This window comes from Neofelis nebulosa, chromosome 16, assembly GCF_028018385.1.
Source record: "Neofelis nebulosa isolate mNeoNeb1 chromosome 16, mNeoNeb1.pri, whole genome shotgun sequence".
NCBI classification, from domain to species: domain Eukaryota; kingdom Metazoa; phylum Chordata; class Mammalia; order Carnivora; family Felidae; genus Neofelis; species Neofelis nebulosa.
In genome coordinates this window covers 32,421,235-32,698,533 of record NC_080797.1, presented here as the reverse complement: position 1 = coordinate 32,698,533, position 277,299 = coordinate 32,421,235, and the positions used below count along the sequence as shown (strand labels likewise).

At 53.4% G+C, this 277,299-nt stretch overlaps 9 protein-coding genes and 1 long non-coding RNA gene across 40 annotated transcripts in view; 6 read left to right on the top strand and 4 right to left on the bottom strand.

The window, feature by feature from the left end:
- The window catches only part of NMT1 (N-myristoyltransferase 1), a 31,826-nt gene extending 5,510 nt beyond the window's left edge, over positions 1-26,316 (top strand). Inside the window, exons 2-12 of the mRNA XM_058705137.1 lie at positions 6,402-6,510; positions 9,553-9,697; positions 16,740-16,858; positions 17,683-17,774; positions 18,647-18,763; positions 19,575-19,745; positions 20,551-20,659; positions 23,207-23,377; positions 24,002-24,169; positions 25,153-25,290; positions 25,955-26,316. Of these exons, the coding sequence (XP_058561120.1) occupies positions 6,402-6,510; positions 9,553-9,697; positions 16,740-16,858; positions 17,683-17,774; positions 18,647-18,763; positions 19,575-19,745; positions 20,551-20,659; positions 23,207-23,377; positions 24,002-24,169; positions 25,153-25,290; positions 25,955-25,975 (1,360 nt within the window). The 3' untranslated portion in view covers positions 25,976-26,316. The remainder of the gene's footprint in view (positions 1-6,401; positions 6,511-9,552; positions 9,698-16,739; positions 16,859-17,682; positions 17,775-18,646; positions 18,764-19,574; positions 19,746-20,550; positions 20,660-23,206; positions 23,378-24,001; positions 24,170-25,152; positions 25,291-25,954) is intronic.
- Positions 26,317-31,478: 5,162 nt separating this feature from the next.
- Positions 31,479-50,066, bottom strand: PLCD3 (phospholipase C delta 3). Of its 4 annotated transcripts, XM_058703312.1 has the most exons (16): positions 49,772-49,868; positions 48,873-49,035; positions 40,635-40,796; positions 40,288-40,516; positions 39,871-40,000; positions 38,675-38,903; positions 38,017-38,218; positions 37,692-37,836; positions 36,267-36,419; positions 34,991-35,125; positions 34,737-34,899; positions 33,909-34,025; positions 33,139-33,305; positions 32,763-32,898; positions 32,537-32,686; positions 31,479-32,357 (listed from the first exon to the last, which is right to left on the bottom strand). In XM_058703312.1, the coding sequence occupies exons 3-16, from the start codon at positions 40,765-40,767 to the stop codon at positions 32,269-32,271; spliced, it is 2,178 nt and encodes a 725-aa protein (XP_058559295.1). In that variant the 5' UTR covers positions 40,768-40,796; positions 48,873-49,035; positions 49,772-49,868; the 3' UTR covers positions 31,479-32,268. The 4 variants fall into 4 exon arrangements, with proteins under 4 accessions (XP_058559295.1, XP_058559292.1, XP_058559293.1 ...); XM_058703309.1 differs by lacking the exon at positions 48,873-49,035 and having other exon boundaries at positions 49,772-50,066; XM_058703310.1 differs by lacking the exon at positions 48,873-49,035 and having other exon boundaries at positions 34,737-34,887; positions 49,772-50,066.
- Positions 50,067-51,652: 1,586 nt separating this feature from the next.
- Positions 51,653-57,968, top strand: ACBD4 (acyl-CoA binding domain containing 4). 12 transcript variants are annotated; one of them, XM_058703368.1, is made up of 10 exons: positions 51,653-51,782; positions 51,905-52,301; positions 52,568-52,688; positions 52,760-52,844; positions 53,105-53,225; positions 53,477-53,563; positions 53,877-53,947; positions 54,039-54,114; positions 54,701-54,831; positions 57,270-57,968. In XM_058703368.1, the coding sequence occupies exons 2-10, from the start codon at positions 52,214-52,216 to the stop codon at positions 57,390-57,392; spliced, it is 903 nt and encodes a 300-aa protein (XP_058559351.1). In that variant the 5' UTR covers positions 51,653-51,782; positions 51,905-52,213; the 3' UTR covers positions 57,393-57,968. The 12 variants fall into 12 exon arrangements, with proteins under 12 accessions (XP_058559351.1, XP_058559350.1, XP_058559348.1 ...); XM_058703367.1 differs by having other exon boundaries at positions 57,267-57,968; XM_058703365.1 differs by having other exon boundaries at positions 54,036-54,114; positions 57,267-57,968.
- Positions 57,969-62,070: 4,102 nt separating this feature from the next.
- On the top strand, positions 62,071-65,818 carry HEXIM1 (HEXIM P-TEFb complex subunit 1). The gene has a single exon (XM_058705866.1). It carries the CDS (start codon positions 62,789-62,791, stop codon positions 63,866-63,868), a length of 1,080 nt encoding a protein of 359 aa, XP_058561849.1. The 5' UTR covers positions 62,071-62,788; the 3' UTR covers positions 63,869-65,818.
- Positions 65,819-71,669: 5,851 nt separating this feature from the next.
- Positions 71,670-76,680, top strand: HEXIM2 (HEXIM P-TEFb complex subunit 2). Of its 6 annotated transcripts, none has more exons than XM_058705871.1 (3): positions 71,670-71,793; positions 72,887-73,000; positions 75,660-76,680. In XM_058705871.1, exon 3 carries the CDS (start codon positions 75,984-75,986, stop codon positions 76,452-76,454), a length of 471 nt encoding a protein of 156 aa, XP_058561854.1. In that variant the 5' UTR covers positions 71,670-71,793; positions 72,887-73,000; positions 75,660-75,983; the 3' UTR covers positions 76,455-76,680. The 6 variants fall into 6 exon arrangements, with proteins under 6 accessions (XP_058561854.1, XP_058561852.1, XP_058561851.1 ...); XM_058705869.1 differs by lacking the exon at positions 71,670-71,793 and adding an exon at positions 71,949-72,016; XM_058705868.1 differs by lacking the exon at positions 71,670-71,793 and adding an exon at positions 71,980-72,112 and having other exon boundaries at positions 72,891-73,000.
- Positions 76,681-103,387: 26,707 nt separating this feature from the next.
- Positions 103,388-129,015, top strand: FMNL1 (formin like 1). 6 transcript variants are annotated; one of them, XM_058704480.1, is made up of 28 exons: positions 103,388-103,947; positions 112,329-112,412; positions 113,953-114,036; positions 114,745-114,818; positions 115,203-115,286; positions 115,681-115,818; positions 116,114-116,131; positions 117,435-117,543; positions 118,168-118,244; positions 118,455-118,548; positions 119,455-119,529; positions 119,841-119,951; positions 121,288-121,437; positions 121,932-122,033; positions 122,196-122,466; positions 122,715-123,020; positions 123,211-123,335; positions 124,254-124,456; positions 124,931-125,165; positions 125,402-125,470; positions 126,503-126,583; positions 126,667-126,796; positions 126,950-127,113; positions 127,312-127,413; positions 127,557-127,652; positions 127,935-128,055; positions 128,218-128,316; positions 128,574-129,015. In XM_058704480.1, the coding sequence occupies exons 1-27, from the start codon at positions 103,819-103,821 to the stop codon at positions 128,307-128,309; spliced, it is 3,324 nt and encodes a 1,107-aa protein (XP_058560463.1). In that variant the 5' UTR covers positions 103,388-103,818; the 3' UTR covers positions 128,310-128,316; positions 128,574-129,015. The 6 variants fall into 6 exon arrangements, with proteins under 6 accessions (XP_058560463.1, XP_058560459.1, XP_058560462.1 ...); XM_058704476.1 differs by having other exon boundaries at positions 113,953-114,066; XM_058704479.1 differs by lacking the exon at positions 128,218-128,316.
- A 42-nt stretch (positions 129,016-129,057) lies between these two features.
- On the bottom strand, positions 129,058-143,952 carry SPATA32 (spermatogenesis associated 32). 4 transcript variants are annotated; one of them, XM_058704482.1, is made up of 15 exons: positions 143,852-143,952; positions 136,884-136,938; positions 135,996-136,050; positions 134,830-135,692; positions 134,187-134,241; positions 133,746-133,803; positions 132,502-132,556; positions 132,074-132,298; positions 131,902-131,957; positions 130,912-131,055; positions 130,466-130,537; positions 130,262-130,382; positions 129,837-130,014; positions 129,542-129,701; positions 129,058-129,212 (listed from the first exon to the last, which is right to left on the bottom strand). In XM_058704482.1, the coding sequence occupies exons 1-15, from the start codon at positions 143,862-143,864 to the stop codon at positions 129,076-129,078; spliced, it is 2,247 nt and encodes a 748-aa protein (XP_058560465.1). In that variant the 5' UTR covers positions 143,865-143,952; the 3' UTR covers positions 129,058-129,075. The 4 variants fall into 4 exon arrangements, with proteins under 4 accessions (XP_058560465.1, XP_058560466.1, XP_058560467.1 ...); XM_058704483.1 differs by having other exon boundaries at positions 131,902-131,954; XM_058704485.1 differs by lacking the exons at positions 129,058-129,212; positions 129,837-130,014 and having other exon boundaries at positions 129,548-129,700.
- A 71-nt stretch (positions 143,953-144,023) lies between these two features.
- LOC131497852 (uncharacterized) lies at positions 144,024-145,145 on the top strand. The gene is made up of 2 exons (XR_009255182.1): positions 144,024-144,167; positions 144,775-145,145. It is a non-coding gene; the product is annotated as an uncharacterized LOC131497852 (long non-coding RNA).
- On the bottom strand, positions 144,741-189,159 carry MAP3K14 (mitogen-activated protein kinase kinase kinase 14). Its single transcript, XM_058704481.1, has 16 exons — positions 189,041-189,159; positions 165,174-165,446; positions 163,969-164,038; positions 161,915-162,125; positions 161,187-161,804; positions 159,891-160,028; positions 153,432-153,561; positions 153,114-153,245; positions 152,503-152,607; positions 150,663-150,826; positions 150,209-150,359; positions 148,879-149,253; positions 148,563-148,669; positions 147,985-148,129; positions 146,756-146,856; positions 144,741-146,422 (listed from the first exon to the last, which is right to left on the bottom strand). Exons 2-16 carry the CDS (start codon positions 165,424-165,426, stop codon positions 146,258-146,260), a joined length of 2,865 nt encoding a protein of 954 aa, XP_058560464.1. The 5' UTR covers positions 165,427-165,446; positions 189,041-189,159; the 3' UTR covers positions 144,741-146,257.
- A 56,469-nt stretch (positions 189,160-245,628) lies between these two features.
- Positions 245,629-277,261, bottom strand: ARHGAP27 (Rho GTPase activating protein 27). Of its 4 annotated transcripts, none has more exons than XM_058705202.1 (18): positions 276,832-277,261; positions 275,797-275,933; positions 273,728-274,405; positions 254,676-255,080; positions 254,093-254,275; positions 253,763-253,843; positions 253,607-253,690; positions 253,189-253,256; positions 252,665-252,755; positions 252,095-252,199; positions 249,672-249,770; positions 248,659-248,764; positions 248,413-248,520; positions 248,241-248,339; positions 248,001-248,078; positions 247,755-247,889; positions 247,503-247,608; positions 245,629-247,378 (listed from the first exon to the last, which is right to left on the bottom strand). In XM_058705202.1, exons 3-18 carry the CDS (start codon positions 274,385-274,387, stop codon positions 247,201-247,203), a joined length of 2,586 nt encoding a protein of 861 aa, XP_058561185.1. In that variant the 5' UTR covers positions 274,388-274,405; positions 275,797-275,933; positions 276,832-277,261; the 3' UTR covers positions 245,629-247,200. The 4 variants fall into 4 exon arrangements, with proteins under 4 accessions (XP_058561185.1, XP_058561184.1, XP_058561187.1 ...); XM_058705201.1 differs by having other exon boundaries at positions 248,680-248,764; positions 276,832-276,941; XM_058705204.1 differs by lacking the exons at positions 273,728-274,405; positions 275,797-275,933; positions 276,832-277,261 and adding an exon at positions 269,744-269,900.
- Positions 277,262-277,299: the final 38 nt, after the last annotated feature.

Here is a 277,299-nt window from a genome sequence, read left to right as displayed (position 1 = left end):
ATAGGCATTTGATAGTGAGCCATGCCGTGTGGTTTCTTCTCGGGTGCCCTCGTATGCCACTTCATTCACCTCGTGGGCCTTTTGAGTACCAACAGGATTACTGGTGAACATATCACACCTCGTAAGTAAATTGATTTGCGGAAGGATTTCCTGAGATCCAAAAGTAGAATCAAAAGAATACTAGAGGCTAGGGTTTATTTAATAGGTTTCTGTGGAAATTTTGAATTTTGGCCCAAAGAATTAACTTCCAGTTTTTAGGGGTAGAAAGTAAGTGACGAAAAGTTGTGAATTTTATTTTCTGAACTCTTTGTTTCTTTGCTCTCCTGGTAAAAATTAAACCCATGGTCTGTGCTTAAGACCTTGGAACCATTTGAAACAGTTTCACTGGCACTTTCTTGTTTTAACTTTCCTAGGAATAGGACAGATCTGAAGGAGGGAGATGACAAATAAGGAAGTTGATAATTTAATAAGAAAGTCGATTGTTTAAAATCTCAACCAGTGGCCCAAAAGAGCACAGCGTCTCTGCTCCTTTCATAGAATATTAACACAGCTGTTCTATGGAAACATTACTGGAGATGTTTTGCTGACCCTCTTTTGGGCTCTAGCTTTTCAGGGTTTTATTTTAGTCTGTTATGCTGGAAAGCAGCAGTCAAGCACATCATTTGTTGAACTGTTAACTGCACTCGGCACGACTGGAGGTGCTGTAGGAAGCAGCTGTATAAGATATCCCTTGCTCAGGAAATTCTTAATCTTATTGGGAAGGTAGGGAGCAACACATTATATGTAGAGTATTAAGTTGTTTGGGAGATCATAATCTTAGATATCAGTGAGAGCTAGGGTAGTCAGAGGAGGCATCCTAAATAAAGCAGGGCTCAGTTTCCTCCTTGCATTTCGTGCTCCTCTGGTCCACAGAAATTTGTTTTAGGGCCCTGGGTGATGAAATGGTGTTCTTTTGGCTTTGGAGGAGTCTCACATAAGTTCCCATAGAAACAAGACTCTAGTGTTTGGGAAGGAATGGTCCGAGTCTTTCAAGATTGGTGGCTCGTCCCTGGGTACCAGTTGGTTAGTTGATGACCAGTTTGTCTCATGTCTCTGGGCCTTGGTTTCCTCTCCTGTAAACAGCAAGTTAAGCCTGGTGGCCCTGAGATTTCTTCCAGCCCTGGTGGCTGAGCTTGCAGTCACCCACAAGAACAGCTTTCTGTTCCCTCCTGCCACACACCTTTGAGTGGATTTTGTCCCCCACTTTGTGTGGATTTTGAGTGGATTCTGTCACTCCTGCCACCCAGGATGGAGAAGGGGCCTGCATTATGAACCGTTCCTGCTTGTGGCATTATCTGGAAGTTCTGTGCTCCTGCTGCTCATTTGTCAGCCTGCCCCTCCCTCCCACCCACTCATACATCCTGGCACTGCATTCTGTTTCTAGAAATCAGCACTAAGGCTCATTCTCTATTCCCTCCCTGAGCTCTGACTTTATACCAGAGCATCCGCAAGGTTTCTGTGTTTGAACTGAGAATATCTTGGCCTTCATTAAAAAATGACATTTCTTGGAGTGCCTGGCTGGTTCAGTCGGTAGAGCATGCAACTCTTGATCTTGGGGTCATGAGTTCGAGCCCCCGTGTTGGGCACAGCGCCTACTTAAATTAAAAAGATATGTATTTTAAGGTTATTTATTTATTTTGAGAGGGAGCGAGAGAGACGAGCAGGGGAGGGACAGAGTGAGAGAGAGAGAGGGAGAGGGAGAATCCCAAGCAGGCTCCCGTGCTGTCAGCCCAGAGCCTGATGCGGGGCTCAGTCCCACAAACTGTAAGATCATGACCTGAGCCAAAATCAAGAGACGCCTAATCGACTGAACCACGCAGGCACCCCATTAAAAAAATGTTTTTTAATGACATTTGAAAATTAATTTTTTTTAACATTTATTTATTTTTGGGAGACAGAGCATGAGCAGGGGCGGGGGTGCAGAGAGTGGGAGACACAGAATCCGAAGGAGGCTCCAGGCTCCTAGCTGTCAGTACAGAGCCTGCCCTGGGGCTTGAACTCATCAACTGTGAGATCGTGACTTGGGCCGAAGTCTGATGCTCAACTGACGGAGCCACTCAGGCGCCCCTTTAATTTTTTGATTGCTGTCTTCCCCGTTCTGGCTAATTCTGCTAATTCATCCCATATTCACTAGGGTTGGTCTTGAGCTTATCAACTTTAGAATGTAAACTTTAAAATTTTTATGTGAACTCTTATGTCCGTTTCCATTGTAGGGACCCCCTTCCCCCAGGAAGGCAAATTTCACTAACTCTTTCCTCATTATTTTGGAACCAAATAAGCCAAAGTTGGACTTTGATTTTTGTATTCTGTGGTTCTGGCCCATCTCTTTGGAGTGCGTTAAGGTGACTGGCAGGTTTAGAGAGCTCTCTGAGATTTGTTGCAATTTGCCGAATCCCTAGATGTCCTGGGATGCCTAGCAACTGGGTATGGCCCTCGGGTCCCTTTTTAAATGATGCCGAATTCTTAGAGGAGGACTAGCCTGCTTCAGTGGGGTCCTATGATTTGGTTCTCCCCAAATCCACATTGAAGCTATTCTCTGAAATGGTATTGGCTTCTTAGGACACTTCTTGAAGATTTACAAGGCCTCTGAGCTTGGTTTCTTATGAATAGTTAAAATTGCTGTAATCAGCTTGAAAACTAACCCTTTGGAAACCCTTTGGATTTCTTTGAAAATCTCTTCTCTGAGTCCAGTCCATTGTCATCCTGTCTGGGCTGTTGACTGTAAGACCATGGTGAGCTCATAATGTGTTCTCATGGATATAGCTCGGTACCTGGCAGCTCAGTGAAAATGACTCTTCTCGCTTTTAACTTCCCTTTGTTCTTCATCTGTCTGTATGCTTGACGTACAAGTTGAAACAGGATTGTTGCTCAGTAGGTACGTGTGCAAATTCAAGGCAGTACAAGGGAAATGAAGTTTGCTCTCTGGTTGTAGTTTGAGTCTTAGAGTTTGTCAGACATGTATGTTGGTGATGCATAAAACAGAACAAGTGCTCAGTCTAAGATCCTTCCACAAAAATGGGGTCCATGAGGCAATGGTTACACAGAAGTGTCTCCACTGAATAGCAGAGCAAAAGCAGGAAGATAGTTTTTAAGTGATTTTGCATTCTTGTAAAGATTTCTAAAGTCGGAGGAAGTAATCTCTTCTATTTTCCTTACGTGAAACTGTGTTTAGTAAGTTGGTTAATACACAGCACTTCTTCACCGTGACCTTTTTTATCCACAGAACTTTTGAAAAAATATTTTTTATGGTAATTCATAGGCAGGAACTAGGGAACTCATTCCATAAGCTGAAATGAATGAGGACTTACAAATTGTATCAACAGTGGGATACTGCTTTGTTTCCTAAATCAACCAGCTTTTAAACCTCATAATGCTTTATATAATCTTGAGAATGAAGTGAGAGTATGTCTGGAATTTAAAAACCACTTAAAGTTGTTATAGGCTGCAAATAGGCCTGTATATGATAACATCATTGAATTATTAAGTGGAAAATTTTTTCTTTAGGCCATAAATGACTTCCTGGTTAATGTTCTTTGCCATGGCCTTGAGGGTTTTGATGAGCATCTGGTTTTAAGGAGTTCACCTTATCCCCCCTCTGAATTTTATTGGTCTTTCTTTCATGTTATGCATTCTGTGTCTCATTAAGATAATACCTAGAGGGGTGCCTGGGTGGTTCAGTTGGTTAAGCCTCCGACTCTTGGTTTCGGCTCAGGTCATGATCTCACAGTTCTGTGAGTTCGAGCCCCACGTCAGGCTCTGTGCTGACCCTGCAGAGCCTGCTTGGGATATTCTCTCTCTCTCTCTCTCTCTCTCTCTCTCTCTCTGCCTCTGCCCCTCCTCTGCTCATGCTCTCTCTGTCTCTCTCAAAATAAATAAACTTAAAACAAAATTAAAAAAAAAAAAAGATAATACCTAGGAGTTGCACTTGCATCCTGACTTCATGACCTTACCCTTGGACTAAAGTAACCTCCAGCCTTTGGTAGACCTGACTCCGTAGTCTCCCTACGTCAGGGGCATTGAGAGGCCTGGCAGATGGGTGTAGGCAGTTATCACAGAGCAGGGCAAGGTGAGAGTGAATGAGCTAGTTGGGAACTGAAGGCTCTGGGCCTGAGAAGTTGGGCTTGATACATTCCAGGATAAGAGGCTGCTGTCACTGTAGGCTTTCTAGCATGGGAAGGACACACTTTCCAGCATGGAAACCCTTTCACAGAGGTAAGTCCCACAGCTGAACAGAGTTTAGGATGATGTAGAAAGATTATGAAGTCAGGGAGATCCAGGAAAGGCTGGAGGTAACTTTTGTCCACATGAAGTCTAGACGCCAGTGCTCCTACATCTCCAACAGGAAATGGCAGCACGTGGCTGTAGGTTGCCTTCTCCCTCTACAGTACCACTTGCTGTGAGAGGAAAATTAATATTCATAATCACCCCAAGGCATTTAAGACCAGGAAGACTTTCTGAATTACAAAATAAAGCTTAGATGGAATTTGCCATGATGGCATGGAAAACATTTTATGCTATTTTAATTCTTTGAAAATTGATTATCTAGAATATAAAGCAAACCCCCTGCGCTTAGCTGATCCTGCAGATTAGGGCTCAGTGTAGTCTCGGGTGGGACTGCTCATTTTTTTTTTTTTTTAATTTTTTTTTTTTCAACGTTTTTTATTTTTATTTTTGGGACAGAGAGAGACAGAGCATGAACGGGGGAGGGGCAGAGAGAGGGGGAGACACAGAATCGGAAACAGGCTCCAGGCTCCGAGCCGTCGGCCCAGAGCCTGACGCGGGGCTCGAACTCACGGACCGCGAGATCGTGACCTGGCTGAAGTCGGACACTTAACCGACTGCGCCACCCAGGCGCCCCGGGACTGCTCATTTTGAGTTTTTAATGGAAGATTTCCGGCGAACATGGTAGAGTCGCCTTAGGCATCGCTCCCAGGCTGACAATGCCAAAATCAGTTTAGACATGGCAGACGCCAGACATAGGTGACCCATGCACAGCACGGGTTTGAACCACATGGGTCCGCAAACTTGTAACGGTACAGCACTATCAATGGGTTTTCCTTAGGATTTCCTTGACAAGATTTTCTTTCTTTTTAGCTTACTTTATTTTAAGAATACAGTGTATAATACACATAACTACAAAATCTGTGTTAATTGACTTTATGTTATCGGTAAGGCTTCTCATCAACAGTAGGCTATTAGTAGTTAAGACTTTGGGGAATTGAAAGTTGCATGCAGATTTTTGACTGTGTGGGAGATTGGCACCCCTAACCCCTATGTCGTTTGAGGGTCAACTGTACAACCATAATGAGCAAAGCTAGATGCAAAGCGAGCCTTAAAATTCACCCATAAAATAAAGGAAACCCAATACAAAGATAAAATAAAGGAAACCAGAAATCAACAAGAATTGGGACAAAATATTAGGGAGCAAATGAATGGAAAATGTCAAAGAAGCCCAGTATAGTACATGATTTGTGTGTCAGTGAAGATATTGATAGAAAACAATGTTAGAAGGCTGTAGGAGACGGTTAAATTTGGCTAAGAGACTGTTTTTGCTGCATTCGTTGGGTGTGTCACGCAGAGGGAAACAGCACAAGGAAGTCGCCTTTAGTAGGCTCACAGGCATGTTTCATGTAATCTCTTTGTGGCAGGAGTGGCTGGGTGCTTCATTGTTGTTTTCCCCGGATCCCCAGTACTGGGTTTTGCCAGTTCTGGGTAATCACACAGCCTGAACCAGCTGATCGTCGTCCTCTGTCCCGCAGGCTCGATGTAGGCAGTTCTCGCGATTGTCTTCCTGGCTTGGACACGGATCGTAGCAACGCAAAACTGCCTTTTTCCTCGTTCCTTCCTCCCTTTCCAGCACCGCCTTGAGCTTTAGATCCAGCTGGGGAAGCTCACTAGACCAATTGCAGTGGGAGGGTGGGAGTGGGGGTGAGGAAGCTTTCCAAAAAGACTGCTATGGGCTGTCATCATTTTAAATTCAGGGCTCTAAGGAAGTATTGGTGGTATGAATGCCCTGCTAACAATTCGTTCGCCTCTGGAGCCAGCACTCTGGCAATCTGGAGAAAAAACACACATAAAATAGAAACAAGAATTGAAAAGTTCCTTCCAAACAAATAGGACGTTTCTTGCGCAGGCCCCCCTCCCACCCCACTCCCACCACCCCCAGAGCTGGTGGGAGTGAGGAGAGCTGTGTCCGCTGGTGTCCTCCAAATGCCCCTTTGGGACCTGGATTCTCTGGTCTGCTTCTGAAGCCAACAGGCCTGATTAAGGAAGGTCTGGCTCCACAGAAAGCTCTTTGTCAGTGTGGCTCAAAACAGATGATTTTTAAAAAACCCTGCATCAGTATTTACTTTGTCTTACAGTGGTTTGAGTCCAGCCAATGACACTGGAGCCAAAAAGAAGAAAAAGAAACAAAAAAAGAAGAAAGAGAAAGGCAGTGAGACAGATTCAGCCCAGGATCAGCCTGTGAAGGTAACAAGGAGGCTCTGTTTTCTTGTGACTGAGAGAGTTGCTTTTTCAGACTAAAGAGTTTGGGGGTGAACGTATAGGAACAATTCAGGTTGACAGTCTCCACTGGCATTACTTCAGGATGGAGGAGTTGGACCCCCCCTGCTGCCCTCTGCTGCCCTAGACCTAGGTGATGAAACTTCTGTCCGTACCTTAAAAGATGTAGCAGGTTAGACACTGACCCCCAGGCATGTTGCCCCCTTGGTATGTACAGGTACGGATAGCTGCATGGGGTGCTGTGCTAGGTTCCATAGAGCACTTCCGTCGGAACGGCCCCTGCCGCCTCGAGCAGTGGTTCTCAGTCTTTTCTGTCTCAGGTCCTCGCCAGTGGGAGAAGAAAAGGCCCGTTCTTTTGAAGGCCAACCTTTGTATATTGCAAGCATTCTCTTAGCGCCACGGTCATTGTAACGGAACCTGTGAGTCCCACGGTTGAGAACCACTGGCCTAGACCTTACAAGCCTAAGACTGACACTGATACAAGCGTCAGACTGATACAGAACACTGACCTGAAATTCAGAAGTATGGGGAGGGATTGGTTGGTTTCTTAAAAGAACAACATTACAAAACACAACACAACACAACACCAGCACCTTTTATTTCAGGTGAAGTGCTGCCCCCTTCCGAGTAGACCCCAGGAGGAGCTTAAACATATAATTCCTCTCTACGAATTGCCTCCAAAACAGTGTCTAACCCTCACAAGGAATCCAGTCTCCCTCCAGTATACCTACTGTGTTTGTGCCACGAATGTCATGCTCCATCTTGAATCTCCTACGTAATTGAGAAATGGCTTGAAGTAATTTTTTACCATTCTCAATATCAAATCCACTGTGAAAAAAAAAAACCACATCCCCACCGTTATTGACCACCGTGTTGGCCAGGTTCTTGCCCGGCGCTTCATTTAAATTAACCCCAAACCTTCAACATCCCTACTAGGGAGGTGGGGGTCTTCCTCGTTCTTAAGATGAGAGCCGTGGCTCAGCCACATCTCTGGGTCAGGGATTCTAGCCCAAGCCCGTGATTTGGCTTTAGAGACTTTTGTTTCATTGTTTGTCTGGGGGTGGGTATTCAGAAGACTCCAGGGGGATTTGAGCTCGAGCATGTATCAAAGTGATTCACTTTGAAATTAGAAATATTTAACAAAACACCATTTACACAGCACCTGCATGCTAGAGCAGGTAGCAGTGAAGAATCTAGGAAAAACAATAAGACGGAGAAAATGAAAATCACTCGTAGTCCTGTCTCCAGGAAAGATGCACTGTAAACATGTTCGTTTATGTTCTCCCTGTCCTCTATCTAAATGGGAAAAGAAAACAGTAAAGTAAAAATATCAGAAGAAATTATGAGTATTTTTATATCATCGTAAGCCTGACATAAGACCCAGAAACCATAAGAGAAAAATTGACAAATTTAAAACTTTTCTCGGGGCGCCTGGGTGGCGCAGTCGGTTAAGCGTCCGACTTCAGCCAGGTCACGATCTCGCGGTCTGTGAGTTCGAGCCCCGCGTCAGGCTCTGGGCCGATGGCTCGGAGCCTGGAGCCTGTTTCCGATTCTGTGTCTCCCTCTCTCTCTGCCCCTCCCCCGTTCATGCTCTGTCTCTCTCTGTCCCAAAAATAAATTAAAAATGTTGAAAAAAAAAAAATTAAAAAAAAAAACTTTTCTGTAAAAGTTAAAAAGATAAACAACAGGCTGGAAAAATATTTGTAATACATGAACCAGTTTAAACTAATGAAATGAGTAGGCAGTTTACAAAATTAAAACTGTTCCATTACTGTATGAAAAGATGGTTAAATTCACAATGAATGAAAGAAAATTAAAGCAATATTTTTTTTCTCCTAGATTGGTAGAGTTTTAAGATTTGGCAAATCTTATGATGAGGGTAAGGAGAAACGTGCTCACTTGGTTATTAATTGATATTAGTTAAATGAACACACTGTTCATTGCGCTATTGGTTGATACTGTTTTTAGAGAGCAAGTTGATACATAATTTCAAACGTGCATATCATTTGACCCAGCACGCCTTTTTCTTAGGCTTTCTCCTACAGAAATATGTATCCCAGTGAACAAAAATAGATGTACAAGAAGGTTCATTACAGCATTGTGTGTAAAGCTGAAGAACAAAACCACAGAAATGCCCATCGGTGAGAGACTCACTGAATATACTATGGTCCGGGCACAAAGTGGACTCAGTTGTTAGAATAAGCAGGTCTGTGTGTCCACATGGAAGGGTCTCTAAGACATAGTGTTTAAAGAACAGCTTGTAGAATAATACCATATGATCCAGTTCTAGTTTTTTGTTTTTTTTTTTTTTTTTTTTTTTTTTTAATTTTTTTTTATTTATTTTTGGGACAGAGAGAGACAGAGCATGAACGGGGGAGGGGCAGAGAGAGGGGGAGACACAGAATCGGAAACAGGCTCCAGGCTCCGAGCCATCAGCCCAGAGCCTGACGCGGGGCTCGAACTCACGGACCGCGAGATCGTGACCTGGCTGAAGTCGGACGCTTAACCGACTGCGCCACCCAGGCGCCCCCCAGTTCTAGTTTTTGAAAATGTGTGTGTGTGTGTGTGTGTGTGTGTGTGTGTGTGTGTGTTTGGAGCCTGCTTGCAAAAAAGCCTGAAATTATATTTGCCTCTTTTCACCCTACCTCCTAAATTAAGACTGTTGATGACAAGGATTATATTTAAGGGGTGGGATTGTTGGTTTTTTACTTTCTGTATGTTTTACACATTTCTGCAGTGTTTGAAATTTGACACTGAGCACATATTCCTTTTGCCATCAGACATCATGAGACCAAGAAGGAGAAACCCAGTGGGAAGCACCCACCTTTCAAATAGCCCATCGCCAGCCACTCTTTTCCCAGTTGTCGTATGACACCTGACCTCTGGGATTGAGATGGAGGAACCACGCCCCTTCCTTGAGTTGCACCCCTTAACTACTGAATTAGTGATTAATCAAAAGTGCTTGTTAACATAATGGGCCTTTTCTCTCCCCAACTTTGTCTTGTCCAGATGAACTCTTTGCCAGCAGAGAGGATCCAGGAAATACAGAAAGCCATTGAACTGTTTTCAGTGGGTCAGGGACCTGCCAAAACCATGGAGGAGGCTAGCAAGCGAAGCTACCAGTTCTGGGACACACAGCCTGTCCCCAAACTGGGTATGTATGTGCTTTCTTCCCCTGGTGAGGGCGAGGGATGTATCTTAGCCATGCTTAGGATGCCTTGCTGAATCTGTGAGGGAGGACAGTAGAGTCCTGGACTTCCTTCGTGGTTATTTTTAGAAGGTGGTCTTTAAAATGTAGTATAGAAATGACTAGGGGTGCCTGGCTGGCTTATTCGGTTAAGCATCCTACTCTTGATTTTAGCTCAGGTCTTGATCTTAGGGTCATACGTGAGTTCAAGCCCCAAGTTGGGCTCCACGCTGGGTGTGGAGCCTACCCTTTTTTTTTTTTTTTTTTTTTTTTTTAATATTTATTTATTTTTGAGAGAGCAAGCACAAGCAGGGGAGGGCCAGAGGGGGAAGGAGGGGACAGAGGATCTGAAGAAGGGTCTGTGCTGACAGCAGAGAGCCTGACTCGGGGCTCGAACTCACAAACCATGAGATCATGACCTGAGCTGAAGTAAGACGCTTAACAGGCACTTAACCAGGCATCCCTGGTTTGGAGCCTACTTAAAAAAAAAAAAAGGAATGGAAAAGACTAATGTTCAGGGACCTTACTATTTCACAGGAGTTCATGTTGAGAACAAATACTGATGCTTTTAGTCCATCGTCATCTACTATAAGTCACAAAGAAAAATAGTATATTGGCACACGGTCAGTGGAGATATGTGCCTATGGGTCTGTCTTCCCACAAAGAGTTTTACGGAGGGGCTGTCTTGTTTATCTGGGCAGATGTCTCATCCTGGGTTGGGCTGAGTCACCAGCCTTCTTCCCTTTGTTAGCCAGTGCATGCTTACCGACTGCAGGTAAATTTGACATTTGCTTAACCACAATTGTTCAACCCCTGGAAATACCCTGTGCAGGTTTGGTTGGCACTCTTTAAAACAGCTATACTGAACTCTGAAAGGGGTGGGACAGGCAGAAAATGTAAAGAGATGACATAACAGGCGAGTTAGAGATTCCTGCTGAGACCAAGCCACAGCTAACGTTGATGGCTAACTTCAGATGCTGCTGTTGACAGAAGTTTCTGGAGTGGTTACATCACAATTCTGGGCCCGATTTCTATTTTCTCTGTGACTGAGAAAGTAAGTATGTTGAAAAAACATGGGTTCAGATACCAAATGTAAGTGGCCTTCAGGTTGTGCATGTACTGATCGCCTCCAGGATGTTTGGTCTGGAGGAGGGGGCAGGGGCAGGGTAGCGCCAGAGACTGGAGAGGGGAGGGGGGAAAGGGGCAGCTGGAATGGATAACGGGGATTATCTATTCCAGAGGTGGGAAGTATGCGACACGGGGAGGTGCTACTCAAAGTGTGATCCTCAGGCCAGCAGAGTGGGCATTGCTTAAAAGCTTATAGACATGCAGACTCTGAGGCCTCACCCCAGACCCTGTGGAGTCCGAACTTGCAGGGGATTTGTGTCCACTTTGGAAGTTTCAGAAACTACTCTAGAGCAGATGCAGTTCTTGGACAGTGTAATCATAATCCAGAAGCAAGCTGAGGTGTGCCCCTCAGGGGGTGGAAAGCAAAAACACTGCCTGGATGGTGAGGAGCGGTGAATCGGCAGCGGGCATTATTCTAGAACCCTGTCCCGACCCACCTGCTTGTCTGTCAGGCTGCCCAGGGCAGCCAGGCCCCAGGCCCACTGGCTAAGCCCTCCAAGAAGGCTTTAGATCACAGCAATGCTGTTACTAGGGCATTACTAGGAACGGGTCCCAGGGACTACTCCCCACCAAGGAGTAGGAAGAATACAGACAGCAGCACACTCCGCCTCTGAGTGAGATGCACGACAGCATTTTGTGGTGGCTGCCAGGCATCCTGGCCCAGTTTTCAGATGGGGCTTGGGGGTTTTGGTCTGGTTTTATTCTTCATTAGGAATTTGCAAATGGGTAACTTAGCTTCATTCTTCATAGACATGGAACCCGGTAAAGAGGTAAATTGAGATCCATGGACTTCTGTTCCTCATTAGTCCTGTTACACTGTGTTGTTTGCCTCAGTTTCTCCTCCTGTAAATATAGAGAGTGCTCCAGGGGTTGTCAGAAAGTTCACGAGAAAGCCACACATTTGCTCCTGAGAGCTTCCTGATGCTTTCAGGAAGGTGGAGCGAGGTCAGCTGTATTTCTTCTGGGTGTGCCTTCTGGGCCATCTACAGTGTGGGTTGCTGGGGAAGGGCCAGTGCCCTGAGCACCTGACCAGTCTGCCTTTCAGGTCCACGGTCAGGCCCAAATGAAGGATTCCGTTGTTTTAGTGAGTTAGCCCCGCAGAAAGCACCACATTACAGGCTTCATTCGGTCGTGTGGCTGACATGTCAGCCTAGTTCTTCCAAGTATCCTGAGGGTAGTGCAACTTACAGCTTCTTGCTGTGATTTTTTTCCCCTGAGGTGGGGCCAGTGATCATGCCTATCAAGTGTACTGTTTACTCCCCACCTTGTTGGGAGAGGTAAGATTAGGTTGTATTCCACTGAAGAGACCTGGAATTCTTGAGAAGTTTACAGCCATCCTAAGTTCACCACAAAGGGCCTTCTAAATAGCATGTTTTAGGCTGTGTGACCGTTCTGTGTTCCCAAATACAAGCATAACTCTGTTCCCAAATAAACTTTTCAGATCATGTCCTTCTACTTTTTCAAAGTCCCCACTTTCCCACTGTAGTAGAGGCATGTGGAACCCTCTCTTTTCCCCCTCATCTCCGTGGATTGGAATCTCGTCACTCTTAGGTTAGTTTTAATTTTTTTTTATGTATTTAATGTGTTTTAAGATTTTATTTATTAAAAAATGTATTTTTAATGTTTATTCTTTTGAGAGAGAGAGAGCGTGTGAGCAGGGGAGGGGCAGAGAGAGAGGGAAACACAGACTCTGAAGCAGGCTCCAGGCTCTGAGCTGTCAGCACAGAGCCCGACATGGGGCTGGAACTCACGAACCACGAGATCGTGACCTGAAACAAAGTGGACGCTTAACTGACTGAGCCACCCAGACGCTCCTTAAAGATTTTATTTTTAAGTAATCTTTACACCCAACGTGGGGCTAGAAGTCACAACCCCGAGATCAAGAGCCGCATGCTCTACTGACTGAGTCAACCAGGTGTCCCTTAGATTAGTTTTTATAAGTAGCTACCCAAGGGAGGACTTGTACTTGTACGTAGTTTCTCTGGGCTCCGAGAGAGAAGCCTCCCCACTCTTACCTTCATCCATGCCCTGTTCGTTTGGTTTAAAGTCTCCCAAATTTGGGGGTGCCTGGGTGGCTCAGTTAAGCGTCCACCTTCAGCTTGGGTCACGATCTTGCAGTTTGTGGGTTCGAGCCCCGTGTGGGGCTCTCTGCTGTAAGCTCAGAGCCCTCTTGGGATCCTCTGTCCCCCTCTCTCTTCCTGTCCCACTCACACACGAGCTCGCTCTCTCTCTCAAAAATGAGTAAACATTTAAAAATAAGATAAAGTCTCTGCATGCCTGGGTGGCTCTGTCGGTTAAGCGTCTGACTTCAGCTCAGGTCATGATCTCATGGTTTGTGAGTTTGAGCCCTACGTCGGGCTCTGTGCTGACAGCTCAGAGCCTGGAGCCTGCTTCGGATTCTGTGTCTCATTCTCTCTGCCCTTCCCCCACTTGTGCCCTGTCTCTATCAAAAATAAATAAGTGTAAAAAAAAAATTAAAAAAAAAAAATAAGATAAAGTCTCCTAGATCTCACATTCTTTGTTTCCGAGTCCTTCATGGTTGCTGCATTGTGTGGTTTTGAATCTTTGATGTTGGAAGACAGAACGTTGTGGGGAAAGGGTACAGAAAGAAACCCTCTGAAAATCCAAGGTTTTCTTTTTTAAAGTTTCCAGCACCCTCAGTTGGCTACTTGGTTTGGGTGGTCTAGAGATCATTGGCTGCACTCCCAGCATGCTCTGAGGCAGCCTTCCACACCGACGCAGCAGGAGGCACTCAAGAGCCCTGAGAAGCTGGAGGATAGGTCACTCCCTGCAGGTGGAAGCCTTGAAGCTAGGCTGGCAGGAGAACGTTGCAGGAGCCTATGGCCACTTCTGCGCTTCATTGGCACCCTAGACTGTGAAGCTTTCTAAGTATTTCCTGTAACTCTGCTTTGTCAGCTATGTGTCGAAGATATCAAACAGCCTTGAGGCAACCTGGGAGAACTGGTTTGTTATTGTCGGGGGCCCTCATCTTGCTGGGTGGCAGGTGCCCGTGATGATGAGGACCTATGCTGTTGTATTCATCAGCTCCCACCCCAGAACTGGCACATTCTGGGACTCCATGAACATGTGATGAAGGAGTGTGATGAATGGAAATGCTTGTTGCTTAGAGTGCCTAGTAACCAGCATAAGTGAAAAGATTTAGCCTTTTTTTTTTTTTTTTTTTTTTTTTAATGTTTATTTTTGGGAGAGAGCAAGAGAGAGAGCGTGAGCAGGGGAGGGTCAAAAGAGAAAGAGGGAGACCTAATCTGAAGCGGGCTACAGGCTCTGTGCCATCAGCACAGAGCCTGACGCAGGGCTTAAACTCACAAGCCGTGAGTTTGTGACCTGAGCCCAAGCCGGATGCTTACCCGAGTAAGCCATCCAAGTGCCCCTATTTTTTTTAAGTAAGCTCCACACTCAGTATGGAGCTCAGTGTGGGGCTTGAACTCATGACCCAAGATCAAGAGTCAGACACTTGGGGTGCCTGAGTGGTTCATTTGGTTAAGCGTCTGACTCTTGAATTTGGTTCAGGTCTTGATCTCATGGTTCTTTTTTTTTTTTTTTTTTTTTTTACTTATTTCAAAGTTTTTTGTTTTGTTTTTAATTTATTTTGAGAGAGACAGAGCTTGAGCTGTGGAGGGATGGAGAGAGAGGATGGATATCCCAAGCAGGCTCTGTAGAGTCAGCACAGAGCCTGATGTGGGGTTCGAGCCCATGAAACCCATGAGATCATGACCCGAGCTGAAATCAGGAGTTGGACGCTCAACCAACTGAGCCACCCAGGTGCCCCATGATCTCACGGTTCTTGAGTTCAAGCCCTCCATCGGGCTCTGTGCTGACAGCACGGGGAGCCTGCTTAGGGTTCTTTCTCCCTCTCTCTGCCCCTCCCCTTCTTGCACGGGCATGCTCATTCATTCTCTTTCTTTTTCTCTCTCTCTCAAAATAAATAAACATTAAAAAAAAAATCGGATGCTTAACCGACTAAGTCACCCAGGTACCCCTGAAAAGATTTAGCCTTGAGATTATTGTAGTACAGTGGGGAAGACCACCACTATCTTGTCCATGGAAATCATTTAGAAAAAAATAAAAAGATTCTGAAGTTAGGGCACCTGGATCGCTCAGTTGGTTGAGTGTCCCAACTCTTGAGATCATGATCTCAGGTCATGATCCCAGGGTCCCACATTGGGCTCTGTGCTGGGCGTGAAGCCTGCTTGGGATTCTCTCTCTCCCTCTGCCCCTGTCCCCAATTTGTGCTCTCCCGCAAATAAATAAAGTTTCTGGAGTTAAATGTATTTTGGAAAGGGTATAAATTCAATAGAAGGCCGGGAACATCAACCAGCACCTCAACAAGACTAGCGTAGAAATCTTAGTACTTTCTAAGGGTCTAGCCCTCAACTTTGTAGCCTCCCAAAATTTTGCATGGTGGTGAGTTAGAATTAGATTGACTTATATTCAATTAATTCACAAGGGCCACTTTATGAATAAATCAGAAGGCCAGTTTCTAAACTAGGGTAGAAAAATATAACCTCTTTCCCAAGCAAACCTACTGGGGAGCCTGATGTAAATAGGAGGTAGCTGGACGCTTCCTTGCTTTGTGTCCTCGCTGTTGCTTGTGCTTTCCAGTTTGTGACTCTTAGCATGTTGGTAATGATTTGTTTATGAAATATTCACCAGAAGATGGGACATCTCGTGGGAACAGGGACCTTGTCTTTTCCCTGCTGTATCCCAGCGCGCGACATCCGAATCAGGGTGTTGTTCACGAAATGTGTTGAGTGAGAGAAAGTTAGATGGTCAGTCCCAAACAGTGTTGTCCTCAGCTCATAGCCTGAGCTGGCCGTTTCTGCTATCCTTGCCCCATGGGTCCATGACCGGGGAGGGTCTGCAGCTGCCTATTACACATTAGAATGACATGTTTGGGCCAGGGGTCTGAAAGTCAGGAAAAGCCCAAATTGAGTGCCTAGTGTGTACAGAGCCTGATGCTGGGAGCAAGCAGTGTGGGTCCCTTCTGAAGGCTCAGTTTTCAAAGCACGATAAACGTTGCCTTCTTCCAGTTGTGACTATGAATGAGCTATGAATTGTGACTATGAATGAGCTATGAATTGTAGACACTAAATAATTCCAAGGGCCAAAATTAAGTGGTCGATTTGTTCAGGTGTCTCACATGAGTCCATTTGGGCTGTGTGCGGGTATCAGGCCTGTATCGTCTGACACCCCCAAGCGCTCTCCACACACTCCACAGAGGAGGGGTGTCCGTCCAGAGTGGGGATGTCATGTCAAGGGTAACTTCCTGGCAGCGTTGTGTGGATTCAGTGATTGAGCCTAAAGATACTCGCAGGACTCTCTAAACACTGAGGGGCCAAGTTGGCGGCAGCAGTTAACTGGCCCACGTTGCTGAAAGCCAAGGCTGGCAGGGCCAAGATTGAGCCTGGCGCCTCGATGCCATCATCTGGTTCAGCAGTGGGCCCAGTACATTGTTGCTGTCGACACAAAAGCAGCCTTGTTGCAACTCCTTATAAATCCATCCAGGTTGATGGGCCTGAGCCAGGACCATGAGGGTTGTTTTTACACCAGCCGGGAGGCAGGAAGCCAAATTAGTCAAGATAAATGTTTGTCATTTAGTAACCGAAGGGAGATTTAAAAGAATTTCCAAAAAACCAAGCACCTTGGATCTTAGTGATTATTCTGAAGCTTTGCCACGAGTTGGCTCTCAGTTGGGGACGAAGGGTAGCTGGAAAGATGGTCTGCAGTTGCCAAGCACAGAGTGTTCTTCAGATGGAGGGCTCCTGGGGACAGGAGGAATTTGCTGCGGTCGATGTCTAAGCTGAGCCCCCGCTTGCCTCCCCCGGGAGACAGAGGGTGAGGCTCTGCGCTCTTCTTCCAGGAGAAGTGGTGAACACTCATGGCCCCGTGGAGCCTGACAAAGACAACATCCGCCAGGAGCCCTACACCCTGCCCCAGGGCTTCACCTGGGATGCCTTGGACCTGGGGGACCGTGGTGTGGTGAGTAGGCCTGGGCAGCCCGCAGTGTGGATCGAGTGCCACTTTGAGTGAGCCCTGCTGTCATACGGAGACAGCTACTACTCAAGACTTTCTCAAGGACTCTGTTGAGAGCCAATCAAAGCAGGTCGGAGCAGACACACCCCTCTCCCACCCCGGTCCCCTCTCTTTTACCTCTGGGGCCTGCCTGAGATGCCCCATTAAATAGCCCTTGGCTTCTCGGGCAGGTGGAGAGTTAAGCTCTGTAGCTCCCTAGAGTAATACCCTTCTGCCATGTGTTCATTTGTCTCGTTCCTCTTTTCATCTGTTCCCTGTCGTAACGACGCCGTGGCTGGTTAGTTGGCTGACACTGACATTCTTGCCCTGCCCCTCTGTGTACTTGGGTCACGGCCGTCTACTTCTCCGTGGCTCAGTTTCCTAGTACAGCTGGGGTGCTTGTTCCAAAAGAGTCCGTGCCATGCCTGGAGTGAAAAGGGTTTATGAGATGAAACATGGTTTTTTTTTTTTAATTTTTTTTTTCAACGTTTTTTATTTTTATTTTTGGGACAGAGAGAGACAGAGCATGAACGGGGGAGGGGCAGAGAGAGAGGGAGACACAGAATCGGAAACAGGCTCCAGGCTCCGAGCCATCAGCCCAGAGCCTGACGCGGGGCTCGAACTCCCGGACCGCGAGATCGTGACCTGGCTGAAGTCGGACGCTTAACCGACTGTGCCACCCAGGCGCCCCGAAACATGGTTTTTGATAGTTTACCTTGTTCCTCCAAAAAGCTCTGAGCCCCAGGATGTCGGGCAGAGTGGTTCTGAGGCCGCCCCTTGTCTCTCTGCAGCTGAAAGAACTCTATGGCCTCCTGAATGAGAACTACGTGGAGGATGATGACAATATGTTCCGGTTCGACTACTCCCCGGACTTTCTGCTGTGGTGAGCTGTGAGGGCTTCCTGGCTCGGGTGGGCATGGGGCAGGGCCACCGCAGCGGGCCCACTTTCTCATCCCTGCTAAGAACCAGCCTTCAGACGCAAGCTAGTGTGTCTAGTTTGAATCCCCACATCTGAAGGAGAGAGGGTTGCTTTCAGTGGAGCTAAGAATCAAAACCTTATTTGAGGTAGAATGACTGGGTGAGGGAGGCCTTTGTGGCATCAGTACCCAGAAGAGATTGGTGTGTTGTGTGGTGACTTTGTGTAAGAGGGGAAGGAGGGACGAGACCTACTGAGATTTCAAAAGAAAGAAAGGTCCTTTTCTATCCAGTTGCTGAGCATGCCCAGTTATATGAAAATGGCCTTGCCTGGCTGAGCCATCCAGCCTCCTGGGGCCATGTTTAGTATCCGGGAATGTAGAGGCCTGAGGCTGAAATGGAGAGGGATGACTGCCTGAAAAGGGAAGACTGGGCAGGCAGAAAGAGGGGGTGATGGTGTCCGGGGGACAGGTGGAGACCAAGAGCTCTGGGTTCTCTGTGATCTGCTCCCAACCACAGGACCCACTGGAGTCTGAGCCAGTGAGGCCCGTCCTCCAGCGTAAGCTGTCATGGTGAGTGAGCACAAAGAAATCGGATCGGGTGCGAAGTCCTTAGTGTGACAGCTTGGATTGGGTGGGTAAGGAAGCCAAATGGGCCGAGCTGCAGGAAGGGTCTCTGGCTCAATCCCATGTGTGTCCCGGAGGGCTTGGCCCTGTGGAGAACTTAGCTGGTTACCCCCAGGGAGGTGTAGCAGGAGCTTAGAACAGACTCAGCTCTGGAGCCCAAGCAGCCTGCCCAGCCCACTGGTCAGCAGCACCATGGCCTCTGTCTCTCTTCTAGGGCTCTCCGGCCGCCTGGCTGGCTCCCCCAGTGGCACTGCGGGGTTCGAGTGGTCTCAAGTCGGAAACTGGTCGGGTTCATCAGTGCCATCCCAGCAAACATCCACATCTATGACACGTAAGCACCAGCACCACCGCCTGCGCCCCACATCCCCACCATCCTGCTTGGTCTGGGAGCGAGGGAAGAAAAGATACACGTACCTTCCACAAAAGGAAGGGTGAAGATCCCTTGAAGGGAGGGAACTCAGGTCCTGGGGATAGAAATTCATCATAGGAACCGTGTCCTTTGCTCTGAGTTGTTGCTGGTTCTCTCGTTTGTGCCCCGGGCTGAACGGGGTCCACCCTGAGGACCAGCGTGCTACCTGCACAGGGACTCAGTGTTTGCGCTTGCACCCGTCACGTGGTGGTGCACTTGAACAGCTTCAGAAACAGGCCGGAGCCAGTGTGACTCAACATCCACACCCTCACGGGACCTCTGAGCTCTGCTCTTCACATTTTCCCTGGAAACATCGGAACTATCTGCTGCAGTCTTCTGGGCTTACAGGCCTCGGATTCTAGTGGGAGTCAGAACCCTTGAAATTCCCGGATAGCCCTTGACTTACTCTGAGGTGCCCTGCCAGCTAAAGGTGGGCATCCTGCTATTGGGGATCCATGAGGTAGATCCTGGTGGTGCCTTCAGATAAAGGGGTTTGCTTGAGCCCCACCTCCCATGGAAAGCGCGGTCTGCTTGAAGGGAGTGGGTTCCTTGCCTGGTGCCGCAGAGCAGCGGCGGGGTCGAGGGACTCCGCGTGCCAGCTGTCGGGTGCAGGTGGTGGCAGGACGCGTGCCTGAGCTGAAGGCCCCCCTCCCTACACGGTGGCTCCAGGAGCTTGAGGGAGTATCTTCCCCATTAAAGGCCTGGTCACTGGGAGTTCTCCCTTTCTCTCCAGAGAGAAGAAGATGGTGGAGATCAACTTCCTGTGTGTCCACAAGAAGCTGCGCTCCAAGAGGGTGGCTCCGGTCCTGATCCGGGAGATAACCCGGCGAGTTCACCTGGAGGGCATCTTCCAAGCTGTTTACACTGCCGGCGTGGTATTACCAAAGCCTGTTGGCACCTGCAGGTAAAGATCTCTTACAGGGCACTCGAAGTCCGGGCGTGCCCACTCCAGCTGAGGAGCTCGTGCTTCAGACTCGCAGGGCCGGCGCTAAGTTGGTGCCCGCCCCAGAGCATGTCTCCTGTCTGATAAGGTGGCAGGTGGGCGCCCACGGAAGCCAGGTAGGGAGCACGGAAGAGTGAAGGGGGAGGTTGTGGGCACAGACAGGAGAGCGGGTGCCCTGTCCAGAGGGCTTAGCCATTCTCGGCTCCCACTGATTCCTGCCTTTTGGAGAAGGGAGGGCAGTCCGCTGGGGATTTGCTTTAGTTTTTAAGGACCAGCCCAAGTCTGGATTTTGATGGTAAATGCCCAGAGGTGTTCGGTGGTTGGCACAATTTTGTTTTGAATATTATGTGGGCCAAAGAGACGTGTCGGATCCCCATGTGACCCAGGGACAGTCTCTGCCTCAAATTCAGAAGAGAAACAGCAGGCGAAGGCAGTAGAGGAGGGAGGAGGAGGATAAACATTCCGAGACCTAGAAGGCTTTCCATGGACTTCATTCCACAAGTGACGGTGGCTCTTCCCAGACAACTGCTGTAACAGAGAAGTGGCTTTTGAAATCAGGAAAGACAGATAGGAAATCCGGGAAGAGCTGTGGCAGGTCTGCTCTTACTGGTGGGGGGATGTTGGCGTGCCCAGCGCAGCCACTGGCGCTTATGGGGCCTTGACGGGTCTCTCACGCCACCTGCTGGCCATCTGGAGAGCTCCATGCCATCGCCCTCCTTGGGACTTGCCAGAATCCTCTGAGGACCGGACATTTGTGTCCCTACAGGTACTGGCATCGGTCCCTAAACCCTCGGAAGCTGATTGAAGTGAAGTTCTCCCACCTGAGCAGAAATATGACCATGCAGCGTACCATGAAGCTCTACCGACTGCCAGAGGCCAGTGGTGCCCTGGGGCGCTGGGCAGGGGCAAGAGAGGCCGAGGAGATCCTGGCCCTGGGCAGGAACGCAGCAAGGCTTTGGCGGGGTGATGGGAGCGGGAGCTCATCAGAAAAGTGACCCACTTCGTCGTTTCTGGATTCCAACCCTCCTGCCTCTGCTGTTTCTGTTGTCTGTAGCAAGGGTTTTATTTTAGTTTTGCTTTCTCAGTTCTCCTGTGTCTGCACCTGGGCTAGCTTCCCTGTCATCTGTTGATGAGCTCAGAGAACATCTATTCTCTGTGATTTTAGCCTTAGCGAAGTATAAAGAGCAAGATGAATCTACTCACTGACCTGCAGCGCAGCCCAGAGCGCAGTATGAATATGCTCTAGAGCATCTGGTGGGCAGGGAAAGGAGGGGTGACCCCAGCCTGTGAGGGAAGCCTCGAGTTCGTCCTTCCTTCCTTCCTTCCTTCCTTCCTTCCTTCCTTCCTTCCTTCCTTCCTTCCTTTATGTTTATTTTTGAGAGAGAGACAGAGCATGAGCAGGAGAGGGGCAAAGAGAGAGGGAGACACAGAATCTGAAGCAGGCTCCAGGCTCTGAGCTGTCAGCACAGAGCCCGATGTGGGGCTCAAAACCCATGAACTGTGAGATCATGACCTGAGCTGAAGTCGGATGCTCAACCGACTGAGCCACCCAGGCACCCCTGTAAGCCTCAATTTCTAATCCCAGCCCCTCTGCGTCCCCCCCCCCCCCCCCCAACCCCCATCTCGATCCAAATTTGGCTGGTGAAGGACTAGGCAGCCTTGAGTGAGCTGGTTTTCTGCTCTGGGTCTCAGGTTACCTAGTTTCTCAGTGAAAGAAATGCTGCTCCTTGCTCCCCAGTTGTGCGTGGTTTCAGGATCCCCCCCCCCCCCGGCTCTGAAGGCCACGTGTCTTCCCACAGAGCTCTTCCGTTCCGTGGCGGCACGGCCACTGGCACCTGCAGACCAGAGGGGCACCCGCCTAGATTCGTCAGCCACCAGACTGGCGTAATCACCCTGGAATTGGGCTCCTCCCGCACTGGCCCCGGGTCGACGGTGTCCAGATTTGAGAGACGGTGTAGCACAGTTAGATACTGCCCCAAAGATCAGATTTGGGAGGGCTGTGATGGAAGTCTTTCTGTTATTATGACAGACTTGTCTTGAGTTTTAGGCAGGCAAAGAGCATTCTTACAGGGGTGTCGTAGCTAGAAGGGTGTCTCCGGATCTCCCCACCTGTGGGTGAGAGGCCCTTTCAGTGCAGGATTGGAGGTGTCCTTGTGGGAGCCACCATGTAGAAACGAGGTCAGTGAGTGTTCTCTGGAGACATCAGGATTAGCGAGAATTTGGGTGGGGAGAGATCCTCGAACTCTTTCAGAAGCAGTTTCTACACAGGGAAGCAGTTGTATCAGGCAGTCCCCCAGATACAGAAACTGTAACTCCCCCCTGCTTTCAGACTTGGCTGACCCCACCTTTGTGTGTTGGGCCTTTGGGGATGTTCTGTCGGCACCAGTATTTACTCCGGAGCATCACATGGCTTCATTCCACTGAAGCCTTCCTTAAGAAAAAGCAGCTGTGGGGTGGGATCCTGATTTAAGATGAACTCCCAGGAGTTTGGTGCTTTTCTTCAGGGTTTAACTTGCAGCAGGCCCTGCTGGAGGCCCTACTGGTGCAGGGTCCGAACAGACAGACAAAGCAGGCGTCTGCTGTGGACTCTGCTGGGCCCACGGGCTCCACCGGGCCTAGACTGGAAGCTGGTCTGTGACATGCTCTAAGTCTGCCGGAGAGAGACCAGCCCAGGAGGAGATCAGCTACAGTTCAGTGGGAGATGGCGAGGGTTCGGAGGAAAGGATCCAAGAAAGGCTCCACTAGGCTGATGGGTAACACTGGGCTGGGCCTTCCCCAGCACATCCATGAGGGTTTTGCTCTGTCACAGCACTGTTGACATTTGGGGCTGGGTCATTTTTTGTCATGGGGAGTGGCTTGTTCATTGTAACATGTTTAGCAGCTTCCCTGGCTCCTGCCCACTAGATGCCAGTAGTGCCCCTCCCCCTTGTGCCAACTGAAAACGTCTCAGAGTATTGTCAGATGTCCTCCGGGGGCACAGTTGCCCCCATTAAGAACCACTGGGCTGGAACGACAGGACAGTCAGAACTGCCAGCTGATCCAGAGGGTGGACTGTCTTGTGCTCCGTGTTAGGGAGTTGAGAGCAAGGGAGGGGCGTGATGGGTTGTGTTTCCTTAAGCAGGTGGCCGGGCCATATGGATGAGCGATCAAAGCGATAGCCTTAGCCAGAGAGGGTAGCCTTCACTAGGAGGGAGAGGGCCAGAGACCCCGACAAGGCAGGACTCGGGCCTGAGTGCAGTGGGGCCGTGAGCGAGGGGCCATCGCCAGGGGTGACTGAGGATTGTCTCTTGAGCACCTGGGTGGATGGATCCAGGGTTGGGGTAGGAAAGGAGACTGTGAAGTTTTTGGTTCCTGCAGGACTTGAGAGGGAGCCAAGATGCTCACGGCACAGCCGATAACTGTGTCGTCTTTCTTCATTCCAGACTCCCAAGACAGCTGGACTGCGACCAATGGAAAAAAAGGACATTCCAGTAGTGCACCAGCTCCTCACCAGGTACCTGAAGCAGTTCCACCTCACACCGGTCATGAGCCAGGAGGAAGTGGAGCACTGGTTCTACCCCCAGGAGAATATCATCGACACTTTTGTGGTGGAGGTGAGTGGGGAGGGGTGTTCTGGGCCCAGGTGAGGCATCCTCCTCGAGTGGCTAGGTTTCTCACACTCGGTGACTGAAGATCCAGCCGGTTGATGGCAGTGTTGGCATCCTAGACTTCCTTGGCCCTCCTTGCTTGGTCCTCCCTGAAGAATGGAAGTTGTAGCTTGTGCTTGCTAAAATGGTGCCCTCTGGACTTGGCACGGGCCCTTCTTTCCTTTATCCCAACCCCCAGTCCCCACTGGTGACACAGTAGAAGAGAACTGGTCTCTTTTCCTCAGGTAAGCCTTCGTTTCCCTGGCCGTCCGGCTTGAGGTGGTGCGGGCCAGGCATCAGGGACACCGTCTGGGGGAGCGTGAGCCGCCTGAGGTCCCTGACAGTTTGCAGGCAGGGCGAGAGCTCAGCAGGGTCAGCCCCTGGTCCGGCCTGCCTCTTGCTCCCGGCTCTGTCCTTGGGTGCCCTCGGCAGCGTGTTGTCTCCTGCCTGCACATGCTGTTTCGGTGTGCCCCCATTGTTCTGAGGGGGCAGAGCTGCCTGCGGGGGGTGCGGAAGCAATAGGAAACACTGTTCCCAGGCTGCAGGATCACCGCGTGTGCGTGACGTTGCCTTTTATTGTTTTCCCTGCAGAATGCAAACGGTGAAGTGACAGATTTCCTGAGCTTTTATACACTTCCCTCCACCATTATGAATCACCCAACCCACAAGAGTCTAAAGGCTGCTTATTCTTTCTACAACGTCCACACCCAGACCCCTCTTCTAGACCTCATGAGCGACGCCCTTGTTCTCGCCAAAATGGTGAGGAGCGGACTGGAGGGCCTGGACACGTGTGGGGAAGGGCAGTGGGAGCAGTGGTGAGCACAGCTGGCCTCCCGCTCTGCTTAGGAAGGGGCCCACCACTCCTCAGCCAGCGGCTCAAAACTAGGAGGACCCACATGAAGTGAAGGCACTGAACTCCTGATTTACTTCAGTGAGTTTCGTTCTCACGGGAGACACTCCCAAGGAGCCTGAACAGCCAGGCCTGCTCCGGGAGTAAAGGGGTTCTCCTTACAACTTCCCCAGCATGGCAATGGGGAGATTGGTCCCTGTCGTGGTGAGTCATTGGAGTGGCTGACTGTAGCACGTGGGGGGAGGGGCCCAGGCTTTAAAAAAAAAAAAAGAAAGAAAGAAAGAAAAAAGACCCGAAGAGGTCAGCGTCAGTCCTTCGTCGTGGGTCCCGCCCCAACTGAGAGCGGCCCCCGTGGGCCGGCCAGATGGTGGCCAGTCTAGTCTGTGCCCCGTGAGAACTTCTGGTCAACTTGGTGAGATTTAGGAAGCGTCTTTCTCTAGCAGTGTATCAGCGGCCCTAAAGTCACAGGGTGCACACTGAGGCCTAGTAGTTGAGGTGTCTGGGGAGTAAGGGGAAGACAGAAGTGCTGAGCAGCTGCTAGGAGCCAACTTCTCAGAGGAAGGGCTTCCGGGCTTGGTCTCCAGAGAAGACTGTGCCAATGACTAGTGTTTGGGGGAGGCAGGAGCAGTGACCCGGACGCCGAGTACACGAGTGTGCACTCGGAGGGCCAGTGAGGAGAGGCCGGGCGTGGTGGCGTTCTGAGTGTCCTGAGCGCCTCCGATGGAGAGCGGGTGCCGGCTGGAGTCTGGATTTAACGTGGATGCAGTTAGAGCTTCTGAAGGGAGCTTGCTGTTCTGGGCACCTGTGCCATATGGCTTTGACATGATGGAGGCAGGAGGGCGAGGCAGCTTTGATCTCTCTTCACCTGTTCTTGTTTTTCCCTGCTGTGCAGAAAGGGTTTGACGTGTTCAATGCCCTGGATCTCATGGAGAACAAAACCTTTCTGGAGAAGCTCAAGTTTGGCATAGGGGACGGCAACTTGCAGTATTACCTTTACAACTGGAAGTGCCCCAGCATGGGGGCAGAGAAGGTACGTCCGCTCCTTCAGCAGGACGGGGCCACGGGACTGGGCCCTTGTCAGCTGGCGTTCCGGGCCCTGGAAAGTCTCCTCCCTCTGAGGGCCAGACCGGCACAGTCCACATTCCCCTTTCTGCAGCAGGTGTGGAGGTGGCAGAGGGGACAGGCCCCAGAGCCATACAAAAGCAGGAACCCTGTCTCCAGCTTCTCTCCCCACGAGATGAGCCGCCTCGGCTGGCTGGAGGCAGGGCATTCGGGACCGCTTCAGGGAACCGCAGGTCGAGCTGTCCGAGGTCAGCTGGGAGGGTTAGAGTCAGAGGATCTGAGGCGTCTCCTGTGCTGGGCTACTGCCCTCATTCCCTGCATGACCCTCAGCCCTTCCTCTGATGGCTCCAGAGGGCAGCCCGGGGCTATGGTGTCCTCAGCACTTACAGAATGCGTGACAGACCAGCTGGAGGGAGGCCTCATGGCGAGTGTGGCTCAGGTTGCTGGCGGTTGCTTTCCTTGAAGGAGCTGGGTGATGTACGAAGCCCCTCGTGGAAGTTGAGTGAGGGCTCCCGGCTCCTGGCGGCACTGTGCAGATCCAGTCCCTTGGACCTTCGGAACCGGGTGGGAAAATGGGGCAGACTTTGGATGGCTGTCAACTCAACCCTGCCTCTCCCTGTTGGCTCTCCTAGGTTGGGCTGGTGTTACAGTAATCAGTTGCCAGTGAGATTCTGGATAAAGCCACTGAGAATTCAAACCAGAAAATGGAACCCCACCACTTGTCGGTCCAACTTTCACAAACGTGAGAATCCCTGGCAAAGGGAACAGAACTGAACCGGCTTTACCAAACCGCCGCTGAACTTGACAATTGTATTGCATTACGATGGCGTAGGCTGCGCGATGTCACCTCTGGCCGTGTCTCTGGTCTCCCTGTTTTCCAATTAATCACATCCTTACGCAGCCGTGATCAAGGGAATGTAACTGCTGAAAACTAGCTCGTGATTGGCATATTATGGAGTTAACGGGTGAATAATAAAAGTATATATATATATATATTATATATATATAAATATTTTAAATATCTTTCATGTTCCAAATGTACAAGGATGCTCGGTCTCTAATGAAAAACTGAATCCAGATCATTCCTCAAAATTAGAATGCAAGGACAGTGCCAGACAAACACATACTGGTACAGTGAATTGTTTCGTTCTGAAAAGCAGGCATTGACTTTTCTTAGGGGAGCAGGAGAAAGAGGATGTGGGGAATCTTAACCGGTCTCCCTTCTGGATGGGCTGAAATGCTGATTTTCGAGAAGGCAGGGTAAGGTGGAGGGACTGTGCTGACCTTGAGGAGGGCTCAGAACTCCCAGGGCTGCAGGTGGAGTCCTGGGTGGGGCTGCCCTACTCAGAGGCTGTCCTGCAGGGGCTGGTTCTTTTCTGCATTCTGAAACTGGGCAGCGGGGACCATCTGTGGAAACAGATTTCTTTTATGGAGTCCCTTCTTCCCTCTTCGCTCTGCTCCCTGTGGAAAGTCATCCTGCCAACTGATTTTAAAGGGCTCTTTAGCCAGCTGTTGCCAACTTTATACGGATGAGTCCCCTGTGAGATTGATTTTCCACTGCCTGGGGTGACTGGCAGTTTGAAGGGGACCTTTGACCTCCTTGTAGCATCTGGGACCTTGTGGAGACCATACCAGTGCAATCCTTGCTCGGCTCATCTTAGAGCGAAGAGCCAGCACCCTGACCACCCTAGGGTGTCTGGCCAAGGATGGCGTGGGGCCAATACCCAGAGCCCTTCAGCCACCAGCCCGTGGCCTGTGCCTTCCAGTCCATTAGCCAGCTCTCGTGCTCCTTTCCAAGACGCACAACCTGCAAGTCGTAGCAAGGAGCGGTGGCCGGACACCGATCTGGATTTTGACAGCAGAAATGATCTTGTGTCACCATTGTCTGAATCTGGTTTTCTCTGATGGTGTGTTGGGGATTTTTGTGGTAGTGGTGATGGCTGTTGATGCTGCCAGTTTCCCCAGGGGCGATGGAGCCTCGGGTCACGAGGCTGTCTGTGCAGGCTTTCCTCAGTTGTGCTCAGTCAGGTAGCCTGGGGAAGACTGGGCTGTGGAGTTGCCAGCAGCCCACATCCAGGCCTGTGTAACTGCTCTAGGAGGAAGTAAACGGGAGGTGGTGTGGGCCGGTTTCCTGGCTGCTTGCACTTCTCGGCTTCTTGTAGGGGGGAAGGAAGCCTTAGCCAGGAGGCCATGCTCTGCAGGCTAACGGAGCCGAGTTTCAGGCTGTGGGTTCCGGCGAGGTTTGCCAGAGGCTAGCCGGGCAGGGTCCCCAGAGCTGGAGGAGATCGTGTGCTTGGGCTGGGGGCCGCGCCACCTGCGCTGCCCGCTGTGCAAACTGCTGCCGCCGCTCCGATGTGTTGCATTTTCGTCAGCGGCCTCTAGGGGCCTCCCTTCTCCTCGTTGCCCCTGTGCTGCCCACTGCATGCACCAGCGATCGTGGCTGACTTTTGACTCCTTGACTCCAAGATACCCAGACCAAAGAAGCTGCTGTTCTTAGCACGATGTGCACTGCATTCCGCAGACGGGAGGAGTCGGAGAGACCGGAGCTTGCCTTTACAGCCTCACAGACATCAGACACAAAGCGCCCCAAGTCCCAGAGCAGCTCATCCTGTGCAAGCACCTGAGGATATCAAAGAACAAAGTGCCCGACTCGTTCTTACCTTGGGCAGGACCTGGAACTTGGAAAGGTTCCCCGTCGTAAGCCTGGGCAGCTCTGGGCCAGGTCCCGGTCCAAGCTGCCCGCTGAAAGTTGGGGTGCACAACAGCCCCTGGAGTGAGCTTTGCTTTGGCTAACCCGGTTCTGGAATGGAAACTCTGAGTCCCTGGCTGCTATAGAAGAAACAGATCTCCGGAAAAGGCCTCCGTGTCTCCCTGCAAAACCATGTGGCCTGCTCCTTGGACTCTGCATGGTAGGAACCCTGCCCAGCCCTCCACACTGCCTCCCAGGTCTGTGGGAGTCGGCTTGGTGCCTGCTGTTCGTCTCTCTTTTTGTCCAGACAGATCCCACGTTCTTCACTCAACCCCTTCCAGGACTTCTGGTCAGAGAGCTCAGAGAGAAGCATTGTTTGGGGTTCGGGGCTCTTCACGAGGAGCCTTGCAGGATGGTGGGGGCTCCAAGCTCATCACCTCGGACCTGGTTCAGGCAGCCGTTGTTGGAAGTTCTCCCAGGGATGGCCCTCACCCTGCTGCCACCCTGGGCTTTTGGACTCCATGTTTCCAGACGTTTGCTTCCTGCTTTTGGATTGACTCTACATTTGATCCCCTCGCACATTCCCGTGGCCTCCGACCTCTTTGTAGGGGAGAAAGCTGGTTAGAAAGGAAGCCTCAGTTCCGGATGGAGGTGTACCTAGGGTTGTTTCCCCCGCACATGCCTACTTTCAAAGATGCTAACGTTTGGTTTGAAGGCTGGCCCACACCAAGCCACCTCAAAACCCAGGTTTGTGGGAAATTCAGGCCTTGCCTGCAATTCTCATGTAACTGTCATGGCCCCCCTCACTTGCTGCTCACTGAAGCCTAGGGGTGGGGGTCCCTGTGGTCTGAATTCTTTGCCCAAAGATGACCAGCATTTAACCAACGGAAAAGATACCCAAAGGCCTGGGTAGCTTCACAGAGCTGCAGTCTGGGAGAGGGAGAGGGCCTGACTGTTGGGCTAGGAGAGGGGGCAGGAGCACATCCCTGGCCGGTGCCTACCCACCCAGGGGTCAGCCTTCTTGTGGCCTGGCCTGCCTGCCCTAGAACCAGAGTCGTCTTCAGTTTTGCCCCACCGCAAAGCAAAGGCAGGCCCACCAACAGGCTGTGCTCCAGGAGGCTGTGTGAGACGGTCTCATTCAATTAAACTCAAAAATACTAACTGCAGGCAAGGTGCCGAATCTGGGAACAGGGAAGGGGGAAGCTTCACTTTTGTCTGGGCTTTTCTCTGGGCTGTGGGAGGGGCATCCGTTTCCAGGGCGGGGAAGTACCAAACGCATTGTAGTTCCACTGGTTACATCTCACTTGTTTCTAATAAAGGAAGCAGCTGAACCAAACCTCTCTGCCCTGGCATTCCTCTGGTCAGCAGGTGGCAGTGGAACAGAGTCTGTGACCCAGGCTGGAGCAGCCTCTCCCAGGGCCACAGGGCCCTGCAGGAAAGCCCCTCGTGACCAGTCCGTGGAGGCAGCCTTTGAATACTTTCCTTTGGCAAGGTTCTCCTTTCAGGGCAGAACTGGGCTCTTTTCCCCTGACTTTTCCCATCCGCCGGTGAGGAGTTGGTACTGACCCAGGTTCACTCTGTGTAAGAGGAGCAGCTGGCTTCTGGGCCAACACTGGGGCACCTTGGTGGAGGGGCCCGTCCCTGGCTTCCACGGCTGAGAGCAGAGCAGAGCACTGCTTTGGACCAGGTCAGCAATGGCTCCCCTGAGGGAGGGCCCGGGCCCTGCCCTGTCCCACATCTCCCTTTTTGGGCCAGTGGCCGGATGGTTCTGTTGAACCATCAGGAGTAACCCTGTGGGTCGCCAGGCCTGCCACACAGCTACTGAACCAGCTCTCCGAAGAAGGGCCCCAGCGACTGCATTTAGACTTCCCATTCCCCCGTTCTCTTCCTCTGGAACTTTTCATCCATTCCCTGACCCTTTGCTGCTTTCAGGTGCCCTGTGGCTGGTGCCTCCGAATCCCTTCCCGGGGAATCTGGGCCCTGAGCTGCAACCTGAGAGGACACGGGACCTCCTCCCAGAGGACTCCTGACCCCTCCTAAACACCCTGTGTCTCTCCCCTCCCCCAGCAGGTCACGAGCACCTTCGTTCCCACCCTTAGATTTGGGCTGAGAACGGAGCCCTGTGGGTGGGCACCCAGGGACCTGAGTTACAAGTGATATTGTTGCTTCCACCTCCCATAATCCATTCCCACCAAATTTCTTGCATTGAAGACTTGCCCTTTCAAGGCCGACTTCCTAGCTTTGGGGCTCTTACCCTAGCGGGAAACCCTCTTGCTTAGGGTTTGCTAACTTCTCTAAGACCTGCTAACTAAGGTCTTGCTAACTTCTCTGCCAAGCTAGAGAAGAGAAGCAGGAATGGGGGGCTCAGCCCAGGGTCCGGTGCTCACCTGACAATGGGACTCTCCACACAGGCTGTCACCACAGCTGGCCCTCTGGGGGACATTCTAGGGATGGGACAGTTCTGACTGCTCTACGTATGTGGACCTCAGCCTCGCCGTGCCTCCCCCCCAGGCCTGCGGTTTGGCTTCCTGGCTTCCTACACCCTGAGAACCAGGTATCCAGGCTACTTGGTCTGTTCCTTCACGGTTCCTGGATAGGGAGGCTTCTGATCCCTCCAGGGGCTGAGCATCCTTTTAGACACGAATTCATCAGAACCAACACCACTGAGCATGAGAGCACGAGCGGGAGGGCAGGGGGAGGCTGTCACTTCTTGCATCGGGTCGTGGGTTGCAGGAAGGTAGAGACTGCCCAGCCCTGGGTTCCATGGGGCCAATTCAAGCCCTGGCCCAGCGCCATCCCAAGCCAGGAACTGCCCTCAAGCTCTGTCCTGGTTCAGTGTGAGTGCTTTTGCCTGATGGAACCCGAAATGCCAGGGTTCCACACTGAAGCCCGGGAAGTCCCCTTTCTGGCCGGTTTTCTCTGAATTCTGCCATCTGGTGTCTCAGCACTACAACCCCCCCCCCCCCACCCCACCCCGGGGCATCCTAGAGTAGCCAGCTGGTTTCTAGGCCTTCATCTAAAAGGCTGGTTACCTGGTGGAAGGAGAGCCCCAAGTCTCTGGGACTTGTCTACTGGACAGGGGCCTTGACACAGCTGAACCCAGAAAGCAGAGGTCTGTCAGTCCTGTCTCCATCCCCTTTAGGGCCGTAATGGTTTTTCCCTGGCAGAAGTGCCCCCCCCCGCCCCCTTCCCATTGAAGGCCCTTCAAGGTTGAGGGGCAAAGGAGCTTGTGAGTTGTCCCCATAGTCTTGTGATGCTGGAAGCGGCTCTAAGCCAGGAGGAGGGGTCAGGCTATTTAGAGATGTGACACCTCCTCCACCCCTCCCACCCCTTCCCTGGCTGTTTTAGACAAATCCAAGCCCTGCTGGGGGAGGGGACCCAAGGGACTCTGCCCTCATCCCTCATGGGCCTGTGGGTATGACCTCAGAGGGCTCAGGGTGCAGCAGTGGTAAACTTGCTTCTTTATAAAAAAATTTTTTTTTTTTTAACATTTATTTATTTTTGAGAGAGAGCACGAGCAGAGGAGGGGCAGAGAAAGAGGGACACAGAATCTGAAGCAGGCTCCAGGCTCTGAGCTATCAGCACAGAGCCCGATGAGGGGCTCAAACTCACAGACCAAGAGACGCTTAACTGACTGAGCCACCCAGGCGCCCATGCTTCTTTATTTTTTTAAACCAATGGTCTTGTTCTGTCTGCTCCAGGGCTCTTCTGTGGCACAACTTGAAACCTACTCCCAGGTTTCCTCGGCTTTCCCTTCTTAAGACGGGAAGGGAGCTCAGGTTCAAGAGCTTGAGGGAGGAGCCCAGGAAAGCCTAGCCAGGGGAGGGCCTTCGGGGGCACTAAGGCCTGGTGTGGGCTGGGGGACAAGGAGGGGGCCGGACACTCTGGGGGAAGGAGGCTGGGATGGCCTCCCCCCGGGGGGGCAGAGAGGAGTTCAAGGCTCATGTGTCTTCCTCAAATCTGGCAACGACAGGCCTCGCTCTTCACGAGCCACGACGAGGGAGTGGGCCGAGAATCCAAGGAGTGGGGGCCATCTCAAGGCTCCAGGGTTGTAGGAGAAAGCGCTGATGCCTGTTCTCAGGAGGGGCCAAGGCCACCCCCCAGCACCCAGTTGAGACTGGAGTCTAGCCAATGGCAGGGCGAGCAGGCTGGAGGGGCTGGTCCTCCCACCACCCCTCTACTGCGGAGGAGGAGAGAGCCTCCGCCACGGGGTGTAGACTGGCACCCGAGGAACCCCAGGGTGGGTCAGTCCGGCTCTCAGAAGCGCTGGATGCGGATGTGGACGAAGAGTGTGGCTGGTGACAGTGAGGCCCCATCCTTGGAAAGCAGGTGGATGTGGCGGTACCCTGTGGGGAGGGGGACATGCCTCAGGTTCTCTGTCCCTGACCCCACCGGGCCTGGGCCGTGGGCTCACGGACCACATCCCACCCCTGGGCTCAGGGAGCAAGCTCTCAGAGGGGATGCAAAGCCCAGGTGAACAGGGCCTTGGAGGCCCAGACCCCCATCCCTGTCCGTCCCCACCAACCTTGCTTCAGGCTGTTGAGAGGCAGTGTAAACTGGCCCACAAAGTCATTGGGGGAGGTGGTGTCATAATCTTCTACCACGAACCGGACCAGGACCAGCTCTGGAGCCCGCAGCTGGAACTGCAGGGTCTGCCCCCAGCGGGGGTTGAAGCCTAGGGTGCAGGCCTGGCAGTCAGGAGCCAGCTGGCCCCCAGGCCCACCCTCCTCCCCCCCGGCAGGCCCACCCACCATTGTTGAGCACGTAGTTGGTCTCCTTTCGAGCACAGTCTGCGGGCACCCCGTGGATCTCGACACGCACCAGGGGGTCCACGATGGAGTTTGGCTTCTCGGTGTTCAGCTTGGGCAGCTGCTGCGCAGTCAGAACCTGAAGGGGATGAAGGGGAGCTTCGGTCCAGCCCCCCACCCCCCGCCAGGGCCCATGGCTGCCTGCCCCCTCTGTTAGGGTGGGAAGCTCCTTGCCCTCGGCACTCACCCTGAGCCTCCCCGCATGGGACTGAGACTCAGACCGCCCTCACACCAAGCCGTTCGGGCCGGCGCCCTGCAGACTAGGACCTCTCCAGAACCAGCTGGGACCCCAGAGTAGGGCTTGGTCCAGGCTGCTGACCTGGATGGTGAGAGTAGTTCTGGGGGGTCCAGGACACTCAGGGTCAAAAGTTGTGTCGGGCTGTCGCAGGCAGGCAGGTTTCAGGATGTAGCCGCACTGCCCGTTGATGAGGAAGCGGCCAGCATTGAGGTCCATCTCGTAGCCTGGTGTCTGGAAGTTCAAGGCCACTGTGGACACAGCAGGGTCAGGGCAGGGGCTCTTAGTGGCCCTCCTCTCACTGCTCAGTTTCAGGGTCTCACAACCCACTCCCACCGTGGCTTAGGGGTGTGTCATAGCAGCCAAGGGTCCCAGCCCCCGTTGTCACCTGCCCTTTATCCCTGGTATCTCCCACGGCCAGAGGGTTGGGCTGGGCATAGGCCTGGGCCAGGGCTGGGCCCAAGGAAACCTTGGGTTTCTGTATCTCCATCTCTGCCCTCAAGGGGACCATATCCCCCCTCCTTTGCTCCTTTGTTGGGGCTCAGCCTCCAGAGCCCACTCTTGTCAGTGTTGACTTAGTGGGACTGCCAGGTGTGTGTGGGGGGGCGGGGGGGACACATGGGAATGGAGGTTTTTAACTTTTGCCTTCATGAAAAATGTGAGACTTTACACTGTCAGGAAGAAATGTGTCTGCTTTGTGTTTTCCCACCTACTTTCCTGACAATTATTTTAATAACTGTTATTACCAAGAAAACACATTTTTCCACCTTCTGAAAAGCTGTATGGCCCCATCACTGCCTGGGCCTCTCATGGTTCCCTGGAGGCCACTCCCTGCTCCTGCTGCCCCCACTCACCAAGCTGACAGCCTGAGTTCCACATCTCCTGGGGGCTGTAGTTGGCGGAGTTCATCCGCAGCCCCAGTGGGTAAACACGGGTCAGTTGTCGGGTATTGTGCCTGACGAAGCTGTTCCCTGGGGGAGGAAGTCGGCGCAGGATTGTGATGGCCCCTGGGGTGTCCCTCACCCAGCACCAGGGCCTGTAACCTCCCCAGCCCCAACCGCAGGGACAAGCTGGGAACAGAGGCTGAACTACCCCCACCCCACCGGCTCCCCCTGTCCCAGGGCTGAGAGGACCTCCCAGAGGAGGCTACCGAAACCCAGAGAGAGCCAAGGACCCCTCCCACAACGCAGCACTGCATCCCAGCCCCAAATCCCCCAACTCAATGCCTGGAACGCGGGGCGGGGCCCCAGGCTGACAACCCGGCTCTCGTCCCGCCTTGGAGGGGTCTGGGGTCTTCGCAGGCATCACCTGCTCTGGAATTCTCTCTCCTGTCCGCACACCCGCTGTGGGACTCCCCCAGCCCCCACCACGGCCCACTGATCACCCTGCACCATTACCCCTGCCTGTGTCTGGCCCTGCCACCAAGCTTGAGCCCAGTAAAGGCAGGCAGCAGCCTCCATCCTCCCTGGGCCCTCTTCCCTCCATCCATGCTGGCCCGGTGCTGCCCACGTGCTGGGTGCTCGTTCCCCGAGCCCCGATCTGGGGGCCTCCTGACCCCTTCACTGCCCTGGAGGCCCTCTCAATCTCCTTTCCAGACACCAACTTCAGGGTACCCCCCACCAGGAGCCTGCAGGCCTCCACAGGGCCTCCTGCCCCCAGATGCCCCACGTCCCAGCTCCTACCTGCCTCTCGGATGAGCTTCTTGGCCTTGCGCTCGCTGAGGGAGCTGACCTGGCAGGGCTGGGGTGGGACCGGGTTGGGGCGCAGGGTCCGCAGGCGGGTGGCACAGCAGTACACGGCCAGGGCTGACAGCTCGGGGGAGATCTGCTTGGCCTGGGAGATGAGCTTCAGGGCAGGGTTCCGGCCCCCCTGTCCTTCCCCTCCCCATGCAGCCCCTCCCTGCCCAGGCCAGGCCGGCCCAGCCAGGCCCACTCACCCGCCGCCTCTGTTCTGTGGCCTCTGCCTCTTCTTCCTCTTCGTCTTCCTCCTCCTGGTCGGACAGAATTCGACCGTCCTCGCTCCGAGCAGCTGGCAGCTTCTTCCCCTTCACCAGGACCCGGCCCTTCAGCTGCTGGAGAGGCCAGTATGGAAGGATGATGCCCTCTTGCCCCTAGGTCAGCCATTCAACCCCCACTATGTGAGGGGCTGACTGGGGATGGGGAGCAGGAAAGAACATGAGTGATGTTTCTAATAGGGAAAAATGGGCAACGACGTATAGACCCATCATCATGGGACTGGCTAGTGACGTCCCTCCAAACAGAAGACCACACGGCAGGCCTTACAATGGTTGAGGCAGCTCAAGACTGAAAGAGAAGGTGCCCTCTTCAGAAAATATCTCACATGAAAGAAGTGACTATAGAACACGAACACGTAATCATATGATCTTCTTTGTGCAACATTTGAAAGGTAGCTATGTACATAGGTATATACACATGGGAAAGTTCTGGAAAGACAGACGAGAAACTTAAAGATGGTTACTTCCTGTGAAATTGGACAGGGGCAGAGAAAAACCCATTTTTCATTGTATATACTTTTGTACAGCTCGATTTTTTTAACCATGTTTCATGCTAATGAAAAAATCAAATCACACACACACACACACACACACACACACACACACAAAGGTGAATCAACATTCTCTGCATATTTGGATTGCGAGGAGGAGGAGAGTTTTCTCAAGGAGCAGGGGAGAAAACACAAATGTCCTGAGGGGGCAGAAAAAAGGTTCTGGGGTTCGGGAGGAAAAACCACCTCGGGCCAGAGAGCTGAGGAAATTTCTAAGGCCACAGAAGAGGTGGTTTATCACTGAGCTAGAATCCTAAGCAGGTGGCGGTGGGCGAGAGGAGATGGCTGGGAAGGGAGCTTCAGGTGGAGGGGACATGTCAACCAAGGTTTGGAGGTAGGAATGGCGGAGTCTGCAGGGACGCTGTAGGTAGGGAGGCAGAGCGGGGTGGGGGTGAGGGCATGGAAGGCCCTGGGTGCCAGGTGAGGGGGTGGGGTGGCGGTGAGGTGGGGGTGGGGAAGGATGGAGGGGGGAAGCGTGACAAGACCTCGGGGTGGCAGATGGCCACTGAGCGCAGGGGCAGAGGAAGGCTGAGGCAGAGAGAAGTGAGGGGTCCGGAGCCAGGGAGGTGGCACAGCAGTGGGGGATGGCGGACAACAGCCGGGTCCCCGCCCCCAACCCGGCTGGGAGTCTGGGGGGCACTCACTACCTCTGGGGATGGCAACTCTTCGGGGTTCTGGCAGTCCAGCGCTTGTGTCACCAGCACGTCTCCCAGGATGGCGCGAAGGTGGCGGGCCATGACAGCCTGCTGCTCCAGCCCGCAGTGGTTCTCAAGGGACAGGATGACAGGGTATGGGGACAGCTGGAGAGGGGGAGGGGGCAGCAGCTCAGAGCCACTTCCCCGTCCCCCTCCCAGGCTCCCCCACTACACCCGGACCCCAACCCCCTTCAGGACAGGCAGGCAAAGGCACACTGGGGGGCTGAGGAGGCGGAATGTGGGACATAGTCTGGGGTCATAGTCAGGGAGACAGAGGGCAGATCTCCGGTCTCAGGGAAAGGGTGGTATGTCTGGGAAGCTGAGGGCAGCTGCAGAGATGGTTTTATTTTTTATTATTTAAAAAAATTTTTTTTAACGTTTATTTATTATTGAGAGACAGAGCGTGAACAGGGGAGGGGCAGAGAGAGAAGGAGACACAGAATCGGAAGCAGGCTCCAGGCTCTGAGCTGTCAGCACAGAGCCCAAGGCAGGGCTCGAACTCATAAACCGCAAGATCATGACCTGAGCCGAAGTTGGACACTTAACTGACTGAGCCACCCAGGCGCCCCAAGATGGTTTTGTTTTATAAATGCCCTTTATATGTTAATGACATTGACCATGTTGTTTATGTTACAAACTTCTCCCCCCACGCCAGTCTTTTTTTTTTTTTTTTTTTTTTTTAATTTCTTTTTAGGTTTACTTTTTTTAGTAACCTCTATACCCAACATGGGGCTCGAATTCATGACCCTGAGATCAAGAGTTGCACGCTCTTCCCACTGAGCCAGCCAGGCACCCCCAAGCCCATCATTTTTGAGGGTAAGATCTGCATATAGCTTGACAGAAGTTACAATTTTATGCAGATTCCATGCCCAGCTTCTCTGTCATGGCTTATCCCTTTGGGAGTTAGGATTAAAATGTCCTCTCTTGGGGCGCCTGGGTGGCTCAGTCGGTTAAGCGTCTGACTCCTGGTTTTGGCTCAGGTCATGATCTCATGGTTTGCGAGTTTGAGCCCGGTGTTGGGCTCTGTGCTGCCCTGGAGAGCCTGGTTGGGACTTTCTCTCCTTCCCTCTCTCTCTGCCCCTGCACCCTGCTTGTGCTCTTTCTCTCTCTCTCTCTCAAAATAAATTAAAAAAAAAAAAGGTCCTTTTTACTCCTAAAGTTTTCTGCTAGACATTTTGTGATTTTAACACATTTAATAAACATGAAAATAGGGGAAGGGAGCCTCTCAGCTTTCTTCTACCCCACTGGCCAGCTGTCCCAGCAACACTTGGTGAGTGAGTGATTCTCTGGGCAAGGGGGTTTTTTCTGGAAGGACTGAGGATGGCTGGGGTCATCGGGAAGGCTCTGGGGCTGGGCATGGGGGTCCTGGGAGCTCACAGTGAAGGCGTGGTCACGCACAGCCTGGACCACATCTCGGAAGAGGATCTTGGAGGTGAGGGTGTGGCCGTGGTAGATGACGGGCTCCCCTCCTGGCCCCTCCCAGCAGTCTAGCTCCACACAGCGGCACCCCTGAGCAAAGGCCCTGTGGATAGACAGACGGACAGGCAAGGTGTCCTGTGGGTGCCACAGGGCACAGCAACCGGCAGACCGAGCCAGGTAGGCGCCCCCCTCCCCGCCGGAAGCCCACGGTGAGATTCGAGCCCCATGTCACCCTCAAGCTGGGCTCCCAGATGTGTTCTCCCCACCATCCCTGCTATGGTACCTAACATAGGCCTCGGTGCTGCTGGGCCCCCCGATCTGAGAGTCAGTCAGATAGGTATTGTGCGAGGAGGAGATGAAGTAGTGGGAGAGGGGCTGGTCCATGTCCTGGAACACACATGCGTGGGCTGGGTCCAGAGCAGCCCCTTCGGGTGACAACAGGTACATCATGAAGCCATCCAGTGTCATCAGCTCATGCTGCTTGGCTGCGGGGATGGGCAGAAGAGAACGTCAGGCCACAGGGAGGAGCCCCACGTCTGGCCCCATGTGTCCCCAAAGCTCACTCTACTTAGTACCAATGAGCACCTATCTACAGACTGGACTCTACTCAAGCGATGCTACTGACTTCTTTGAAGTAATCTCTACACCCACTGTGGGGCTCGAAATCACAACCCCGAGATCGAGAGAGACATGTTCTACCGACCGAGCCAGCCCAGTGCCCCCGGAAGTCATGCCACTTCACCTTCGGCCAAACCCTGTGAGGAAGGTGCACTACTATGCCATTTCACAGGTGTGGCAACTGAGTCTCCAGGAGGCAAGGTAGCCTGCCCAAGATGGCACCCACTGCCAGTAATCGCAGCGCACGCTTAGCTAGAAGCCCAGACCTGTCAGATGCCAAGACGGGGCCGTGTTGACCCCCACCCTGTCTGTCAGACCGCCACCTGTCTCATTGAGCTCATAGGTGTGGATGAGCTGCTGGGCACGGGCCAGCGTGGTGCCATCCTCGCCCTGGTCCTCCAGGAACTCCAACAGCTCAGGGGCGCTCAGCACGCGGTCCTCGCCGGAGTACCGATGGAAGATCTCCTCCAACTCGGGGCGTTTCAGCAGCCGCCTCAGAAACTCCTCAATCTCAGCCCCCTCCAGCCGCTCATTGTTGGAGTGGTCGCACTCCTAGAAGGCAGCAGGGAGGAGCTCAGAGGAGGGCGGGGGGGGGGGGGGGACGACACCCTGGGAAAGCTGGCCTGCACGGACACCTCTGTCACCTACAATGCTAGGAAGGCAGATGTCCCCCGTTTCGCAGGTAGAGAAACCGGGAGCTATCGAGGCTCTGGGTGTTGCTCAAGCTCACGCAGCTGGTAAATTGCAGGGCTGGGATTCTAAGGAAGGTCGCTTGGGTTTAGTGCCTGTCCCTGTATGCCCATGACCTACCCCCCCAAAAATCCAGATGTGGGAGGTGGGAGGAAAAGCAGTGGCCCAAGGACAGGACGAGCCGTAATTCCCCCTCCCGTGCATGTACATTACCATCCTCACAGTCTCCAATTCACACCCAGGGTCAAAGGGCAACAAACAAGTGCGACTGCACGTGGAGCAGTCCACATGGAGCTGTGGGCCCCCGTGTACCGGGGCCATGGCTCTTCTGTCTTTCAGGGTCTCGGGCTGGTCACATAGGCGTCTGCCACGTGCCCTGGCTGGGCCATCGATGCGGAGCCCACCCCCGTGCACCCCTGTCTGTGCTCCCACATGTGGGGTGTATCTGGTCACACGTGGAGGGGCCACATGGGCCACGGCGGAGGAGGATGCGCGCGTGTGCCTGTGAGCTGACTCCTACTTGTACTCCCATGTGCAAGCCGTGCGTGGTCACCTGTGCAAAGGCTGCCTGCAGACTCCGAGCAATAAAAACTATAGCTCTGCTGCTCCCTTTGGAGGTATGGGAGGGCCCTCCCTGCCCCGCGCCCCGCCCCTCCTCCAGCTCTGCCTGAGGGTGAGGAATGTTCTGGGCCGGTACTCCCATCCTGGCCCAGCCGCCTCGGGGGAGGGTAAAAGGCTAACTAGGCCCAGATGGGGCCTTCCCACTGGGAGAGGCCACTCTGTCCACAAAGGATGGTGACTCAAAGGTCAGAGTGCGGCAGGAGCCCACCTTGAAGAGGCGGTAGGCATACATGTCGTTCATGTCCACGTTGACCATTCTGAGCAGGCTCTTGATCTCCTTGAAGCTCATCTTACTGTCCTGGTTCGAGTCGGCCCGGTGCAGATAGGAGTGGATCCAGGTGTGGGTGCTCAGGAAATACCAGCAACAGCCTGGGCACCGCCCCCAGCCGACAGGTAACTGACAGGGTCGCCACCACTGCCTGGCTCTGGGGGCTCCCGGGTCTAGGGGCTGTACTTCCCCTCAGCCTGGGGACTCCCTCCCTACACGGGGCCAGGACCGAGCTTCCCAGAGACGGAGGCGGCGTCACCAGCCTCGGTTCTGAAGACTAGGGGCCCCGGGCTCAGCCCGCGGGGCCCCCAGACACGGCTCCCCCCTCCCCCACGCCCAGCCCCCTGGGCAGGATATTGATCGAGGCGCTCGCGCTGGCTCATGGCGTCGAGGCGCGCGCGCAGCTTGCCCAGACCGCGCACCCAGCGCTGCGCCTCCTCCGGGGTGGCCGCCGCCAGGTCCAGGTTCTTGCGGCGGCCCTTGAAGGCGATGGTGAGGCAGCGCGCCGGCGGGAAGGCGCCCCCGAAGCGTCGCAGGCCCTCGGACTGGTGGCCCTCGCGGACCGCCTCGATGTGCTGCACGAAGACTGCGGGAGGGCGAGGAAGGGGAGGGGGTGGGGAGGACGGGGCACGCGCAGCCGGGTCAGGGCGGCGGGACCCGGCCGCTGTCCCCAGCCCGCCCCGCGGCCGCGCGCCCCGGCTCACAGATGTGCTGCGACGGCGCGCGCGGGATGCGCCGCTGGAACCACACGCTCAGGCCGTCCTCCTGCAGCCTGTACAGCCGCTCCTTGTGCCACGTCCGTGAGCGGATCTTGCAGAGCCGGGAGCCCCGCAGCATGGCGCGCACGTCCTCGTCCTCCGTCAGGCCTGCGCGGGAGAGAGGCCGGAGGACGTTGGGGCCCGGCCTCGCCCTCGCTCCCTCCACCCTCGTCCCGGCTGGCAGCCGGCCTGCCTTCCTGCGCCTGGAGCCTTGCAAGTCTTCACAGGCCCCTCTTCCTCTCCTTAGCGTAACTCGTTCCCAGTGGTGGGTTTGGCTATAGTCTCTTCCGCCCCAGGAACTCGCTGGCTTGGTGTGTCCCACCCAGCCGCCCTGGGGAGGGTGCCCGTACCTCCACCAAGCAGCTGCCTCCGGAGGCCCTCAGAGCAGAGCAAGCCCTCAGGCAGCGCCTGGGACTCAGGCCTCCCTAAAGGTCACCCTTTCTGCCACTCCCTTCCATCCGGGCCTCCAGACTTCAAGACCAGAATCTGCCACCAGCAACCTTTTCCCTTGACGTGAAACCCTGACCATCAAAAAGGTAGTCTCACTATCTAACCCAGATCTCTCTTGCTGCCACCCAAGCTGCTCACCTCTGCTGTCCCCCCAAGACCAGGGAGGACAGCAGAGGCCACCCTGGCTCCACGGTCATAGGCCAAGGACTCCAGGACCCAGCCTGCAGCCTCTTTGCATCCATCCTCTTTGTGTCCAGCTGAAAGCATGGTCTGTGCCACTTGGTAGTCCCCCTCGCCCAGCCATTGTCCCAATCCCACGTAACACCGCACGTGCTCTCCACAGTGTCCGCTTTCTTTAATAAGAAGAAATGCTTACAGAACATGTACTGCACGCCTGCCCCAACTCATGCATTCACTCAGGAGAAAACAAGTATAGAGAAGTTTAAGTGACTTGCCAGAATTCCAAGGCTACGAAGGGGTGGAAGCAGGCCTCGAAGCCTGGAGGTCAAGTTCCAGCACCTTTGCCCATGGCCACGACACTGAATCCCTCTGCTCCTCTGTCCCTTCTCCTTGCTATCATGAGCACCGGGGGTGGGGGGAGCAGAACTCAAATTCAAGGGTCCAGGGAGGCAAATCCCACCTCTGTCACTTCCGAGTTACACAGCCTGGGTGGCAGCTGAGACTGCTCTAAGCCTCATGTTCTCTGTGCACAGAATGAAGGCCACAGAAGTACCTCCTGCAAAATCCAAACTTCAGTCAAGATGCTGCCCTGCTCTGATTTGTCTCATTAGAGGTCAATACCAAGGGTTTACGAGCCAGGGGACAACAGAAAGAGTGGGAATCCGGCATACTGGAAGGAGGAGGGCAGCCAGGAATGGATGAGGGCCCAGAGTTTCCAGAGAACAGGAAGCTGGATTTCTATGGGAAGCCTCCAGATTTTTCAGTGCTGGCAACCAAATCAAATTGAAACAAAAAGCCCCCTAAAACACCACGGTATGGGCCAAATGAACAGGACAGTGGGCCTCTCTTCCTCCCTTTATTTTATTTTATTTTAATTTTTTTAACATTTATTTATTTTTGAGAGACAGAGCGAGACAGAGCATGAGTGGGGGAGGGGCAGAGAGAGGTGGGTACACAGAATCTGAAACAGGCTCCAGGCTCTGAGCTGTCAGCACAGAGCCCAACGCGGGGCTCGAACTCACATACCGCGAGATCGTGACCTGAGCCGAAGTCGGACGCTCAACCAACTGAGCCACCCAGGCGCCCCCCCTCCCTTTATCTTATCAAGTCCCCAATACTGGCTTTGGCTCTAGGCTTTGTGGCACCAAGACCCCTGCTTGTTGTAAACTCTGGCCTGTGGAACCAAGTCTACATCCCAGGACATTCCTCTCTCATTCTCTTGGAACCTTTGTAGGATCCTTCTTGCTTCTCTTCCTCACACAGGAGTCCTTCAGGGACCAGCTCAGACACCATCTCCTCCAGGGAGCCTTCCTTGGTTTGTCCTCAAATGGGCATTCTCCCTCCCTGATCACCAACAGCACTTTTTACTTTAACTAAAACAAACACCCTACCTAAATTGTAATTTTGGTCAACTTTAATAAACCCAAGGACAGGGATGAAGTCTCATAGCTGCACTACAGTGCTCATCCCAGAGCCAGACTCACAGCCAGTGTTTTGATAGGGGAGGCAGATGTACCAGCAATTGGGGGAACTAAATTTATTCTGCCCCCTGCCCTACCCTATCTGTCCTTTCCTTATGGGCCAGGGTTTCTGAACCCTGGCTGTGATCAGAATCAGCTGGAGGGGTTTGCAAAACCCACAGCCCAGAGATTCTTGTCTGGCAGGTGTGGGTTGGGACTTGGGTATCTATGTTTAAAAACCTATCCTGTGACTTTGGGGGTGACTATGACTGAGAATCACGGCCTCAGGGCCAGGAGGAGAAACCTACCATCCAGAGGAGCCTATAGTCCCCACCTTGGGTTAGCCTGTGGCCCTAATGGCTCTCGGGATTTAGACGAGCCCCCTGGGTCAGTGCCCATTTGGTGCCCCCTAGCTAGGAAAGCTTGTCCTTTCCAGACAAGGAGCTAGAATGTGGCAGGCACCAAGCCAAGAGACTCACCAGACCCTCAGCCCCCTACACCCACATCTGGGCAGCTTCTGAATTCCTTCAGCCTGAGAAGCAATGGATTGGGGGGCAGGACATTCATCAGAACCTGTAATGCCGCAGCAACCAAGCCTGCCCCTCCTCTACCTCCTCTCAGTGGGAGAGGAACCCCTATTCCCCTGACAACCAGGCTCTGCAGCTGGGGCCACCTCCCCTGACCCTGCCATCCCTCTGATGCCAAGCCCATAGTTGGGGAGGGTGGGGAGAAGGGGGACTGGTGAATGACTAAGGCCGGAAATGGAGGTGAGTCACTGAGGGCCTGCTTTGTCCTGAATCTTCCACAAACAAAACATCGAGACAGGGAGCCTGAACTTCTGATCAGCCCGCCACTGGGACAGGTTCCCACGTTGAGAGGGCCCTTGCTCCTGACCTTCCTCCCCGGCTCCTCAGGAGCCTGTTGGGGGAAAGGGTGACGTTCCAGTCTGCCTGCCCAACTGGCACTGGCCCCTGGACCACACTGCTCCTCGGACCACACTGCCCCCGCCGCCCCCACATCCAGTGGAAAAGCCAAACAGAATGGGAGTTCAATGCCAGGCCAAGCCAGGTGCTGAGTCCCTGCGTAGGTGACATTATTTCCCCATTGCTTGAGCTTCTGACCCCTGAGAGAGTGAGAGGATTAGGGTGCCAGACAGGAAGGGCAGGACCAACGGAGGTAAGGGGGTGAGGTCAGGCCTCGGGCAGTGAAGCTAGGAGGCACCTGGCTCTCTGCCCAGGCACCCAGTAAACATTTATAGGTCCTGCCAGGCCCCAAACACACAGATGTTTCCTCAACCTCATTCCTACCTGCTTGGAGCAGGTGTGCATCCTGTCTGCCTCTTGTGGCTGCCTGTGTGGCTGCCTGGGTTATCTATCTAAACATCTCTGCCTTGAACCTGGAGCTGGGCTGGGCCAGTGCTGTGGCCACCTTGACTGAACAGATGGAGTAATAATCATGAAACAGCAGCACTAAAAATGATGAACAACAGTCAAAGATAGAAACAACCCAGAGGTCCATCAACAGATGAATGGATAAGCAAAACGTGGTATAGACAGACAGTAGAATATTATTCGGACATAGAAAGGGGGAAATCTGGTCTCACCCTGCAGCCGTAAAAGGACAGTATATGATTCCACTTATATGTGGTGCCTAGAGTAGCCAAATTCATAGAAATGGATTATATGTCACCTATCCCTCAATAAAAAAAAAAATTCAGAGACAGAACGTAATTAGACGTTACTAAGGCCTAGGGGAAGGGAAGAGGGGGGAAATTACTGGTTAACGGCTAGAGTTTTCGTTTAGGGTAATGGAAACATTTTGGAACTAGCCCAACACTGTGAATGCATAACATTGCGAATATAATTAATGCCACTGAATTAGCCACTTCGAAATGGTCAAAGGGGCCAACTTTATTATATATTTTTTGCCACAGTTAAAAAAAAATAACAACGCAGTATGCCAGAAACCATTGTATACTTTGAAGGGGTGAATTGTATGATATGTGAATTAATATCTCAATAAAGCTGTTCAAGGGGCACAGAGCAGTTAACTTATCCAGGGTCCTGGGGCGGCAGGTGGTGGAACCAGGATGGATTGAGAGTTGGGGGGTACCTGACCCCCTGAAGGGCTGTGTGTGGCTGGAATGAGCTAATGTGCACTCAGTTTAGGGCCCGGCCTACAGTAGGCACTCGATAAATTATAATAAAGGAAAGCAAGGCAGTGGCCCTGGAGGGAAGAGGGAGCCAGGTATTCCCATAAGTCTGTCCTTGTCAGTCTCATGGCCTCCAGATGGGCCCTTCTCCAGCCTCGTTCAGTGTTGTCAGTGGGGCTCAGACACCTTTTCTAGGCCAACCGCTCATCTCAGCCCTCAGAGACGGGCCACGGGGAGGTGAGGAATGGACAGGCCCAGTGTCCCAACTATCACCTTCAGCCCGGGCGGTTTGGTCTGTGTGTGGTCTGAGGCCTGAGCCGTTCTGGGTTAGCGGCCAAGGTGGAGGGCGGGAAACTGTCTCAGTGGCAGAGCTGGAAGGGGCCAGGGGAAAGTCAAGTCCATCTCTGATCCTTAATGTCCCTTTTTCATAGATGGGCCACTAGAGTTATGAGAGGGTAAGCTGGGTATGCAGAGAGGGTAAGTTGTGTATGCGGACAACAGTGTGGGTTACCCAAGGCAAGGGGGGACGCAGGGGCAGTGCAGTGGGTGGGCAGGGGCCAGGGCAGACCAGCAGTGGGGGTGAGGGTGGGGCTGCTGTGTGGCTACAGGTTGTGTAGACAAGAGGGGTAATAGGTAGGCAGCAGGGTGTGAAAAGGGTAGGTCTGCAGCAAAGGTGTGTGTGTAGGTTGGTGTGTGCATATAGGGTGTGTGTGTGTGTGTGTGTGTGCGCGTGTGTGTGTACGTGTGCTTGCTCCAGTGCACACACGGGAAGGGTACGCGGGGCTCCAGCAGGAATGTGAGACATGCAGGGAACAGCAAAGGCCGACAGCTTCATGCCAAGTGGGGGAGGAGAGGAAGAGAAGCTTTTCCTGGTGGCTCTGGGAGGGAGTATCCAAGCCGAGGGGTCCCAAACACCTTCCCGCCCTAATCCTCTGGCCAGCAGGCAGCCCCAGCTCTTCAGGTATCAAGCGTGTCCCCCTGGCCTGGGCTGGCTGCCACACCTGGGGCCAGAGCCCGGTGGAGCTCAGCGCCAGAGTCCATAACATTCCTGGGAGAGTCAACAAAGTCAGGAAAGGCAGGCAGTGCTTCCCCAGTCCCTGGCTAGACGCAGTGCGACAAAGGTGGCGGCACCCTTCCCGGCAAGGCCAGAATGAGCATGAAGTCCATTTGGGGGCAGAGGTCGTAGGAGGGGGCACAGCATGCCCCCGGCTCAGACAGAACGGCCGGGGGCCCAGGCCCCACCCCCACCCCCCGCCAGGCCAGGCACCTGCCAGGACCCCCAGCTGCCAGATCCACCCACGGCAGCCCCACTCACCCTGAAGAAGACGTCCTGGGCAGGCCATGGGGAGAGCCCTCTTGCCCCTGCGGCAATCAGTGGTGCGTGCAGGCTGGGGAGGAAAGGGAGCAGGATTCTGCCCACTCAGTGCTCTGCTTGCTGGGAGGATTAGGGGCAGGGCGGGGCATCAGGGGCACAGGCACAGACAGGGGCTCTGGGGAGACAGGGTTGTCAAGATAAAATTCAGGGTGCCCAGTTACATTCGAATTTCAGATAAACAACGAGTCATGTTTCAGTATAAGTTTGTCCCAAATCATTTGTTTGTTTATTTGGAATTCACATTTAACGGAGCATCCTGTATTTTATTTGGCAAGCCTATGAGGACACCTCTAGAGGCTGGCAGGGCCTCTGTGGGGGATGGGAGTAGCAGGCCATCTCCAGGCATCAATCCCTCACTCATTCACTTAGACTCTGTGCCAGGCGCCTGGGTTCAAATCCTCTCGCAGCTACTTCCCAGCTTTGAACTTCTCTGAAACTCAGTTTCTCACTTGTAAAATGAGGCTAAAGGTACCACAAACCTCAGACAATTGTGGGCATTAAATGAGCTAATATGTGAAAAGCGCGCTCGGCATAGTGTTATAAAGGTGTTAATTAGTATTCATTAATTCTGGCAGTAAAGAGCCACCATTGAAAACTAGGCTTTGGCGGCTGCCTCTCAGCCCTGTGGGCCTTGGCTGGTGACTTCACCCTCTCCACCGGGTCTGCACCAGTGAGGACAGCTGCAACACCTTTCCCTCTCCCCCCCCCCCCCCCCAGCCGGGGTGCCAAGGATTAAGTAGGTTCTGGACTGATGCAAGCTCAGCACTATGTCTGGCCTCACTGAACTCAAGCTCTCTCCAGCTATTCTCTGGCTTCCTGGGGACAGGCTAAGCCCGCAGCACCCCCGAGGGGGGAAGGGACAGGAGAAGGACCCCAGGCTCCACAGATGATTCGCACTCAGTGTGGGAGTGGTGTTCCCCCCAGGATGGCCTGAAAAGCCCTTTCTTTTCCTTGGGCCTCTTGGAGCCTTCGACCTCCAGGCCACTCCCTGCCCCGGTCTCTTGCGGGGACCTAAAATAAAATCTGTTCTCTGTTAGCCTAAGGGGTGTGGCCACAGGGGGCCATCCTGGGAGGAGCTGGGGTTGCTGTGGGAGGGGAAGCTACCTAGGTGCTGGGCCTAGGCCTTGATGGCCCAAAGGGCCAGGCCCCAGGACACCTGGGTGTGGTCTCCACCCTGTCCCTGGAGTCAGTAAGGCCCAGGGAAGCTGCATTCCCCAGAAACTGGACATTCCTTTCTTGGCAGTCACTCAGCAGGACAGGGCAGTGGTGGGAAGGGAGGACGGCCCAGGTGACATTCTGACACCCACATAGTTCCTGATGGTGTCACGATGGGGGATGCCGTGAGCTCCCGTGCCGCTTTACTCAGCCAGTGAGCGCTGAGTCCCGGGCTCGGCGGTAATGATTTGTCTTCAAGTGTCTCTTGCTACTAAACTGTGTGCTCCCCGAGGGCTGAGCGCTGTGCTATTCATCTCTGGCGCCCTGGCCCCTGGCACAGTGCCCGTGGCACACTGATAGGGCTGAGCAGATATGTGTGGAATGAAGAAGCAGGCAGGTATGCAGGGGCATCAGCCCAGCCCTCCCAGCAGCCACAGCCCCTGCGGTGGCTGACTCCTGGAACTGCTTCTCTGGCCCAATGCCAGCCCTGGATGTCTCGGTAGCACCTCACCTCCCCACGGCCACCCCCCTCTCCCCAAGGCACCGCTGCTCCTCAGCCCAAAGAATGACACTGCCATTCACCCGAGATACCTTTCAGATCCCACCGACTGCAGAGTCCAGCCCAGTCCACCCCCTAGGTGGTTCTGGAATCACATTCGGGCTGCACCGGCCCAAGTCTGAGCACCACCATGGCTTGACCAACTGATTCCCCAGCCTTCCTCCTCTGGGTCTCCCCGATTCACCCCTACCTATGTACAACATGCCCCTGCTCTGCACAAGCCCTTCCTCCTGCCTGAGGCCCTCTGGGGGCTCCTACTGGCCTTTTAAGGAGGGGCCTTGAGGACACGGCCCCCACCTGCCTCTCCCCTGGACCTCCCTCCAATCTCCCTCCAGCTCTGGGGTGCCGCCGGGGCTCTCGCTGGCTCCCCAGCATCTGACTTCCCTCTCCCTCCCTAGCCTTATTTCTTTGCTTCATTGTCTGACCTCCTTGCCGAAGGGCCAGAACTGTATCTTGTTTGCTGCTGAATTCCAGGACAGAGCATACCGTAGGCACCCAATAAATGTCTGCTGAATGCGTGAATGATTGGACAGGAGGGCAAAGATCACGTGTCTTAGTCTCCTTAAGGAGAGTGTCAGGCTCTCTCAGACATGGTCAACGCTCTCAATCAATTCCGATCGAATGAGTGACAGCAGGTAGAGTAAAAACAAGTTGGGGGCAGTATCTAAGAGAAGGCAAGACTGGCAACTGGCGCCCCTGATTCACACTGATCTCTTGGGCAGCCCTGCCCTGTTCCCCCAGCCCCACACCCCACCTCTCCATCATTAACTATTTACTAACAGCCCTTCCAACACACCACTTCAGTTTCATGGTGCTTTACATTTTTATAAAACACACACACACACACACACACCTCATTCAAGCCACTCAACCAGCCAGTCGGTCACACTTTGCTCAGACTCTGAGAGGGTCGCAGGGGCAGCGTGGCTGGGCACAGCCACCATGCCAGCCTTTGCCCTTAGCAAGCTGTGGGGTCATTGGCAAATTCTTCGCCTTCTCCGAATCGGTTTTCTCATCTGTGAAAGGGGAATTATACCGGGTACCTCTCAGGAGGGTGAGGAAAATTGAATGATGCCACCGATGTAACTACCCGGGGCCAGGCCAGTCTCTGGGAGATGCTTAATAAGCCACAGTTACATTTCTTCCCTGCAGTGACTTCCCCCAAACCTGAGCCGGGAACTCTGCCCTTCTGACTCCAAGGGCAGTATTCTCACCAGTCAGACCAGTCCTACCAGTGCTATGCGGCTGCTGCAACCCCTGTGGGGGCTGCAGGGTTGGAGGGCTGGCTTGAGAGGCCGGCCTCCCCCACAGCTCGCCTGCCTTCCTAAGGGCGGCCAAGAACCCGGGATGCCCGGGGGCGCCCGCAGACCCGAGAAGGCATAGGGTGTTGGGGAGGCGAGTGAGGGACACCCCGAGCCTGTCTCTCCCACTCTATTCACCAGGTCCTCGGGGACCCCCCGATCCGCGCCCAAACGCCCATTCCGGCACGCCCCGCGGGCGCCTCCTGGTGGGAAGCAAAGGCCACCCGGGCGCCTCGCTCTTCCCGGGAACGTCGGGTGACCCCAGGTATGACCCCCCCCCCTCCCCCGCCGGAACGGTGCTGGCATTCCAACCCTCGCCCGGCTCCACACAGCCCCTCGCAGCTGGGAAACCCGCGACGGCTCGCCCGCACACCCCGCCCCCCCCCCCCCCCCCCCAGACGGACCTCTGGGCAGTCGGCGCCCACCCGAGTCGCCCCCGCCGGTCACTGACCCATCTTCTTCAGCGCCCGCAGCCCGGGCCTCTTGGTGTCGCCGTCCGGGGGCGCGAGCAGAAGGGACGCCGCGACCTGGGCCGCCACCGGGGGCTCCTCGGGCCGCCGGCGGCAGCTCCTCCAGCGGCCGCACAGCATGGCTTGGTGGGGCCGGGGCCGGGCCCGGGGTCTGCGCGCGGGGACAGGGCAGCGGGGGGCGCCGCTCCGGCCCGGCCCCGGCTCTGCGCGCGGTCCCGAGCGGAGAAACTTAGCGGCGCCGGGAGGGAGTCGGGAGGAGGAGGTGTCGGGAGCAGGGAAAGAGGGAGGGACGAGGTCGCGAGAAGGAGGGACGGGGAGGGAGGGGGCGGAGCCGAGGACGGCGCGGGGGAGGCGTGGGGCGGTGGCGGGGAGCTGGGTGGCGACCCCAGGCCGGGAGGTGCCCCTTTGCGAGGTGTGGGAAGGGAAGGGGGCCGGCTCGCGTCCCCTCTCCCTGCCCGAGTCCCCGGCTCTTGAGTCCGCCTCCCCATTCTCCTCCCAATCCTCGGATCCCGGCCGCACAGATGACGGGAGCCCCTGTTGGGGGGAGGGGGCGGCGGAGGAGACGAGGATTGCTTTCTGGCACACTCTCCGTTCTCTGCACCCTGACTCGATGTGGACTCAGGACCCCTCCCGCTTCACCTTCCCCTTCCCCGTCCCGCAGGAGGCCTCAGAAGGGAGCCAGACGGGGGGCCAAATCTGCGGGGCGGCTCGTCCTGGGCCAAGGGTCCTCGGACCGGCCCGGAAAGCCGAGAGAACCCCAAGAGCTGGGCCAAGCAGGAGGGCAGCCCCATCTGGAGGGGTGGGAGAGAGGGAGGTGGTGGTTGGGGGTAGGAAGGCTCTGGCTGTGATGTCATTGGATTAACCCTCTCGGCATCAGGTGCCAGCCCCTCGGTCTCAAAGCTGACTGGTCTGGGGGAGATGGGGTGGCACTAAGTCATTAGAATCCCCGGCAGAACTCCGGTTCTGGGTTCGAGGTTTGGAAGCATTAGCGTCCCAGTGGGCGTTCGATTGCCCCGGACGGCCGCCGCACCCTGTGTAGATGTCCGTGACATCGACCCGTGGGTGAGCGTCGAGTGTGGGTCCTGGTGACCGTTTCATGTGTTCACTTACTATATGTGAAACCATCAGAATATTTGTTCGAAGGGTGGGATGGCAGGAGACTAATCATTTTAGCGTTGTCTGCCGCAATTACCCCAAATTGGGTGCGGAGAGCCGGGCGCACACCGCCACTCGGCGGCGGCCAAGAGCGTGGCATCTCAAAGAGAAAGCTTAGTTTCTCGGGACCTAGATTTGCCACCTACTTGCTCTAGCCCATTCTCAGATATCCTCGACCCAGAGATCTGGCATACTGGTTTGGATACCCACCCCTGTCTGGATATTCTTTCTGTACTTTTGATCCTGCAATTCCTTCCTTCAGGAACTACCTTTCTCCTTCTTCTCCTGGTTTACAATTACGTGTTCCAAAACTCAGCTCCAATGTCCCTCCTCCAGAACCCCTCCAGAACCCGCTCTTCCTCCAGGGCATAACTCCTTTTTTTTTTTTTTTTTTTTTTTTTTTTTTTTAATCCCCAGCGCCTGGCGGGGCGGGGAGGGGAGGGCGGGTCTGAGGAGCTGAATTGGGTTGCTCAGATTTGCAGGACCTGGGTTCGAAGGACAGACGCAGGTTTCCACCAGGGGGCGCGAGGACTCCGCGTCATTTTACTAACTCCACCAGGTGGCGCTGCCTCCCGCCTCCGGTCCTCCAAGGTTGGGGAGCCGGCCGGCGGATTCGCCTCTACTGATTGGGAGAGCCACAGCTAAACTATTTGCATAATCTTGAAAGGGCCATGCTGAGTGGTTGAGGTATAGAAGCAGAAGCTGAAACGAGCCCTCTCATTGGCTTAAATTTCCCCCCTGCGTCCACATCCCGGTCAGATTGGGCCCGGAGGTCAGTCGGAAGCCTCCGGCTAGTGGCGAGACCGGGACCTTAGTCCGCGTATTAGGCGCTGCAGGGTGAGTGCCGGGTGGCCGGGCGGCTGGGGTGGGGGACCCCAGGGCAGAAGGAGTGGAGGACCAAGGTGGAAGAGTGTTGGCCCCGCCCTGACTCCTCTTGGCTTGCCCATTCTCCGGTCTAGGAGTTGGAAATGTGCATCTAGAGAGGGACAGCGGCTCTTGGCACCTGCCTCCACCCACCCACCGAGGTCCTATCCGCCCGCCTTGGCCCCCACCCGTGCTGCCCTGGGGTAGGAAAAGGAGTCTCAGCTGCAGCTTCTGACCTCCCGGGGCACCTGACTCGGGTGTAGAGCTTAGTTTGCCCCTCTGGAAAGTGGACCAGTGGCTTACAGAGGTGTGTGCCAGGGTGGACCCTGGAGGTCTGCTCATACGGAAGCTTGTTCTTGTAGAGTCGCTCAAAAGTAGGTCCCCAAGGTTCAGAGGCGCGCAGTATGGGTACCGAGAATGAAAGCCCAGAACCGGACTGCCAGAAACAGTTCCAGGCCGCAGTCAGTGTCATTCAGAACCTGCCTAAGAATGGTGAGGGCGCTGGGACCTGCACTTGGGGGTCAAGAAGATTGGGGTTTGCCGGGGGTTTCCCAGGAGGCTCTGATCCTTGCAGTTTTTGCCGATAAGTCCCTGCCTGGGCTGCCCCGGGGATCTCCTCTGCCTCCTGTCCCAGTCCAGCTGAGTGGGACCCCTCACCATCTCCGTCCATTCCAAGGGTGGGTGGTTCTCCCCCCCACTTCCACTCTCTTGGAGCTGGGGGTGATGCTCTGCCTTCCACTTCCCCACCCCCTGCCCAGGTTCTTACCGCCCCTCCTACGAAGAGATGCTGAGATTCTATAGCTACTACAAGCAAGCTACCATGGGGCCCTGCCTCGTCCCCCGGCCTGGGTTCTGGGACCCAATAGGACGATATAAGTGGTGAGCCCCCTACCCACCGAGCAAACAAGCCTCAGCTGTCAACCAGCCTCTCACAGCGCTCTGCCCCCCAGGGATGCCTGGAACAGCCTGGGCAAGATGAGCAGGGAGGAAGCCATGTCTGCCTACATCACTGAGATGAAGCTGGTGGCACAGAAGGTAGGGAGAGGCTGCAGGCGTCTTTCTGTCCCCAAGGTCCCAGCTAGGTGGCCTATCTTCTACCCTTCCAGGGCCGGCCCCCATTAGGTTTCCTGCACATTGACACCCCTGTGGAAATTACTACCTACATGCCATCTCTCTAACCCTGCTTGTCTCTGGTCCCTGACTGGGCACAGGGTGGAGGGGACCCAGTCCAAGTGGGATAGGAGGACAGTGGTAGGAGGGGCAGGCCCCTGTCCAACAGACACCCTGCCCCACAGGTGATCGACACAGTGCCCCTGGGCGAGGTGGCGGAGGACATGTTTGCTTACTTCGAGCCCCTGTACCAGGTGATCCCTGATATGCCGAGGCCCCCGGAAACCTTCCTGAGAAGGGTCACAGGTCAGGCCCCCAGGTTGGGAGCTCCACAAGTGCTGAGTGAACTTTCTGAGGTCCAGGCGGAGGGGGCTGCTCAGGTGGAGGGGGATTTGGGGGTAGAGGGCTCCAGGTGACGTCCCTGTAGACACTCCAACCAGCGCCCCTGATGGAGTGGGTCTCAGGGAGAGCCCATGGCTCATGAGGAGCAGGGGCTGATCTCACTGGGAAGCTCCAGCCTTTTCCCAGCCCCACCTCTGGGTGCCATGTCTCAGCAGGTTGGAAAGAGCAGGCACTGAATGGAGATGCCAGGGCTGCCCCAGAGCTTCCCTGCCCCCCCAGGGAACCAGCACTCCCAAATCCAGGTCAGTGCCTGGGGGGAGGGACAGACAGCCAAAGCCAGAGGGTGGGTGGGGAGCTTCCAGTGGGGTGGGTAAGGGGAGAAGGCTGGATGGCACACCTCATTCATGCCCACAGACACTGAGACCTCCTGTGCTTGCAAGGGCCAGGGGGCAGGTTCTGGGACCCTGGTTCCAGGACCTCACTTCTGGGACCCATCTCTGCCTCCCATGGCAGTATCTCTCGTGTTCCCAGAGCAGGTGCCTTTACTCCTTGAACACCCCTCGCCTTTTTCCATAGCCCCCGTCTTGTCACCAGTGTCACCCGTCCCCTCCCCAGAGTCCCAGCCACCTAGGGACCTGGACTCCGAGGTTTTCTGTGATTCCCTGGAGCAGCTGGAACCTGAGCTGGTGAGACTACCCCTCAGTCCCTGCCTTCCCCACCCCACTGTGCCCTGGCTGCCCTACTCCCACCCTTGGATCTTGTGACTCCTCTCAGCAGGTCTGGACAGAGCAGAAGGGAGCCCCTGGAGGAGAGCCTGACACCAGAAACAGCTCCACGCTCCCCGCAGAGAAAGGTGAGCCCTTGTCTGACCCTTCACCCGCTTCTGCCATTCCCTGTGATTCTGGTGCCCCAGGCTTTCCCCTGACTGCCCTCTTGGGGCAGAGGTGAAAGTCCAGCACCGGGCACTTGCCAGCCAGCCAGACACCAGCCTGGATGGGCAAAGTCCCTGCCCAGCCCCATCTTTGTAGGCCTCCCATTGGGGACTGTCAAAGGACAATGATTTCGGCCCAATCCCCTTCTAGGATTTCCGTACGTGCCGTGTCCCTTAAGGGCACTTTCATAAATATTATCTCCTTTATTCCTCTGAGTAAGCAGCCCTGTGAAGGCAATGACATTTCCCCCTAACTTTCAGGAGACAAAAATGAGGCTCAGAGAAGCTTCTGACTTGGCCACAGTCACACAGCTGAGGGGCGGTGCTGGGATTCAAACCCCTGGCAGCCCGTTACTCAGCCACATGGATGGATTTTATAGAAATCACAGTTGGTACAAGGGATCGCCCTCTACTATTAATTTGCCCAGACCTGCCCCAGCCTGCCACCACCCTGTCCCTAGCTGAGTTGCCTCCTGAGTCCCCTTCCCTGTGTGTCTGTGCTCTGCAGAGGGCAGCCCGCTGGGGCCCCAGGAATTGGACATGTGGCTGGTGGGGACAGTTCGGGCGCTGCAGGAGAGCATGCGGGATGTCCAGGGTAGACTGCAGAACCTGGAGAGCCTGCCCAGCGTCGTGGAGCAGGTGAGCCGCCCCCAGGGCCCAGGGCAAGATAGAGGCAGAACTCCAAGGCTCTCTGTTCTGGGCTCCTCGTGGAGCCACTTCTGTCTTTCGTCCTAACTCCCCACCTGCCCACACCTCTGCCTTCTCCAGAGTGGTGTGGTTCTCCATTGCAGGCAGGGCAGTCAGGGGGACTGAAGCGCTTCCACCCTGGAAGGGAGAATGGGGAGGCCCTCCTTTCCTGCTCTTGCCGGAATAGAAACTGAACATGAGCACTAATTCCAACAGTTGGAAGGCCAGGACGTGCCTGCTCTTTGCACTGGGGCTGGGGGGGGGGGGGCCTGTTGCCAGATTTAGGGTTTGCTCCCAAGTGGCTCAGCCCTCGTGCCCCTCCCTCCCTCCCCTCTACTCCTAGATCTGCTTGGCCCTCACACCTCTGCTCCTGAGCTCCTGCAGCATCAGTCACTGCCACCAGTCTCTGAGCCCCAACTGAGTGCCAAACAAATGCGTACTTCATTATCTCATTTAATCCGCACAGCCCTAGGAACTAGCTTTGCTTTTCATTTCCCTTTTCCAGAAGAGGAAACCAAGTGTCTGAGAGGCTGGGTAATTTACCTGAGGGCACACAGCCCAGAGGAACCTCACAGAGCTGCTATGAGGCTTAGATGAGGCAATGTCCACCACATTTCAATTACTATTATTATTATTATTCACATCCAGTAATGGAGCTGAGAGCAGCCTCAGGTCTGTCTCCCTCCAAAGCTGGGACTCCCCATTGACGGAGTAGGTCTGTTCTTGAGAAGCCTGGGGTGATGGGGGCAGGAAACGGCTAAATTGCTGGACGTGGGGGATCACCTGGGTGACCCTGAATCCCCTTGACACAGTAGGTGTCAGCCAGGGTGGCAGGAATTTCCTCAGACTCATCTTTCAACGCCCACCCCTGCAAGGCTTTATTTATTTATTTTACTTCTAACTCATTTTATATGCTGAGGATTGTGAAGATTTCCACCCTGAAATAGCTGGTTTTCCATCTCTAAAAATAAGAATATTCCACTACCTAGCCCGAGAGGACAACATTTTAGCACACACTTCGTATCGTCACATCCCCAATCCAAATCGAAATCTCCCCAGCTGTCCCGAAATTGCCTTTTCCAGCTGCTCTGTCTGTCCAGTCCAGGCACATGTGCTGCGTGTGGCTTCTCCGTCCTTTAAGACTCCTTTAATCTAGACCGGTGCTTTCTCCTTGCTACTGACTTACTGAGACCGGGCCAGTGGTCCAGGAGAAGGTTCCCTTCAGGTCTCTCTGATTACATCCTCCTGGCCCGTTTACATGACCAGATCATGTCACATGTGATGCTCTGCACATCAGGGGACACATATCTGGATGTCCCACAGTTAATGATTCTAGCACGGCCCACTGGCGTGAATGAAGGAGGAGTGCCGGTCCAATCTCACTACTGTTAAGTCGTGTTTTCCTCTTGCCAGCCAGGGCATGTCCTGCTCCCCTGACCCCATTTGCCACGTGATTTTTGACAATTAATGGATAAGCCCTGCCTGGATCAATAATTTATTTGGAAAAAAGAAACGTTGACTTTTAAATTCTCTTATTCCTTTAACATTTATTAGGGTGACACTTTACTGTAGAGTTTCATCTAGGATTTCCCTGAAGTACAGCGCCTTATGGAAAGGCAGAATAAGTGCTTAATTCATTCTCTTTAATTACCTATCTTAAAGTAAGGAGTTGATTGAACAGCCACCTCAACAGTGACAAATTTCCAACTTTCTCTTTGAGTATCATTACGGACTAATGGATTTTAAAGATTCAGTCTCTCAATCAACTGAAATTATTCTTTGTGATGCTTAAACTGGCACAATTTTGGTCAATGGAGACCCTTTCAAGCGGGGTCCTATGTTCTTATAACATGACCTCATTAATCTTTAAAAGTTTCCTTGTTTTCTGGTACAAAACGTCCCACATTCACCTCTGCCTTCCCTGCTCGGGACCTGGAATTCGCCACTTCTCCAAGGAGCCCTGGCTCCTTTTAGCAGAGAATGAGATTTAGAAGCTAAACTCTGAGCACTATTTGAAATATATGGCACATCCTTTATAATATTGGGTGTTCAGGCCACGCCAACGGGGCCACTGCTTTGTGGCCCAGTAGAAACAGCCTAGAAGCCATTCTCTCCACTGCGCAGCCCCTACAGGCCCCTTGGCACCTGGGATTGCCCTCAGAGGAGGATGCGGGAGGGCACTGGAGGTCAGCTGTCAGGGACACACTGGGAACCCCAGGAGCCTTTCCTTTCTAGTGGTGCAGATTCAGGGGTAGGGCCTTCCCTATCTCAGTCCTTGCGATCTTAGGGAGGTGCAACTCCCACTTAGCTCGGGAAGCAGGTTCCTAAGGAATTGCCCGGTCTGTGCCGAAGCCTGGGCCGGCCCCTGACTCCCTCCCTCTCGGCAGCAGAGGACCCCGCCCGGTGCCCGGCCATGGCCCCTCAGGCTCTCGGGTCCCACGCTGCTCTTCTTCCTCCTGTGGCCCTTCATCGTCCAGTGGCTCTTCCGACAGTTTCGGACCCAGAAGAGGTGACTCTCGGTGGAGGGGTCTCTGTAGCCAACTGAGGTGGCTATGAGCCCCCTGTCCTGCTGTGCCCTGAGCCTTCCTAGGGTTTAGGAGAACAGCATTAACTCTGTGTTCCCACCATTCAGTGTTTGCCTCTGCACCGCTCCCTTATCGGGGGGCCATTTAAGAGCCCATCCTTCCCCGCGGCTTCACATGGACACCTTCTCCTCTCCCGCCCAAACACCCAGGCTCCCTGGTGAGGGTGCAGTAGTGGTGCACGTCCCGGGTTCTGAGTTGGCCGTGACTCGGGGGCGGGGCTGCCGGGTCTCAGCCTCCGCCCTCCCCACCCTCTGGGTCACCTGACTCTTCTCCCACCCCAGTCTCTCCCGGTGGAGGCCCAGCTCTTGGGCAAGTTGGGACTTGGGCCGGGGCCTGGAAGAATGATTGGCTGAGAGGCTGCGGGAGGAAGGCCAGGAGGCCCGGCCGAGTTGGGGGCAGGGGAGTGAGCTCCGTTTTGCTGGTCTCCCTCTCCCTGCACATACACACTCAGGACGTCTTCACGGAAGACTCACAAATGTTTCACTAAATAAAATAAGACCTTGATCTCCTGCCTTCTGGGTCCCCACGGAGTGAGGCGGGAAGCCGGGTCCGGGCGCGCAAGGCACAAGTCTTCCCTGCCCCACCCCCAGTACCCCCGAGGACGGTCCCGAGAGGCGGGCGGCTTTCCCTCCTCCCGGGGCAGGAGAGGGGAGCACTGGGGCCCTGGGCCCGAAGGGGGCGGGGCTGCCGAGGGAGGGGAGCGGGGCCTACCGCCGCCACAGCCGGGGGGTGGGGCCATGTCGCGACCTTCCCACCCCCCCCCCACCCCCGCCGCCCCGTCGGAGAGGGGCGTCTGGCGAGCTGGGGGGTGGTGGGAGGAGAGGAAGCTGGCGCCGGGACCGAAGGGCGGCTGCTCGCTGCCCTGTGCGCGGGCCGCAGGGAAGGGGCTTCGGGTCCCCGGCCCCGGAAGTGCCCACCGCCCGCTTCCCCCTCCTTAGCTGCTCGTTCCCGGTGTCCCCGCCCGTGACCTCCGCGCTCGGGCTTTCCCAGGGAACTTTCTGGAAGGCCAAGACCCAGCGGGAGCCTAGTCCCGCCCCACCCTGAGGAGTGGGGGCGGGGCCGCTCCTTGGGAGCCCCCGTCGGGGTGGGCAGAGCGCCCGCGTGGGCACAGAGCTCCGGGTGACGCCCGCTGCTCGGGCCCCGAACTTATTTTTCTCATCGCCGGGCGGCCTTGGCCTCCTTCTGGTCTCCGACAGCCCTGTCGCCCCCGCCCCCACCCCGTGCGGCCGCCCTGGCTCTAGCAGTGGCCTGTATTCGGTGGCGAATTCGCCACCCCGAGCGCCTCCTAGTGTTGGCCCCTGACAGGCCACTGGCCAGGGTCCCCATCTGCAGAGGGTCAGAGTTGCCACCGCCTGGGCCCCAGGACCTTCCTACCCTGGGTGAGGAAGAGGTAGTTCTGAAGTCTCCTTCTTGGAGACCCTTAAATTCCTAGGTTCCCTCTATCAGTCCCTGGCCTTGACCACTGCCCAAGGTTGGGTATCATTCGACCCACTGGTAGCCTCAGTCACTCTTTGACTGTCAGTCTTTCTTCCAAGGTGGGGAGGGTGTCCCTTAAAACAGACACACGGGCCCTGCTGCTCCGCGGTCCAGTCCAGTTTCGCAAGCAGAGGTTGAATAAACCCTTGTGTGAAGGATGGACAACAGCAGGGTAGCGGGAGAAGGAGCAAAGTGGTGCTGGGGATGCAGGCATGGGCACACAACTAGCTGTGTGACTTGGGCAAGATTCTTAACTGCTCTGAACCTGGGCTGCCTTCTTTGTAAAATAAGGATGAAGATCTCTTCATCATAAGGCAGTCCTAGAGTTTAAATGACCAAGACATGTAAAGTGGCTGGCGATGGCTTAAAACTCCGTTAACATCAAGGTGCCTGGCCTCTTGTTTGACAGAATTCTAGAATCCCACAACCTATCCATCTGCCCACCCCTCCCCACATATGACAAATGAGCCCTGCCCAGTAAACTGAGGCTGGCTGGGCTCAGCTATACCTTTCTTTTTTTTTTTAATTTTTTTTTTCAACGTTTTTTATTTATTTTTGGGACAGAGAGAGACAGAGCATGAACGGGGAGGGGCAGAGAGAGAGGGAGACACAGAATCAGAAACAGGCTCCAGGCTCCGAGCCATCAGCCCAGAGCTTGACGCGGGGCTCGAACTCACAGACCGCGAGATCGTGACCTGGCTGAAGTCGGACGCTTAACCGACTGCGCCACCCAGGCGCCCCTCAGCTATACCTTTCAATCCACCTTAATGAGAGTACCCAGGAGTCCTCTGGAGTCTGAAAATTTAACAATACAAAGGTCTCTGACTCCCATTCAAGTTCTCTGCAAAACCCCTTTTCTCAGTGAGTTCTCAGTGTGGGGGGCAGCTCTTGCTTACAGGGAGCCCTGCAGGACTGATTAAGGAGCACAAAGAAGGCCAGGCTTTTCAGATGCACCTGAATTCTTGGAAGCTCAGGGGGTCTTGTGGGCAATTTCAAAACATTTGGTTGTGCCCCAGAGGCAGTCTTGCTCGCCTGTCCCTTGGGGCATACCCATCACCACCTCCCCACGGAACCACTGAGTTCCCAGACAAGTCCTTTCTTCGGACGCAATACTTGCTCTTTATAAAATGTTCTTCTTCATGCTACTAGGCCTGAAAATGCTTCATCGTTCAGAGAAAGCCAAAAAGACACCTCCCCCACGCATCCTGTCCATAATTCCCAACTCCTGAGCAGCTTGGCTCAAAAGATCCTACCAGGATTTTCTTCACTTGCCATTTTGGCTCACTGTGGTTTAATGGTTTCTCTACACTGTCCATGAGCAGCAGAGATGACATTTCATTCATCATAGTTTCTCCTAACAAGTGTTTGCTAAATGAAGAAATGAGGACCTTAGACTGAAGCTGTTGGAAATGGAAATGGAAAATGGGGGTCACAGAGACCTTCGTTCTAGCAAGAAGTGCCCCTTAGTTGTCATGTAACCTTGGACAAGTCACTTCATTTCTCTGAGTCCTAGAGACTTCTTACCTCTAAAACAGAGACAATCATCCCTACCCTAACTCATTGGTCTGTGGTGGGGTCAAGTGGTTCTGTGTGCAAAAACAATGTTATATGTCGAACGTTAAGACACTGCTATTAAGGAAGAAATAACAAGAATAGGTCACTGGGTGTGTGTCAAGAGGGAGATGCTGTGATTACGCTGACATTTTAGGCCTAAACGATTAGAGCGGCGAGTTTGGGCTACTCCAGGGCCCTGTCCTCTGGGCCGGAGCCTGGAATCTGGAGAATTTTCTCGAGGCTGTGTCACCCTCCCTCCCCCGTGAATCTACCCCAGTCCTGGGCCAGAATCCCCCTGTCCCCATTTCCGGGCAAGACCTCCTCCTTGGGGAAGACTCCGGCTCTGTTTCCTCCCAGTGCTGCCCAGCGCCCACTGATGAGGAAGGGCCTCTGTGGATGGTACCCCTTCTCTCTCCGCTAGCCAGGGTTGATTATTTAAACTCAGGATTAATTTTGAGCTCTATCCCTCCCCCGAAATCGAGGTCCACCAACTGGCCCGACTGCCTTGTCAGGTCTCAGGAAATGTTCCCGGTGGGCTCGGAAGTGAAGAGATCAAGTCGGCCCCAGGAGGCCATTTTTGTTTGACAGAAGCCAAGGCTGAAGCCCGGGGTCTAGGCCTTCCCGCCCTGGGATCTCCCCGGAGCCTTGGATGCACTCCCCGCGCTTCCCGGATCCCCGCCCAGAAGAGAGGCTCGGTCACGGCCCACCATTTTGCATTGGTCCTGGACGGCGGGGGCCCCGAAAGCCCAGACCTGGACTGGGACTCGGCTACTTTCGCCGAGCGTCCCAAAACCAGTCCCAGGGTGGAAGTCACCCGGGACTCGAACCTGCCTTCTCATCCTCCGAGGCCTAGTCCGAGGTTGCTGCACTAATGCAGTCACACTGTCCCTTTAAGACGGCACTTTTTATTCTTCATTTGTTTACTTCTTCATACGCTTTTCTTTTTTTTTACAATGTGTTCACAGTATCCTTCCGCAAATGTCAGTCCCAGGCACTAACCACACGCACCTTGAAGTCATTCCTGTAATCTTAAGAATCAAGAATTATTAGTTGTAGGCCAATATCTCTCTTTATAGAATTTAATCCTCTTTTACACTTTAGGGACTACTTTTTAGGAATATACCATTTTTGCTTTAACTAACAAATGTTTATGACCTTCAGAACCCTTCCGCTGAGGACAGAATATGATAATAGCCTCTAAAACTCACCTTTTCATAAAAATATTCTGTGTAGGCCCTCAGAGGCCATCGAATCTTCTCGTATTCCTGAAGCAGAATGGTATGGTCCAAAGCCCGCCCCATCTTCTCTATGATTGGCTTTCCTTCTTTGGCGAGACTTGTGACTCCTGACCAATGGTCACTCACGTTTCTCTAGCGAGGGATGTGCGATAGAAGGAGGCGGCCTGGAAATCGCCCCCTACGCGTTCTGGGATTGGCTACGTCGCACGGCGCGCGAGGACGGCGGGCCTGAAGGATGAGAACTACGACTCCCAGCTTCCGGAGATGGGGACTCCGTTACGCATGCGCATGGGAGGGGCGGCCAGGCTTCTATATAAAAGGGGCGCAGAGGGCTGGGAGGCAGCAGTTGGAAGTTGGCAGGTGGAGAGGCAGGTTGGGAGGGGGAGTCGGGGGAGGAGGCGGAAGAGTTGCTGTCGGAAGGGGGAGGAGGGAGGGAGGAAAAGAGGAGGAGGCGGTGGAGATCTGAGCTGAACCGAGCATCGAGCCAAAGGGGAGATGAGTTTGTCTGTCCTCGGCTGAGGCTCCGGCCGGGCCTAGGGAACTGGGAGCTCGGGTTGGAGCGACACCCGTGGAAGTGGGAGGAGGTGGCTCTGGGACTTTAACCCCTTGTGGGCTCTGCGGCAGGGGATTTAACCCTTTGTGGATTCGGCCCCTCGGAGGCAGCGTCATCGGGTAGTTTTAACCCCTTCGGGGCTGGGTTTAACCCGTTGGACTTAACCTCATCTCCTTGGCCACCAACTCCTCGATCGTGGGGGCGCTCTGCGGGGAGGTTTGAGGTCCACCCCCTTTGCACATTACGTACTGTTACTGCTGCTGCACCCCCCTGGACCCGCTTAGCTGGCCGCGTTGTGGGCACTTAACCCTTTATTGACTTGAGCTCTCCCAAGTTGCAATTGGAGTTTGTTGACAGAAGGACTGGCTAAAGGCGTCACCGCAGGAATTACAGACCGAAGAGGACTCTGCTGGACGTTTTTTAAAAGAAAAGAAAAGCCTCTTTTTTCCTTAAGGACTTACAGCCAAAATTTTTCAAACTTCGAGAAGAGGACTCTATTAGCCATGGCCGAGCCACTCTTGTCAGAATACCAGCACCAGCCTCAAACTAGCAACTGTACAGGTGCTGTTGCTGTTCTTGAAGAGCGGAACCCCGATCGCCCCCCAGGCGCGGAGGAGCGGGTGCCCGAGGAGGACAGTAGGTGGCAATCGAGAGCGTCTCCCCAGTCGGGTGGCCGTCCGGGGCAGGAGGGGGAAGGGAGCTTGGAGCCCCAGCCGCCTCCCCTGCAGACCCCGGTCCGTCCAGAAGCTAACTGCCCGGAAGCAAGCGAGAAGGGCCAGAATAGGGATGATTTGTCCGCTGGCGGAGCCCCCCTGCCGGCAGCCGGGGGAGAACCGAGGCCCGAGGCCGAGCCGCTCGCACAGCCATGTCACGACTCCGAGGCCAACAAGTTGGGGGCTCCTGCTGCAGGGGGCGAGGAGGCGTGGGGACAGCAGCAGAGGCAACTGGGCAAGAAAAAACATAGGAGACGCCCCTCCAAGAAGAAGCGGCATTGGAAACCGTACTACAAGCTGACCTGGGAGGAGAAGAAAAAGTTCGACGAGAAACAGAGCCTGCGAGCCTCAAGGATTCGAGCTGAGATGTTCGCCAAGGGCCAGCCTGTCGCACCCTATAACACCACGCAGTTTCTCATGGATGATCACGATCAGGAGGAGCCGGATCTCAAAACCGGTCTCTATCCCAAGCGGGCCGCTGCCAAATCCGACGACACCAGCGATGAGGACTTCATGGAAGAAGCGGGCGAGGAGGATGGGGGAAGCGACGGGATGGGAGGAGATGGCAGCGAGTTTCTGCAGCGGGACTTCTCGGAGACGTACGAGCGGTACCACGCGGAGAGTCTGCAGAACATGAGCAAGCAGGAGCTCATCAAGGAGTACCTGGAGCTGGAGAAGTGCCTCTCGCGCATGGAGGACGAGAATAACCGGCTGCGGCTGGAAAGCAAGCGGCTGGGAGGCGACGACGCGCGTGTGCGGGAGCTGGAGCTGGAGCTGGACCGGCTGCGCGCCGAGAACCTCCAGCTGCTGTCGGAGAACGAACTGCACCGGCAGCAGGAGCGAGCGCCTCTGTCCAAGTTTGGAGACTAGACTGAAACTTTTGGGGAGGGGGGGGGAGGGGGCACAGGGGACTTTTTACAGTGATGGAATGTAACATTATACACATGTGTATATACGACAGCGGACCTTTTTATGACACATAATCAGAAGAGAAAATCCCCCCGGCTTTGGTTGGTTTGGTAAATTTAGCTATGATGTAGCTTGCGTGCTTTTTTCCTGTTCTTTAATTATGTGAAACTGAAGGGTTGCTTTTCTTGTTTTCCTTTTTAGTTAGGTTTTTTTTTTTTAATGTGTAAGTAATTTGACCAAGTTATGATGCATTTTTCTGTTAAAAATCCCCTCCTTAAACGGAGCTATAAGGTGGCCAAATCTGAGAACCATTAAATTCATTCTAGTTATAATAAATTTAATATTTGTAAATGTAACAGTTTCAGTGTGATTTCTAGAGTTAATTCAAATAGTGCTGGCTTATTTTAAGTGCATTGTGTGTGTGGGGGGGGGTAAAGAAATCATTAGTCAGTTTGCAGAAAAAATCTTTAATGGGACAGTTTTCAATTTGCTGATTTTTCCCTTGAATGGGTTTTAGTGTGCTACAAAATACAGTTCAGGCAAAATATAAAGATTTAATTACCTTCAATACTTAAGTGTGCTTGCTTAGTGCCTTGGTTTTAATTTTTTGATGCTGGAGAAATAATCCAGTGGTGGGTGCTTGGGGAGCAGAAAGTGGCTACAGTCAGAAGCTTAGAATTTAATTCTGCTTCTCAACAGCCAACCTAATTTGGTAGTTTGTTAGGTTAGACAAAGGACAGTCTCATTTCATCCCTACAAATAGGTTTTTAGTAATCCCTTCACCTCCCCAATACGGCTTGAAGAAGCTCCTGCATGTCTGAAAGAGGCTCTTGGTAAACCCCTTGCTTTTTTAGTGCAAGCAATGGTTGAATAAACTTGTGTGGCAGCTCTTTGTTAAGATGTTTAGAGGTAGGGAATATTGGATTTATAGAGGAAATGGCTGTTTGGGGCATTCCAAGGACTTACCCTAATTATCTAATACTTAGGTGCTCCCTATACTAAAAAAAGGAACAGGAGCTGTCCACCTTTTCATGAGGGTCAAGCCAAAATTAGAAATGCCCCCTCACTGCAAATGAAATGTAAAGCTTCTGGTTGGGGAGCTAAATTAAGTCCTTATGGGCCGAGTGGGAACCCTGCACATTCCTTGTGCAGTCGCTATCCTCAGTCTCCTAATAGCTGCTTAGGTTCTGGAGTAGTTCTGTTCTTGAAAATGCAAGGAGGCCCTCAGAATTAATTTCTGCCCCCAAATCAAAATAGTAAGAAATGATGATCGTTGGCAATCTCTCTTTTGCTATCCTGGCCACCATTCCCTTGCAGTGTATTCAGTAAACTTCCAGCTCCTTAAAAACAACAAAAAAGAAATTACGATTGTTTCTTCCTGTCATCATGGTTAATCCAGCCCATCTCCACCTGCTCTGTGTCAGTGTTTTCCTACAGCAGATGCATTGCTCAAATCATTAGCACAGGGGTTCCTTAACTTGGGGCCTTAGAAACCATAGGGGGTCTTGGGATACATGAACCCCATGAGTTTCTATGTAGACTTGTGTCATATGTACATTATTCTGGGGAGACAGTCAAGAGAATCAGGAGATTGTTAAACTTCTTGAAGGTTAAGAACCTCTACAGGGAAAAGGGGACCCCCCCCCCCAAACTCCCACTGGAAAGCTTGCTTTTGTAGCCAAATGGAATGGTGGAGGTGGTAGGAACTTCTAAGAGTGAAACGCACCTTATGATGCATGAGCATTCACAAATCAGTGAATCAAGGGAAATTAATGCTGGTCAAGAACTGACTCAGGGCCTTCAAAGCTGGACTAAGCTGGCCCTATTCTGGCAGATGGTCCACTGAAGACAATGTATGATCAGTTTTTCCTTTGGCCTAAAATTACATTAAATGTCTATTTTGAAATAGTTTTCTTCGTGTTTTTAATTTTCCTTCTGCTATGACGTCATGCAGTAGTCCCAGAAACCTGGCTGGCTGCTTGGTGGAAAGGCAGCAACACTGCCCTCTGGCTTTATAGTGCAGAGAAGCCTCATTTTGACTGCACTGTAGGATGCAGCAGTGATAACCTCCGATTGTAGAACTTGTTATGAAGATGAACGGATTTAAGTTTAATGATCTTGTTTCCCCTACTATTTGTCTTGGAAAGACTCTGTAAATACATTTACCGTCAGAAAAACAACAACTATGTTTTACTCTTAGGAGACAAATTAAGTCCAGTCTTTAAAAATACACAGTTTTAAGTAACTCACAAATTACTTTACCTGGAGATAGGCCACTTTCCAAATTTTGCTTCCAAGGCACTTTATAAAATGTATTGCATTATGTTCTTAGAGGGATGAGGTTTGTGGGAAATTTCAGTTTTCTATCAACACTTTCTACACTGAAACACTTGACTAGCCTACTGCTCTCACGATAGAGAAAAGACTCTGAATTACTTATTATAAAAGGGGCCTGTGCTGACAAATGGTCCTCAAGTCATTTGAGGATCTCTAGTCTTTCACTAAAGTCCTCTCTTCCAAACATTTTAACTGAGCTGCTTAAAAGACCAGGCTTACACACTGGCAATTTCAGTTTGTTCCCTTTCTCCTAGGGGGCCTGGGTATCCAGCCAGGACAAAGTGCTTCCCCAACTTTGAGAGAGCTGGCTGGAAAGTTTAATCCTCCTCTAAGGAAAACTTTTGGGGGGTTAGCCCATAATACAAAGTGGCCTTCAGGAGACAGGGCCCTTTAGATATCATTTTTTTTTGGGGGGGGGGGAGAAAACCAGGGAGGTTCAGATTGGTTTAATTCAGAAAAATATACCAGGTATCTCTAAAGAAAGAAAACATAAAAATTAGACTAGCTTAAAAGGAGTCAAAAAACCAGGGTCCTAGTCATATCTTTAACATATACTGGTAGTGCAACCCTGGACAAAACTCTCTTAAACTCTGAGTCTCATTCTTCATCAGCAAAATGGGCCTGTACCTACTTTACAAAACTGCTATCAGGATTAAAGGATGAAAACATGTTATACTAAAGTAAGCTACCATTGATATTATTTATTTATTTCCTTTTTTTTTTTTTTTTCAGTAATCTCTATGCCCAGTGTGGGGCTCGAACCCACAACCCCGAGATCAAGAGTCACATGCTCCACTGACTGGGCCAGCCCTTTGTTTCTTTTTAAGACCAGAGCAGTTGCCCATTTGATCAGTATTTTAATTTTCACTTCATCTAGAGTAAAACTAAAATCCTTTGGGAAAATGTAAATAAATATGACCCTAATCACTTCAAAAGTTAGAGGGGAAAAAAAAAATCAAAGAGGGAATCCATAGAAATTTAAAAAACCAAAAACCAAAAACCAACAACAAAAAATCCCACAACCACAAGCGAATAGTTTACCTTCAGAAAATCAAGAGCTGGCTATATTTAGTCAAACATTAGGTAATGCACCACAGAATTCTCCCTGGCCACTTACACCCAGAACAGCTGGCAACAAATATTCACAACATTGTGATAGCAAAGTTAGCTAGAGCTGAGATAGTACTTGTATTAAGTATACTTGAGTTTGTGAGGTTTGTTTTTTGAAATTATTTTTTCAAATTTGGTAACATTGGAATAAAATACCACTTTACTATTCTTGCTCACACAAAGTATAAATGGTTGATGCTAGAAATGAAAAATAATTTTTAAAAGAAAGATGTCAAATTCAGGCCCTGAACAGTCGGGTGGGCTGACCAAAAGGTAATCGTCATACTTTGCAAATGGGACAGAATATACAGTCTAGGTGGCAAAGGTTCCATTTGAGCCAATGGTCTTTGAATACTGGAAAGTTTACAACCTCATTCCACTTCTTGTTGAAAAAAACAAAGGCTGAGTTTAAACAGATCAATAATTGAGCCCTCACAATTCCTCCTGAATAAACTTTTTCTTGGGTTTTACTCAGGTGGTTCAATTATGACAAATGATGTTAACAAGGTCAAGGGCAGAGAATAATCCTAGTAGTTTATTAATAAACCTTTGCACACCAACAAAATTCTTTCAAATGAGTGAGCTGCTGTAGGCAACTGTTGGTAAGTTTTTTGAAAAAGTGCTCTCTCTCAACGTAGCACCAAGAGCAGTTATATTTGGCTTAAAAGTTTTTTCTTTAAAAAAAAAATTTTTTTTTAATGTTTATTTATTTCTGAGGCAGAGAGAGACAGAGCATGAGTGGGGGAGGGTCAGAGAGAGAGGGAGACACAGAATCTGAAGCAGGCTCCAGGCTCTGAGCTGGCAGCACAGAGCCCAACACGGGGCTTGAACTCACAAACCGTGAGATCATGACCTGAGCGGAAGTCGGTCGCTCAACTGACTGAGCCACCCAGGCGCCCCTAAAAGTTTTTTCAAGAGCAAAAATTCGGAAGGAAACTGAACTCTCATCCTTCATATTCTATTTGACACAACCACAGACTTCGTGTGAAGTGTTAAAAAGCCCTGGGTTTGCAGTGTGCAAAAAGGATATTCCTGAAGGAAAATGTGGGAACTTGAGTGCCCCAAGCAGAAGCATCTGAAAAAATGACAGCATCGCTGCTCTTGTGAGCGCTCAGCAGAACTTGTGCTAGCCTCCAGAGGGTCAGAAAAGGAGGTTAATTTGAAGTCTGAAGCCTGATTCAACACAGAAGTTCGCATACCTGGATAACTCCAGTACAACTGTTAGGCAAAGGCAGGAGACCAAACTAGAGGATGGAAAGGAATGTCTAAGAGGTTACCTCTCTAGTTATTTCCAAAAGTGTACTTAACAAAACAACAAACATTTGAGCAATTTAAAAAGAGAAAATTCAAAGAGAAAGAGGGTGAGAGCGATACACAATAAAAAATTGATTATGATTGTGGAAATCCAATCACTCAGAAGCAAGCAGCTTCATGCCAAAGGGGACCTGCTCCAAGAGTCAATCCTACTCATCCATGGATCCTGCTCACACAGAGCCACCAGGCCCCAGGAGCTGGCCATCAGGGTAAAATATCCAGGTCTTCCTAGTAACAACCGCTTGGTACCCTGAGAAACTGACCCTCATTCAGCCTAGTTGGATGGCCACCCTTTGTGCCGCCAAGGGCAACCAGGGCCACATTTCTTTAAGGCAGGCCTCCCAAATACCCCAGATAACCTCTGAAGCAGAAGTTCTAGATTCCCAAATAATGAAGTTTTAGTAAGTAAATGTTTACATAGCTACTGAAGAGTAGTTACTCAAGGTATTTATGAGGGAGGCAGCACAGATACTATTTTCAAATCAGGAAACTGAAGCATATAGGGTTTGTAGCCTTTGTCATAAACCCCAAAACAACTCATCTGAAAGGGGAGAGCTGAGAAGGAAGTTGAAGGTCTGGTTGAACATTAGATGAACAATGGACTCAGCAACAAAATGACCAGTTTGGCCTCATCTTCAGGATTTGGCCTCCGGCCAAGCCAATCAAGTCAGTGGTAGCACACACAGAAATTGAACTTGGAGTTCCTAACTTCCAGTCCTGTGTTTTGCTCAGAAGATAACCAAGGGAGCATTATTAAACTGGGTTTATTCCCAACTTTTCTTATCAAGGAATGGAAAAGCTTCCGGGTCAACCTTAAAGATGATAACCTTTCATCTTTCTAAATGAGTAACACATTTCTGCACCTGGCCCAGTACTGTCTACCTAGTAGCATCCAAAGGTTTAACCCTATTACTTCACCATGGAGGATGAATCACAAGAGTCTGGGATCCTCCACTAAATTCTTGACAGAAGAACTACAAAGATAATCTGTAAAGCCCCATTCAGCTCCTATGACTATTTAACTTAACTCCTACCAAGTTAAAGTCAGCTTTTCCTAACCCATCTTCTCTTGATCTGAAGAACAGTGTAAAATTAACATGACATAAGCCAAGTCAACCTACAGTATGAATCAAGTATACTTCATTCAGTGGTTCAAATTTTGGATTAAGAAATTAAGTCAATGGTGATCACCTTGTCACCATCCAGTTGTAAGACAGTTCTCTGAGAACATCTGGGGAGCAGGGGGAGAATATAAAGTTATGGAACTGTCATTTACAACTTAAAAGATGATTAATAGGAGGAGGGGGAGGGCTTCAGTTATCAAAAACCTTTCAAGGTTCTTGCTTTTCAAGCCAAAGGCTTAGGAATGATGTGACCATGTGTAATTGGCAATGAGATTCATTACAAGATACTCTCAAAGGTAAAGTTTTTCTAACTGGTATTTTAGCAACAAAATTATTAAGATATCCCTGAGCTGTATGTAAAGCTCTCTGAACTTGGATCTCGAGCAGGAGGAAACAAGATGGTTTAATCTGTAATTCAAGAAAAGAATTTCACATCAAACTTCAATCCTAAGAAGCTGCTAGAACTGTCAATGTAAGGTTGAGTATTTATTTTTTTCAAAGCAGGTCTCCCCCCACCCCTCAAACGCTACATATATGAAGTTGCTCAAAACTGCAATTTCTATCTTGGTAGCATCTGGGATTCACAGAGGTGATTTTCAATTAGTGTACTTGGAAATTCAAAATAGAGGTTCCCCAGTAACGATGCGTCAGTGGCAAAATACTCCCCATTTTGTTCAGTTTGTGGAAGAAAAGTTCTTTAAACTGGAAAGAATTTGTAGTCTTATAAAGATTATGTTGGAATTATTCGTTCTTTCCTCTAGGAGGGCAGCCATTTCTCCAAAAGTTTTGGTTAAAACTCATGGCTCGGATTTCAAAACGCAAACAGATGTTCCTGAAGCATCCGAAATGGGCCACTCCACTTTTATTCCCAGAGCCGTGGCCACTCAGTTTTTTTTGTGTCCCAACCCCGTAAAGGGCAAAACCCAACCTTTTTTTCGGTGTAAACTTTCAAGAGAAGTGAACAGCACATTTTTAGAGTTTCCCAAACTGGCTGGGGACGTGCAAGGTCAGGTCATTCCGACAATCGGGGCTGGCTAGAAATCTTGAGGGCAAGAGCGCTCAGAGATTTCCAAGCATTGGGCTCGCAAAGCCTTCCACGTGCCTCTATCTACCTAGTTCCAGGAGGAATTGGTGGTTGCTACTGTAAGAAGAGACTGTTTCCTTCTCGAAGCCGGGGCCGCGAGATGGCCTTGGTGTATGGGGGAAGATGGTGGGTGCACCCGGCTCTGCGCCCTCGGGGCCTCCAGCTGCCAGCCACGCCAGGAGGACGCACGGCCAGAGCTGGGACCTCCGCCCTCCCCGGGGGCGCCAGTCTTTGGAATCTGGCGACGCCCCCACCTCGCCCCTCGAAGTGGGGGTCCCGCAACGCTGGGCCCCGCCACCATACCCAGGCCGCATGGGGGTGGGGAAAGTTGGCAGAACTCGGCCTCTGGATCTGCGTCCCCCGTGGGAAGAGCAGAGCGGAGTCGTTTGTTTCACCCGGTCTCTCCCCAACTGGGGTCTCGGGGAACACGCGGTAATTGCCCAAGAACCCCGCCCTCTGTGAGAGGCGAGGCTGCGGGGCTGCCGGGACGGTTTGAGGACCGGGCCCGGCCGGGGAGACTCCAACCTTCACCCCCCCGGTCCCCGGTCCCACTCCCCGCCGTCTCCCGGCGCCACCACTTCAGGCAGCCCACTCGGCCCGGCCTCTCCCCGCGCCCGGACCACCCCCCACGGGGTGCTCTCACTGCGCAGCGAGTCCCTCCGCTGCCTCCTCCCAGCCCAAAATGGCGGCGGCGGCCACCGATCCTTCTCGTCGCCTTCCTCTAGGGCCGAGGATCCCTCCGCACCCACAGCCCCGCCCCTCTCAGCCGGATCTATTTTCTGCCCCGTAAAGATTAACGCCATCAATGAACTCTTTAATTGAGCTCGGAAGGCGGGTCCCGTTGTGCTTCCGCACAGCTAATCGTTGACGAAAGTGGAAATATTGGCAGACGACTTGACCAATCAAAGAAGGCATCGGTGAGCGCGGGAGGCCACTCGCGCAAGGGTATATGGGTTTTGGAGTTCTCGGTCTGACTGTAGACGTGACAGGATCTTAATCCGTGTTCCAAAGCTGGAAAAACTACAATCCCCAATAGGCACCGCGCTGCCAGGCTTTCCCCCCCCCTCCCCCCGCCCCCCCAACTTCTCCAACCTTAGTGCCTGAGCGGCTTGACCAGAGCTGCTGCAATTGCAGCAAGAGGTAGGGCTGAGGCATTGGGAACTGCACAAACAGGAGGTCGGTCGCACAGAAAGACACACAGATATAGTCGTGTGCATAATCCTTGACAGCAAATAGGTCAGTTCTGCCTTTGCAAAATCTCCTTTCTCGGACCACTTCTCCCTTTCCAAGGAATCCATCCTTATTCCAGTTGGGCTTCCCTTCCAGCTGCATGTAGTGTGAAGACTTCTTCCCCTTTCCTCTGTTTCCCGTCCTGAGAGGAAGGAGCCGGGAGGCAGGCCAAGCCCAGGAGATGATAAGGCTTCAGCCCCAGGCTCGGCCCAGGCCACAGCTGTGTTTCTTAGGGCTGGGTTTTGGAGTCCAGCCTGGGGGCAGGCAGGGGGAGGGGGTCCGCTCTCAAGACTGGGGCCTCTGGACACAGTGAAGAAAGGACCCCCTTGTAAAGCCTGCTACATATTTTCTTGTTACAGCCACTGACCCACTCGACTGTCGGCCTCTCCAGGTCATTGCTGTACCTTGCCTCCCAGGACAGCGTCCTTCCCCCTTTTGGTTGTTTTGGGGGGGGGGGGGGGAGGGGGAAGCTCAGGGCGAGCTTCCTAACTGCCAGCCTGGGCCTCAGTGACTTCTAGAAGAACAGTATAGGATGTAAACCCTGGCCTGGGGTCTGAAGAACAGGACTGGGAAGATGGTCCCTTATTCCCCATTTGGCCCTCTTGCTGGCTGGAGGTGTGAAAACCAGGGTGTGGAGGCAGCCTTCAGGGCCTTCATTTGATAAGGACAGTGTGCAGGTCTGGTGGTACAAAATGGCTGCCGCTGCCTTGGGGAAAAATTCCTGGGTAGCCAGTCTTCCTGAAAATTCTCCTTTAAGACTTGGTTTTTCTGTTATTTAAGGCAGGTGTCATTAGTTAAAGGCATCTGCTGAAAGATTTGGAACAGAAGAAGGTGGCTACTACGAACCAGACCAACTGTAATACAGAATCACCCGCAGCCCTGGAGGAGGCCAAGGTAAGCCCCACCTTCCCAACCACCTGAGTGCCCTACCATGGATCCCGCCAGCGTGTCTCAGATGTGTTGGCAGATTTGGAAAACCAGTATTTTTAAATGAGTCCCTACTGTGCAGTGGGCAGTATGCCAGATGCCAAATCTGTGCTATCTCGTAAAATCCTAGGAGCCCTTCAAGGTAGGGTTACTACTTCCATTTCGAAGAAGCTAAGGTTCTCAGAGCTGAAATACCTTTTCTAGAATCACGCAGCTAGCAAACAAAAGGTCCAGGTTTAAAGTTTGTTTTGTTTTTGTTTTTTGAGAGAGAGAGAGAGAGAGCGCGTGCATACGAGTGAGCGAGCACGTGCTTGCGCACAAGCACAAGCAGGAGAGGGGCAGAGAGGGAGGGAGGGGAGGGGAGAGGGGGAGAGAGAATACCAAGCAGGCTCCGTGCTGTTAACACAGACTGTCGCAGGGCTCAATCCCACGAACTGTGAGATCATGACCTGAGCCGAAATCAAGAGTCGGACGCTTAACCGACTAAGCCACCCAGGCACCCGAAGATTAAATTTAGGGACTTCTGACAACAGAACTCTGCCTTGCAATCTGTCAAGGCTGAGAACGAAGCCTGACACAGGGAAAACAGTTTGAGCATTTGGTTCATAATTTAGGTTAGGGGTTGGGGTGCACACATCATCCAGGAGAGAGGGAGACACAGATTGTGTCAGACTGTCAGAAAACATCACCTTCTGATCTGGCAACAGGAACCCAAACCCACTCTGCCCATACTCTCTCTTGCTGCCCCCACCTTGCCTATTCTCCCCGAGTTTTTGAGTCCCTGTAGGTGAGGAAGGAGCTCAGCTCCTCTGACCCACCCTAGCTAGCCACTTCCAACATTTTCTGTAGTTGTTTAATTTGGAGTTCATGGTAGGTCAGGGTTAGAAGTTCAGAGAGGGCATATGACTCACCCAGATCACACAGCTTATCTGCAGTAGTGGGAATGGTGGTAAAGGGACAAGCCTTCAGGAGGGAGGCAGCACGTGGGGCTGAGGGGCAGGGATGGTTTGGGTGAGGGGAAGGATCATCAGGGGGGACACGTACTGAGGGCTGGGGGCAGGTGAACGATTGTGCACACACAAGCAAACCACCTTGCCTGGGCCTTGCTGCTTCTGGGGTGGGGCAGAAACTCCATCTCAGGTGGCTCAAGACACTGGTGGAGATAAGGCCTGTTCTTGATCTACGATCTCCCTGCAGGTGAAGTAACAATACAATACGACAAACAACACACACACACGTACTGCGTAGACGCCGTAACACACTCCATCCCAGATGAAGAAGAGAACTCCAGGGCCTCTAAAGCACTCACAGCGCACCTCCAGCTCTCACAGGGCTGCGTGCATCCCCCGATGCACACGCTATGCTTGTATGGACCTATGTCAGATGTCTCTGAGCCGTGGTGTACATTATAGAGCAACACTTTAATGGCAGGAGTTATTATTAGAATTCCCCAAACCACAAACATAGAGCAATTCATTCCCCATCCCCCACCCTGAGTACTCCCACCCTTACCACAACAGAGATAAACACATGCTGTGTACACACGCTCTTGACAGAATCCTTTCCACCTCTTAGATAAGTTCTAGGATTCTGTCGGCTGCACACTGGAGGTTCACCCTTCCTCTCCCTAGTGAGGGCCTCTTTCCTGCCGCTCCTGTCAAAGAGTGATAGCAACTTCTGCCTGGAATAAATACACCCCGTCTTCTTTGCCCTAGATGAACAGAAAGGAGAGCCTCATGTCCCTATGTTTTTTGGACCCCCCCCCCCTCTTATGGGCTTTATGTTATTTAACATATGTTTATTGAGCACTTACCTTGGGCCATGCACGGGGACACAGTGGTGAACTGGACAGACAAGACACATTCTTATAGGAAGAAGACAGATGGTAAATGGTAATGTGGTAGATGCGACATGGAATGTTAACTGGGTCCCCTGACAATGGGAAGGGAAGATGAGGGGGCAGATCTTAGATAGGGTGGTCAGGGTGAGCCCCTCTGAAGAGGGCACTAAGCCCTAAAGAGTCAGCTATGCAAATACCTGGAAGCAAGATCGACTACATAATTTGTAGGGCCCAGTGCAAAGGGTTCTTTATTAAAAAATTGTTAAGTTCAAGACAAGGACAGCAGAGCTTTAAGCAAAGCGTGGGGCCTTTCTGAACAGAGTGGGGGTGAGAGGCTCTGAGAGACTGCACAGGTTGCTTCCCCACGAAGCCAACTCTGTCTGAAAGACAAGCTTCCTAGGAAGATGACTGATCAAGCAAATGCATCAGGAGCCAGTCCCCGACCTCTATTCTCTTTCTCCTACTTCATTCAAACAGTATTTAGTGAATACTGTGCTCTGTGAGGCACAGAACAGGTACTGTTGGAGGCACTGAAATTACAGAGTGAAATATATGGGCAGAATTCCTGCTGTTTTCATGAGTTTGCTCGGGGAGGGCTGGGTGGGGGGGGGCAGACAGTAGACAGGTAAAAACCCACAAACCAACAAATAGTTGCAGAGGCTGAGAGGCTGGAGAGTGACCCCAAGTCAGCTATGGGAAGGTTGGCTTCAGGCCAAGTGGTTATGGAAGGGTTCCACCACCGGGGACAGGCTGTCTGTGATTTATTCTTCCTTGTCCTCTGTCTAGACCCCTGGTGCTCCTGGGAGCCCCCAGACACCCCCTGAGCCTCATGACCCTGGTAGTTCCCTGCCCCTGACACCCCGGATAGAGAGCCACTCGGAGGAGGAAGACCCTACTGGGGCTGGCAGTGGCCTGGGCTGGAACAGTAGGGCTTCCCGGACCCAGAGCCCAGGGGGCAGCTCAGTGGAGGCTGTGCTGGGCCGGAAGAAGCACCGCAGGAGGCCTTCAAAGCGCAAAAGGCACTGGCGGCCCTACCTGGAGCTGAGCTGGGCCGAGAAGCAACAGCGGGATGAGAGGCAGAGCCAGAGGGCCTCCCGGGTCCGCGAGGAGATGTTCGCCAAAGGCCAGCCCGTGGCGCCCTACAACACCACCCAATTTCTGATGAATGACCGAGACCCTGAGGAGCCCAACCTGGAAGTGCCCCGTGGGGCCTCCCAGCCAGGCTCCAGCGGGGAGAGCGAGGCAGGGGAAGGCGACGGGCGAGGCCCGGCTCACGGTGAGTTCCAGCAGAGGGATTTCTCCGAGGCCTACGAGCGCTACCACACCGAGCGCCTGCAGGACCGCAGCAAGCAGGAGCTGGTTCGAGACTACCTGGATCTGGAGAGGCGGCTGTCGCAGGCCGAGGAGGAGACCAGGAGGCTGCAACAGCTGCGGGGGTGCACCGGCCTGCAGCCCTGCCGCCAGGTGGAGGAGCTGGCTGCTGAGGTCGAGCGGCTCCGGACAGAGAACCAGCGGCTCCGGCAGGAGAACGAGATGTGGAACCGGAAGGGCAGCTGCCCCGGCGGGGAGTCGGGCACCTAGGGGGGCCCCTTACCCAGGCTGACCCAGGGAGAAGGTCCCATTTCATATACACTCAGGCCGCTGGGTCTCAGGGAGGCAGGTGGCAGTTGGAAACCACTCCCAGTACCCCTGTGTCCGCTGAGAACAGCTAGAATCGGTTCAGCCTTCCCACCTTGTCGTTTCCATAATGTGTTCTTTGATGTCTTCGTATTTTTCTCAAAGAGATTAAATGATTTTCGTGAGGTCAGATGGGAGTGGCTAGGATTGATTTCACTAGGGCTGCTCTGAGAATCAAAGCACATTTGTCCCAGAGAGGTTTGGGACTGGGGTCCTAGACCCACCTTGCCCCAAGCGTGGGAGGCCAGCCGACCTCTGTATTGGGGAACTACCAGGACCTCCAGGATGTCTGAATGCTGCTCTCTGTGTCCAGGAAGAATCAGACTCCTCTGAAGGTTTTATAGAGGAGGATGCAGGGCTGGGAGGGGGACTCAGGAACCACCGGTTCAGCCAGAACTTAAGATGCCGGATTGCCGTGAGGAGCTTGGGGTGTCCTCTGGAGGAGGGGGGGCTGGGACTTTTGGAGGGGCTCCTTCAGGGTTTCTTCCCAGGCTCCCTGTATCCTCCCTGTCCTCCCCAGAGTTCGGAGGGCCGGGCTGGATGAGGATCTGGATGGCTTGTGTCTCCTTTACCTCGACAGCCTGCTACCCACCTCCACATCTCGAAGCCAGTGGTTGGGCAGGAGGTTAGTCATCACCTTTGCCCCCAGACCTCCTGGAAGGGCACTTACAAGTATCCCTCAAGGGAAGTTTTCTCCTGAAAAAAAAAAAAAAAAGCCCAAGAGGCAGAGGGGGCAGTGAAGCCGCCCTTAGCAGAGCTGGTGGCCTGGCTTTCCTCGTGCCCACCGCACATCTGTGTGTGCTGCTCCTCTTGCCCCATCCCCTGTGTGGTCCCTTACCTCCGAGATGAGCCCCTCCCCTGTCTGCGTAATAGAAAGCTGAGTCAGCTGGGATAAGGTGCCACCAAGGTGCCAGCAGTATTGGGCTCTGAAACGAGCTCACACACTGGAACACTCAGACCCAGGCTTCTCCAGACACCCGGTCTCACTTCCATCACCCCTTCCAGGCGTCCTTGTTGGCTGCCTAGTGTCAGGCTGGGGTGGTGGAGGGGGAAGTTAGTCAACTCACCAGCGAGCCTGTGTGGTTCTGCCGCCCCGTGCACCGGGGAGGGGCGGAGACCTGGCCAGCCCAACCTAGCTTCCATTCCAGGAAGGCTCATCTTGTCAAGCCACATTGGGCAAGAGAAGGGCTCAGGCCTCTGAGCCGCTGGGATGGAAATGTTGACGAACCCTGTGTGTTGCCAGGACAACTTTCATTTCTGCCCTGCCACACCCAGGCCTGGCCAGCGCCTTCAAGAAGGAAGCAAGGGGAGAACAGATTCTGGGGAGGGATGGGTTTCAAGAAAGAGCAGAATCTCTAGTCCCTGGTGGCAGGTGGGGTGGGGGTGGGGCGTTCTGCCCCTGGAACCTTCACCAAAGATTTTAGCCCCCTTCTCTTTGATCTTGAACAGTTCAGGAAGGGCCAGAGGAACACTTGTCCCCACTTTGCAGATGGGAAGTCCAAGGCTCTGAGAGGGTGTGGCTTTCCGAATTCCTAGCCTGCCTTCCCCTGTGGGTGCTAGCCTGGATCCAGAAGCCCCCTGGGCAAGGCTCAGGCAGCCTCCCAGCTGCCGCATTCCTCAGCAGGGAGTCCAGAGGGAGAGGGTTGGGCCTGGCCTAAGGTTGTTTACCCAGAGGCATATACGTGTGTGTGTGTGTGTGTGTGTGTGTGTGTGTGTAACTAGGAAGGATGAGAAGATTCCAGAGGGGGCTGCTGGAGTGTTGGGGGAGGGCTGTGGGTGTGGTGTGAGGGAGAGGGTGCTGGGGCTGTGCCCAGGAGGCCGGCTTTGGCCAGCGTGTCCCTGAGTAGGCAAGAGCTCCGTACAGGGGAAGGGACAGGTGAGGAGTTCAGCCCTTTTTGGCCCAGAAGCTGAGGAGCCTAGAGACAGGAAAGCTAGCCGCTGGCCCTCCCCTGTCCAGAGACCCAAACACACAGACACACACACACGCTCGCACGCACACGCGTTGAGGGCTCTTGGTCAGGGCCACATCAAGGTGGGTTAATTTCCCCAAGGTTGGTGGAGGACAGGATGGAACAAGAAGAAAACAAAGGAGAAAAGTGTGAGCTGGGAAAGTGTCTTCACTGAGGGGAGTCAGTGAGGAAGAGCCCTTGTCACCTCCTCCGGCCATCTGGGTCCCCGACCTCAGTGCCCTGGAGCCCCAGGGTTGAGCTGGAGTGCCTTCTGCAGTACTGGGCCAAGTACTGGGCAGAGGCCGCTCGGCTACAGGTAGTGGCCAGGTGTGGGTTCCTTTTGCCTTTTCCCTCTCTGGCTGCCCCGTCCTGAGGCCTGGGCTTCTCCCGGTCCCCCACAGTGACAGAAGCTCCAATTTTACAGCCTCCCCCCTCCCCTGCAACCTACATACCCCCTTGGCTGGGGAAAGCTGGGCTTAGACACATTCCTCTTTCCCCCTCCAGGCCTTTCTAGAGCAAATTCTCAGTGTCTTATTTCCCTCATGCCCATTTGCTTTCCAGGATCCTCTTGGTTACCTGGGTTGGGGGGTGGGGGGTGGCGGGGCAGAGGCAGATATTTCACAGGAGTGAAGCTTCCCACCACCCCTGCGTGCCCTGGCCTGGGATTCTCCTTTTTTCCCATCAAGGACTCCCTTCACCTCAGGTGGAAACACCTGTGTCCAGAGGGGACAGGAGATGTCTGCCAGGAAGTGAAGAAGGGGGTTTGAGGTGAAGAAATCAGTATGAGGGCAGAGGGTGGCCAGTTCTTACTGCTCCCTGTTGGGCTCAAGCAAGCATGGCACTGGCCCTTTAAGTGGGGGTGCCAGTCAGTGCCCTCCCCCAGCCAACCCAATTCGTGGGCACACTGAGCATGTGCAGGAGCCCTGCAAGCACAGGGGAGGGAAGTGGGGGGATAGATTCCGGAGGGAACTCCTCACCCCCCTACTTCCTGTAGCTGCCCCCACTCTCCTTCCTGGGTCTGACAAAGGAGCTCATGGTGTCACCCAGTCCCTTCCCCCACCCCAGACCCCGGTGGGTGCTGCCCTCTCGGGATGCTGGGCCCTGGGGAAGCTGGGCAAGCCCCCCCTTGCTGCCCTGAGTGGCACACACACTTAGCCCAGTGCCATCCTCACTTCTCTGATGTGGGCGGTGGATAATCTTCCTGCTGCTTAACATGCTTGATGTCATTCCGTTGGTGCCAGGCTTTTTAAAAGAAGCATCTACCTGTGACGAAGCTCTGCTACGAAAATTAAAGTCAGCTAAAAAGATGAGGTCCTTGCCCCCTCCCCCAGGAGCTTCCAGTCTAAACTCTGAGAGGAAGCAAACAGCTCAGAGGTTACTAGCGCCTAGCGCCTGTCCAACTCCCTCCCTGCTTCTCCCCCTTCCCCTGTAGGCAGCTGGCTCCCCAAGTTCCAAAGCTCAAACTGCTGCCTCAACTGGCTGCATCCTCCAGACCACCCTCCCTCTTACCTTCCCCCTACCTCAAGCTGCTCTGTTTTCTGCAACATCAGAATGTACAACATCTCCCCCTCCCCCCATAACTCAGCCCTCCTTCACCTTCCCACCTGCCTCTGCCTCCGCAGGAGAGAGAGAGAGAACAAGCGGGGGAAGGGCAGAGCCAGGGGGGACAGAGGATCTGAAGCAGGCTCCCTGCCGATGTCAGAGAACCCAGGAACCATGAGATCGTGACCTGAGCTGAAGTCCCACGCTTAACTGCTTAACTGACTGTGCCACCCAGGCACCCCCCCCCCCTCCTTCTTTAATCTCTTAGCTACAGGTACCCTTATTTCTAATCGAGGTGAAATTCACATAACATAAAGTTAATCATTTCAAAATGAATGACTCAGTGGCATTTAGTACATTCACAATGTATGCAAGTGCCACCTCTGTCTAGTTCCAACATTATCACCCCAAAAGGAAACCCCCATCCTCATTAAGCAGTTACTCCTCACTCCCATCTTTCTCTAACCCAGGCAACCACCAATCTGCCTTCTGTCTCTATGGATTTACCTATTCTGCATATTCTGGTGATAAAGCCAAGAGGGAAAGACTGGTCTCCAGGGGCCTGTATCCAAAATGACCTGAGATTACCTGAGGGCCTATTGTAGAGGGAGCACTGTATCAAGAGGCTAGAGACCTGTGATCCATCCCATTCTGCTTCTATAACTCAGGGGCTTCCTCTCCTCTGTCCCAGGACATGGGAGACTTCAGGCCAGTCCAGGGTCCCGGGCCCTGGGGCCTATCCTTGGCTAGGGGGCTTGTGTCTGGGACTATGCTGCCTGGCCTGAAAAATAGAACATCTCCTTGGTCCTCTTGGCTCCTGCCTGCCGGGTCCAGGCAGTGAAGGTGGTCCCCGGGGAACAGTGTGATTAATCCTGTGGGGTTTGGGGTCAGATGCATGAGGCAACTGTGGCTCAGAGAGGTTGAGAAGCTAGCAGCCAGTTCTGTCTGATTGTGTTTGAGCTGTTGACCACTGTGCTCGCTCCTGTCTTCAAAGAGATAAAGTAAGTTAAGGGTTTAGCAAAGTGCTGGTGGCGTGGGAGGCGCTCTTGGATGGAAGCAGCCATAAATTTTACTACTTGCAGGGTATTGCGTAATCAAGAAGTGAAGAGCTCCATTCCCAGGTGGTTCTTGGGAGTTTCCCTCACCATCCCCTTCCCTCATCTTTTGAGAGGGTTTCCTCTTTGCCTTGTCCACCGGCCTCCCTAGGATGATGGCTTTTGTGGAGGCTGAGGGGGGCTGCCTGGACCTTGAGCCCCTAGGGCAGCTGGGAGTGGGAAACATGGTTTCCCTCTCCCCCAGATAAGGAGATGTTATTGTCGCCTCACCTGGAGCTCAGCTCACTCTTGTCTCCACGGCTGAATGTCCTCCCCTGCCCCCAAACAGAAAGGCCTTTGTGGACCCAGGGAAGGGAGGGGACTGCATCAGCCCGGTCTGGCAGTGGGACAGGGTGAGCAGCTGGTTCCCAGTTGGTCACTATGTGAGCATGGGCATTCCAGACACCACCTGCCCCAGAGATCCTCCCTGGACCCTATCCAACATAGGATGCCCAGATCAGCCCTCAAGGCACCTGCTGCCTCCTGCCTCCTGCCCATCAGGATGGGTGCCCTCCCCTGCTTTGTCCTTACCCTAGCCGTTCCCAGAGGAAGTTCCCAGGGAGACTAAGTTGTGAGGGAGACATTATGAGCCACGTGGGCATCCAGAGCCTGCTTTGGCCACAGCCTGTCATTCCAGAGAGAAGGAAGGGAAAAGGGTCTCCACGGGCCCTAATTCTCCTGGCTCTTACTCCTTCCAGCTCTCCTTCTGGGGCCCTCCTCAGGCCCACCCCCCGCACCCCCCCCCCCCCCAGCCATTCAGACTCCCTTACCACAGTGTGAGGACCTACCTGGTCACAGGGTTGCAGGCTCCTGCACTGCACGCCCAGAACCACACCCTGTGGCTGTTGGACAGGCCGGCTCTTGCCATTGGGTCCTGAGGCCCCACAGTCCCTTCTGGCCAGACCTCCCTTCCTTTGCCTCGCAGTCCTAGCCTCAGTTTTTACCCTCTTGGGCTTTTGAAAAAGAGGATCTTTTTCCTCTGGGCCCCTGGTCCAACTGGCCCCACTTTTAATTCCCATCAGCTGTATTTGTAGTCACAGACATCACCCCCCCCTGGACTCATCCCACTCTGAGGATCCTCTCCTCCTCTCCCCACCACCCCTGCCCCCCAACAACTCCAGCTTCGTGACTTCCCTGGACAGCACTCCTCAGCTGCCTTTCCTCCTCCCTCCCCTGGGCTTCAGATGCTAGAGGCCTCCCCACTCCTCCCACAGATGGCTACACAAGTGTGGACCTAACACACCTGTTTCACCACCATTTGAAATTTCACATGGTTTTTGTTTTTTAATTTTTCAATGTTTATTTATTTTTGAGACAGAGAGAGAGCTCAAGTAGGGGAGGGGCAGAGAGAGAGAGAGGGAGGCACAGAATCTGAAGCAGGCTCCAGGCTCCAAGCTCAGAGCTGTCAGCACAGAGCCCCATGCAGGGCTCTAACTCACAAGCCGTGAGATCAAGACCTGACCTGAGCCGAAATTCGAAATCTGATGCTTAACCGACTGAGCCACCCAGGTGGCCCTGAAATTTCACATTTACCGTAAACTACTTTCACATGTGCATTTGTGAGTTTTCTGTTCTACTAGTTCTCCATCTGTTTATTGATAAACCAATCACATTAAAAAAATTATGCTGTATCATATGCTTTAATAGCTGATAGCTCTATTCTCTCTCATTACCTTTTATTTTTAAAATTATTTTTTATTTTATTTTATTTTATTTTTACTAAAGATTCCTGGATATCCTTCCTTAGATTTAAAAAAATTTTTTCTGGAGTACATTTAAAAGCAGCTTGTCCAGATCTCCTCCCCAAAGCATATCTTTTTTTTCCCCCTGAAGCACATCTATCTATTATCTGCCTATCTACCTATAAAGATATAGATAGACATGCAGATATAGACATAGGTGTAGGTATCTTCAGGAAGTTTCTAGACATTACCTAATTCATTTTTTTTAAGTTTATTTTTGAGAGAGAGAGAGAGAGAGAGACAGAGCATGAGTGGGGGAGGGGCAGAGAGAGGGGGAGACACAGAATCTGAAGCTGGCTCCAGGCTCTGAGCTATCAGCACAGAGCCCGATGCGAGGCTCGAACTCATAAACTGAGAAATCATGACCTGAGCCAAAGATGGAGACTTAACCTTGTGAGCCACCCAGATGCCGCAGCATTACCTAATTCAATGCCCTGTCTTTAGGGTGGGTTAAATATCTTTCTAAATCTGTGACTCTATCTCTCTTATTCTTTTTAAGGGTACTGCCCACTGGCATTAAATACATTCACACTGTTGTACAGCCCTCACTACCATCCATTTCCAGAACTTTTTTCTTTTCATCTGCCCAAACTGAGACTCTGTGTCCATTAAACAATAACTCCCCATCCCCCCCAACCAGCCCCTGGCAACCACTATTCTTTTCTAGAAGTCTTTTGAGATGATCGCTTCCCTGCTGCTTTCCATCCAGCTGGAGTCCAGTTTCTCTCTCCTTGCAGTGCTCCTTTGTCCAAAATATTGCTTCTCAACTTGACTGCCCACTGGGATCACCTGGGAAAAAATTTTTAAGTTCCCATGTCTGGGTGCCACCCCCGGAAATTCTGATATAATTCTTTCATGTATGCCTTCCTGGTGTCAGAGTTTTTAAGGTTCTCCGGGGGATTCTCCTGTGCAGTCAGGGCTGAGAGCCACGCTTCTAAGTTCTCTCTGCCCAGCTCTCTGTGGCCGCGAGTCCCACGAGTGAGAGAGGTGTTTCTCACTTGCCCACATCCCTAGGAGGACTCCAAGACGGCATGACCTCTGGTGTGCAGACCAGACAGAGAGTCAGGATGTTTGGAAGGCACGGGGGTGGGCAGAGCTCAGTTTAAAGAGGAAGGAGATATTTCCTATCAATCTCTCCGGAGATTCCTGGCCTCCATGGATGTGCCAGGGCTTATGAGGTAAGACCAGAACACATGCTTGAGGGTCCCTCCAGCAATCAGATTTTGAAATCTGGCCACAGCAGCAAAGCCAAAAGCCACCTGCAGCATGTGAGTGATGATGACTTCTGCCCCATCTGGGCAGGGTGGGCCTCTGGACTGGGGGTTGACCCAAGTCTTCTGCCATTGGCATCCATCCGTGAACAAGTGCTGTGTATGTTTGCCGGGAGTTTCAGAATCAAATGCTATCCTTGCTTCCCTTTTCAGTGCCTTTTGTGATTATCCTCCACCCCATTTCTTCTTGCTCACCCAGAGCAGAGGGAGGGAGGGAGGGAGGAAGGAGGCCACTTGGAGGCTAGGGCAGGGAGGGTTCCCTAGAGCCAGATAGGGTTTTCTAGTGTGGAAATTAAGAGCACGAACTCTGGCCTTGGACTACCCGGGTTCAAATCATGCCTTATTCTACCCACTGCGGCTCCCCGCCCACACACAGAACAGAACAGGCACCTTCTCCATTGCCTGTCTGGACACACAGGCTGGCCAAGAGATGGCCGGTCTCACCGGAAGCACCAACAGCAGTATTTGTTCATCCAACAGACGTTTACTGGCTGTTTAGTCTTCTAGAGCTGCCGGAACAGAGTACCATGAACTGGGTGGTTTGGAACAATGGAAATGTACGATTCACAGTTCTGGAGACTAGGAGTCTGGAATCAAGGTGAGGGCAGGACCATGCACCCTCCAAAACCTGCAAGCAAAGAAGCTTTCCTTGTCTTCCCTTAATTTCTGGTGGTGTGCTGGCAGTCTTTAGTGGTTTTTGGCCAGGTTACTCCAATCTCTGTTTCCTCTCTATGTGTGTCTGTCTGTGTCCAAATTCCCCCCCCCCTTAAAAAATTTTCTTTTAAGTTTATATGTTTATTTTGAGAGAGACAGAGAGAGAGAGAGAGAATCTGTGCTGTCAGTGAAGAGCCCGATAGAGGGCTCGAACTCTTGAACCGTGAGATCATGACCTGAGCCAAGATCAAGAGTCAGCACCCCCAAATTCCCCCTTTTTATAAGAACATGAATCATATTGGATTAGAGCCCACCCTAATTACCTCCTGATAACCTATGTAAAGACCCTATTTCCAAAAAAGGGAACATTCTAAGGTATTGAGGGTCAGGATTCCAGCATATCTTTTTTTGTGGGGAGGGGGGACTCAATTCAGTCCATAACTCTGGCTGTTCATATTGTGCCTAGCACTGTGCCAGGCACTGGGGATGTCACAGTGAGCTTGATGGACATAGTCTCTGTCCTCATGGACCTTACACTCTCTTGTGTCTTTTTATTGATAGCTTCTTCCTTTTCTTTTCTTTTCCTTTTTTTTTTTTTTTGGTTTTACTTATTTATTTATTTGTTTGTTTGTTTGTTTGTTTGTTTGTTTATGTTGGATCCACACCCAACATGGGGCTTGAACTCACAACCCTGAGATCAAGAGTCATGCATTCCACCAACTGAGCCAACCAGGAGCCACCGGCCCCCTGCCCTAAACCTATAGCTTCTTACTTAATTCTAACTCTTGTTCATGGATCACTCTGGAGTGTTCAAAGTACTTTCTTTCACGTGAGTCTTTTGGGGGAGACCGAGTCTTGGAGGACTGAAGTGACTTGTTCAGGGTCACTTGACTAACAAGTAAGAACACAAGTTAACAGCGAAATTCAGCACTTGTTAGATACCTAACCAGTGTGAGCCTCACACACTTCGTCTCATTTGATCCCCACAAACATTTTTCAGGATGAGGAGACTGAAGTAAGTTGCCCAGTGCCTTGTGGTTAATGAGAGATTGCACTGGGATTTGAATCTCGATGGTCCAGCTCCTGCGTCCATTCTCTTAGCCACCGCCATATGGTTCTCTACAGTGAGACGCAGGCTTGTGCCTTTTTCGCTGCTCTCTGCTCTCGGCTGGCAAGCCAAGCTTGATTATTTATTGTACCCTCCATGCCTAGCGAGAGCCACCTCTTCGCTCTTCCTGATCCAACTTCCCTGAAGCTCCTTCTCTCTTCCTCTTCCTTCCCGTTCCCTCTCACTCTGCATAGAGTTGCTTTGTCAAATGTTTCATTTATTATATACAATATTTAAGACCTAAAAAAACCACACCCATGTACCCCCCACCCAGCTTAAGAAATAGCAATATTGCTTTTATTGTTAAAGCCCTAGCATCATATCACTCCCCAATTGCATTCTGCACCCTAGGTGGGGGTAGGGGGAACCCAGGATCCTAGATTGGTAATAATCATTTCTGTGCGTCTTTAGAAACAGAGTTGCTTCTGACGGACAGTAAGGAGTTTTTGAGCTTGCTTCTTGACAAGGAAACGTAGCAGGAGGAGTGGATCAAGGTGGACGTGTAGCTTACACTGGATCTCTTTTGAAAATATATTACGATGAAATAGTTCAGACACAGAAAGGCATATAGAATAATGGAATGAACCCCCTGCTTAGGAAAGAAACATTAAAAATGATCCCCAGGGTTTTCCTTCCTGATGGAATCCTCCCAGATGAACCACCCACCTAAATTTGGGGCTTATCCTATGGATTTGAATCTTGGGGAAGAAGCAGGGCTTTATAGTCAGGTGTGGGTGGGAAAGGACAGCCCTAACAGAGAGAACAGCAGGGCAAAGACTCAGAGGAATGAGTTCAGGAAGTGGATGTTGGGCATGGCTGGCAAGCTGGGTACCTCTGGGGGAGGAGAGGTGGGGAGTTTGGGAAGGTAGATAAGCAGCCGTCTTTGCCCTCCTTGGGGACCTCACTTCTGAATTTCCCTCTTTTTTTTCTTCAACGTTTTTTTTTTTTTTTTTTTTTTTTATTTATTTTTGGGACAGAGAGAGACATAGCATGAATGGGGGAGGGGCAGAGAGAGAGGGAGACACAGAATCGGAAACAGGCTCCAGGCTCTGAGCCATCAGCCCAGAGCCTGACGCGGGGCTCGAACTCACGGACCGCGAGATCGTGACCTGGCTGAAGTCGGACGCCCAACCGACTGCGCCACCCAGGCGCCCCTGAATTTCCCTCTTTCATTGCCCTCAGCACATGGAATCCTAATTATTTGTTAGCATGACTTTGAGATCCTAAGGGTAGGGACCCTATTAATCATCTTTGCCACCCCAGCATCTGACACAGTGCACAAATGTTTTTTTTTTTTTCTTCTTCTTCCAAATATTAAATTGGTTAAATGAGTGAACGAATAGCTGTTGAACTGATTTCAGCCTGCCTTGTGGGGGTGGGGAGCAGCTGGTGGCAAGAGGAGAGTCTGAAAGGGGGAGTCTGAACGGGAGTGTTTTTGAAGGAAATTGTCGTTTTATTACTTAAAATGCAGCCCAGCACTGCCTCCATCAGTGTTGCCACGCAGACACCTTGCTTTTCAATGCCTATCAGTAAGGGTGAAAATCTGCTGTGTAGACAGGTGTGTGATGATGCCACGAATGACCGGATGGGCTCCTGGCGGCTTCAGCGACAACAGTGTCATTTGAAACCCTTTTTTTTTTAAAATTTTTTTTTTTTTAACGTTTATTTATTTTTGAGACAGAGAGACAGAGCATGAACGGGGGAGGGGCAGAGAGAGAGGGAGACACAGAATCGGAAGCAGGCTCCAGGCTCTGAGCCATCAGCCCAGAGCCCGCCGCGGGGCTCGAACTTACGGACCGCGAGATCGTGACCTGAGCTGAAGTCGGACGCTTAACCGACTGAGCCACCCAGGCGCCCCTGAAACCCTTTAAACTATCAGCTCTGGTTCGAGGTAAGCGAATAATCTGCCTCCCCCAGAATCGGACCCGTTTCTGTTCCTTGAAAACAATCCTCAAAGCCTGTGAGTCCCCTCCCGTGTGTTCACTGTGCTGTTAACTCTGTTTATTGCTGCACAGGCAGCCTGTCGTTTGCATTCCTAGAAGCCCCTCTCAGGGCTGGGCATGCTTGGGTGGGTTTTGAGTGGTGAGAAGAGCTTTCCTCGGAGGCTGCATTCCACACGGGGCCTAACAGACAGACAGAACGCGCCCGCAATTAGTGGCGTCTCTTTGCACGCCAAGAATTAATGTGCCAAAGGCTGTTTGTTTATTCTCTCGCACCAGCCAAATGTGCCCCACGATCCTGTTTGAACCAAACCTTGGCTTAGAAAGCCCCCTTTTCTGTCCCATGGAGAGGACAAATGCACTCACATAAAAAAGACAAAAGCATCGAGTTTACCGCACAGGTAGGTCTTAAAAGGTTTCGCTGGATAAAGAGCAAATTACTAAAAGATTTTGGCAGTGTGATTCATAGAAATTTAGGCTACCAGACTCGGAATTCGCTGACTGCCCATTCACGAAGTTGTCTTGTTTCTTCCTTCTCTGTTCTCTGTAATTCAGTTCAGATACACAGAGTGCTGAGTGAGGCTGGGGCCTCCGTTACTGCCGCCCCCCACACAGCCACCCCCCAACTTGTGGCAGGGTGGGGAGAGGCGTGGTAGGGTGTGCCCTGGACTTGGGATCTGGTGTGGGAAGACCTGACATTGAACCCTGGCTCAGAGGCTTTTCCTGGTCCAGTGATCTTCATTCGCCAAACATTTATTGAGTACCAGGCAGTAGGTTAGTGGTGGTAAGACAAAGATAAATCAGGCAGTTTCTTCCCTCTCCTGCTTTTTTTTTTTTTTTTTTAACACCGAGGAGGATTTTTAACTACGAAATATGTCAGGCAATCAGAAAAGTATAAAGCAATAAGAATAATAAAATGAATACCCATGATGGGAACCACCAAGCTTAAGAAAATTAGAAAAACATTTTAAGTCCCTTGTACGTACCTCAGGCCCCTCTCTCCCACAAAAATGGCACCGCTGTTCTGCATTTGGCATGTAGCATCCCCTTGAATGTCTGTCTTTTGTACCACCTAGGTATGTGTTCTTTTTTGTTGTTGTTGTTGTTTATTTATCTTGAGAGAGACAGAGACAGCGCTAGTGGAGGAGGGACAGAGAGACAGGGAGACAGAATCCCAAGCAGGCTCCGTGCTGTCAGCATAGAGCCCCCAATGCATCAAACGTTGGATGCTCAAGTGACTGAGCCACCCAGGCGCCCCTGGGCTTCCCTTTTTAAAGTTAAACTGTAGGGATGCCTGGGTGGCTCAGTCAGTTGAGCGTCCAACTTCAGCTCAGGTCATGATCTCGTGGTTTGTGAGGTCAAGCCCCGAGTCGGGCTGTCTGCGGACAGCTCAGAGCCTGGAGCCTGCTTCTGATTCTGTGTCTCCCTCTCTCTCTGCCCCTCCCTCACTTGCGCGCCACCTCCCTCTCTCTCTCTCTCTCTAAACTAAACATTAACAAAATTTAAAAAATAAAGTTAAACTGTACTAAGCACTTTATATGCATCTTCTTATTGTACCATCATGTCAAACCCATGAGGAGGGTATTGCCGTTGACTCCGTTTTACAGATTAGAAAACTGATCTTGAAGAAGTTAAGAAACTTCCTCAAGGCTGCATAGTGAGGGCTAGAGCCAGGCCCCCAGGCTTCACTGTCTCCAGTTGCTGTGGTCTGGAGCCCAGTCTGGTCAGGGTGGGGCACCCATGAGAACAAAGCAGTGGAAGCTGGTAAGACAAATACTGTACCTGAGACATCGTGCAAGGTACAGTGGCGGCCTCAAAGCTAAAGCAGGTCAGTCCTACTGGGTGAGTCAGAAGGAGCCACAGCAGAGCACTGGATTGAACTGGACCTTTGGACAAGTCAGCTTAGAATAACAGCACCCATCTCCAGCGGTCTTGGTGAGGATTTAAAGTGCTCGCATCAGGGAAGTTTCCTGGTACCTTGCACAAAGCTGGCGCTCAGTGGAGGGTTGTTGAAGAAATTAGTCAACATGTAGGATTGAGAGACCTTCACACAGTTATAGTCCTTCTTGGGCCCAGGGGGACGGGCAAAATGACCTCTCTAGGCCCCTTTCATCCTGAGTCTGGGAAGGCCGGGAGAGAGCTGGAGTAAAGGGCTAGTTCCACCATCCCAGGCGGGGAAGACTCCCCTTGCCGCCCCGCCGCTGTCCACTCGACTGTAGCGGGGGCTGTGCAAGCAACTGTTTTTTTCTCTTTTTTGAGTTTTTAAAATTCATTTTAGTAATCTCTACACCCCACGTGGGGCTCAAACTCACCACCCCCAGATCAAGAGCCTCACTCTCCTCCCACCGAGTCAGCCAGGCACCCCAAGAGCAACTCCTTTCTACACAGGAAGAAATAACACCACAGGGCCTCTCCTACTCTCCTCAGCACCCTGTTACCCCCTGGCCATCTCCATCCAGATCCCTGGACCCAGCAGAAGGAACTGGAGTCTAGGAGCAGCAACTGGAGAAAGGCCCAGGCAGGCTGGGGATGGGCTGGGGAGGGGTGTGTTTGTTTTGAAAGCCTGGGGCTGCTCTAGAGCAGGAGAAGGAGGAAGAAGAGGAGGAGGAGGGGGAGGAGGAGGAGAGGGGGAGGAGTATGAGGAGGGATGGGGGAGGAGGAGGAGGGGTGAGGGGGAGGAGGAGGAGGAGGAGGGAGTGAATGGGGGAGGGGGAGGAGAAGAGGGAGATGGGGCAGAGAAAAGGGAGGATTCGTTTGCTACTCGGACTCTAGGGCCAAGGACTGAAGCCTCTTCCTACTTATCCCCTCCCCTCCTCCACCAGGCGTCATCCAAGGGAGTTGCCTTGGGGCATCCAAGGTGGGGGAGGGGGTGCGGGGAAGCTGAGGGCCTGGGAGTGGGAAGTTAGACCCGGGCAAGGATGAGCGAGGCTGCTAACAGACCCCGGTGGGCCGAGTTCTGGAAGACACCCCTTGGGCTCACCATCTCCAGGTCCCCGCTGAGCTTCTGCCAGGGTCTGCCAGGGCCGGCTCAACAGCGGCACCTGCTGGCCGGGGCCCTCCCTGCGGGGCGGGGCTCCCCCTCCGCCCAGGGAGCGCCAGTGGGTGAGTCAGTCACCCGGGCTTGGGTCCGCGGCTGCCTCAGCTGTCCGGTCCGAAAACGTCGGGGGCGAGGAATGTCCCCAAGCGGCGGCCTCGGCTCTTCCGGTCACCACCTGTGTTCCTCATTCTGCCCTGTAGACCCATGACCTAGGCCGAGGGTCTGCCCTGCGCCAATCCAGGACCAGCGCTGGGCAAGAGCAGGATCTATGTCCCTAACTTCAGGACGCTTGTGGTTTGGATAGAGATTTTTTGTTTGTTTTTTTTTTGTTTTAACTTTTTATTTGGAAAAATTTCAAGCTTAGAGAAGAGTTGCAAGAACTATACAAAGATCCTGCACATACCACTTACCCAGTTGTTAAAATATACTGTATACCAAAATATCCGTACACCATCACCAGTTGTTAAAATTTTGTCCCATTTGCTTCCTTTCTCACTGTGTGTGTGTATTTTTTCCCTCCAGAACTGAGAGTGGAAACCATTATGTTCGTTTGCTCATAAATACTTCAGTGGGTATTTCCTAAGAACAAGGGCATTCTCTCTATAACCACAGTAGACTTTTCAACTTTGGGAAATTTAACATTGATACAATACTTGTAACTAATCTCCTGTCTATATTGCAGTTTTATCAAGGGATTCAGTTAGGGTCCTTGGGAGCATTTTCCCCCTTCAGTGTAGGATCCAGACCAGGATCACACATTACATTTAATTGTCGTGTTTCTTTAAGCTGCTCTAATCTAAGCAATTCCTTGGCTTTTTCCATCTTTCGTGACATTTTTTTCAGAGTAGAGCACCCCCCCCCACTTTTCTTTTAATTGAGTGATCCTCACTTTGGGTGTGTCTGGTGTTTCCTTCTGGGCAGATTCAGGCTACCCATCCCTGGTAGAAATACTACATAAGCAATATTATTTTCTTAGGAATGGGGTTCTCCACTTAAGGGGTTTAAGGAACTCCTGAATCTCTAAGGACTGACCCAGAGTTATCGGTAAAAAACTCCAATCAGATTTTCAACACAGGTTAAGAATGACACCATTAATTACATGTGTGTTTTCTTTCTGTGGATGGTAGGCTTAGGCTCTGCCCCTCCCTGTTTCTCCCCTTCCCTCTTAACTCCACACTTGCCCTTGAAATTCAGCAGTTCCTAATGAAAGCATTATTCTTTTCTGAAGGCCACTAGGGACACCCCAATTGCCCAACTCAACGCCTTCATAGTCCTTACCCTGTTGACCTCCTCCCAGGGCCTGAGACTCACCCTCCTCCCTGAAAACTCCCAGAGTCAAGCTTCCCCGGGCTCCACCCATCCTCCCTCACCAACAAATGACCCAATGCTAGCTGGTAGCTACTGGCTGATCTAGGAGCCAGCCCTGCTGGAAGTGGTTTATCTGGGGAAAATCTGTGGGTCCTGGTTTTTCCTGTGGCTTCCTGAAACCCCAGTGAAGACATCCTCCCAGTTTTGGTCCGCAGATAGGTCTCCGGACTTGTTCACCTCCGTAGGAGAGCTCAGCCTTCTAGTAGCTTCCACATCCCTTTCTTCTTTACCAACTTGGTGCAGCCCTGAATCTCCACTCTCCTGTCTGGACTGGCCCTGTGGATGCCTTTCAGCTTCTAGGAATCTCATGTGGAACTATTGACTTCTCTCCCAATCTGTAACTTCGCCCTTGTGTTTATTGTGACTCACCCTTTCTCTGACACCTGCACTCCAAGTGTCAGCCATTTTTCACCTTTACATCAAAGCCATGTCTTTCCTCTAGAAGATATCTCTCCCTTTCCTCCCCTCTGCTTCTCTCTCATGGTCTGTTGTTTTGTTTTTAAATCTCTAACTGGTCTTCAATTTTGCTTTTTCTTTTCTGATGTGTCCAGCTGGTCTGGTCCTTCCTGCTCCACCTGATCTCATCAGCTACCAGGCTTGAGTCTCATAACTTTAGCATGGCCCCAGAACCTTGAGGATTGGCAGTGGATGCTTCCAGATTACCATCCTCCTCCCTTCTAGGTCCACACTCTGCATTTCAGTCATATCAAATCTGTTGTGTTTCTCCCAACAGATCATTGTTGCCACTGGGCCTTTGCATATGCTTTCTCTATTTCAGTGGCCCTTCACCACCCCCTTTCCACCACTTCCCACATATTTGGCCAAATGCTCAAATGTCATCCTTTCTGTGAAGACTTCCTGACATCCTCTGGCAGTTCTACCTTTACATCTGGGCAAAAGGATCTAGCTTGGGCCACCTCCAGCTGTATCCCTCCCCAGAAGGCAAGGAGCCCAGTGGGAGCATTGCCTCACTTTCTAGACCAGTGCTGTCTGGTAGCATTTTCTGCAATAATGGAAATGTTCTCTGTCTGCACCGTCCAATATGGTGACCACTAGCCACATGTGGCTATTGAGCACTTGGAATGTGGCTCACTGCAACTTAGGGACTTGCTTTTAAATTTTATTTATTTTTAAATTATTTAAATCAAAATTTAAATAGCCATATGTGGCTAGAGGCTACCATATTGGATAGTACAGAACTTGCCCATGCCTTAGGTACCTGCAGTCTTGGGGTTCCCTTCCCAGAGGGCCCCATGCCCTGTTTCTAGGGCTTGCACAGGCTATGTCCCAGGTTTATTCTCCTAAGGTCAGACTGTACAGTTGGTGTGCCCAGGTGCATAAGGGTTCTGTTTATGAGCGTATAGATGGGGGTTGGATATGTAGTCTGGTGTGTGTGTGTGTGTGTGTGTGTGTGTGTGTGTGTGATTGTGGCTCCTCTTTATGCAGGACAGAGTCTGAAGTGGGAAGGGAAGGGGCATTCACCCTGAAGTGTCATGTTCCAGTGCATAGTCCTAGAATTTTTTTTAAAGGAGTCCCATGTCCAACGTGGGACTTGAACTTACGACCCCCAGATCAAGAGTTGCATGCTCTACTGACTGAGCCAGCTAGGTACCCCAGTCCTGGAATTGTTAAGTTGAATCTGGCTTTCTGGGTCCTCTTGAAGGTATATTTTTCTCACTGGGGTAAGAAGATAAAATTTATCTGTGTTGTCTTGATTTATAACTTAAAAATTTTTTTTTAATGTTTATCTTTGAGAGAGAGAGAGAGAGAGCATGAACAGGGGAGGAGCAGAGAGATAGGGAGAAAGAATCAGAAGCAGGCTCCAGGCTCTGAGCTGTCAGCACAGAGCCCGACGCAGGGCTCGAACTCACAAACTGGGAGATCGTGACCTGAGCCGAAGTCAGAAGCTCAACCGACTGAGCCACCCAGGCGCCCCTATAACTTTTAAATATATAGATGAATTGGGGCACCTGGGTGGCTCAGTCAGTTGAGCATCCGACTTTGGCTCAGGTCATGATCTCACAGTTAGTGGGTTTGAACCCCATGTCAGGCTTTGTGCTGACAGTTCAGAGCCTGCTTTGTATTCTCTCTCTCCCTCTCTCTCTGCCCTTCCCTTGCTCCTTGGCACACACACTCTCTCTCAAAAATAAACATCCAAAAATAAACATAAAAAACCATAAAAATTTAATTCCTTTCTATCTATCTATCTATCTATCTATCTATCTATCTATATATGTATATCTATATCTATAGATAGCTATAGATATAGATAGATAGATAGATAGATGGATAGATAGATAGATATGTAGGGGCACGTGGATGGCTCAGTCAGTTAAGCATCCACCAAATTCAGCTCAGGTCATGATCACAAACTGGGAGGTTTGTGAGTTTGAGTCTCACATCAGGCTTTCTTCTGTCAGCATAGAGCCTGCTTCGGATCCTCTGTCCCCCTCTCTCTCTGCCCTTCATGATCTCTCTCTCTAAAAAAATTAAACAAATAGTTATATAATATAATATATATATATATATATATATATATATGAATTAAATACACACACACATACACACACACACATATACACACACACACACACACACATATGAATTAAAAGTGGGCTCCAGTTGACTTCGGGCCCTTGACCCACAAATGTCATGAGTGGGTTTAAGATTAGTTTCTTCACTAACTAAGCCTCTGACACACAGAATCTCCCCTCATGTTGCCCACTGCAGGCTGTCAGCTCTTCCCAGGCAGGCCTGGGTCTAATTCCAATCTCATAGAATTAGAGGATTCTATTCTACTAGTTCTGGTGCCTGGGACACTGTTGGCCCATCATAAATCGTCATTGAGTAATGAGTGAAGAGGTTCAGCTGCTTGCCCAATGCCTTGGCTTTTATCACAGTGGCCCCCGGGTCAGGTGGCTGGCTGAGAGAGGGATCTTCAAAAACTGGCTGTCCTTGCTATAGGGAAAACAGCAGGGGAGCTAGGCCCCCAGACCAGGGTTCTTGTCTCTGCTCAGCTATTTCCTGGACCTTGGACAAGTCACCCTCTGAGTCCCAGTCTCCCTATCTGCAAAAAATGGGGTGGGGCACCTGTGCGACTCAGTTGGCTAAGCATCTGACTTGGGCTCAGGTCATGATCTCATGGTTCATCTGTTCGAGCCCCGCATTGGGCTCGCTGCTGTCAGCGCGGAGCCCGCTTCAGATCTTCTGTCCCCCCCTCTCTCTGGCTCATGCTCTCACTCTCAAAAATGAATAAATATATATATTTTTTGAATGGGGCTAGTAACACCAACCGCAGTGTGATACCATGGGGATCAAAGTAAAGGATACCAGGTACGATGATTGGTATTCAGCAGGTCTTCCATAAGTGCTACTTTAGTCGGCATTCATTCAACACTTACTGTGTGCCAGGTACAGGCTCAGTTCCCCATTGTCGATGCCCCCTAGCCCTGGTGGGCCTGGATGCTGCAAGTGGCTCCCTCAGCCCACCCTCTCTTTCAGCTCAGCGTCTCTGGGTACCTGTGCGCCCCATTCCCTTTGGCCGCTGGTTGGATGGGGCCTCATCTGCCCTAGTTTGTGTGGGTTTCAAACATGAAAGCACACATTTTCACTTTTGGGTGAGGAAGCAGAGCTGGCTGAGACAGAGAGACAGATCGACCAACCAACCAGTGAAGGCGACAGTTGTGGTTTGTGGCCTCTCAGCTCACTCCACCAGACACCCCAAAGCTCGAGAGGGGACCAAATACCTTCTTGGCAGACTGGTGTTAACCAAAAAGCTTGTCCCCACCTCCCTCCCTCAGGGGCAGCATGAAAGTAAGACAGCCAACTTGGATTTGAATCCTGGGTGTGCCACTTTCTAACCGGATGACTTGAGTTGCCTCACCACTGGCAGCCTCGGTGGCCTCATTAGGAAAATGGGACCAGAATAATCCCACTCACAGGTTGTTTGTAACTCATCCTCTGGGACCCTTCTTCTCAGACTCAGTGGTTACCTCCAAACACAGATCTTCAGTCTTTACCCCTCCTTTGAACTCAGAATTAACCACTGCCAAGTTTGTCTTACAGACAAAGCCAAGTTTGTCTTGCAGACACCTCTCACTCTGTAAACTGTTGTTGCATCTTTAACATCATCATCCTCACTGCCATTTTTAGGGCCCTATGTGTTAAGGGCTTTATACATAATATTTTTGATCTTCTATTCCAAATATTTTCCAATTTCTGATAGGAGTTCTTCAATCCATGAATTATTTAGAAGTGCATTTTGACATTTGCAAATACATGGGTTTGTCTTTTATGCTGTCTTTTTTTTTTTTTTTTTTTTTTTTAATTTTTTTTTTTAATTTTTTTTATTTTTGGGACAGAGAGAGACAGAGCATGAACGGGGGAGGGGCAGAGAGAGGGAGACACAGAATCGGAAACAGGCTCCAGGCTCCGAGCCATCAGCCCAGAGCCTGACGCGGGGCTCGAACTCACAGACCATGAGATCGTGACCTGGCTGAAGTCGGACGCTTAACCGACTGCGCCACCCAGGCGCCCCTTTTATGCTGTCTTTTGATTATTGATTTCTAATTTAATTGCTGTCAGATAGTGAGGTCTGTATGATTGTTTGGAATTGGTCAGAACTTGCCTTGTGATCTACTACGTGGTCACTTTTGTAAATGTGTGGCTGAAAGCAAAAGTGTGTTTGCCAATAATTGTTGACTGGAGAATTCAAAGTATTCACTTAAAGTAAGCCTGTCAGTTCAAATCTGCTATGTACTTACTGATCTTTTTTGTCTGCTTAAACTACTAATTCCAGAGGGAGGTCATTTAAATCTTCCTTTATATTGGTGGACTTGTCTATTTTTCCCACTATTTCTGCTTTATGATTTTGAAGATATGTTATTAGGTGCATATAACTGTAGAATGGTTATATATTCTTGATAAATTAAGGCAGGCAAGAATCCTACTATCTCTCTCAGCAGGGTAGGTTTTTTTGCTTTTTTGTTTTTGTTTTTGTTTTGTTTTTTGCTTCTCACATTTACCCAAAGATTTTACCTTCTGGGCACCCTTGACTTTTGAGAGGAGTGGATTATGTCTGCTCCAACCTCCTACCTTATGAGGCCCCAGGTTTTGTCTTCCATTTTGGATTTGTGCCTTTGAGGATTTTCTTTCCTTGCAAGCTTGGCCTTGCATTGAAAATATCATACATGCACACACTCACACACACAGCTTTTAATCTTTTATCTAGCATTTCTAGTTGCTTTGTACTAGAAGGGTTTCTCTGGACATATAGTCCACCATATTGTTGGAAATAAAAGTCTCTGTTGGCTCTTAAGTTGAAATTTTATTTAATATTTAAAACAATTCTATGAGGTCCTATTGTCATTTTTTCATAATGAGAAAGCTGAGGCTCAGGGGTTGTATGACTGGGTTCAGATCCTGGCCCTGTGGTTCACATTTACCAGCTGTGTGACCTTGGACAAATCAGTCCTTTAAGAGGACACTGAGCTCAGAGAGCAGAGCAGTAGGCCTGCCTTGCAGGGCTGCTGTTCAGCTTTGAATGACATGTGGACAGCCCCTACCATGGTGCTGATGCTCAGAAGACATCTGTGACCATTGAATCTGTGAACACCTGGCTTATTTCCAGTCTTTAGGCATTGCTGTCTCCAGGGAAGGGACATGCGCCTGGTACTAAGGACTTGTCCTCTCTTCACTGGGAGGTGTTGACAAGGATAGTTCAGTGTCTGCTGGAGAGTTACTGGTGGACCATAAAAGGCACATCTGCTGAGATTCCGATTCTGATGCTTTACCAGGTTTGGGCACTTGTGTCACCTAGGGCATGGCTCATGAAGTGTTGCCCATCCTTTCCCCTGGGCTGTCCTCTGGGAGGTCACATAGACAGGACAGTGGGATTATTTCCCTCATCTAACACAAGTTGCCAATAAGCAACTTGCTTTTATTTTCCCTTAACTTTTTTAGGGAAAATTTTAAAGTTATTTATTTATTTTGAGAGAGAGAGAGAGAGAGAGAGAGCGAGCACACAAGCAAGGGAGGGATTAGACAGAGAAAGGAGAGAGAGAGAGAATCCCAGCCAGGCTCTGTACCATCAGCACAGAGCCCGGTTGTGGGGCTCAAACTCCTAAACCGTGAGATCATGACCCGAGCCCAAACCAAGAGTCGGACGCTTAAGTGACTAAGCCACCCAGGTGCCCCTACTTAAACTTTTGAATAGAGAATAAATGCATATGGTTCAAAAACCAAAACAGTTTAGAAAAATGTATTGGGAAGTCTTGCTCCCACCTCTGCCTGGTCCACCCTGTTTCCCAGCACCTTATAGGTTACTACTTTTGTTACCTGCTCATGTAAATTCAAGCAAATACAAATATTTATTCTTATCTCCACCTCCCTTTCTTACACAAAAGACAGCACGGCATATATGCTGTTTTGCACTGTCTTTTTGCTTCAAAATATCCTGGAGATCTTTCCATATCAATATCTGACAGCCGCCTCCTTCTCCTCTCCTCTTTCTCCTTCTCCTTCTCCTTCTCCTTCTCCTTCTCCTTCTCCTTCTCCTTCTCCTTCTCCTTCTCCTTCTCCTTCTCCTTCTCCCTTTCCTTCTTCTACAGCTGCATATTTTCCCATTGTGGAGATATACTACGTTTATTTAACCCTTCACTGTCCAGTATAGTAGCTACATGTGGCTATTTACACTGAACTTAATTACAATTAAGTCAAATTTGAAATTCATTCCCTCAGTTGCACTAGCCACATTTCAAGAGCTCAGTATAGCTACATATGGCCAGTGGCTGTCATACTGGACAGCACCGATAGAATGAAACATTTTCATCATTGCAGAAAGGTCTATTGGATTGCTGGTTTCACTGACCCCTATAGCTGAACACCTGACTTATTTCCAGCTTTTTTTTAAGTTTATTTATTTATTTTTGAGAGTGGGGCAAAGGGCAGAGAGAGAGAGGAAAGACAGAATCCCAAGCAGTCTCCGTGCTGTCAGCACAGAGCCCTCTGTGGGGCTTGAACTCACAAATTGTGAGTTCATGACCTGAGTCAAAATCAAGAATCAGATGCTTAATCAACTGAGCCATCTAGGCACCCCTTATTTCTAGTCTTTAGGGGTCTCAGAGATGATGATGCCCATCCCTGGGATGCAGGAGAGCTAAGTGAGAGCTGTTTCAGGAATTTGGGCCTTCCATCTCAGATCTCAAAATCTGGGAGGCTCCTGCCAGAGGAGGGCTGTTGGGTTTGGGGCAGAGGCTTGACTGAGGCCTGGAAATGAGAGTGACCCTTAAGGACAGGCTTCCTAGGGCTGCCTGGGTGGCTCAGTCATTTGAGTGTCCAACTCTTGATTTCAGCTCAGGTCATGATCTCATGGTTCGTGGGATCCAGTCCCACATCTGCACAGACAGCGTGGAGTCTGCTTGGGATTCTCTCTCTCTCTCTCTCTCTCTCTCTGCCCCTGCCTCCCCTCTCAAAATTAATAAATAAACATTAAAAAAAACAGACTTCCTGCTTAGCTCTAACTTTTTACCCCTTCCCTTCATCCCCACCAAAATGCAATCCTGTTTCCTTTCATTCATGGTTTAGATCCTACACTGGAGGTATAGGGATAGAAAATATACAGTCTCTGCCTTGGAGAAAAAGACAGATCATTACCGGCCTATGACAAAGACTTTCAAATAGGCCTCACCAAACATCAAAAGGCCTTATAATACCTATAATATAATAGAGTGAGGATGTGGGAAAACGGGCACTGTCCTCCATTGTTGGGGGTTGCAAATTGGTGCAAACTTTTTGGAAGGCAATTCCAAATCTATCCAAATTCCCAAAAATCAACCCCAAATTTAAAAGTGCATAACCTTTGGCGTGCCCGGGTGGCTCAGTCAGTTGAGCATCTGACTCTTGATTTCAGCTCAGGTCACGATCTCATGGTTTGTGGGATCGAGCCCCGCATCCGGGCACACATTCTCTCTCTTTCTCTTTCAAAATAAATAGATAAACTTTTAAAAAGTGCAGAACCTTTGACTCAGCATTGTCATATTGATAAACTTGTCTTACGGCTACACACACAAGTGCAGACAAATATATGTACCAAGATATTTCCTGCAGGCACCATTGTTTGACTGACATAACCGAACTACCCACTAGGAGGGGACTAGTGAAATAGATTGTGACACACCCATATGATGGAGGACTGTGTCGATTTCGTGAAAATCGACTGTGTCGATTAAGTGAAAATATCAAGGTGCCAAATTGTAGACTGTGTATCAAACACACACACACACACACACACACACACACACACTCTGCTTGTATATGCCCTAAACTTTTCTGGAAAGATGCATTAAAACTGCTTTTCTTGTAAACTGAGCACATGTATGTATTATCTTAAAAAAATTAAAAACAATTTTTAAAAAAATGTTTATTTATTTCTGAGACAGAGAGAGACAGAGCATGAGTGGGGGAGGAGCAGAGAGAGAGGGAGACACAGAATCAGAAGCAGGTTCCTGGCTCTGAGCTGTCAACACAGAGCCCGATGTGGGGCTCGAACTCACAAACCGTGAGATCATGACCTGAGCCAAAGCCGGTCGCTCAACCCACTGAGCCACCCACGCACCCCTAAAAAAAATTTTTTTTTAAATTTGAAGAGGCGCTCGATGAGTAATGGTCATCAGGCAGAGGGAGGAAGATTCCTGGGGAGACCTGCTCAGTCATCTAAGCTCTGAGTGTCCCCAGTGACAGCACAATTTCTCCATCGGAGATGACAAGGCCACAACAGTCCAGAAATGTCACCCACGCTGTGACTCCATCTCCATCACTTCTGGAGGCCTCGCCCTGCCTTGGCTGTCATACCTCCTGCGTCCAGCAGGTGGAAGCACAGATCCACCAAAGCATAGGTTCCAAACTTCACCAAGCCTCCCTTCTAGGATTTCCTCCTCTGTGGACCACGATTGGAAAGATACTTCCTGCCAAGCCAACCAAATTTATTAGGTAATCATTGATTCAATGCTCTCCCTTTTTTTGTGCCTCACATTTCTGATCAGCGCGCGCGAGACAGAATGTAGGCTTGCTGAGTTTATAATTTTCCACGTAAGAGGTTCTATTTAGCTTAGCCTTGTTTCCACCAGGGCTTGGGTGGCAGTGGTTGGCAATGGCCAGAGCATCCCCAGGAATGGAGGGCTTAGGCTGGCAACTACTTCATTAGAGGCTCCCCACCTGCTCGGATTTTCAGTTGCAGCGCACAACTCCCATCCTTCTCTTACCTACCGGAAGAAGTAGTTCTGGGCAAGGGGAAGCATGAACACCTGCTACCAGTCTGCCTGATGGTAGTTACTCTCCCAGATGTGTTTGGAGTCTGTCCCTTGCTAGGCTGTGAGCAGTCTAATAATGGGGACTCTTTTCATCTGCCACTGAATCAACAGGAGTGAGCACAGTGCTGGGCACACAGCTAGTGTAAATGAAAGGTTTGTTGGTAAAAGGAAAGGGACAAGCATTGAGGGGATCAGGGACGAAATTCTTTAAAAAGAAATTAAAAAAGATGTCCTAGCTAATGTCAAGGGCAAGAACCCCAGGTCAGCTGAGGATAAGGGTAGTGGGCACAGAATGGATCACCTTGGTAGCAGGTTCAAGGAAAATCCTGCTTTGTTTTACCTGTGCATCCCTGGCTGGGACATGAAATAAGTAACATCTCTCACCCACCAGACGTGCTGGTGACCTTGGCAGAAGAAGCACTTAAATCAGGTCGGTCTGGGGGAAGGGGCTGTCTCATCCCAGGGCCTTCCCTAAAATTAGGTAAATTTCCCAGCTCCTGCTGAACTTTTGTCAGTGGTTCTGCATGTGAAAGGGAAGGTGGAAGGAAGAGGAAGTATAAGGGGAAGGGACACTTATGGCCTCTGGCCTGGCCTAGAGAAAATCCAGGCCTCCTGTAGTGGGCCCTCCATCCTCAATGTTTTGGAAGTGCAGGGAGGGGCAGCTGGGGATCTCCACAGATTCGATGGGGAACAATAAGAGCAACTGAGGGAGAAGGGCCTCAAACACAGGTTGGAGATTGTCTCTCAGAGCTGGGGTTCTATAGTCCTCCCAATACTCACTCACCTTTCTGGCCCACCCTGGATGAGAGGGGCAGTGGGGGCTAGGGCAGCAGCTCCAAGGCAGTGTGGATTTTGAAGGTGGGCAGAGAGTAGGGCTGTTTCTGACCTTTATTAGTTGTGTGCCCTTGGGCAAGTCAACTAACCACTCTGAGTCTGTTTTCCCATCTCTAAATGAAGATGGCAATACCTACCTTCCCCAGTCACTGTACGGATGAATGAAAGAAGACCTCTGGAAGCATTTCTGTAATTGCTAGACTTCAGGGATTGTTATTCACCAAGGTGAGAGGCCACCCTACGTCCCTGGAGGGACAGCGTCAAGGAGATATTTTTTTTCTCCTCTGCGGAGCCTGCTCCTTTCTCAGCCTGGATGCTGGCTTTAATCCTCTGTTCCCCAACCCCCCCTGCGCTTCTCCTTGAGACCGCCTTGGTGGTCCCCAGATTCCCGTACCTTGCCTTTTCCCATAGGCGCCCCCGTTATAAAACCCTGGGGATGTCGGTATGGGCGCAGAGTTGGTCCAGGGTGGGACAGGTCCGGGGGTCTCGGTTGGCCTGGATCTGCGCTCCTCGCCATGCTTTGGGGCTCTCATTTGCAGATGGTTCCCCCTGATCCTCAGCTCCTCTCTGGACCAAACAGACGAGGGGAGAAACAAGGGGTAGGGGGCCTGGAAGGGGGTTCCCACCTTCTCGGTCCAGAATCCGAGAGGGAGACCCAGCCCTTGCGCCCCAACGCCGCACCGTCATGGGTCTCCAAGCCGAGCACGCAGTTGCTGGCATCCTCGGCAAGGAGGTTTGCCCCCTCCGACTCCCAGGCCGTGACCCCCCTCACCCAGACCCCGCCGATCCCCGGCTCCGAGCGAGCGGGAGCATGCGGTTCTAGGACCCGGAGGCGCCGCCGCGCGCGCCGCCGCCTCTGCCTCGCCTCGGCCGCCTCCCGCTCCGGCAGGTGAAACGGCGCCCGCCGCCCCCTCTGCGGCAGGTGAAGCGGGTCGCCGGCCCCCTCCGCGCAGCGCCATGGCTGCGGCGGACCCCCGGCCGGCTCCCGGCGCCTGCCTCCTCCCTCCAGCCCGCCCCCCGGGGGCAGGGTGCGTAGCGGCGGCGGCGAAATGCGGTTTGCGCGCTCGGGGAGCGACAGCAGAAGTTAGAAAATCGCCGAGGGGGGAGCCCGCGCCGCAGCTTCCTGCCCCCGGCCCAGCCCTCTGTCCCCCGCGGCCTGCAGCCTGACTTCCTCCCCCCACCCCGCAGCTCGCCGCCCGGCTCCTCGGACGGGGCCGCCCCGATGGGACGCCGCGCCCCGGCCCTTGCGCGCAGCTGAGCCGAGCGCCGCGGAGCCGAGCCGCGCCGCCGCCGCCGCCGCCGCCGCCGCCGCCGCCAGCCTCTGCCCTGCTCGCCCCCCAGGCCGGGAGCCTCGTCCTCGGTCCCCCGGAAAGCTGGATTTCCGAGGCTGGAGGCGCCTGGCCGACTGGGTGGGGACCACCATGGGCAACGCGGCAGGCAGCGCGGAGCAGCCCGCGGGCCCCGCCGCGCCGTCCCCCAAGCAGCCCGCGGCGCCCAAGCAGCCGATGCCCGCGGCCCGGGAGCTGGAGGAGAGGTTTAACAGGGTTCTGGTGAGTGTGATCTGTCGCGCTCTGGGCGCGGGCGGGGGGCGGCTGGGGTTCGGCACGCGTCCCCGCCCCCGGGGGCTCAGGTACCGCTTGGAGATCCCCGGCCCAGTGGCTGGCCCCTACAGGGGGTGGGAGTGACAGTGGCTTCTTTCAGAGTGACTTAGCACTCTCCCCCCAAAACTTTCTTCTGCAGTCGCCCAGTCTGCCTCCCCAGGACACCTCCTTCCCCAGCGCTCCTGGGTCTAAAGGTCTAAACAGAAATGTCCTGCGAGGAAGTTGGGAGCCTAGCACGCAAGGGGGGTCCTGGGGCGTCCCCTTCCGCTCTGCACGCAGGCCCGGCCACCAGGCGAGGGTCGTGGAACATCTGCTTTTTCTTAGGGCCAAAGATGGAAGGGTGACATTTTAATGTGCTGGGGGCTGGAGACCGAGTTCAGGTGTTTGGTCCTGATTTGTTGGTGCCTGGGCTGCTGGGAGCTGAGTCCTCAGATCACGCAGAGGAGGTGTCTGTATCTCTCACCCCCTGCATGTCCAGGAGAGATTGCCTGTGGGTCCTTATCTTGGGCATTTCCTCCAGCCCACTGAGGGGATTAAGGGTAGGAAGGGCGGGCGGGGTCAGGATGGGTTGGTCACTCTGGCTTGGGGTAGTACAAAAAGTCTGGAAGCATCCCCCCCCCCCTTCCCCACTATCACCTGCTGGAGGAATTGGGGGGCTTGGAGACTAGGTCACTGGGGAGGAAGCCATCAGCTCTGGCTGAGCCTGGAGACAGGATGTGTTTGGGGAGGGGCTCCAGAGCAAAATCAGGGCTCCCTAAGACCTGGTGCAAGGCAGAAGTAGGGAGGGGGAAGGGCCACTCATTCTCACTTCCCTCTCCCTGTCTCAGCCCTGTCCCAGGCTCCTTTCTCTAACTAATTGCCTGGTGGCCTGTCTGCTGTCAGCTCCCTTGCTGGACTCTGGGTGACAGGCGAATGAGGCCACGCTGTGCTTTTTCCCAGGGGGCACTTCTCAGTCTAAGCAGGCTGGCACTGCAGGTCTGGGGGGGGGGGTGGGCAGCAAGGGAGGTGCGGGCAATAGAGCAATGCTGGCTTGTGGCAGCACTCAATTCTTTGTCCCCTCCAGCTCTTTGACATCATTTCCCCTCCCTTGGCCTGTTATTAGGCCGTACTTACCAGATTCTCTGTATGGCCCTTCATGATAGTTCCTGGAAATCTTGGCTGCCCCCTCCCAGCAGGAAGGCTAAGAGGGGTCTGGGGGAGCTACGGGGTGGGGCGGGGTCTGGTCTATCCTTGCAAAGACACCTTGCTTGATTAGGGGAGAGGGAGGGACTCTGAGGGACACCTCACACCAGGCTAGGCCCTGTTTCCCCCATCTCTCCACCTGCTCTCCCTTCCTCAAACCCATGGCCTGCGCAAAGCTCAGCTGAGCTGAGCAGATGGGGGAGGGGGCAGAATGAAGAGAGACAGTCTCTGGGGGACCATCTGGGGAGCCTGAGTTGGTGGTGGATCCCTGGACCCCTGCCAGCCTTGTGAGGGTGGGGGGATATGGGTCTCTCTTTCCCCCCAAGTGTGTGTCTGTGGACAGGGGTGGGACAGGCTGTCAGGGTGAGGTGTGGTCTCTATCATACACACGCTAATGGGGAGGAGCTGTGTGAATAATTCAGACCACTGGGAAATCCAAAAGTCAAATGGTGAGGCTCTGATGCATGTGTAGTTCCTGAGTGCCCTGCTTGTGTTTTGGCCTTCTCTCTGATTGGCTGAGCCTGATGCTAAATGCCATTGGGAGTCCCTGAGTACCAGGGTGTGGAGGGCGGAGGCCCAGGGATGGGTCTTAGAGGGTGTCTTCATGGAGAAGGCAGCGGTAGCTGGGTAGAAATCTAGGGCAGCAGCACCCAATGGGGCTCAACTTCCCATCCTGGCTCCCAGGAACCCCAGTGTGTTTATATTTGGCCTTCTTTCTGGGGAAGGAGCAGCCTGTCCCTTGTCTTCTGTGGGCAGAACTCACCCAACCCAAGGTCACTTGACTAAGAACCTGGCTCCCCTCACTCCCCACCAACAAGGGCATGAGCCCCGCCCTGGGGTGATAGCCTTGGCCGCTGCCTGCAGCTGCCTGGGCCAAGTATTTGGCTAAACCCACAGGCCTGGCAACGGGTCACGCAGGGTGCGCCTCCATCAGAGCACTGCCTCCATGGCCGGGGCTGAGTCTGGTCCTTAGTGAATGTGTAAGAGGAGAAAAAGGCTCAGACTGCCGAGAGTGATGAACCCATCACCCCCAGGGATCCCAGAGTCTTGATGGGAAAAGCATCACCCTCCCCTTCGGATATAGTCACATAGACCCAGGGAACCTCTTCCTTTTTCGCTTAAACAAAACCCTTTGGTCCCCGGTGGAGGGTAGGATCCTGCAGCCCCAAACCACTCCTTGGCTCTTGGATGTGGGACCCATGTGTGGGTGAAGCGCGCCTCCACCAAGGCTTATGGCCAGATAGGAGATGAAGCTTGCTCTCCCTTTCCCCACAGTGGCCTTTCTCCCATGCAAGGGTGTTGGGGGGCTACTTTTCTAAGAAGGCTGTGAGCGAGAGGTGCCCCTGCTTAAAATGGGGGTGGGGAGAAAGAGCAGGTTGGCCAGGGTTTCCTGCTGCTGCCTTAGCAACAGTGGAGGAGCGATGGCTGCCCAGCGACATGGGCCTGCTGGAATGGTGGGAAAACCAGCTGGCCAGACATCAAGCTCTTGCCTCTCTTAGGCCATGCCCAAAGCTCATGTCTTCCTTGCAGACCTTCCCCTGTAAGCATCAGGGTTTGGGTTGGCAAGGCACTCTTTCCAGGCCGTCCAGAAGTTCTGTGCTTATGGCCAGGCATTGGATACTGCTGATCTGTCTGGTCAGAGAGGAGCCTGTAACCTTTGGGCCAAGGGACCAAGGGAAGGTGCCCGGGATGTTGTGCTTGAGGCTGAGAGTGATGCTGATCCACAAGGAGACTGAACCGTTTGGAGAGGAGTTTGCCTGATGGGGCCTAGCACCCTGGGCTGCCCTTAGCAAGTGCCTAGGGATGTGGACATTTGGCAAGGCTGTGTGGGGAGGTCAGGACAGCCTCCAGCAGCATGTGGACCCTGGGAATCCTGCTTTCAGCTGGACCCCTTCCCTGAGGAGCAGGAGTAGAATCCATTCTGTCTCCATTTTGTTGGCCAGCTCCCTTCTCTGGAGTGAGGCGGATGAAGTTTGGGAACGGGAAGCTACAGGGGGGCTGTACCTTTCATCTCTGGGGTGTCTCACATGGAGGATCCCAATGGGGCTGTGGCCATGTGGGCAGATATCGGGCCAGATAGGGGCTGTGGGGCGACATTCTTAGCAGGCGGGGCTGGCACATGTCGACCCTGGAAACCCAGGGATGTGGTAGGCATGATTCACAGGGACATCTGGGGCCAGTTGGCAAAGAGCTGGGTGAGATGGGCAGGAGCAGATGGGGCTGCCCTGGGGGCTACCTCTGCATTTTTCCTGAGGACATGGAACCCTGGAAGGTGGCTCCGTCCTCCCCGCCTCTGGGAGGGGCCGGGGTTACTCAAGGGAAGGGCAGAATAGCTTCCTGAGCTTCGGGGTCATTAAGTCAGGGGGTGGGTTTTGTCTTTGCCGCTTCCTACCTGGATGACCTTGAGCAAGTTACTTAACCTCTCTGAACTTCAGTTTTCCCCATGTGTAGAAAGAGAATACCAGTAGTATATGCTGGCCTCCTAGGGTCGTTGAAGGATTACCGAGAGTGTGCCTGACACAGGGCGAGTGCTCCAGAAACTCTCCCCCGCTGTGAGGAAGGGAGCGACATTGGAGTGGATAGAGGCCTCTTCATATTGGAGGCCTCCTAGGCCCTTCCAGCCTGTGCCTTTCCCCTCTACCCACCTCCATTACCAAGACCAACCAAGGTTGCCAACTTTAGCCATCACAGGCCAGGCTGCCCTTGGCTGCCATCATGCAGGGCAGCCACAGCGGGGCCTAGACCAAAAACTTGCCTGGTGGCCGGAAACCACGAGAGGGAGGGCCCACCTCTCCTGGAGGGTGGGGCAGTGGCGGTGCTAACGGTAGCTGTGTGCACATGGGGAGGGGGTGGGGAGGACTCCACTTCCCTCTGAGAGACGGTGTACTGGGAGGGGGGGGTTCCCCAGTGAGTAAGAGCTCAGCGTGGGCAACAACAGGAAGCGTAGGGTGCTGGGTGGCAGGAAATGGGGCTGGCTGTTCCTCGTTCCTCAGACAGGGGGACTGGGGCCAGTCTGTCTGCAGAAGACCCCTGGGGGTCCGGGACCCACATTTCTCACTGCCTTCAGTGCTCTTTCTTCCAAGGAAACACAGTCTTCTTACCAGCTTGCCAGCTAGGTCACCTCAGACAAATGACTTCATCGCTCCGTGTCTCAGTTTCCCATTTGTGAAATGGGGATCACAATAGCATTTACTGTGTCAGCTTCTTTTTTGAGGTTTAAATGAGTCAGTAGATATAAAGCACCTAGAATGGCACTTAGCACGGAATGGGATGTTTGGGGAATATTTATCATTATTATTGTTGCTGTAATTCTCCTACTAGCCTGGATTGTATGGGCAGTGCCTGCTGTCCTGGCTCCCACCTGGCTTGCCCTTGTCCCTGCCATGGGGACCCTTCAACCCTGACGGGAGAAGCCATGAGCTTTTTGGGACTCTCAGCACCTAATCCTGGGACTAGTCACCTAGAGCCCTCCTCTAAGTCAGGGATTGTCTCTAATAGCCCCAGAAAATCTACCTACTGGAACTTTGAAACGTGGATTGATTGCCTTTGGAGAGGTGCTAAGAGCTCTAAGACAAAGGCCAAGACCATGTAGAGGTGGCGGATGGAGACACTTCCTGGCTTCTGGGCCCATCAGGCTGTGGAGCCTCTGTGGGGCTGGTCTGAGACTGGGCTTGGTACCCAAGTTCAAGGGCATTCTGGGACTCAAAGGGCCACACGTCATGAGGAGAGGGTGGGCAGGTGGGTTGGGACAGTCTCAGTTCAAACTGAAAGTGAAACGGGAGGGTGTGGTTGTGTCCAGACGCAGACAGAACCCCTTCAGTCACCAGGGACACCTCTCCAGATGTCAGCGGTGGCGGGAGGGGGGAGGGGCGTTGTTGAAGGAGTACGGCAGAAGCTTGCAAGGGGCTGGTCTTGGGTGAGCGAGGCTGAGGGCCCCTCTGGCACCTGGAGAGGTCGCAGCAGGGAGGGAGAATGAGGTCTACACGTTCTAGTGGAAAGACTGGGGAATCAGCTCCTTTTCTTGGCCACACCTTCAAAGATGGATCTTACCTGTCTCTTCCTGGAGCCAAAGCATTAAGGGCAACAAGGAGAGGGGAGCTGAAGGGTCAGTGCATTGTTGGCCAAGCACTGGAGACAGGTCTGTTTTATCTGGATGTTTTCAGAAACTTCTGCTCACCACACCATCCCTCTCCTTGGGGTCTTCCATGGACTCCTCCCCCAGGCCCCAGTCTGTGAAACGCCTCTTAACAGCGTGCGTCACTGCAGAGTATTATTACATCAAAACCCAGCTTCTCACTGGGTATTCCTGGGAGCTCTGGGAGCTGGGAGGCAGAAGGGAAGTGCGCCCATTTTATGGAGAAGGAAGCTGAGGCTCAAGGAGACGGAGAAGTTGTTGGGCTAGGTGAGCCCAGGGCCTGGCTCTCCAGGATCCAGTGTGGGTTCTTCCACCTCACAGCCTCCTCTCCCCGTGTCCCCTTACGGGAGGCAAGTGTCCCTCCCCCCCACCCCTGGACCTCCGTGTCCTTGCCTGTCCCTTTCGAGCGGTGTCAGCCGCCTCATCTACTTCTCTCCCATGGTGCTGCCTCCTTGCTGAGGGCCCCGGGTCTGGGGTCTGTTGCCGTGTTCCAGGACGCCTTCCCTCCACCCCGAGTCAGTGGCACCCTTTGGTTCCTCTCTTGCTCCTTAGGGTACCGTCTCCTCGGTGGGCACAGCCGAGGAACAGCTGCTAATTAGTGCTCAGCGCTGTCAGAGCTATTTCTGATTTCCGAGCCTAAATTTAGCCCGTCTGGCAGGCTGGCACGTAGCCTCGGGGGCTTGAGCACGCCCAGGTGGGGAAGGGGACAAGGGGTGCTCTGCCCTCCACCACTGCCGGGACAGGTGTACCCCACAGCAGAGGCCTTTTCCTCCCCAGTAATAACCATGGGGCTGCCCCCCGCGGGGAGTGGGCCAGGGTGCTGCTTCAGAGTCAGCTCTGGGCTCGAAGCCAGCCCCGCTCCCCACTCTCTGGTTTTGTAACCTTGGGCAGGTCACTAAACTAATCTGTACTTGCACCTGTGAGATGGGGATGAGGGTGTGTGGTGGTGAGGACGCCACCCTCGTGGAGGGCTCAGAGCGGTGCCGGGCAGGGTGAGCATCCGGCCAGAGCTGGCGCCCACATTTGTTGGGGTCGCTATTTTGACTGTGACTGGTCGCTGCCTCTAGAAGTGCCACTGGGGCCATTCCAGGAACCAAACAGGTCCCTGGAGTGGGCGAGGGCCTGGAAAGACCCGTGTTGGGAAGCGGCTGTCCCCTGTAAGGCTCAGGTGCTGGGGCTCAGCCGTCCCCTCATTCCTCCTCGTCCCTTCCCTTCCCTGCCACCACCTCCCTTCTCTGGGTTGGCCACTGTTCCAGTTTCTCTGCGTTGCCTGCCTCCCTGCTCCCTCCTTCCCCCTCAGCCTTGGCCCCCTCTGCCCTGCCCCACCCTGGATCTCTGTAATCAGGATCGGGAGAGACCAAGGAGAAAGAAAGGCAGAGAGAGAGATCGGTCCCAGGGGCCCTTGCCTCAGCTCCAGGGGCCCTTCCTAGGCAGTGTCTCCTGTAGTGGCGGGGGCTGTTCTGGCTGTTGGTGGGTTGGGGAAAGGCAGCAGATGAGACAACAGTGGTTTCCTCAATCCAGGGGCTCGCTTTTGCAATGGGGAGAAGAATGACATATCCCCATCCCCAGCCGGCCTGGGGGGCCTGGGGGATAGGCAGCTTCACCTCTCAAGTGGGGCCTCAGCCGGAAAGCTTGAGCAATGGGGGCTGAGAGCACCCAGTTTCCTGTTGTCTGGGGCTGACCTAAGGCAGTGATTTTTTTTGGGGGGGTGAGTTCTGGCCAGAGCCCCAGAATGAAGCCCAGCACCCCAGAGAGGAAGCTGGCTGAGGAGCCCCGGGTGGGTGTGGCCCTCTCTCTGCTCCAGCTGTGGCCTCCTCTCAGGGCCATGTGACTGAGGACGTGTAGTCTGAGCCACCAGAGCTGGTGACGGGGGCCTTTTGACTCTGGGCTGGGGATTCCTGGGGACTCCCACCTCCCCAGCAGAGATGGGGCTCCTTGAGGGCAAGAACTATCTTTTGGGGCCTGATACATAATAGGCCCTCTTTAAACCTGGGGTTCAGTGAATTGGGGTAAACTGGCATTATCTTCTGGGTCTGTTAGGAAGACATGCCAAGTTCAGGGGGGGGCCAAGGAACCCCTAGTGCAGGCAGCACCAGGCAAGACCCTATACTTGCCCTGTGAGGGAGGAGCTTGACAGGCACGTCTGTGACTGGAGGATCGGGCAGAGCAATGCTGACCTTTCTTAGCTCCTGAGGGGAGTCCCAGCCTGGGCCACCGGCACCACAGACCCAGCATGCTGGCTGCTGTCCCTAGTTCCTATGTCTGGGTGACCTTCCCCAGGAATCCCCCTGTGCCCTGTAGCCGTGATGCACCTGCTAGGAATTCCCTGCCTATCTGACCGTAACTCCCTTGGCCCGTCCCCATGTCCTCCTTCCAGAAGTGATGAGGAGGGAGGGGGCTGGACAGGGCTAAGGAGGAGACCGCTGTTGCCATCCTTGTGAGAGGTTTTCTGCTGTTTGTGAGACACTGGTGCCCTGGGCCAGGACTGCATACAGTCCGGATAGTGTCGGCTGGCACACAGGGGTGGGGCAGAGTCCAAGACTGGCCACATTTGGGCCCGGCTGCAACTGGGTCCCCTGTTAGCTTCCCACTCAAATGGAAGAAGAGTTGACTTTCCCCCTTATTGCACGTGGGGAAGTGAGTCAAAAAATGCCCAAGGTCCCAGGAAGTCAGGCTGAGAACCCACGCTCTCACCGCTGGGGGAGACATGCTAGGGAGGGTGTGTGTGGAAGACGGAGCCCAGGCCCTGGAGCCAGGCCGACTCAGAGTCAAATCCCAGTGTCACTTTCTAGCTTTGTGGTCTAGGGCAAGGTGCTGTATCTTTGGGCCTCGGTTTTCTCATCTTCTCATCGGCTAACGCTACTTATCTCCTGGGGTGACAGGGATTCATGCGTATGACAGATATGCTAGGGAGCTGCCCCCTGGTGGTTTCCCTGAAAATGACTGTGCTCCCTTGGCCCCTTGCATCGGGACCCCAGGCTCAGGGTCATTATCTTGTCCTTCCCCTCTCCAGAACTGCATGAACTTGCCCCCGGACAAGGTGCAGCTGCTGAGCCAGTATGACAACGAGAAGAAGTGGGAGCTCATTTGTGACCAGGTGGGTACCAGGCCCCTTCTGGCCTCAGGATGCCCTGCCCTGGCTGTCGGGGGGGGGGGGGGGGGGGGAGGGGGGTGCTGGCAGGAGAGGGGGCACTGCCATGCTGCCCATCGGGCCAAGACTCTGCCCAGAGGCCTGTGTCGCATCTGCAGAGGGTGCTGGGGGTGTCTTCAAGACTCTACAACCACCCTCCCTTGAACATGGGCCTCCCCAGGGACCTTATGAGTCCCTAGCTGGGCTGGGTCTGCCCTATGAAGAGCTGGCAGGGGCTCATCACCTCCTTGCTGTCACCCACCTCCTTGCTGAGCTTCCCGGAGCAGCATCTGTTGACCCTCCAGCTCTGGGCTGTGGAAGATAGGGGGGCAACCCCAGGGTTGGGCATCTTTGACCCCATGGGAGGTGGGGAGGAAGGGGCAGGATCCCTGTCCTTCTTTCCCTCGGGCCCAGAGGAGCTGCAGTCAACCAAGCAACAACCCAAAGGTAACCAGTTCCCAAGTGGCCGAGCGAGAAATGGAACTCCTGGCTTCTGGTGCTCAGCCAGGCACCTAGGGTTGCCATCTTCAGGGCTCACTGGCTGCCCCTGCCTCTCCAGCTTCCAGGGCCGCTCTCCGGGGTAGCAGGGAAGACCCCTCTCCCACTGCTAAGCCAGGGTGGGGCCTGGTTGCTGCAGTGATTCAGTGAGGGAAGGAGGCTGGGGGTGGGGAGTTGGGGAGCAGGGAGCCTCCCCTGGGAGCCAGGGCTGGGCCTTTGGCTCCTGCTAATGGACCGGAATGGGATGAGCAGGCTGTGCGGGAGTCTGGGGGGTAAAGGCTGGGCTGTGTGGGGAGGATGGGGAGCTGCTTCTAGAGGCTCTCAGGCTGCTGTGGAGGTCTCTGCCACTTGGCCTGGTATCTCAGGCTGGGGGCTCAAGGGCCTGGGAAAAGCGGGAGTCCTAAAGGATCTGGGCTGGGAAGGATGGGAGCTCCTCTGGGTAGGGGGCCTCTGATGTGGCCCCTGCTTCTTTGTGTGAGTGGCTGTTGGAGCCCTGGGTGGGGCAGGGGAGTTAGGAGTTGCTTTGTTGAGCACTGGAGATAAGCACACACAGACACCTACCAGCACAGGTAAATGGGACAGCTGGGGAGGAGCCGTGGGGAAGGGGCCCTCAGAGCGGTCTTCCTCCCTGGACTCCCAGGGAGGGCAGGGCCTGGGAAGGTCCCACCTACTGGCAGGTCTGAGTCCTCCTCCCCACCCCCAGCGTGGTGGGTTGTGCGGCAGAAATGACCCCTCCAAACTCCACCGGTGGGGGTGGAGTGGGGGGGGGGGCGCTGTGCTAGGGCTGTGGCTTGTGAGGCCATAGTGAGGAGTGAAGGCTAGGTCTGGGACCGGGGTCTTTTAATGACCTGGTGGGTTGTTTGGTGATATCTTTGGTATTTCAGAGGGGTCCTAAGATAGCCTGGGACCTGGGGTCAGAGCTGAGAATGGGATTCTGGGGCAAGGGCTGGTCATTTGCCCCCGGGGTGGCTCTGGCTGCTTCCCTGTACACCCTGTTCTGTCTCCCCAGGAGCGGTTTCAAGTCAAGAACCCTCCCACAGCCTATATCCAGAAGCTGAAGAGCTACCTGGAAACCGGTGGGGTCGGCCGAAAGGTAGCAGCGGACTGGATGTCTAACCTGGGGGTATATGTCTCCCCCTTTTTCTCTGTCCCTTTCCCCCTGCACCTTCCAAGCTCTGGGCAGCTAGAATAACTGTGTGTGTAAACTTTCTGGTGGGCTTGTGTGGGCCCGCGTATGAATGCGTGTGCACATTTTTAGGGGACTGGGAGGGCTGCGGGCACGTACTTTTTCCACGTTCCTCTGCATATTCTGCATATGTTTACATCCACTTGTGGGTCCACTTGTGCGTATTTGTGCAGTGTGTGTGTGTGCGCCCCATGTGTCTGTATGCGGATGTATGGGTGTCTTATATCTGTGTACCCAGGGTGCTTGTATGTGGATGAGTATGTGTGTGTGTACAGCCAGGGTATCCATATTTGAATGTGTGCGTACCCTATGGCTCTGTGTGTGTGTGTGTGTGTGTGTGTGCGTGTGTGTGTGTATGCGCGCACGTGCGCAAGCATGCCACATGTCTGTGTGTGGAGGAATGAGCGTGCACCCCGCGGGCCTGTGTGTGGGGCTGGGAGTAGCCTGAGAATGCGTATTCTGCTGGGCAGGTATGTGGGGGTGGTGGGGGAGGCTGAACATGAAAGGCCAGTGGTAGGGGGAGGGCGCGGGCTGCTGACTTGCTGCCTTGGGGCTCAGTGGGCCTGTGGGAAGCCCAGACGTCACCCACCAGACTTTCCTGTCCTTGGCCCCCAGTTTAAGAGGCGAGTTCAGGAGTCCACGCAGGTGCTGCGGGAGCTGGAGATCTCCCTGAGGACAAACCACATTGGGTGAGCGAGGGCTCAGATTTCCTGCTTGGGGGCCAGGGAGAGCTCTGCCTCCAGACAGCCCCTGGGGCTTCCCCTTGCTATTCCCCTGTCCCCCTTGTCCCCCCACCCCTGCGTAGGCTGTGCCTGTAGGCCACTTCTGGGTCGGGTGTCCAGGACAGCTTCCCGGCCTCCTCTCTGCTCACCCCTCGAGGCATGGCTGGGCCATGGGTCCTACCTGAGCCCCCTAGCATCTCCTAGCATCACTGGGTCTTCTGAGTTTGGGCTGGTTGGTGTCTTCCTGGGGACGGGGGAAGCCGCACTGGAGCCCTGGCTGTGCCTGTTCTGTGCCCACTCTGGGCAGGACCTCCCTCCTGGCTGGAACTCAGGGAGCCCTGTGCCCTGCAGGTGGGTGGAAGAATTCCTCAACGAGGAGAACCGCGGCCTGGATGTGCTCCTCGAGTACCTGGCCTTTGCCCAGTGCTCCGTCACGTAAGCCCCCCTGCTCCAGTCCTCATGCTGTTCCTCAGAGCCCTGATCCCTGCTTCCCTGCACCTCATCCACTGCTTGGGCCACGTCTAAGCAGCCTGAGTCCATCTTGGGTTCACACAAACCACACCCTGCACGGTGGGCGGTACCCCTTCCTAAGGGCCTGCATGGATATGGAGGGACGTGGCCTGGGGTGGCCAGCTGGGACTTGGGTGGCTTCCTCTTCTGTTCCACCATTCCCTTGTCCCCTAGTCTGCCCAGAACAGTGCTGGGAACACAGCCTCTACCTCCCAGCCTCTAATCTCTCCTGCACATTCGTCTGTCCCCTCAGTTTCCCCCACCCCTCTCTTAAGTGCTTCTGCAGTGTTGGCCTCCAGCTCCACTCTAATCCCTGCAGGTATGACATGGAGAGCACAGACAACGGGGTCCCCAGCTCAGAGAAGAGCAAGCCCCTGGAGCAGTCGGTGGAAGATCTCAGCAAGGGTCCACCCTCGGCCTTGCCTCCTCAGCCCAAGAGTCGCCACCTGACCATCAAGTATGTGCGTCCCATTGCAGGGTGGCAGGGAGAATAGAGAATTCACCCCTGGACTTCTGTACCCAGCCAGCCCTGCCTCTGGCCCTTGGGGGTGGTGGGAGGGACAGCCTGGCATTGGGGATCACAGTAAGGGCCTCAAGCAGGGTTTGGGAGATGGGTGTGTTAAGAAGCCTTCTAGGGATGGGCACTTAGAAACTGGAGTCTGGGTGGTCTGGGATAAGTAGGGTGTTTCTGGGTCAGTGAGACCCTCCCTTGTATCCATCTAACCCCGTCTTCTTTCCTGTGCGGCCTCCAGGTGCCCCCCTTCTCCCCGGTACGTAGCCACCTGGGGGCAGGTGCATGCCTGGTTGGCTCCCTGGGTGGGGTGGGGTGGGGTGTTCAGCTGACACCCCTGAGTTCATCTGCTGTGGATAGGCCACCCCACCTAACATCGGACATCCAGCTGAGAGGCAGGGAGAGGGAAGGAGTCAGCCCTGGAGCCTCATGTGGACTCCCAGCTTCCATCCTTCCCACTTTGGTCTAGGGGACCAACTTCATATTAAGCCTTTCAAACTCTCACGATATGTTTTTTTGTTTGCTCATTCATTCATTCATTCATTCAACAAATATATTTTTAGCATGTCCTATGGTGGCAGGTACTCAGGAGACAGATCACCCTGCTCTTGGGAGCCCTTGGTCTAGAAGGCGACAGTGTATGACAGGCTATCATGGAGGTGTGGCTGGGAGCTCTGAGAAGGGAGGTGGCTACTTCCTGGAGCATCAGGAAGGTTTCCTAGAATGATACCACTGGAACTATGTCTCACAGATGGATTCGGGCTTTACAGGCAGTGGTGGGGACAGGGAGGGGCATTCCAGGTGGAAGGAACAGCATGAGCAAAGACTCAGACATATTAGAGCAGTGACGGGAGAAGGGCAAGGTAGCAGATGGAGGGAGGAGGTGGGGCTTCCCAGTGTTGTTGGAAATGTGATAGAATTGTCAAGAGGAACTGATGTGGAAGTCATGATTGGCGGATCTGCAGCAATGAAAAAAAATCACATACTTTTAAGCAAAGAATTATGAAGGACACTGGTACAGCACTTAACTCTGTATCAGGCACTGTTCTGAGCTCATTTCATAGTCCCCAAAACCCTATCAGGAAGGTACTGTTATTACCATTCCTATTTTACAAATGAGGAAACTGAGGCACAGGGTGATTAACTAGTCTCGTAAGTGGTGAGCTGGGATTTGGACCAAGACAGTGTGTGTGAATTCAGGGTTGACCTTTCAAGATGGAAGATGAGCCCATGAGGCTGTGAGCGCCACCTTGTGGATTTCCAAGCTTTGGCTGTCTTCCCTCTTTGGGCTGTCCACCCGCAGAACACAGCAATCCTTTCTGATGCCAAGTTGCTGTTAAGGGTCTTTGCTTTCCTGACCCCCTCCTTATCCCCTTGCAGCATGCCAGGCCCCAGCCTAGGGGCCAAGGAAGCCTTCCTGCCCTCAGCTGACCTCTTTGGTTGGGTGGATGGGAATCAGTGGCCTAATGTTCCAGACGTGCCTTCTGAGTGGTGGTGGGTGGTGGGGGTGGGAGGCTGGGTGTAGGACGCTGACCCCTGCTGCCTCTTCCCTACCCCACCAGGCTGACCCCAGCCCACAGCAGGAAGGCTCTGCGGAATTCTCGCATTGTTAGCCAGAAGGATGACGTCCATGTCTGTATCATGTGCTTGCGTGCCATCATGAACTACCAGGTTGGTCAGTGAGCACGAGGGCACTGGGGGACCCAGGAAGCTGGGCCTGTCCTCACCGGGGGCTGCCTGAGCTGCTGGGGTGCAGGGACCAATGGTCCCCCGACCCTGTTGCCCACTGGAGAACCCTGTGGATGGGGGCTGTTGGGGGTCTTGAGGCTGATCAGGTCTTGAAAGGAAGCCCAGATGTCTGCCCCCTCCTAGTGAGGTCCTCTAGAGTAATCTGGACATGACTGGGGGCATGGATATGTCTCATGTGGGGACCCAGGCACACCCACCAAGGAAGGCTGGACACAGGGCCCTCGGGGAGAGCAGCTCAGGATTACTTTGTTTGGAGGAGTGGCCGGTGAGGCCAGTCCTCCTTTGCTTAGCACGTCTTTGAGGGCTCTCTGTGTCCATGGTGCTGAGTCCTAACACTGGCTTTTGCACAGACAGAGTCGTTTAAAAAGAGGAGCCAGGCTTTGGCAGCACAGAACAGGCAATGGTTGGATATCAAAAACTTCCTAAGCTTGAGGGCAGTTAGAAACCAGAATGCAATGGCACCGACAGTGCTTGAGGTGCTGGACAGGACAGTGCTGTCAGTCCTGGGGGTCTGCCTGGAGGAGCTAACGTTTTCTCTCTCCCTAGTCTGGCTTCAGCCTTGTCATGACCCACCCAGCCTGTGTCAATGAGATTGCTCTGAGCCTCAACAACAAGAACCCCAGGTGAGGTCCAGGCCCCTAACATTTCTCCACATCTGGATTCTCCTGCCACCAGCCCCTTGCCTGCGCTGTTCCCCAGTTCTCAGGACTCCCGTCCAGGCTCCTTCCACTCCTACTCACCTATCAGCTCCCCTGCCCTCCCCCAGCCAGGTCCACATCCACCCTTGCTGTGGGGCCTGCCTTCAAGGGATAGACTGCCCCTTCTCTCCCCAGAACCAAGGCTCTGGTGCTGGAGCTGCTGGCGGCTGTGTGCCTGGTGCGAGGAGGACACGACATCATCCTTGCAGCCTTTGACAATTTCAAGGAGGTATGAACCACCCGCCCCCCCTCCCCCCCCTCCCGCCAATGTCTTTGTTCTCTAGCAGTGACTGTTGCTGGCAGCCGTGGCCTCTGCTGGGGGCAGCTGGGAGTGCTGGGTGGGCATTCGGGGAACACAGGGTGGGGACGATCTGGGATGGGGAGGCTTTAAAGGGAAGGGAAAGGCCAGGTCATGTTGGGGTGCTGCCTAGGGCAACAGGGACAGCTGAACAGGGGATCTGCTGAACCTCGGACCCTCAGCCTTGCCAGGTCCAAACTGGGTTTGATCCACACACCTCAGAGTTGCATACATACACCTCTCTGATTCTGGCGAAGTAGGTGCAGGACAATATGATGCATAAGATGGGATATGGTCATTCATTCCTTTAATGAATATTTCTTGAGTTGGCTCTTGGGGCCCATCAGTGAACAAAAGAAACAAAGAAGGCAGGGGAAGACATCATAAACAGTATAATAAATGAGCAAATTACCTAATGTGTTAGAAAATGATAAATGCTCTGAGGAAAAAGTCAGGGATGCTGGAGGGACAGGAGGAATGGGTTGCAGGGTGGTCAGGGGAGCCTCATCCAGATGGTGAAGTTTGAGCAAAGCTGTGAGGGAAGTGAGAGACTTGGTGTGGTGGCGGCCTCGAATAAGAGCAACCGGGCAGATGGAAGAGCAGGTGCAAAGGCCCTGAGGTGGGAATGTGCCAGGACCCCAGTGTGGCCAGAGTAAAGTAAGCACAGAGAAGGCTGGGGGAAATGGAGAGGGGGGAGAGGTTTTTGAGCAGAAGAGTGACATGGCCTGACTTGGATTTAACGTGGGAGGAACCTGTAGAAGCACAAGGGTGGCAGCTGGAAAAAGGCTTAGGAGGTGTGTCGCTGGGGCCCTAATGACAGCCATTCTCCCCACCCAGGTGTGTGGGGAGCAGCACCGCTTTGAGAAGCTAATGGAATATTTCCAGAAAGAGGACAGCAATATCGACTTCATGGTGAGCTTGGGACTCCAGGCTGGGCCCAACCACCCTCAGTGTGAGGGGCAGTCAGGGGCCCTGGGCATCTGGGATCTGGGCTCTGCTCCTGCAAAGTATGAGGATTGAGAGGTTGGTGGGGAGGGGAAGCTGGAGGGAGGGGATGCGGCGTGTAGGGGGAAAATACGGGGAGGGACAAAGCTGGGTTAGCAGAGTGAGAAATGGGGAAAAGGAGAGAGACTTGGGAATAAATGGGGGGTGGTGGTGGAAGGCACTGAGCTCCCCCACCGAGAGGATCACAGACCAACGTGCTCCTGTTCCCTACTCCCCAGGTGGCCTGCATGCAATTCATCAACATCGTGGTACACTCTGTGGAGAACATGAACTTCCGTGTCTTCCTGCAATATGAGTTCACCCACCTGGGCTTGGACTTGTACTTGGAGGTGAGCCCTACATCCTCCCGCCCCTCTGGGACTCAACCACTTGCCAACTGCAGAGTATGGCTCTGTGGTTAGCAGCATGGGTGTTGAGGTCAGGCAGATCCGGGTTCAAATCCTGACTCTGTCACTTCCAAGCCCATGTGACTTTGGATAAGTCTCTTCTCTCTGAGTCTCAGCTTTGCCATCTGTAAAACAGGAGAGTTAGAAAGATGATAATGACTCTAAATAGAATGAGGCAGAACGTTTTCTGCCACCTGATAGGCACACAGTCCATGGAGCTATTGTTGCAGGCACCGGAAGGGCTCTAGGTGGCCCTGGGTCTGGCTCTGGGAGGATCAGCCTCAGACAGGCACATAATGGAGAGCACAGAGATACTGGGCCGTATTGGGATCTGGCTCATACTGGATGGGTCCAGGTCAAGGAGGAGTTCCTTGCCCCGGGAAAGGTTAGGCGGAGGGGCTTGGTGCTTCCGGGTCCAGCCTGTGCAGAGAAGCCACGGCTTTTCCTGATTCCTTTCAGAGGCTGCTTGGAGAAGTGGGGACTTTGGGATTGGATTTTTATCATTTTTTGTTATTTATTTTGAAAGACAGAGAGAGAGAGAGCGCGCATACATGCACACGTGAGGGCGAGAGCCAGAGAGGGAGAGAGAGAATCCCGTGCTGTCACCTCAGAGCCTGACGACGGGCTGACGATGATCATGAGATCATAACCTGAGCTGAAATGAAGGGTTGGACACTTAACCAACTGAGCCACCCAGGCTCCCCTGGGAGCTAATCCCCTGGGATTGGATTTTTAAAAAGCCAGGATTAACAAAAGGTGCAGAGCAGGCTGGGGTGATATATCCATGCAATGGAATATTATTCAGCCATAAAAAGGAATCAGTTACTGATAACATGCTACCACGTGGATGAACCTTGAAAGCATTACGCTAAGCGAAAGACACCAAGTCACCAAAGCCCAAATACTGTACGATTCCTTTATATGACTGTCCGGAATAGGTAAGTCCACAGAGGCAGAAGATAGATTGGCGGTTGCCAATTGGGATTGGGAGAGGAGAGAATAGGGACTGACTGCTAACAGGTACAGGGGTTCTTTTGGGGGTGATAGAAATGTTCTGGAATTAGACATTGGTGATGGTTGCACAACCCTGTGAATATACTAGAAGCTATTGAATTATATGCATTAAAGTGATGAATTTTATGGTATGCGAATTATATCTCAATAAAAAGAAAAAGCAGGCTGGGGCTCAAGCCCCTTCCCCTGGGCTCTAGCGGTGATGGGCGGTTCTGAGAGACCCCTCACATTGGGCCTCACCCTGTTCCTTCTGTCTGGGGGACAGAGGCTTCGGCTCACCGAGAGTGACAAGCTGCAGGTACAGATCCAAGCATACTTGGACAATGTTTTTGATGTGGGTGCGCTGCTGGAGGACACGGAGACCAAGAATGCTGTGCTGGAGCACATGGAGGAGCTGCAGGAGCAGGTGGCCCAGGTGGGAGGTGCTCCTGAACTTGGCCCAGCACATCGTAGGCCCCCAGGGCTTCACAATCGCATCAGGCCCTGGGCCTCAAACCCAAACGGGGTGGCTGTCTGCCTGGTTCCAGACTTTGACCTGAATCCACATCTTGGGTGTCTTGTTCGCTGGGTTCCTGCGCTGTGGGACCTCTGCAGGAGGCAGGCCCCTCCTCTCCCTGTGCTCAGAGCCCACATCCTGGCTTGGGTGGAACTAGGTGCCTGGGGCCCCTCCTAGCCCAATCTCCTCTCCACTCACCTCCGTCCTCAGTGGTGCCCTGGTTTCTCCTCCTGAGAGAACTTTAGTGCCCTCAGTGCCTCACCTACTTGGGTTCAAGTGCCAGGCTCAGCCCACCCGCCAGCACATCCGGAAGCCTCCCCCAGCCCTTCAGGCAGGCATGCCTGCTGCCGCCCCCTCACCGGCGGTACCAGTGCCCAGCGGCGGGTGGGAGCTCACCATGTGCTGTGCCACAGCTGACAGAAAGGCTTCGGGACGCGGAGAACGAATCCATGGCCAAGATTGCCGAGCTGGAAAAGCAGCTAAGCCAGGCTCGAAAGGAGCTGGAGACCCTGCGGGTGAGGCTGGCGGCGGAGGGGGCCGGGCCGGGGCAGGCCGGGCTCCCGCGAACTGATCCGTTGGGGCTTCTAGGCTTGACACTGCCCTCTACCCCAATAAGAGGGTGGGGGCTATGTGCCAGGCCTGCTGCTGGGCACTGACCCTTCTCCCGGGATTCACAGGAGCGCTTCAGCGAGTCGACCCCCATGGGTGCCTCTAGGCGTCCTTCCGAGCCTGAGAAAGTGCCTACCCCCGTTCCTGCACGGCCTTCGGCCCTAGAGCTGAAGGTGGAGGAGCTGGAAGAGAAGGGGTTAATCCGTATCCTGCGGGGGCCCGGGGATGCTGTCTCCATCGAGATCCTCCCGGTTGCTGTGGCAACTCCAAGCGGTAGTGACGCTCTGACTCCGACTCCGACTCCCACTCCAGGAGTGCCTACCGGCTCACTCAGCCCAGGTGCGCAGGAGCTGTAAGCCGGAGTGGGTGGGCATGGGGGAACCAGTGTCTGGAAGGGGGGCCTGGGGACGTCTCGGGCCGGGACAGTTGCAAGAGGTAGGTTTGGGTTGTGGGCGTGGCTCAGGTGGACGCCAGATGGTAGACGTGGGCCCAGTGCGCATGCGTAGGGAGGGAGGTGGTGGCGAGACCACCCAGGCCCAGAACTTGACACCCCTTCCCCTCCATCTTTGGTTCTCTGTTCTCTTTAGGCTCAGATCTCCCACCTGCGGCAGAACCAGAGCCGGTTGCTGGAGCAGCACCCCCACCGCCACCGCCCCCACTGCCCGGCCTCCCCTTCCAGCAGGAAGCCACGCCTTTGGCGCCCCCTCTGGCCTCACCCCTCCCTGGCAGCTCAGATCCCCCGCCCCCTCCCCCACCCCCACCCCCGCCGCTGCCGGGAGACTTGCCGCCCCCACCCCCACCGCCACCGCTGCCTTCTGGCACAGATGGGCCGGTACCTCCGCCGCCCCCACCGCCTCCTGGAGGTCTCTCTGATGCCCCAGAGATGGGCCCAGGTGAGTGGACCACCCAGGGCTGGGGGTGATATGGAGAGAGGTGCCGTGCCTAGACTTGTGTCCTCCAGGATGCTCTGTCTGGGGGCCTCCTGTTGCCTTCTGCCTGTCCCGTCTGGCCACTTTGGGCCCTGGGTCCTGCCAACCACCCCGCCCTCACCTCCCTATGCTCACCACTCCCTCCCTGTCCCAGGAGTAAAGGCCAAGAAACCCATACAGACCAAGTTCAGAATGCCACTCTTAAATTGGGTGGCCCTGAAACCCAGCCAGATCACAGGCACCGTCTTCACTGAGCTCAATGATGAGAAGGTGCTGCAGGTGAGTGTGGCCCTTCTTTGCTCCCAGTGTGGGCACCAGAGGAGGAGGGGGCTTGTGTGGATCATGCTGGATCATCTCCTCCACCCCATTGTACAGATGAGGGCATGGAGGCCCAGGGATGGGCGTTAAGCTAAACTGGTTTAGTATATTGGATAGGCAGTGTATCCTGACTCCCCTGGAGGCTTTCCCCTTCCTCCCTGCAGAGGGCACATCCCTCCCCCCAGGTCTGGTCTCTCTCTCTTTCTCTTTTCTTTTGATTTTTGTTTATTTTTGAGAGGGAAGAAGAGGGTGAGTGGGGGAGGGGCCGAGAGAGAGGAAGACAGAAAATCCGAAGCTGGCTCTGCGCTGACAGCAGAGAGCCCAATGTGGGGCTTGAATTCATGAACTGTGAGATCATGACCTGAGTGGAAGTCGGATACTTAACTGACTGAGCTACTCAGGCGCCCCCTTGTGTCCACTCTCCTCTTAAGCTTCTCTCCCACCACTCCCACAGACAACCAGGGCTTCAGGCCTTCTAATTCTACTTTTAGTTTTCCAAAAGTGATGTGTTCTCTTGCCTCCAGGCCATTGCTCATGCCGTTCCTTCTGCCTGGAATGCCCTTCCCTGTCTCCCCCCCCCCACAACTTTTTTTTTTTTTTTTTTTTTTTTTTTTTTTTTTTTTTAATCCCTGGCCAATTCAGCTCTTCCTTTGGCTGTAATGGCTTGGAGTGTGGGTGCCCTGGATTGGGTGCAGCTCTTCCTCCTCAGTGCTGTCTGTACTTCCCCTGTATCCCCCATCAGGGCCTGTGGTCAAGCTGGGTTACTGGGTTTTTTTCTCTGTGGGTTGTGTTGTGTGGTCAGGGCTGGTTAGAGGGTTCAGCCAGGAATATATCAGACCCCAGCCCACCTAGCCCCAGCTCTTCTCCTTGTGCCCTCAGGAGCTAGACATGAGTGACTTTGAGGAGCAGTTCAAGACTAAGTCCCAAGGTCCCAGCCTAGACCTCAGTGCTCTCAAGGGTAAGGCAGCCCAGAAGGCCCCCAGCAAGGCCACCCTCATCGAGGCCAACCGGGCCAAGAACCTGGCCATCACCTTGCGCAAGGGCAACCTGGGGGCTGATCGCATCTGCCAGGCCATCGAGACGTGAGTACTTTTGCCCTGGGATTGTAGGTAGCCCAGCCCCTCTACTAAACCAGGGTCATCAAGTACCTAGTAAAAGAGTCCCAACTATGGGACAGAGCCCATCAAACTTCATGCTAACCCTGGTCAGGGAGTAAGCCTGGGAACCTTGTTCCCATTTTCAGGCCGAGAAAATAGCCTATGCTGTGAGTCCACGCCCAGACTGAGATGTTCCCATTTCCTCCCTGCCTCCTTGCCCAGCTATGGGAACTCAGGCTCTGGCATTTACAGCTGTGCATCTGCCACTGACCTATGATAGGGACCTCAGGCTTCCCAGCTCCCAACTTCCCTTGACACACCTGCCTCTTGGTCCCTGAAGCTGTTGGCAAATAGTGAATACTGAAGTTCATTTATTCAGTCAAGGAAATGGACGGGGGGATGTAGTCCTGCCTCAAGAACTGGTGGGTATAGAGTGATAACTACCCCGCCTTTCACCAGGTACGACCTACAAGCCCTTGGCCTGGACTTCCTGGAGTTGCTGACCCGCTTCCTGCCCACGGAGTATGAGCGTAGCCTCATTGCCCGCTTCGAGAGGGAGCAGCGACCCATGGAGGAGCTGTCGGAGGAGGATCGCTTCATGCTGCGCTTCAGCCGCATCCCGCGCCTGCCGGAGCGCATGGCCACGCTCACCTTCCTGGGCAACTTTCCGGATACTGTGCAGCTGCTCATGCCGGTGTGGGCGGGGCAGGCAGAGCGTTGTGGGTGGGGGCGGGGCGGGGCGGGACTGGCAGAGCGGTGTGGGCGGGGCGGGGCAGGCAGGGCAAGCGGGGGCACTGTGTTCTGGGTTGGGGTTGCGGAGGGGGGCAGCTACTAGCCTCCAGGAGGGCATTTAGGGGTACTTGAGCCTCCCATGGGCTTGCCTCCCACCCTGCCCCAACTTACCTTACCTCCCCAATCCGCCCCTCCCAGCAACTGAATGCCATAATTGCAGCCTCAATGTCCATCAAGTCTTCTGACAAACTCCGGCAGATCCTGGAGGTGAGAGCCCAGGGCAAGGGTCTGGGAAGCGGGGCCCACCTATGGCTCCTTGCCCGTTCTGGGTCGTGTGAGAGGGAGATCCGGGCCTTGCTCTGTCTGTACCCTTGGGATGCAACAGTTATGTTCTTAGCGCTCGCATACACGGAAAGACAAAACTAAGGCGGGGGGTGGAGGTCACGTCTACAATACTTTAGACTCCTCCTAAGGGCGGAGCCCCCTCTGGGGATTACTGTGTGATTAGCAGAGTACCCACGCCTGCTTAGTGGAGTCTCGGAACCAGTAGAAAGACCATGATACTACAGCCTAGGCGATGTCAGCAGCACCATTTTGGGTAGGAATGGCAGAGGACAAAATTGGGTATGCCAAGGGGCACCTGGCTGGCTCAGTCCATTGAGCATGCAGCTCTTTATTTATTTATTTTTAAGTTTATTATTTAAGAAATCTCAACACTGAACATGGGGCTCAAACTCACAACTCTGAGATCAAGAGTCACAAGCTTCTCTGACTGAGCCTGTCAGGTGCCCTGAGCATGTGACTCTTGTTCTGGGAGTTGTGGGTTCAAACCCCACATTTGATGTAGAGATTACTTAAAAATAAAGTCTTTAAGGGGCACCTGGGTGGCTCAGGTGGTTAAGTGTCTGACTTTTAGTTTTCGCTCAGGTCATGATCTCATGGTTCATGAGTTCCAGCCCCGCCTCGGGCTCTTCGCTGACAACGCGGAGCCTGCTTGGGATTTGTCTCTCCCTCTCTCTCTCTGCCCCTCCCTGGCTTACTCTCCCCCTCTCTCAATAAATTAAAAAAAAAAATCTTAAAAAAAAACCAGGGTACGCCATGCATTGTGTTAGCCATATGCATATGTCAGACATATATACAAGCATGTACGTGTCCTAGACCTGAAGGGGCCATGCAGGAGAGTAGTGGGGGCTGAGTGTGTGGGGCTTGCTTTTCGCCACATTTTCTTGTGGAACTTATACTCGGGAGGGTTTCCTCAGCCCCGGCAACCTCCTGAACTCTCCCCCCTGCCTCTCCCAGATTGTCCTCGCCTTTGGTAACTACATGAACAGCAGCAAGCGTGGAGCAGCCTACGGCTTCCGGCTCCAGAGTCTGGATGTGGTGAGGGGCACAAGGAGGGGTTCCCAGGCATGGGGGATGGGGGACAGCTGGTGGCCTGTGGCTTACAATAGGTCTTCATGCAGCTGCTGGAGATGAAGTCGACTGACCGCAAGCAGACGCTGCTGCACTACCTGGTGAAGGTCATTGCTGAGAAGTACCCACAGCTCACAGGCTTCCACAGCGACCTGCACTTCCTGGACAAGGCAGGCTCAGGTATGGGTGCAGGTGCCCTGTCCTCCTTGGGTGGGGGCAGGGGCTCAGCCCTGGGGACTGATACGGGTTGAGAGAAAGGGGACCACAGGGTGTAGTTAGACGGGAATGCTGCCTGATTCCCTGCTTCTGTACTGCTCCCCCTCCCCCACTCAGTGTCCCTGGACAGTGTCCTAGGGGACGTGCGCTCCCTACAGCGAGGCCTAGAGTTGACCCAGAGAGAGTTTGTGCGGCAGGACAACTGCACGGTGCTCAAGGAGTTCCTGAAGACTAACTCCCCCATCATGGATAAGCTGCTGGCAGACAGCAAGACTGCTCAGGTGGGCCAGCGCTGGCCTGGAGGTGGGGAGGCTGTGGGGTTGTGGAAGAAAGGTCTGGAAGGGCATGGCCACAGCAGTGGGGGATGGGGCAGGAAGGCCCACCTGCCTGGAGGGGCAGAGATGAAGTGGCTGGTGTCTTAAAGGGGCACAGAGCCTGTAGGGGTCCGTGCTGGTGGGCCTGACAGGCTGTGCCCACAGGAGGCCTACGAGTCTGTGGTGGAGTACTTCGGAGAGAACCCCAAGACCACATCCCCCTCCATGTTCTTTTCCCTCTTCAGCCGCTTCATCAAGGCCTACAAGGTATGTGTGTCTGGCCGGCAGGCTGGGACCCCTGCAGGGCATTGTGGGGGCTCCTCCACATGGGCGGTGGGAAGGGGAGGGGATGCTTCCGTCTGGGGGTGGGCGAGGACCCCCCCTCATGGACACCCACTTTGGCCCCTCAGAAAGCTGAGCAGGAGGTGGAACAGTGGAAGAAAGAAGCGGCAGCCCAGGAGGCGGGCGCTGACGCCCCAGGCAGAGGGGAAGTCCCAGCATCCAAGGTAGGTAGCTGTGCCTGAGCTTGGCACTTGCTTGCAGCGATCCTCACCCCAGAGATCTGGCCCTCTTCTATACTCTCATTTCTGGGAACAGACCCTGCCCGAGGTGAGCACGGTGCCCCAGTAGCCTGGGGTGGGTGGGAATGGGTTCCTTCCGCTCGAGCCGGTTGTTGGTGCTGCGGAAGGACCAGGAGGACACGTGTTCTAGCATTTCGTGGCCTGGGGAGAGGGGATCCTGGAGCTGGAGCTATACACCTTCCATTACGCCCCCTGTCCCCCCCACAGTCGCCACCCAAGGCCCGGCGGCAGCAGATGGACCTCATCTCTGAGCTGAAGCGGAAGCAGCAGAAGGAGCCACTTATCTATGAGAGTGACCGCGATGGGGCCATTGAAGATATCATCACAGGTGAGGGTTTGGCTGGGCCTGTCCTGTCCTCTGTCCATCTAATGCTGTCCTCCACCCCCTCTACCCCACCCTAGGGGTCTGGCTGCCTTACTGCCTCTTGCTACTTTTTCTGTCTTTTTTCTTTTTTCCTTTCTCTCCTCCCTCCTGCCTCCCAACCTTCAGTGCTCAAGACGGTGCCTTTCACGGCCCGCACCGGCAAGCGGACATCCAGGCTCCTCTGTGAGGCCAGCCTGGGAGAAGAGATTCCTCTCTAGCCCCCAGGTACCTGGGTAGCCTGGCCTCTGATCCCAGAGGCTGCCCACAACTCTGGGGGGCCTTGGGGGACTGGGTCATGCCGTCCTCCCCTTGGGCCATGCATGGCTGGGATAGGTTTGAGTGGGGTCTGGTAAACATAAACAGGTCCCTTCCTACATGCACACAACCTGGGTCCCTAGAAGGGTGAGGCCTCTGCCCTGGAGCTGTGGTCTTAGCCCCATGCAGACTTCTGAAAGATAAATGTCTCTCCTCTTGGCTGCCAGATCTGCGGAACCAGCCCTACATCCGCACAGACACAGGCCGTAGAAGTGCTCGCCGGCGCCCCCCGGGACCCCCCCTGCAGGTCACCTCGGACCTCTCACTGTAGCTGCTACTTCAGCAGATGGACTCAGTGGGGGATGAGGGGGGCAAGCTGGGGCTCGAGGAAGGTGGTCCTCAGCTCGGCTGGGCCGGGCAGCCCCCTCTGCGGCTGCGTTGGGCCCACCTCAAGTGGTCGGGCGCGCGGGGGCATGGGGCGGGGGGCAGCATCGCCGGCCCCTCCCCCAAATGCTGCTTGCGGCACCCCTCTTCCCCTAATAGCCATACTTAGCCTCAGCGGGAGCCTGGCCTGTAACTTATAAAGTGCAACCTCGCGCCCCATCCCCAGCTCCAGGAACTCTCCATGGACCTTATTTTTATACAAGATTAATAAAGATATTTGCAAAAGATCCTTGTCCGCTCTGTGCCTGCCCCATCACACGCGGCCTGTTTTTCTCCGCAAACGCTTTACTTGTACACGTTTTTCATAGCAGATTTCTGCAAACAGGCTGGCGAAGGGGAGGAGGGCTGCTTCTGCACTAGAGTTGGGGGCGAGGGAGCCAACTTCGAGGGGCGCACGTGGTCTGCTGGCTGGCCCACGAACTCTGTGGGAGGGCGGAGGGGGCGTGCGGAGGGTCAAGCCGGCAGCTCCCCTTAGAGACTGGATTAGCCTTTCTACCCGCTCAGTCCCATTTCTGCCAGTCCTGCCTCCTACCTGGGCACCCCGCCCCTTTTTCGTAGGCTCCGCCCTACCCTTGGTCACGCCCCCGAGTGATCCCGGATTACTTCTCCGTCTGCCTGGTCCCGGTTTCTTGGGAGTCCAGCTCCCACTCTACTCCTGTCCTCCCCGTGTCGGCACCGCCTCCACTCCGCCTGCCCCGCCCCTATCCACAGCCCCGCCCCTCCTCGCCCCGCCCCCTTTATCTGCTCTCACCGGCGCTGAGAGACCCTTGGTTGGGCCCAAGCTTGTGGCTGCTGGGCTGGCAGGACTTGAGAAGTCGGACGTTAGGGCGCGGGGCTCGTTTCTGCCTCCTGTTTTCTGGCGGTGTCTGCCTCGCCAAGTTAGGGATCTGAGAGTAGGGGCTGCGCGCACCTGGACCGGGCAAACCGGTAGGAGAAAAAGGAGAGATTAGTCCTGACAGCAGGTCCTGAGTGAGGGTCCCCCCGCCCCCCCCCCCCCCCCCCCCCCCCCGGCCTCCAGCGGGTTCCTGCCCGGCCCGGGGCTCATCCGCTTTGTTTAGTCTGTGCAGCGAGAGCTCCAGCTCGTTGCTGGAGAGGCCGCTGAGGCGCGCCGCCTGGCAGAAGAAGGTGAGGCCCCCGGGAGCGCCCGCGGAGCCGCTGTGGTCACGCCACCTGTCCTTCCAGCCTGGGTTCGGCCGCAGAGCCCGCTGCTTCTTGGTGTAGTAGCTTGAAGGAGAGAGTGGGGCAGCCTTCTCGGACACCGCCTCCCCCAGTCCTCTCCATCTCATAGGTGGGGAAACCAAAGCAGGACAGGAAGCCACTTGTCTCTGGCCTGGGGCAAGTTGGGACCCAGGAAACTGACTCAGAATTCAGGGCTCCCGTCTCTGCGGCAGGAACTTCAGGGGACCCCTGCATGGGGCAGAGTCTGCCCCTCCCCAATCCTGGGCCCTGAAGTTGGGGACTCTGTGCCTACCTCATCACTTCCTGCACCGACTTGTGGGGGACAAAGTCCTGGCTCATCAGCTTGAACAGAATCTCTAAGAACAGGGTCTGTAGGCCCTGGGGGTCATAGAACCGGCTGTTCCTCGCCTGGCCTGGGAGCAGAGATCTTGGGGGAGGGTGAGGAGGAAGCTTCCCCCAGGCCAGGCCATTCCCACCCACTGCCCTTGCTCCTTACCCAAGCACTGAGCCAGGCGGTAGCTGTCGGTAAGGACACCCAGGAAGTCTTTAAAGCTTACAGTTCCATCACCTGGGAAGAGAGAGAGGAGGGGGTCCTGGGAACACCTCCCCTGCAGAAGGCCTACACCACATATGCTTTAGGGGCTTGCCTGCAGTTCTTTGTGGACATCAGAGACTCCAGTCCCACTTCTAGCCAAACATCAACCCCAGCTGAATAGGGGAGAAAAATAGTCCTTGCCCTGCGGGGAGCCCCAAGTCAGGATGAGTATTAACAGAGCAGAAGTGTTTAGGGGCTATGAGATAGATGTGTTGATCAGAGCAGGCTTCCTGGAAGAGGGGATTTAAAATAGGACCAGGCCAGGGATTCTGTGGGCAGAGGAGGCAGCCTCCAGGACTAGAAGCGGGGGAGGGGGAGGACAAGCGGCCAGGGATGGGGGCACCCACCGTCCAGGTCTGCCTGCCGCAGAGCCTCACACATCTCCTGAGGGCTCAGCTGGATACCCACGTGGCGCAGGGCAGCTCTCATGCTGCGCATGTCCACAGTGCCTGTCGGGCTGGGGCTGAATAGTTTGAAGATCTCCTGGAACGCTGAGGGCAGGGAGGGAGGCCGGCAGCAAGGTGAACCACACACGGGGGCCCAGAGATCCACCCACTCCAAGCTCAGAATGGGACTGAATCACTCCAGGCTCGGGTCACTCCAACCCCTGGGGCATTATAGCATTTAAAGAACAGCAGTGGCTGCTGTGTGTAAAGTCCCCATTCAATTCTCATGTCCCAAACTCATGTTCGGATATGCCTGTGTGAAAAAACATTCAAAACTTATGTCAAAGGTCACACCAGCAGTAGGGGCAAGCCTGGGCTTTGGACCCTGGCAGTCTGGCTCTGGAGCTGGGACGCTCTGGGGCTCCAGGGGCCCTGCTGGGACCCGGCATGCAGCGGGCACTGAAAATTATTGATGGTGAGTAAAATGATTCTGCTTTGAGGGATCCTGCCACTATTAGGGCATGACCTTAGAGGGGGCGTTGGGGTCCCCAAATGTAGAAGTGGTTCCTTCTACCCCTAACCCCACTGCCCCAGACCCCAGGGGGGTGGGGAACTCAGGTTAATTTTTTTCCCTTCCTTTCTCCCAATCTCCTTCCTCTTTCCATCCTGTCCATCCATCCATCCATCCACCCACCATCCAAATACCTTTTTATCCACCAATCCATTCCCACACACACACGCACACACACACACACAAGTGAGCCCTGGAATTGTAAAGATTAACCAATTAGACTGGCATTGAAGGACAGTTACAATATGGTCACTAACTTCTCACAGTGACCCCAGCCTCTGGAGGAGGCAACCCCTTGCAGTTAGGCTCCAAGCATTCCCTAATTTTCCACCACCACCCCCCACCACCCCACCTCCCGCTCCTAGCTCTGGGGCCCTCACCTGCCAGCTGCCGGGGTGTCATGGGTAGCAGGTTCTCGTCTGCACAGCTGCTTCTGCTTCGGGTGGAAGAGGTTGGAAAGGCCTTTACACCTGCTGCAGAGAGATGCCAGGGCCAAGCAGGCCTTGCCCCAGACCCAGCACCCCAGGCCTGGTCTCCAGTCCCTGCCCTTACCTCTGAGACCCAGAACCTGAGCCAGACTGCACCAAACGGGTAGCTGCAAGGCGCTTGCACTCCCTGGCCCTCGGGGAAGCCTGCTCAGCCCCTGTGGCCCTGATGGATGCTGGCTCCACCTGGGTCAGCAGGGCAGTAGGCTGCTGCGGCCTCCCCTTCTGCATCCTGCAGGGCTGCTCCTCTCCTGGGTCTGGTGGGGGCAGTCTTCGAGGCTTCTGTGGAGGCCTTGGAGGCAGGGAGAAGACAGGGCTGAGGGCCCTGCCCACCCACCCGAGTGCTCGGGCGCCAGGGGCCCTGGGACCAGGCCTGTGGGTGCTCAGCTCTACCTCTTTCCAGGACCCGCACACCAGCCTGCTCCCACGGTCCCCTATCTAGAGGATTCTGGGGGCATAGTTTGTACTAGCAGACCCTTCACCAGCCTTGGTCACCTGTACGTTCTCTGTGCCGACGACGGGGCTCTTTTGGTCTTCTGCCTTCTGCTGCCTGAAAGGCAGAGTCACAGGGTCTGAGGCTGGTCCAGCGCCCCAGGCCCGCCGCCCCCAAGCTGGCTTTGGGGTGAACTTTAACATCTTTAGACAGGCGTGCGCTCTCTCCCTCACCACAAACCAGCTTCTCTTTGCTGGGGAACCTGCTGCTTTACTCTTTTGCGTCTCTGCCCAGATTAAGGCATCTGAGTTTGCGACTCCACTCCAGAAGCTAACACAGGCTGGCAGAGGCCCAGGGAGAAGCAGGCCTCAGAGTCCCAGAGTCAGGGCATGGGAAGGAGGAGGATAGTCCAAGGTAGGGCCGTGGCCCACCTTAACCCAGGTTCCCCGGAGAGAGGGATCTCCTCCTCCAAACTATGCAAGTTTACAAACCACAGTTTACAGATACTCCAGGAAGATGCAGCCCAACGGTCACGTGACACTTCGGCCCGGCCCCTCCCCAGATACCTCTGGATCTTCTCTTTCTTCCTCTTTCCAGTCTCCTGCCCGCGCCCCTCCCCTCCTCTGGCCCTGGCCCATTCCCAACTGTTCACTCCTTCCTAATCGCACCCTCCTAGGCCCTGGGCACTCCCCTACTTGGCCCCCCCTCAAGGCAGGGCAGGCTCTTGAGGGCCTGCAAGCCTGGGCTTTCACCTGACAGGAGCCTTGGCATCAGCAGGTCTGGAGTCTGACCAGGGCCCCAGCTATGGCTCCACCTCTCCCTTCCCTTTCTCCCTGACTGCCCTTTTCACGCCCATGTCCTTCCCCACATTCTGAATTCCCTTCCCTCCTTTGCTGCCATCTCGCCTCTTTCAGATGCTTCCCCACATTGGCTGTCCTCCCCAACGTGGGGAGGCTTGTGCATTTGTGTGCACATTTATTGCGTGTGTCTGGCTCACAGGCCTGTGCGTGTATGTGTGCTTGTGCACACGGCATGCGTGGGACTGTCCGTGGGCGGATGTACGGATGTGCGTGCCTGTGTGATGTTAGGGGTCAGCGGATGGGGGTGCGTGTGTGTGTGTGTGTCTGGACCGCATGGGGAGGTGCGCCATTACGTACGGGCTCTCCCCTACATTTTGAGACACCTCCAGCTCAAGGCTGTGGCCCTGGACGGCCAGTCCTTTGGCTGCTCTCTTCCCTTCCTTTGAGCCCCTGGACACCATCCCTTCCCCGAGCAGGAAGAACTCCTTTCAGACTCACCTCCTCACTTGCCCAGCCCACCTCCAGGAGGCTCTCTCCTAAGATGATCCCATCATGCCCCTGCCTCTAGGCCAAGAGGAAGCCCCACATCATGACCTAAGAAGCCTGAAGCCTCAGAGAGGGCACCGAGGCCTCCCTGAGACTGGTCATGATTCTCTGCTGACCAGCTGAGAGCTCTGGACAGGTGTGAGTGAGGTGAAACAACCCGTGGGGAGTGAGTAGGGGCCAAATAGGGCTGGCAGAGCCCTTGGGGGTGGGTTGGGCAGGTGGGGCTAGGGTAGCTAAAAAAAGGGGGAGGGTGGCATCCCTAAAAAATTGAGACCGGGACGCCGCGGCTGGGTGAGCTCACTAGTCCGGGAGTGTTTGCACAAAAAGTCTGAGCCGGGGGCAGCACTGGAGGCTTTACTGGTTTTGTCTAGTCATTTCTCTGGGGAAGAGGGGGACGACACCTTAAAATGGATTTTCAGCAATAATGGACTCCCTTTCCTGGTTCCTGGCAGTGAGCTGCAACGTAAAAGAGAAAATGTCACTTGGGGCCCAGTGGGAAGGTCCGGGAGAGGGGTGATCCCAGAGGCCTCTGCGAGGAGGGCCCTGGGGGTAAGAGGGCCTCTTCCTGCTGCGCGCTGATGGGCAGCTGACCTTCTGTTGTGTCTGTTTGTCACCGGGAAGAAAGGGGTGCTGGAGAACCCTGTTCCCTCACATTCTAGTCCACGGTGTGTCCCGGGCCCAGGGCCATCAGGTTCTCAGCAGGGCAGATGCTAGCCTGAGCATTTCTGACGAGGGTGATCAAACTTCCTAATGCTAGAATGGCCCTTCCCATTTCGAGCCCGGGTCCTTGCCCGAGCCCAGGAGTGCTCACCCTCCATGATCCCCAGGCCTCCTCCAGCCCTGGCCTTGGCACTTCGCCTCAGTCCACCAGAACCCTGTTTCCAGCAGCCTTTATGAGGCCACTGAGATTGCGACATCACAGGCCACCCCATCCCCTCCCCCGGCCCCTCATTCCACTTTCCCAGCTGTGTGAAGAGTGGGCCCACCCACACATCCTAGCCCACACCCTGCTCTTTTGGGGAGCTGTGGGCCAGCCTCGCTTACTCTTCCACGGCTCCTTGAGGCGGAGGGGATATGGTCGGTGCCTGGAGAAGCTTCACTTCCCCCTCGATGGTGGCCCTCTTGACCCCCGGCTTGTTGAAGTCAAGGTAAGAGTGGGGGAAGCTCTTGTCTTCCTGCGTCCAAGCTTTCTGTGGCTCCCCTGCTTCAAGTGGTTTCTCTAGCCATTCCTTAGCGAGCTCTTCCTTCTCCGGCTGGTCCACGGCCGGTGGCACGGCAGGATCTGTAGAAGGTGCCTCGGCCTTCTGTGGTGGAGCTTTGACCATATGCTCCAATTTGGGCAAGTCCATATTGCTGGAGGAGGCCACGGCCAAGGAAGATGCAAAGTTGATCAGCTCTGCCAGGCCAATGGCTGGTGAGGGACTGGGGGAGGCCGGGTGGGGATCCGGTGGCTGCTGGGCGTCTGCGGCCGGAGGAGCTGGCTGGGCGTGGGGGCTCTGGAGCTGCTGCTTGGAGCACGTGGCGTCCTTGAGGTTGGACTGCTGGTCCTGATGGCTGGTGGCCTTACCTGTACTCTTCTTGTCCAGCTGCCTGCCGACCGCCTGCTGCAGGCTGTGTTCAGAAGCCTGGATGAGTTTGTCTGCCCAGAAGAGGTGCTTGGAGGTCTGCACGCGGATGGAGCGATGGTTGGCGGACGCCCTGCCCTCCTCGGCAGCACTCAGGTAGCTGGAATTGGACCTCACGCTCCACTGGCTGATGTCCTGCTGCGGGAAGGGCTGGAGGAACTCTGTCCTATACTCCTGCTGCTCAGGGTCCTTGGGCTTTGGCTCGGGCTCCAGCTCCACTTTTGGCTTAAGGTCCAGGTCCTCTTTCTGCACGGGCTTCAGTTCTAGCAAATCTTTCTCCGGCTGAAACATTTCAAATGAAGCCGGGGAGGCCCCTGGCCCTGAGGTCCTCCCTGGTGCCAATTCCCTGCCCCCCTCTCCTGCCTTCCTCCCTACACTGCCCTACCCCCTCCCTGCTTGCTTCCCCCCCTACACGTGCCACTTTGCAGAGACCTCCCTGGGGCGGGGAGGCGGGAGGGTGGCTGTGCGTGAGCGTGCCCTGTCCAGGGTCCCAGACTTGTCAGGGATTTGGGGAAGACGGGCCTTAAAGAATCCTGCCCCTTACCTACCGCCTCCCCATAAGAGGTGCCCCAGGCCCACTGTTACCTCAGTCTCCTCTTTTTCTTGTGCCAGCTGGAACTGGTGTTGGGTTATGGTGCCCCTACGACGGAAGGAGACAGAGTGGATGACAGGCCTCCGTGGGGTGGGTGGGATGCTTTAGGAGGATGGAGGTCTCTGGGGGCCTCAAGGCCCCCGGCCTCGCTCCCTGGCAAGATGCCTCTGGCACATCCACTCCCCTCACTGTCCCTGCATCCACCGGAGAGCTATGTTCAGACATTAGTGGGTTTAGGAAGTGCCTGGAGAGCTTGTCAGGTTGCCCCCTGCCCCAAAGAGGGACCCCAGTCAGTTGGAGGTGAGGCCCAGGAGGCTTCATTTTAACCAAGTGTTCCAGTGAGTCAGTGTGGCCACTGCCCAGAGGCTGGCTCCCTATAGAAGGAGAAGCTCAAGGATAATGCCCTCCTCCTGGCAGATCTGAAAGGCAGAGGTGTGTGTGTGTGTGTGTGTGTGTGTGTGTGTGTGCGTGTGTAGGATCCCCTCAGTTCTTGTTGGAAGTTTGCTGCCATCTGGGCCCCTGCCCTCAGTGCTCAACCACAGGGACTCCTTCTCCTTCTTCGGGCATCTGCCCACCCTCACCTCAGGTAGCTCTGTCCTCAGAGCAAGGCAGTGAGAAGGCATCAGTCCCTCCATGTCCCCCCGTGTGCCCTGCCACCCCTCAGTCCTTCACTAATGTCAGGGGCTGGAGGCAGAAGAAGAAGCGGGGGGTAGTAGGACTCCCCCCACGACCTTTTGGCCTGGCTACTGCCCCTGGGGAGATTTTGGAAAGAAGCCAGATGGAGGGAGATCCCGGCTTGGGGGGGCGTAGTATACGAAGACTTGGCGGTGGTGGCAGGGGTAAGGGTTGGTGGTCCCGGAGGGTGGGGGACTGGCTCTCACTGTGTCTCCACAATGTCCACTGACTCCTTGCCACAGCAGGGAAATCCATTGGCACCTGGCAGGGAGAAGGAAGTGAGGGCAGGGGAGGTGCAAGCGGGGACAGTCCCAGGGCAGGGGGTGGGGGGCGGTCTGGAGTCCAGGCAGGTGTCTGCCTCCCTCCTTGTCCCCCATCTCAGCCCATTCACCCTCCCCTCTCCCGTCCTGCCCCTCGGCTCCCTGCTCTCCCTACCAAGGTCACCAGCCCCGCGCCCCACATTTGCTCCCCTCCACACCCGAATCTGCCTTTCTTGCAGCTCTCCCCGATCCATCACCGTCCTCCACGAGGCTGCCCGGGCATTGTGTGGGGGCACGTTCTCTGCTTTATCTCAATTGATTCAACAAAAAATGAGAAGAGGTTCATTGGCCCAGGGTCCCTCAGCTGATAGTTGCTGATGTCAGGAACTGGATGCAGATTTGACTCCAGAAACTCTCAACTCCTCTGTCCTGCATACTTTCCTACCCAGGAGCCTGTAACTGCGTGGGACCCCCCCCCGAGAACCTTCCTCGTCTCCCTCCATTCCTGCTCCTCTGCCCCCTTTTCTCCACTCTCTCTGGCCAGGCTTCAGATCTGCCGCTCACCCTAATCCCGGCCTCTCCTACCCTGAAGCCCTTTCTCTCCTCCAGGCTCCTCACTCCATCACATCCTGGGGTCACCCACCCCCCCCACTGCAGGCCGAGGTTCTCACCCTAGGGATTTGATCTGAAGTGATGCTGACAGGTATTTGGTTTCTGGGTTCCGATCACCTCCTACAGAAGAGGCTGAGCAACGCTTTGGGGAAGGTTCCCCCACCCCAGTCATTTCCCTGGAGGCTCGCATCTTTTATGGAGGAAGCTTGTTTTTCATCCTCTGGGGGGTAGGGGCACCAGGCTGTCCCATTCTCTGCTCCCCCCGGGTAGTAGATGGGGGTTGATGGTGGAGTTGTCATGGCAGCGGGAAAGCTGGGTCCCCCCCTGAGCCTGGAGTGTGGCAGGAAATGGTGACCTTGGCTCTGGCCGAGAAGAATTGCTCCCAAGATTATATCCAAAGGATCAGAGTGTGCATGGCTTCTTCCTAAGAGATGTAGAGGTTGGTTCTGTGACTGGGATTTGGGCGCATCCATGTTCCTTCTGGGCCTGGGCATCGCTTTGGATCACCTGCGTGGCCGGGCTAGGAGTGTACTGCCACAGAGGGGCTCCCAAGAGCCAGCTCAGTGGTCTCTTCCACATCTTCCACCAATTCAACTGCCACGTTCCCTTAGCTTCCTCCCCACGTCTCCGTTTCCAACTCCACCTGACCCCAGTGCTGCTGTTCTCCAGGCCTCTCACCTCAGAACCTTTGCTCGCCCTACAAAATTTCCCTGGACAATCTAATCAACAGCCGCAGCCTAAACCGTTCCACGAACAACAACTGGGGTGTGGCTAGGAAGCGAAAGTGTTATGGTGTGAACCTCACAGCAGCTCTGGGGGTTGGAAACAAAATTCTGAGGTTGGCTCAACTTGGGACCTCTGTGCCCAACTTGGGAATGTTCTATTAGGGATTCAGGTGACATTCTGTAGTATGTGAAATAATTTCAATTTCCAACTGCTGGTTGCTAGTATATAGAAATGTATACCTTGTAACCACCTGGCTGGCTCGGTTGGTAGAGCATGTGACTCTTGATCTTGGGTCCTTGGTTTAAGCCCCATGATGGGCATAGAGATTACTTTCAATGTGTGTGACACAAGACGGTTTTACTTCTTCCTTCCCAAATTGGATGTGTCTTATTTCCTTTTTCTGCTTTACTGTACTGAGAACAATGTTCTGTACAATGCTGAATAAAATTGAGGGTGGACACCCTTGCTTTGTTCCTGACCTTGGGGAGAAAGCCTTCAGTATTTAAGTATACTGTTATACTTAAGTACAACGTTAGTTGTAGCTTTTCTCATAGATGCTCTTTATCAGGTTGAGGAAGCTCCCTTCTATTTCTAGTTCACTTAGTTTTTAATTAGGAAGAGAGGTCAGATTTTGCCTGATGGTTTTTCTGCATTTATTGAGATCATTATATGGTTTCTCTTTTGTATATCTTTCTTTTCTTTTCTTTCTTTCTTTCTGTTCCTTCCTTCCTTTTCTTCTTTCTTTCTTTCTTTCTTTCTTTCTTTCCTTCTTTCTTGTAATCTCTGCACCCAATGGGGGGCTTGAACTCATGACCCCAAGATCAAGAGTTGCATGCTTTTCTGACTGGGCCAGCCAGGCGCTCCTGTTTTTCTTTCATAGTCTGTTAGTATATTATTCGTTATATATAACATGTTATAGCATATGAACAATGTTATATTTTATTCTGTTAATAATTCTTTTATATTCTGTTTATGGTGAAATAAATTAATTTTTTAATGTTAAAATCAACCTTGCATTCCTGAGATAAATCTCATTTGGTCACAGTGTATTATCATTTTATACATTGTTGAATTTGATTTGCTTACTTAAATTTATTTATTTAAGTAATCTCTACACCCCATGCAGGGCTCAGACTCATGACGTTGAGATCAAGTGTTGCATGTTTTGACTGAGCCAGCCAGGCTCCCCTGCTTTGCTAACTTTTTAAAAGAAATTTCTCATGAGGTTCATGAAATATATTGGTATATAATTTTCTTATATTGTCAGGTTTTGGTATTAGAATAATGTTGGCCTCATAGAATGAGTTGGGAAGTATTCTGTCTTCAATTTTCTGGAAGAGTCTGTATAAAATTCGTATTCTTTCTTTCTTGCATTTGGTAGAATTCACAGGTGAAGCTTGTGAATGTGGGCCTGGAGTTTCCTTGTCCGTTTCATCTAAGTTGGCAAATTTATTGGCATAAGGTGTTCATAATATTCTCTATTGTCCTCTTCATATCTGTAGATTCTGTAGTGATGTCACCTTTTTCATTTCTCACATTGGTAACTTTTGTCTTCTTTCTTTTTGTCCTGTTCGGTTTGGCTAGAGATTTATCAGTTTTGTTGATCTTCTTGAACTGGACAGAGATATATCTGGTTCCTGCCTGATCATCCTAAAGTGATATCTGCCCGGCAATCACTCCTGCAGTCACAGGTTCCCAATCAGCTTTTTATGATTTCACTCTTAAACATGAACAGTTAAGCATCATCAGACATTTGACGAAGCTACCCATATGCAATTGTCAGAGAAAGAGAAAAGGTGATTCTAGAAGACCAGAGGTTATTTGGGAGACAGAAAGGAGCTTTAAAAGTATTTTAAAATCTTAAGAGATTCTGAGATGTACATATTCAACAATATATGTTGCAACCAAAAAGCAAGAATAGGATGCTATTAAAAAAGAATTAGGAAAAGAGCTTTTGGCAAAAAGAATCGGAAAATAAAACAAAATCTTCACAGAAAGTAGAACCAAAATATCCCAGAAAGTGGAACCAAAATATCAAGTGAGAGAAAAGGACCAAGAGACAGTCCAATTCTGAGTCATAATAAAAAGGAGATCCGGAAAGAATAGAGAATATAGAAAAGAAAAATCAAAATTTCTCTGAACTGAGTGATGTCATTGGCTTAAAAGGGTTCAGTGAATGCCCAGCACTAGACATATCAAAAGATCCTTGCTGTGAAAGTTCATTGCACTGGGAACAAGGAATTCTTAAATGCTTCTAAAGTGGAAAAACCAGTCACCTACAAGGGGAGGGGAACTGATTATATAGGCGGCAGAGTTAACAACAATGGTTGCCTTTAAAATTCTGAGGAAAATGTTTTTTAACCTACAGTTTTTTAAAAAATTTATTTTGAGAGAGAGAGAGGGAGAGACGAAGAGACTCCTGAGCAGGCTCCACACTGTCAGCGCAGAGCCTGATGCGGGGCTCAAACCCACGAACCGTGAAATCATGACCTGGAGTCAAAGTCAAGAGTCGATTAACTGAGCCACTCCAAGTGCCCCTAATCTATAGTTTTATATCCAGCCAACTTATCATTTCAGACATGGAAGGACTCAGGAAATTTGCTTCCTCTTTTTTTAGGAAGTTATTTGAGAATGTGCTAAAACAAAATACAGGTGTAAAACAAGAGACCTAGGAAGGAAATAGTGTGTCCACCCCAGGAAAGCAGCTAAGTCCTAGGAATGTTATCTGTACAGAGGCAAGAAGATGAAGGGTTTGGGGCAGTAGATTTCTGAAATCAAGAAAATCTTATAGAATAGTTGACTAGATGTAGAGGTTGGTAAAAACTAAGACTATGATACACCAAAGAATATAAGCAAAGGCAACTAGAAACTCCAGGAAAAACAAAAAATTGTATGAGAAAGAAAAGGTCATTGTAGCACCTTTCCTGGTTCTGCAGTAAACAGTAGTTACGTAGTCACAATAACGTAAGTCCTGTTTACTAATTTTCAACCCTCAGAAGCAACATATAAATAAAATTTGGAAAACATATTTGTGGCTATAGGGCAGTGTAAATGCTACCAACCTTGATATTGAAAAAGTAAAAATACAGGTTAGAGACGCTGGGAGGTGAAAGGCAGGGAGGAAAGCTGAAGGGAAAGGCAGGGGCACTAAGAACATCTTACTATGTGTGATATCAAAAGATACTGTCTAAAGTGATAAAAAATAAATATAGGAGTATATTAAACTTACAAAGGCATCAGCAGATCTAAAAATAATGTTGGGAAGATGGGGGCAGGTGGATCCATTAGAGCAGGAAGGTGATAATGTCTAGCATTGATAAACCAAGAAAGAGTCTGGAAGTTTGTAGAAAGATAAGAAGGCAATTAGGCAGAAAAACAGTTCAAATGAAACAACTGTGGGTGCTCTGAGTGAGACCAGGGGTGTGCTATAGGGAATACTTGCTTTTCATCACTGAATAAGCTCTTCAGTACTATTTAATATTATGCACGTGCTAAGGGCCAGGCAATGTTCTAGGGGATACAGTGATGAACATCCAGTCTCTGCCTTCTGGAGCTTTCAAGTCCGTGGCTTAGAACACAGGAAACCCTCCAATCTCTATTTCTTATTCCCTCTTCTCCTGAGCTCTCAACTCAAATTCCAGTTACCAATTGCACATTTCTCCCTAAGGGGACCTCTCCCTTGTCAGAGCCTTAGATATCTCCTGTCTCCGAAATGTCCCTTGTTTTCTGTTGAGATGACGCTCGGGGCTTACTGCTTCCTGGAGACCTTCAGGACTCCACCCCGCGGCCTCTCTTCCAGTCTCGCTTGCCCTGCCCCTGCAGACCTCTGAGTGCAGGACCTCTTGCTGACCCTTCATTAGAGATGGGCAGAGTGTGTGGGTGGCCCACTTTGATTCTTTGATGCCCCCGCACACAGAGTCTGCAAGGTGGATGGTCGGCAGAAGTCTGCGCGAAGAACTGCATTCCTCATCCCTCTCGCCCTGCCAAACCACGTGGCCTGTCCTCCATTTGTTCACAAGTTGACACCCTGCGTGTCCAGACTCTAGTGTGGCCAACACAGTTCTGCATGCCTGACCCGTCTTCTTTCCCAATCACTCAACTCCTGATAAGCCCCTCTCCCCGATAATCCTTCAAACTTTTGCCCAAATTAGGAACCTGGGTTATTTGTGACCCCCTCCCCCCCTCCCTTCCCCAGTTTCTGACCTCCCTACTTCTGACGTTGACCTTGTGCAGGTCCCTTTCTCCACCCCCACTGCCTCTCCTCAGCTCCCAACACCAAAGTCAACACAAACCTAGCAGTTACTACCCACTGACACTCCATGTTGAGTGCTTCCCGTATGTTCTATCCTCACAGCCACTCTAGGCTCAAGCGGCCGTGACTCTCCTTTCACAGATGAGGAAACTGCACAAGCTACACAGCTGTTAAGAGCAGCACCATGACCTGACCCTGGGTCTGACTGGCTCCAAAGCCCACGAGGCCCACCACGGTGTTTTTTGCAATCTCTTTAGGCTTCTAGTTGGAGCACTGCAGCCACATTTCCCTCCAGCTCGGGCTTCTTAAAGACCCCAGAGTGAGCCCGCAGCGCCACACCTGCCTTCGGTCCCATCCAGACTGCAGAGTGGCTTCAAAGATCCTGTGTCGTCTGACCTCTGCTCTCTTTTGGCATCTCCTGGTATCCAGCCCCAAAGCCCGCTCCCCCAGAGCACAGCAAGCAGGCCCTTTTGTGCCTGAGTGCCTTTGCACAGGCTACTTCAGATACCAAGAAAGTCTCTCTTCTGGAAAAATCCTACTCACTCCTGACAGGCCAACTCACCTCTCCTGAGTCCTCTTCTCTGTGACACACCTAGCTGTCTAACCCACGTTTTAATTTTTAGTGAACTCATCAGACTCAGGGCCTAACACAAAGGCTGAAGGGGGTGCCGTAAATGTCACAGGAGTGATTTAAGGTGTCTGCATCAATTTGTTACTCCACAAGTTTGGAAAGGGGAAAAGCTCTCTGGTTGTTGGCCCTTGGCACATTTTTAATGCTGGCCCGTGTCCTCCTGGGAGAGAAGGTCCCAAGAAGGCCCCCATTTCAGTGGAACCCGCTTTGCCCGTTGGTACAGAGAAGAGTGCAAAGGACAAAGGAGGCGCTCAGTATCTGTTGAAGCCCACTGCTTCTCCCTGCAAAGGCTCCAATCATCAGGAACGACTGAAAGGGATTTTAGGGTCATCAGCAGTTTGGGATAATTCGTTGAGTTGTTTCCTGGGCACAAGGCCACTCTTGGCGTGTGCCCAGAACCCCTTCAAGATTCTGCTGAATGGCCTGTACTCCCAGGTGCGCATGTGAGCCCTGGGTCACAAGCTTGTGCACCTCGCAAGGCCCAGGCCGGGCGTGGTAGTCAGAGGGCGGAGGACTGTCGGCTGGGGTCGACCTTCCTTCTAGGCAGTCAGGGGCTTTGGGGGCAGGGGGGAGGGGCCCCGGGCCGAATCCCCGCCTCTGCTCCGCGCCCCGCCCCTACCCCTTTCCCCGCCCCGCCCACCTGGAAAAATCCCTCGGCGCGCCCGGCCCAGCCGCGCGCCAGCCCACTCCCACCTGTCACCCCCATGCTGACCGAGGCTCTGTCGGGGAGGCGGGGAGGGGGCTGCTGGTTGCTGCCCCTCCGCCTCCAGTGAGCTCTTTGGTTGGGGGTTGGAGGGGGGGCGCCGGCGCCTGTGATGTCGCCGCCTCTGTGACGCCCCTGCCGCGACCCTCCCGCGGACAGGGAACAGCGCTCAGGATTCCCGGCTCACTGGCGGGGCGGCCCTTGGGAGGTGTCCTCCGGAGAAGGCTGTCCCACCCCCGCAGCCCCAGCCCTCTCCAAAGACGCAAGACTGGCTCTTCCTAGCAGTCCCAGAGAGGGCCGCGACCGGTAAGCTTGGATGGCCTTTGCACCTGCCTGGGGCACGCGCACATACTTGAGCAAGGATTCCGGGGGTGTGCAGCCAGATTTGACAAGGCACCATGTGCTCAGGGCGGCCTGGGGTGTGGGGGGAGGGTGGGTGGAATTCATCCTCAGACAGGAGCCCACTCCTGGCAAGTCAACTCTGGTCACTCAGGGCTGGGAGTCTAGGCTGGCTCCCGGTTCTGTTCCCTGGAAGCCAGGCCTCAGGGACAGGAGTGGGTGGGGCAGTCTTTGTTCTGGGCTCCTGGTCCCCCCCCCCCCCCCCCCCCCCCCAGGCCAGGGGCTTCCCTACTGCCACCAGGTGGGGCATTTTGCCTAACTGGTCTGAATAGATAGGCCAAAAGGAGGCCTGGAAGCTCCCACTGGGAGGGGGAAGGGGGAAGAGTGACCTCGCTCAAGGGTTGAAAACAGTCCTTGCCCACAATAAAGGGCAGACCTGGGAAGATCCCACCAAGAAGGCAAAGGGAGGCAGCTGTTAGGATCTGTAAGTAGGTTCTGTAAGTAGGCAGGTGAGAGTGGGGACAGCCACGGCCTAACACGTTTGTCGTCACCCCAAACTTTATTGCTTACAAAGAGTTCTCTACAACCTGAACTATGCAGTAACAAGGCTGGAGATCTTCACGTCCTGGGGGCTGGGGGTCCCTCCATGGGGAGGAGAATGGCTCGATGTGGATAGCTGGACAGACGCCGCCTTGGCAAGACATGGGGACGAGCTTCTCCCAAGGAGGGATCTCAGGGGCCACCCCTCACCCCTGGAAGCAGAGGCTGGCAGGCCCCCACACAATGATTCACAGTTGATTAATGCTACATGAGTCCTGATCAGCACCCCCACTGAAGAAAAGACAGGGCTGGGGCAACGGGGTGGGGGGTGGGGCTCATCTTAAAGAAAAACGGAGGTTTGAGGGGTCGTGCGCGTAAAGACAGGTCAAGACTTGAATCCCTTCACCCCATCTCCTGGCCTGCTTTTGCGCGTGCAGAGCCACTGACCTGCCCTCCTGGAGGGCAGCCGTGAAAGTGCTTTGAGGTCATCAGAGTGCAAAGTGCAGTTGGCAGTTGTCCCTGGACGAGGGGCAGGGCGGGGCTGGTGTGAGTGTGATGCTGGGGCTGTGTCTCAGGAAGCTGGTGTGCATGATGTTCCAAGCCGTGGCCGGGAGGAACGGGGGGTGGGGGTGGGGGGTGGATGGGTGGGGGTGCCTGCGGCTGCTGCTTTCTCACACATCTGCCACACCCCAGCTCCAGACGGCTCCTGCCGGGTAGGGCTCCCGTTGCCCTTCACTTTGACAGATGAGGGGGCTGAGTGCCAGCCAGTCGGGAGCAGTGCTGGGGCTCAGAGCCTGCGGCTCTGGGGAAGACTGGTGGCCGGCAGCAAAGGGACATGTGCTTGGGGACTGAGAACCATTTCACTTAAGACACCTCTGGTCCTTGGCTGAAGCGCAGTTCGGCTCAGGACCTGTGCTGCAACAACATGATGAGCATGTTCTCCCTGGGAGACTTCCAGTGTCCGGCCTCCCTCCCTCCCTGACTCTGGCAGAAAAGTTGCTAGGTCTAAAAGGGGGTTCGATGGCCAGGCAAGGGGGTCAGAGGGCTCCCCATTAATCCGGGGATGGGTATGCCTGCCATCCCGCTCCTGCATTGGACCTGGGTGTGGGTCCTGGGACACTCGACACCCTGACACCTGCTTGGAGGCCGAGGGGCTCGCCCACCTCTCCCTGACCCAGGCCGGAAGCTGCTCTATCCTGATTGCCAGCAAGTGGTCACTGATCTAAGCAGGTCAGGCCAGCTTGTTTGGACCAGAGCAGAGAAGACCCTTTTGGCTCCCCATGGGGAGCGGCCTCCTGCCTCCCTCCTCCTCCTCACGTGGGCACCGGGCGTTCTCTTGGCAGGGTCAGGCAGGACACAGCAGATCCTGGGAGGCATTCTGCTCACCCCTAGTCCCACCAATGAGCCACAGGGTGGCGGGTCCCCGGGAGCAGGCTGAGCCCGTGTGTCGGGGGCGGCACTGACACCAAGAAGGCAGGCCGCTTCCGGTGGAGCGGAGCCAGTGGTGGAAGGCTGGGTTAGGGCCTGTTCTCCAGGTGGCCATGCTTGACCCTCCAGCTCCAGGCAAAGCTGCCATCAGGGGCCAGGGTGCACTGCAGGTCGATGCCCGAGTCTGGCACCTCCATGTCATAGCGCACGGGCCGCCCGTCCTTGGTCACCAAGCTGAAGGCTGCGGCTGGGATCTGGGGGCAGAGCAAACCAGCAGGCCTGAGACCGCAGCATGGGGTTTGGGGGCTGCCCAGAAGTGCAAAGCGGAGGTCTCCCTCCAGCCAGGTGGGTTGTCCCGAAGGCATACTCTTGCCTTTCTTTCTGGAGAATCTCAACCAGCCCAAGGGTACGTCCTGGGACCCCTCAGTCACCACCGCGGGGCTTGCCCTGAGCCCTTGGGGGATAACCGAAGTCAACTATTCCCTACAGTGCCATTTCTACTTATTCAAAACCTTCCCCCTGGAGGGCTGGGCCAGGTACACTGACTTCTGGGACCCTGCCTCTTAAGTGTGCACCTGTCCCCTTACCTGGCTGCTGATGCCAGTTGCGATGTCCCCCACCTTGACCCGGTGAAACTCCCGGATGTGCAGGTGTTCGCCGTTGAGAGACTGTATTTGGATTTTCACACCTAGAAGGCAGGCAAGGTGACCATCAGGAGAGTGGCTGCTGGCTCTCTGTAAGGAGCCCCACGGAGAGGGACGCAGGATGGCTGTGAGGAAGCCGATGTGACATTTAGGCTGGAGTGGCCCTAATGTTCTACGCCCGCTAGCTCTTCCTGGTAATTTTCTGTCAACATCTAGAATTTGGCCCGCACAATGCAAAGAGCTAAGGTTGGCCCTTATGGGGAACTAGTATTCCAACCTGCACACAAAGCAAAAAGGAAGTGGAAACAGAGACTCTTAAATTAGATTGTGGGCAACTTAGGCTGTAATGTTCCCTCAGTTGGGACAGCCGTCGGCCAGGCCACGGGGGCTTGATGCCATGTGTCACACCGGCCCTGGTAAGAGTGGGAGCTGACGAAACCCTCGTTCTATCAAAATCACGACATAGCCTACGCAGCCACCCTTGAAAACAAGTCCATGTATGTTTTCTTTCTCGTCTTAATAACTTTAAATTCCAGAGGAGGATCCCCGCAAACTTGTTGAGGAGTTCTCGATCAAAATGCTCACGAGGTCGGGGCACCTGGGTGGCTCAGTCGGTTAAGCGGCCGACTTCGGCTCAGGTCATGATCTCCCGGTTCGTGAGTTCGAGCCCCACGTCGGGCTCTGTGCCGACAGCCCAGAGCCTGGAGCCTACTTTGGATTCTGTGTCTCCCTCTCTCTCTCTGCCCCCCTGCCACCTGTGCTCTCTTTCTCTCAAAAATTATAAATAAACATTAAAAAAATTTTTCTTTTTTTTAAATGCTCATAAGGCCTCGTTCCTCCTGTTCCCCTTGGAAGGCATTATTTACTTCTTGACGCTAGGCCAGGAGAGACCGCTCTGTGCCCCACAGCAGGGGCCTTCTAGAACTCCATCGGCAACCCATGAGGGGCCAGGTCCTTCACTGACTGCCCCACTAGGGAAGGCTCTGGGGCAATCAGGGCCTTTGCTCTAGACCGACTTCGTGGCCAGGCTCCTCCAGTCCGGGCGCCCGGTGCCTTCCTCTCCCTTCCCCAGCTGCGCCAGGAGAAGGGGGACATAAACTGCCTCGGACTCCCTCGTCGCAGGCCGATCAGGTGCTGTGGGGGCAGCTGGGCAGGCAAGTATTGGGGTGTACCATTGAAGTAGCTTGGAGTGTCGGTGGGCCGCCCCCGTGCCAGCACCATGTTCCAGCTGGAGCTGCGAGCCTCTGCCTGGCTGCTCCATGAGTGCACACCGGAACTCAGGGTGTCCCGCGAGCTCTGAGAGGCCTTTGACGGGTTCTGAAACAAGAGGGGGCGCAACTCAGGCCCCTGGGCTTGGGGAACCATCTCTGGCCTTGATGGGGCTTGGGGCGGAAGGGCTCGGGGGCGAGGAACCGCTCGTGTCCCGGGCTGGAGCGTGGCCCCACTGGGCACTTTTGGGGCTAAGCTGGGGTCTGGAGGGGGGGGGGTGAAGAGTACTTCTAGGGGGCCCCAAGCCCAAATCTCCATCCCCACGATCGCGAGTAGCCAAACGGTTCCCCAGTTCCCCAGGTGTGTTGGAGACGGATTGGCTCATCCTGAGAAAGCGCGACACCCTGCCCCGGTGGGGAGCCCTTCCAAAAGGAAGGGGTGACCCCCCCACCAGCCTCCCTTCGCCGCTACTTGAACACAGCCCCTTCACCAGCTGGACACAAAGCTCCGTGCCCCGGCCCTGGGTCCCCGGCCGGCTTACCTTCTCGCTGTCGTCTGACAGAGAGAGGCTGTCGACGCTGAGGCACGAGAGAATCTGCTCCTGCTCCTCCAGTGAAAACGGCTGGGACAGGCTGTTCAGAAATAGTTCTGGAGAGGAAGGCAGAGGATGGCTGTGGAAGACCGGGAGTGGCCCGGCCCGGCTGTGTGTGGGGCTGCACGGACCGCAGGAGCTGACCTCTGAGGGAAGGGCCTAGAAGAGAGCCCACGCTGGCTGCGCAGGGGATGAAGCCCGGGCCTTGGGGGAGGCCCAGGTCTGTGCGCGGGGACCCAGAGGTCGCAGCCGTGGACGCCCATACCTATTTCCAGTTGTTGCAGCTCCTGCTCTGGGAAGGTCGCCTTCCGCTCCGCCGAGCTGGGGTTTTTGGCAGGGGCCGGGTCCAGGGAGGACAGAGGTAATGGTTCCCATGTTCCAGACTCCTCCTTGCCCCAGTTCAGGCTTGGAGACTTGTTCCGCTCTGGGGGTTCTGGGGGTAGAGGAGGCTGGAGCTTAGGGGCCCCGCCTGTCGTGTCCTCGGTTGGCTGGGGCCCCGGAGCCCCAGGTGAGAGCTCCCTCGGCTGGGCCTGTGGCGTCCGGGGAGAGTGGCCTTGGCTGGGCGGCGGATGGGCTTGGTGTGGCGGCGGATGTCTTGGCTCTTTATACTCTCCCCTCCAAGGGCTCCTCAGACCTCCCACTACAAAACAGAGCACAGGCGGTGAGGTGCAAACAGGCCCGGCCAGGTGGCCCTTCCGGAGCAGAGGGCTGGAGGCAAGCAGTGACGGAGGGCTCTTGCCCCACTAGGGGACGCTGCGGTCTCGGAGGCGGCCTCTTCCGTAAGACGGCCTCCCACAGTGGGAACAGGATGGTATTTCTGTCTTTTATTCTATTTTCCTTCTAGGTAACCGTCACAAATTTAAAAATGCCAGAATTGACTCCAGAGAAGGACTTTGTAAATGGTAAAGATTTACACACAGCTCCGAGGTAACACCAACTTTGAGTTCCCATCTACACTGGCCTCCTTGACCACCCGCCCCGCCCCGCCCCCATCTCTCTTACCCCTTCTTCCCCACACTCCACGCTTTCTCTGGAGTGGGGCAGGGTGGGGCAGTTCATCTATGTTTTGTGGGGGGGGGGGCATTCAGGATCTCTCTCCTGTTTTATTTATTCCCCTTTCATTCCCATAACCACTGCCTCTCCCCTGCACCGCCCACCCCCTCCCCCCTCCCCCGCCCCGTGACCTTCTATTATATTTGCTGTGTCACTTTGGGTTCGATCGTGTTCTTGCAAACTGTGTGTTGTTTTTATTTTTCAATATCTCGTTTACAGAAAAGGTATCGTGTTCTAGGCCTCGCTCTGTCTGTCTCCTTTTTGCCCAGCACACCACGGTTTCAAAATCTAGCCAGGTTGCTCTGCTCCACTGGGTTGCTTTAACTGCTGCGTGGTGCTCCACGGGGCCCACCCTGCCCACCACCCTTGCCTCTGGCCTTTCCAGTCTCCCAGCAAGGGACCGGCCACTGAGCCTACTCCTCTCCTGCAAACGACCCTGCAGTGCGGGCCCTCCGGCATGTCCCGGCGAGAATCTCTTTGGTGCTGGGTCGGTATGGGCCGTGTTGACTCTCTCACCCCTGCAGCCGGTGTGGGGTTCTTACCATGCTGCAGGGCCAGGCTGACCTTCCTCCACAGCTCCACTGCAGACGCGCGGTGCCCAGGCTCTTTCCTTAGCCCCTCCTGGATGGCCTGGGCCGTGAGAGGGGCACAGGACGGTGGGATCTCCCTCACAGGCGGCGGCTCGCTGGCAATCTGTGGGTCAGAAGGCAACGTGTGTGGCCTGCCCACCCCCCCACCCCCCACTCACTTCCCAGCACCCAGCGTACGAGTGGAAGACAGCCCTGACCTGCCACGAACCTAAGGAGATCCCTCACCTGGGATGTCCCCTTGGGCCCACCGATCTGGGTGGCAAGTGTTTTAGTGAGGCTCCCACGTTTACGATGAGGCCTCTTCCTGTTCCCATCGGTCACGGAAGAGCAGCCAAAATGGGGACCGCCCCAAGTCTGCAGTCCCAGGCCCGTGGGCCTCCTGGCCCTCCCGCATGCTGTCACTGACCTTGAGGCACAGTGGCCCTCTGAAGTACTGGGTCCAAGGGTGGCAGCCGTTGAGCATGTGAAGCATCATACAGCAGCTGCTCCATACGTCCACCTTGGCATCACAGGGCTTGCCCATCACCACCTCTGGAGCCATGTGGGTCTCTGTGCCAGGGATGTAGTCCCCTGAGGGGGTGAGGCGAGGCGGAAAAGCCAACCGTGAACTCTGGGGGGCAAGAGCCTTGGCAGTGACCCCACCAGTCAATTCCCGAGATACCTTGAATTTGTCTCTGTTAATGGGCCTCGAGTAGAGAGAAAGCCTCCACCCCAAATCTGCCGGGGATGAGCTAAGGCAGGGGCTCCCCTGGAGACTGGCACGAAGAAGGCATCACCCAAAATATGGGCTCTACCCATTGGCCCAAACTCTTAGAGTGCTTTTTTAACAATGGGGAGGGGCCTGGGCATTCGAAATTATGTGGCAGGAGACTAACTCATGGTATGATGTTCCCGCAATGTTAGCAAGTGAAAAAAAACAAAAACAACCAAACAACCAAACGAACTTCTAGGCAGACTAGAAGGATCGATACCAGATAGGAAGTTGTTTCCCCCACTCTGGTGATCTGTGTTTTTTATTTTTGCTTAGTTCTACTTTCTGCAAAAGATTTTAGAAAAGAAATTATTTTCATAATATAGGCAGGTGTCTGTGTTCAATTTACATCTTCAGAATGACCAAGACAGTCCTCTAATGATAGGGAATCACTTAAAAAATTTTTTAATGCTTTTTATTTTTGTGAGAGAGATAGGGTGAGCAGAGGAGGGGCAGAGAGAGAGAGGGAGACACAGAATCTGAAGCAGGCCCCAGGCGCTGAGCTGTCAGCACACAGCCTGACACGGGGCTGGCACCCACAAACCATGAGATCATGACCTGAGCCGAAGTCTGGCACTTAACTGACTGAGCCGCCCAGGTGCCCTGTCAGAGAATCACTTCTAAAAGGTTTTTGCCTAGGGTGCCCGGGTGGCTCCGTTGGGTGTCTGACTCATGGTTTCGGCTCAGGTCATGGTCTTGCAGTTCGTGGGTTCGAGCCCCACACGGGGCTCTGTGCTGACACTGTGGAGCCTGCTTGGGATTCTCTCCCTCTGCCCTTTCCCTGCTCTCTCTCTCTCTCTCTCTCTCTCAATAAATAAATAAATAAATAAGAGGTTGATTTTCCTTTGCTCAAGAGGAAATAACCTTATGCTGAACGCTATAAATGAAAAAAGAGCAGAATTGTGTTATAATGGCCTTAACGAGGTACAGGAAGAAAAAAAGGAGATGGAAGGAGTGATCTACAATGTTTGTGATTATGTCTCTGGGCAAGAGGAACAGGGTAGCTCCTTTTTCCCTCCTCTTCTACACCACTTCACTCTGTAGTTGCTAAATATGTCACAATGGATGTGGATTACTTTACTAATCAGAAGATTTAAGTTAAAAACAGATGCTTCTCTAGCTACAGAGCCCAGGCTTCTTGGTCAGCCCTCGTGTTGTGCTTCCAGAAACTGTGCTCAGAGGCCCAGGACGGCTGAGGCCACAGGCTGGGAGCCGAGCCACCCAGAAAAGGCTGGATGAGAGGCAGCCAGCCTTTCCGTTCCCTTCTCTGTGTAGCAGGAATATCAGAAACGAGGACCTGATACTCATTCTTGCATTTAAGCGTAACAAAAGCTTTCTGCTAACCTAGGGTTGTTGATGGGCTGAAATACTGTGGTGGAGAAAAAGGGTTCACACCTCTGACTGCTATTACAGAAAGCACAGGAGAAGGCTAATGCTTCGTGAAGGCTAGTGGTGACTGTCATCGTCGGGGAGGGAGGCAGGAGGCGGGGCTTACCCGTGAGCAAGGACTTCCCCAGGCCATCGGGTTGAAGGCACACAGCATGGCCGAAGTCACAGAGGGCTGCACGGCTCCCATCGCTGGACAGGAGCACATTGTCAGCTGCCAGGCCACCCCAGAGAAGAAGAGGAACAGGTGAGTCACTCCAGGCCCCAGCCCCATCTGGACCTCCAGGGAGGCAGTTTCTGGCTGACCCTACATGACAGCTGCCTGCTTCTGATTAGTTTTATTAGTCATAAGGAAGGGAGGAGGTTTATCAGTTCGGGCTAGAGGCAGGGAGCAGGCGGATCTCTGAGGTCTGGGGACAGTTTACTCCTAGGACACTGCCACTCAGCTCTGCTGCCCCCACCCTCCCCCAGTGGTCACCAGTGTTTAGGAACTCCATCCGCAGTTCTCTGCAGGCACTGCCCACTGGCAACGAGGGTGCCGGGCTAAGGGCCTGGGGAACACACTTCCCCCTCCTGCCAGCACAGCCCTGCCAGCCTGACGTGGGACCTGCCACTGGGGATGGTCAGGCAGGCCCAGAAGATCTGGGAGGAAGTCAGGCACGTTGAGGTAAGGAAGGAGGAGGCCGCTGGGGACCAGGGCGGTGGGGGCACAAGCCTCACCTTTGATATCTCCGTGCAGAATCCTTCGGGTGTGAAGGTACTCCAGCCCTTCCAGAGCCTGGCCTAGGTAGTAAAGGGCCCGGTCCTCCGGCAGACAGCCCTTCTGCTTTATGAGCTGACCCAGCGAGCCACCTAGGAGACCAATGGCCAGTCTTTACATGGTGCATTTCCAGGCCTGCAAGCAGGCCACGGGCAAAGGCCTTCAAAGGGCAGGTGGTGGAAAGTAGGCCTTTCCGGCTGATGTCGCAGGGTCCAGAGATTAAAAATGGAATAACTGGGGACCAAGGTCAACCCTTGGCTCTGAACCTGGCTCCTTACCTTCTAAGAGTTCCATGAAGATGTTGACCCAAGGACCTTCCTTCACAGCTCCATACAGAGGGACGATTCTGGGTGAGGTCAGTCCTGCACATGCCATCAACTCCTCTGCCCGAAACACTTCGATGCGCACCTGGCAGGGCGCAGAGGTGGCTGTGAGTCAGGGTGAGGGACAAGGGCTGGTTCCCCAGTGCCCCTGCACAGAGACTGCTGATGTTCCCAGTGACGATTCTGAGGCCAGGCAGGGCCCTGGTGGGCCTACTGGAGCCACAGAGACTAAACTGTATACCCTGGGGGTCAGGTTCAACATCCAGTACTTGGTTAAAATTCTGCACTGCTCATGTGTGTGGAAATACACGGAATCACAAAGACTACAGCCCTTATCCAGGCTCCTGGCACGCCGCCCACCCTCAAATCTGCCAAACACAGAACTTTTTTTTTTGCCCCAGCCCAAATGTCTGGGCCATTTCGAGGACATGAGACCTTTTGTTTATCAACATCCACGTCTACTCTTCATAGGCTGGGTTTCCATCTTATCTGTAGCCAGAGCCGAGGGCAGCCAAGGATCCTGGCTCTGTCAGTGTCTCTGGATCCTCAGCACTTTTCTCAGCTCGTAACTATTTGTCTTTCCCCTGAAGGCTAAAGTGCCCATGTAGATGGAGCAGTGCCTGTTTATTCTGTTTGCAGCTGTTGCCCCGGGATCTGGGCAAAAGGAGGCTTCTAACGGGACGGGTTTGGCCAAGGTCCCTCCCATAGGGACCACCCGCTCCTTTGTGTAGGGATGAGCACAGCAAGGCGGGAAGAAACAGGCCTAGGATGCAATCATCCTAGACTGAGACTCTGGCTTGGCCATTTCCAAAGGTAGAGTGTGTCCCTTAAGCTGTGTTTCCATGTGCAAACGGTGATGACAGTGGCATCTGCTCCCGCGTAGAGTGAGGATTTGGAGGGATGATAACCCAGCACTAGGCCTCGCAACCAGCGGGTGCTCAGGAAATGTTAGCTGCCCCCTTCCTCCCTCCAGCTCCTATAAGAGCAACTAATTAAACACTTAGAAGTCCTAACAGACACTTGTCCTCTCCTTTCCGGTTGCTGCGGGTTCTCCTGTTAGTCTAAACAGGTACCACCAGGGGGCGCCGGTGGCAACAAAACCAGCCTGGAAGAAATCACTCGACCTGGCAGTCTGGCTTGGAGACATGCTGACTTGGCAGGAGCCCTGACGATGTGGGGCTTTTGGACTTTTGCCTATCAGTGGAAAATGTCTCTCTTCTGGTTACAGAGTATCTGGTCTGGTTAATCAACTTGCAGAAATTTTGACTCTTTGTCAGCGTTTCCAGCTCTGAACCTGAGTTGGAATGAATTCACCATCAGGACTCGTACTAGCAAAGGTCTTTAACTCTTGGACTCCCAAACGGAGCTGAAGCAGTTTGGGGCACCCCAGAGGACTTGGCAGGGTGCTGCAGGATGTTTCTCTTTCTTTTTCTTTCTTTCTTTCTTTCTTTCTTTCTTTCTTTCTTTCTTTCTTTCTTTCTTTCTCTCTCTCTCTCTCTCTTTCTTTCTTTCTTTCTTTCTTTCTTTCTAGTTTATTTATTTTGAGAGAGACAGAGAGAGCACGAGGGGGAGAGGGGCAGAGAATCCTCCGAAGCAGGCTCCACGCTGCCAGCGCAGAGCCAGACGGGGCTTGGACTCACGAAACCGTGAGTTCATGACCTGAGCCGAAACCAAGAGTCGGACACTTCACCGACTGGGCCACCCAGGCGCCCCCAAGATGTTTTACTTTTGAGGGGAGCAGGGATGATGGCTATCTGTGGGACACCGCGTAAATTACTCCCTCAAGATAGTTCAGTTTCAACATTAGCTTGCACTCCATTCTTTCCATGTATCTTTACGAAGCTAGGTTTTTGGAGCTTGCGGGGATACAAGTACTTTGGGGGGGGGTGGATAGGAAGCAGGGTATGAAGCTGAGGATGTCTGATCTGATTTCAAAATTTTGCAAAGTTGTGCAGTGCCCAACGAGGCATACATCCCGTTAGTAGTTATGATTAAGAACAGAAGGAAATTTCCTTTCAACTCATGTGTATTGTTATTCAAATGACTACTAAGGGGGCGCCTGGGTGGCGCAGTCGGTTAAGCGTCCGACTTCAGCCAGGTCACGATCTCGCGCTCCGTGAGTTCGAGCCCCGCGTCAGGCTCTGGGCTGATGGCTCGGAGCCTGGAGCCTGTTTCCGATTCTGTGTCTCCCTCTCTCTCTGCCCCTCCCCCGTTCATGCTCTGTCTCTCTCTGTCCCAAAAATAAAAACTAAAAAATGTTGAAAAAAAAAAAAATTCAAATGACTACTAAGTTGTTAGGAAAAACACTATTATTTGACCTAATTACTTTAATAAACGGAACTTTTAGGTATTTGTTTTGGCCTGGGGTGTCATGAAAATCACTGACACTGAGGGCTGTAAATAAACCAAGAAAGGCTGGGAACCTCTGCCCTAACTTTTAAGAAATCCATAAGCCCTCTGGAGTATTCCAGTAATATTGAGAACATTCTCACCCAGGGGCACCTGGCTGGCTCAGTCAGTAGAGCCCATGACTCTTGATCTCAGAGTTGTAAGTTCAAGCCACGCTAGGTGTAGAAATTACTTAAAAATAAAAATCTTTCGGGGGCGCCTGGGTGGCTCAGTCGGTTAAGTGTCTGACTTTGGCTCGGGTCATGCTCTCACGGTCTGTGAGCCCTGCCTTGGGCTCTGTGCTGACAGCTCAGAGCCTGGAGTCCGCTACAGATTCCAAGTCTCCCTCTCTCTCTCTCTCTCTCTGCCCCTTCCCTGCTCACACTATGTCTGTGTCTCTCTCTCTCTCAAAAATAAACATTCAAAAAAATAAAAATAAAAAAAAAATGAAAATCTTAAAAAAATTTTTTTTTCAATTCTCACCCAGACCCGGGTGGGGGCGGGTCAGAGGGGACACTCCAAAACACAAGGTGATTTAGAAGTCTGTGCCAGCCCCAGGGAGAGCAAGCAGAAAGGGCAGTCCTGAGCGGGGCAGCTGGAGAGAAAGCACACGGCCGCCCAGCTGGCCCACCTCTCCTCCCTGGACCTCAGGGTCCTCATCTGTTAAAGCAAGGGGCTGGACTACGGTGAGGGTGTTCACGAAAACTAATATTCACTGCCCACTGAACACATGCGAGGCACCATTCTAAGCACTTTATGAGCATTCGTTATTTACATCTTACGATAGCCTATGGGGTGCTATTCTCATTATCTCCAATTTACAGACGAGGAAGCTAGAGTCTGGACAAATAACTTGCCCAAGGTCACTGGTAGGAAGTCTCAGAGGTGGGGTTTTGGTTGGGGAAGCCTGACTCTGGGGTGCCAGCTGCCCCGCCTCACCGAAGGCCTTCCCAGGAGTATCAGCTCTTACATCCAGGACGTTCTCACGTACATTCGGGAGCGTGTAGGTGGGAGCGCGGTCAGCAATCCCCTGACTGCCAAGTCCACAAGCCACTTCCCCCGCTTAACTGCCTGCATGCTGACACTGGGGATTGACTTTTCTTTCTTAAAACTCTCCCTCTTGTTCAGTATTTGTATCCATTTTATTTCATCAGTAAAAATGCGGAAAATAGCAATCCTGTAAATTCTTTTAAAGATCCCGGGAACATAAGATACGTGAAAAGTAACTCACAGTACTGGGCGCACAGTAGTCGAGTAAACAGAGGGGTCCCCCCATTTCCTTGTCGCCATGGAGATACTCTCCCCTCAGTCCTAGATCCCCTTCTCAGCGCTCGTCCAGGCTGCCCTCACTGGTGTACCTTGTTGACGGCTGCTTTCTATCACCTTTATGCCACGTAAATGTCCATCCCCCATTATAACGTTGCCAAGCCTTTCCGGGGGTGTGGATTCCGCAGCTTTGCCTCTAGCCCCTGGCGCCGTATCTGGCACAGACCAGGTGCTTGGTAACGGCTGGGTTTGGCCAAGGCCACACTACCCAATCGGAGGCAGAGTCAAAAGGAGGCTCCCAGAACTCCATGCAGGAGCCAGATGTTCTGAAATGAATGGTTCTTAACCCTCTTTGGGCCACAGACGTCTCTAACACCTGATACATGAGAATGGACGCTTCCCCATCCAAAATGTGTGTGCCACACACAGATACACCATTGAACAAAGTTCCAGGAGTTCACACGTTTATAAATTCATCCACCGGCGAGGATACGGACTTCTACGTCGGCTGATAAAAAGCACTAGAGAGACATGTAGGTACCAATAAGGAACTCTGTCCACGATATGCGATCACATGGAAAATATGGCACAGGACAGCCTCTAGAGTAGTCTCGTTTTAATAAAAGCAACTACATGTTTATGTATGCATAAAAAGTCTAAAAAGATGTCAAAGGGCAGCTGCCTCTGCGAACGGGATTGGGGAACAAGGACTTTTGTGTTTTGGGGTATCCTTTGAAATCGTCTATAATGAGCCTGTGTTTATTTGCCATGAAAAGATCAAACAAGGCCTTAACAAAGTGAACAGACCCCCGTGCGTTAAACCCTGGACTTGTGACCAGTCAGCATCTGACCCGAGGCCATGGATGTTCTAGAAGGAGGACCAAGGAAGTGCTGTTGTTCCACATGCTGGATCTTCCTCAGGGAACACTGGAGAGTGCACACACCCGCTCTGACCTCTGATCCCTGCCCCCTCCCCCAGTGCCTGCTCTACATCCCGCCGCCCCCCCCCCCTCCGCCCCAGAAAAAGGAGAGAAAGGAGGGGCTGTCTGCCCACCCGATGGCAGCTGTGTGGGCGGCCCCAAAGCCACCCCACTGAGCTCTAGGGTCGGGGAGGCAGATTCTGGAAGCGGCCAGTTCTGGCCCTGGGGAGCCTACGTGTTGTGCTTGGAGCTTTTCCGCCTGCCTCGGGGAGGTGAGAAATGGGAGTATCTGTCTTCTACTATATCAGGGTTGTTTTCCTTGTTGCCTGGGACCCCGGAGAACCTCAGCAGGGCGACAGCTGAGAAGCCCAGTGACTAAGCTCCCCTAGCGCTGGGCACTGGACTCCAGGACACTTCATACTCTCGCTCTCCTCCCACCCAGCCTTCAGGAGGGACAGCTGAGCCTTCTCCGATGGCCCGGGGAGGGCACATGGCCTTGGCACCCAGTGGGAAATGCCGGCCCACGCTGGCGGGCACTCAGCACGTGCCCGGGCCGGCGGGGGGAGGCGGGGGTGGGGCCCGCTCCGTTGACACAGTGTGTCTGAAGTTTGGGGTAATACCTACGGATAGTCCCCCTCTCAGCCCATCACCCGGGGGCCCAAGCTCTACAACTGTAACATCCCGGCCCACCTACAAGCCAAGGAAGCCAGGGTATTCACATCACAATTTGCGTCCTCACCGCTGAAAGCCACAAGCAGCCGCGGCCTCAGCCCGGGGCCTGAGTGTGCCTTTGGTCCTCTTCCCTTTGGGGGGAGCAGAGGGTCCCTGACAAGACCTGCTCGAAAACAAGGTCTACCGGGGAGCTAGCTTATTTCCTTTTGTCACGGGCCAAGTAAACGGCCCCTAGAAACGTTTCTCATTTCAGCCTCTTGCGGTCCTGGGCGCTAGCTCTGAGGCTGAGTTTGGGCCGAGGACAAGGTGGCTTCCAGTCAAGGTGAACTGAGGGTGGGGGTAGGAGAAAAGACACCTGAAGGGGAGCAGGGCCAGCACCAAGGTCTGTGTTCTGCTGCGGCACAAGGAGGCCTCAGTTCCAGGCCCAGCTCTACGGTTCTAGGCAAGGCACGCTACCTTCTCCGGTCCCCGGTTCTACCCTGGTGAAACCAGGGAGCAGGGGAGGCGATTCACGCCCCTGCTCGCATCGATTCCCAGGACCATGAGTCTCTTCCCCTGCCCACTTCCTACAGAGTGGATCGTAGCCAGACTCTGGAGCTAGCCAAGCCTGGGTCTCTTGCTAAGTCTCATTTCCTCATAAGGTCCACCTCCCAGGACCTATTATTCCCGCCAGCAGGAGGCAGAGCCCAAACCAAAATCAGATCTGACGTCCCAAGCGCACGGCCTCGTCCAAGAGGCACCTGTTAGGGGCAGGTTATTGTTGTGGTGGTTTTTACCTTCTGGCCCAGGCGTGAGCAGCCCCACTATGTGGTTTAGGGGTTTCAGCTCAACACGAATTGCACGACGAGCCAACACCTTCCAGGTTTGGACTTGCCCCTAAGGGCCCCGGCATCAGGAGTGGCCCAGGACGTGTGCACACTTGCATACTCCATCTGACACACGCACACCAAGTGCAGCTCCCAGGCCGGGACATGTGACCAAGACTGCTCCCTTCCGGCTCCAGCTGACCCCAGGGTGCCCAGCGACAGCCAGGCTCTGTTAACAAGCCAGAGCCATGGCTGCCCTGTGATTGCCCTTGAAAGAAAGCAGAAGGAACACGACAGGCCACCTGCCTGGCTTCCCTCTGCAGCCCCCGGAGCCCAGGTGCACCTTTTTCTTTCGGGCCTACCTTTTTGACCGCACACTGGAAGCCAGTCTGCTTGTCCTGCATCCTGTGCACCTCTCCGAAGGAGCCTCTGCCCAGGCAGGGCTGGCGCGTGGCCCAGTGGACCTCCTCTCGGTACTCATAATCCACCGGCTTGAGTTTCTGGGGTTGGCAGGAGACAGAAGCCAGTTTCAGTGACCAGGGCAGCGGGCGGGACAAAGGGTTACAGTGAGGAAGGCTCTCTGGCTGGTCGTCCTTGCCAGGCTGCTGGGGCAGCGCCCTCACCACCAAAGACACCCCCGGGTCTGAGGCAGGGCTCTGCAGGGGCAGGACCGGAGGGAGTTACAGGCATAAAGTGAAGGCAGTGGACAGCCTCGCCGGCTGCCCAAGCTAAGCCGACCCTTGTGGCGAAAGATCCTTCTCCCCAGACTTGTGGTTGTGGGACACAAATGGAATTGTCGGGGCGCCTGGGAGGCTCAGCCGGTTAAGCGTCTACTCTTGACTTTGGCTCAGGTCATGGGTTTGAGCCCCGCACGGGGCTCTGCACTGATAAGGCGGAGCCTGCGTAGGATTCTCTCTCTCTCTGCCCCACCCCCGGCCCCCAACCTCTCTCTCAAAATAAATAAATCAAACTTTAAAAAAAATGCAACTATCAACAACCTTGACCAAAAGTATAGCTCCGAAGCTATAAGGTAGAAAAAAGGGAAGAGACCATGAAGAGGGGTGGGGGACAAGGGATCATGTCAAAGATGGATGGAATAACCCCCAGAAATTGAAGTCTGGTAAAATCATCTTAGAGTTATAAAGCTCTCCAGCAGAGCACTGGAGGGAAAGAGGAAGGCCAGGGGGATATGCAGATGGTCAAGAGCCTCGTCTTTCATAGCAGGGGTCAGGAGGGAACATGTGCAGTCGATGCTTGCTTATTCCTCTTTCTCAGTATGTGTATCATTCAACACACACACACACACTCTTCAGCAATAACTTAATAAGTTCGGCAATAACTTCAGAAGAACTCAAAGCAGAAATATCTAAAAAGCCTGAAGAATGATCTGGAGGTGGAGCAGGGGATACTGCCTCTCGCCAGGAATGAGCACTTTCCGACTATCTGATGACGATACAGATACTTCGATACAGAGTGAAGACTACGCCCCGCCCCACTACCCCCTCCTCCCCGACTCCCCGCAAAGGTGGGAAGAAAAAAGGGTCTGGCAGGTTTCCAGTGATGCTTTGCCCCCCAGAACAGGTCCCGCCTGACGGCCAGCTGCTGCTCTGGGCCCCAGAGCGGGTGGTACATGTACCTGTGTTTGGGGGATGGCTTACCTCTGTAAGCAGGACCCCCTCGCTGTCCATCGTTTCAGGGCTGGGCTTCTGGGGCTTGAAACCTCCTGCCGACCAGGTCTTGGCCAGGCTGGCCAGGCTGTGGGCCTGGCCTGAGCTCACACTGCCTTGTAGGGCGTGTACCATGTACTCCTCCACAGAAAACTTGTCATACGGGCCCCGGGACGGGCAGCCGGGCTCCAGGTGTGGGCCGGGCACAGGCTTCTGACCGTCCACACAGGCCAGTTTGCCCAGGTGGGGGCCGGACAGGGGCTGCTGGCTGTCTATACAGGCCAGTTTGTCTAGGAAGAAGGACTCTAAGGGGTGAGGTTTCCAGGGCTGGAGAGGGTGGAACGGGAAGGGATGGGGCAGTCTGCTGTAGGGGAAGGGGTGAGCGGGCTGGGGCAGGGGGCCTAGATCCTGGGGGTGGTGGAGTTTCCACACGTGATTTAGACATTGCAAGGGGCTGATGAGTTTGTGCAGTTCTGATCGAGGCAGTGCCGGCCGCAGGCCCTCCTCGAGCTTCTTGAAACAGAGTTGGCCGAGGCCCGGCTCCTTCAGAGGCTTGGTGAACTGGAGGGCGTTCCTCACATATGGGGGGCCCAGTGGGGACTCATCCTCCTGTGGGGGAAAACACAGGTGGTAGTACATACACAGGGCCAGGCTGAGGCACGGGCACCGTCCCAAAGGCCCCACGAGCCCGGGGTCTGGGGGGCGCTGGCGGGGCTCACCTGCACAGGGACAGTGCAGCTCTCCTGCTCCGGGGTTCTGGGGAGGGGTTTGGCCAAGGCCGCTCCCGCCTGAGCCAGGGACTTGGAGCTCTTCTTCTTGCGTTTCTTCTGGGCTTTGCTGCGACGCTTCCCCTTCCAACACACACGGGCCATTTTGCCCTCGGTTGCGTGGGCCACATTGTTGGGGATCTGATCGAGACTCTCGGACTGGCTGTCAAAAGGGACGGATACGCACGTGGAGTGTGAGGAGGCAGGAAGGCGGAACAGCTCGGGTAACTGCAGTTAGAGTCGTGGAGACCTGAGCTCAGATCCCAGCCCAGGGAGTCCTTGTGTGAACGTGGGTGAGTTCCTAAGCCCCAAGGAGCCTCCATTTTCTCATTTATAAAATGGGTGTAGGATTTCCTGCCATGCAGAGGAAGATGAGGTTTAAAGGAAACCGCTCATTTAGAAAGCTTACCTCGGCACCTGATCCCAAGGCAAGCTTCCCCTAGACGGCAGCTATTACTACCGTGATGGGGTGCACAAGGCTCTATGGGGGGGGGCGGGGAATGGGAGGACGCGAGGTTCTCTCACTGCTCTCCAGGGTGGGCTGCCCCTGGAGAGGTCCCGGGGTCGGGGGGCGTGTGGCTAGGAGGGCCACACTCCCCAGCGGGCATTCTCAGCTCTGACAACAGTCTGTTTCTGTTGCCTCTGGACGGAGGGACGGTTGAGTTTGGGCACCAACCCCCCCCCCCCCCCCCAAAGGTTCCTGGAGATACCTGGTTTCTGGGAATGTAAGCTGCTGTATAAACAGACACCGTGGCTGGGCTGATGCCTGGTATCAGGGGAGCCTCCCCTCCTCCAACAGCCTACAGGCTCACTACCACCATGGATCCAAGCTGGCTTTCCCCCTGCCAGGCATTAAGGCATTGGCCACAGAATAGTGTCTGAAAAAGCCGCAGCCTTAGCTGCCCCCCGCCCCCAAATGGCCTCATCTTCTGCCACCTGCAAAGGTGGCAGACTCACACCAGTCTTGGGTGGGGGGTGGGGTGGGGGGGACTGCTAGAGGCCTATGGGCTTCTCCCAGGCACCTGAAAGAAATGGGCCCATCAGAAACCCCCTACTCTGGGCCGAAAGGCCTCTGGGGCGGTATAAGAAATCCGATCAAACACTGAACATTTCTTGGTGCAAAAGCAGCAGCCTTCCCCACAACCTTTTCATCACGAACGCTTTCCAAATCCCCATGATAAAAAAGTCCGTCTGGGGCACCTGGGTGGCTCAGTTGGTTGAGCGCCGACTTCGGCTCAGGTCACGATCTCGCGGTCCGTGAGTTCGAGCCCCGCATCGGGTCCCTGTGCTGACAGCTCAGAGCCCGGAGCCTGTTTCAGATTCTGTGTCTCCCTCTTTCTGACCCTCCCCCATTCATGCTCTGTCTCTCTCTGTCTCAAAAATAAATAAATGTTAAAAAAAAAAAAAAAAAAAGTCCGTCTGTTGGTAGAGGAGGGAACTGTTTTCCAGGTTCAACCTGCAGTTGGCCAAAAACCATCCTTGGAGATGGGGAGCCCGGGGAGCAGACTGAGCCCCCTTCTAGCCTCCTTTCCACGGGGCCCCCCAGCTGTGAATCCGTCGGTCCCTTTCTGATCCCCAACCCTCATCCCTCCTTGGGTGTGTCTCGAAGGGGAAAAGACACCAGCGGGTTTCTCTCATAGTTCGAGTGGCCCCTCGGCGCCTGCACTCATGGTCACGCACCAGTGGGAAAAAGACTCCTGTTTCCAGCACACTCCCTATTGATGGGAAACGAGGGGGAGCAGCAAGGACTCCGAGGAGAATAAAAATAAAACGTCAAGCTGATGGGACCCAGAGGCAGTCATCCACACGCCATGAAAAGCTTTTGAAAAGCTTCTTTGGCTGACAGAGCGGTTCAGCCAGGAAAACCTGGGCGGGCTCCAAGAGCTGAACCACAGGTGCTGGAGGAGGGAGCCAGGGGTCACTTGGGAGCGGCCTGAGCGAGCAGCTGGGGGGGAGGGATGACGCGGTTTCAGTTCCCTGGGCCCCATGCAAGCTGGCCTCCTTACCTGTACTGTTTGGACCCGGCGATGAAAATCCGCTCTGAAAAGGTAGGGCTGAACTCTTGGCTGTTCTCACCTTGTGAGTCAAGGAAAAGAGAGGTTGGACAGGCAGAAAGGAGGAGAGGAAGAAGAGGGACTCGGCACTGAGGAGACAGACATTTTACAGATATCCTCTTGGGCTGCCGTGCCTCGGCCTCACCACCTGCCTGACGGCCCACCCCCCCTGCCAACAAGAGCAAAGGGCATGCTGATAATAGGGCGTGATAAGGGTGCCCACCTCACTTCACCGTGGCCCTTAACTGAGATGATCTATATAACACATAACACACCCAACGGAGTGCCCGGCACATAGTAACAGTTCAGTAAGTATCAGCTCTTGTGGACGTCTGTATGTGTGTAAATGCGTGTATTATGACCACGGGCATCTCGCTCACTCCATTTTAATTTGTATTCTCTCATCGCTTCTCAAAAACCAGCCAGAAGGAAGTGGAACTCAGGGCAAGATGTGTATAGGTGGGAAAATGCCACCACGAGCTGCCAGGCTCTCCCCTGAGAGGGGGGAGCCTCTTGGAGGGTGGGGGAGAGAGGAGGACTTCTGGCCTCACCCAGGCACCTGGGGGTTTCTCAGGCTCTGGTGGCAGTGACCAGGCAGAGTCATTTTGAAGTATCTTGGGTGGAAGCAGAAAGGACCAGACCAGGCCCCGCCCTGGAGTGGCCTATGTCCCCTCAACTGGCTCAGCAGGCCCAAGAGCAGGTGTTCATTCTCTAGGGTGGGGCCACCTCAGCATGGAAGGTGGTGAAGGGCCTACAGGCCTCAGAGGGGCTTTCCAGGAGACCTGGCCTTTCCTGTCTGGGGCCTCTCCAGAGATGCTCAGGCTGCCCAAGGTCACAGCACAAGGCTAATGGCCTGCCTGACGATCCTGCCAAGAGCCCTAGGACCTGTGAAGCCTCCCAGCTCTCTTCCCCTGCTCCGGTCGTGACGGGCAAAAGCCTCCCTGCGCCACTCCTCCCTTCTGTGCTCTGTTCCCTGGCACCGTTACGGCTCCTGCTTCGACTCATTCTTGGCCTACCCCCCAGGCTGTGTCTTGTGAAAATCTCAGTGAGCCGCTGCCCTGACCTCCCGCCCCTGCGCCATGCCACCCTGGCTCAGGGACCGTGCCCACCTGTAGGCCCGCCCACCTGCCCTCTCTGTCCCCAGCCCGGGCCCTTACATTCGGCCTGCGCGATGATGGAGATGGCGGCCAGTCCTCCCTCGGAGCCTTCCTTGGCTGTGCCTTTGGTGATCACGTCGTTCAGGATGTCCCACTTCCCGCAGAACACAGGGCTCTTCTCTACGGCCTCGAGCTTGTTGGCGGGGTTTTGCTTCTTCCCCATCGCCTGTGTCTTCTCCTTGGCCTTGGCGAGCTCCTTCTGCCCGGCCGCCGAACCAGGGGCGCCTGGGCAGGCCATTTCCATCACTGCCATCTCCCAGGCTCACGCTCGCCCTGAGGGACCAGACGCAGAGCAGGTCACTCTCGGATCCCACGGGGCCCCGGGCCAGGCTGGGTGGGAGGAGAAAAGCGGGGGGGAAAGGCTCTCTGCCTCATACATTTACCTTCCAAACAGCCCAAGTGACGAAGGAGTCAACCTTTCTTGTTCCTTGTGGCACCAGCCCCCGCCCCTGGTCCCGTCAGCACACCACCACAAACAGACTCCCCCACTCGGCCCACAAGGAGGATTCCAGCCCACTTCCTCCAGAACCACCACGGCACCGACATCTGGGATTGGTTCATTCTTGCTTTTACAAATACTGGCTGAATCGTTTTCTGTGGCTCACTTTATGGTGAATTTTGCTCCCTCAGAACACGGTGGTACATTCCATACTCCAAAACTGCCAGTCACCCCACTGACTTGCCTTCTTAGAGGACATGTCTACACTGGCCACGATGGCTCTTTTCCAAATGGGGAGAATCAAGTTTTTGTTCTCTTGCAGGAGGTAGATAAATGTATGTGCGTGTGTGTATACAGATTTATGTGTGCATATATACATCTCTCTCTCTCTCTCTCTCACACACACACACACACACACACACACACACAATGTTACAAAGTCTAAAAATCAGCATGCAAATGACAGTGCCTGCACTCGACTCCTTTCCCAGGACACATCTGTCTGTGGCCTTCCAGAAGGAACTGCCATGCTTCCATCTGTAACACTCATTTGCCGACAACCTACGTATCCTCATTCTTCCAGGCAACATTAATAGTGGAATTTGTATTAGAGCCCCCAACGCCAACCTATACCTCTAGAAATCTGAAGACAAAGCACAGGGCTTCAACTCTCTGGGCTCTCTCTCCAGCGGCCCTGTGTGTTCCCTGGAAGCCCCAAGGGGGTGGGAGCCCAGTGCTGAGGCAATCTGTGCAAACGGCATGTGGACTAGAACTGTCAGGAAAGAGATCTGCACCGATCTGGGATTGCTCCCATCTGGGAGCCTTTTTAAAGACTAGGACTGTGGACTCCCAAAGCGTAGGTCCCTCCTGGGTCACGACTTGCTTTAGACCAAGCCTGAGAAGGCATCACATTCAGACAGGTTTTTAATTAAGTGCTCTCTGCTGGCAGGTTGGTCTAAAGCTGTTGGTAACAGATGGGAGTGTTCCCTGCTATAAGTGCACTCATTCCGGAACACGCCTCCATTTGCTGGTGGGGCGGAAAGGCAGGCTGTGTGAAGGCGAACCTCTACACCGCTGGCCCTTTGCCCTGGGTGGCTAGAAGCTGACATGGGACGGTGGGGGGCTGGGCATCTCAAGGCCGAAGTCCTTTTCCTATGGAGTCTGCCTCCCTGCAATGGCCACAAAGCACTGAACCAGCTCCACTGAGCGGGAGGGTGAGGGTGGGATGGGCTTGTTGGTCACTACTAACTTGATCCTTTCATCTCTGCCTTCAAGGGTCTGCTGGCTTTGAAGTCAGAGCAGCTCCAGCTTTCAGCACAGATGCTTGGGTGTGATCCCGAATTCGGATGCTGAGGAGGCTGCATGGGAGGTCTCGTTGTTACGTGATGACCTTAAGAAGTCTAAGGGGTGTTCTGACTTCCAAGTGCCTACCTATCTCAGCCTCTTTACCAGGGAAAATGGGGTCTTAGAAACAAACCCCGCAGCACTTGGGTGGCTCAGTCGGTTAAGCGTCTGTCTTCGGCTCAGGTCACGATCTCACGGTCCGTGAGTTCGAGCCCCGCATCGGGCTCTGTGCTGACAGCTCGGAGCCTGGAACCTGCTTCGGATGCTGTGTCTCCCTCCCTCTCTGCCCCTCCCTTGCTCATGCTCTGTCTCTCAAGAACAAACAAACAAACAAACAAACATTCAAACGAACAAACAAAAAATGAACCCCAAGCCCTCCGGACCTACCACCACTAGATGTGTGCCTGCAGGGACCTCAGCCGTGCTTTAATCTCATTCTCACTTGAAGAAACTGATGCAAACCAGGTGGAGACTCGCCCAAGGTCACCCAGCCTCGTGTGGCACTGCAGGACCACAGCCTGGAACCTCCAGCTCCAGGCTGTACTGCCCCCTCCCCAAGTCTCCTGCACTACAGGCAAACTCAAGGGGGAAACTCACGGCCCTGCCTGGTCAGAAGGCTCCTGAGGGCAGGAATGGTGCCCTCAGAGTATAGCACGGCGGGGCATAGACGAGACGATCGACGTTGGCTGAATGGGGGAATCGGAGGATGACCTTCAGAGACAGGATGATCCCGGGCACCAGGGATAAAGAGAAAGTTCCATCTGAGGAGTGAGACAAACGAGGCCAAGCTGTCAGTGGTTGCTGCAGGGGCACCCAGCTATTGGAGAACTGGCTGCGTTGGGCTCACGGAGCTGTCTCTGTCTGACATGGCTCATCGTGAGCTAGAGCCCTCCAGAGAGGCTGGGGGGCGGCCCCTCTCCCCCAGGAGCCGTCCTTTCACCTTGGAGGTTAGCTGGGCCGCTGGCCAGGGGCTCTGATCCCCCTCCATGAGCATGCTGGGCTCCCCAGGCCCAGAGAAGCTGAGGCTGAGGCAGCCGGGCTAAGGGCCTCCTCTGCAGTTCCCTGATGACTCATCCCACAGCCTGGCAGGCAGAGAGAGGAACAAGCAGGCCGTTGAGAAACTAACCCAGCAGCTGGCAGCTGAACCTGTGAAGGGCACGGGAAAACAGGCTGACCCTCACCTCCCAGGGCCACAAAATCACGGCCTGGGAGCTGTGCGGCTTCTCCTGTGCCATGTGACCGTGACTCAGACCCTCGCTGACAGCCTCCAAGTTCAAGAAGCTATTCTCAGGATACTCTGGCCTGACGGCAGGTCTCCTACACATTCACACACGCTTGCTGCCCCCCCTCCCCCCGCCTCCTTCCCCACTTCTGTAAGGGGCCTGGCCTACAAAAAACCGGGGTTCTCACGAAGCCTGGGACTGCTGGCCGGGTGGCATTTCCAGCCCTGGGCTTGTTGCCCCGGACCACTGCCCTACGGCCTTGCCCCTTCTCTCTCCCGCAGCTTGTGGGGTGAAGACTGAGTGGGGGCCAGCTGCGCCTCTGCCTTTGAAGGCGTGTCAAAATCCTGATCCATTACTCAGTCTGGACGCCCTCCCCAGCTCCACTCAGGTCTCAAATGCATTCTGCCCCTCTGCTCTCTCGCAGGGCTGAAGACGTGGGCCCTGGCAACAGCCACACCCACTCAGCTCACTGACAAGGCCACGAACAAAAGGGGAAAGAAAGGTGTGGAATTTATTCAGTATCAGACCCGACGTGGGGCTCAAACCCACGACCTGTGAGATTATGACCTGAGCTGAAGTTGGCTGCTTAACCGACAGAGCCACCCAGGCGCCCCAGCCGAGTTGGGGAATTCTTAATGTGGCTTCAAGGACAGCTTCAGGATGGTCTGTGAACCGCAGAAACTACGTTCAGTTTGTATTTTTCCAGAGAAGAGGTCCACAGCTTCCATCATAATTTTTAAGGGTCTGCCGTTCCCCAGAAGGTTACCATAGTCTCTCCAGAAGATCAAGACCAGGGTTAATGCCTGATTTTGGCATTGCTCTTCGTGTCAAGGAAGAGCTCAAAAACACAGCAGTTTCCTACCCGACTGCAAGTTAGAATGGCCTGATGAGTTTTAAAATGCACTCGCCCCAGACATACTGAATCAGTTGCTGGGCGTTAAGCCCAGAATCTGTACTTGTGACAAGTTCTCTGGGTGATTCTGATGCCAAGGGGCCAGAGACTGCCATCTGACCCCTGCTCTATACTGTAAGGCTGTGCCGTCCAAAATGGCAGCCACATGCGGCTCTCTACATTTAAATCAACTGAAATTCAATCACATTTAAACTCAGTTCCTCAGTCACACTAGTTATCATATTGGACAGTGCAGATAGAGAACATCGCCATCACTGCAGAAAAGTCCTAACAGACAGCTCTTATTTAAGGCTGGGATAGTAATGTTTTCTCCAACAGCAAAATTTCTGTTCCTGGGATCCTGGGACAGGAGTTTAGACTAAATGAATTGCCGATTAACTGGAAGGTCCGAAAATATGCTTTAATTTGATCTTCAGTGATGATAACCTTTCTAAAATGTATCATATTTCAGTTCCCTCTTTGAGTGAGTACAGTAAAAACACCAGACTAGGAACTAGAGGCTAGGAGTTCTAGCTTTGGCAACTTAAAAAAAAAAAAAAAAGGCAGTGAGACCATTTTTGTCAAATGAAATCCTAGCTCAATGCCCAATATATAAAAGCTCAATGCCCAAAATATATAAAATGCCCAATATATAAAAGCACGCAAATGATAACGTGGCTCACATGAAGAAAGAGGTGCTCACTAAAGAAGGCGGGCGGGAGCCCCACGTGGTCAGCTTTCTCTCATCCACCCAGGATTTCCGTGGAAGCCGAGGTCCTCTCTTCTGAGGAAGAAAGCTTGAAAGCCAGTGACCTAGGAAATCTTCCAAGGTTCCTTCTAGTTCCCCAACCAGATGTGTTCCCCAACCAGATTTGTTCCCCAACCAGATGCAACGGATTCGTCAGGATCATCGGAGGGCAGGATGACCGATTCGGAATCAACACTGTCGGTATTCACTAAGCACATACCATTATCGACCTCATTTTCAGATGTGAAGACCGAGGCTTGGAGAAGGTCAGTGGCCTGCCAGAACAGCCGCACACCTACAAGCTGCAGAGGTGGGGCTGGACCCACGTGGCTGTCTCCAAGCCTGCATGTTCAACCCTGAGCAGACCACCCAGATTCTTCTGTTAGCTGCTCCCGACTTGTTTTGAGAACCAGGTGAGGTAGCATACAGGACACGCCAGGCGGTCTGCCCGGGCCACAGAAGATGTTGGATCAAAGTTCGTTTTCTTGCCCTGCGCCTGGCTCACAGATGCCATCACTGAGACAATGGGACTTCTCCGTGTTGGCATCATAGAGTCAACGTTTCCAGCTGTAGCTGAGGCCTTCAACGCACTGAGCCTCGGTTCTCTGTATATAAAAGGGAAATAAAAATCTCCGTTTCGTAGGGTCATCTTGGAAATGTCCACTGCGGGACCAGGGCAGACCGGGGCAAATCCCTGTCATGACTATTTCATCTGGAAGTACAAACTTATCCTCTTCTGAATGCCCAGAGGGGACACATAGCAGAAGCAGAATGACTCAACTTCCTTCATAAGATATTAGTTGAAAACCAATCTTATTCTGATGCTTCCTCTTTTGAGCCTTCAGCTTGCCTGGCCACTAGGCCGCACTGGGCTGGCCTCTGCCTATCAAGAATGAGGGGCTGTGCAGGAAGGGGAACCAAGGTCAAGTGCAAGGCAGCGTGAGCAGGCCTGGCAAAAACAGCCATCTGGCCTGGCAGATCCAGAGATCCCCATGTACGCTCAGCCCCGGCTCCCCTTTCTACCCTGCCCGCTCTCCCTAACCTCCCCTACCCCCAGCCTCTGTCCCAGCCAATCTGTCTCTTTCACTTGCCCGAGCGCAGCAGCAATGGGTAAGCCTCTGCTTCTTTTCCTTTGCTCACTCCGACAATACCTTTGCTCTAGTAGACAATACCTTTTTCCTTTATTACTATCCGTCTGGCCCTCACCCATCCTTTATAACCGATCCCCTCAATGAAGCACCTGCATTCACCCCACAAGCGTTCAGTGAGTGTCCCCTAAATGCCAGGGCCTGTACTATGTGCTTTGTCTCCTTTACTGAGGAACCTCACAGGAACCTTGCAACGTTGGTGACATTATTCCCATTTTATAGACGAAGAAGTTAAGGCTCTAAGAGATAAGCTGCCTGTGGAAACAAATGAGGCCCAATTTACACAACTAGAGTATCTACCATGGGGTTAGGGCTCAAGCTTTCTGCCCCCTTCCCCTAGGACCTAAGTATTCCCAGTTCCATTCTAGAACAAAAGCTGAGCCACTGCCTGGGTGGCTCAGTTGTTTAAGCATCTGACTCCTGATTTCAGCCCAGGTCACCATCTCACAGTTCTTAAAAAAAAATTTTTTTTAAATGTTTATTTATTTTTGAGAGAGAGAGAGAGAGACCGACAGACAGACAGAGTGTGAGTAGGGGAGGGGCAGAGAGAGAGGGAAACACAGAATCCGAAGCAGGCTCCAGGCTCAGAGCCCGACACGGGGCTCGAACTTACAGACCGTGAGATCATGACCTGAGCCGAAGTCGGACGCTTAACCAACTGAGCCACCCAGGCGCCCCTCTCATGGTTCTTGAGATCGAGCCCCGTGTCCAGCTCCATGCTGACATCAAGGAGTCTGCTTGGGATTCTCTCTTTCCCCCTCTCTCTACCCCGCCTCTGCTCTCTCTCTCTCTCTCTCTCTCTCTCAAAAATAAATAAATAAACATAAAAAAAAAAAAAAAAAACTTGTTGACAGAAGTACCTGGAATATCAAGGAACTGAGCAGGATTTTACCCATGTGTGTATTACTCCTTCTATTTTACTCACAGGGTTGGCCCACTGTTCACAATAATTTCTTAGCCTGGGTAGGCAGGAAGCACAAGAGCCAAAAATGAGGGATCTCCGGTAAAGGCGGAATCAGCAATACGCTGGACAGAGTTCTAGTCGAGTTACACCACCGGGATGTCAGGACTTTCAACCGGATTAGTTGTAACAGGCCATTTCATTTTCTTAAAACAACCACAACAAAACCCCCACATAAATACATACACATGGAAACAAGAATTCCAGGAAAGACGGCGCTACCTTCACTGAAATAGTCCCCGAGGGATGTGCTTTGGCAAGCAGAAACGTAGAGATACAAGAAACAATGGAAGATGCAGGAATCCGTAGGACACGTGGCTCAATTAAATTAACAATGGAATTAAAAAAAAAAATGTTTAGGGGCGCCTGGGTGGCTCAGTCAGTGGCACAGGTCATGATCTCACGGTTCAGGGGTTCGAGCCCCACGTCGGGCTCTGTGCTGACAGCTCGGAGCTTGGAGCCTGCTTCGGAGTCTGTGTCTCCCTCTCCCTCTGCTCCTCACCTGCTCGCACTCTTATTCTCTTTCTCTCTCAAAAATAAATAAAAACATTTTAAAAAATTAAAAAAAGAAAGAAAATTCCAATACAATATGGTCACGCAATGAGCCACACAGACACACAGCACATGTAATGGGGACACGCGGAGGGGCACCTGGCCCAGCCTGGTGTGTGTCAGGAGGGGCTTCCTAAAGCCCTCGGGCTACATCTCAAGGGGCGAGCAATAGTTGCCCAAGGAAAAGGAGAAGGTATTGCAGGTGGAGGGAATGGCAAAAGTTGAGGTGAGTCTAGAAGGAGCCGCAAACAGCTCAAAGTTGCTGGTGGGCAAAGCTGAGGCCCGGGAGCCCCAAGAGAGGAGTCTGCAGATGGGGTCTGGGTACCAGATCACGGAAACGTGTTTGGTCCCGATGCAACTGCAGGGGCTAATTCTTAGCCAGAGGGGTAGAATTCAGAGGCAGAGTTCCAGAAGATGGAAGAACCCACAGGGTAGGGGTAGGGGCAGACGGGGGTGGGGGTGGGGAGGGGGGGTGGACGTGGGTGTTTAAATGTGAACTGCCCCCTCAGGACAGAACCCCCACCCCACCTCCCAGCACCCTATCTCCCGCCAGGGCTGACAGCATTTAAAGCCGCAGGCCTGGGAGAGGCTGTCTTAACTCCCTCCCTCAGGCGGAGACGCTGAGCCAGCTCTGGGACCTAGAGACACATCTGAGGAAGGAGGAAGGAGCACTCTGAGTTGAGACTCACCCGGAGGAATCTCCAAACCGGCCTCACGCGCCAGCTTGAGGCCTGCTTCCCAGGAGGGCAGTTTCCGCCTAAGCGTCTCCCATTAAGGAGGACAGGAAATGTGAACGCACATCAATCATTAAAATCTCACTGATCAATTGTAAAATAAAAACCTGACATGCCCGCAAAACCTTGGTCTCGCCAAGGCCACGGGTCAAACTGCCGGGGTAAACACAATGTATGGAATGAAATTTCCGACTGTCCCCCGACTGCCACTACACGGCCGCCGACGCCGGCTGGCCCCGCACGTGCAGAAACACTGCGGTCCGAGGGCCCCTTCAGGTGGTCGAGGCAACCACCTCGTGTCTGCTCACTTCCAGCTTCTCCCAGACCTCCTCCCATCCCAAGCTAATCTCAAAACATCACATCCTTAACATAACCTCAGGTTCAGAGATATCCGTTGGCTGGGCACTGCTTCTGGGCCCAGTATCAATTCTGTGGTCCATAATCTGTCCGACCACTATCTCCCTAAAAACACAGGGTTTGGCTCTGGCCAGTCTGGTCTCTCCACACCCCACTTGCATGGGACTCAAATTGACAGGTCCCTGTGTGTATTATGTCCTTGTGTGGGTCACCCTGGACATCCTGCTTTTCCTTCACGGACCAAGCTCGCGACTTAGGCCTCCAGGAAGTCCCTCCCAACGGTTTTATCGCACTAATGATCTCCATTTCCGACTGCTTATGGCACCGGCTCTCCTCACCATCTCCCTGGCCCTTAATCACACCCTCACCTTCTTCTTCTTTTTTTTTTTTAAGTTTATTTATTTTGAGAGAGACGGAGACAGTGCAAGCAGGGCAGGGGCAGAGAGAGAGAGGGAGAGAGGGAAAATCCCAAGCAGGCTTGGCGTGGGCCTGATGCGGGGCTCGAACCCACGAAACTGTGAGATCATGACCTGGGCAGAAATCAGGAGTTGGATGATTAACCCACGGAGCCACCCAGGCAGGCGCCCCACACTCTCACACTCTTTACTCATCAAACGAAATAATGCAGATGAAACACTCTGGAAATGAGAAACCCTTACACCAAGAGAAGACAGCCATTTCTCGTGCGCACAACTCAGAGAATTGTGTCTAGGTATGGAGCAAACAGAAATATGGAAAATCAGAGATGCTCAGGGTGTTTTATGATAAAACTGGAACAAAAGGGTCTAATGACAGGGGGAGGATAATTATTAAATAAATGATGGCACAGCCATTAATAATGTTTACAAATAGTTTTTAACTATATGGAACAATGCCAATGGAACACAGAAGTAACAGAGAAAGGATTCAGAATTATATCTAAAGTATGACCCTGCCTAGCATGTGTCCGTCCGCGTATTACATCAACCTTTATGAAAATGCAGACACTTAGCATAGACACGCGGCAACAGCTCTCTCTTGGGGTTTAGTGGTGTTTTGATTTTTTTTAAACTTTTTTAATTTTTCCACTTTTTTTCAACAATCATGTATTACTTTTCTGTTTTCATTTTTTTTAATTAAAAAAAATTTTTAAGTTGATTTATTTATTTCAAGAGAGACAGAGAGAGTGAGTGGGGGAGGGACAGAGAGAGAGAGAGAGAGACAGAGAGAGACCCCAAGCAGGGGATTGAACTCACAAACTGTGAGACCATGACCTGAGCTGAAACCAAGAGTTGGACGCTTAACCGACGGAGCCAGCAGGCGCCCCTCTGTTTTCATTTCTTAACAGATGTTTCCAAGTCATTAAAAAAAAAAAAACAAAAAAACAGAAAAGATATACAGTGAAAAGTGTAAGTCCTTCTGACCCTTCCCCCATCCCTCTGAGGGGATCCCAGTTAGTGGTTTCTTGTATGTCCCACCAGAGATGTCCTCTGGGGAGTATTACTTTGTATAACAAAAACAAGCTATGACTAGAAAAGGGTCTCTTGGTATGGGATAAGAATTTAAGAGGCATTCTGGCCCATGTTTGTGAGGGGGACTTCATAAATACGTGATGGCCGCCTCCTGCCCCCAGTGGAAACCTCACCAGAATCTCGGTGGTCGGTCAGTGAGTTCTGGGAGCACGGCTACTAACACAGAAGGCTGGAGACGGCAAGCCCGTCCTTCTGGTTTTGGTTTTCATTCTCTCTTTCTTGTTTCCCGCTGGGGACTGTGGGTTTTATCAGTTATGACTCAAGCAGTAGAAGGTGGCCCTGTCAGCCGTCCTCAGCTCTGATGACCCCTGCTTCCCTGCTTTTATTTATAGTCATGGGAGACAAGCGTTGCAGTAGCTGAGGCTGTGTTAGTGCTGGATGGAAGAAACACTTGTGCCCACAAGTGGCCCCACAGACAATGGGACAGACAGCGGCCCTGGACCAGACAGAAAGCCACCAGCCCCTCCTTTCCTGCTTACGTCAAGGGTGGGACCTGAGGGGTGGGCTCAGTCTGGGAAACCCAAAGAAGGCAAGTTGTTCTGGCTAATCTCTCCTACCTTTCTGATGTAATATCTGACCCGGTTTCTTTTTCTTTTTCTTTTTCATCTATATTTTGTTTTCAAATACAAAAGTAATACTTGTTCACTGTGAAAATTTCAACCATACAAAGTATATAGAGAAAGAAAGGAAGAAAGCAAGAAAGCAAGCTTTACCCCATTCCCTCCTCCCTACAATGTAAGAAACCCTTAAATTTGGTATAAATCCTTCTAGGTCCATTAGCATTCATGTACAAACATAGAGTTTGGGACTGGTTTTAAAAGAAACACAGGCTTATACATACACAATATTCTAATTTTTTTTTAACGTTTATTAATTTTTGAGAGACAGAGCGTGAGCTGGGGGAGGGGAAGAGAGAGAGGGAGACAGAATCCAAACCAGGGTCCAGGCTCTGAGCTGTCAGCACAGAGCCTGATGTGGGGCTCGAACCCACAACTGTGAGATTATGACCTGACCCAAAGTCGGATGCTTGACTGACTGAGCCACCCAGGCGCCCCTACATACATAATATTGTACAAGTCACATCTTTCACTTAACAATAGATTATGGATACTGTTACATTTCAGTGTATGTTAGATCTCTCTCATTTAAAAAACAATTTTTTTTGATGTTTACTTTTGAGAGAGACAGACAGAATGCAAGTGGGTTGGGGCAGAGAGAGAGGGAGGCACAGAATCTGAAGCAGACTCCAGGCTTCTGAGCTGTCAGCACAGAGCCCGACGTGGGGCTCGAACTCACGAGCTGTGAGATCATGACCTGAGCTGAAGTCGGACGCTCAACCGACTGAGCCACCCAGGCGCCCCTCTCTCATTTTTTTTAACGGCTCCATAAGATTCTATGGTATAAATATACCACCATTTCTTCATCTATTCCTCTATGGATGGACTTGCACATCGTTCCCAACTTTTCACTCTTGTAAGTAATACCGCCAAAAACCGAAAAACAAAACCACTCCCCTGCAACCGTTTATTTACTTCTTTGTGCACTTGTATAGGTTAATTCTGGGTGGTAAATATCTGGGGCTGGAATTTCTGGGTGACCCTTTTCATCGTGGACTTGCTCTTTTCTCATTTCTACGTGTCAGAAAAGTAGGCAGCATCGGTCAGTCCGGGACAGGTGGGTTCCCAAACGTTATATCAGCTATTTACTAGAAAGATGCTATCCTTGCCTTCAAGGTGCTTATAATCTAGTTGGTGAGAATGGATGGCTGGATAAATAAATGATAAAGCAATCACACAACGATCTTGGGATCAGAGGGCCTTTGGAGGTCATTTATTCCAAGGTATCACTTAATAATCCTGAGGACGGCCATTTCAGCTAAATTCACAGGATGGCCTTAGAGTCAAAAGATCCGAGTTTGAACTGGAGCCTCTACCACTCTGGTGTGTGACCAGGTGCAGATCACTTACTCTGAGACTCGGATGTCTCATCTGTAAAACAGGGATGCTCAAACTAAAACAACAGGATTTTACAGGCCAATTAAACGCAAGAAGCAATCTCTAAATGCCCAATACTGTGTCTGGAATAAGCGGGTGCTCTATAAACGTGAGCAAAGTCTCCAGTCACAAGGAAGCTGTCCCAAGATGAGCAGGCCCTTCTGGGCCTGGAAGTACCAGTTGTCTGAAAGTCCTTGCCTCTGCAGCGCTGAAATCTACCTTGCAAAGCCTCTAGCCAGCAGCCTTAGTATCAGGAGGAAGGTCTGGAACAGATGCTGTCAGAATAGGAGGGGAGAATCCTGAGACCACACGGCAGAAGCAGTCAGCCAGGAAAGGCCAACCTACCAGGGGGAAGTTCTTTGAAGTGCATTCGAAACGTGCCTTCCAGCTTTTTTCTCTGCTGGCCGTGCCTCAGCTCTGGATGCACTAAGGAACGAGCTGTGGGCGGTGCGTAATGAACCCGGGACCTAGAATTCCTGGGCAGCTCACGCTGAAATTAGCCATCCTGTGGACATCTTCAAGTGTTTTCAACAAGCTGCTGCTATGTGTATACACATTAATTACACGCCGGTTGTCAATAATAATAAAAATAATAACGGCAGCTATTATTACATGCTACCTATCAGGTAACGCACGTACTATTTCTTGGGCCCTCACAGTAATGCTGTGAACAAGGCGCTAATATTGTCCCCTTTATGTGGGGGAAGACACTGAGGCTCAGGGGGTCAAGAGATCAGTGTAAGGCTACTCTGCAAGGAAGTGGCAGAGGCAGGATTTGTCCACAGGACTCTTATGTCAAAAAGTACATACTCTTAACCATGATGCCCTATTTTCAAATGATCTAAGCTTTAAGAATTGGGGGGCGCCTGGGTGGCTCAGTCAGTTAAGCGGCCGACTTCGGCTCAGGTCACGATCTCACGGTCCGTGAGTTCGAGCCTCGCGTCGGGCTCTGTGCTGACAGCTCAGAGCCTGGAGCCTGCTTCAGATTCTGTGTCTCCCTCTCTCTCTGACCCTCCCCTGTTCATGCTCTGTCTCTCTCTATCTCAAAAATAAATAAACAGTAAAAAAAAAAAAAAGAATTGAGACCCCCCCCCCCCGCCCCCCACCCCCCACACACAGAAGCAGCCACAAGCCAAAGGTCTGTTAGTGAGAAACCCAGGGACTGACCCAGGAGGAAGCATCTCAATTAGGGAGCATAAACGCAGTTGGCTGACGTTCTGGAAAGAAGACACTTGAAACGGTGATGGGGGAGCAAGATATGTGGCAGGCTTGTGTTCGTTCCCTAGCCCACCCACGCCCAGCGCAGGTATCAGCTAATACATACCTGGGCCCGTCACAAGGACCCATTCTATGACAAAGTTCAAATCTGCTATCCACTTTATGTTTTTAAATGTTTATTTATTGAAAGAGAGACAAAGAGAGAGAAAGAGAGAGACAGAGAGAGGGAGAGAATCTCAAGCAGGCTCTGCGCTCAGCACAGAGCCAGACGCGGGGCTCGAACCCACAAACCGTGAGATCGTGACCTGAGCCAAAATCAAGCGACTGAGCCACCCAGGTGCTCCAGCCATTCATTTGAGAAAACCTGGCTCCAGGCTATTTCGCTTTGGTTGTTGTTATTGGTTTGGTTGTTTGGTTATTTTTGTGGTTGTTGTTGAAGGGGGGGTCGGGGACAGAGGGAGCAGGAAAGAGAACCTCAAGCCAACCCCAGGGAGGGGCCCTGACCTGAGCCAAAAAATCAAGAGTGGATCACTTAACCCAATGAGCCACCCAGGCGCCCCTAGGTTGTGTTTTTTTTTTTTTTTTTAACAGCTACCGTCTTCATAAACATGGCCAGTACCTTGTCCTCCGGGCCCCTGATAAAGAGCATTGTAGACACTTTAAAAGAAGTGTTACAATGGCATTTGCAATTCAACTTTTGAATCCTTTGCAGGAGGAGAGCCAATGGCAGATTGAAGAGGTCACTGGGGCCTCAATGACCCACAAAGACAATTATGGAATTGGTATGCAGGAGAACGTTGGGGGAGGGGAGTAGTATTGAAGGGGAAAAAAAAAAAAAAAAAACCCCAACCACACGCATGCCTCATTTTCTACACTAAACTGGCAAGGAATTTTTAATGTATGTTGTGTAAAAAAAATTTCAAGTGTGTTCTGTGGGGGTATTTTGTGTATTTAAACATTTTGATTAAGGGGGCCTGCAGGGGATACCATTCGGTAATGATCAATTTCCAAAGATTACAGTGCCATAAACTGCCCCCGACACCAGAATCATGCCAAACACAATCAGCTTTCTTTTGATGAGTCAAAATGCACTTCTGGATCTTGCCAAGCCTTGAGGTCATCATTACAAGCAACATTTGGTTGTGAAAAACAGCTCTCCTTGTTTAACCTTTTGAATTGGATTCTGAGCAAGGGAGCAGTTCCCTGGGCTACGGTTAATCCCACTGAAATACAACCACTTATTCCCCTCCTCTCTGGGTTTGTCTCTGGTCTTCCCAAGTGGCACTGGCTTCGAGCAGGGTCTACCTGTAATTCAGAGCAGATGGAGAAAGACAGGCTCAGCCTCCCTGTAAGGGAGGAGGCTCCAAGTTCGTTGTAGTCACTGGTGACTGGTTTTGAAATTGAGGAACTAGTTTGAGGAACCTTAGAATAAACAAGAAACCCAAACAACTCGGCTTTCCACAGAAGACTTCCAATGTGCAGGGGTTAATGGAAGGAAGCACCGTGGCAGTGGAACCCTGCCCATGGCTTCATTTCAGATGCTGCCATACCATACCCTTTGGCCGACTGGCCTGAGTGACGACTTGAGGACGTGAGCAGCAAAGGTGACTTTGACACGTCCCTGTATAATACAGCCCTTTATAATACAGTCGCATTCTTGCCCTCCTCTGGGAAGAGAAGAAAGGCTTGGGACCTGTGGGATAACGGGGAATATTCCAGAGGCTCTCAGAGTAATCCTTGGTAAAGGAGGGGAAACCGTGACTAGCCTGTGGCTCTCTCAGGCCGTCAGGGCCTAGAAGGAGGAATATGGATGCTATTCTTGTACTTTCACTTGACCACAAATACTTAGCCAGTGGTTCCCATTCTCCAGGTGCCGTGCTGGCCGAAAGATGCCATGGTGACCAAGACAGACAAGGTCCTTGCTCTCACGAGGCTTTCACCGTCGTAACCCTGGAAAGGCTCTTCTGGAATGCTGAACTTGGTTATTAAGAAGCACTGTCATGGGTCAGGCTTTGAATCATCTGCCTACGAGCCTGTGTCGGAGTGGCACCAAGCACATGGGCTCGGTCACTGTGTCACCGCCTTCTCTATTCCAGCCTGGAAGGCTGGGGTAAGTCAGCCACGTCTTTAATGGCTGGCTCCCTGTGTTCTGCTTCTGCTCTGAGGCATGTGCAAGCACACATTTCTCCTGACTGCCATACGCCTCTGCAACTATGCTCCTTTCTCCCAGAGTGCTGAGGTTTCCAGATTGTTCTCAAGCTCCTTTTCCAGGCTGACAAGTGGTACAAGAGCCCAAGATGAGAAATGCTGAGGGTGTTCCCATCTGGACACCTGCAGGATGGGAGGTGGCGCTCCTTGCCTCGGAGGAGCTGTGTGTGTGACCGTACCGGGCCCCGCAGGACAAGGAGGGTCCCCGGGCCACCACGTCTTCCTGGCTCCTCTCCAGCCTCCTCAGTCATGGTTCATTATTTAGCACCTGCAAGGTCTGTCTCCTCCCGCCCCGTCCCCACCACAGTGAACTCGTCGAGGGCAGCACCTCAGTCAGTTATCCTCCTTTCTATATTCTAGCACCTGCCAGAGCCTACAACCGTGACATTCTTGGCAAGCACTCACCGAAAGGGTGACTGATGTGCTCCTGAAGAATAACCTGGTGCCTCGGCTCCAAGAGTCTGGCCAGCCTAGTGTCTGAGTGTCCAGACCGGCCATTCATTCGGTGAGCCGGAAGGGGCAGAGACAGCTCCCTATACCAGGGGTCACAGCACGGTGCTTATATTCTTTCTTTTTTTCTTTAAAAGTTTTTAATGTTTATTTATTTTTGACAGAGAGAGAGAGAGAGACAGAGTGCGAGCAGGGAGGGGCAGAGAGAGAGGGAGACACAGAATCCGAAGCAGGCTCCAGGCTCCGAGCTGTCAGCACAGAGCCCGATGCAGGGGCTCGAAGCCATGAACTGTGAGATCGTGACCTGAGCTGAAGTCGGACGCTTAACCGACTGAGCCACGCAGATGCCCCAGCACGGTGCCTGTATTCTGACTATACGGGGGTACAAGGAGGTGTCATGCAAGCTGGGTCCTGAGCCGCCCTTGTCCCCTTTCCTAAATGCTGACCTTGAGACCCAATGATTTCCAAGTCTTTGAGACGGTGACCCTTCTGAACTAGACAACATCCATCTGGGCTCCGATGTGTGCACATACGCTCGCTAGGAGGTAGTACATACACAAATCTCCGCCTTTTACATTTATCTCTGTAAAGCTATTCCTGCCTCTCAGAGTACAGCACCTACCAGCTGGGACTATTGAGCATGGGCTCGAGAAGCCTGGTTCATCCAACTCACTTCTTGGGCCAAAGAAGTCCATTTCTAATCTTAATTGGTAATGACATCCTCATCTGAGGCTGGCTAAGGCCCCCTTTCCTCCTACCCCTCCCACCCCAGGTCATCCCTGGTATTGACCAGCAGACCTAGGAGTACTGGCAAATTCTGGCCCAGTAAAAGGACACATCAATGAGAGCATCAGGTGGGTGGTTAATCGCAGACACAACGGCTCTTTGCACTTACAGGGGCCACCATCCCGATCCGACATCATGCTCTGCCCATGAGGAAGAGCTTCTTTGCTCAGAGTTGCTGGAGGCATCCAGCTGGAATGACATCTGACTGCTCTGGCTTTCCAGGCCACCTGCATGCCACGGGCGACATGTCTCTTCTTCACGGCGGAAAGATACAGAAGGGCTTCTTGGTGCCCCATGGCTTTGTCCCCTCGCAATCAGTCATTAATAGTAACTGAACACCCACTTTGGGTAAGATACTGCTTGGGGAGGTAGGAAGGTACCTGAAAGGTGCAAGCAACCTTTGAGACTTCCGGGTAACCCTGCCCAGACTTGTATTTTCTTATCAACCTTGACCTCCTTTTGGTTACACAAACTTCATGGTATAAGAGAGTATCAAATGAATAGCTTTCTGTTGACTTTTTCTTAGACCCACAGCAGCTGCCGTTCTGGCTCCACCCCTCCCAGGTCTGGCAGAGCTTGCAGAAAGGCTGAGAGGCATGGGGCCAAGGTGGGGGAATAAAGGAGGAACTAGTGAAAAAGTACAATTCCTACCCCGGGAGCAGTTCCTCTGTTCCGTGGTCGGAGCACCGCATAGTGAAAAGAGCCTGGGCTTTAGTTCAGATACTGCCATTAACTGGCCGCGTGGCCTTAGGCAACTCTGCTTCCTTGGGCCACAGTTTTCTCTTGTGTAAAACGGGGGAGAATGTAGGGCGCCTGGGTGGCTCAGCCGGTTAAGTGTCCGACTCTTGGTTTTGGATCAGGTCATGATCTCCCAGTTCGTGAGCTGGAGCCCTGAATCGGGCTCTAAGCTGACAGTACAGAGCCTGCTTGGGATTCTCTCTCTCCGCCCCTCCCCTGCTTGCGTGCTTTCTCTCTGTCAAAAATAAATAAATAAACTTTAAGAAAAATAGGGGAGGGGTGCCTGGATGGCTCTGTCGGTTACGCATCTGACTCTCGGTTTCAGCTCAGCTCATGATCTCGCGGTTCACGGGTTGGAGCTCCGCATCAGGCTCCGTGCTGACAGCGAGAAGCCTGCTTGGAGTTCTCTCTCTGCGCGCCCCACCCCCCCCGCCCCCGGTTGCTTGCTCTCTCTTTCTCCAAATGAATACATAAAAATAAAAATCATTTTTTTTTTAAATAAAGAAAAATAGGGGAGAATGTAAATGATAACGATCATTTCTAGGCTGTAATTCTAATAGCTCTTTCTTGACACAGTGGTTGAGGCCTAAAGGTCACTTAGCCATGCCTGCCTGAAGTGAGGGCTGGCTATTCGGATGGATGGGGTGTGCATATGGGGCTGAGGTGGAGTCTGCGACCACTTGCAAGGTAATACTAGTGTTTCCCCCAAAGGCTTCAATAAAGTCAAGGCCACTTTGAGGCTAACCGTGGACATTGCCTACAGATGTCCCTGATCAGCAGTCAGGCTGAACACCAACCACACTGGTCTAGAACAGAGAGTCTGAACAAACCTTGTCTTGATGGACCCCTGGTCGTGGCCTTAGTGCTGAGAGGGTGAACAGAAGCCACAGGAACCAGAAACTGGCTGGCAGGGGTGTCTCAGGACTTTCCTCTGCTCCTTCTTTCTGGGCCCAAACGCTGGTCCCGGAAGTGTCGACAACTGAGGTGGCGGTGGGCTTGGAATGACAGTGTTCTGAAGTCCAGGGTTGAATCTAGCCTTCTTGAACACCGCAGCTCTTTAGAGCCTTCCAACTCAGGTGGCAAAAAGAGAGGCAGGTAGAAAAGGGTTCCCCAAAAGGTCTTTCACACCAAAGTATGGTTTGCATCTCTCTGCTCTTTGCCAAGGGGTTTCCCAGCTCCCTGGAGCCAAAGCTCCCCTCCAGCTTCTTTGCTGACTGTCACTGGAAGTGGGCCATTTTCCACCCTCAAGGTGGCTGGACTCAGGAGTGCAGTGACACTGCTGATCTGGGCTCTGTGCCTTGCTCACATGACCCCCCGCAACCCTTCCCCCCCCCCCGCCCCAGCCAGGGGATCCATCTATCTGTCGGTTGGCAGGCCTTGGCTCCAACCCCTGCCTCCAAAGCCCTTCTGCTGAAATGAAAGTGATTTCTGACAGAGAGCTGTCTCTTCTTCTTTTATAAAGTATATATATATATATATATATATATATATATATATATACGTATATACGTATATATATATATATATATATATATACGTATATACGTATATATATATATATATATATATATATACGTATATATATATACTTTTTTTTTTTAGTAATCTCTACACCCAACGAGGGGCTCGAACTCATGACCCCAAGATCGAGAGTCGCACGCTCTTCCGACGGAGCCGGCCAGGTGCCCCGTGGCAGAGAGCTTCTCTGACAAGGTCTGCTCAAGACTTCCTCTGCGACTGTGCCGGGGAATAAGTCGCCTGTCACCTACACCCCTGCACGGGTGACTCACCTTCTGGAGAAAGTGCTCTGCTCACCTAAGCAAAGCTGCCTGGAAAATGACTAAGGCACCTATCAAATGCACTCTGTGGGGCCGACCAGTTAGTGAGCCGGGTCCAGACATGCTGCCTCTCACCTCCAGCCTGAAGTCAAGTGTGGGGCTACCACTCCAGGCCTGCTGGTTTCATTTTCATCTGAACTGAGCTCCACATGAGGCTTGACATCCGGTGATCTATTTTTTCTAAAAACTAGGTTCACTTTAGAAATGACTCTGGCCATGAAGGCAGCTTCCCCAAGAGAAAACAAAATGTTATTTAAAGGGAACGTCAGCCTGGTGGGAGCCTATATTTTTGTTTTGTATCAAGAAGAGGAAAAAAGAACTTAAAATGTAACGTGAAACTTTTTTCCCCCTTGGGTGACTTCTCATTCTTTAAATATTTATTTATTTCGAGAGGGAGAGAGAGCATGAACCGGGGAGGGACAGAGACAGAGAGGGGGAGAGAGAGAGAGAATCCCAAGCAGGCTCCGAGATGTCAGTGCAGAGCCGGACACGGGGCTCGATCTCACCAACCGTGGGATCATGAGCCGAAACCAAGAGTTGGACGCTTAACCGACTGACCCAACCCAGGCGCCCTCTTTCTTCAGAACCAAAATTTCCCTTTGAGTCCCTCAAACAAAGAACAAGTCCTTGTTGACTTATGTTCTATACGGCATTTTCCTACTTTTCATCTCCAGAGTTAAGGCGGGGACCCGCTGCACCACATGGGGGACACAAGGGAGGCCTGGAAAGAAAGGCCCAGCCCTGCTTCTGGCTCAGAGTCCTGGGAGGGCCGAGGCCGGCCTAGGTCTAGGATCCCCCACTCTGATCGGGCAGAGCCTGGGCCTCTGTAGGCTCCTTTGGAGGGTGGTGAGGACAGTATCTAGTATAAGATGGGGAGAACGTGACAGCTAAAACCTCTGCCCAGAAGAAACATCCCCCGGAGGTCCTACTGAGAAAATGACTCTGCCCTGTCAGGCAGTCTGACCCTTCTTGACAGCATCTTCCAGAAGAAAAGGCAGCTACCACTACTGCTAAGCCACTGTGTCCTGCGGCTTATTACGTGCCAGGCACGGAGCTCAGCACTTTGCACAGGTGCTCTCATTTTCTACTCAAAACAACCCCGTGAAGTATTTCTGATCCCATGTATAGATGAGGCACCCAGTGCTTGGAGAAGTGAAGTGATTTGCCTGAGTCACACGGGCAGACCGTGGCAGAGCTGGACCTGACCCAGGTCTGTCTGACATGACAGCCCCAACCCCCACATTTGACCCCGGAGACACCACCAGACTTGCTCTACTGCTCGGGCCAAATCACCTGACCACTCGGCCCTAATTTCTGCCATCTGCAAAATGAAGACAAGTAGACTCGTCCAGAGAACGTGCTAGTCCTCTGTCAGCCTTTTAGTAACAAGCAATTGTGAACAACCGATGCCACTCGATCGCTGTCAACGACACTCATTACTATTTTAGCATAAACAGAGAAACACAGCGGCTACCCCGGTGCAGTCACATTCAAAATTGGCATGTTTGGGGGGGAAAAAAAAGTTACTCATGAAACTTATCCTTTCATGAGTAAGTTAGTAGAAAAAGCAGTGAAACAGATGTTAAGAAACGTGTGTTTAGCTTCTGGGCATGACGGTGCTCTCCTGAAGAATCTTGTGTGCCCTATTTCTCCTTAGGAGGCTTCCCTTTCCTGATCTTCGGCCCTGCCTTTCTTGACAAAGTAGAAGTATAAAAAAAGTACAAAAAAAATGGCTACAACGTGCCATTACTCTTCATGCCATATAATTTTAAGGGATTTAAAAGCCCTAAGACAGCAAGCGATTAAAAGCCCTAAGACAGCAAGCCGGGAGGAGGCTCCGTTCAACTAGAACACAAAGAAGGACACACGGGCCACCGAAGGGAAAATGGCTTTTCTCTGCAGTGCCACTCAGGTGTGGAAGACAAGCCCCGAACTAACGACCGTCCGCCCGACGTACGTCGATGTCTCACTCCGCTCGACTGCAATGTTCTACTACCCAGGCTGCCCTATGTTTAGCCTTCTATTTCTGATCTACTGCTTTCAACATTTCAGTCAGCACCACCAAGTAAATGCATAAGCCTTCACACGTGCATCACTGCTAACGCTCGCTCCACCCCCTTGAGAGGGCCCAGCCTCCACTCCTTGCCCTCCGAGTCGAGTCGCGGCGTGCCGTGCACAGGCCAGAGGGCCCGGCCTATCCTTCGAGTTCCCCAAATCCGCTGCCATGGAAGGGTCTCCCTTCCCGCCAATTTCACACCGGTGCCATCAAAAGTGCCCGTTGTGCTCAGATGTTTCCAGTTTAACTGAAATACTAAAATGGGGCAAACAGGAAGCATCAGGCACAACTGCGGTAGTGACTTATTAATCACGAAAGCAGAATTTTAGTTGCATTTTAACCTTTTGCCAGGAAAAAAAAAAAAACAGCTTTGAGATGATGGAAGCCTTTGGTACAAACAAGCTGCCTGTGAGAGTATCAAGCTGACTTATACTTTTCACGTAGGACTGAATCTGCTTCCACGATTTCTTAACTATCCTCCCGGAAAGAACATCTGTCAAGCCAACTGGTATGAATCTGTCAGCTCTTCATCAAGGCAGGCAGACCTGTTCGAAAAGCTCGTGTGCTGTCCACGGAGACAGGAAAAAAAATAGGAAATGAAAACTGACTTCACGGGCCAAAGTGATAGAGCCCTCTTAAGGGGGTGCCAACGACAAAGAAAACAATGCTGGACGAAGCTTTGTCTTTCCCATCTCTACAGATCTCTCACCAGACCTTGGCCGGGATGAACTGTTACCATGAACCAAAAGGATCACAACAGTTGCCCGGAGTTGGACAACCAATCAGGGCCCAGCCTGCTTCTCAACATTAAATGATATATAAACACTCCAAGCAGATCACAAAGGAGTCAGTGTTCAACAGGAGAACCAAAATGAGGAACCAAACCTCCATCTGTTGAGGCGAAACGGCCAACCAGACATTTTTGTTTAATAGATGAAGGCTCATTTGGCAGGGTCTCTGTCTGTGGTGCCGCTCCCACAAACCCTACCAGACAATACCAGGGGCAAAAAACCCCCTTCAGAACGGCTCCTTATAATCTGAAAACAGTCAGAAGATGATCTAAAGGTTGGCAGCTTGTTGCTGTCTGATTTTACAACAGTGTTGGAACATACACCTGGGTACGTATTTCTAAAGTTACTTTTATTTTGAGACCTTCTGAGAAGTTCACCACACCCTTCAAAATAAAGGAGGATGTCTTAAAGGTGTCAGAGAGAGGTCTGGCATCACCACACCCAAGGAACTGACTTTGACATCACTTAAAAAACACCAACAGTAAATCCGAATACATCGTAAGCAAGCCAAGCACCTGTCCTCTCACGGCAAGAGCATAAATACCACGCCAGACCTCTCCCTTCTTCCTGCAACCAAGTCCCATAACGTGGTCCTGGTCCAGGGGAAAGAACCCTGGTAAGACTCCAGTGGCCCAGGCCTCTCACCCTGAGTCCTGGCTAGAACGCATCAGGCAAAATGTATACTACCCACCCACCCCCACCCGCCCCAGGTGCCTCACCTATGAAACAGGACAATATCGTCTATGTCTTCCTGCAGATGTCTGAAGGAAAATGGAGGTTACAGGTATGAAGACACTACGTAAAAAACACATCACTAATGTTAAGATACTATCTCCCTCTAATCTCTCAGAGACTATGTTTCTAGTCAAGCGGTTTTCAACATTTTTCCTGGAATGAACTTCAGACTGCTCTTCTGTAGCGGGCCCCATTTCTCACCGTTTAACTTCGTCGGCTTAGACGCCTTAATCAAGCCACTGGTGTTCACCGCCTCCAGTTAAAAATAATCCTGCCACTTCTACCACTGATCTCTGTACCTTTTCTCTGCTTATCCTCTGCTCCCCACACTACCTCCCCAGCACACCGTTCAAGACCGAAAGCAACAGTTTTAACTCTATTTAGGAGGGAAGCACTTCTGAAGTTGCCCAGCACCAAGGAGGCTTCCGGGGCAGGTGAGACTGCACTCTACAAGCGGCCTCTCTCTACCTGGTGCCTGGTGGGCTTCCAAGATGGGAACATTATACCGGACCCGGATAAAGTCCTGAGCGTAGCGGACATAAGAATCACAGAAGGGTCAGGGTGAGAAAGGATGCCGAGAGTGGCCAGCATTGCCCCACCGGGTGCCAAGGGCAAGCTCCGCTCCTTCTCCCCGCTTCGGGGTGTGACCCGAGAACTTCCCAAGGGAAGGCCGAGGGTTTCACGGCCACAGCAGGTGAGAGGACGCACAGATCCGGGGCGCTTGTGCATCCGCCACCTTCCGTCCCGAGCCGAGGCGAACCCCCACCCTGCGGGCACCCAGGGAGAAGAGTAGGAGGGGCGGGCTCGGCGGCAGGGGAGGCTGAGCGCGGGGGCAATGGGGGCGTTGCGTTGGGGAAGGGGAAGCAGGGCGCCCCTATGCGCGCTCTCGGCGAGCGTGCGGCCTGCGGGGGTGCGAGACGAGCGCAGCGTGCGACCTTGGCCCTGGCAGCGTGGCGCGAAGCGAGCGCCGGCGGCCGGCCGCCGGGGGCTCGCGCGCGAGTGGATCCGACCGTCCGCGCCGCGGACCCCCACCATTCCGGGCGGCGGGCCAGGTCGCGGCCCGACCCCGGGCTGTGGGGCGATTCTTCCCCGCCGTTCCCTCGGCGCCCCGCTCGGAGTCCCGGGATCCCGTTCAGTCACTTACCGGCTGAGCGCCGATCTCCCCAACCAGCGAGTGTCGCGCTCCCCTCGCCCGCGGTCTCCCGCCGTCGGCCGCCGACCGCTGTGCTCCGGGACCACGGTCGCCCCGCCCCGGCCTCGGGCCCCGCCCCCCGCCACCGCCTCGGGCCCCTCCCCCCCCTCCACCGCCTTCCAGGCCGCCCCCGGGGCCACGCCTCCCCCGGCGGCTGCAGATTTGTCCTGCTTCGCGCCTCCTTGCTTTGGCCGCACCTCCGCCTTTGGCCCCGCCCATTCCTCCAGTCTAACCAATGAGACGTCTCGCCCCGTCATACGGCCCCCTAGCAACGATTGGCTAACAAGGCCTTGTTTCCAGAAATGGGCACTATTTCCGGACAGTGTTTATAGAGCAGAGATTGCCAGGCGGACAGATTGACAGAAGGCGGAGGCGGCAGGGGTGTTGGTGCAACCGCACATGCGCGCTGGGCTTCTGGCAGTCTTTTTACGGGTTGCGTGCTTCTGGACATTACGGGAAGGAAGGGCGAGTGTGCGCATGCGTGGGCCCCCTAGGCCTCGGACTAAGGTTACCTTGGAGACGACGAGGCGCTCTTGCTCCTGGATCTGGTCCTGCTTCCTCTTTGCAATTAGCCTCGGTGTGGTGGGTGGGGGGTGGGGGGGGGCGGGGAGCGGGGAGGAGTAGAAACACTTTTATTGAGCACTTACTGTGTGCCCCGCGCTGTAGACTCCCTGAGGACGAGTAAGACAGGTTCTGATGCCTTACCTTGAGAAGATTGGGGAGCCTAGGCCCTTCATGGGTCAGATCCAGGCCTGGATCTGGATCCAGGACGTGTTGAAATCCAGGCCTGAGGAGAGCTTGTTGATGGAGTGGTGCAACCCCTTTCTACGGCCAGGGAGCAGCGTGGTGAGAGCGCTGCGCGAGGCATCTCCTCGCTGGGTTTACAGGTTACAGAGCCAGAGAGAAGACTGGAACGTTACCTGTGCAAGAAAAGGACCTGGAATCTGAACATGCTCCAAGGTGTCAACAGTGCTTCTTTCTGAATGGGGAGTGGGGAGTGGTTAGGGAGGTAGGGGTATTTTTTTTCTTTTCTAACCTTTGCCTATCTGTGTTTTCCAGTGTTTCCACCGTGAGCTTGTATTTTATTTGTAATAAAAAATTACAAACTTAAAAAAAAAGTTTGCAAAATAAAAGATACACCCCTATCCAGGCACCCCACCTCCTTCGGTGGTCCACAGCAGGCAGGTCTGGTAACTGGATCCAGTGGTGGGATTAGGAAGGCCCAATCTGAGATCGTCTTGGGAAGCAAGGATCATGCCATCTCTGAAAGTGTTAGAACAAAGACCCCAGGAGCTGTCGTTTTCAGGCGGTCTGTGGTAGCTCAAAGCCTATTTTTGGAGGTCTGTGTTGTTGGGGGTTACCCGAGGCCAGGGGTCAAAAACTCGCAACCTAAGGGCCTCACCCACTCACTCAGGCCACAGATATGTTTTGTTTGGCTGGCGGAATGCTTTGTTTTGTTTTGTTTTTTTAAATTTAAATGCCTTAGAGCAGTTCCTCACAGCCTCTGCCTGTGTTGTCTTACACCCAGCCACTTAGCTTATGTCAGTCATCCTTGTCGCCCCTGAAGCATTTGAAGTTGTGGTCTCAGTAATGCCCATGCTTTGGAGCTGGACGCCGTCTGCGGTATAATTGGTTCTGCCACTGGCCAGCTTGGGAGATGGCGGGCAAGAGAGAAGCTGGGGGCCCCTAAAATTCCTTCCAACCCCAGGGTTTTTCATTTCAGTCACTCTGGGAGAGGCAGAGCTTGGCCAGATGGTGGTTTACACCTTGGTATCTTGCCTCTCCCACCACCTATTTGCCTCTGGGCACACCACTTCTCAGGAAAGACGTGGGCACGGGCCCAGAGTCTGCAGACGCTCCCTGGCTTGCCATCGTTGCTATAAGACACCCAATGCCCACATACTTTGCCCAGCTCGCCTTGACACTTCTTTGGTTTGGGGTCCCCTGCATGTACCTACCCACCCCGTCAAGATGATCTGTCTTAGAATCTATCCACTAACCCTAGTGTACGTTAGTGGGAGAAAGTGACGGCTTGACCCCAAGTTGCAACTCCCATAAAGGAAATTCACATCAGGTTGCAGCGAGGAACAAACTGTTACAGACCAGTGAGGAGGGCATTTGGGACAAGCAGGGCTTCGTGGTTTCGGCCACCTTTCTCAGGCCTTTCCAAGCCCCGCTGTGTCCGGGGGGGCTGTGAAATGAGGAACAACACAATACCCACTCCAAGTGAGCACCTTGGAATCTCTGAGTCTTGAGATGCCTACATGTCTTGGAAGGAGAGGAGAGCTTCAGGGTAAAATTATTTCCTCCCAGCCCAGCCAGTTAAGTCACAACAACCTGGAAAGTCTTCTAGCCTTGAGTCACTTGGGCAGCCCCAGCTCTGCTTTCAGTAAAAGAAATAGACATTTACAGGGTGACTCACACCTGGAGCAGGGAGCCAGGTTCTCAGCACTCAAGGATTTCCACATCCTACCCCAATGGTTCAGGTCTGGAAAAGGGGTAAACTGTGCTCTTCCAAAAAGAATAGCGACTTCTGGTTTTTTTTTTTTTTTTTTAATTTTTTTTTTCAACATTTTTTATTTTATTTTTGGGACAGAGAGAGACAGAGCATGAACGGGGGAGGGGCAGAGAGAGAGGGAGACACAGAATCGGAAACAGGCTCCAGGCTCCGAGCCATCAGCCCAGAGCCTGACGCGGGGCTCGAACTCACGGACCGCGAGATCGTGACCTGGCTGAAGTCGGACGCTTAACCGACTGCGCCACCCAGGCGCCCCGCGACTTCTGTTTTTTTAAGACCTTGCAAAAACGGCACCAGACGCTTCTAAGTGCCTCGTGGGGTGACCTCCCTGAATATTCACTCTGGCATGGGCTTTCTCAACCTGGCGCTATTGACGTTTGGGGTTGCGTTGGATCACTTTTTTGTCATGGAGGGCTCTCATGCGCGTCGTAGGATGTTAATGAGCACCTCTGTTCACCTCTGTTCACCACCCCCCTACATCCAGTTGTGGCAACAAAAAATGTCTCCGGACATTGCCACATGTCCCCAAGGAAGCAGAATTGCACCGCCCCCCTCCAGTTGACGACACTTACAGTCTAATCCCATAGAGTAGGTACTATTATCATCAACCCTCTTTTACCGATGAGCAAACTGAGGCTCAGAGAGAAGTGACTTGCCCAAGGTCACTTTGCTATAACAGAAGAGCTGGGATTCAAACCAGGTGCGGCCCCAAGGCCCCTGTCCTCCTGCATGCAGGACTCTGCAAAAAGCCTTTGGGCTTCAAGGAGCGATTTGCCCATCAGTTCTGTAGAAGAGTAAGTGACTCGTGTGCATCGGTGAGACACTGCTCGAAGCTCCTTTGATCATTTTGCCAGGAAATTATGTTCCGGTTTCTATTTCCTTAGTCAGCACAGTTCACGGTGTCCAGTCATGTCTAGTGAGAAAGTGGCTAGTGAATCATCTGAGTGTCTGTGGATCTCAGGCCCCAAATTCCTGTGAGATCCTGAAGTTATACTTGCGAAGAACTCAGATGTGAGGCTGAGATCAGAGATGACTAGGGGCTGGGGGTGAACGTTCCCAGAGAAGAGGCAGTTTAACTTTCCCCATCGGAGCCTGACGGGGGCCACAGCCATGGTGCTGTCACCGCCCTCCCTGGCTTGGACCTGTCATTGCTGCCACCCAGTCTGATGGTTTGTGGGGGGGCTGGGGAGGCAGGAGAGGGAATGGAGGCAGGCAGTGGTTTGTTACTCCGCCTTCAGTGACCTCATGTTGGTAGCTTAATATTGGAGAAGATGAGAGCGTTTACACTGTGGAAATTGGCAAACGGGATAAGCCAGGGCTACCTACCCCCGAGCGGGTCGTTAAACACTTATCAGTACACTATTGCATGCAGATCCTGGACCCTGATCATCTTCCGCCAATTCCCACCACAGGGGAGATGGACAGGGGCATGGCGAACCATAGACCTATTGGAGAAGAGGAGGAGGCACGGTGACATGGGTAAGGAGAAGAGGTGCCCATCTCTGCAAAGGATGGAGCTGACTGGCCGGGAGTCTCTGTGGGGCACTGAGCAAAAATGACCTTATCAAGAGCAGGTCCTGGACGTCCTTTCTGATACCCTTCCCAACTTGGGAGCCCTCATAGGGAGCCCTGGGTTAAAGCTTGACTCAAATTCTTCTTCCTTCCTGACTGGTTATCCCCTCCTAACTCACCTCCCTGCCTCCAGTCCCCTCTCCTTACCAGCCTCAACCCTCCTGGTGGCTTCAGTCCTCCTAAGGGACCATTGTGGTTACGTGTTCCAACTCCATGTCCCAGCTTCTCCTGCCCTTGAACTCCTCCCCTTTATCTTCTTCCTCTCTCCAAACGTGATCAAGTCTCCCCAGCCTAAAAACAGACCAACAATAATAAAAACCCCTTCTCCCATCCTGGCTTTCCCCTACACTGTTGGCCAAACCTTCTTTCCCCTCCCAACTCCCAAACTTCTTGGTACTCTGGATATCCATTTCATCTCCCACTTGTAGGTTCCCCTGTAGTCTGGTTTCTGCCCACCACCCCCTCTCTCCATGGATACCCTAATTGCCCCCTTGTCCGATGACCTCATCTCAGCTCTCATCTACAGCCACCACAAATGCGGTGCTCCGTGCACCTGCCGGGCCAGGTCCTAGGGAATGCAGAACCTCTAGACCTCTTCCTGCCCTTAAGGAGCTTCCAGTCTAGTGGGTGGGCAGACCTTGACCAAGTGACTAAGTCATTCCAGGTGATGAAGGCAACAAAAGGGAGCATAGAATAGATTGTATCAGGCAGGGCCCAAGTAGGCAGGCAGCACTCACTCTGAGTTTTTAAACATGCAAGGAATTGGTTACGTAAAGGATGGAATTGCTGAGAAGCCCAGGAGGAGATGGCCAGATATTCAGGAATCCACTGCTACTCCTGGGCTGGAGGTTCTTGAGGGGGGAAGCAGTGCAATCAGGGGCTGGGGGCCAGGGTCTCTTGGAACAAGTGGGAACCAGAGAAGAGACACAACTCCTTCTGTAGACATTACTCCAGACCAAGAGGGATGAAGAGTCTCCTTTCCTTCTATCTTCCACTCTCTGGTCTTCTGCCAGAGCCTCTCATCAGCCTGGGAGACTGCAGGGATCATTCACCAGTGCAGAGCTAAGCTGAGACCTGAAACTAAGCTGAGACCTGAAAGGTGAAGAGGAGAGAGAGGGAAAATATTACCAGCCATCACGGGCATTTTTTTAAAAAAGGCATAACTTTTTTTTTTTTTTTTTTTTTTTTTTTTTTTTAGAGAGAGAGAGCAAGTGAGCATGAGCAGGGGAGAGGGGCAGAGGGAGAGAGAGAGAATCCCAAGCAGGTTCCGTGCTCAGTGCTGAGTCTGTTGTGGGGCTTGATCTCATGACCCTGGGATCACGTCCTGAGCCAAAATCAAGAGTCGGACACTCAACTGACTGATCCACCCAGGCACCCCAAAAGACTTAAGATTTTTAAGAGCTGTTTTAGGTTTATAGCAAGATTGAGCGGAAGGTGCAGATTTCCCATATGTATCCCCATTCCCACCCATGCACAGCCTCCCACAGTGTCAACACCCCCCACCAGAGTGGTGTTTTTTATTTTAATTAAAAAAAATTATTTTAAGTTTCTTATTTATTTTGAGAGAGACAGAGACAGTACAAGTAGGGGAGGGGCAGAGAGAGAGGGAGAGAGAATCCCAAGTAGGCCCCATGCTGCCGGTGCAGAGCCCGATGTAGGGTTTGAACTCATGAAACTGTGCGATCATGACCTGAGGCGAAACCAAGAGTTAGATACTTAACTGACAGAGCCATCCAGGCACCCACCCCCGCAGAGTGGTGTTTTTTAAATAATTTAACAACCAACCAACCAATGAACCTACACTGACCCCCTAATCACCCAAAGTCCATAGCTCATATTAGGGTTCATTCTTGCGGCTGTATATTCTATGGGTTTGGAAAATGTATGATGACAAATATCTATCATGATGGCATCATACAGAGTATTTTCACTGCCCTAAAAATCCACTGAGTTCTGTCTCTTCATTCCTTTCTTCTGTCTCAACCCTGGCAACCACTGATCTTTGTACTGTCTCCATAGTAATAAATAAATACATCGTGATATATCCAGACAATGAAATATTATTCAGCACTAAAAAGAAATGAGCTAGCAAGCCACGAGAAGACATGCAGGAAACTTAAATGCTTATTACTAAGTGAGGGATGCCATACAGTGTGGAGGGTAGAAGGAAGCCCTGGGTAAGATAAGAACACATAGAAGAGATCAAAGAAGGCTTCCTGGAGGAGGTGATGCTTGAACAGATTGCTGCCAGGTACACTAGCAGCAAGCCAGGTGAATGAGGTGGGAAGAGCATTCTGGCCGAAGGAATAACGTGCAAAGGTAGGAGGGAGGTTCTGGGAGGAACAGGTGTGTCAGCTTGGGACAGAATGTATCCGAGGTGCTTCTGGCTCCCTCAGTTGTCCTTCTTGGTTGTTGTTTTCCAAATTAATACCTTTCTCTCTGACCTCGATCTTGAGTTTCCAACTGGAATTTCCAGGGGCCTGTCAAACATTTCTACTTCTAGCCACCTGACATCTCCAGCTCTGTCTACACAGTGCCCCAAACCTGTTCTTCACCCATCTCTCCCTGTTAATGACATCACCTTCCACCCCAGGAACCTCCATCACCTCCTCTTGCCAGCTCCCCCCAAGCCGTGTTGACTCTGTCTCCATAATGCCCACTGTGTCTGTGGCCTCCCTTTGTCCCCCCTTTCTGCCAGTGCCCTGGTGACGTCTCACCACCCCTCTTGCTTCCTATCATCATCATTCCAATCCTTCTTACTCTGTCCTGTCACTGCCTTGCTCAAAACTCTCAGTGGCTCCCCATTGCCTACTGATAAAGTACAAGCTTATTATCTGGCTCTCAAGGTCCTCACAGCCCAGCCCCACCTTAGTATTTGCTGTTACTTTTTACAACTTCCTTGCGGACACCCTTCTGTACTACCAACCATTGCCCAACCCACCCCGTGTGTGGTGCATGTAGTGGGGGGGCGCCGTCCTGCAGACTGAAATGCACCCCGCTGGTTCCGCCTGCCAAATCACACCCATCCCCCAAGGCCCTGATGAAATGCTTCCTCTCTAAGATCACACTTCGTAGGTGATTGCCTGCCTCATCTCCTTAACAGACAGTAAGTGCCTTGAAGACAGCCTATAATGCCAACTGGTGAGTTGGTATTCAGTAAATGTGTGTTGAACTGAATTGGCTCAAAACCATTCCTCAGATCAAGAACCTCGATCCGTGGCTCCTTATTGTCAACCACTTCAGGAGCCCATTTCTAGTGGCTTCCCAGGTTCCATTTTAGGTATCTAACCTCACTCCCCCACCCCCACCCCGTTCCCCAAAATGTGTCCCACAATCAATTTCAACTCCATGCTAAAAGTGTAGAAAAAACAAAAAGGATAAAATACATCCTCTCTGCCTTCCCTGTATCTACAAGGGTGGATAAGCTATCCATACTTTAATAGCTAGTATAATAATAGTTTAAAATAATGTCTTTTGCTCATGGGTTATCCTGCCTATTCTTTCTTAAGATTGGAATTTTCATTTTGCTCGTAGTGGCGACCTGCTCGGTTTTAAAGTCTCCCTTGCGGGTGGCCATGTGACACAGTTCTGGCCGGTGAGGTGTACATGCAGATCTCTGGATGGGGCTTCTGGGAAAATTTGCTAAAAAGGGCCAGTCCAGCTGGCACATGCCCAAAAGCCTTTGGTCCTTTGCCTTATGACCCTCTTCCGTCTGGGATGTAGACCCACTGCCAGGAGATGTAGCAGCCGGTGTTGGAACCTAAGAATGAGAACCTCACTCTCTGACGGCAGAGGAGAAAGTGAGATGGGCTAAGTCCCTGATGGCCTCGTTGGAACCGTGGTACAACCAGGGACTGCCCACCCGCTAGAGACTGCTGTCCTCCAGCTCCTGCTACATGGTGAAGCCACTCCAGCTGAGTTTCTGCTACATGCAATACCGACTTGTTCGTGGAGATTTGTAACAATTTATCCATCTTGAGAGTTCTCGATAGGGAGAAATGGCCCGGGAATGAAATCCCACTCTGTCAAAAGCCTTTCTGTGTGATAAGCTTGTGCTTCTGAGGGATTGTGTAACATGTGGAAACAGTAGAGACAGGCGGGTCTGTGACCCAGGTCAGTTCGAGTGCCACTCCTACTTTCTGAGAAAGGGAACCTCTCCTGGGCAAAAGCCATGGAAGGAGATAAGTGACTGAATGGGCTGGAGAGAATGCCAGAAATTTCAGTGAAGGCCTATGTGATTCTGCTGCTGATAGGCCAATCAGGACCAAGATGTGTTTCACTCAATTAAGATAAAAGATGCTCAGATGAGGTAGAGGGAAAACCCAGGCGTTAAGATTCAGAGATTAGAGCACATGGCAGAGAGGAGAGTGCTCTCACAAATGTGTGCCGTTCTCACGGAGCTCTCTTATAAACCACGGCTTCCCAAAGGGGGGCACTTGGTCCCCCGGTGGTGCACCAGACTGTGTGTGGTGGGCCAGAGCCCTAAGTAGCATTGATGTCATGCTGAGAAAGCTGTTCTCTTCCCAAGTCTTGTTTTGATTTGTCTATTCCTTGAAGAGTTGATGTGTGCACTTGGTACAAATTATTTTTTTAAAGCACTGGGTTAATGTTTATTTATTTTTGAGAGACAGAGACAGAGCACGAGCAGGGGAGGGGCAGAGAGAAGGAGGGAGACACAGAATCCAAAGCAGGCTCCAGGCTCTGAGCTGTCAGCGCAGAGCCTGACGTGGGGCTCAAACCCACGAACCATGCGATCATGACCTGAGCCGAAGTCGGATGCTCAACCGACTGAGCCACCCAGGCACCCCTGTACAAATTTCAAGAGTATGCTGGACCCATCTCCGGCCAGAAGTTTTCCTTTGTTTGAAACAACTATTCTTACCAGTTTCTTGTATATTTTTCCAGACATGTGTCATGCATCTACAAACACACACAGTCATATAGCTTTCTTTTAAAAAAATTAATGGAGGCATGCGCTACACGACTGCTGTGTGTGTACCTTGCTTATTTCACTGTACATATCAGTGAGTTCCATGTAGTAAAGATTGCATCCTATCCCATTGTGTGGCTGGTATGTAATTTACTTGGTCCCCATTGATGGACTTACCCGTTTCCAACCATTTCCTATTACAAGAATTGTTGCCTTGTACTTATTTCATTTTGCATGTTAATTAATCCATGCATTAAATGAGCATTTATTGACCACATAGCATACGCCCGGCCAGCTCTACGCACCAGGAAAAGAGCACTGAACGCAAAGACCCTGGGTCCTTGCATCATAGAGCTGCCATGCTGACGTGGAGAATAGACGTAGGATTAAATCCCTAGAAAGGGGTCCCACTTTCTGCCAATCCTTCTAATTAAGTCAAGAAGAAAGTCTCACTTTGGTGCCAGTGTGTCTTTAATACCTTTTTCTAACACTTGCTGATCTTTTTAAGACCAAGTATTGGTCTAAGGATCAGAGTTTTTGTCAGACCACAGAGCCTAGCTGGAGTTTAACAACCATGTTTTGTGGGGTTTTTTTTTAATGTTTATTTATTTATTTTGAGAGAGCGCACGCCATCAGGGGAGGAGCAGAGAGAGAGAGGAGAGAGAGAATCCCAAGCAGGCTTCGCGCTGGCAGCACAGAGCCCCATGTGGGGGCTTGAACTCATGAACTTCGAGATTTTGACCTGAGCCGAAATCAAGAGTCGGACGCTTAACCAACCGAGCCACCCAGGCAGCCTAATCATGTTTGGTTTTTATTGGATTTATTTTACATAGCAAATGGTACTGATTTTTCCATCTATCGTCAAAATACGAAGGCTCCTTTCAAAATAATCTAAGTTTAAAAAGAAAGATGAGTCAGTTTAGAGAAGAATGTTAAGTAAATAATAACATGGGTGGAATTCAGAGGTGGGAAGAAATCCCACGAAGGTGATATTCAAATGACGGAGGTGAGGAAATCCCTGATGTAAACGAAACAAAGGGACAAGACGAGGCTCTTTACGCTGTAAAGATGTAATGTTTGTTGATGTTTATTTTTGTATCCTTACTCATCTTTGGTGTTGAAATGGTCCTGCCTCCATGTTTCTTCCTAGGCAAGTTTATTTATTTATCATGTATTATTTGCTTAGATTTCACAGAGTTTCTGGTCTGGTTGTAACAGGGTGTGTATGTGCACGCACACACACGCGTGGTGCTGTAATGAACCGGTAGCAATTTTCGAGCTCTCGGAAAATCTCTTTCATTCGAATTCCCCAGATGCCTGGGGCCTCTTTGTCATTGCCGGCGCTGGAGCTATTTGGACATGCCTCTGCCGGGGTGTTCACGCACTACGCTTAGTCCGATATTCATCATCTGGTTGAGGCTTGCTCCACAATTCTCTTAAAATATACCAAGATACAGCAACCAAACCCAAAGGAGGCCTTTGAGGAGATTTCAAAGCCAGAAGCTTCTGAACAATTCCACAACCACCGATGGGTCTGTAACCACCCACAAGCTTGTTAGCTCAAGACACAATTAGCTCGGTGATTGCAGGTGTGAACAAGAGTGCATTTCACAAATGTGCCCTTTATGCCGAGTAGGTGGTAGTAAGTTTCTGCCAGCGGTTGTCAGCTGTGGTCAGAGGATGGGAGATGCCTCGAGGCCCTGTGGCAGACAATCTCTGTGCTGGGAGATAAGAGGGACCAGAGCTAATGGAGAGGTGAGGTGGGTGGGGGGGGGAATGGGGCCAAGCAGAGCTGTAGGCAATGAAGGGGCATCTAGGATCCTGGAAACTGAGAAACGAAAAGTGAGGTCATCTATTAATGGTTAAATCCTTGAGCTTTGAAATCTGGGGGAGACTGACTGCTGACAATTATTTACTGAGGATGTACCAGGTAGGAGGCACTGATTTACACGTTAAGAAAAATTTCTTTTTTCATGTTTATTTATTTTTGAGAGAGAGACAGAGCGTGGGCAGAGGAGGGGCAGAGAGAGAGGGAGACAGAATCGGAAGCAGGCTCCAGGCTCTGAGCTGCCAGCACAGAGCCCGGTGTGGGGCTTGAACTCATGAGCCGCGAGATCATGACCTGAGCCGAAGTCAGATGCTTAACTGACTGAGCCACTCAGCATGCCTGATTCACACATTTTATAAGTGCTAGCTCAGTGGTTCTCAAACTTTTGGGCACACTCTTAAAAATTTTTTAGGACCCCTCCCCCCCACCCCTCCGCAAAGAGCTTTTGTTTCTGTGGATTATATCTGGTGATGTGATGTTTAACAACTTGCTTCTACAGGGGGAAAACTCCTGATTTGTCGCATTCGCCAATTCCCATGGTGAAAAGACTTCTACTGTGGCCAGTTTCAAGACCCCAGCCTACCATCACTGAACGTCAAATGGGAAAACATTTGCAGAGGCGCTCTCTCAAGCCAGGCAAGCTGACTTTGGCACACTGCTGGAACATTTATCAATATTTAAGGTGTTCGAAGTGAAAACTGAGGAAATTTCAAAATATGCATTTGTTAAAAATACTAATAACAAACCTATTACATGTCAATACAGATAACATTCTTCGTGCAAAAACGGTTATTTTCCCCAAATAAAAAAATCCTTTTTGAGAACAGTGGCCTTGCTTTTTTATATTTTTGCCATTCCCTTTAAAGTCTAGTTTAATCAGGGGTGCCTGGATGGCTCAATCGGTTAAGCGTGACTCTTAATTTCAGCTCAGGTCATGATCTCATGGTTTGTGAGTTCGAGACCCATGTCAGGTTCTGTACTGACAGCACAGAGACTGTTTGGGATTCTCTCTCCCTCACTCTCTGCCTCTCTAAATAAATAAATGAATGGACATTTAAAAAATATTTTTAAAATGATATTTACCATTTTATTTATTTTTTTAATTTTTAAAAAAATTTTTTAATTTATTTTTGAGACAGAGAGAGAGAGCATGAGCAGAGGAGGGGCAGAGAAAGGGGGAAACACAGAATCTGAAGTGGGCTCCAGGCTCTAAGCTGTCATCACAGAGCCCAACACGGGGCTCAAATTCATGGACTGTGAGATCATGACCCGAGCTGAAGTTGGATGCTCAACCGTCTGAGCTACCCAGGCTCCCCTAAAAAATATTTTTAAAAATGTCTAGTTTAATCAAAGATAGCTGAGTTCATACATCTGCATTTAATCCATTATGATGTCACACATCGTGTGGTCTCTGGGAAACATTGCAGAGCAATAAAGGGAAATAAGTCTCACTATTGCTATGAAACTAGTTTTGGCCTGTTGGACCCCCCAGAAAGAGTCCTGGGGCCTTCCAGGCGTCCCTGGACCACACTTTGAGAATTGATGTCCTCAGGCATTTCATTTTTCCAATCAGCCCAATGAGGCAGGTTTCTCATTAGCTTGATTTTACAGATCGAGAAACTGAGGCACAGAGAAGTAAAGTAACTGACTGGAGGGCACTGAGTGAGAAAGCGGCAAAGTCAGGATTCAAAACAAGTCAGTTTCTAGGGATGGGATTGTGTTGGTGATTGTCACTTACTGGAGGTGTGATCTTTGGGAAAATGAGCCTCTCTGGGCCTGAGGTATTGTCTAACACCCACAACCCATCATCATCTCTGACGTTGGGTTAGACTTCACCTTCTCTCACTCTCAGGTCGTACCCCCAGGTCCCTCATCTGTGCTTCCTCAGCATTCTTTTTTCCTGCCCACACAGCACTTTATCCCACACGATGATTGTGTGTTTATTTATTTTTGAAGTTTATTTGTTTCTAGTAATCTCTACACCCAATGTGGGGCTCGAACTCACAACCCCGAGATCAAGAGTCGCATGGTCTTCCAACTGGGCCAGCCGGGTGCCCCAATTGTGGCATGGTTCAGTTGTCCCCATTGGACTGTATGCTCCATGAGGGCAGACCCCACGCCCAGCTTGTCTCCTTGGGGTTTGAAACGGGTGCTTGAAAACCTTTGCTGAAGAACGAAATGAATAAGTAAGTGCATAGACACTTTGCACGAAGGCAGGCTACAGTCCATCCTACCCAGAGTTCTGCTCTGTGGCGCCAGGGAGAGAGGGAAGGAAGGAAGGGGGCTGTAGTGCACTTATATACCCAAGCTTCTGGCATCTTCATAATCACAGGCCAGATCACGGGCTAAGAAAAATCGCCTCCTGAATTCTCCAAAGCAGTTCCGATCACCCACTTCTGCCTGGAGTCACTTCTCAATCTTCCCATCACTTGACACTCAGTTTAGGAGTCTTCATCCTTCTAGAAAATTCAGCATCAACCCCCTCCACACCCCGTGCTGCTGGGGGTGGGATGGGGAGCTTTCTGCCTTTTCCCTTCAGAGTCTGGGTTTTGTATGTTATCTGTACAGGCACACACACCCCCCTTTCCTAGAACAGTTAAATCTTTTTTATTTTGTCACCTCTGGAAAGGGTCAGACACGCAAGAGTGAACTTCTCTTGTTCCAGCGCCCCACACCGCTGGCTCCTGATTCATGGCTGCATTTCCAGAGGCTGGGGACCCTGAAGAAATGCAGCCTGGCAGGTGCAGGAGGCCATCTCTCCGGGCTGGAGCCCATCAGCTTCCTCTTTCGATATCTATAACGGTCCTTTCCAGCAGTGACCTTCTAGGATTCTCAGAAGCCACCGAGGAGAAGTGCGATTGTGGGGGAGGGGGCAGGCAGCGCAGAGACAATCAACCAGGATTCTGCCTGGAAGGTCATGGGGCTGAGCTCTGGCACCAGAGACCTTTAAGAAGTAAAAAGGAACTGAGAGAACAGCCAGGAGTCTGCCTAGCCCGGTGTTCCTGGAATTCTGCTTTGCGTGTGAGCTTCCCGAGGCAGCCCCGGCCCCTCTGACTAAAAGCAGATTTGAATGGGAAGCAAGAGGATGGGTGGGGACGTAGCTTGGCCTGACAGCTCTCCCGGGGAACTGTCAGCTCCACAGACTGGCTCCAGGATTCCTCTGGGAGCCAAGCTGGGTCTCCTGAGAACCTCACCCATGAAGGTGCAAGAGGCCCGGGCAAGTCTATGGGCCGGGTTCTCTTTCTACCCAGGACAAGCTCTCTGCCTGCCTGGTCTAGAGCAGGCAGCCAAACAGGCTGTTCTCTCTAGAAGGCTTGCTTTCTTCCAGAAAGTGGGGGCACCTGGGTGGCTCAGTCGGTTAAGCGTCTGACTTCAGCTCAGCTCATGATCTCACGGCTCGTGAGTTCGAGCCCTGACCACCCGGAGCCTGCTTGGGATTCTGATTCTGTGTCTCCCTCTCTCTCTGCCCCTCCCCTGCCCATGCTCTGTCTCAAAAATAAATAAAGATATTTTTTTAAAAAAGCAAACCCTGACCCTTATCCAGGCAGGAACAACTGACCCCATGGCCATTTTTATGAGTCGGCGTTTGTCATCTTGAAGGGCACTGTGAGCCTGGCCTGGGCGGCAGGACTGATGGATTTCAGTCGGAGGGGGAGGAGGAGGGCGTGGGAGGAGCAGTGAGGGCCGGGTATGGGTGTGGCTTCTTAGGAAAAGGTATAATTGGAATCAGAGCTATCCCTGAGGTTGCAGACAAACCCAAGGATTCACTTCCTTCCTCCACCCAACATTGGTGCAAGTGAAATCTTGCTAAAATAAAAATCAAGGGTAGCCTGGGCGTACGATTGCATTCTGTATCAGAATCGTCATTCACACATCTGTTCCTCCCTCTCACTTGTGAGCTTCTAGAGGATAGAGGGCTGGGTTGTACTGACCCCAGTATCCTGCACTGAGCCAGACACATAGGGATGGCTCAGCAGGTATCACACGAATGAATGAAGGAGGGAGTGAATGAATTAATGAATGAATGAAGCCGCAAATGTGAAAACCCACAGTCAGGGTGGAATGTCATTGGGAGGAGGAGCTAAGAGCAAAGGTGGTTGATTGGGATAGGGGGTGGGGTGGGGTACAGCTGTCCTGCCGCTACTTTTCTTTCGGAGATTCAGAGAAGCTTCCTCCCCGAAGCCCCCACTACCTGCCTTGGTCTCTAAATGCTCAGATAATGTGGTTCATTCGTCCATCCAACAAATATTTACTGAGCACCTGCTGTGACAAGCCCAGGGCTGCATGATTGGGAATGAATGAGTTCCACACATTGCCTGCCTCTGGAAGCCTGCCCAGCGTCACTACATAAGTAATTACAATGAGCTGTGACAAGCGCTGGGACCTGGTAGGTCTCATAGAGCTGGAGTGACTGTATAATTTAATATCCCAGCTGGAACACTGTTGAGAGTAAAAGTGATTGTTGCAGGTTGAACTCTTCGGGAGGCAGATTCTGAGATGGGGATTCGAGTGCAGAAAGTTTATTGGAAGTGCTTTTGGGGTCGGGATGCCTGGGTGGCTCAGTCGGTTGAGCTTCCAACTCTTGGTTTCGGCTCAGATCGTGATCTCACAGTTTGTGGGTTCAAGCCCTGCGTCAGGCTCTGTTGCATGGAGCCTGCTTGGGATTCTCTCTCTCTCTCTCTCTCTCTCTCTCTCTCCCTCCCTCCCTCTCTCTCCCCCTTCCCCCACTTGCGTGTGCACGTGCTCTCTCTCTCTCTTTCTCTCAAAATAAATAAAGAAAAAGAAAAAAACTTAAAAAAATTTGTTATATAAAAGAAAAAGAAGTGCTTTGGGGTCAATGCCTATGGAAGGGAAGGGACGGAAGCAAGACTGAGCAGAGGGAGAAGAAATCGAGATGTGACACAGTCTCAGTGAAGGGTTCAGCCAACCCCACAGGGCGCTCAGAGCTGGGATGGCCCTTCAGCAGCAGCTCCAATTGGGGTGGGTGGCCTGCCTTGTGCACCGTCGTGTTGATCAGTCATACTGGCTGCCTCTGGAAGGAGGTGTGACCTTGGGTGAGGCTGACCCCAAGGAGGGCTGACAGCTGAAGGCATCTTCTGGCGGCTTTCCCAATAACTGGGGATTTGGATGGTGCCTCACAGCGTCTGCCACGGAGGCACGGATGACAACGATGTCCAGGCAATAGCCAGAAAGGAGGCGCCCACAGCAGGAGCACCTGTCGGGGGTTTCAGCTGGAACCTTGTGTCAATGCAGGGTGGCATTAAGCTCAGGGCTTGTTCAGTCTGCAAGCTCTTCATCCCTCGCTCTCCTCCTTTCCCTCGCCTGTTTCCTCGGCTTTAGAGGACAGCTGGTGGCTCTTACGTTTATCAGATCATTTTACATGCATTACGTCACTCACGGCACGTGCATCATATCATTTAATTTGCGGTGAGGTGAGGGTAATTATTACTCTCACCCCCACATCCAAACTATCAGGAAGTTCTCTCATCATTACCTCCAAACGGAGCCCCAGACCGTTCCTTTCCACCTTCACCACCTCTGCCCTAGTGCGAACCACCACCTCTCTCCTAGCTGCAGACATGGTTTTGATTTTGAACCAAGACGGCTGACAGCTGACAACGAGATGTTGCTGAAGGACGGGTGACAACGTGAAGAGAAAAATCAGACCACTGAAGGAGCCTCAGGCAGAGCACGTGAACTTAAAAAACCTGAGGGAAGCCCAAAACATGACATTTGATCTGAAAAAAATCAGCGTATGACCTGAACGTTGAGGATATTCCCTTTTCTGAATAAATTGAGAGACAGGAGACACGGTGGTTAGCATCATGGCCTCTGAGGCCAGAGTGCCTGAGTTTATGTAACCTCAGGCCAGCTTCTCCGTTTTTCTATGCTTCAGTTTATTTCCCTGTAAAACAGTGGTAATGATAACAGGACTATTGGGGCGCACGCCAAGTGCTCCTTTGGGGTTAGCCATTGGTATTTCCCCGTCAGCTGCCATCTTGGTCTGCATTCAGCACGGGACATGTGGCTGTTGGTGCCCCTTCTGGGCCTCATCTCCCTTCGACTCCTGTCTCCAGCACACCGTTCCCCACTCCCACTTGGAGTCATTGATCCATTCCACAAATATTTCTTGAGCTTCTACCCATGTATCAGGCCCCAAACTCTTGTTTTATTCTGCATCCCATAAGTATTTAGGCAAATGGACAGGCTACCCTGGGCTTGCTTTTGCCTTGATGACAGGCCGTGTCTTCTGCCATTTCTCGTTCATGCTCAAAGTCACCCAGATGGAAAGCCAGCTTCCGTCGTGGCCCAGCTACCTCTTGTCCTGCATTTTGGACCTTCAGCTGGTGGCGGAGAATGAGCTTCATGAAGGACCCCGTGGACCCTTCCTCTTGGACCCAAGAGGGCTCAGCGGGAGAGAGGGTCCTTGGCAGCTTGGAACCCTGCTGTCTCATGTGGCTGCATTCTCCACATTGACCCTACGTTGGCCAAGGCCTTGTGTACTCCTGGCCTCTGTCTCCTGTGTCTCTCTCGATGTCGGGAAAGGACCTGGAAGGGATGAAGTAAAGGGGTAAACCAGAGAGGACAGGGGGCAGGGCAAGTGGATGAGAGAAGTGAGACCTAGTGAGGCGAGAGGGGTTGAAAAGAAAAAAGTGTGAGAGAACGCTGATGATGACATTTAACATGAATTGACATATTAATGTCTTTTTAAAAATTTTTTAAAAATGTTTTTATTTATTTTTGAGACAGAGACAGAGCATGAGCAGGGGAGGGACAGAGAGAGAGGGAGACACAGAATCCGAAGCAGGCTCCAGGCTCCGAGCTGTCAGCACAGAGCCCGACGCGGGGCTCGAACTCACAGACTGTGAGATCGTGACCTGAGCTGAAGTCGGACGCTCAACCGACTAAGCCACCCAGGAACCCCACAATGTCTTAATTTGAACAGTAACCCTGCGAGGTCGGTACTCTTACCATTCTCGTTTTCCAGGGGAAGGGACTGAGGCAAAGACGGGTTATGAAACTCACCCAAAGCCTACGACAGAGGTGGTAGAGGTGGCTCCAACCCCTGGGTGGGGAAGGGTGCAAAAGCCCCCAAAGGGCATCCTGAGGAAGGCATGCATTTGGCATGTAGGCAGCGCGCAATGAATAGTGTTGAACGGTTGGTGGTGCAGGGGAGTTAGGCCGGGAGGCTGGGGGCTGGCTCTTTACATAAACCCCCGGGGTCTGGCGTCTGCTGGCACCGGCTAGTAGAGCCTCTCGTCTTCCCCACCCAGTAACTCCTCACCCTGGTCAGGGCCCTGCAATCCACCAGCCAGAGGGAACCTGGATTCACCGGCTCTGGGGTGGCACGGCCCACACCAGCCGCGGAGGGGCTGTGGTGTGGGCACAGCTTGCCATGGGTCGTTCCCTCCCCCCAGGAACCAGAGGCGAGGCATTTAGCTTCACTTTCCTCAGTCGCAAAATAGGAACGCAGGTCTATCCTCAGGGTCAAGGTGAAGATGAAGGGAGGGATGCCGTTACTGCGGCCCCTCCTCACCAGCCCTGCTTCGCTGATGGCTGATGAGGTCTTTGCAGTTGACAAAGCTCCATCTGCTCCCATGTCAGCCTGACTCGGATCCTCTCAGTGGGTGGGCAGGTCTGCAGAACCTTCCTCTGCTTCACAGATGAGCACATTGAAGCCAGGGAGGTCAGAGAGGACAAGGAAGCCTTGTGGAGGTCTCTGGGGGTCTGCAGGGGTGTCAGGAAGAGGGGGGCCCTCTGGGAAGAGGAGGAGGACGTCCGGGAGCCCAGTGTGACCTGCCTTGTTGTCCCCTGCCTCCCTCAGCCTCTGAATCTATCAGTGCGGTTGGGATCTGTTGGCCCATAACTAGTCTCCGTGTCCCTGTCCAGCAGCAGCCTGACCTCGTCCACTTGGAGAAAAACAGGAAGCTGGGCTCTGCCAGGAATCAGAACACGCCCTTCCTCAGCCCTGGGCTGCGAGGACAGTGGGGGAGTCTGGGGGGGCAGGTCACAGGACAGGGTGTGGGGTAGGGGCTCTGCAGGCCAAGCCAGGGTGGCCTAGCCTGGGCTCAGGCTGGGCCTTGCTGAGCTACCCAGGGGCCAAGAGGACATGGAGAGGTGGGGGGCCAGGAGAAGGCTCTCGGCCTTCCTCTCTCCTGTGGGGACAGAATTATGGGGCACCAGGGTCACATATGACTTTTGCCTTCATGGGGCCCTTCTTCTATAAAAAGTATTAAAAAGTATATTATACGGCTGTATTAGTGTAAAGAATGTAATTCAGGCTGGATTCATGGTTATGTTTTCATGATTATTCATTTTATCTTGTGGTTTGGTTTTATTATTTTTTTAAATGTGTATTTAGTTTTGAGAGAGATGGGAGTGGAACAGAGAGAGAAAGAAAGAGAGAGAATCCCAAGCAGGCTCCATGCTGTCAGTGCAGAGCCCGATATGGGGTTCGAACCCACGAACTGTGAGATCGTGACCCGAGCCAAAACCGAGAGTCGGATGCTTAACCACCTGAGCCACCCAGGCACACCTATCTTGTGGTTTTAAAAGAAATTAAAATGGAAACATTTTCCTGGGCCCCTAAAAGTATCATGGGCCCTGTACCTAATGGTGAGGTCAGCCCTGTGGGGGAAACTCCTAGCACTTTCCTGTCCCGGAGAAACCAATTCCCCTCCCCCCCGCCCGCCCCACCCTATGGCCTCAAAGCACAGGGATTAGAGATCAGATGGGAATGCTTGGCTCAGCCTGGATACAGAACCTCAGTTTCCTCTTCTGTAGAATGGGAGAATGAGAGCATCTGCCTCTGGATGCTCTTATGAGATAATCTTGTGAGAAGTGTCTGGCCCAGGGCCTGCCCTAAGGGAACCCCGCTGTTTTCCTTACTGGCAATATAGATAAGGCACCTACTGGGTGCAGAACCCGGGACAGATGTGGCTTAAGGGAACACCTGCTATTTTATATAAGAGCTCAGGGTCATCTTTAATTTTTAACTTTTTGTTGGAAAACAATTTACTGTCTTTAACATTTTTTTAATGCTTATTTGTTTTTGAGAGGCAGAGAGAGAGAGAGAGACAGAGCGTGAGCAGGGGAGGGGCAGAGAGAGAGGGAGACAGAATCCGAAGCAGGCTCCAGGCTGTGAGCTGTCAGCACAGAGACCGATGCGGGGTTCGAACTCACGAACCGTGAGACTATGACCTGCGCTGAAGTCGGACGCTTAACCAACTGAGCCACCCAGGCGCCCCAACTATCTTTAAATATACATAACACCACCAACAGAAGAATGGTGATAATCAGCTGGTATTCATGTTTGATTTCAGTAAAGAAGATTTAGGCCCAGGCTGGAGTCCCAGCCATGAATATTGGTTAAGTACAAAAACTGACCAGTGTGTTGTGTACAGAGAACTCATTTTTAAAGACCTTGAAGGAGAGCCTGAATTTCCAGCTGGCAGAGATTGTTTGGGGTGAGGTTTTCATTTCTCTGATGTTTCTGATTAAAACCTCCCAGCTTCTCTGGCTGAGTTAGGTCACTCTGGTCACTCGGCATTTCGGTATTTCCTGAGAATCGGAGCCGGGGCTGGCTAACAAATGGGCTCCTCGGCCCGTGACCCACAGGCTCTGTGGGCTGGTGGCCTGAGATCCTGCTGTTCTCACCCCTCCTTTGCGGGGTGGGGGGGGGGATGGGAGAGGACAGGTCATCCAGCTGGTAGGTGCTGAGACCCAGAGTGAGTCCACTGACCGGGGGGTTGTCTCTTAATGACCCAAAGCCGGTCCTGTCACTGTTCTGTCCTGAAACCCTCAGGGACCTTCTCTGGCTCTCCCAGGAGAGGGGGGAGGCCCCTGCCCCCGGCCTGCTGGAAACAGCCTGGATCTTTCTCGGGACCCACTTTCTCACTTCCGGCCACTTGGGCCCCCAGGGAAAGCAGCCCCTCCCCTGCTCCCAACTCGGGCCACCTGTTGGCCTCCTTCACAGCCTCGGCCTCTGGAAACGACCCGTTTCCACGCACGAGTGTTGGAATAGAGTCTTCGAATAGAGTCCATCTGGCCCACTGGGTTGTAAGCTCCCAGAGGGCCAGGCCTCACCCTCACTCCCCACTCCACCCCCAGCCCACAAGAGGCACCCAGGAGATACCGGTCAAAGCCATCGTTACAGTTAAGCATACAGTATTAATCCATACAACAATGACTTCAAAAATACTTCCTGGAAGATAGGCTTAGGAGCCGCACAGACCCGCATTCCCGTGCTATCTAAGCAAGTCTCAGCTTTGTCATCTTCAAAGTGCAGACAAGAATCGCACCTGGCCTGTTGGGCAGCAGGGGGGGGGGGGGGGGGGGAATGAGGCCACGCACAGAGAGCACCCAATGGAACGCCTGGCCGGGCAGAGCTCGCCTTGGCCAACACAGGCCACTGTGATGACGATTCCCTCTGGCGACAGGGATGGGCGAAGGTGAGGGCCCAGGACCTCCTGTACGAGATCACACGGCCTTGTCTCCATTGAGGGTGGGCATCCATCATCGCACCACAGCTGTTCTGCCCCTCCGTTGGCATCATCTGATCTGCAATCGTTTTACCGCTTTGGTTCCCAAACTTGGCCGTATGTCAGACTCACAGGGGAGTTTAATAGGAATAAAAATAAAAATAAAAAATCACCAGGCCTGAATTCAGTCTTGGAGAGTCTAGTGTAATTGATCCGGGGTGTGGCCTGGACCTCAGGACTTTTATTTATTTATTTATTTATTTATTTATTTATTTATTTTTGGACCTCAGGACTTTTAAAAGGACCCCAGGTCATTCTACTGTGTAGCCAAGGGTGAGAACTGTGGCCTGGCCCCAGGTATGACTTTAGGGTCCTCTGCCTTCCTGCCGCTCCCTTCCCACCGGCCTGAAATTCATCTGGCACAGGGGCTTTCACAGCACAATAAAGATAAATGGTTTCAAAATGCTGATGACTAGGCACCTGTTGGGATGAGCACCGGGCGTTGTATGGAAACCAGTTTGACAATAAATTTCATATAAAAAAAAATGCAGATGACTGATTGAGGAGAGGAAATGGCCGAATGTCTTTCCTACACAGGCTCAGATTTTTCTCTGCCTTCCTGGCAGGGAGGGGAGGAGAGCAGAGGAGCTGGGTCCTGGGATTGGGAAGGAAAAGGGAGACAGGATCCGGTGTCTGGAGACCTATGTCCTAAGCTTTGCCACTGTGTAAATATGGACAAATCAGCTGTCTCTCCCACCTGATATCTCAGTTCCCCGCTCCGTGAAATGACATTTGTTTGAGAGCCCACATCCTAAAGCTAGGACCAATTCCACCGTCCCTAAGAACCAGCCTTCCCGCAATCCTGAAGCCTGCATGCAGATTCCCTGGCCCCTCGCTTGCCCTGCTTTCTGAAGTTTATTTGTTTAGCACAATCGCGTTATTATAAAGCCTAATTCCCAGAAGACATCACTGTAATTTTGAGGTTATGAAGCAACTCTAAGGTAGCTTGGGAGCTGTTGACAAGCAGAGGTCATGGGGGAATCAGCTTTTTATCGCATAGAAGAAAATCTTCTATAATCAGCTGGAGGCTTATCTTCAGTTGGATGTTGCCTAAGAGTGCAAATGTTTCCTCTCTTAGCAGATCGATGTGGAGCTATTGTAATAACTTTTAAAAAAATTGTTTTTTAATCTTCATTTATTTTTTTGAGAGAGACAGAGCGTGGGCAGGGGAGGAGCTGAGGGGAGGGAGACACAGAATCCGAAGCAGGCTCCAGGCTCCGAGCTGTCAGCCCAGAGCCCGATGCGGGGCTCAAACTCACAGACGGCGAGATCATGACCTGAGCCAAATTTGGTGGCTTAACCGACTGAGTCACCCAGGCGCCCCTGTAATAACTTTTTTACACTATTTTTTTTTTTAATGGAATCCTGTTCCTGTTCCTGTGGTCGCCAACGAATGGACGAGATTTTATAGTTCTTAGGAGAAAGAAATGGAAATTCTCAGGAAGACACAGGAGACAGAGAAAGTCCTTCTAATTAGACACAGGAATGAGGAGGGTTGAGGTAGGGGAATGTCCTGGAACCAGCCTGAAGGGCGGGCCTGGGGAAGTGTCCCCGGGCAACTGCTTTTGGCTTTCAGACTTTTTTTTTTTTCCAAGCTCAGAGCCTCCCAGCTACAGAGCCCCATCAGGCCACGATGATTACACAAATCACAAACATCTAGTGCCAGCCCCATCAGGCCCGAGCCCAACTTTTTTCGAATAGTAGCATTTGCACATTTGAGGTCAAGCTCTGTTGCAAACGGAGAGGAAGGGTATTCGGGAAAGGACAGACTTTTTCCAGAAAATCTCTGGCACCCAGCCCCCTTCCCCCAATTCGGCATTTGGGAGCACGTCCAAAGCAAGGCATCGCCAGAAGACTGCTCAGATCCTAGAGAAACTTTCTAGGTGAAATCAACGCAATCATGTCAAGATGTGTGTTGGCTTAGTCCCCTCGTGCCTGATACTGGTTAGACGTGCAAGTGGGGGCTGGGAGGTAAGTAAACTTGGCATTATCCGTGTGTTCTCCTTTGAAGGAGTTGAACAATTCTGTGTTCCAGGCACTGTGGATTCAGAGGTGAGGAAGATCTGCCCCTACTCTGGAGGGGTTCACAGTCCACGGGCGGGGGGGAGACAGACCACAGGTCTGGCTTGACTATCCTGCTGCCCTAGGGCTGGACCCCACCTGGGCAGACCCTGGCTCTTGGCCCCACTCACTGTGGTCACTATACCTCTGCTGTGCTATTACTCGCCCCCCACCCCATATCCCACTGGCTGCCTGACGGGCTAGCTGGTTGACCTAGCTGCCAGATAATAACACATCTTGATTCCTGAGTTTGTTGGTACCTTCTGAGATATTGCTGTTGAGGCAGATGCCCAACTCATCTAACCCTCATCGAGGCCCTGACAGACCAGCTGCAGGCCAGAGGGGAGAGTGCTCAGCACAAACCCCCATGAGAGCTCAGAGAAACATTTGAACGATTCTGGGGGCAGTGTTTCCCAAAGAGTGCTCTGAGGAACAGCGATCCGATGCGGTGTTCCTCCGAAACGAAAAGCTTTTGTGGACAAATAAGTTTGGCAAACAGCACGTGCTCTAGATTTCCCCTCAGACATTGAACACCCAGAAGGCTCTGAGACTCCTGTATGAAAAAACATGACTTTTCTAGCCCATCCCCTGGGGCTACTCAGCTGTGTCAGTGTTCCTTAAAGTGAAATGAGAGGGCACTCATCCCAAAATCTCTTGGGGGTGCTTGTTGGAAATAGAGAATCCCCGGCCCTGCTGCAGACTTTCTGAGTCAGAATCTCTGGAGCCATGACCCAGGAATCTGCTTTGAACAAGTTCCCAGCTAATTGTGATGCATGCTTAGGCCGAGAACCCCAGATAAACCTTCCCCGGCCTTGGTTTTTTCTCAGAGTGTTGTAAAGATCCAGAGATAAGCTCGAGCAAAAGACTAGTCAGAAAGAAACTACACACTTCCCAATTCATTCTATGGGGCCAGCGTTACCCTGATAGCAAAACCAAGCAAAATTCCGTACAAGCAGAGAAAACTGGAGACCAATAAAAATAATGACTGTAGGTGTAAAAATCCTCAACAAAATACTAGCAAACTAAACCCAGCAACATATCCGAAGGATTACACATCATGATCAAGTGGGATTTATCCTAGACATGCGACGATGGTTTAACATCTGTTACATCAGTAAATGTAATACAGCATAACGGTAGAACCACTGGAACAAAGAAATGGCCCAGTAGTTGGACGTGCATGTGGGGTCAAGGAGGAGACTGAAAAAATGGAAGATAGTAGAGACAAATGAAATGATCCGATTCGGGGGCGCCTGGGTGGCTCAGTCGGTTAAGTGTCCGACTTCAGTTCAGGTCATGATCTCACAGTCCATGAGTTTGAGCCCCGCGTCGGGCTCTGTGCTGACAGCTTAGAGCCTGGAGCCTGCTTGGGATTCTCTGTCTCCCTCTCTCTCTGCCCCTCCCCTGCTCGTGCTCTGTCTCTGTCTCAAAAATAAATAAAAACATTTTTTAAAAAATTAAAAAAAAGAAATGATTCAGAGGAGGAATTGCCGGTGCCAGAAAGGACAGAACTTCTCGGGAGTCCACTTCTTGAGAAGGCGAGAGGAGATGGCATCTGCCTCATGGGGGGCAAATGGTCTTGGAGAGGAGCAGGGACACTCTTCCAACTGTGGTAAGGAGAAAGAACATGGTACAGGTGGGGAGGTGGGAAGGGGAGGGTCCTCCTGAGGAATTGCTTCTATTTCTTTTTAAAGTTTATTTTTGTTTGTTTTGAGAGAGAGAGAGAAAGAGAGAGAGAACACGTGCAAGGGGGAGAGGGGCAGAGAGAGAGAGAATCCTAAGCAGGTTCTCCACTGTCGGCACAGAGCTCGACGCGGGGCTTGATATCATAAAATGTGAGATCATGACCTGAGCCGAAATCAAGACTCGGATGCTTAACTGACTAAGCCACCCAGGCGCCCCAGATTGCTTCTATTTTCTAATTGCAGTTGTCTCCGTGCCTTCTTTCTCCCTCCCTTCCTCCCTCCCTCGTCCTTCCTTACTTCCTTCCTTCCTTCCTTCCTTCCTACCTTCCTTCCTTCCTTCCTTCCTTCCTACAAGCATTCATTGAGCACCTAATGCACACTATGACACTGTTCGAGGTGCTGAAGTTATAGCAATCAACAAGTTGTTTGTTTTGCCTTTCTTCAGAAAACATTTTATTAAGAAACATGTCAAACATACAGAAAATTTGAAAGAATTTTATGTGAGCACTCATATGCCAACTAGATTCTACAGTTAGCATTTTGCTCTATTGGTTTAATCATGTATCCATACATCTCTCTCCATCCATCTACCCACCCACCCACTCATCCACCAATTTTCCACCTTTTTATTGTTTTGAATCATTTCAAAGAAAGTTGTAGACACCAGTATATTTTACCCCTAAACACTTAATCAGGATATATGCAATTAAGTAGACTTCAATATATGTTTATCTTTTTTAGGTAAATAAAATTTATTAAAAATATTTTTTTATGTATATTTATTTTTGAGACAGAGAGAGAGATAGAGAGAGTAGGGGAGGGGCACAGAAAGAGAGAGAGACAGAGACACAGAATCCAAAGCAGGTTCCAGGCTTTGAGCTGTCAGCACAGAGCCCGACGCAGGGCTCGAACTCACAGACCGTGAGACCATGACCTGAGCTGAAGTCGGACGCTTAACCGACTGAGCCACCCAGGGGCCCCTAAGGTAAAATTTATATACAAGAATTGCACAGATCTTAATTATACCTGAATCGCAAGCATGAGTGAATTTTGACAAATGCCTGTACTTATAGAAGTCAAACCCATATCAAAATATAGTACGTCATCATCATCCCAGAAAATTCCCCATGTTTCCTCCTAGTCTCTTCTTACCCCTACCCAGGTAACCATCATTCTAATATTTTCACCAGATATTAGCTTTACCTATTCTAGGATTTCATATGAGTCAAATTGTATTATACGTATTTTTGTATGTCTAGCTTCCGTCTCTCAGCACAATGGGAGAATTGTTCACGGTGCTATATGTGTAGGTAGTTAATTATTTTCATTGCTAAGCAAATCCCATTATATGATTATACCAGAAGAATTATTTATTCTTCTGTTATAGCCATCAGACTTGTTTCTAGTTTGTAGCCATTAAGAATAAAGCAGCTCTGGGGCGCCTGGGTGGCTCGGTTGGTTAAGCATCCAACTTCAGCTCAGGTCATGATCTCGCGGTTCGTGGGTTCCAGCCCCGTGTCGGGCTCTGTGCGGACAGCTCAGAGCCTGGAGCCTGCTTCAGATTCTGTGTCTTCGCCTCTCTCTGCCCCTCCCCTGCTCATGCTCCTTCTCTGCCTCTCAATAATGAATAAACGTTTAAAAAAAAAGAAGAAGAAGAAGAAACCAGCTCTGAACATTCTTGTGGGCATATTTTGTGTGTGTGTGGACATATGTTTTCCTTTCTCTTAAAAGTGAATACCTAGACGTAGAATTGCTGGGATAGGTTTTGTTTTAAGAAACTACCAGATTTTTATCCCCAGGGCTGAAGTTATGCGATTTTATATTCCTTCTAGCGATGTGCGAGAGTTCTGATTGTTCCACATCCTTGCCAGCGTTTGATGCTATCAGTCTTTAATTTTAGCTATTCTGGTAGGTGTATAGCCGGCGTCCCGTTGTGGTTTTATTCTGCATATTCCTAATGACTAATGATGTTAAGCATTTTTTCCTATGCTTCTTGGCCATCTGAATAGTTCCCTTTGTGAAGTTTTTATTCAAATCTTTTGTCTATTTTAAAAATTGTGTTCTCTATCTTTTTATCAGGGAGTGGCAGGGGTTCTTTATATATTCTGTGTACATGTCCTCTGTCAGATATATTTTGCAAATATTTTCTTCTAGTCTGAGGCTTGCTGTCATTTTCTTAATGGTGTATTTTTTATTTTGATGAAGTATAATTTCTCAGTCTTTTAAAAATAGTTGTTTTCTGTGTTCCATTTTAAGATGCCTTTGTCTACCGCTAAGTCTCAAAGATATTCTCCTACATTTTCTTCTAGAAGTTTTATGATTTCAGCTGCTTCTGATTGAGGTCGATCATTCATTTAAAATCAGTTTTTGTGAATGGTGTGAAGGAGGAGTTGAAGTTTCTTTTTTTTTCCATGTGGATAGCCGGTTCTAGCATCGTTTGTTGAAAAAACTTTCGGGGCCCCCGGGTGGCTCAGTTGGTTAAGTGGCCGACTTCAGCTCAGGTCATAATCTTGCAGTTCATGAGTTCCAGCCCTGCGTTGGGCTCCGTGCTGACAGCTCAGAGCCTGGACCCTGCCTCGGATTCTGTGTCTCCCTCTCTCTCTGCCCCTCTTCCACTCACACTCTGTCTCTCTAAAAAATGAACAAACATTAAAAAATTAAAAAAAGAGAGAGAGAAAAGAAAAACTTTCCCCTTTCCATTGAAATGCTTTGGTGATTGTATAACAAAATCAAATGACTGTTTAAGTGTTGGCCTGTTTCCGGGTTCTATCTTCTATTCCATGGATCTATTTGTTTGTCACCGTGATCGTGCTGCAATGCCTTAGTTTCTCTAGTCTTATACTAAATCAGGAAGTCAGGTAAGGTAAACTCTTTCATTTCGTTATTTTTCAAGAAGCTTTGAATATTACAGGTCCTTTGCGTTTCCATAAAAAATTTCAGGTCTGGGGCACCTGGGTGGCTCAGTCAGTTGAGTGCCTGACTTTGGCTCAGGTCATGATTTCACAGTTCATGGGTTCAGGCCCCGCATTGGGTTCTGTGCTGACAGCTCAGAGTCTGGAGCCTGCTTCAGATTCTGTGCCTCTCTGTCCCTCCTCTGCTTGTGCTCTCTCTTTCAAAAAAAAAAATTAAAAAATTAAAAAAATTTTTGAAAAAGTTTTCGGGTCAACATGTCAACCTCTACAAAAGAATCTGCTGGAATTGTGCTTGAAATTGGGTTGCCTCTAAAGATCATTTTGAAGAGAACAGACATCCCAATATTGATACTCAACATTGAGCCCTTGCCAATCCATGAACCATGAACGGATGTCTCCATTTCTCTAGGTCTTCTTGAATTTCGAATTTCTTTCAGCAATATTTTGTAGTCCTCGGCGCACAGGCCTTAGGCATCTTTTGTGGAACTTACTCCAAAGTATTTCGTGTGTGTGCGTGTGTGTGTGTGTGTTTAATGCTGTTGTAAAGGGAAGTTTTTCAAATTTCATTTTCTAGCGTCGGCAACAGAGCCGAAAGCCAGAACAGCGACGGGAGGGACAGACCTTCAGGAGGCCCTACGTGTGGGGAAGAGACCAGGGGAGGTGTCACTTGTTTGCAGGCAACTGCGGAGGATCTGAGAGGGTGGGAAACTCGAGGCGCGTGTGGGAGTGGGTCGGATACACAACACGGCGCGGAAGACTGGCTTCCTTTCTCTGTCCTGTTCCTAAGAAGGGAAGTCCTTCCTCAACAGCCCTCCTAGGAGAGGAAGGGCAGGCCAGTGCCAAAACTGGGGCCTCAGGAAAGGGCTCCTGTGCCTCCCTCCCCAACCTTCCGAGCTGCTAAGCTGCCTTATCCACCCAGCTCTGCAGAGGGGTGGGGGGGTGCTATCACCCTGGCCTGGGAGGAGTGCGGCCCCCTGTGGACAGATAAGCCGGCCTCAGTAGCACGTTCTGCCCTCTCTATGAGAAGCCACCATGGCCTCTGGTCCCTACCCAGCCTGCAGGGAGGAGAGGGAGGCAGAAACACCTGGGATTATTCGGTTCAGAAGATCACAGCCACGCTCCTGGGCTGGCCTTCAGCTCGCCCCCCACCTACTGTCACCCCCCCCCCCGGGGTTCCCTGGCCCCATTCCTTCACATCACCCCACCCAGGGAACCAACTGCCCACGCCTCTTGCAAGGGCCAAAACCTCCACATCATGCTCTAAGGAAAGATTCTCAAGAAGCAGGAAAGGACAAACCAAGACTCCACCCATCCTGGATTCTGTCCATATTCCATCAGGAAGGGTGTGCGAGGGGAGGGAGGGGGGAAGGCACAGGGGTTGCCCCGTTGCTAGGCAGAAGGAATGTGGGGGGCAGTGGGCGTGCAAAGGGGGACCGTCACCCCTCTGTACTCCCCACGATGCCCCCCACGCCCCTTCAAGGAAAGGTGTACCTACCTACCGTGCTTGAAGACAGTGCTAACTACAGGCACCTGAGTGGCTCACTTGGTTAAGCTTGTGACTTCAGCTCGGGTCATGATCTCACAGTTTTGTGAGTTCGAGCCTCGAGTCGGGCTCTGCGCTGACAGTGCGGAGCCTGCTTGGGATTCTCTCTCTCCCTCTCTCTCTGCCCTGCCCCCCACGCATGCTTTCTCTCTCTCTCAAAATAAACAAACTTCAAAAAAGTTCTTAAAAAAAAAAAAAAGACGACGCTAGTTGCTGTAACAATAAATCCCACAGATGCGTTGTGTTTCTTTCTCACTCGCATACCGGTTCACGGCAGCTGATCCTGGATTGTAGGCGGCTTTCCCGTCCAATGCAGTGATTTAGAGATCAGGCCTTTTGCATTTTGAGGATCTATCATCCATTGGTCTATCATCCTTGCGCCCATCCGGTGGGAGGGGAAAGAAACCCCATGGGAAGCATAACCTCTCGGCAAAGGCTTTGGTACAGAGGCGACGTGCTTTACCTTTGCTCGTGTTCCATTGGCAAGGACCTGTCAGGGGGCCACAGTTAGATGCCAGGGAGCCTGGAAAATGTGCCCCCTGGCTCAGCAGCTGGTTCCCAACGACAAGTGACACTAACTAGAAAGAAGGGTTTGGATTTCGCCGTCCCTGCCACTGAGCCCTGCTGAATTTTAACCAGTCCTGTGAGCTTGCCCTGTAAACTGTAGAGGGCTGTTTGGAGGTGATAGACCCCATCCCCACCCTGGGCGTCTCCTGGTTTTCCTCTGTCTCTGAAGTTGCTTTCCACCTCACTCAGCCACCACTCCCTCCCCAGTTCCCCCTCCTTCTAGACACTTGCTTAAATCTGGCCTCTTCCAAGAAGCTTTTCGGGGATCTTAATACCCACACTGAGGTCTTCCATTGTCTGGGTGTCCTGTTTGCCATAAACAGGAGCAGGAGCAATGTTTGGGGGGCAGATCCCCCTCTTCCCATCTCACAATGTTTGGAACTCTCTCAACTGAGGACCAAGGCTTTCTCCCCGCAACTAACACCAAGGCGTCGGATACACACGCCTTGGGAGACAGGCAGCATTCTCACACACTGCGGGTCCTTACAGACCCTTCTAGAGGGGAGGGAAGGAGACCAGGGCTCTCTGGCCTTAGCTGAGAGGGCATGGCCAGCCGCAGGCCTAGTGTCTCTTGCGTTCTCGCTGTCTTGGCTAGATTTTTCGATCATAGGTTCGGCCTCTTCAACTTTTCCTAAGCAAAGTGAGACTCATTAAATAGTGTGCGTTTGTTAGCACTTACCATGTGTCAGGCATTGCTAAGTACTTTTTATGAGCACTATCCGATTAATCTTCTCAACCACCTAATGAGGTAGGGACTTTCATTTTATCCCTGTTTTGCAGATGAGAAAAGCAGGGCTCAGAGAAATGAACATTCCCAAGGTCACATGGCCAATGATTGGAGGAGGTTGTGTTCGAACCGGGATAGCCAACTTCAAAGTCTGCTAATCCCTCTGTGCCTCTGTGTCCCTATTCCCTGGGACACCCGGTGCGACAGAGGCACTCGACACTCACTGGATAGCCATGTGCTTCTCCACGCTTCCCAGCCTTCCTTGCAGTCGGGTTGGGGCCGAATGACTAACTCTGATCGGTGGGCTGTGAATGGAAGGGACACATGTCATTTCTGGACCAAAGCATTTAAGTGCTGGTACCCGACCTTCCGGTTTGCTCTTTCGCATTAGTGGTGACTACAGAGGCCATGGCTGGAAAGGGAGGAGCCACCAGAAGGAAGCCGTCTGGATCAGCCGGCTACTGTGCAGAGGACAGCTGACCTGGGGAGCTGTCCAGCCTGCAGGAGCTTTGTGTGAATGAGACCCACACCTCTGTTGTGTTACAGCCCTGAGATTTGGAGGCTGATTTGTTACTGCAGCTTACTAGGGCCTCTCTTGACTGAGAACACGAGAACAGGACACCAAATGCATCCCTGTTGCACCCGGTTGGCTATGGACAACATAGAGTCCCTCGGACACTTTGTTTCAAGAATCCCAGACTAAGAATGGGACTGTGGCGACTGTCCCGAGCCAAGTTGTCAGAAACAGATGGGAGGATACTGAAGATCTCCCTGAGCCCCTGCGCAGTAGGGACCCCCTGAGTCCGGCCTCTTGTTCTGGTGCCTCCTTCTCCCGAGATCAGGCACCCCCCTGTTGCTGGTTTCCCAAGCCGTTTGTTTTTTGGCACAGCCCCTCAGTCTCCACCCCCAACACGGCTTCCAGAAGCTGAGGTCCAGATGCCACTGGCTGCTGTCCAGATGCTGGCCAGGGTGCCTGGAAGTCTCTCTGAGCCACACGTTGTGTCTTAGATGTATCCATGTGGACACAGAGCTTTTGCAATCTGGGCAAATCAGAGCTTTCTGGCCTCTGCTGATTCTGGAGCCACTGGCTGGGTGTGGCCAGCAGGAAGCCCAGGGTAGGGCTATATATAGCCAGGTCAGGCCTGGGGAGAAGGTGAGAGTCTCAGGACCCTGGGCTGGCCCCTGCCTGGGCCAGGACAGCGAGAGCGTTCACAGTTCTCGGATCCAGACACACAGGCTGGCCCTGTGCGTGCGTGGTGGTGGGGGAGCACAAAGGCAAGAGGTTGTGGTCCCTGCTTTCTAAGAGCTTCCATTCTGTAGGCTCAAGTAGGACATTAGCTACAGAAAAACACAACACAGGGGAGTATATCCGTCAGGGATTCTCGGTTACAAGCAGCTGGACGTCTAGAGAGAAAAGGTTGTGTCTCACCTCCGAAAGTAACTCAGATTCAAAACGTTATTCTCTGAAACGATGTGTCGATGTGTGTATACCAAAATTAACAGTGACTCTTTAGATTTTCTGACTGCAAAATTCTAAGGACGTTTACCAAAGCTGAGAGCTTTTCTTTTCTCCTTTTGTTGGTCCCCGAAGTTAACTGCTACTTTAAGTCGATGCTTGACTTATCTACAGTGAACCAATCTCAAAAAAGGAATATTTCGTCCCCACGTCTGAAAAAATTCCAGCTTCAGGCTTGGCTGAATCCCAATCCTTGTATGCCATCTGCCTGGCTCTGCTTTTCTTTGTTTTAGCTTTGCTCTTGAAGCTCGTACTCCTGGGACTATATATTCTGTGCTTATCAGTCTCACCCCAAAGAACGGGCCCATCTCCTGGTCATACCAGGAAAGCCCTGATTTAACTGACTCTGGGTCACAGGCCCAACCCTGAGTGAATCTCTGTAGTGGTTGGAGATGGGGGTGGGGGTGGGGGTGGGAGTAGCCGAAGAGAAGATGTGATGCTTCGACCAGATCCCTCTCTGGATCCTGGGGTGCAGTCAGCTTCTTCTGGATCACATGACCGAAGGTGGGGGAAGATTGGGCTATTACGATCAGAAGGGCAATGAAAGCTGGGTGGAGTAAGGGTCAGTGCCTACTGCTGGTGGGACAATGAAACGCACCCTCAGAAAGGTATGAACCAAAGACTGTGGGAGTTCAGAAGAGGGAGATGTCATTTCCAGTTAAGGGGATCAAGGAAGGCTTCATGGAGGAGGAAGCATCTGGGCTGGGCCTTGAAGGATGACTGCAGTTTGAACGGTAGATCTAGGGAGATGGGGAGGAAAGAATATTCTGGGCAGAGGGAACAATGTGAGCAAAAACCTAGAGATAAGCACAGAGAGCAGCAAAGTCTGAAACCGTATGAGGAAAGGCCTTGAATGCCGGATCAAGGGGTATGGATTGAATATGGGAAGCATTCATGCATGGTTCTGGAGGATGGGGGGTCATCAGATCTGAGCTCCTGAGAACTGGTACTGTCTGCCAGAGTGTCTGGACCCTCTGTTCCTCCCCATCCCCCTGGGTGCCCACAGTTCCCTCCTCCGCTGGTTCAGCGCAGACAAGGCTGGAGCTTTCCAATAGAAATGTTCACGGGGCACCTGGGTGGCTTGGTTGGTTAAGCATCCAGCTCTTAGTTTCAGCTCAGGTCATGATCTCACGGTTTGAGGGTTCAAGCCCCACACCGGGCTCTGTGTTGACAGTGCAGAATCTGCTTGGGATTCTCTCTCTCCCTCTCTGTCTACCCCTCCCCTGCTCATACTCTCTCTCTCTCAAAATAAATAAATAAATAAACTTAACAAGAAAAAAAAGAAATGTTCACCGAGAGGGGTGCCTGGATAACTCAGTCAGTTAAGTGTCTGACTTCAGCTCAGGTCACGATCTCACGGTTCATGAGTTCAAGCTCCGCATCAGGCTCTCCACTGTCAGTGCAGAGCCCGCTTTGGATCCTCTGTCTCCCTTTCTCTCTGCCCCTACCCTGCTCGCTCTCACTCTCTCCCTCAAGAATAAATAAACATTTAAAAAAAGACACGCTCACTGAGAAACAGGGAGAGCGAAAGCACCAAATGTGATGACAGAGCTTGGCTTTGTCCTTCCGAAGTACCGAAAGCCTGAGTACCTTTGACATGTTCCCTTACTCTGGGCTTAATTTCCTCTCTCCCACCCTGGGGGCTGAGCCCGAGGTGGGGTAGGTAAAGGGCAGAGGTGTCCACTCTCTGGGTCCCTCCGGCTCTCCAGCGTCCATTTCCTGCCTTACCCCTGTCCTGCCCGCAATAGTACTTGTTCTGGAGTTGCCCTGGCTCAGGGCAAGGGGGTTACCCTCAATTCTCACCCCCCATTTCCTCCCCTGACACTGCCCCCATTTTATCACTCGGAGATATCTCCGAGATGTCTGCCAAGAACCAGAGGAAGATTAGCCGAAGCCCCTCCAGTAGGGCCAAGGACCAGTCAAAGGTGTGAGCTTTGGAGTTAGTCAACCTGTGTTTGAATTTTGCCTCTATCCCTTAAGGACCAGATGCATAACCTTCCCAAGCTTCTGTTTCCTCTTGGGTAAAATGGAACGACTAAGCTCGGCCTCACAAGTATGATGGGAGGATTAAATGGGGCCCTGCATGTTTTATCCAGGCACACGGTACATCTACAGTAAATGGTGACAATGACGATAGTGGAGACGAGGAAGAGGAAAGAACCAACCAAGGAGAGAGGAAAGGACCAGCAGAGTCTTGTCCCTTGGAGCTCTGAGCTTAGCATGACGCCATGGGCAGAGTGCGGGCGCCGAGGGCAGCACGAACCCCAAACTAAGCTCCTGGACTTTGAGCTCTTCTGGCCCTGCTGGGCTCAGGGAATGCCCAAGGGAACATCAAATCATCCAGCCTGGAGCTCCCCAAATTAAGAGAGGCGTCCTGCCATAGGGCCCTGGAAAGTCACACTGTGCCAAAATGCCCCGGGGGGCGGGGGTGGGGGGAACAAAATGCCTCTGAGCCTGAGATTCCCCATCAATTAGGGGACAATGATCAGGTTCTTTGGGGCCCCCCAGCTGCCAGAAGATCAGGCTTTCAACAGGGTTTCTACAAAGCTCAGGATGGCTGGAACAGGCCTGAAGGATGGGGTGAGGCTGGCCAGGAGGAGGATAAAGGCTCGAACCAGTGGTCACCAAGCTTTTCTGATCCTCTCTCAGGAAAATAATTTGAGAAAATTTCCCCCCACATATGTTTATTTACTGAGGAACACATACTATTACACTAATATATTATGCCCACTATAAAATTATATATAAATAGAAAATTTTTTTTAATTTTAATGTTTATTTATTTTTGAGAGACAGAGAGCAACAGAGTACAAGCAGGGGAGGGGCAGAGAGAGAGGGAGACGCAGAATCGGAAGCAGGCTCCAGGCTCGGAGCTGTCAGCACAGAGCCCGAAGTGGGGCTCGAACCCGCGAACTGTCAGATCATGACCTGAGCTGAAGTTGGACGCTTAACTGACTGAGCCACCCAGGCGCCCCAAAATGAAAAATTTTAAAGAGATTTCAATAAGACACAAACATATCATGGCCCACCCACACAACGGATCGCTACAGAGCTACAAAAAAGAATGAAGTCTTGTAAGCCCATGGTAAGAGGAGAACTAAATTTAAAAACGGATACAATTTTGAATAGACATTTTATCAGAGAAGGTATATGAATGGTCCATAAGCACATGGAAATGCTCCATGTCGTTTACCATTAGGGAAATGCAAATTAAAACCACACAAGATACCCCTTCACACCCTCTTGCAGGGCTGGAATTAAAAAAGATCGTAACAAGTGTTCAGGCATGCTCACACATTGCTGGGGAGAATGTAAAATAGTGCCCCTGCTTTGGAAAAAAAGCTTCACAGTTTCTTAAAAAGCTAAACCCATCCCAACCACATGAGCCAACCATTCTCCCAGGGGTCTGCCCGAGAGGATTAAAAACGTGGGCACCCCAAAGGCCTGTCCGCGAAAGCTCATAGCAGCATTATGCACACTAGAAACCCCTGTGAACGTCCGACGAGCCATCAATTTGTGAATGGACAAACACAATGTGAAATGCCCATGCAATGGAATACTACTCAGGAGCAAATGCATGAAACCCGCTGCAACACGGACAAACCTCAAAGACCCGAGGCCCAGTGAAAGAAACCAGACACAAACGACCACATGTTGTATGATCCATTCAGGAGAAATTTCCAGGGAAGGCCAGCCCTCGAGACAGGAAGCAGCTCGGTCGTTAGTGGGGTGGGGTGGGGGTGGGGGTGGGGGATTAAACTCCAAAAGACCCCAGGAGCTCTATGGATGATGGAAGTGTTCTAAAACCCATTGTGTGCAGGGGCCTGTAAATTTTCTGAAAATCATCGCACCGTGCCCTAACAACGGATGAATTTCGTGCAAAATCTATCAGGAAAGCTGTTTTTCGTATGTGCGCTCCCAAAGCGAGCACAGTGAAGCTATTTTTAAAAGCACAAAACGAGGAAGCTCTTTAAGCATCCGTAGAGAAAGGTCTCCAAGATGTGTCGGTCGGTAAGTGGAAAAAGCAAGGTGCGAGTATGCTGCTGTCGACGCCTTTTGAAAAAGAAAAGGGGTGCATAGAAGAGGTTGTATTCACATTTGTATTTCCACATTTCCACACAGACACGCTGCATGGAATTGCCCGCGTCTCAAAGCCTCTGTCTGGGAGGAGACGGAAGAGCTGGCGGTGACATTGGAGTGTTGGGTGACGGAGCCGCAGGGCTGTTGGACAGGAGTGGAAGACTGACGTTTGTACCTTTACATTTTTCTTCTTTTCTGAACACACCGTGGTAAAATGCACGTAACCTAGGCTTTACCACCTTACCAATTTGGAAGCGCCCAGCTCAGAGGCATTCGGTCCATTCCCACGGCTGTACGGCCATCCCCACTGTCCGTCTTTCCAAATAGAAACTCTGTGCCTGTTAAACACCCACTCTCCATTCCCCACCCCTTCTTGCCACTTCTTTTTTTCTAAATTCTTTTTTAAGGTTTTATTTAGTTTTGAGAAAGAGAGAGACAGAGAGAGAGAAAGAGAGAGAGGCAGTGAGGGGAGGACAGAGGATCCAAAGCCAGCTCTGTGCTGACAGCAGAAAGCCCCATGCGGGGCTCAAACCCATGAACCGCGAGATCATGACCTGGGCCCAAGTCAGATGCTCCACCAGCGCAGCCACCCAGGTGCCCCCACTCTTGCCACTTTCTACAAGTGGAATCACGCAGGGCTTGCCTCTTTGTCGCTGACTGCTTTCACGTAGCATAACGTCCTAAGGCCCATCCATCCTGCAGCACGTGTCAGAATTCGCTTCCTTTTTAAGGCTGAATGATATTCCATCGCGTGCATATACCACATTTGGTTTGTCCATTCAGCCCTCCGTGGACACCTGTGCCTTCACCTTTTGGATACTGTGAAGACAGTTGCTACAAATACCTCTTGGAGACCCTTGTGTCTACCTTTTTGAGGTGTATGAAGACACTACACATTTGAAAAAAATAATTAAAAACGAAAAGGATGGTCTACAAATAGACATGGAAGGACTGTTTCTTCCCACATCCTCTTCGGAGGCCCCTGAGCAGGGGCGGGGTGGGGGTGGGGGCCTCCCAGGGGGAGCGTTGGCCGCGGAGGCGCGGGGTCGGGACAAGGGGGCGCGCAGGGCAGCGCCAGATGCTGGGGGTCGGCGGGGTGGGTCTTGCTTAGTCACCCGCGACTCTGGCGCACGGCGGTGCCCTCGCCTCGCCTGCCCGCCGCCCACCCCCGGCCGGGTGATCGCCCCGCCGCATTCCTGCGCGCTGCCTGCTGCCGACCCGGTGACTCACGGCCCAGGCAGCCCGGGAACGCCCGGCCTCGTCCTGGGCCCGCAGCCGCTGGTTTTCCTATTTGGAAACTCCTTAGCCGCCTCCGCGCCAGCCACCCGGTCTCCTCCCAGGTCCCCCGTAGGCGGCTGGGAAGGAGGGCAGGGAAGCCTGGGGACAAGCGCCTTTTCTGCGGAGGGGGACCCACGACCGGCCTTAGAGAGGATGGGTGTATGCTTCCTTGTCCCCAATTCAAGAATCTCCAAATGCCCGGCAGCCAAATTTACAGGACGGCAAAACCTGACTTGAACTGCAAAGAGACGGAGTTGCAGTCTTTATCCTGCTGAAATGTGGACGCTTATACATTTTGCTGCAGAAATGTACCTATCTTGAGTACACGAGAGTCTGTCCTAGGTTCCCCGGGAGGTGCTGTATCATATACAATTGATGCATATTTTAGAATTTCCTTTCTAAAGTCTAAAAAATTCTGAATTTGAAAACCCATCTGGCTCCCAGGAGTCTAGGTAAGAGACTGTGGGTCTGTGTTGTGCCTCTTTTTCCCAGCAGAGTCAAGGCTCAGAGTGGGGGGGGGGGGGGTCACAGCTGCCAATGGGCTGGTGGGTATATGTCTGAGTTGCTCTCTCTCCCTGACCTGCCTCCCACAAGACTCTGCCTCCCCTGTGTCCCATCTCCTCGCCTGTCCCTCCTCTGGGAAGCTTTTCTTGTCCACCCCAGCCAAAGCGGACCTTTCTTTCCCCGTTGGGTCCCAGAGCCCAGGCCAGTGCCTACCACTTATGGATACTTGCTGGGAGACTGGAGACCATGGTGGTGAGCGAGCGGGCTGACCGGAGGCTCCAAGCCCTCAGGATCTAGCCTTGATTTGGCCACACCGCAGTGGTGTGACGTCGGACAGGTTACCTAGCTCTCTTGTGCCTCAGTTCCCTCATCTGTAAAAGGGCAGAATAATAATACTCCTCCCAGAGCGTTGGCGTGACAATTAGAGAATAAAATGCAAAACACCCATATTGCGTGGGACATACTTACACTAAAAAAACTGTTCGTTGTTTGCCTGCAATTTAACGGGGTATCTTGTGTCTTTACTTGCTAATCTGACAGCTCTAGCCTGGCACAGAGATAGTTCCCGGTGTACATTAGCTGGTGTATTAATAATAAATGTTGAGTGACGTGAAAAGCTTTTTATCACAGTATTTGTATGTGCCTGATCTTTCCCCAGTAGTTTGAAGGCACTTAAAATTTTTTTTAAAATGTTTATTTACTTTTTGAGAGAGAGAGAGAGACAGAGTGTCAGCGGGGCAGGGACAGAGAGAGAGGGAGTCACAGAATCCGAAGCGGGCTCCAGGCTCCGAGCTGTGGGCGCAGAACCCGATGCGGGGCTTGAACTCACAAACCAGGAGATCATGACCCGAGCCGAAGTCGGACGCTCAACTGACTGAGCCACCCAGGCGCCCCTAAAGGCACTTTAAAAGCATTCATTCATTCATGCATTCATTCATGCATTCATTCACTTAACAATTATTTATTGGACAACTTTTATATGCGAGTCACGGTTCCAAGCCTTGAGGATAAAGCAGTGAACCAGAACTAGCCCCTACCCTCATGGAGCTTCCAGTCTGGCCAAGAAGACGAATATTAAGCGTGAATGACCCTGGACGATGAATAAGCTTTGCGACAAGCCCCAAGCAGACGTCCTGGCCAAGGACAGGCTGGGTGGGCACCCGAGTCTCAGACTTTTCCATCTCTTCCCTCTCACTCTCGCCCTCAGTGTCCCGCCTGGAGGGTGCCTGGATGGGGTGTTGGGGGACAAGGGCTCGGAGAGATGCTCTTGATCCCTGGGAAGGAGGGTCGTTGTACATGGTGGTTCCCACGGTGGGGCTGACAGCCCCGAGCCATCCACACTGTCCCCAGCCTCCCTGGGAATGGGGTGAGGTGGGAGGGATCAGGTGCGGCTGCCGAGAGGCTCCACCTGAGACCAAGGTGGATCTGGGCTGAATCGGAGCCTTAATCTTTAGGAAGACTTTGTGTGTTTGTCTAGCCGGCGGGCTCTGGGTGGGCGCTAAGAGAAGGGGTTTGGGGTGAATGGTTTCTCTCGAGAGGGCGGTCAGCTGGTGATGTCAGTGGAGGGGAGCGCCTTTAAAGATCAACTGACTTGACATTTGATGGATGAGGAAACGGAGCACTCGAGAGGGAAGTGACTTCTGAAGGTCACACAGATCTCTCCCGGAGGAGCTGCCACCAAAACCCAGACTGACTCCCGGGCCAGAGTCCCTGCCCTGCCCCCTCCGGGCCACAGGCCCCATGGTGTTAAAGGAGAAGGCCGCATGAGATCACCACCTTCTCACTGGGAATCCCCAAGGAGGGGTCACCTGGGAGCCAGCAGCCCTCCCTCTCCCACAGCCCCCAGGCAAGTTTCTGGGTGGTTTGGGCCCCTGGCCTCGGTCTGCAGCTCCGAACGGGGGTTGGGTGGGGGGGGGCGCTGAAAGCCGACCTCAAACAACAAATGAGAAATCTGAAAAAGTTTCACTTCCCAGATTTCACTGTGGTGGCTACACTCCGGGCAGTGGGATCTGACATCCCTCATGCTCCCTCACCGGCTTCTTTTGAAAACCCTGAGGAGTTTGACTTGTGACCTACCCACTGAGGGCTCCTCCTCCCTGGTCCCCAGTGCTACGTCCTGATTCAGCACCCCCCCACACACATCCAGAAGGGGTTCCCTGAGCATGCACACCCCCACCTCTCAGAACCACCCATCCAGCCCAGCGGTCCCCGATCCTCTGTGTGGATCCAGGCTGGGATGCCCGTGAGGGACAGGATAGAACTTTCCCCTCATGAGTGTTTTCTCTGTCCCCTCTCCATGCCCAGATCCACTGCCTTGGTGAAGACCCTGCCCTCTCTTTCTTGGCAGCCTGGCATCCCGTGAAGTCCTATGGCCTAATGTGTAGACTCTGCCTTCAGACCTCCCAAGTGCATCTGGGGCCACCACTCCCGGCTTTGTGTGGCAGTTTGAAAACGTACCCGCAAATTCTTTGGCACTGTGCCCGTCAAGAAATGGGACCTACGTTTTCTCTCCTCGAAGCTGAGCCAACCTTAGAGAGGCCGGTGACAATAGGGGATGGCAGAAGTTATTGTGATAGGACTTCCCAGGCTAGGTCTTAAGGACACTTCAGCTTCCTTCGAGTTCTCCAGGGACAGTGACCTTTGGCGCTAGGAGCTGCCATGTAAATGGTACAAACTGCGCCATATTTGTGGAGGTGTCTGGCCAGCAGTCCCAGCCAAGGTCCGTGTGGCCAGCCAATGTCAACTACAGACAGCGAGGGGGGCTGCACTTAGGAATGGATGAGCCATGGGGACCTGCCAGGGTGCTGGGAGCTTCTCCATCAGGGCCCCACGGGCTCAGAGGGTCAGAGCCCCCCCCACCCCACATCTGAGCTCACAATAGTGAGAGAGCTTGGCTCTGGAGGCTGCTCCCACCCTTCTTCTGGGCAGAGTGCTCCCACGGTCACTGGGTTAGAAGGGACCAACGATCTGGCCTGTTGAAACACGCTCACTCTCTAATCTGTGTTTCCTTTATACTCTACCCAGTAGAGTATGAACTCCACAAAGACAGGAACTCACCGGAGTTTATCTATGTTGTAGTTTGCTACATCTCCAGTGCTTCCAACAGTGACAGTAGGTGCTCAGTGAACATTCACTGAGTAAGTAAATGGATGGATGGATGGATGGATGGTGTGTCTATTACTGTGAGGCCAGACCGGCTGCACCACTCGCTCCTCTGTGAAATGGGTGCCATGATGGGGCCTATCCATCAGGAGTGTTGGTGGTGACTTGAGAGAATGGGCCGGTGCCCCTGCCTAGAGCATTGCTAAAGTTCAGGAGGGGATTATGGGGATCGTTAGCATTACTGGTCATCACAGGTTGAGTCTCCTTGTGACCAGAAAGACAAATCCGGGGTTTTTAAAGGCCCTTGGCCCAGGCTTCATGGAGATGCCCAACCCATGAACATACTGGGGCTTCTGACCCTCCAAGCAGATGGGGTACCTCCTTGGGGCTCCCGTAGGCCCCCACACCCTGTGTTCCCCAACCCTAGCTCTGGCACACAGATCACCTGTTGGTCTGTGGAATCCCAGGGGCTGGGGCTGGGGTCTCACCCCCCGTATCCCAGGGCCTAGCCCCACTCCTGCCCGGTGAGTGCTGGGGAAAGGACAGCGAGGAGAATGAGTTGGTCAGAGCTTCCTCTGAGATTGCCCGATACCTTCCCATTCGTCAGATTCTGACCCGAAACCCCAGAGCTTCCCTCCATGACACTGTAAGGATTACAACCAAGAAGGTGGATCACACAGGGCCAGTTTCTTAGTTTCCTCCCCAGGCGGGAGTGCCATGAGAGCCTGTCGAGAGGAAGGCGGAAGCAGTGTTAACCAGGTCGACCCTGCACACACGGATAAGGTGGCATGGCCCTCTGGGAGGCACCTGCTTTCTGCACAGCAAACACAGCAGGGAGACCGCGGAGGGGCTTGGTGGCTAATCTGGTTCCCCAAGCTCCCCACCGCCCTCCTCGTGGTTGAAGACATCCGTTAGGCAGGACCTCTCTGGTGCCCACAGAGATTATCCGCAAAGCAGCAGCGGTGAGGAGACAGGGGGCCTGCCCTCCCTCGGGCCTTCAGGTACCCGCACCTGGGTCTGTGCAGCCTCGGGCTTGGCTGGGAGGGGACGGAAGGAGAGACGGGGCAGGGAGAGGTTGTTCTGCAGTTCCCGAAAAGCTAGTTTTAACCGCTGCTAACAGCTAGCTAACTTCTGACCCTCCTTGGGACCGTTCCTCCCTCCACAGTGCCCTCTGCTATGACAACCCACGGTCTCCACATCCTCGTCTTCCCCTCTCCTCGCTGCCCAGCTGGCTCGTCTTCTACCTCTGCCAGCGGGCAAGCCTGCCACGAGTCGGCAAGGCTCACCTCCCTCTTCAGGCCTCTCTGTAACCCCTTTGCAGCCCTTTCTGGGGACCTTGGGGTTCTAGGGTGTCCCCTCACCTCCTGGCCCTCGTGGAGACTTCCCAGCAGCCTCAAAGAGGAGGCACCTTGGGGCTGGGAGGCAGGGAAGGGCATCCTTCTGGTTTCCCCTGTGCCTCTTACAAACCATTCCTTCTCCCCCTTCCTCCTTCAACCCCTGGGCTCATTTGAATACACCCCAACCGGCTAGATCTCCCCTGCCCCTGCCTGCCAGCACCAGGTCCACCACCTCCCGGCCACTCCCCTGCATTCTGGGGGTGCTCACCGCCGGCCTTCCACCCCGGCCTCCTTCTCAGTGACTCCAGCACTCACACGACTCCCTGTCCACACCCTGACCTCCTCGCCCTCAGACATCACTTTCTCCGCTCTGCCCAGCTGCCCACTCCCAAGGTCATACCCTACACCTTGCCTCGTTGCTAACAGTGCCATTCCTGGATTTCCACCCCGGCCACACCTCTTATCCTTCCAGGCCCCTTCTATAACCACGCCCCCCCGCCCCCACCCCCAGGAGCCCTCCCGCTCCCTCACTGGCTGTCACCCCTCTCCTTGACACCTTGGAGTCCACGGTCTACCATTTTGGTTATTCTTTTGCAACAATCCGGACTCTTGTTCCCTGCCCCCTTTGTCACGTGTGCGTGGCGGAGCCTCACCGTGGCTGAAGCCAGCTCTCCGCTTTCTCCCCACCTGCACCAGAGAAGCAGGAAGTTGCTGAGGCCATCCCACAGGCCCGCTTCCCTGGGCGCGCCTTAACCTTGGCCTTGCCTGGAAACTGCTCCCTTTCCCTGGTGTGGACACGGACAGAACTGGCTGGGTGTAGGCAGAGGGAGAGAAAGGATACAGAGAGGACTTAGACATTTCTGGCTGGAGCAGTAGGGTGTGTGGTGATGCCCGTTTTCTGAGACGGGAAAGATGGGGAGAAACAGGCTGGGAAGAGAAACCGAGGCTCCTAGTCCTTGGTTCTGACAGTTTTGCCTCCCATGTGGATCTTAAGCCGATGAAAGTCTCCCACCTTTGCCGCCTCCAGCTTGAGCCTGTGGTCTTGTTAAAATACATCAATGGGAATATCTCCTCCTTAAACCTTTTTATTTTTATTTGTTTATTTTTTGAGGGGGGAGCAAAGAGAGATAGAGAATCCCAGGAGGGGCAGAGAGAAAGGGGGGAGAGAGAGAGAGAGAGAGAGAGAGAGAGAGAAGCAGGGCTCACCCGAAGCAGGGCTTGGGCTCACCTGATGTGGGAATTGGGCTCACGAACCGTGAGATCATGACCTGAGCCAAAGTCAGATGCTTAACAACTGAGCCACCGAGGCGCCCCTCCTTGAACCCCTTTAATGCATCCACATCTCACTGTAGAATGAATCCAGGTATCTACACGATCTGGCTGCTGGCTTCCTCTTCTACCTCATCCCTTCCACGCCTCCGTTTTACCCCCATGGAACATTCCGGTTCTGAGCGCCTTCCTCGGCTTCTCTGATGCCCCAGGCATCGTCCCCGCCGCCGGCACCTGGACGTGTGCTGTGCGCGCGGTCTGCCATGCTCTTTCCGTGGCTGGTGACTTCCCAGATGCCACCTTCTCGGAGGGCCCTTCCTTGAGCACACGTCCGGCCCAGCCCCCCCAGTCACGCCTGACCTCGTGGAAGCCGCGGACGTGGTCACATGTGCAGTCACGCCTGACCAAGTTGTCCCACTGTCCCCAGTGCCCTGCTGAAAACTCCTAATAGTTTGAAACTAAGTGTCACTGCCTCACACAGAGAGTGCCTGGCTTGGGGAACCTGTTAGGCCAGCAAGAGGTTAAGTGGGAGCTGGAGGCACTGTCATGGGTGACCTATCCATATAGGGTGGTAACGGGAACTGGGATGACTTGGGGACATCCCTAACCTTTGAGGCTGACGTCATTCTGATAACCACTCACCCACAACACATCTCGTGGTGCCAGAGAGGTAGATGAGGTCCCCAACGCAGGGCTGTGTGGCTAATACTCTTCTGCGCACGCAGAAGGAACCAGCAGAGAAACCAGAATCATTCCAAGACCTGTTCATTTTTCCATGCAGCAAACTGTATAAACTCTACATGCTTGTGGCTGGGATGGGGGCAGGGTTAATCTCATGTGGGGGGTAGCATCACACAGGAGGAGGTGTCTGAGCTGGGCATTGAAGAATGGGCAGCGTGATCTCCAGGCGGAAGGGCATTCCAGGGGAGGGAACAGCAGGCACAGACACTTGGTGTGAGACAGCAGGGCTTGCATGGGGAGCAGCAGGCAGCTGGATGTGGCTCCTGTCCACTGTGTGTGCCCCGTGCTGGACCACTTCATTCCACTGATCAAACCCGTCACCCTCCAAAGTGATTTTTGTAGACGAAGGAACTGGTGCTCAGAGAGGTTAGGTAACTGGTCTCAAGTCCCACAGCCAGTGGCAGAGCTCAGGTTCAAATTCAGGTTCATCAGATTCCCAAATCTGTGCTTCCATCCGCCATGCTGAATTGCCCCATAACAGGACGCAGGACCCGAGGAGCCAGAGGTGGCCATTTGGACTTGATTCTAGAAGGCTGAGTCCCCTGAATGCCTGCCACTCGCACTCCACCTTCAAGAGAACCGTCACGTCTCAGACTTTCATTTCCTTAATGCTGTCTTTAAATGTTTTACTTTAAAAAATTTTGAGTACTTTTTCTCGGTGTATAACGTACCTATGAAAAGGACACAGATCAATTAATTTTCACTCATGTGAAAAATGACAATTTTTCATCTAGGTCAAAACCAGAATGTTACGAGCCTCTCAGTAGCCAGCCTCAGGCCTCCAGCCAGACACGACCCACCCCTCCCTGGAACCACCTCCCCCCCCCCCCCCCCCCCCCCGCCTGCCGCCAGGCAACCACTCTTCCAGTTGTAACAGCAGATTAGTTTTGTTTGCTTTTGAGCTCCATATAAGTGGAACCGTAAAGACCATTCTTTTCAGGGCACCTGGGTGGCTCAGTCGGTTAAGCGTACAACTTTGGCTCAGGTCATGATCTCACAGTTGATGGGTTCGAGCCCTGCATCAGGCTGTGTGCTGACAGCTCAGAGCCTGGAGCCTGCTTTGGATTGTGTGTGTGTGTGTGTGTGTCTTCCCCTCCTCCGCTCACACTCTGTCTCTCAAAAATAAATAAAAATGTTTAAAAAATATTTTTAAATTAAAAAAAAAAGACTTCTTGTGTGTTTGGCTCAACATTTGTATAGTTCAATGTATTCATTCTCGCTTTTATACAGTATTACATTATATGCATGAACCAGAATGTATTAACCAGAATGTATTAATTTGGGGCCATTATGAATAGAGCTGCTGTGAACATTCTTGTGCACGACTCCCCGTGCACTCATGCACTCGTTTCTGTTGGAGTTATACCTGGCGGCTGAGCTCCTGGGTCAGAGAGTACTTTGGGTACGTCCTGCTTCAGTAGATATGGCCAACGTCCCAAAGCAGCTGTCACAGTTTACAGCCTAGTACCAGTGAATCAGAGTTCCAATCTTTCCACATCCTCACCGACATTTGATACTGGAAGTCTTTTTCATTTTGGTCCTAGTGGCCATCCGGGGATCTCAAAGTGGACTTTTCATTCACATTTCTTTCATGATTAAGGCGCTTGAGTGTTTCCAAATGTTGATTGGCCACATATAGCCTCTTTTTACGAAGTATTTAAGTCTTTTGCTCATTTTTCTGTTTGATTTTTAATTTCTATTCATTTTTCTTTTTTTCCTTAAAATTGTTTTTTTACTTTATTATATATACATTTTTATTGAGAGAGAGAGAGAGAGAGCAAGAGTGTGCAAAGCAGGGGAGAGGAAGAGGGAAAGGGGGAGAGAGAGAGAGAGAGAGAGAGAGAGAGAGAATCCCAAGCAGGCTTCATGCTCTGTGTGGAGTCCGACTCAGTGCTCGATCCCACAACCCTGGATCATGACCCCAGCTGAAATCAAGAGCTGGATGCCCAACCAGCTGAGCCACCCAGGCGCCTTATTGATTTTTCTTTTTTTTTTTTTTTTTTTAATTTTTTAATCCTTATTTATTTTTGAGAGAGAGAGAGAGAGAGAAAGAGACAGTGTAAGCAAGAGAGGAACAGAGAGAGAGAGAGGGAGACACGGAATCCAAAGCAGGCTCCAGGCTCTGAGCTGTCAGCATAGAGCCTGATGTGGGGCTCGAACTCATGGACTGTGAGATCATGACCTGAGCTGAAGTCGGGTGCTTAACCCACTGAGCCACTCAGGTGCCCCTGATTTTTCTTTTTGATAAGAGTTCTTTATATATTCTGGATATTAGTCCTTTGATGGATATATGACTTGCAATAAATGAATATGAATATTTTCAGTTATGCTAATAACTGAAAAATCCATATCCTATGTCATAGGTAGTAGGTGACTGGAAAATACGTGAAATAAAAATAAGACAATGTCATTACATTCTAGCTAAAAATCTGCTGGCAGCAAGGCTAGAGTCCTGATCCCTGTTAAGTGACTAGCAAGTGAAAAAGACACCAAGGCGGGAAAGAATTAGAAAAGAAATAACTTTTGGAACCTACTCTGCACTAGGCACTGGGAAAGACTTCCTGGAGGAGGGGGCATGGAGCTAGAGAATGGGCGCAGGGCTGATGACAGAGAGGGAATGGCTTAGGCAGGGGTGTGGAGAGGGCTGGAGCAAGCCAGAGGACGGGGAGCCTGGGACTGGGTTAAGATCATGAAAAGCGGCTTGAATTCAGAAGGTGATGGGTCAGCGTAGGTTTTGAGGATAATCCAGCGACTCAGCGCTGTTCCACCATCAGACAGGGGCCAGATCCCTGGGAATGCTGCTTCTCTTCCTGGCCCTCAAGATTAGCAGGTGCCTCACGCAGTAAGTGCCCGCTTTGCGTTTCACAAAGACAGGCTCTATACAGCCCATCGCGCTTAATCAGCCCGGCGTTTTGGGGGCCAGCGAAAGGCGGCAGGCGGCTTGCAGGGAGGCGTGCAAGATGGGGACAGAGTATGGGGAGGGAGGGCTTACACATGTTCCAGGGTCCTGGGAGAGTTCCCTGGGACAAGAGAGCAATTGTCCTGGGCGGGACAGGGTGGATGCGACAGAGGTGCCAAGGCCCAGCCCGGTGGTCTGAGCTCAGAGCCCCCCTCTGAGAGGGACCCCTGGGCAGGTGGAGGGCCAGAACCTCTTCCCCCTGCACCACACCTGCCTACTTCCTTGGGTTCAGGCCTCTCCTCAGCAGCTCCTCTGCATACTTTATCAACCTCATTCCCCGGTCTTAAGGCTCAAGGATGCCCTGAAACTTGGGGCTGGGGTCTGATAAGATCCTAAAGTTCTCTTGGTTGGCGCGTACAGCCGCCCAAAGTGCCCTGGATCCCGGCCTAGCGCTCAATGTGGAGAATCAGCCTTTGGACAGAAGACCTCGGGCGCCCCCTATTGTCAGCCGCGCTCCCACAAGCCGCATCACGTCGTCCCTGTGGCCGACCCTGAGGCAGGGGGACTGGAGCCATCTGGGGCTGGTTCCAGAGGCGGGGAGCCCTTGCAGGGATGGAAGTCTGACTTGCGAGATTTACCTGGACCCCAGCAGCTTCCTAACTGGTCTTCTTCCCTCCATCATCCGCCCACAGCTGGGAGAACCTCTTTAGAAGTGTATTTGTGGAGTACAAGCAGTGAACTGGTACTCAGGAGGACTTGAATGGCTCTTAAAGGCATTACACGGAGCGCAAAAAGCCAATCTCGAAAGGTGCATAATTTATGATTCCATCTATAGAACTTTCTCGAAACGACATAATTAGAGAGATGGACAGCTGACAAGGTTGCCAGGCATGAGGGAAGGGGAGGCAGGGTGTAGCTGTAAAGAGGCAGCATGAGGGATTTCTTTTAAGGTGATGGAACAATTCGGTATCTTTTAATTAATTAATTAATTAATTAATTTAATGTTTATTTTTGAGAGAGGGAGAGAGAGAGAGAGAGAGAGAGTGTGAGTGGGGAAGGGGCAGAGAGAGAGAGGGAGACACAGAGTCCAAAGCAGGCTCCAGGTTCTGAGCTGTCAGCACAGAGCCCGACATGGGGCTAGAACCCACAAACCCTGAGATCATGACCTGAGCCGAAGTCAGATGCCCAACCGACTGAGCCACCCAAGGGCCCTTGATATCTTTTTTTTTTTAATTAATTAATTTATTTTTGAGAAAGAGAGAGAGTGCAAGCAGGGGAAGGGCAGAGAGAGAATCCCAAGCAGGCTCCACCCTGTCAACCTAGACCCTGATGCAGGGCTCGAACCCACAAACAGCGAGATCATGACCTGAACCGAAGTCGGACGCTTAACCAACTGAGCTACCCAGGCGCCCCGGAACAATTCGGTTTTTTGACTGTGGTGGCGGTTATACGAATCTATACATGTGATAAGAAATGTCATGGGATTATACACAAAGACAGACGAAAAAGGAGTGCACATAAGAAAGGAGGAAATGGAGTGAGTCTAGTTCGTCCCATGGTGCTGATCACGTTCCTGGTTTTCAGAGCACATTGCAGTTACCAAAGTTGCCACTACCACGGGGCGGGGAAGCAAAGTGATGGGCACACAGGACCTCTCTGTACTATTTGTGTAACTTCTTGTGAGTCATCATTCTTTGAAACGAAAAAGTTTATGAGAAGAAGAAAAAGCCCACCTGGCCTTATCATCCACCTGCCCATTTACTCAGGGCGCAACCCAGTGGCCTGTGGGGGATGGAGTCCATGAAGGGAAGTCTTTCAACTCTTTGAATAAATCAACCCCTCCTCGGAGGCTGGCGACAGCAAAAGAATATCCCCTCCCGGAAGGTGCCAGGGACGGGACCTCCCGGCCCTGATTCTACCGGATTCCGTCAATGGGTCCCCTCCTGTACCGGCCTGAAGGGGGCGCTCTTCTTCTGATGCTCTGGCCCCCAGATGGAGCCTTCCCGTAGCACTGCTGGGACTCAGGCTCAAGTCATGAAAAAACACTGCTCTGGAGCTCTCGGAAACAAAAGGGTCACAGTCCCTTGTGCCGTCCTGCCCGCCTGGTATTCTGGCTGCACGTGGAGGGACCTCAGGACACTTCTGCCTCTGGCTGCCCCTGGGCCTGCTGCTGAGGCTCTCTTACCCCAGGACCCAGGACTATTCTCAGGCCTGAGGAATGAAGAAGATAGCAAGGCCTCCCAAATGTTCCTGTACCAGCTTCTGGGCCATGTACATTGCACCCCTCTCACTTTATAATCATAAGAAGTCTCCGAGGTGAGCATGAATGCCCTAACCTTACAGATAAGCACACTGAGGTGAACCGCTGGCCTCAGATTACTTGATAGAAAGTGACAGAGCTGGGATTTGAACTCTGGCTGTCTGCTTTTTCATGTATTGCCTCATCAACAAGTATTTATTGAACACTTGTCACGTCCCAGGCACTCTGCTGGGGCTAGGCTTACAAAAGTGAGCATACAAAGACGATACCGAGGTTTATAAGACCACAGAGGGCAGACAGCAATAAATAATCATGGTATGTATCATAAAATGACAAGCTGAGATAAGAGAAACACGTGGGTCTCGACGTATAACAAAGAAAGCTGACCTAGCTGGGTATTAGGAGGAGATGCCTAAGGAAAGGTTACCTGAGCAGAATGCAAAAAGATGACGAAGGCAAAGGGGAAAACAGAACTGAAGAGAGGGTACAGCACATGCAAAGGCCCTGGGGCAGGAAAGATCATGAAACCTTTGGGAAAGGTGTAGTTGTAGTGCGGAAAGCAGGAAAGCAGGTAAGGCACAGGCCCAGCAAGTTTTTTTACTGAGTGTTTACTCTGGCCAGACTCTGTTCTCAGAACCTCAAAAGTAGTATCTCACGTAATCTTCACAATTACCCTAGGAGATTGGTATTGCTATCAGCATCCCCATTTTCCAGATGGGAAGACACAGAGGGATGAGTCAATTACTCAGAAGCATCTAGCAGGGGTATTGTGGAGCTTAGGTTTGAATCCAGACAAAGGGGATTCCAGACAAATACAGAACCCGTGCTCTGAACCACTGAGCTATACTGCCCCACGAGGAGAAGCTAAGGAGCCCGCAGGGGACAAACCAGGCAGAGCCCTGGAGGCCATGTTAAAGTTTGTGGTCTTTTCCTAAAATGAGCAGAAACGTTTTTAAGCAGGATGATGATATCATCAGGTTAATCAGGTTGTTATTTTTTTTAAGTTTATTTATTTATTTTGAGAGGGAGCAAGCAGGGGAGGGGCAGAGAGAGAGAGGGAGAGAGAGTATCCCAAGCAGGCTCCACACTTTCGGTGCAGAGGCCCCACACAGGGCTCGATCCCATGAATCATGAGATCATGACCTGAGGCGCGGTCAAGAGTAGGTGCTTAACCAACTGAGCCATCCAGGCGCCCCTATTAGGTTTGTAATTTTAATTTTTTTTTAACGTTTATTTATTTTTGAGACAGAGAGAGACAGAGCATGAACAGGGGAGGGGCAGAGAGAGAGGGAGACACAGAATCGGAAGCAGGCTCCAGGCTCCGAGCCATCAGCCCAGAGCCCGACGCGGGGCTCGAACTCACGGACCGCGAGATGGTGACCTGAGTCGAAGTCAGACGCTTAACCAATTGAGCCACCCAGGCGCCCCTAATTTTAATTTTTTTTTAATGTTCACTTATATTTGAGAGAGAGAGAAACACACAGTGTGAGCAGGGGAGGGGCAGAGAGAGAGGGAGCGAGACACAGAATCGGAAGCGGGCTCCAGGCTCCGAGCTGTCAGCACAGAACCCAACACGGGGCTCGAACCCACGAACCTTGAGATCATGACCTGAGCTGAAGTCGGACGCTTAACTGACTGAGCCACCCAGGCGCTCCTCAGGTTTGTCATTTTAAATGAGCGTGGGTGGGGTGGGGGAAAGAGGATGTGGGAAGGGGGGGCGTTGCTGGGAGGCTGCTGCAGTGGTCCGGGCAGGAGATGTGAGCCCCCGAGACTAGGTGGGACTCTCGTTGGAGAGAAGTGGGTGGATGTGAGAGGTACAACTGACAAAACGGGGACATAGATCAGGTGTGGAAGGTGGAGAGAGGGGGAGAAAGAGCGAGAAGGCCATACCCCCAGGTTTCTGACTTGCCCAGCTTGGAGGGTCATGCAGCCATTTCACTGGGCGAGGGCTGGGTTTGGGGAAGGTCATGAATCTAGTCTGAGGACGGGCGCAGACAGATGTCAGGTTGTTAGGGAGACACAGGGGTCTGGAGCTTCTGGGAGCAGTCAGGCCTGGGGCTATGGACGAGCGAGGCCCCGATGCCGTGGGTGTGGGTCGTGTCACTCAGGGAGCGAGTACAGAGGGAGAGGAGGCGCTGGGTCCGAGGATGCTGACCTTTCCAGCTGGGCGGAAGGGAATGAGGTGCTGTGGCCGGAGTGGGAAGGCCCAGGGGGAGGTGGCGGTGTGCAAGCCGAGAGCAAGAGAATGTTTCCAAGGAGGGGGTGGTCAGCAGAGATCGGTGCTCCCAAGGGAACGACTGATACGAGGACCCCCAACGTCCAGCAGTTATCGAGGTGGGATCGTTGGGAAGTTTAGGGGGGAAATTCGGGAGTCTGATGGTGTGTGGGGGTCAAAGCATGAACAAAGGCAGCAAATGGAGGGAGGAAAGAGCTGGCTGGATGTTGCAGTGGATGCCCCGGGGGGCCTAGTTCCCCAGGGGTGGCGGGGTTGATTGCTGACCGGTCCCGTCTGAGCCGCTCTCTAGGACATGCCTTGGGCTGAAGAGTCTCTTTGCCTAAATTCATAGGCCTTCCCCCCTCCCCCCTCCCAAGACGGGCCTCATCCAGCGACTGGACGACGAGGTGGTTAATAAAGGTCTGGCCCCCTTGCCACGACACGGGACAACACTGAGGCTGTCCCAGCTCCAGAGCTGCCCTCGGGGTCGGGGTCGGCGGAGGCTGGGAGGGGCCTGTATCCCAGCTCAGTTTCCCCTCAGCCTGATCCTGAGGCCTTCATCCCCCACCCCCTCCCCCACCCGGTGTGGCTCCCCAGTGAGCTTCCTTCTTTCCATTTCCTGGGGAGACCCACCTGAGACAGCAGTTCAATGAGGAGGAGAGAAAGGTGGCCAGTGATAGTGGCTACCTTCTGGAAAAGGGAGGAGATTAGCTGTGCCCTGGAGTGACCTCTGCTCTGAGGTTCCCCGGGGGGGGGCCGGGAGGCGAGGGAGGGAGGATGCGGTGAGCCAGCTGTAAGCTTTGCTGGTGGGATGTTGAGGGTTTCCATCATTTCTGTGAGGTAGAGGTGAGGCCATCTGGAGAGGGAGAGAGAGCGAGAGTGAGAGAGCCAGAGGGAGAGCGAGAGTGAGAGGAGGCGGGGAGGGCCAGAGGTTTGAGGAGAAGGAGTCTGTGGAGCAGTGGTTACAGAAGGTGGGAGAGAACAGAAACCCTCACACGTTGCTGGGGAGAGTGTAAAATGATTCAGCCACCGTAGAAAACCGTAGTTTTGGTTCCTCCAAAAGTGAAACGTAGAGTGACCATCTGACCCAGCAAGTCCACGCCTGGGTGGGTACCCCAGGGAATTAAGACGTCTGTGGTTGGTCTGAATGATTGTGTTCACCACCCCCACCCCCCACCCCTGCAATTCATAGGCCAAAGCCCTAACTCCCAATGTGGTGATACTTGGAGGTAGGGCACAGGAGGACAGGGGGCCCCCACGATGGGATTCGTGTCCCTGTAAGGTAAGGAAGAAATGATCTCTCTCTCTCTCTGCCCATGAGCACACGGCAAGAAGGCAGCCGTCTTGCAAGCCAGGAAGGCAGCCTGATCGGAGACTTCCAGCCCCAGAGCTGTGAGAAACAGTTTCTGTTGTCCGGGCCACCCAGTCTGTGGCATTTTGTTACGGCAGCCCACGCTGAGACGGCGTGTCCATGTAAAACCTTGGACACGAGGGCTCACAGCAGCATCATCCACAATAGTCCCAAAGTGGAAACCACCCAGATGTTCACCGATTAGTGAACGCATAAAGAAATGTAGGGGCGCCCGGGGCGGCGCAGTCGGTTAAGCGCCAAACTTCGGCTCAGGTCATGATCTCACCGTTCGAGTTCGAGCCCCCAAATCGGGCTCTCTGCTGTCAGCGCAGAGCCTGCCTCGGAGCCTCCGTCCCCCTCTCTCTCTGCCCTTCCCCCGCTCGCATGCTCTCTCGCTCTCTCTCTCAAAAATAAATAAAATAAAAAAAAAAAAAAAGGAACGTCGAACGTCCATCCAATGGTATTTATGTGGCCGTGAGGGGACAGGTAAACACATGCTGGCCAGCAGCCTAGTGGGGAAGCACAATTGCAAATGCCCGGAGCCCATGTGCTGAGAGCTGGGGGGAGGGGGGAGCTGAGAGGAGGAGGAGGAAGAGGCAGGTGAAGGGGAGGACGGCAGGGCAATTTGCTGGGTCACCAGATGAGAGATCGAGGGGGAGGGGGATGGGAGGCAGTCAGGAGGTAGAAGACAAGGACCAGCGGGGAGGGGAAGGGGACTGGTAAGTGGAGGGTGAGGCCCAGAAGCAGGGAGAAGGGCTGCTTTCAGAGTTTTGCCGCAGGCAGGTGGCTCTCAGGGTGTGTGGGAGCCATCCGCGCGGGCGGCCGTTTGCACTTGGAACTCAGGGGAGAGGGGTCCAGGCTGGGGAGAGATTTTTTTTTTAATTTTTTTTTTTAACGTTTATTTATTTTTGAGACAGAGAGAGACAGAGCATGAACGGGGGAGGGTCAGAGAGAGGGAGACACAGAATCTGAAACAGGCTCCAGGCTCTGAGCTGTCAGCACAGAGCCCGACGCGGGGCTCGAACTCACGGACCGTGAGATCATGACCTGAGCCAAAGTCAGCCGCTTAACCGACTGAGCCACCCAGGCGCCCTGGTGAGAGATTTTTGGGTGACCCACGTGCGGGCCTGGTGACTGAGTCCCCAGAAAGGAATGGATGAGGGCCCTTAGGGAGGGTGGAGGGGAGAGAGCAATGGGCTGACGGCACCCCCCCCACCCCCCGCCAAGGGGGCATCGCTGTTTCCAGAGTGGGCAGAGACCCAAGAGACGGCAGGCAGAGGAGCAGCGTGCTTCATGGGGGGACAACAGGCACTTCACGTGTCCACTTGCATGAGGACTGGGCATTGTCCGCCGGGTTTGGCAACCAGGCGGGCACTGTTTTTTTCTGGGGCAGCTTCAGGGGCAGATGCCCGGCTATACCGGGATCTGGAGCATCTGCTCAGAGGGGGCAGGCTGGGGAGAGAGCCCTCAGTGACAGCCCTTATCAGCGGTGCTACTGTCCCTTATTTTTAGGTCTGTCTCCCAACCAGCTGGTGCTTCAAGAGGGCAGCTACTATTTTTATGTATCTTTCTTTGTGTCTCCAGACACAATCCAATTCGTTCCAAATATATTCAGGGAGCACCTGCCATGCTCCCGTGCCCTGTGTGGGGTGTTGAGGATTTATGGCGGGTGTTGAAGCTCCGGGCAGGGCTCTGTCACCAAGCTGCCATGTGACCTCAGGTGAGTTAGGACATCGTCTCTCTAGGAGTTTCCTCACTGACAGTGGGTGATTTCTGAAGCTCCTCCCGGTGACTGATTCTGGAAATTCTCTGCCTGCTGCTACCTTGTCTGCTCACCAAGGTGTCGACAGGGTCAGGAGCCTGGGGTGGGGTGAGGATGGTCAGGGGAGCGGATGCTTCCCAAGACCTCCCTGCCCAAGGGTCCTCCTGCCACAGCCCCTTCCCCCCCCCACCCAGCCCCTGCCCTTTTCACAGGCACACCCTGTCTCCTGCCCGCCTTTCCTGCGTCACCTCTCACACATGCTCACTGGTTGTATGGGCTCTAGTCACAATGGTCTTTTCAGATTTTTTAAAAGTTTATTTATTTGGGGGGGGGCAGAGAGAAAGGGAGAGAGAGAGAATCCCAAGTAGGATCCGTGCTGTCAGCACAGAGCCTGACGTGGGGCTCAAACCCTCCAACCGGGAGATTCTGACCTGAGCTGAAGTCAAGACACTTAACTGACTGAGCCACCCAGGCACCCCCGTCTTTTCAGATTTTGTTCTCTCCACAAGCCTTCTTGCCTCAGAGCCTTTGCACATGCTGTTCCTCTGGCTGGACACCCTTCCCTTAAGTCCTCATCTTGTTGACGTCTCTTGATTCTTTTTTTTTTTTTTTTAACATTTTATTTATTTTTGAGACAGAGAGAGACAGAGCATGAACGGGGGAGGGGCAGAGAGAGAGGGAGACACAGAATCGGAAGCAGGCTCCAGGCTCTGAGCCATAAGCCCAGAGCCCGACGTGGGGCTCGAACTCACGGACCGCGAGATCGTGACCTGAGCTGAAGTCGGACGCTTAACCGACTGAGCCACCCAGGCGCCCCAGACGTCTCTTGATTCTTTAGTGCTTAGCTCAAATGGGGCTTCTACAGAAGCATCTCAGGCTCCTGAGGGACAGCCACTCCCGAGTGACACGCCTTTAGGGCACCCTGCATTTTTTCTTAGCTTTTGTACACAGTAATGTAACCATGTAATCAGTTGTTTAACCTCTGTTTAGTTCTGTCCTTAGGCCTGGGTGAGAGGAATCCTTGCCCTGCTGTGGATCCTCCGCTTTAGAAGGTTCTACTCTTGACCCCCTTTCTCTCTCCCCACAGGATGAGGAATCTGTGGGACCCCTTGGAGCCCAGGCCCTTCCCTTTGGACCCTGCTCCCGATATGCAAGACCCCAGAATTCCCTGCCCAAGTGGCCCCAGGCCCATTCCCTTAAGGGTGGACCATGCGGGTGGCCACAGGACAGCAGGAGCCAGCTCTTCTCGTGCCAACACACCCGGGCACAGAACTCAGAAGAGTCACAGAAGTTTACATTGGAACCTGGTCATTAGGTCATTATGAACATGTATTTACCAAAGTAGGAGAATAGAACATATTTTTATTTAACAGTTATATCTTGATTTGTAACTTTACAATATTTCGATGCATGGGGTGAGGCCTCCGTTTGTACTCTTGTCCCAGCCCTGCTGGCATGTGAGGTGGGCTTGGGTCGGCCACCGAGCCAGGTGCTCCACCAGAGCGGTGGCGTGGGTGGCACCCCCCGCCCCAGCACACAGTGCCCGGCGCGGAGGAGCAGACAATAAATATTGGCTGTGAGAAACTGAGACAATCCAGGTGAAATGCTTGGCGTGGCGCAAATGTCAATAAATATCTGTTCCTATTGTTTGTCGAAGAAATGAACCGTAGCTGGGGAGGGGGGTGGAGGGTGGGGCGAGACCCACAAACTGAGGTGGTTTGTGTATGAGGAGGGAGAGGGCATTGCTGCCCCTGGGGCTCACGCTCCCTTTCCAGAGGCTGTACCCCCCTTCCCCCAACCCTGCAGGCCTCTCCCAGCTCTTTATGACCAGGTGGGCGCCAGGCAGGTGTACCGGGGCGGCCAGGGCGCTGAGAGGGGCTGGGGACCCCTTGCCAGTGCTAATTCCCCCTCCCCCAGCTGGGGCGGGTTTCCCTTCTGCCCTGAGGGTCTCCCAAGGTCCAGACACAACCTACCTTCATTTCTTTTGCTTTCCCCGTAAGCCCATGATGGGGTTTGGAGGAGAGGGATAGTTTGGAGGAAAGGGCCTCCTAGGAGGCTGTGCTGTGCTGCGAGAGGAGCCTGAGCTGGGCAGTCCGACCCATCACCCCCACGGGACCCTGAACAAGTCACTTTGCCTCTGCCTCGGTTTCTTCATTTGTAAAACAGGACTGTGTGTGGAAACGGTGCATGGCAGGTGGCCAGCGCAGGGTATGCGCTTAGCGAATATGGAGAACCCTTGCTCAGAACACGAGTGGATCAGGGAGGGCAGAGGCCTGGATCAGGAAAGCAGATGAAAATGGCCCACAGTCAGCCACTGAGAGTCAGGCAGGAGCTGCGCCTGAGGCAAGGCAGGGCAGCAGGGAAGGAAGGAAGGTGTATGTTGTTGCTTCATGACCCACACAGGGCTGGGGCCCCACAGGGAGGGCGTCCTTGAAGGCCTGACCAGGTGCAGGCCTGAAAAAGCTGAGAAGCCCCTCACCCCAAGTCCTCCCCCGGGGCATGGCCCATCTGGGAAATCAAACTCACCCCCACAATTCTCTCTCTCTCTCTCTCTCTCTTTCTTACACACACACACACACACACACACACACACACACAGTAGGTGTCTATGTGATAAAGAACCGAACCCAAAGAAGCCCCAAACAAGACAGGCCAGGGCGGTGGGGGGGGGGGGGGGGGGGGGTTGGTGGTGCGGGGAATCACATTTTGCAAACTGCCCACCAGGGGTCACCATACTGCACCCAGTGGCGCAGATTTCACATCCGCCTGCGGACCGATGGGAGGCGGAGGGTCTCACAGATAAGAGTTTGGCCAAGTGGCCTGCAACCGTCCAGCTTCTGTGGTGGGACCACTGTCGCGGTCCCCAGTCCCAGGTCCGCAGCGCCAGCATCGGGGGTGAGGGTGGGGTCGGCTGTCAGTGCGGCCGGAAGATGTCTGAACACCGCTGCAGGATGAGCTCCACCACCTGACTCTGGAACACCATGGTCATGGGCATGCTGGTTTCCTCAGTCTCGGGCCGCAGCAGCGTGGGCCCGAACACTATGGCCACGCTCTGCACGGACATGCGGTTCTGATCGCCGTGCTCGATCACCCTGCGGGGGGGGGGGGGAGTGGGGTGGGGAGGGAGGCCATCAGGGCCCAGAGCTGGAGGGGGCGCGGGGGGGGGGGGGTCCGCCAGCACCTGCCTCCCCATTTCTGCGCGGCTCGCCGGCTCACCGGCACAGGTGCTGAAAGAGCAGCCGCAGCGTGTCGTGGTTGGGGGCGGGCAGCGAGCGCACCAGGTCCCGCACACGGCGGCTGCGCTGGGCCTGGTCCGGCAGCTCTAGGGAAGGGAGGGTCGGCTCGGCCAGGGGAACGGAGGGGCTGAGTCCCAGTGGGGAGAGTGGGGGCGGGGTCCAGCCAAGGGGGTGCCCGATGCAGGCCGGCCCCACCCCAACCCCGTCCCCCCCACCTCCCCCAGGCGCTCACTGATGGCCTCGATGAACTGGCGGAAGTGCGAGAAGGGAAAGAGGGGCTCCGGCAGCTCTCGAAAGAAGAGCTTCAGGGCGCCGGTGATCACGTGGACGTCCTCCCAGCGCCCGTCCTCCAGGTCCAGGCGCTCATCTGCCACACGGCGATGGGGGAAGGAAGGTTGGGGGGGGGGGGGAGGAAGAGGCGGTTAGCACCCCTTTGCGCCTTCAGGCCCTGGGGTCGGGGACGGAGGACGGGCCTCACCGTGGTCCACCTTATAGCGCAGCTTCTGGATGGTGGCCAGGTTTCCACTGATGCGGTACAGGCCGTCGATGTCCAGCCCTGGGGCAGACGGAGGCGCTGACCTCGGGTTTGGTGGGATGGGTCTAAAGCTCCCGCTACGGCTCCCACCCAGGGGCTCCCGTTCTCCCTCCGCCGCCCTGCGCCCGCCCAGGGCTCTCCGCCAAGCGGCCCCGGAGGGAGGCCTCCGGGCGCCGCGCGTACCCCGGGCCTCGACGGTGCGGATGCACTGCTGTACGAAGCGCGGCACCGAGCTCCTCTCGCGTTCACACAGCGCGGCCAGCGCGCAGCCGAACACCTGGTCTGGGGGAGAGGCCCGTCAGCGCTGCCCGGCCCCCCAGCCGCCGGCGCCGCGCTCGCCGGCTCCCTCCCGTACCTTTGATGTAGCCCTTCTCCCGCAGCGACTGCAGCGTGGGCCGCCTCAGCAGGAACTTGCGGAGCTTGTGCCGGACCTTGCTCAGGTCGCTCTCCGCGGTGGCTGCGCCTGGGCACGGGCATGCGGGGCCGAGTCGCTCGGTGACGCCGGGACTGGCCGGGTGGGTCGTCCCCTGTTCCCCCCCCCCCCGCCCCCAGGAGACGCCTTTCCCCCCCCCCCCCCACCCCCCCCCCCCCCCGCGCTCACCTGCAGTGGGCCGCGCCTCACCCTCCAGCCAGCTTCCCAGGCGCTCCCTGGACCCGAAGTCCGCGTTGCTGCTCTCGCTTTCCTCCTCCGGGGGCAGGTCTGCGGACTGGAATCACGGGGCCTCAGAGTGGCAGAGCCCGGTGCCCGCGGGAGGTCCATCTGGGCTGGGGCGGGGACCCCGACGCCCCTCCCAGCGGCCCTGGTGACTCCCAGGCAGAGTGCACTGTTCCCTTCCCCGGTTAACCTCCCCTGACCTCCTTCCACCAGGGGAATCTCAGAAACTTCACCTCCCTTGGCTGCTTGGAAGCCCTTCAGCTGTTGGAGACAGTTATCCTGTTCTCTCCCACTCTTTCTTATCCTGGCCCCCCTTTCCCGTATTTTCCTAGCTCCTCTGTGCACACTCCACTAGGTTAGCATTCCTCAGTATGTGGCTCTTGGTTCTGAACTTGCAGCTCCAGCTGAGGCCTCAGCACTGCCCACAACTGCACCAGCATCACCGCCCTAGATCTGGATTCCTACCCCCTGTAATACAGGGGGTAATTCTGTACCCCCTGATGGCTCCTAAGGAAACGAGGGTCAAAAGGCCCCAGGTTGTTCCCAGGTGAATAGCTGTCAGAGGAGGTCTGTCCTGACTCTATGTAATTAATTTTTTGAACCTAAAAAAATAGTCGACTCTTCTTTAACTTTAAAATTTTAATAGCTTAAAATTTTATCTTGTGGTTTTAGCCTGTCGTTCTAGTACAGAGGCTCTTTCTTGGATACTTACTTTTCTTCCAGCCTCCCTTGAAACAGGACATTCCTCTAGGCTCTGTCTCCACCCCTAGGAGAACCCTCCTGCAGGGCCAACCCCTGCAACCCCACAGGCTGGATTTGCCTACTTATGAGAGACTATTTCTTCGGCGGCCCATCTGCAGGGAGGGACATTTATCCTCAGATGCCTGACCCACAGTGGGCCCAGCTGCTCTGTGTAACGGCCGACCCACCAGCCCCAGAGGCCCCCGGGCTCTGCTTACCAGCTCCTGGATGCCCTCACCGATGGCCTTGTGCCAGGTGCTGATAATGGCCTCTGAGTCGTGCTGGATCAGGTACTCTGAGCCATCTCGGCTCCGTAGCTGGAGAGACACAAGTCACTCAGTCATCTCTGGTTCCCTGGGCCTACCCCGGAGCAAGGCCTTAGTGGGCGGAGGGGGCGGCAGAGAAATGGTGGACATGATCTGTACCTGTCCCCAGGAACTGAAGGCATAATAGAGCAAGGGCCTCACCCCGGGGGCCGAGGCATTCCACTTTGGAATGCCTTATGCAGTAAGTGACAGCATATCTGTTACAGATGGGCAGACCAGGGGCCTCTCAAAACAACATCCATTCATATCTGAAAGTTTCGTACGGAAGGAAAGGCTATATTGTACGTATACGTAGCAACAAATTTCACAAAACGTTCATCCTGTTGAATGCACAGGCAAGTTGAGCTGCCCCAAACTAGCTGTTTTTGGAGGACTATTACTGAAGTGTCCTGTGGCTCTGGAGTGACAAGGAAGACTGGCTGTGAAAATTTGCCCGGCTCATCTACCTTGGCCATGATATAGAATCTGGGGCTGTCTCTTGAGAAAAATCCTAGAGGAGCCTGCAGGCCACCCCTGAATGGAGGGAGGATGGCCACCTGAGGCCAAGAAGCAGAAGCAGGGGGCTCCTCCGCTTCCGTTCAAGACTGTCAGCCTTTCCAACAGCTTGAATAACTTCCACAAGTACCATCTGCCTTCCAGTTCTTGCCAGAAAAGACAGCTCAGAAGCATTTATTCAGAAGCTTTCATCAAAAGCCAAGTCAGAGGGATGACATTTATAGAGCACTGGTTGAAGGATGTCCCTTTAGGTCAGGGAAGGGACATGCACAGCAAAGTGACGTTCTCCGGTCTGGCACCCGGGACAGACATTGCTAATTGGTCACAGCACTTGACGCTGCTAAGCCTGGAGAAGGCTCCAGATGGACTGACTGAGCAGAGTAGCTCATGAGATCAAACTGGTTTTCCAAGCCTGCTCTGTGGATAAAACTGGTTCTAGAACTGCACGAAGCTTGGTGAAAACTACATGCTCAAGTGCCTTGCAGAACTGCATTTTCTGAGCTGAATGGTAAGGTTATGCTCGTGGCTTTTCTCATGTTACCTGAAGCAGCTAAACTAGAATGGAGCTGCATACTAAAAATTGCTTCGGGAGCTAAGGGTTAGGGGGAGCGCCTGGGTGGCTCAGTTGGTTAAGTGTCTGACTCTTGATCTCTGCTCAGGTCACGATCTCACAGTTTGTGAGTTCGAGCCCCGCGTCGGAGCTCTGTGCTGACAGCTCGGAGCCTGTGATTCTCTCTCTCCCTCTCCCTTTCCCTCTGCCTCTTCCCCACTCACACACATGTGCACGCTCTCTCTCTCTCTCCAAATAAATAAATTAAATTAAAAAAAAAAAGAGCGGGGGCGCCTGGGTGGCTCAGTCAGTTGCATGTCCAACTTCAGCTCAGGTCATGATCTCGCGGTTCATGATTCGAGCCCTGCATCGGGCTTGTTGCTATCACCCTGTCAGCTCAGGGCCCACTTCAGATCTTCTGTCCGCGCCCCTGCCCCCCGCCTCTCCCCCACTCTCTCTCTTGAAAATTAAATAAAATATTAAAAAAAAAAGAGCTAAGGGTTAAGAAAGAGCTTTGATTTCCCTCAAAATTGGGGAAAGCCCCCCTCCCTCATCAATAAGAACTATGTAATTTTTTTTTTTTTTTTTTAGCAACAACTTAGCACCTGTACATCAGCTGCCTCCTGATGCCTCTCCACACTGACCCCTTCCTCTCACTTGTTGTGGCTGGTGCTGGCTTTTCAGTGGATTTTACCAGCTCACCACACATGTTCTTGTTGTGAGCTGCCTCAGAACTTTTGGGGACGGAGGTGAGGGTAAAGGTAGTTTCAAAGCAAGACCACATGTGGGCAGTGGAATGTGTGGTACCATAAGGGTCCTTGCCTGGGCCCCACGTGGCCTCTGTCTTCCTGCTAGGGGAGCCTGGGAAACTGGGGACCCAGCGTATTCACTGAGGACCCAGTTCAGCTGGAAGCTGGGCTCTGATCAGCCAGAGCAGGTTTCCGGTCTGTCTAAGTGAGTAGTGGGGGACAGGGAGTCTCCTGTCTGGGATGAGGGCCGCCTTTCTAGGCATGAGTTTCATTCCGCAGAGACCCCTGCTTCTCAACACCCTCTAGAGCCAAGAACTTGAACCCAGTTCCTGGAGAGGGAACTGCAGAATCCGTGATGCCAGAAACGCTGTGGGCGGATGCCCAGGGTGGGGGCAACTTTGGCTTTGAGCCCTGAGAATTCCAGTCCCACTCTCCCCAGGTCCCCCTTCTTGAGGCTTGCCTAATGAGGGTCTCAAGCCATCAGTAAGCCCCTTCTCCTTCTCCCAACCCCTATCACTCACCTCCAGCACATTCTTCCTGCTAGATTTGTCTTTGGGGGCCCAGGAGAGAGAGGCCCCCCTCAGATCCACTGTGTACTCAGGGGTGGAGAGCTTGAGAGGCTGCCTCTGTGGGAGAGGGGAGAAGGATTGGGGGGAGCACAGTTACCAGGAGCCCTCAGCTCAGACAGGCCTGCCAGGGCTCCTGGCTCCAGGGACAGGATGGGGAAAGCGGGCCCAGGGGTTCCTAGAACCTAGAGATCCTGGACTGGCTGGTCCTTTGCTGCCTGCTCACCCAGGAGGAGAGGAGAAAGGAGCACAGCTCTCATCCCCAGGAGCAGGTGTGCCCAGTCCCCAGTCTGCCTGCCCACCAGGCTGGGGAGGCCACCCTCAAGGACTGCTCCCCATGCCCAGGGTGGCTGGAAGCACTTGTCGTGGGCTGAATCTGCTGTCGTCACCCCCTGCCAAGGCCGAGCTCCGTTGGCACTCATATTCCACTGTCTCAGACCTAGCCTTAGACAAGCCAGATCAGGTAAAGAGCCGCAGGAATCAGAAGCAGATGGGATGGTCCCTGTCCCGGGGCCTGGGCCTTACCAGGCCGCCTGCAGCTGAGGCCTTGGAGTCCTTGAAGAACGTCAGGATGCCACCCTCCAGCACCGTCCAGGAGGCGCTCCAGTGCTTCTTCCTAGGTGGGGGTGGGGAAGTGGGGGGTGGCCAAGCTTGCACTGGGCCCTGGGCTGAGGCCCCCTTCCACCCACAGGAGCGGGGTGCAGAGCTTAAGAACACAGCTCAGCTTGGGGTACCCAACTGTGAGGGCTGGACTCCCAGTTCTAACACGTGGTGGCCAAGGGACCCTGGAGAAGTCACTATCTCTCAGTGCCTCACTGTGTCCTCACGGGACCTCTTAGAAAGTTGCTATGAAGATTAACAAGAGCCTGCCGTATGGAACTGACTCTTCATCTCGGGGCTGTGAGTTCGAGCCCCACATTTGCTGTAGAGATCGTTTATATAAATAAACTTAAAAAAAAAAATAAAAGCCTCGATATGGGATGTGCTCAGTAAATGTCATCTTAATTAAGGCCTGCCCTGCCCTAGTCTGAACGCAGACAGGCTCTCACCGGAGCCGCTTTCCTTTGTCCACTGTCTTGGTGCGATGCAGCACACCGGCCTTGTCCAGGGTCTTGATCTTAGAAAGACAAGGGGAAAGAGGAGGGGGTTAAGGGGCTGAGCCACAGGGCAGGCAGGGGCTAGTCTCCCCAACAGCCGGCAACTCCTTCCAGGCGGGGCCTGAGTCATCACTGACCCCTTTCTGCTGCTGCTGCTGGTGGGGTGCCTGCTCCCACCCCAGCAGGAGAGATTTCCTCCCGGCTCCCAACCTCACCCAAACCTGGGCCCAGGATGACCCAGATCCAGGTTCATTCAGCTCAGGCTAGTGCTGGGGCCTATGGAGGTGACATGCCCGACCCCGTTCCAGGCCCCATGACCACCAGGAAGCCCCGATTTCTTCTGCTAGGGCCTACATGCTCTTTCCTTTACCTTCTCCTCAGGGGGGCTGGCCTGGGCTGGGGTCTCACTGTCCTGGCTGGATTTGCTGATGCTTCGAGGGGCAGGGACAGGAACCTGGGGAGAAAGACAGTGTCAGGTATAATGCCCTCCGTTCTCCCCAGGACTCTCGCTTTCCCAGTTAGTTACCTGGGGCAGCTCCCACTGAACCGAGTCGTCATCTGGGTTGTAGAAGTAGGGCTTCCCGTGTTCATCCTCCAGCCTCATCCACTGTGGGGAGAGGGATGGTCAGGGCTCCAAGCCCGGCTAATGGGAGGGGAGGAAAAGTTTCCCAATATAGCCCCCAGGAGGCCGGAGGGTCAGGTGCAGAAGACGGGGGTGAGGGGGGGGTGGGGGGGTGTGGAGGTCTTGGAGCTTGCTCAGGAGCTGCAGTTCATGGTGTTAAGGGGAGCTCCTGGTGAGGAAGAGCTGAAGAAGTGACCCAGGGGATGTCTGCGCCCATCTGCCCGCTGCCCCTACCTGCTCCTGGGTGAAGTGGTTGGTGTAGAGCGTCTGCCCCTCGGGGCTCACGTGGCAAGACCAGCCGGGGGGCGTGGCCAAGGGAGAGGCGGACCGTGGCTCACTGAAAGAGCCCACGGGGGAATAGTCCTCCTCGAGGTAACTAGTCAGCGACTCGGGGTAGTCCGTCTCAGGGGTAGGGGGCTGCAGGGTACAGAAAACGGAGTCAGAGGGTCTCAGAGCCAGTACAGACCCCTGGCCCCGCCCCCTCAGGCCAGGCCACGTCCCCTCACCAGCAGTCTGGGGGCTGCGGGGAGCAGGAGGTGGGGTCTGAGACCCTCAGAGCTACTCCGCCTTGGCCCCGCCCCCTCCCTTACCCAGGGGTCCCTTAAAGCCACCCGCCCACCCCGGCCAGGCCCCGCCCCCTCCCTCATTCTCGGGGGTCGTGGGCAGCAAGGGGCGGGGGGCAGAGGCCCAAAGAGACCCCGCCCACCACCGGCCAGGCCCCGCCCCCTCCCTCGTTCTCGGGGGCTGCGGGCAGCAAGAGGCGGGGGCACAGGCCCAAAGAGACCCCGCCCACCCGGGCCAGGCCCCGCCCCCTCACCCTCTGGTCCCTGGGGCTGAGCGGGCTCAGTCCCGGCTGCATCTCCAGGTCGTCCTCGGGCTCGTCGTCGGGCTCGTCCTCCCAGACGGCCTCGCCCGTCAGCGGGTTGTAGAAGAACACCCTGCGGCTCTCCTCATCCCAGTACTGGCCCCAGTCTGTCTCGAGGCTCTCGCGGCTGCCCACCGAGGTCGGGGAGGTGGCCGGGCTGGAGGCGCCCTCAGCAGCCTCGAAGGGCGACTCCCAGGTGGTCACGCCCGTGTCCGGGTTGTAGTAGTAGGGGCGCCCGGTGCCCGCGTCCGTGTGCGTCTCCCACGCCTGGGGGCGGGGGGCCGCGGTGGCGCCGGGCGAAGTGGCCGGAGGCTGCCGCTCTACGTTCGCGTACACGGGCTCCGAGGGGTCGTCCACCTGCGGGAGGAGGGAGGGGACGTGACCTTCAGGGCATCTCCGGAGTCAGACAGTCCCGATTCGGCCACTTGCCATCTGGGTGACCTTTGGCAAGTCAGAGCACACCCCCTCCCCACCCCGCCGCGTCTGTTCCGCCGGCTGCCCGGTCCGGAAATTGTAGTGAAGAGAGAATGAGGAAATATTCTTTTTTTTTTTTTTTTTTTTTTAATGTTTTTATTTATTTTTGAAGGAGAGAGAGCATGAGCGGGGAGAGGAACAGAGAGAGAGGGAGACACAGAATCCGAAGCAGGCTCCAGGCTCCGAGCTGTCAGCACAGAGTCCGATGCCGGGCTCAAACTCATGAACCTGTGATCATGACCTGAGCCGAAGTCGGACGCTTAATCGACTGAGCCACCCAGGCGCCCCAAGAATGAGGAAATATTCTTGAAAGTGCATTGTAAAGTATGCATTGTAAAGTATGAGGTGTCCCAGAGGCCCAGGGCAGTTACATTATTTATTAACAATAATAAAATATCGATAACTGAGTTCTCCCGGCTGTGCATTCAGTGTGCACTAGAGGGGAGGGGGCGCGGGGAGGGGAGCGCGAATCAACCGGTTGGGCAGGAATAGAGACATGGCCTCAGACCCATTCCTTTTCCTCTCCCATTCAGGTCACACAGGGGCAGGGCCCTGCTGCATTCTACAGCCCCCACCCCTTCTTCCTTCCTGGCCCAGAAAGATCCGGTACTGGAATCAGTACTGCCTCTGGATCTGAGACTGGAACTTCCTGAATGTGGGTTTTGCAGTCCTTGGAACCAGTTGCAGAGAAGGGAAAGAGAGGGGAGAGCCAGATGGGAGGGAGGAAGGTGGAGCAACGAAAGGTGAGGCCCTCTTCCCCCTCCAAAGAAAAGTGAGGTGGGCTGGAAGCTCCCTTCACACAGAATGTAAGTCAGGGCATGCTTAACACCCTTACCGCTCTCTGCCACCTGCAGGGCAAAGTCTGTACACCTGCCTGCCTTCCGTCTGATTTCCTGCCATTCCTGGCCCTTTGCCTTGAACTTTACGCTCCAGTAGCCCTAACATGCAGTTGCTGGAGGTCCCGCCCTCTCTCCTGTGTCTTTTATCACAGCCTGCCTAGGCCCATCCCTGCCCTTTCTCACTTGGCAGACTCAGGACTCAGCTCAGGTGTCAGGTTCAAGGCCCTTCCTGAGCTTCCTCTCATGTGCTCACCACAGCCTAGCACCCTCAGCCCACCGGAGAGATAGATAGCGACATTATTAAACCCCAGGCCGCAGAGTAGCACAAGATTAATACTGTTTTCTAAGAACATATAATGCTATGAGGGAAATGCAGATTTCAACACGGTAAACAGCAGATAGTTCCAGTTATGTGTTTTCAGAAACCCTCCAAAATGCTAACAGAGGTTATCTCTGGGCAGTGTAATTATAGGGATTGGGTTTGTTTTTATTTGTTTCTTTAAACTTTTCTCTTTTCTTCTTTAAGCTTTTCTCAAAATTTTGTATAATAACCACCGGCCCCCCCCCCCCCCCCGCTCCTTTTCTAATCACAGAAGTTCCTCTGTTGCTGTGATGCCTTCACTGAACTGTAAACTCCCCAAGAGGGGAAGCAAGTCCTGTCAAGGTGGCCTCTCCCCAGGCCTTAGGTAGGTGCCTAAAAATCCATTCATTTGTCCCACGAAGGTTCACCTGTTCCGTGCGGGCCCTGTCCTAGGCACTGGGAATGCAGCAGTGAACAAATGGACCCAAATCCCTATTGAGCATCTCGGGTAAATGGCCAGGGAGTAGGGAGGGAGCCGAGCAGGGTTCTGAGTGAAATGCACAGCACGTCAGGGATGATTACTGCTAACATAGGAGACAGTGTTGCCGTCTGAGAGCACCCGGTGGCAGGTCCCAGGCACGGAGGGAGGAGGAAGAGTTGGATACATCAGTTCCTCACTCCTCTCCCTCACCCCAGAAGCCCTTGTGTGGCTGAGACAGGACCCTCCACCCCACTTCTCCTTTCGCTGTGCCCACTGCAGCCCTCCTGGGCAACCTGGATTCCACACACACCCGCCCACTGGCCCTCCCCCCACTTACAAAAGGCATCTTCCTATCACTGTACTTTCGCTCCAGTCGGTCCCCCAGCCTAGAACATTCCCTGCCTACCCAAATCCTGCTCCTCTGCTGGTCCCCAGCTTCAAACATCCTGGAGAGCCGGGCTCCATTTACGGCCTGGTGGCGTTCTGCTCTGCTGGCCAGTTCATCGTCCACCCATCTGCCTACCTCCTCTGACCCCAAAAGGCAGGAGGCTTTTGAGAGAAGGACCCAGGATGATGTAACCCTCCTCAGTCACCCTCTAGCAGGCAGCCCGCTGCCCTGAAGCACACAGCCGATCCACCAAGGATATTTACTGCTAGAGTACCCGGGTCAATTCCATGCTTTATTTCACAGCAGACAACAAACACACGTATCCGACACTACAGGAGAGACGGGAGTTAGCTTTGAGCAGGGACTTTCTGGGAATGAGGGTTCGGCACAGGAGCCAGGAGACTCCTTGAGAGGACTAGACGCACCTCCTACCCACCCCAGCTGGACCCACTGAGGCTGGAGGGTCATATGGGGGGTGGGTGAGATAAGGAAGGAGCCAGGCTCTTTGGACTGGGGATTTCCACTGGCAGGCTGCTAGACTTGGCTGTGTGTCCTCGGTGAGTCCCAGGCTGGTCAGGTTGATGGGGATCTTGCACAAGGAACAGCCCTAGCAGGTAGAGGAGATACAGGGGTAGATGTGTAGGCCCCCAGCACAATAGGGCTGTCACAAGGAAGGGAAGATACAGAATCACCTTGTGGGGCTCCGGACCGCAGATCAGAGGACTAGTGGGAGCAGAGGGCAGGGTTCCTTGGAAGGAAGCACATTCTAAGGATTGGGGCTGCTTCAGGGGGTAGTAAGGGGCCTTCACTGGAGGTGAGCAGTTAGGGGTACTGCAGCCCTGAGGCCCCTTCAAGCTCTAGAACTCTCTGCAGAACCCTCACAGTGCTAAGATAGAGGCGTTTTCCTCTCCTGGCAGAGCCACAGCCAGGATCAGACTGGAAGCCAGGTGGGGCCAGTCCCTCCGTGCCCTCTGCCTTCAAGGGGAGGCTCGCCCAGGTTAGAGCAGGGCCCGGCGCCCCCCTGCCCACAGCTCCTGGAGGCCCAGACGACAGCCCGTCGCAGCCCATCAACAGACCCTGACTAGGGCACCAACAGCTCTTGAGGCCCAGACCCCAATCATGACAGAGACACGTACGTTTTCCAAGTAGGAAAGGGGAAGTGATCTCCCACCTCAGGCCCAAGGACAGAGCTGAGAGGCGCCCTGGCTCTCACCACACCCAGCTGCCCAGCCCCCAGCACCCCGTTTCCAGTTCCCTCCCCTCCCCGCAAACAGGTGGCAGGCCTGCCCCTCTTCCCTCTTCCACCAATCACCCGATCACCCGTGACCGATCACCGTGTCTCAGCGCCCCTCCACAGCCCCTCTCAGACCGGCAAGGCCTTGGAAAAGGAAAGAGGCAAGAAGGGAGGAGTCCCCCCAAATCTGGGAGATGTCCTGCCCCAAAACCCAGCTCACCCCGCTCCTAACAGGCCAGAGGCCCTCAGCCCTCCCCATCAGAGGCCAAGCTTGCCCCCAGATGCCAGGGTCCCCTACCTGTCCCCGCAGGGCCCGACTCTGCCTCCTGGTCAGCTTGGCAATCATGTCCACCATCCTGTCCCCACTGAGCTGCTGGGACAGAGCCCTGGGAAGGCTTCAGGGGTGGAGCCAAGGGGCACAACCCCAGGGCTGGCACGGGGCAAGGGGGAAACAAGAAGTTGCTTTGAGATGGCGGGAGGCTGAGCCTCCAGCCCATTTCCTGTCAGGGCTGCGGAAGTGCTAGCCTGAGACAGAGGCTGCCTGAGAAAGGGTGGGGTGGGGGAAAGGGGGTGGTGTCTCACTCAGTCTGGGGTATTTTTATGCATCCAGGGACACACCGGCCTTCCTGCGCTATGCTCTGATGACTGGCAAGTTCTGAGTCCCAGGCCAGACACAGCCTTGGGGCAGGGTGGCACCGGGACCACAGGTGGGGGAGGGGCAGGCTGTGCGGCTGGGAGCAGGCAGAGGGGGCGGTTGGGTGCTGGCGCCTGGGCTGGCATGGACAGGACGCGGAGTGGCCATCAGCTCCCCGCAGGCCCGGGGAGGATGTGATGGGGAAGAGGAAGCTTGTGTGTGTGTCGCGGGGTGAGCGGGGGACGTCTGTCTCAAAGAGGAAGGGGTCTGGGCAGATGTGGTATCAGAGTGAGAGCCAGTGTCTGGAGTCTTCCAGCCACACAGGGAACGGGAGGGATTTTGACCACACCACAGTCTACTCGCCTTGACCATCTCCTCCAGCCTGGGCCACCGAGACGCATGTAGCTCCCCCACAACCCTACACCAACAGCTTCCCCGGGTCTCTCCTCTCTTCACCCTCCCACTGGGCGTCCAAACCGCAGTCCTGCACCATGGGCACAGCCTGTCCCTGGTGAGAAGCTGCCGACCCCCTCCAGGCCAAGGACCTCCTTGTCTTCCTGACACTCTCAGAGCAGCTCTGACACCCGAGGGTCTCCCCCCTGGCCGCCCAGCTCCCAGATCAGGCTCTGACCCCCACCTTCTATCTCGGACGCCAGACCCCTCACCTTCTGCTCTCCCATTTCAGTAACCCTCCTGCCCCCAGCCCTGGCCCTCTTTTCTCCCCTGCCCATGTCCCCCAGGCCACTCCTTCCCTGCACCTACCGTGGGCTCAGGACAGGGACGTCCAAGTGGAGCCAAGCGTGGTGTAGGCTTGGGGTGTGGGACATTTGGACGGACCACAGCCACAGCAAGCCAGGGACCTAGGCCCTACTCTGCCCTCAAAGCTCTAGTATCACTCCCCTACCGTCCCTTGTGGGGCTCAGAAGCCTGGAACACCAGAGGCAGAGAGGCCTGGAGTCCTCCCACTTGTCACACACATGACCCATCCCACTGACCCCACCCTGAGGGACATGGGCCACACACACACACAGGACAAGTCACCAAGAGGGACGGAGCCAGGCCCAGGAGATGGGAACAGCCTGTGTACATTCCAGAGCGGCCAGAAACTCTGAGCCGGCAGCAGGGAGGAGCTGGGGCAGGAAAGGGGAGAGAGGAGGCAGGTGTGGGAACCCGGGCCCTCAGTGCTGCCCTGCTGTAGGGTTAGTAGGCAAGGTCTCCCTGGGGCGGGAACCAAGAGTGACAGCGTGGGAGACTGGGACCATAGAAAAGGCTGCCCACCTGCTGACCTTCCCCGGAAAGAAGCCTGGCCGCCATGTCTGCCATCTCCCAGAGGGCTCTGGCCTCACACCATAGGGACTGAGCAAAACCCACACGGCTCTGGCCTGTTCTTCTCGGTCAGGGTCAGGGAGGTTGGCGCCTCAGGCCTCGGGTATGGGCTTCCCCAGGCGAGATGCGACCACAGCAGCTCCCCAGTGGGGTCCTCCTCCCTCAACCACACCCTCACACCTCGCCTGGCCTCCAGAGGCACATGGTGGAGGAGGGGACAGAACAAGCCAGCTTCGCCTCGCCCCCGTCTCTCCAGCCCTCTGTCCTCACCCCCGCCTTCTCTGCAAAACCCCCACCAGTGTTGGGGCACAAGCAAGTGCAACCAGAAAATCCTATCCGTTCTCTGGGGCCAGAGGCAAAAGAAATGCCTGCAAACCAGTGACTGGAGCCTGGGGTCTGGCTCAGGTGGCTGCGGAGGGGACGGGATCTCCTTTGCTGACTCCATGCCACCCGGGTGGAGGGAGAGTTGGGAATAAACCGTGATCTTTGCCTCAGTGAGGCAGTGAGCTTAGCCAAGTGCACAGAACTGTCCTGCTGTCCCTCCCCCGAGCACGCCCTCTCCAGGACAGAGTCCGGGCCTCACCGTACCCACCCCTAGCCCTGAGTGACTCATCCAGCCGTGTGCAGTGGGAAAGCTGGGGGTCACCCCGCAGGCTCCTCAAGCCTCAGAATAGTGGGGAACCATGCCTAGAGCTGCACCCCCCACCCCGCCCCAGGGTCTGGTGTAACTGGTTTGGGCTGGGGCCTGGACGCGAGCTAAGGCCCATGTGAGGCTCAGTGTAATCTTATTGCTTGCCCTGTAGCCTGAAAGTCCAAACACAACAGGCCGAGGTGAGGGTCTTCTCTGGGGTTTGGACCGGAAACATCATTTGATTCAAAGGAAAAAAGAACAGAGCAGGATTCCAGAGACATGGCTTCTTGTATAGGTTGTGCCTTAGCTTCTCTCTGGGCAGCCCCCTGAAACTCTGGGCCTCTGTTTCTTTACCCGTAGAATGGGCTGTCATTCTCCACACACACCCCCAACCCCCCCCTTCCCTGCTCACAGGGTTGGGTTCTGTGAAAGGGCCAGGCAGGTCCCCTGAGGTTTCTACACCCAGTGGGGACGTGGGGGAGAAAGCGGGGCTGAACCCCTGCTTTTCTGGCTCTGGGTTTCGACTGAGTGCCCTGAGGTCTGGACTCTGCCCGCAGCCTCTTGGCGACCTCATGGGGCCGTGCGTTTGGCTCGCTCCTCCAGGGCAGGTGGGGCCTGGGGTGGAGCCCCTTTGCCGCTCACACGCCCTGTGCTCTGGGTGAGGCCTCCAGACACCCAGGTCTCCTGCTGCTGGGCCAGGAGGAGTCAGAAACGGTCTGTCGAGGAACCTGCCGGCCAGCAAAAGCTGTCATCGTGAGCCACGGGAGGAAAATGTGCCAGGGCCCCGTCCCCTCAGACGGATCTGCACCTGCACCCACGATTCCTCCTCACTTCCCCAGTGGAGGGACCAGGGTCCCCCGTCCACGCCAACCTCCCCAACCTAGGCCCAGGGGACCCCATTGTCTCTCACTTGCTCAGAAGCTGCCTCTCCTCAGATCTCCAACTCCTCCCACCTGACTGCCTTTGGCCCTTTGGCCTTTCAACAAACTCAAGGCCTCTCCATCTTTCCCCCCCCCCCCTTTTTTTTTTCCCCCCCCCCCAAGGCCTCTCCATCTTAAAAAGAAACAGCGCGCCCCTGGACCCAGCTCTCCCTGCCTCGTTTCCAGAACCTGCTTCTTGCCCACGTGTGTGCGCCTGCCATCCCGCTGTCCATGCACTCCGACGTCCAGCCCACTGCTCAGGTCTCCTATTACCTCCCCAATGACAAAGGTGGTCCTTCTTGGGCCTGACTCCCCTCCGGGACTTAGTCCTTACAACCCTCTCCCTCCTCGTCTGCCTCCTCAGCCTGCGGCCCAGGCTCCTCTTCCTCCGCCCATTTCCCTGATGCCTGCTCTCACCTTTCCTTCTCACTCTTCTGTCCCCGGGGAAGCCCAACCAGCTCGGTTAAGTTAACAACCCGCAACCCCGCCTCCAGGAGCGCAGACCCAACTGCCCCCCTGGGTGTCCTCGGTATGCCTCAAAAGCCGCACGTCCCAAACCAAGTTCACCTTCTTCCTCCTCCTTCTTCCCATCTTGGCATCATCTTGGTTGCTCAAGCAGAGACCTGGAGTCACCGAGCCCGGTGACCTGACCTGCCTAAGCCTTTCACACCTACCAGTCCTCAGGTAGCACAGGGATTCGAGGAACACCACCGCGAGGAAGCAAACATTCAGATCTAGAGTAGATGTCCTGCGGGGAATTGGTCCGGTCTCTGTGTCAGGGCAGGAAGAGAGGGACGGGACAGTCAAATGGAACACATGGACCTTGAGCCGATCCTGGTTCAAACAAACTGGCTGTGGGGCGCCTGGGTGGCTCAGTCGGTTGAGCATCCGGCTTCGGCTCAGGTCATGATCTCGCAGTCTGTGAGTTCGAGCCCCGCGTCGGGCTCTGTGCTGACAGCTTAGAGCCTGGAGCCTGCTTCGGATTCTGTGTCTCCCTCTCTCTGCCCCTCCCCTACTCATGCTTTGTCTCTCTCTGTCTCAGAAATAAATAAACATTAAAAAAAGATTTTTTTTTTTAAAACTGGCTGTGAGAGATTTGTTTTAGGACAATGAAGGAGCTGTGAGTATGGCCTGGGTCTTAGATGATATGTAAGGAATTAATGTTAATTTTGTCAGATATAACAATGGTAATGGTATTGTGATTGTGGAGAAAAATATTTTTAAGAAATAGATGCTGAATTTTTTAGGGATGAGATGCGATAAAGTCTGGAATTTATTATTTCTTGGCACACACACACACACACACACACAAAAGAACAAACTTGGCAAGCAGCAATCGTCAAATCTAGTAATGGGTATAATTACATTCGTTTTAATATTCTTTTTGCTTCTTTGCCTATTTGAAAATCTTCATAAGGAAAAGGGGAAAAGCATCTCCCTCAACCTTTTTTGCTATTGTGCGTTCTCAGTGTTACGACTTTATGAGGTGTTCCCTGTTTCTTACCCAGAAGGACTGGCCCTTCCAACTCTCCCCCTACCCTCGGTTGTAATTTCTCTCCCTTTATGATGCAGCTCCGGTGCCAGGAATTCTGGAAATACGGCAGCTTAAACATGTCCTGCTTCTCCCCTTTCTCCCCTGACTGCTACGCTCTATGAAGGGGTTGTGCCAGCTGGTGGGCAGGGCTGGCTGGCCCGGGAACCCAGGAGACCCCGGGGCAGACCAGGCCCACCATGGGCCCCCAGAGGGAAGGCAAGGTGACCCCCAGGAGCTGACAGGGAGCCAAACAGGTGAGCTAGGCACTCTCTGCCCACAAGGTTGGGGAGGCCAGGAAGGCAGGGAGGGAGCAGGGAGAGCTCCTGATGGTGTCTTAGCAGGGGCCTGCCCAGCCCCCAGAGACCATCACTCCTCTGCTCCAAGCTCCAAGGGCTCCCCCCAGCACGGCGAGCAAAGACCCATAAACCCCACTCCTCTGACAAGCCAGAGGCTGGAGAGAGGCAGAGCAAACACAACCCAACCCACCGCCTTAATATAGCGGGTCCGGACGGGACGGGACGTGCTAGAGACCGATCACAAGTCATGGTGGGAAGAGGAACTTGTCAGTCAGAAGTGACAGGACAGCTGGATGGCCACCCAGAAGGAGATAATTAAAGGTGGGTCTACATCTTACTCTGTCCGCTCAAATATATCCCCGGAGGATCCAAGATTTAGATGTAACAAGTGAAACCATTGGGGCGCCTGGGTGGCTCAGTGGGTTAGGATTCGGACTTTGGCTCAGGTCACGATCTCACAGTTTGTGGGTTCAAGCCCTGCGACAGGCTCTGTGCGGACATCTCGGAGCCTGGAGCCTGCTTCGGGTTCTGTGGCTCCCTCTCTCTCTGCTCCTCCCCCACTCACGCTGTCTCTCTCTGTCTCTCAAAAATAAAATAAAACATTAAAAAATTATTTTTTTTTAAAGTGAAACCATAAAAATACTCAAACAGGAAAACACGAGCAACATTCTATATTTAAAAAAGACTTTTGTAAAGGCGTCTGGTTGGCTCGGTCGCTTAAGCATCTGACTCTTGGTTTCAGCTCAGGTCATGATCTCACGGTTAGTGGGTTTGAGCCTTGCATCAGGCTCTGTGCTGACAGCGCAGAGCCTGCTTGGGATTCTTTCTCTGTCCCCCACCCCCCGCCCTCCCCCTGCCGGTCCTCTCTCTCTCTTTTTTTTTTTTTTTTAAAAAGACCTTTGTAATAGAGACTCAAAATCTAAAAGCCATAAAGCACATGATTTATACATTTGACCACATATATGTACTTTAAGTGGGGCACCTGGGTGGCTCAGTCGGTTGAGCGTCTGACTTTGGCCCAGGTCATGATCTCACGGTTCGTGGGTTCGAGCCCCGCGTCAGGCTCTGTGCTGACAGCTCGGAGCCTGGAGCCTGCTTTGGATTCTGTGCCTCGCTCTCTCTCTCTGCCCCAACCCACTCGCATTCTGTCTCTGTCTCTCTCAAAAATAAATAAACATTAAAAAAATTAAAGAAATAAATCAATGTACTTTAAGTAATTTGTGTGGCCAAAAAACAACATTAGCAAAGTCAAAAGACAACCTTAGGGAGATTACAACTCAGGTAAGAGATAAAGAGCTGTGTTCCCTAGTGTAGCAAAACCTCCTAGAAACCAATAAGGAAAAGACCAACAACTCAGTAGAAAAAGGAGCACAGGATACGAACAGACGGTTCACAGAGAAAGAAAAACAAACAGTCCTTAAATCTATGTAAAGATGCTCACCCTCACTGCAAAGAGAAATGCAAATTTAAGCTATCTTAAGATCCTACATTTTGCTATCAGACTGGCAGAAAACAAAATTTTGATGCGACTTGGTTGGCAAGGCCGTGGGGAATCAGACCCTCGCCTTTGTGCTGGTGGGAATGTATGAGCCCCATGGGCGGGGACGGCAACTTGGCAAAATATAACAACTACCCCCTGTTTACCCTTCGACCCAGCAATCCTACTTCTGGGATTTAGCCTTGATTTACCAGCATGTGTGTGAAAGATTATTTCTTCTAACGTCGTTCACACAGTTGCAAAAGATGGGAAACCATGCAAGTGCCCGTCAACAGTATACTGGTTAAATATATTGTGATACATCCCTAAGGTGGAAAACCTGCCCCGCTGGAAGGAAGGAGACTGACCCTCTCTGTGCACAATCTCCAAGATACAGTGTCAAATCAAAAAGGCAAAAAATAAGCAAGTTATAGGATTGTGCATATTGCATGCAACCTTTATGTGAGAGAGGCGGAAAATCAAGTAATCAAATGCATATTCTTACAAGTTTGTATTTGTCTGAAGAACCAGTGAAAGAATAGAGAAAGGATTAATGAGCGTGGTGACTTCTGAGCTGATGGTGAACAGGGTATGGAAGCAGGGGTGAGAGAGAGAGGGAGAGAGCAGAGGAGGGGCAGAGAGAGGAGAGAGAGAACCCCAAACAGGTTCAGTGCTGTCAGCACAGAGCCCGAGGTGGGGCTCGAACTCACCAACTGTGAGATATGACCTGAGCCGAAATCAAGAGTTGGATGCCTAACAGATTGAGCCACCCAGGCGCCCCTTACTATATACTTTTTAACATTGTTTTGATTTTTAAAAACCATGAAAGTATATTATCGGATTAAAAAAAAAAAAACCACCAAGGCTATCGGCAAGATAAAGGGGCTGGAAAACACAGTGACAACTTAACAACAAAATAGAACTCTTAAGAAGATTCAAGTAAAGCCCAAAAGAAAAAAAAAAGACTACTTTAGAACTTAAAATATATCCCTGGACTATTCATTGGAGGCGAGGATAGTCACCCTCCAGACTCAAAGTAGTGGCCTGGAAGATAAGGCAGGAGAAATTGCTCGAAGCAAACGTACACAGAGACAGAAATGAAGGAGGCAAAGCTACAAAACAGGAGGTTCCAGTCAAGACAGCTAACTTGCAAATAAAAGAAAAAGTCAAGGAAACGATAATCCTACAACAAATAGATTTCTCTAAGCTGAAAACAGACCCGAGGCTATCTGCAAATGGACAGGGTTCCAGAAGGGAGTGCTGAGAAAAAGAATCCCCACTCTGCACACCCAAGGAGTGTTTGGTTAGGAACCCCAGGGAAGGGGGCCTGGGTGGCTCAGTCTGTTACGAATTCCGCTCAGGTCATGATCTCACGGCTTGTGAGTTCGAGCCCCGCGTCGGGCGCTGTGCTGACAGCTCGGAGCCTGGAGCCCGCTGCTTCGGATTCTGTGTCTCCTCTCTCTGCCCCTCTCCCTAAAATAAACCATCAAGTACTTTGTACCCATTGTCAGACAAAACGTGGAAAGGTTGCATTATCCCATCAAAAGACAGAGTCAGCTTGGGTTTCAAAATACAGTGACAGGATATATATAAAAATCCACTTAAAAACGTGATAATGTTGAGGGGCACCTGGCTGGCTCAGTCACCAGAGCATGTGACTCTTGATCTCAGGATTGTGAGTTCGAGCCCCACGTTGGGGGTAGAGATTACTTAAAAAGAAAACCTTAAAAAAAAAAAAAAAGGGTAATGTTGAAAATAAAGGGATACCGAGAGATATCACACGGGCAAAAAAGAAAATAGAATAAAATAGAAAGAGTGGCCATATTCATAAAAGAAAGGTGGAGTTTCAGGTTGAAAGCACTAAGCGGGATAAAGAGGGGCACCAGGTAACGACACAAAGGGACAATCTGTGATGACAGAACCGTCAAAATCTGGGCGCTCCCAACAGTGTTGTAGTTAAATATAAAAAACCAAGCCTACTAAAAATACAAGAAGAACTTTATAGAGAAAATTTGAGTGGGAGATTTAATAAATCTCTAATGGAACTGGAGTAAAAGAATAAACAAAAAGAAGTATACAAAGGAAATGCAAGTTTGACTAATATAATCAATCAGCTTGGTTTGATACATAGGGGACCTTATGTCCCTTAAATAAAAAATATACGATTTTTGGGGCGCCTGGGTGGCTTGGTCGGTTAAGCGTCCGACTTCGGCTCAGGTCATGATCTCACGGTCCGTGAGTTCGAGCCCCGCGTCGGGCTCTGTGCTGACCGCTCAGAGCCTGGAGCCTGTTTCGGATTCTGTGTCTCCCTCTCTCTCTGCTCCTCCCCTGTTCATGCTCTGTCTCTCTCTGTCTCAAAAATAAATTTAAAAAACGTTAAAAAAAAAAAATATATATATATATACGATTTTTCCAGGTCTATGAAACTCTTAGAAAAGTCATTGACTTAGTCACAAAGAAACCCATAAATAAAATTAAAAGTGGAGATTTTACAAACCCAGTAAAAAACGAATGCTTTCCCAGTAAAATATAAAATGGCCCAAATTAGCGAGAACTGGTGGAAAACTTGAAAAGACCAAATCACGGTTGATGAGAAAAAAGTCTGCCACTGACAAAGCGCCGGGTGCAGAGGGTTTCACGGGAGAGGCTGACTTGTGGAAACCTTTAGGATTCACCTGCCGTCTCCCTTCCTTGGCCAGGAGGCAATCCTAGAGAAATTTCTCTCTGGCTAGCGAGGCTCTGGGGAGGAGGGCTCCACACGGCATCCACACCACATCGTAACTGTCAGTTGGCTTGCCAAGGTCTCCTCCCAGACAGTAAACTACCTGAGGGCAGGGACCACGCCTTGTTTTTCTTTGCCTCTCACTGCCCAGTCCAGCACCTGCCATTTACTGAATCAATGACACGGCGAGTGAAAAGTTACCGTCTCACTGTCAGCACACCGTGATGCCCTGGGTCTGTAAAACTCTCAGACACAGAGCAAAGCAGAATGGATGGAAAGAAACCAAAATGCTAACAGTCATTAGATTGAAATTCCACCCCCCCCCCATTAGCCAAATATTTGTAGGGATATTAAACTATTTCTATGGCGGTGGGGGGGATAGTAATTTATAAATTCAGACAATTCCAGGAGCGCTCCAGTTGTGGAGATGAGGCAGGAAGGAGGCTGGGGGGGGGATCTGGAGGCAGGCCCCCTTCTGGCACCTTTCTTGGTTCTTCCTGCTTCCTCTCTCAGGCCAAACCGGCCCAGCCCCCAGGACAGACACGGAAGCCTGGACGGAGACCCCTGCCCTGCTCACCTGATGCCTCATGGTGGATCTCCACCCAGGGGAAAGAGAGGACGCAGGGCGGCACCTATAGGAGTCCAGAGCCTGGACACAAGGGCCCTGCAGGCCTCACTGTGCCTAAGCAGGTGCTCTGGAAATCCCCACGCACCACAGACCTTCCTCAATTTGGCAAGAGCGAGGGACAATCCTTGCCAGAACCCCTATGTCCCTCGGACCCCGTCCTGGCAGCCCTAATTCCCTCAACGCCAACAAACATCAACTGTCCCCTGACACTCTAGTCTGGAACCCCGACCACGTTCTGATCAGCTGAGCCCGGGCTTGATGGGCTCTCCCATGCCGGGAAGGGGGCACTGAGCAGCCATCGGGGTTGGCATTCATAACCAACCACCTGGTCCTTCCCACTACTGAACACAGCTCCAGGAAGGGTGGAGAAAATAGATGGAGAAAGAGGCCGGCTGCTGGGGCTCAGGAAGGAAGTGGGGAGGCAGGTGGGCCTGTCTCAGGAGACCAGGGGTGCTGAGGGGAACCAGAGACTGAGAGGTGAGGAATGGGGCCCAGGCTCAGGGGAGATCACCCAGGGGCTGACACGGGGCCTGCAGGGTGGGAGGTTGCCTTGGGAGCGGTGGGTGGCTGGGGAGGAGTCCTGGTGGCCAGGAATGTGGGGTGAGGATGGGAGGGGGGCTACCCACGGAGCTGCTCTTTCATGGGTCAGGTCAGAAGCTGGGCAGTGGGGTTCCAGGGTCCGCCTGGGGCTGAAGGTGAGTCATGGGGAGGAAAGGTCAGCCCAGGGATGAAGAAACCAGCTGGGCCGCCTGGGGAGGTGAGAAAGACAGTGGCTGGGAGGAGGAAGGACTCCGGAGACCCTCCCCTTGGCCTCAGCTCCCCTGCTCTTACCAGCACCCCCCTTTCTAGAGGGCCCCTGGCTGGTCCCCACCCAAAGGGGACCCAGGTGGGTTTGTCCGAGGCCTCAATCACAGCTGCCCCGGGGCTGCCCTCAGAGTCTGTCCCACGGAGTGGGTGCCAGGCCTGGGATCCGGAGAGGAGGCAGGGGCGCCTCCGGGCGAGTCATCGGGCAGGTGAGTTTCAGCAGGGGTACAGGAGAAGACCGGGGAGGGGGGAGGTCAGGGAAGAAGGGGAGAAAGTGGGCAACTGCCACAGCCCGCCCCCGCCCCCTGTGCAATGATGAATGGTCACTCACAGTTCTCTGAAGAGGACAGGGAGCCAGGGCCCCAGGGCTCCTTCCAGTCCAGGCCGCCTGCTCAGGTGGGGCACCGGCCAGGCCGCTTGCAGAGGCCCCGGCTGTAACTCTTTCCTCCCAGTGGCCAATGCCTGGGCAGCAGGGGCGGGCTCCAGTCCAGAGGGCTGGCCTGAGGCCCCGGGGCGGGGATGGTGACCGGGGATGGTGACTGCACCCAGAAATGGACTCAGCGGGGGAGGAGTCTCAGAGGCCCCTCCTCACCTGGCTTCCCCAGGCTCCAAAGCCCCTCCTCAGCGAGGGAGGGAGTAGAGTAGAGGGGAACAGGCTGGCTACGGCCTGCAGGCCACCTGCCTGAGACTGAGCCTGGTAACCAGGGTGGGGTTCAGGGTCAGGAGGTACGGGAACTGACTCCGGCTCAGCCACCTCCCGCCTGGGTGACTTTCAGCCAGCCACTCAACTTCTCTGAACCTCTGCACTCTGGCACAGGGGGGCGCCCTTGCATGCAGGCCTGCCTTCAGAGCTGCTGGGAGTGGGAGCCTTTGAGTGAGAGCCCACGGGACCACTAGCCCCTGTGGCGCAGAATCACGTCATGCGCCACCATGCTTTGTGTCCCCAGTGTCCAGCGCTTTGACCAGCGCACTTTGACCATCCACCGGCACATGGTGGATGACAAGGCCGTGAAACGCCACACGGTGGGCGTAGAGGCTTCTCTCTTCTGAGGGTCCCCGCCTCTGCCAATTGTCCTACACCCACGCCACCATCTCCCCTTGTCCAAGGCTCCCCGGTCCCCGATGAGCCTGACCCTGTGTCCCCTCCATCCTCACATCCTTGGCCCTTGCCTCGGAGGGAGTGGGTCCCTCCCCGTCTGCCCTGGGCATCACCCTCACACCTGTGTCCTGGGATCCCGTCGCGTCAACCAGCTCCTCTGGCTGCTGCCCACTCACTCAGATTTGGGGAGCTTCCCCCCTCTCGACCTCCACATGCCTCTGGCCACACGGCACCTCTCCCTTCCCTGCCATGCTTCTGAGCGGTCTCCACTCGGCCCTGCACCCTCGTCTCCACCCTCTGACCTCTGCCTTCTGCTTTTGGTAACCCCTTGGCCAGCTCCTGATAAAGTGGCTGCTGACCTTGAGGTCACGACTTCCGATAAATGTTCGATGGCCTTTATCTAACTTCCCCTTCCTTCTGGACACCTCTCGGTGTCTGGACCAGCACTCTCCTGCTTCTCCTCCTTGTTCCCTGACTGTGTTTTCCACTTCCTCCTCTTCCCTCCCCTGGTCACCCAAATGTGGTGGGCCCAGGGCTGTGGCCCCCCGGTCCACATGCTCCCTCGCCCCCCCACATCTCCACACCACATGCTGGGCAGCTCCAGGACTCCTCCCACACCTTCCCAATGTCCCCGCCATAAACAGACCACTGTCTGCGCACACTGGGAGGCTGGGAGGCTGGGACTCAGCCTGACTTCTCTCCCGCCCTCCTCAGCCCATCAGCCACCAGCTCCCTCGAAATCCACTTCCTGAACCTCTCCTGTCATCACCGCATGCCTGGGAGACCATGAAAGTCCTCTGCCACTCTTAAAGTTCCAGCCAAGGGGGTCCTTTCTGAACCCCACTCCCTTCTCTGCTGAGAGTCTCCCGGTAGCTGCACGGTGACGTCCGAATTCCTGGCGAGGGCCATGAGGCCCCGCCCCCCAGGCGCCACCCACTCCCCACCAGAGCCCCAGCAGCGCAGGGTGGGGGCTGTAAGGCCCCAGGGGTGCCCCATCTCACACCTGCACCCATGCCTGTGCACCGCAGCACACTGGGTGTCCTTTTTATCTCAGATGGCCTGGGCCATGCCGGCCTGAGGCATCTGTCCCCTCTTGCCAGGCTCCTGACCCAGATGGTGGCCCTCCAGGCCTGGGACTCAGCCTCACCAGATGCCCGGCAAGTGCAAGGTCACCTCATGCTTAGTTAATGAGTGAATGAAGGGGAAAGGTAGGAGCTGCCTCTCCTGCCTCCTCCAAGAAGAAATAGGCAGGCTCACCATTCAGGAAATTCCTTCTCTAAATGCTCCCTTGAGTAACTAAACACAGAATGGGGTTTCCTTCCCAGGAGACAGGTAGCTCCCCACGCCAGGAGTGTGTAGGGGCTGGGGTGTCAGGGAGGCCCACAGCTGACACTGGAATAAAGCAGGGTCACAGGAAGTGTGAGATCATACCCATTACACGGGGAGGAAACCAGACCAGAGGTACTAAGCCTCTTGTTGAGGCCATACAGTGCATTCATTAGGGCCAGAAGTGGGACCGGCAGGGCAGAGCATTTCCACCAATACCCGGGTCTCTGGCAGACGCCCCAGTTCTTCCCTGTGCGAGCACCACCCTTCTCTCCATCATCTGTGTCCCCCGCCGCCGACACACCACTATACTGTGCGGAAAGAAAGAGGGGCAAGCTGGACAGGGGATGTGGAAAGGTCCTGGAATGCACCTCCGAGAGCCTGTCCGGGAAACGGAGGGACGCCGGGGTAAAGAGCACTGGTATCCAGCCATCTGTCCCAGAGAAGGGGGCCAACTGGCCAGCAGAGACGGCCGGACACATTATTTCCCACCCCCCTACCCCTCTGGTTCCTTCTGGGCGGAGTCCCCATCCTCGTCCCCACGCGCCGGTTGCTATTCCCCGTCATGACCACAAGGGGGCGGGCTGCTCCTTGCAGAAACGGGAGCAAAGCTGGCGCAGACCAGGATACCGAATGCGACCCCGGCCAGCCTCGGTGGAGCGCCTACTACGTGCCAAGCGTTTCCATGCTTCACCACGTTGAAGGCTCACAACACTAATCCTTAGGTTTTGTCCTGCGTTTACACACGAGGACACTGGGGCTGGGGAGTTAAGTGACTCCTCTGCAGCTGGCAGGTGACCCAGCAGGGTCAAATTCCAGTCTCTCTAAGCTTCAAATCCTGAGCTCTTTGCACTGTAACCAGATGGGCGGAGGGGAGACCCAGGAGTTCCCAGCCCGGGAAGGTGCTTCCTTCCTCTGGGCATCCCACACTCAGTCCTGGCATGAGCCAGGCATCAATGTTGACAACAAATACATTACATCAAGTACAAAGAAAGAAATCAGAGACTTACAAGGTTTAGGGATCATCCATCCACACTTTCCACCCCTCTTTGGGCCAAAGGACAAATCGAGACCCTCTGAGAGGAAATGAACTGCCCATAATTACCCAGCTGTCAAAAGGCAGATATCAAAAAGGGGGTCTGTGCATCCTCCCTCCACATCTCCCCAACCACTGACCCAAAAAGTTCCTAAAGTTGAAAATGTCAGGGTCATCCGAAGGATTCTGAGGATGTAAAAGTGTTTTTAAAACGTGCTCTATTTTCGATTTCCTAAATTAACAACTGGGTTCTGAAACGAAAAAAACACACTATCACTGGACCACTTCCTGAAACAAACAAATCAAAAATTGTCTTTTTTTTTTTTTTAAAGGGGGAACTGAAATATCGGAAGAAGCCAAAAAAGGAAGCAGATCCCTGACTTCCACATCCACTATCTCATCTGACCCCTAAGCTCCTCTGAGGAAGAAGAGGCAGGTGGAGTGGCCCGCAGGTCCACAACTCCATATCCGGGCGCGTTCCGGAATGTTGTGGATTTTAGAAAGGTAATACGGCGCACACACCTGCCAGGAAGGCTTGGAGCAGTACACTGTAATCCGGTTCATCTGCACTTGCGTAGTAAAACAATGAAGACCACCCACAGCTTGACATCAGTTCAAATCAAATTTTTACCACCAACTGAGTTACGGGAAACCTTTGGACTCCAGGGAGCTTTGGCATTTCGGAATTGCCCATAAGTGACCGGGAGCCTGCACCCTTCTCTTTCCGTGGTTTTGAAAAGTGAGGCTCGGCGGTGACTGCCGCCCCGTCGAGCCGGACGCTAAGCCGAGGGGGTCTCCTCGAGTCCGGGCCCGGAGCGGCGCAGCAACCCGGCCCGCCACCCCGCTCCCCGTACCTGCTGCGGGCGCTCCTCCCGTGGTGGGCCGCGCACGTCCTGGACGACCTCGTAGACGTTCTCGGAGTCGCTGCGCGCCAGGGGTCGCGGGCACACCCAGGAGCCCGCCACGCTGCAGGCCTTGAAGCTGCCCGCGCTCCCGAGGAGGCCGGCAGGGGGCGCGACGGCGGCGCGCGCCAGGTCGTCCAGGGACTGGGCGGGCCGCACCGGCGCCGCGGGCCGCGTGTACAAGCAGGTGGGCAAGCCCGGCGCCAGGCTGCTGCGCTGGGTGGCGGCGCCGCGCCGCGCGGGGCCGCACAGGGAGCCCACGCGGCCCCGGGGCTCGGCGGGCGTGCCGTCGGGGCCCGCGGACACCGGCGCGCTCACGAAGCGGTAGTCGTAGGCGAGCGGTTCCGGGGCGACGGGCCCCGGGCGGAGCGCGGGTGGCGTGGAGGTGGCGGCCGGGTCCCCGAGCGCCGGCAGCTCGCGCACGTACTGCGCGGGCAGGTAGAAGGGGCGGCCGCCGGGCTCGCGCCGCACGTGCCACCAGTGCTCCGTGCTTCGGCGCAGCAGCCTGTAGCGCTCGTTGGGCTGGATGGCCACGCGGCGCCCGTCCTTGCCAGTGTACTCGAAGGGATGCTCCACCAGCACGTACACGTCCCCCTCGACGTCCGCCGCCATCGCGGCCCTGGCGTTTCCCTGTGAGTGACAAGGAGGAGGGGAGCGGAGGTCAGGGCCACCGAGCCGGGAAGCGCACCGCACCAGAGGGACAGAAGACCTGGGTTCGAGTCCCAGTGCTGCATTCCTTATGTGCGTTAATTTCCTAGCTCAAAAATGGGGGACTTGGATAAAATAATCTCCAAGGTTCTCATTCTTACACTCACTCATGGAATTATGACAATACCTTCATTCTGACAATGCCTTCATCCCGTGGCATTGATTACGAGATTTGATCCCGGTTCGATCCCTTGGTGGAGAAATTGTGGGTAATATTGGTCCAGCTTTACAGCCAAGGAAGCCTTGACCCAAAGAGCTGGGGTGATTGACCGCGATAAAGTCACCACATTTGCCTAAAAGTTGACTGGGCCTCGGTTTACAGGTCTGTGAAGTGGGAAGAACAGCTCGTTCTCTACCCACCCACCCCCGCCGCCACTCCCCTCGCCCCGCCCCCTGCCCTGCCTGTCCCGCCCCAGACGTCTCCAGCCTTCAGGAAATCCGCGTGCCCGGAGCCTCTTCCCTCCAGGCTCCCGCGCCCCGGGCCCGAGGAATCAGGATTGAGGCGCGGGGCTCTGGGAACCACCCCGGCACCGCTCTATCCCGGGGAATGCCCCTGCCTCGCGTAGTCCAAGGGCCTTGGCTAAGGGACCGGACTGTCAAGGCCGGAGAACCGGTTCTCTCGGTTTCTCTTTCCTTCCCCAGCGGCTTGGCTGCGGACGTGAACCCGGCGCCTGGCCCGCCCAGACCGTCCTGCACCGCCCCCTGTTCTCCAGCTCCCACCTCCACCTCCCGAGTGAGGCTCGGCCCTCGCGGCCTACCCACCAGCCCTGTGATCACATTGCCCCAGGAGAGTGGCCCCTAGAGAATGCACTTTGTGACAGTGACTACCCCTGCGGCGTCCTCCCCAAAGCTCTCCCGGAGTGATTGCCACAACCCACCGCCCTCCACGCCACCTTAGCTTGGCGCTTGATGTGGTGTTGGGAGTCTGAGCCTAACTGTAAATCCGCCTGTCTCTCCATCAAAGAGATGAGTCGGTACCCTCTTCCATAAGTGGCTGGTCCCTCCAAGCCTTTGCACTGATCCCATCTCCCGCCCCATAGAGGTGTCCTGGGACCAGCAGCTGGGGAGCTCGGTGGCTTGCTGAGGCTGAGGAACCCAAGGAACAGGGTCTGATGGGGGTGGGGGGGTGGGGGTGCAGGGTCTGGCCAGGGGCACAGAGCGGTCTTCACTACTTTCTCCAGCTTCCCTTGTTGGGGAAAGGGTTGCACTCTTGGGCCCTGAAGTTACAGTGAACTGCCTGTAGCTAAGCCAACAACCCCCAGGGAGGACACCCCTTCCCGTCACCTTCCCCTGGACCCCCGCCTCTCACTCACGATGGCAGGGCAGGTCTCTGCGGGCCCATGGGCAGGACCGGCGGAGTCCGCGGATGGATGCAGATCAGGCCCCTGCCATCTCTTTCCAAGGGCGGGGCTTCCAAGGGCTAAGCAGGAGAGACCTCCGGGATCAGGAGCTGGCAAGGGGAGCAAAGAAGGAGAGGGATGCTCAGGAGGGCTGCCCCCAATCCCCAACGCAGCCGTATCTCGGAGGGGCCAGGAGGAGCCTGAATGAGTGTGTCTGGGCGGGTGGGGGACACCGGGAGTGGGACGCACAGCAAGAGAAGGCGAAGGGAGGGAGGGCGCTGTAGGGGCTGCGACTGAAGGGACCCTGCGGGGTCGTCAGCTGAGCCCAAGGTGGGTAGGGTCCCACCCCTGAGCCTCCCGCCGTGGGATTTGTTGTCCTCCAGCCTCTGTGTCCCGCAGGCGCGCTGCTCTGGGACAGCTCGACCCCGGTTCGTTGTCTCGCCCAGGGTTACAACCGAAGCCGTATGCACCCCGAATCACCACTACAAGCCCTTTCCAGCCGACTGCACGCACCACTCGCTTCGGACCCACCTCCGCCCTCCCCGGGCCCTTTCCCGGCGCAGCTCGGCCGGGCCTGGAGTTCCCACCGCAGAGATCCCCACCGGAGCGCAGGGGCTCGGGCTGGGTGGGGAGGGGACCCGAGTCTCCTCTCCTTCCCCAACTCTGGGGGAGCCAGAGGAGCCGGTAGGATCCCTGGAACTTCAGGACTGACCCGTCGCCAGGAGGTGCTTTTCGTGCACTGCCCGGGCGACGCGAGCCACAGCGGCGCCGGGGCCTGGACTCGGGCCCCGCCTGTCCCCGGACGGAGGGCAGCCCTTCGGATCTCCGCTCTGCGCGGGGGACATCCGCCCCGCGCGGCCCTGCTCCCGGGCCCGCGCGGCTCCCTCCCCAGCGCCCGGTGAAAGGGGAGCAGGCGCGCGCGGCGCTCCCGGGTGAGGACCCGCCACCTGCCGCACCGCGCTCCCCCAACCCCGGCTCAGCAACCCCCGCCCGGCCCGGCCCTGGCACCTTGGGGCGTCCGATCACCGGCTTCGCCTCCACTTGTCCCGGCAGGCACGCGTGCTTTCGGCGGCCGGCGCTCCCTCCTCCACCGCCCAGCTCCCGCGCAGCCCGGTTTCCTGTTCAACAATACAGCGAGGGAGGCACCAGCCGAGAGCGCCGGGCAGAACTTCCTCCCGGGCTGAGGCTGGGCTGCGGCTGCTAGAGACAATCCCCGGTGTCCCGGCTTCCTGTCCCCTCTGGGCCGGGCCAGCGCCCTAGGAGCTCAGACGCCACCCTCCCCCCTGCACCCCCTGGGATCCCGGGCCACACCTGGCTATCTCCAACGACATGGAAGCTGCAGGGCCAGGAGGGTGGCATGACGGGGGGAGGGAGGGAGCTTCCTCAACTCCTTTTGGAGGGGCCAGATTTCCCTCCCGCTGCGTGGTTCCATCCCCCTGCCTCCTGGATCCTCCACTGGAAGAGGGCCACCCTCCA

Coding starts and splice junctions, on each gene's coding strand:
- PLCD3 (XM_058703309.1), bottom strand. CDS start 49,910: ATGCTGTGCGGCCGCTGGAGGAGCTGCCGCCGGCGGCCCGAGGAGCCC. Junction 40,001..40,287: donor CAGCGCGAGCGCCTCGATCA/ATATCCTGCCCA, acceptor GAGCACCCACAC/CTGGATCCACTCCTATCTGC. Junction 34,026..34,736: donor GAAGCTCATCCGAGAGGCAG/GTAGGAGCTGGG, acceptor TTCCTCCCCCAG/GGAACAGCTTCGTCAGGCAC.
- ACBD4 (XM_058703360.1), top strand. CDS start 52,214: ATGGGTACCGAGAATGAAAGCCCAGAACCGGACTGCCAGAAACAGTTC. Junction 52,302..52,567: donor TCAGAACCTGCCTAAGAATG/GTGAGGGCGCTG, acceptor CCCCCTGCCCAG/GTTCTTACCGCCCCTCCTAC. Junction 54,115..54,700: donor CACGCTCCCCGCAGAGAAAG/GTGAGCCCTTGT, acceptor TGTGCTCTGCAG/AGGGCAGCCCGCTGGGGCCC.
- HEXIM1 (XM_058705866.1), top strand. CDS start 62,789: ATGGCCGAGCCACTCTTGTCAGAATACCAGCACCAGCCTCAAACTAGC.
- HEXIM2 (XM_058705871.1), top strand. CDS start 75,984: ATGTTCGCCAAAGGCCAGCCCGTGGCGCCCTACAACACCACCCAATTT.
- FMNL1 (XM_058704475.1), top strand. CDS start 103,819: ATGGGCAACGCGGCAGGCAGCGCGGAGCAGCCCGCGGGCCCCGCCGCG. Junction 122,034..122,195: donor AGGAGCTGGAGACCCTGCGG/GTGAGGCTGGCG, acceptor CGGGATTCACAG/GAGCGCTTCAGCGAGTCGAC. Junction 124,457..124,930: donor ATCTGCCAGGCCATCGAGAC/GTGAGTACTTTT, acceptor GCCTTTCACCAG/GTACGACCTACAAGCCCTTG.
- SPATA32 (XM_058704482.1), bottom strand. Junction 131,958..132,073: donor TCAGGTTCTGGGTCTCAGAG/GTAAGGGCAGGG, acceptor TTCCACCCGAAG/CAGAAGCAGCTGTGCAGACG. Junction 130,538..130,911: donor GCGGCAGGCAGACCTGGACG/GTGGGTGCCCCC, acceptor CTCTCTTCCCAG/GTGATGGAACTGTAAGCTTT.
- MAP3K14 (XM_058704481.1), bottom strand. CDS start 165,426: ATGGCAGTGATGGAAATGGCCTGCCCAGGCGCCCCTGGTTCGGCGGCC. Junction 152,608..153,113: donor TCTGCACGGAGATATCAAAG/GTGAGGCTTGTG, acceptor GTGGCCTGGCAG/CTGACAATGTGCTCCTGTCC. Junction 148,130..148,562: donor TGTCAGACGACAGCGAGAAG/GTAAGCCGGCCG, acceptor CTCTTGTTTCAG/AACCCGTCAAAGGCCTCTCA.
- ARHGAP27 (XM_058705202.1), bottom strand. CDS start 274,387: ATGGCGGCGGACGTCGAGGGGGACGTGTACGTGCTGGTGGAGCATCCC. Junction 253,257..253,606: donor CCAGCCCCCCTGAGGAGAAG/GTAAAGGAAAGA, acceptor TGTCTTTCTAAG/ATCAAGACCCTGGACAAGGC. Junction 248,765..249,671: donor GTGAGGGCATCCAGGAGCTG/GTAAGCAGAGCC, acceptor CCGTGATTCCAG/TCCGCAGACCTGCCCCCGGA.